The 280,986-nt window shown below is 42.2% G+C and overlaps 1 protein-coding gene and 1 long non-coding RNA gene across 12 annotated transcripts; one reads left to right on the forward strand and one right to left on the reverse strand.

The window, feature by feature from the left end:
• The first annotated feature begins 16,214 nt into the window (after positions 1-16,214).
• Positions 16,215-178,343, forward strand: ADRA1A (adrenoceptor alpha 1A). Of its 11 annotated transcripts, XR_006707037.1 has the most exons (5): positions 66,950-67,297; positions 68,524-70,078; positions 171,333-171,718; positions 176,457-176,566; positions 176,675-178,343. XR_006707037.1 is itself a non-coding variant. In XM_045456605.1 (4 exons), exons 3-4 carry the CDS (start codon positions 69,196-69,198, stop codon positions 171,848-171,850), a joined length of 1,401 nt encoding a protein of 466 aa, XP_045312561.1. In that variant the 5' UTR covers positions 16,215-16,329; positions 67,128-67,297; positions 68,524-69,195; the 3' UTR covers positions 171,851-172,235. The 11 variants fall into 11 exon arrangements, 10 of the variants coding, with proteins under 10 accessions (XP_045312561.1, XP_045312611.1, XP_045312621.1 ...); XM_045456605.1 differs by lacking the exons at positions 176,457-176,566; positions 176,675-178,343 and adding an exon at positions 16,215-16,329 and having other exon boundaries at positions 67,128-67,297; positions 171,333-172,235; XM_045456595.1 differs by lacking the exon at positions 176,457-176,566 and having other exon boundaries at positions 171,333-171,862.
• Positions 178,344-184,530: 6,187 nt separating this feature from the next.
• Positions 184,531-186,864, reverse strand: LOC123586980. The gene is made up of 4 exons (XR_006707049.1): positions 186,704-186,864; positions 185,725-185,873; positions 185,506-185,608; positions 184,531-184,881 (listed from the first exon to the last, which is right to left on the reverse strand). It is a non-coding gene; the product is annotated as an uncharacterized LOC123586980 (long non-coding RNA).
• Positions 186,865-280,986: the final 94,122 nt, after the last annotated feature.

The following is a 280,986-nucleotide window of genomic DNA, read 5'->3' on the forward strand; positions in this document are numbered from 1 at the left end:
TAATTAACATCATAAAAACATAAAAAGGCAATGCAAATCTCACTTGTAATGGTAAACACATAGTCACAGTTAGATTCTGCAATATGGTATTAGTGGTGCATCATTCACTTACAGCTCTATTTTTAAAGTTAAAAAAAAGAACATAGCAAAAACAACCATAACTATAATAATCTGTTATTAGTTACACAATTAAAAAAAACATGTAAATTGTAACAGCAATAACCTAAAACATGAGGGGGAGGAGGAGGAAAAGTGTGAAGTTGATAAATTCTACTGAAGTTAAGCTGTTATCAGTTTCAAATAGGGTGTTATAAGGGCACCTGGGTGGTTCAGTTTGTTGAGCGTCCGACTTCGGCTCAGGTCATGATCTTGCGGTCTGTGAGTTCGAGCCTCGCGTCGGCTCTGTGCTGATAGCTCAGAGCCTGAAGCCTGCTTTGGATTCTGTGTCTCCCTCTCTCTGCCCTTACCTTGCTCGCTCTGTCTGTCTCTCTCTCAAAATTAAATGAACATTAAAAAATTATTTTAATAAAAATAAAATGGAGTGTTATAAATGTAAGATATTTTATGTAAGTCTCATGGTAACCACAAGGGAAAATTCTATGTAATTACACAAAAGAACACAATAAGGAAGTCAAAGCATTTGATATCAAATGCCATGCAAACACAAAAACAAAGACAGCAAAGGAGCAACAGATCTACCAAACAACCAAAAAACAATCAACAAAATGGTAATAGTAAGTTCTTACCTACCAATAACTCCTTTAAACAGAAAAGAAATAAATTCTCCAATAAAAGATATTAAATGGCTGAAACGGATAAAATAAAAAGAGCCAACAATATCCTGCCTGCAAGAGACTAACTTTAGCCTTAAAGACACACATAGACTGAGAGTGAAGGGATGGAAAAAGATTGCAAGTGAATGATAACCCAAAAAAGCAGGGGTAGCAATACGTATATCAGACAAAATAGACTTTAAACAAAAATGGTAAAAATAGACAAAGAAGGTCATTATATAACGATAAAGGGGTCAGTACATCAAAAAGATACAGCAGTTTAAAATATTTACGTGGCCAACCTGGAAGCATCTGAATATGTAAAGCATAAGTTAACGAACCTAAAAGAAGAAATCAACAGTAATACAATGATAGTTGGAAACTTCAGTGCCTCACTATCAGCAATGGATAGATCATCCAGAAGGAGAATCAGTAAGGAAGTAATGGCTGTGAATAATGGACCTAACGGACATATACAGAACATTCTATCCAACAATAGCAGAATACACACCCTTCTCAAGCATACATGGAACAGTTTCAACCTTCCATGCCTGGAGTAGAGTCTCTACCCTAGGAGTGGAGGCTGGGTGAAGGAAGGCAGCCTCCAGCTTCTCGGCTTCACGCATCTGGAATCTTGCCTCTGTAACATGGAATGGGAGGGATGAGAAAGGTTGGCAAACTGCTTCTTCCAGGGAGATACCATAGCCCTTGATCTTTGGGAAAGGAGTTCTATCATATTGACCACAACTGCATAGAGTGAAACTTTATCAAACTGAGGTACAGTGGACAAGAGGAAGGAGCCAGTCATGTCTCAAGCACCACAGACTCCTGCTATTCTTAGCAAGAGTCAGTAGATTTTCTTGAGTACATCTTTCTTCACTTGCTATATTCCCTTAGGACAATTTCCAGGGGCTTAAAGTGGTTGGATGTCTTTTATAATTTTCCCCACTTATGCTTGGTTTTGCTGGTGAGCGGGTCCATGATGGTCCTCAGGACACAATTCCAAAAGTTCTCTTCTATCTGTCTCTTTTTAAATGAGCTTTTGTGGTTGTGTCTTTCAAGGAAACATCCAATTGATACAAATTGATCAAGTATTGGCATATTGGCATAAGATCATTCATAATACTATTATGATCCTTGAATATCTGTGGATTTTGTAGTGATATTACCTTATTTGTAATATTGGTAATTTTCACGTTCTTCTTTTCTAGTCTAGGGTAAACTAATTTTATTACTTTTTTTTTTAACGACCCAGGTTTTGGTTTTAGTGATTTTATATAATGTTTATCTGTACTCTAAAGTATTGATTTTTGCTCTGATCTTTATTACTACCTTTTCTTTTCACTTTGGGTTTTATTTGTTCTCATTTTTTTAGTTTCTTGAGTTTGGAACAGAGATCACTGACATGACAGCTTTGCTTTTCCATAATATAGTTTGTTTATACGACAAATTCTACCCTAAACACTACTTCAGTGACATTCTACATATTTCAACATGCTGTGTTTTCATTTCTTCAGTTAAAAATATATTTTTTTCTTTTAATTTTCCACCAATTGCTGAGTTATTTAGAAGTGTTATTTATGTTCCAAAGAATTCAAAATTGTTAAAAATATCTTTCTATTATAGGGGCGCCTGGGTGGCTCAGTCAGTTGAGCCTCTGACTCTTGATTTGGCTCAGGTCACGATCCCAGGGTTGTGGGCTCAAGCCTCACATGGTATGCACTGAGTGTGGAGCCTCTCCCCCTTCCCACCGCTTGCACATGCTTTAAATAAATAAATAAATAAATACATAAATAAATAAATAAACAAATAAATTTATTTCCGGGCTTTAAGCCCTGCTGATTGCAAGAACCACTTTATTCAGCCCTTCTCATTTTCCAAGCCAATGGCTTTAGGGAAATGTTCTCCTTGTGTATTCTCCTCTGTGTTCCTCTCTCTCTCTCTCTCTCTCTCTTGCCCTTCTCCATGACCATGGCTCCCTCTCCTCCGGAGCACCTGCAATCTGTTTCTTCCTAAACCATGTCTCCACACTTCCTACCTTCTTCAGTGTGGCCTCTTCTCTCCCTTTAGCAGTGGAATTTGTTCTGTCAGTCTTCAGGACCATTTCTGAGGTATTTAGGGTGGTCTGATGGTTATGTCGTGGTGTTTGTGGGACAAAACAAGCCTAGGGTCCTCCTACTCCACCCTATCTTTGATGCCTCTACCTCTTTAATGCTTTTAAATGTATTGAGTCTTGTTGTGTGGCCGTGAATATATTCTATCTTGATAAAGGACCTACATGCGCTTGAAGCTAATGTGTTTTCTGTTGCTGTGTGGTGTATCCTGTAAATGTCAATTAGGTTAAGTTGGTTGAGAGTCTTCTATATCCTTACCGATTTTCTATATACTTGTTCCCTACATTATTGAGCAAAAGGTATAGAAATCTCCAGCTCTAATTGTGAATTTGTCTATTGTTCCTTGCACTTCTATCAAATTTTGCTTCCTATATTTTGAAGCTTTATTATTATTAGGTGCACAAATGTTTAGGATTATTATATCTTCTTCATAAAATAAATTGAACCCTTTATCGATATGAAATGATCTTTTTTATAGTTGATAAAGTTTTCCTTGAAATCTGCTTCATGTGATTCTACCCAAGCCACTTCAACTTTTTTCTTCTTATTATTACCATGGTATATCTTTTCCATCTGTTCATTTTCAACCTCTTTGGGTTTTTATATTCAATGTTTGCTTCTTATTAGCAGTATATTTTAATCCAACCTGAGAGTGTCCTTTAATTGGAGTGTTGGGACCATTTACACTTAACCCTTGGTTAGGCTACATTTAAGTCTGTTTTCTTCCCATTTGTTCTTTGTTCCTTTTTCTGTCTTTGTTTTTTGCCTTCTTTTGGATTAACTGACTACTTTTAGGATTCCATTTCAACTCCTTTATTGGTTTATAAGCTGTATTTGTTTATTTTGTTATTTTAGGGTTTACTTCAGGCTTTATACTATACATTTTCAACTTATTATAGGCTACTTTCATGCAGTTTTGTTCCATTTCACATAGAGTAAAATAACTTTGCAATAGTATACTTCCATTTCCTCCCTCCTGGCCTTTGCACTATTTTTGTAATATATTTTATCAAGACGTACCTTGTTTACCGCAGAATACAACATTATAGTTTTGCTTAAACAGTTTAAAAAATAATATATAATCACCTGCGTGGTTAGGACGTGTATCCCCGCTTTCCAAAAGTTTGCGTTCTACCTCTTTGCTTTTAGGAAAGGCCTACTGTTTTGGCTAACTACATTAAACCCAAAAAGGGTTTCCACTTTGACGAAAACAGAAACAAAAACAAAAACAAACATCACTGGACTCAGGAAGGGAGTTCCTAAAAGTGAAGTGGCACAATGTGAATTTTTGGAAAGCCAGGAGATACTTCATGCCATTTTCACTTGCAGAGGTTTTATTAACACTCTACTTTTGTATAATAGGGAAAACCTTATTTCCATTCCTCTTCATTCCTTTGCATAGACGTAGGTTTTTATCTGGTATAATTTTTTTTTCCACCTGATGGAATTCCTTTATCATTTCTTGTAGTGTGGGTCTGCTGATGGTAAGTTCTTTCCTCACTCTTGTATGTGAAAAATCTTTATTTTTCCTTCATTTTTTAAAGATGGTTTTTTTCTGGGTAGAGAATTCTAGATTGACAGGCTTCTCTTTCACTATTTTCAAGATGCTGCTTCAGTGTCTTGCTTAAACTGTTTTTAAGAAAGCATCCATCATCTTTGTTCCTCTGTACATCACATATGGTTTTCTCTGCCTGCTTTTAAGTACTCTCTATCATTGGTATTGAGCAATTAATTATGACAGGCTTTGACATAGTTTTTCTTTGTGGATTTTTTCATATTCTTGAAGCTAAGAACTTGTCATTTTCATCACATTTGGAAAACATTCAGCCCCAATTTATTTCACTTTTTCTGTTCCCCGTCTCTCTTTGCCTTCAGAGGCTTAATTACATCTACCAGCTATTTAATGATACCTCACGCATTTAAGTTTTCTTTGTGTATTTAATAGTAAGAGTTTCTATTGCTTGTCTTCAAATTCGATCATCTTTTCTTCTGCAGTGTCTAGTCTTCCATTAATCACATCCATGTGCTTAACATCCTACATAGTTTAGTTTTCATCTTTAGAGGTTCTCTTTCAATTTAAAAAAATCATGTCCATGTCTCTGTTTCATATGTTGAACATATAGAATTCAATTATTGCCATTTCTGTGTCTTTTTTGGCTACTTCTATGCAACTGGTTTCAATTGACTATTTTTCTTTTCACCATGGGTCATATTTCCTTGCCTTTTTGTATATCTGGCAACCTTTGTTTGAATGCCAGATATTGTGAATTTTGCCTTATTGAACACTGGATATTTTTGTATTCCTATGAAGATTCTTGAGCTTTGCTCTAGGATGCAATTAAATAATTCAGAAATAATTTGATCCTTTTGATTTTGCTAATATGATTGTCTAGGCAGGACCAGAGCAGAATCTCATCTAGTTATAATTATTTCCTACTACTAGTCAAGAACCTTCTTAGCACTCTATCCAATTCTCCATTAATCATAAAGTTTTCTAGTCTGGACATTGGAAACAGGCACTTCTTCCAGCCCATTATGAGTAGCAGGTAATGTTTCCTTTCATTCTTTTGAATTTTCTTTCCCCAAGGTCAAATATTTTCTTTTTCACATGGTGCTGTATGTTCTGCTGACCATTCAAGGGACCTGTAGAGATCTCCAATGTTCTCTGTCAGTGCAGTTTTCTCTTCTCCAGTACTCAGTCCTACAAACTCTCGTTGTCTTACTGTTTTGTTTTTAAGTTTATTGATTTATTTTGAAAGAGAGAGATAGAGGGGGGAGGGGCAGAGAGAGGAAGAGAGAGAGAATCCCAAGCAGGCTCCACACTCTCAGCATGGATCCCCATGCAGGACTTGATTCCAAACGGCAAGATCATGACCTGAGCCTGAATCAACAGCTGCACACTTAACCAACTGAGCCACCCGGGCACCCCTCTAACTGTCTTATTCTATCTGGACTTTCAGCTCTGTGCCCTCAATTCAAGGAGCCGACCATGCTTCACCTGGCTTCATTTTCTTGTTCTGATAGTTAAATGCTCTCTCAAGGCAGTAAGCTTGGACAATTATAGTGCTCATTTGATTTGTTTTCCATCTCTTAGGGATCCTTGTTCCTCACTGTTGATGTCTAGTGTCTTAAATATTGTCTTGTGTAAAGTCTGTTTTTGCCTTTTGTTTGTTTCAAGTTGGAGAATAAATCTAGTCCCTATTATTTCATTTTGGTTAGAAATGGAAGTTTTAAAACTTACAGGAAATGGGTTGAAATTTTAAATATCATTTGGTATCTTTCACAAGGAAATCAAATAAAACAAAACTGTATGTAAAAATAGAGAAAGATGCAGCTGAGATGATAAGAAAACTGACAACGTTTTAAAAAATGCAGAGAAAAAATGCCATGGTAACTTTATAAAAATAAACATTGTTTTTAAAAACAATATTGAGTTACAGAAAAATTGCAAAGATAGTACAAGGAATTCCCATACACCCCACACTGAGTTTTTCCTATTATTAACACTTAGCATTATATGGTGCATTTGTCATAATTGATGTAACAGTACTGATATAACATTTTTAACTCACATCCATAATTTATTTGAATTTCCTTAGGTTTACCAATTCCTTGGACCAATTTATGTTCTAGGATCCCACTCAGGATACTATAATAATTTTAGTTCATGTGTCCTTGGACTCCTTTTGCCTATGACAGCTTCTAAGTCTTTCTTCTTTTTGATGACTTTGACAGTTTTGAGAGCTACTGGTCAGGCATTTTATAGAATGTACCTCAATTGGAATTTAGCTGATTTTTTCCCCTACTGGTTAGACTAGGGTTATTTGTTTCGGAGAGGAAGATCACAGAGATAAAGTGCCACTTTCAAACTATCACATCATGAAAACAAACTAACATGATTTATGACTGGTGATAATGACTTTGTCCACCTGGCTGAAGTTGTCCGTACAGACTTTTCCACTGGGAAGTTCTTTTTTCCCCCATCCATACTATACTCTTTGGAAGGAAGTCACAACGTGCAGTCCACACTCAAGAAATGGGGATTTCTGTTCCATCTCCTTGAAGGCAGAGTTTCTACGTAAATTATTTGGAATTTTTCTGCATGAGTAATTTGTTTGGTCTTCCATATTTATTTATTTATTTATTTATTCAATCATCTATTTAAATCATTGTGGTGTCATAGATAGTTCCTTTATACTTGGGTTATAATCCAATACTACTTTACTTATTTTCTATTTTGTTGCTCAAATATTCTGGCTTTGGCCATCGGAACCTCTTTAAGTTGACTCCTGTGTCCCTTTTGCATACTTCCATCATTGCAGCCTCTATCATTTCCTTACTTTCTGACACTACAAGTTGTTCCAGAGTCATCTCATATGTTTCCTTCTCCAGTCCAAGAGCTAAGTATTTCTTCTGGAAGCCCTGGTTTCTTTTATGAGAAATGTATTAGAAACCAAGATCTGGGGCCTAGGAATGTTTATTGCCATTGGGGCGTCATTTCTTCTAGGCCTTCTTAGCTGACAGAGCAATAATATACACGTGTATAGTGATCCAAATATATACACATATCTATAAATATTTCCACATGTAGCTTTATGTGTCTGTTTTAAGCCAAACATGAGTTTATATTGATGCCCCTAATCTAGTCCATTACCACACAGATCATTCTAGCATCCTTTTTCTGTGTATCTATAATATCCATCAGGGCAAATTTGGCATCCACCATATGCCATCCATTAACATAATTGTTCGATACCAGTATACACGTATAGTGGTATTAGAAGTGTTAACCCATACCCAAAGGGGAACAAGTATATCGGTTAGAATACGGTACTTATGTACAGTTCCTTTTAGTCTTATAGACTTTGATTATTTCCACAGGAACATAGGAGGTACTTAGTTTAGTGACTTTGCTCCCACCTGCACTGAGGTTATTTTACGTATTTATGGTACAATCTGTGTGTGTGTATATGTGTGTATGTATGTATGTATGTATATTACAATTTGATTTAGTGACATTCTTCATTCCATCTTGGATCTCCTGATTTATGACTTTTAAAACGACTTTAGGTAGAGAGAATAACAGAATCAACATTGCATCAGATCGAATACATGATAAAAGTTTGAGAAATTTTCTTAGTATTCAGAAGAAAATGCCAAAATACGAAAATGACCAAAAAAGGAAAGCATGTTCCAAAATAATTAAGCTCAAGTAAATCAACATAACCAAAAAGTTTTTGGCATAAAGTAATAGTAGAAAGGTTTTCTGCAATACACTAAAACATGTTTTTAAGATTGTAATAATTATAATAGCATGGTAAAGATACACCAATAGACTAAAAACCCAAGAGAATAAAAAACAGAGCTCAGAAGCCAACCTAAAAATATATTAAAATTTAACATAGCTATGAAGGGAGCATTCAAAATAAGCTTCATCTGGTATTCTTTTGGAGTCTAATGTCCATGCTAATCTTTCATCACACAATTGTACTGTTCAAATGCAACCATTCTATAATGAGCATTGTTCTTCAAGGTCACGGGGTATGACCAGGATATGCTGGCCTTGGCCACAAAGACAGGTTTGGCTGATGTTAGAAAGTCTAACTCCTCTGTGAAATTGGTCCCGAAAGGGCATGACCAACCATCCAAAGAGGCTCAGCAGACCTGTTTCCGATTCGAGCAACAGTAATAGGGAAGAAAACGTGGTCCAAGTGACAGTTCAGACAATAGAAATTCACAAGCCTCCAGTGAGAGGAAGTATTAGGGTAAACTTCAGCCAGAAAGCCTGGTGTGGGGTAAGGATGTGATAGTCCCTGGTGAAAGACATCTAGTCTTGGTCAGCAGTGACAAGGCTCTAGTACAACTTGCTGAAGTTTAATTCACTGAACTTACTAAAGACTTAAGAGGAGCTGGACTGCCAATCAGGCAGGCACCCAAGCACGTAAGTAAATCAACCCAGGCATCGAATAGTAGGAACAAGGAGGCAAAACCACTTCGGGTCTCTCAGACTGGTGCAGACCCTGGGGCCAGCTGAGCTTTTCAGGGGATTAAATGCTCATAGTCAGCAAAGCTGGAGATGGAGATTGCAGGTGTTATGCAGACAGGACTTATGAAATGGGTTGAAAATAGGTCGGTAAGTGAAGGAAGGGGATGCATGAAGAGAGATAAAAAATAAAAAGCTGCTGCAGAAAGTATATGTTGTGATTCTCTCAACAGATGTGTTCATAACAAAAGTTTATTATTTTTACAGGAGTAGTCATAGATCTCCCTCTACGCTGGGTCTGGAGGAGGTATTTTGATCAGCTATCATCTCATGAGGAAAGTGAACATGTTTAGAAGCTTTCTCTTAAGGCAGTGCTCCTCAAACTAGGAACTCTGTATCCCAGGTTGATGTGTTCAGAAGCCTCCCCTCATATCCTTGAAGCTGGTAGTGATGTCCAAGGGCAGGCTTTTCTATTTTTTTGGTCAATACCTCCTCATCCTTTCCCCCCACCCCATTCTGGCAGTCAGGAAGGTGCTGAAAGGAAGGTGCTTGCCAAAGTCAGACTTGAAGATTCATAATTTAGCCTTTGGCCGGGACGGCTGTGTTCATGAAAGAGCCAAGGATAAACCTAGATCAGACAAATGCCACTTTTTGAAGCCAAGAAATGTTACAACCATGACCAGGGTATTATTCTAGAAAATATAGATTCTCTTCTTCTGTCACGTGTCTGTGATGCTTCATGTTTCATATTTACTTAGTATGTGTGCGTGTGCGTGCACAAGACTAGTGCTATATGTGAGAGTGAAACTAAATATGCGAACCTGTGTCCTACAGTGGTTGCCTCCTTGATTCCTTGATGTGAATTCCCAGACCAAGCCATCTCAATAGTTCTGATTTCTTCTACACACCCATCCAGCCCTGGTTCTTCACATCCAAAAAAGGAGCCTAAGTCTTACTTAGTCATGTAAGTAACTTTTACTCTCTAAAAGGAAACTAACATTTATAAAGCACCAAGAATGCATTATTTCATTTAACTCTAAAAATCAACAAGATAGGTATTATTGTTAATTTTATCAACGAAGAAACCTTAAGGATAATTCATTTGTTTATGATCTTACAATTATTAAGTGGCAGAAACAATATTGGCGTATAAGGGAGTGTGTTGTCAATACTCATGTGCTTCCTATACCTTCGTATGTTAGTGATCAGAATTTACTAATTCTGATTCAGAATCAAAATTCTTTTGGAGCTATAGGGGGAACAAAATGTACCTTACAAATAATCCAGAAAACACAGGATTCGATCAAATGCAACCTAGCTAATTTCAGGGCAAATAACTCTTTCTCCAGCCACTCCAGCCACTCCAGCCACTCCAGCCACTCTCTCCACCAATTTGTTTACACATGCTAAGAGGAAACAGAAAAGAAAGAAAGAAAGAAAGAAAGAAAGAAAGAAAGAAAGAGATTTCTTCAACAGTGTATTGGGGCAAAATCCAATTCATCTTTATCCATTTTCAGAACTTGGTAGAGACTAGAGGGAAAGAGGAGCTAATGTTTCATGAATATGGAATGCTCAGCTAGAGGAAAATTAATTCAAAATTTGATCCTTTACACTTATATTTGGCAACCACAATTTTCGAAAGCACATCAATAGAGAAATGTGATCCTTTAGACATCAGCTATCTTAGAAATAAACAAAATTAAAGAATCGGAATTTTAAAATTTGCATGTACCTTAGAAATGATCTTAGCTAATAATTTTCAAACCTATGGAATCCTCAGGATTCTATGGAAATCCAAAACCATGGGAGGGGTGAGGGGTGGGAAAGGAGTGTCAGAGGAAATCAATGAAAATGAGTGAACTCCCAAACAAGAGTTAAAAAACAATTGTTTAACTTATAAAAGCCTTTTCTCATTAGTAACAGAGTTCTAATCTTATTTGTGATGGTTGAGTACCCAGCTCAAAAGACTACATTTCCCAATCTCCCTCATAGAGAAGAAACTCTGGCCAATGAGATGACAAAAGAGGTATTACATGAGATTTCTGGGAAGACTTCTTGAAAGGTAAGGTTACCCTTTTGTCCGCCCTTCTCAGCAGTGGCCTGGAATGTGCAGGTGATGGTTCGGATTCCAGCCCTCAACTTGAACTCTGGGAGACATTGAGGATAGAAGCCATGCTTTGAGGATAAAGGAACTCAGAATGAGGAGCTTCAGTCGGAGATGACAGTATGGAGCCAACCATACTGTATCAGTCCCAGACTGCCTGTCTCCAGACCTATTTTAAGAGTGAAAAAATAAAATTCTGTCCTGTTCAAGCCAGTATTCATTCCTGTCAGTTACAACCAAATGCAATTCCTAGTGATAAGCCACATTTAGCATATAAAAGATCAGATGTCCTAAAAATTGCCTTTGAGGTATCAGTTCTAAAGAAGTTAAACATTTATTCACTGTTCTTTTTGAAATCCCAATTTGAGTAACTTCCTAGCCATCTGGGTGCTCTTAATGGAGACGTTGTGACTGTGTATAAAGCACGGACGTGCTCATGTTTCAAAGTGAACTTTACAAAAGAACAGGAAATTTTTATAAGCATTTTTGTGAAATGAAGTCAAGCAATATAAACTTATTCTCAGAAACAAGTAAAATCAGTCCACTATGAAAATTAAAAGTGCACACATTGCATAATTTAGAGATGATAGTAAAAAACACTCTTACATTAAATCAATATATTTTTATTTTTGGACAAAGCTTCACAAAAGCTTTAGAAGAAGAAACAGGTTGGGGCACCTGGATGGTTCAGTGGGTTGAGCGTCCGTCTTCGGCTCAGGTCATGATCTCGCAGTTTGTGAGTTTGAGCCCCGCTTCCGGCACTGTGCTGACAGCTCGGAGCCTGGAGCCTGCTTCGGATTCTGTGTCTCCTTCTCTCTCTGCCCCTCCTCCACTTGTGCTCTGTCTATCTCTATCAAAAATAAATTTTTAAAAATTTTAAAAAATAAAGAAAGAACAGGTATAAGCCGCCCATGAAAATCAGCTATAAAGTCAAAAAGTGGTAGGAAAATATTTAAGGTTGTAAGGTTAAAAAAAGGAAGTACCCAAACAATACATTCCTGTGGATATGTCTTTTCACCAAGGATGTTCAAGGAAGGTTTGAATTTGGTTTTGAAGCGGAGATTATGGAAAAGAGAGTCTGACCACATGTCATGGTGAAAGCTGGACTCCACACCCCATGGCTATAAATCCCCCCTTCATTTGTGAAATATATGAGAATTGTGAATTGTATGTAAAATAGATGAAAAATAAGATCGCAGCTCTCCTTCTCTATATTGCCCAGAAAAAAAAAACCCAAAAGCCAACTCAACACCATGCCTTTCTGATTTGTTTTGGTTTTGCACTGAGAGATTGTTTGAAGGAATACTTACATCGACATCCAGATTTCTCAACCTCAGCGCTGTTGACATTTGGACCGATAATTTCTTGTGGGATGCTGTCCTGTGATTTGTAGGATGTTTAGCAGCATCCTTGGCCTCTGTCCACCGATGCCAGGAGCAACATTCCCCCACAGTCATGATAATCAAAAATGTCTCCAGACATTGCCAGTGTCTCCTGGGGGCACGGTGTCGGGGAGCCGCCCTCCTGAGGACCACTGTTTCGGCTGTGTTTTACTTCCATAAAAGGTTAGAGAGAGTGCCTGATGTTAAGCGAGATTGAAGCAGGAAAAGAATGAGAAAAGATTCCAAGCACTCCTCCACCCAATTCTGTAAAACCTTTTTCTCTTAGAGGAGTGGGACAGCGACAGCAGCGATGACCTAGAGAGGCCCCCCAGCCACACGTCCTTCACGTGCAAGAACACGTTTCTCTGCTCAGGCACTCCTGATGGCCAAGTTGTCCTGGGCATGGTTAGAGCAAGGGAAACCCTCTCCCTGCTGACAAGTGGTCTCTTTTTCCCTTCCCTTTGGCCTCAGGGCACTTTCTGGCAGAGAAGGAAAAAAGGCCTAGACATCCATGAGTGGAAACACTGCAGTCTTTTCTCTTGGCCAAGTTGGCTCTGGCTCTAATGAAATTACTTGCAGTTACAGCAAAAGGACCCCAACCTTCTCAAAGAGTCCACTGACTATACTGGACAGTCAGTAGCTTCTCTTTCCAGGGCTGCTGCCGAATGAATGTTTGCTAAAACATACACGGGCTCTGATTCAAGATGAAAATTACGTATTTACTTACTCCTTCCTCTAGATTCCCGACGGGGATGACCTAAGAATGCAGCACAGGTAAAAATTTACATTGCCATTAGAAACTACAGAAGTGTCGCATTCAAGTGAAGCACCAGAACTATTAACAGAATTCTGCAAGAAATAAGAAGCTGGATTGAAAGCAGGGCCAATTCATGTGAGGGTCACCATGTGAAGAGGGAAAAGCCCAGCCAGAGACTATATGGAAAGGATCTTCTGGGTCTCCTGGGGCAGTAGGTGGGGAAAATGTAAAGCTTACGTCTCTAGGTAATGCATCCGTCAATCAAGGATCACAGAGTGGAGATTCTAGTAAGAGGCTAGCTCCCAGCTTACATTTGACAGTGAGGAATGCGAAGTGAAGTATACACTGTTGTTACCCATCAACCCATTCTGTCTCTTTCCCTCCCCCCCATCTTTGTCTTCATTTTTTCCTTCCTTCCTCATATATTTTCATCTTTCCTTCCCTCCTTCCACCCTTCTTCTCCTTCCTCTCCTCTTGCCCTCCTCTTCCCCTCCCCCCTCCTCCTCCTTTTTCTTCTTCCTCTTCTTCATCTCCTCTTCCTTCTTTCTTCTTCTTCTTCTTCTTCTTCTTCTTCTTTTCTTCTTCTTCTTCTTCTTCTTCTTCTTCTTCTTCTTTTCTTCTTCTTCTTCTTCTTCTTCTTTTCTTCTTCTTCTTCTTCTTCTTCTTCTTCTTCTCTTCTTCTTCTTCTCCTTCTTCTCCTCCTTCTCCTCCTCCTTCTTCTTCTTCTTCTCTTCTTCTTCTTCTTCTTCTTCTTCTTCTTCTTCTTCTTTTTGTGTATCAGCAGACAGTCATTGAAAGCTTATTGTTGCCAGACACTATTATAAGCATTGGAGATATAACTATATACAAGATAGCATACATTATACTATTTGTTCTCTATTTGGTAAGGTTAGTTGGAAGGCAGAGAACAAAACTACCACCTGGATAAATTTTAGTTGCAGTGAAGGCATAAGCAGGATAGAAAACAGAATGCCACTAAGTCTTCTTCATTTGGGTCCCACCAGATCACAGTGGAACCAAAAGGAGTATTAGAGAACCAGGGGAGGGAGTAAGGTTTCTGCTCCTGCCCCCACCACTCAGACTAGGAAAAAGATGCTTCTACATAAGGGAAGACAGTGAAGGGAGAGCATAAGAGGGAGAGTTCCTTGGGTTCCAGAGCAAGGAGTCCTGTGCTCTTGGGAGATCTCAGGAAACAGCCAGATCCAGAGGAGTAGAGTCTGTGGAGTGTGTCACAGGCAGATGGGGCATTCCTGGTGAATGATCATGGGAGCACAGCTGACACCTGGGTGGACTTACCCTGAACTTAGATACTATACTGAGGAAAGAATAACGTTATGAATTAATGGAGTTTAAATTTCTACCAATCTGGTGACATAAGACGTTATATCTTATGTCCAGTTTTAGAAAAATTCAGTAAAGTTGTCCATGCTGCACACACTAAATTTGTAAACTCAGATTCATACAGCTATATTCATAAGTCTCTCTTATCTAAAGTAAATTAATAAATCACAAAAAAATCCTTTCCTAAATCCCACATCTCTCTCTGCTATCACTCATTCACTTCTGTTCACAAATTTGTTAAACATATTCTTTATTAGCTACTGCAATTTCCTCCCTCCCTACACACTCACCCTTCAACCAACTCCAGTATGGTTTCTGTTCCTGTTATCTACCAGGAAAATATTTATTAAAGTTCTTGGTGACTTGTAGGCTCCTAAATGCAGTGGGTACTTTCCAGCTTATTTCATTTCATTGTATTTGATCTTTAAATAGCATTTGGCACTGTTTCTGGCTCTCCTTTTTGAAACTCTGGCTTTCCTTGCTTTCATGACATCACACTCTCCTGGGCTTTCCTACTGGCTCAATCTTCTCAGTTACATTTGTAGGCTCATCCCCTCCTTGATCATCAAATATTGGTATTCCTCAAGATTCAGCCCTAGCACCCTTCTCTTTTTACTCTGTCCTCCCTCCCTGCATGTTTGCATTCGTGACCATGGCTTAATGAAGCCATTGTTATATATCTATATCTATATCTATATCTATATCTATATCTATATCTATATCATCTATCTATCTATCATCTATTAAATGACTTTCAATTTATATCTTTTGATCAGTCCTATCCTCCATACATTGGATCCTTATATCCAACCACTTATTTGGACCATTCTAGAATATCTCAAACATGTCCAAATTTGACTTTTTGGTCTTCCATCCTGTGTAAACCTGCTCATCTTCTCTAGTCCTTTTATTGGTGATTGGCATCTATCTCTCCACTTCCTCCCATATGCATTCTTACTCTCTGGCTTTGGGTCATACTGGCCTTCTCTTTGTCTTCAAATGGGCCATGCTCTCTTCCCCATAAGGGTATGTTATTCTATCTGGAACGTTCCCCCTTGCTGCCTTCCCTTCGATGTAGACTCCTCTTCTGATCTCCACTCAAACATTCCTCTGCAGGAAGTCTTTCCTGTCATCGTGCGGACATCATTTCATTAGGCTCATCTGCTACCTGCCATCATAGCACCATGTTCCTTTTGTTTCATGTGACTGCACATTCATCAATCAGTATCTGACCCCTTCTCTCAATTATAAACTTCCTGAAGGCAGGGGCATTATCTGTTGCTAATCTCCATTTGACCCCAGTGTCAATATGCTTGGAATGAATAAAATAATTATCAGTAAAAGAGAGAACTGCTTTCCCCAAACTGAGCTGTTTGCCTTTTCTTTTTGATTTGTAGTGTTTTCACATGCGGACTTTTTTTTTTTTTTTTTTTTTTTTTTTTTTTTGTGAAATCTACTGTATCCATCTTTCCTCCTTTAAGGCCATTTTTAGAATGGCCTTTGCCACCCCAAGATTACATAAATATTCACCAAAATTTTCTTCCAGGACTTTTATGGTTTCATTTGCAAGATTTAATTCTTGAATCCATCTGGAATTTATTTCTGAAAGAAGCGAAATAGTGCCAGCTATTTTGTTTCAGAGCCAGTTCTTCCCAAATTGAAAACTTCAGCTATATCCAGTAGTGTGATGTCATTAGAGATAATAGGATTTAGAATCAGAAGGCCTGGATTTAAGTTCAGTTCCACCACTTGCTCACTGTACACATTTTAGCAAGTCATTTACTCTCTTTGCGAATTATCAGAAACCTTTATAGGAGGAAGACTCAGGGAAGACACCGTTCAGGAATCCTCATGAACAAAATGGCCATTGAAAAGGTAAGAGAGAGTGGAACAGTGGCATATCGATTAAGGGTGATGAGCAGTGGGTGTTGTATGGCTGCGATGAATCACCGAATTCTACTCCTAAAACCAGTACTGCACTGTATGTTAAACTACCTAAAATTTAAATTTAAAAAAAAGAAAGAAAGAAAGAAAGAAAAGAGTGTGGGTTGAGTCAGACTATCTGAGTGGCAACCATTTTATCATCCACAAGATGACATAAAAACTGTAACTATCTTTATGGTTTATGGTGGGGCTTAAATACATTAGTGAATGTCAGGCACTTAAGGCTGGTGTCCATAAGCAGTAAGCGATGGCCCTCATAGCAAGGGACGTCACCTTTTTAGTGAGGGTAGTGGAGAACAGGTCCGTCTGTGCTCTCTTGAAGGAACTAGGAAAGTGTAAAGTGTGCTACCTAAGGGCTAATAGGAATCTAAAGAACACGACGTAGAGCCGTCAGTTTCTTGGCAACACGACCAAAGCGATTCCCTCCCACCTCTGATTTCCGTTTGTTGTTGCAGATCTGCTGTGTGGTCTCGTCTTAACGTGCACAGAGGTTTAATGTTTTCAAGTGTCAAGGGTGTGAGCTTATGAAATTCAGTACATTACTACCTCAAAGTTTATAGAAACCTGGTTCTTTGATATCGACACGTCTTAATAATATATCTAGACATGAATACCTCTCAAAAGGAAGTAATAAATGCCAGGGAAGTCTCCTACCCCAGCAAGTGAGCTGGCGAAGAGTTACCTCATATGCCCACTGATAATGAACCTCTTCATCACCGTTTCGATCCCCTAAAGTGCAGAAGGAACAGGGGAGGTGGCATACAGGAACTACCTAGTATCACGGAATAATAAACACTGAGTCGCCGTTGTCACTTACCTTTTCCAGTCTATTTCCTTGGGTTGCAGACCCTGACGTGGCCCAGACTCACATGACAACAGGCAGGGCCAGGCCAGGAGCTGCAGTGTCCACACTGATTGAAATGATTAATGGAAGTGTATGTGTGTTTCACTGAGTTCCAACTAAGGGATTTATGACTGGCACTGGATTTAACGCTGCAACTTATTTGAAATTGCTTATCATTTTACAGTGTGTCACATAACTAGATAGCATCAGTCACTCAACTGAGGATATAATAAATCCATTTTATTGGTTTTGCTTGAGGTTTTTGTTTTGTTCGTTTTGTTTTCCCTTTCGTGCTGGGAAGAAAAATGTTTTCTTTCGTTTTGTTTTGGTTTGTTTTTCTGACATGGTTCACTTTTATAGCAGAAAACATCCAACAAATTCCCACAGAGAATTCAGGTGCTTATTTGACATTGATGATTGTAAGTGCAGTTGAGTAATTTTAACTTTATTAACTACAAGATAAATTTATAAACAGAATTCCCACTAGCAATTCCTATAATGTATCAATTCAGGGAAGCAGCCATTACTGGAAACTTGAAAATAACATGACTTTTCCCCCCACCTTTACCTCCCCCATCACCAGTTCAATGAGCGGGATTGTAGGTGGGGTGGGGGCAGGCATGAGTCTCGGGAGCATTCTCTGCTACCCTGTTGAGAAAAACAATGCAAGCTCCCTTTCTCTGGTTCTCTCATGTTCGGTGATTAGTTCTCCATACCCATAGACCTCCTGGGGTGTGCAGGTGTGGTTTTCACTATAAAGACTGTTCCAGCCAGATCTGTGATTCTTCTGTGCCAGCCTCTGGGCAGATAATTCAACTCAGCCCTCTGTTCTGCAGTGGGGACCAATTACATCAAATTCAGAGGCAGGAGTAAAATGCCCCATTTTCTCTCAGGTTCAAGCCATATCTTTCAGTCAAGGATTGGCAACAGCAAAACCGATATTTTGATACCCGTCCCCCACAAGCACCCAACCATTTGCTGGGTCGTGTTTCTTCTCTACCTATTACCAGCCACAGAAAGAAAGTCATCATTTACTGGGACTCATGCTCTCATGACACGATATGATCAGTTTGCTCAATCCCAGGCACCAAGCAGAATCCTTGCCATTAAGGTCAGCAGCAGAGAAATGCCAGTTGACCACATGACCTGCCATTTAAGTAGAAACAACAACAACAACAACAACAACAACAACACTACTCTAATGCAATCAATTTCAGTTATTGTGTCTTGATGTTAATTATCTGAAACAGCAGAAAATCAAATGTTATCCTAATTTCTACTCAGAACTGAGACAGGAATCAGATCCCATACAAGGAACATTGACCCAAAGCAGGAGAAACAGGCACAAAATCACTAATTGACCTCCACTGAGGGGGGAAAAAGAACAACAAAACTTTCTTTTCTCTTTTGTAATTTTTCTCTCTTGAGTTTTCTTTCTCGGTTTTTGGAAAAAGAGTCTTCAGATGGGATATTAGTGCTTTTTAATTTTAGATGAGAATGAGTCACTTCTTTTTGGAAAACGGCTCCAGGCCATGGACGATTCCATTTCAGGATTTTGGATGGCTCTGTTGAGGTCTTCAGGCAACTGGCAACCCACTGGTCAAGGATTAGTGTCTGGCCCAATGTCACGCCCTCTAAGTTGCCACAGGCGTGTCACAAATATACTCAATAGACCTAGGTCAGCACTGGCAAGATTTATTATTTTGATTATTTGTACTATTTACTTGAAGGCACTGTTTATTTTACTGGGAACAGGAACTATTTACATTTCGCCAGTTCTATTAGTTTCTTGGGCTGCCATAACAAACTACCACAAACTCGGTGGCTTAAAACAACCAACATTTATTCTCTCACAGTTCTTGAGGCCAGAAGTCCAAAAATCAACGTGCCCGCGGGGGCGTGCTCCCTCTGAAGGCTCTGGGGAAGAATCCTTCCTCGCTCCTTTCAGTTCCAGTGGCTCCAGGCATTGTTTGGCTTATGGTCCCAACCCTCCAATCTCTGCTCTGTCTTCACATGGCCTTCTCCTCCGTGCGTTCTTCCTTCCATACTCTTGTTTTATAAAGGCACCTGTCAGTGAATTTATGGTCCACTTTTAGCCGTGTTGTCGTCGTCAAGAGATCCTTAATTACATCTGTAAATATCCTTTTTCCAAACAAGATCACATTGACAAGTTCCCAACGGACATGTCTCGGTGGGTCCCATTCAACACACCATGCCAGCCGTGTAAGGAGAAGATGTGGAAAAGTGAGTTAGCTGGCCCTGTATTTCTGATGTATTTCAATGATTTTGAGCCCCACAGAGAGCGCGCTGCCTTTCTGAATCTTCCCAGTTGGCCCCATCCCAAATCTGCCTCTTGGCTAGACAACTCTTGCACTGATTTAAGAAAGAGACACTTGAGGAGGAGATCCTACCATGGCATTCTGTGCATCCTGCCTTTCCCACAACTCCCTGGTGAGTGTTCATTAAATGTCTCATGAAACTAAACTAATATGACAACCTCGTCCATTGTCCTCCCCAGGTAAAACCACCATGCTGTTTAACCTCAACACTCACCTTCCCACACCTATTCCCAAGTGTAGACCAAAGTACCGACTGACCTCATACGGAATTCACGACTGCCAACAACAAACGGACATGGAACACAGATCAGCAATCCTACCTTGTCTTCTAAGTATGCTTTCCAGGACAATATTATATACCTTCACTGTCCACAAGAATCCCTCCCCCAACACTCCTAGTTGTCGATCTTACTTCTCACTGTATTGATAATATTGAAACAGTCTTTCCATTCTGAAACGTACCACCTCTTTTCTTTCCCGGACACTACTCCTTTCAGCTAGCTTCTCATAACCCCTTCCGAAGGACCTCACTGCTGCAATTAGCCCTTCTTTTAATCAGCTCTCTCCTCGGAGCATTCCTACCTCCAGGAATCAATCCTACTAGTATTCAAGTATATTCTCGTAGCTCCAGTACCTATGAATAAACTCTCTCTTGGCCCCAAAGTTCCCTTCTATTTTGTGTCCTTTTCTCCACTCCCCTTTTCAGAAATTCTTGTTTTGTTTTTAACTCATTTTCCTCAAATTTCATTTCCCATTACTCTATGGGCATTATCCACATAAGAATCTCAATTCCCCTTTATGCCATCAATTTCACTGACCATCTCTGTATCCTTAGTTTCCTTAACTTTTATTTGAGCAATTTCCCTGTATTTTGCAGGTTTCTGCACATTCTTTATAGGTTTCATCTTCTTCATTGTACCAGTAACTTCCTTTTTTTTTTTGTTACATCTAATTTATGCAGAGATAAAATCCTACGGCCAATATACCTACCTCAGTTTTCCATTTGGGGGACTTGGTTTTAAAAAAAAACAACAAAACTTGGTGGACTGCTAAATTATGCACGAATCCATTTTGGCAACAGCATTGAAATATTCCTCTGTCGTATAAAATCTACATATCATACAGAATGGTCACTGGGTTTTAGAATCTATCAGAGTGGTGAAAATGATCTTAAAAATTGGCAGGACATTTGTTTCCTGTAGAAGTGATTGGAGCATGACCTTTTGTACAAATCATATCGTTAAATTATTTCCTTGGAGCAAGAGGGTCTAAATATATCTCTAATGGTGCACATTTGTATGGCCCTTTATAGTTTTCAAGGAAATTTCATATCCATTATTTTATTTGATCCTTACAATAGCCCTGTAAGATACTGGTATTTATCTAATTTTCACAGACAGGAAGAATGAGGCTTCTAGAGTCTGTATGACTCACCCAACACCCTCCACCTAGTACTCAACTTAAACCCATGGCCATTACCCCAGTGGCTCAACCTTGAGTGCACAATAGAATCACCAGGGAGCTTTCAGAAATCTCAACACCCAGGCTGCACTCAACACTAATCAAATCAGAATCTCTGGGGTGAGATCAAGGCACTATTATCTTTGAAAAGTCTCCAGGTAATTTTAGCATGCAACTAAGTTTGAGAAGCGGTACTTCAGCCCCTCGTTTCTGTAGCACTACCCTCACTCCAGTTCAACTCCTGCTTGCTGTCATCTTGAAGACAGATCTTTTACTGCCGTTTAAAGGGGAAGATGACTTTCTTGGGATCGAGTTTCTCGCAACGCAGATATCAGCCTTTTATAAGGGGGAAAAAAGAAGGAACCATGTCAGTCACTTTAGATATGTAATTTTCTCCCAAGTCTCTGACGGATGTGTCTACATCTGCACTGATCGGAAGATAAACAATGCCAGAAAGGGGTGTAGTGTGATTTGTGGGAAGTATCAAAACATTTGAACCTGCCTCGTAGGTTTGTGCACATCGTATGGATATTCATGCTCAAATTTACATTCAAACGTCTTAGGGATGCCATCAGCTTCTTACTCTTTCTAAAGGAATTGTAAAGTTGGCTCTGATATTGTGGCTCGTTTGTTTCTTTTTAATAGCTGGGGATAACCTTAGAATGGCTTGGGAATGAGCTTAAGTATCTTAACACTTGTCCTAGGAATGTACCCTACATACGTAAGGTCTGACAACTATTGATTGTAAAATTATTTTTACACCTCTCCCCTCTGAGGCTGCATTGGAAAAGGGCAATTGTTCTGCTGTGACAATGAAATGGCTCTGTTCCTAAGCATGCACTGGGGAGACGCAATGTTGGTAAAATGTTAACTGGCAGCATACTGAAGTTTTTCAATTATTAAGAGAGCATTTTCCTTGCAAAGTTAGGCCATGAATAAAAGGTAAGTAAAAGAGAAGTATCTCCAGAGCCCAAGTACATTTCAAGGCTCATCGCAATACGATTGAAAGAAGATAGAAACTGAATTAAAAATGATGATCCTTACATCAGTTCTTAAGAATACCAGGTTACATTGTTGCATTACATTCTGAAACCATTGCCTCAGTTTGCCATATGTAAAAATGGGGATCCACTTCTGAAACTTTATATAAAGTCTGGAGATTTTGTTTCTTCAGCACATGAGGAGCAGAATGAAATCAATTTTTTTGTATACGGTTTAAGTGAAATACATTCAATTACGATCATTTTGGTGACTGATTATAAGGCAGCTGTTGGAGACTAAGGCTCCGACCAGTTGTTTGTCTCTAAGAATTACACTAACCAAACAGACAACTTCTTCAGGAATGCTGTTTCCACCAGATGAACGCCCAGCTCAAGAACATGATCTCCTGTTGCATCGCATGAAGTCAAAATTCTTCACTCTAGTTTCTGAGGCACCATATCCCTGCAGCTGTTTCTTCCTGTTTCCCAGCAGGCACTCTGTTCCGGTCAGGCTACTTTCTCTGTGTCACCCCACCCACTTCCCTGCTGATCCCAGATCTGTGTCTTTGTGCATGCTGCCTTCTCCACTACAGTACCTTCTCTCTCCTCTCCACCTGAGGAAAGCAGTCTTTCTTCAAGGCACAGTTCAGTTCACGTCACTTCTGTGACACCTCTTCCAGCTGCTCTGGACCTCGCCAATTCCCTCAACCTTCATTATCTATGCAAAGTACAACCATGACCGCATATTCTCCTGGTCCTTGCATTAAGAATTTTCTAGTTACGTGCAGGACCCTTGCTCTGAGGTACCAAGAAGAATGCATACAGGTGCCCCATGTTGAGAAGTCAAAGCCCATAGTGCATACGACAGACACTATGTTTCCTATATAAGGGCAGGGACAATAGGGCTTGTGTCCAGGTAATGTTTCCGTTACCACTTCAAAGTGGAAGGAGTCCCTGAAGTAGATTTTTAAATGTTGGTGTGGTCGGCTGACCTTTTGTTGTCCAGAAAATATGTTGGATTCAACCTTCCTCAAAGAATAATCCATCTTTAAAATTCTGTGACTGGTTATCTTTTTACTGAACAGATGGACTTGTCCATTGATTTAGCACCATGTTGACATTATTAAAGTCAATTAAACAAACAAGTTGGTCCATGGTGTCCTTTTCTTCTCCCTGTGCACTTCTCTGAGTGACATTGTCCACACGTAGAAATGGCATGCCACGATCTCAATTGACATGTGAATTATGGCCTATCGTGGATTATTAGCAAATAGTCCAGGCTGTTCCTATCTCAATCCATCCTCCTTTTGTGATTCAGTATAGTCACCAGGGTGTGAGGAACAAATACTGCTTGGCTCTGTTTTCTCCCCAAATCTGAGGTGACACTTCTTCTCTTGCTCCAACAACCTTTCAAAGCTACCATGTTTCTGCAAGGCAGGGGGGACCGTAGCTTCTATCACCACTATGAAATTCAATCAAGGGTAATCCATGCCCAAATGGACCTGGTTTCTCAAGGGTGTAGCTCAGAGATGCTTATGAAGTAAGTTTGTCCCTGCCTCTAGCCCACTCTGCCCTACACTCTGTCCTCCAAGAGTAGGTTACAATTGATAGGTTAGAGGTTCTGAATCACTTCGGGAGATTTTGTTTGTTTCGTAGCAGCTTTATTAACATATAATTTGTATAGTATGTAATTCATTTATTTAAAGATTAGAATTAAGTGGCCTTTAGTCTTTTCACAGAGCTAGGTACCCATCACCATGATCAATTTTAGAACATTTTCACCATTTAGCTATTACCATTCCAATCCCACCCTAAGCCCCAATCCTTCTCAGCCCTAAGCAACCACTAATCCACTTTCTGTCTCTATAGATTTGCTTATTCTGGATATTTTATATAAATAGGATCACATAGCATGTGGTCTTTTGTGACGGACTTCTTTCCGTCAGCATAATGTTTTCAAGTTTCATCCACACTGAAGCATGTATTGTACTTCATTCCTTTTCATAACCAAATAATATCCTATTATATGGATATGCCACATTATATCTACCCATCCATCAACTGATGGGCATTTGGTTTGTTTCCACCTTTTAGATATTGCAGGTCACGTTGCCATGAACATCTGTGTATTAGCTTTTATGTGAACCTAAGTTTTTAATTCTCTTGCCTATATATCTAAGAGTAGAATTACTGAGTCAAATCATAACTCTATGTTTCACTTTTTGAGGAATTCCCAGACTGTCTTCCAAAGTAACTCCACAATTTTACATCTCTACCAGCAATAAACAAGAGCTCTGATTTCCCCATATCTTCACCAACATTTATTGTGATCTGACTTTTTGATTCTAGGTGCCCTACTGGGGTGAACTTTCCTATTTTGATTTTGATTTGCTACTTGAGGGCTGATGACGGTGAGCCTCTTTTCATGTGCTTGTTGATTGTTTGCTTATCTTCTTTGAAGACGTGCCTATTCAGGTCCTTTGCCCCATTTCAATTGTGTTATTTGTATTTTTATTATAGATATGATTTTTAAGTATTTTCTCCCATTCTATGGGAAATAGTCAGTTCCTCATCTTTTGGTTTATAGAATAGTCCAGCAAACTTCTTTCCCTACCCTTGATTTTAAATGCCGGTAGCAATCTTTCTAGTCATTTTGATAACCCAAAATACTCCCATGTAGTTCCAAGTCATGTTTTTAAGACGGTATGATTCCCAAATCCCCAAATATTATGTTTTCACCAAGGATGACTGTATCCCCTAAAGTCCTCACTTAAATTTCTAACTGCCTATGCCATTGAACCAGTCCACGTATAAATCCCACAGGCACTTAGACACTCAACACGTCCCCTTCTCCTCTCTGGTTTCCTTACCAAGACACCGTCCACTGTGCATTCTACCATCCACCACCGTTCTCCATCTCTCTTCCTGCTCTCCTCCAACTCAATCGCCATGTTCTGTTGACTCCACCTCCTAAAAATCTCTTCACTTCATTCTTTCAAAGCCGTGGTCACTAACCTTTACCTGGGGGGGCTGTTGCAATAGCTTCCAATTGTTTTCCCACTTCGGTGGCTTCATTGTCCAATCCAGAGTGACTTTTCTAAAAAGAAAACCTGATTAAGTGTATTTCCTGCTGAAATCTCTTCACTGGCTTTTTATCATTCTAGTGGCTCTGCCCAGCTGGTGGTTTGAGAACACTTAGGGATTTGATGGAAGGGTTCTAGAAAGGTCATGTCATTCACAACAATGCCACCTGTTCCTTTCCAGTTTTATCAGTCAGTTAATAGAGTAGGAAAATTTCTCAAAACTAAGCAAAAAATAAATCCATGATTTTAAATATTTTTCCCCTTTAAAGGGAACACTTTGCTAACTTCTCATTTCATATCAAGGGAACAGGTGTGCTGTGGCCAGTGAATTTCAAAGTGAACAAACTCATATCTCACCCATATTATCACTCAACTGAATCTTACTAGCCAAGATGGTTTGAATTACTTTTTTTTTTAACATTTTATTTTATTTTTGAGAAAGAGACAGAGTGTGAGTTGGGGAGGGGCAGAGAGAGAGGGAGACACAGGATCCAAAGCACAAAGCCAGGTGCGGGGCTCGAATTTAGGAACTGTGAGAGCATGACCTGAGCCGAAGTCAGATGCTTAACTGACTGAGCCACCCAGGCCCCTGTTTGAATTACTTTAAATTGTAGTCTTAGAGTTTTTGTATACATAATGGACCACTTATTAAAGAAAGTAAAAAAAAAAAATACAATGTCAAAATTCAAGTTATGAGAAGAATAAAAATGATAACGATTCTGCAATCTAATCTCAAATTGATCCTCACCAGATCTGTGGCTTGTTTAAATGACAATTTGCAGCAGATTGAAATTTTTTTTTCAAAAAAAAAGTGAAAAGAAGAAATATAGTAATGAGTATATTTAAATTGACCATTTATTGGATAAGAATAACACACAATGTTATCTAAGACCGTAAGTGAGACACAACAACCTAACATCTCCTGTCTCATCATGTAGAAACAAAAAATAAAACAGTTGTCTTTTTAACCCTTGGTCAAGAAGACAGGTTTTGTCAATTTTTAAAGCATCAGTAAGTAATTACATTTTAGTATACATGTTAGTACACATTCCGTTCCCAAACCAAAACAACTTTGCCATTTCTGATTTATTTGTCAACAAATTATGCTTTTCTTACACAATTAATACAAAGTATATGAAATCATACAAACCATTGTTAACGGGAAAAAGACAGATTTTGTCTTCGATAGAACTATTGTTAAAATTATATTTTAGGAGAGCTTTACAAATCTAGAAGAGGCAACAGTGAACTAGATTGCATGTCTCTCTGGTAGGCAAAAAAGAAAAAAAGATGAGGGGTGAGAACCCACCCAAGCCTCCTCTTTTCCCCAAAACTCACAGAAAATTCCAGTTTCCTTTACACCATGCTATCAAAGGCTGACCTCATACGGAAAAGTGGTTTAGACATTAGTTGCCTCATTCAATTTACACTTAAAGGATATAAATGCAGAAGGTTCTGCATTCAGTGTAGGAGAGTGAACTCCTAACAAAATCGGTCTCCTACAAATAGTAGCATAAACTCCGGTCAGAGAGACAATACAATCACTTGAGGTTTGGGAAAACTTCACAAAGTCAGGTAGACTCAGGGCCCCACATGAGCTAGTCCGCCCCACCTTGCCCATCTGATTTCTTTTCACTCTCCCTCTGTGCTCGTTCTTCTCCAGGCATTACCGCCGTGCCCACCCGGAACCCTCTCCCCCATATGTGCTTGCCTCGCTCACATTCTCGGCATCATCTCACGAGCCCTTTCCTCACCATTTGGTAACAAATAACAACCCTCCAACCCTCTGCCTGGCCAGAACATCCTGCCACCTTACCCTGCTTTATCCTTCTCCATAACACCTGCGACCATCTGACATACCGCATATATTTGTTTATTGTCCCTTTTATCCGTGCATGCTTACTAGGATGCAGGGTTCATCCGAGCACCATGCTGGGTCATCCCCAGCACCTAGAACGGCACCTGGAACAAAGCAGCTAAAAAAAAGTGTACACTATTTGACTAAAAGGATGAATATGAGGTATTCTGGAGAACTGCGGGTGGGGGAGGGATCTCATTTGATAGTCTGGTAGCAGAAAGTCTTTCCGGACACAATGATGTCCATGGACAAAGGAATAATGGCTGTCAAGGTAGGAAGCATATGTGATGACAAGCCAGTGACACTACTAGACAGACTGGAATGTGTCTGATGTTAGTATAAACTATAAAACCCTGGAGGGTCAAACTTATACGTTTCTCACGCAAGTCCCTCAGATGAGATCCTTAAGATTCAAAATGTTAAATGACTTGCCGAATTCACATAGCAACCACAGGAAACAAGGACTTTCTGATTGCTGGTCCAAATCTCTCCACATACACCCATACCCCCCAGCCTACCCTGCTGTGAACTGAATTGTGCCCCCCAAAATGCATGTGTTGACCCCCACTGTGACTGTATCTAGAGAGAGGGCCTATCAGGAGGTAGTTAAGGTTAGACTAGGTCATAAAGATGGTCTCTTTATAAGAAGAGACACCAGAGAGCTTGCGGTCTTGCTGTCCCCCCACCCGCAAACACACGGGAGAGGCCATGTGAGGACTGACAAGGCAAGGTCATAAGCCCGGAAGAGTACTTTCACCAAGAACTGAACTCTGTTACTACCTTGATCTTGAACTTCCCAGCATCCAGAATGGAAAAAAAATACACTTTTGTTCTTTAAGAAGATCCAGTCTGTAATACTTCGTTATGGCAGCCGAGCTGCCTAAGCCATGGCCTTCCCTCCTCTGTCACTGCCTCTCCACAAAGCGGGTGTCAAGCCACTAATCTATACGACCACATGGCTGTCAATCATGAGGAGGGGGTAGGGAATAGAGCTGAGAAGTGGGTTACAAATGATGTCTTTCCCACACCTTGCCATCTTTAGTCAGCTCACACTCTCAGAGCCTTCACAGGTGACTCACTCGACTAATTCAGCGGCTTAGTTTTGACGTTCACAACAGCTAGCGGAACTATATCTACTTGAACACTTCAGGAGAGATTTAAACAGTGTTTTCCTATTGTCTCAGTCTTTGGGTACAAGCTGAATATTCAGACGGAGGCAGGAGCCGTCAGAAAAAAAAAAAAGCTATCGTTTTCATTTTCGGTCTATCAGCACCCCCAAGTAATTCACCCAGTTCGAAAGCAATGAAGCATGGAGTTCACTTGCAATGACACAGATCCAGGCATATTAGTGCAATTATCTTATTAAATACTTTAGAGGACATTTCTTTTGTCTGGTGCTGTAATATCACCTTTTTAATTCGTGAAACTGAAAAAGAAAACTAGAGGCTCCATTCTTATTTTAGAAGAGTCCCTGCCAGCAAAAATATTGGTATTTAAAGCCTGGGTTTGGAAGTAGGAAAGTGGAGGAGATTGCATTAGAATTCAATCCAATTCATCCAAAGTTTATAAAATATAAATGATATGCAAAGCAGCGGTTTCTCTGTGGGAAATGTAAGAAAACCTAAGGCGGGAGCTCTGCCCTCGAGTTAAAGGTATGTATAGGTATGTATGAGCCACGATGTTGGGTACAAACATCAAATTGTTCCTTCTCCATTCTTACTGAAGCGATTATAAAGATTATGAGCAGATATCAGTGCCGCAGTTCAAGAAAACATTATATATATGCCAGGAGCATTGAAGAAATCATTTAGATACAGCAAGATGGGACTGGATGAAAAGAAAGAACCATCTAGTATTCTGTTGCATGTCTAGAAAATAAGAGGGAGAGGGGCGCCTGGGTGGCTCAGTCGGTGAAGCTTCCAACTTCGGCCCAGGGCATGATCTCATGGTTCGTGAGTTCAGGCCCCGCATCAGGCTCTGGCTGACAGCTTGGAGCCTGAAGCCTGCTTCCGATTCTGTGTGTCCCTCTCTCTCTGCCCCTAACCCACTAGCATTCTGTCTGTGTCTCTCTCAAAAATAAACAAACATTAAAATAAATAAACTTAATAAAAAAAATTTTAAAAAAAGAAAATAAGAGGGAGAGAGGAGCAAGACTGTATTAAAATCCTAGGAAGTGAAGAAACGAAGACGGGTACTGATGCGCTGTGAAGGGAGATGGAGGCATATTACCTTCAACGTGCGACATGAAGTGTAGTATTGAATAGCTGAGTGAAATACTTCCACTCTACCAGCCAGCACCTGTGGGACTTCCTCCAGAGCTGGAGCCACAGAGAAGGCACACAAGAGGGACACACACCAGAGGCACCGCTCCACTGGGGATTCAGCATGGAAAGCCTCCATGCTAAGATGCCTCCCACCCAGCCCTGGCTCAGGCTCCTAGCCACTGTGCGATGACTGACATTGAGCAGGGTTGATGGCGTGGCAACAAGAAATCGCAGTGAAAAAAAAAAGAAGCAACAACAATACAGAGGGAAGCTCGGCTGTCTTGTCTGCTTTCCACTAAAACTGAAGGATTGAGAAAGAAATTGAATTCTTCATTCTTACATAAAGCCATGAAATCCTAACTCTTGAAGCCAGTCTTGGGCAAACCTCGACCTCCCTCCTGAAGGGAGAATAAACAGAAGCCATTGAAACCTTCGTATTTTATAACAAGAGGAACTAACGTCACCTTCTGAAACTCACGGTTATTATTAGAAACAGATATTTTAAAGAAATTGTGTCATCTTCATTCTCCATTTCAAAAGGGCACTGTAAGTATGAGATTAAAGTGGGCGTTCGTCGGAAGGAAATTATTTGAGATCAGGAAAGAGAAAGGTGATGGGAATTACAATTTCAGAATTCAGAGATTCAGTGTAATATTGAGTAGCTGTAGAGGCTACAGAAGTCCTAAAAAAGTTTTTTTAATGTTTATATTTATTTTTGAGACAGAGAGAGACAGAGCATAAGTGAGGGAGGGGCAGAGAGGGAGACACAGAATCCGAAGCAAGTTCCAGGCTCTGAGCTGTCAGCACAGAGCCCAATGCGGGGCTGGAACTCACAAACTGCAAGATCATGACCTGAGCCAAAGTTGAATACTCAACTGACTGAGCCACCCAGGCGCCCCAAGACTGTAGAAGTTGTAACTGGTGAAGTAGAAGACGAGCTTGAGAAATTCCTTAACAACACAGAAGAAATGAGAAATAATGAATAGGATACAAAGTATGAGACCTGAAAAACAAGGTTTTACAAGATACAAAAGAACAGAATAGAACAATAATAATTTAAAACAAAACAAAACAACTACAGAAAAAAAATTGACCTAAACTGAAGTAAACCTGTGTCTGTGGGTAAAAAGAGCTCATGTCTACAAGGTCAAGATCAAAGAGATTCTAACAATTTAAAAAAAAAAAAAAAACGCTTTAAGGTCAAATACAATCTCCAAATGGCATCCAGATGAAAAAAAAATCACATTCAAAGGAATGAAAATCAAGATGATCTCTTTGCAACACTAGACACTTGTAAGACAGTGAAGCAACATCTATGGAATTTTCAGGTAAAATATTGTGATTCCAGAATTCTGCACTATATTTAAGCAGGTACACTGGTAAGAACAACAGAAAGACATTTTCACATCTACAAGGGATCAAAAAGTATACCATCCATATATTGGCAGAGAATTTACTCAGAAGGACATAGCAACAACTCGCCTATATTAACTCATAAAAGGAAATAAAGTAGCATAAAAAAGGCCACTAAGGCCTGAAACCAAGTCATACACACGTGAATTAAATTATAATAATTAATACAAGTGTAAAAATTTTTTAAAGAGATGATTCATAATATAATATAACCACTTGGGTCTAAAAACTCCACAATATATAAATAAAATTTGAGAGGTAGAATGAAGAAGAGTAGAGGTACTGATGATAAAAATATAATACGAAAATTCCTCATCTCGTATGTGTCTGGAAATCAACTCTTCCAAGTTTTCTTTGATTTTAGGAAAAGTAGTTTTAAATATGATTATTTTTAAAAACTTAAAGGCAACCAATAATAGAATAAAATATTTTAAGCATATAACTTCCTTGTCATTATAGAACAAATAAAAGGCAAAAATAACTCCTGTAAATAAACATGGTATGAAAAATAAGTAAAAAAACAAAAATAATGTATATAAAACGTCAAAAAGAATGAAAAACACTCAAAACCATTAATATAGAGTGTAAACCAAGATGGCAATCGTAAGCCCACACATATGAGAAATGACAACAAATGTAAATAGGTACACTTTTCTACTAAATGACAAAAAATATAAAACTAGGTCGCAAAATAAAGGCCAATTATATGCTGCTTATAAGAGACAAATACAAAAGAGATACAAAAAGTCAAAAAAATTTAAAATGACAAAGACATATCGAGCAAATACAAACCACAGAAATTTTAATATAAAATGGAAAGAAACCCAAATCGGAAGAGTACATAGGAAAAAGTCATTTTACATTGGCAAAATATATAATCCATAATTTAAATATAACTATCACAAACTTATTCTCTGCCTCATAATATTGTGCCCAAACATATAAAGCATAAACTGCTACAAATACAAATAGAACTAACAGAAATGAAGGGGGGGGGGGGTAACTTCAGACCTAAATCCTCTATGATGGATCAGTATACAAAATATAGGGGATTTGAATAATATCCCTACTAAGACAGATTAAATAGATATGGTAGCAATACTACTTAAACATAAAAATACCTTCTTTTTCAAGCATGCACAAAAAGTCTTGTATCGAGTTAGAACAAAAACCAAAATAAAAAGAGACGAACAGGAATTGTACAGACTCTAATCTGTGACAACAACACAGTAAAATTATCTTTAGCAACAACAACAAAATCACACAAACCAAAAGTATTCTCAAACTCCTGGACATCAAAATGCGGTGTTCTAAATAATTCGGAAGTTGGTCAGAGATGAATACCACCATTCCAGACTATTTAGATTACAATGATAATGAAAACACTATACATGTCAACATTTATGACATGTTGCTTATACTCAAATGTGTTCTTCCAAAATTTTGAAGAACAAATGATTTCCCCGTGGTATAACCTGTTCCAGAACATGGCAAAAAGATGGAAAGCTTCCCGATTTGTTATATGCAGCTAAGGTGCTCTGATTTCCAATTCTGAACATGACAGCACTCGAAAGAAAACTCTTGTGAAGATAAGCAAATAAAATTTAGCAATTATTCAAAAGAATGATTGGCCATAGTCAAGGAAGGCTTAACTAAAGAAAGCAAGGCTAACTTAATGTTAGGCAATCTGTTGACATAAATCATATCAATAAAGCAAAAAGAGACAATCCATACAGGGGTCTCCTTAGGATGAGGGGACAAGGCTGAGGACAAAGTACAAGGTAGGACACCCTCCCCCCTCTGCCCCAGGTGGGATATGTGATATTCCTCAGGCACTCCAGACTGCCCAGGAACAAAGGAGAGGGGAAAACAAATATTTAACTGATAGAGATACAGTCTCCATCAGCTTACAAATATCAGTAAATTACAAGAAAAAGGCAACATTATCAATAGCCTAATCTCCAGAAACCCATAGACTCCGTTTCCTGGAGCCCCAACATCCCCCCTCCATAGTGATGCGGGGAACAAAGGCAAAAAGGAACCGGCAGGTAAAATTAAATTTCCTTATAACCTGCAGCCCATTGACAAATACTTGAGGCAAATGCAGAGTGTAACATGTCTCCAGGAACCCCCTACTGTCCTAGGGTTAATGCCTCACAGGGTGGAAAACAACCTTAGCTTGACAAGGTATCTTAGGAGTCCTCTTTAGCATATCAAAGTCCTTCTGGAGGCCTCTGATTTGCCTTTGCTTCCCCAACTCCACACTATATAACCAGTCATTCTTCACAGCCCCAGTGCAGCTCTTTCTGTTCATGGGTTCTGTCTCCCTGCTTTATAATAAAATCACCTTTTTGCACCAAAGACGTCTTTCAAGAATTCTTTCTTGGCCATGAGCTCCAAACCCCCACCACCCCAAGACGTCATCAGTTAGAGGCAAAAAAATAAAAAGAAAAAAAGAAGAAGATAATATTCAACATCTATCCCTAATACAAACTTTAAATAAAGAAGCAGAGAAATATTTCTTCATTAACATAATAAAAACATTTAACTCAAGCTAACAACCAATATCATACTTCTATAAATTTATTGAGCATTGTTTGGCATTTTTTTTAAAAGAAAGAAAATAACAGTTTAGATAATGCAATTTATAGTATCGTAAAGTTACATTTTATGTGTTTTTAAACACTAGTAATACATACACTGTGTTACTGCATTACTGTATGGGTTTATTTTATTTTATTTTTTTAATGTTTATTTATTTTTGAGAGAGGGAGACAGAATATGAGTGGGGGAGGGACAGAGAGAGAGGGAGACACAGAATCGGAAGCAGGCTCCAGGCTCCGAGCTCTCAGCACAGAGCCCGAAGCGGGGCTCGAACTCACGAACCATGAGATCATGACATGAGCTGAAGTCGAACGCTCAACCGACCGAGCCACCCAGACGCCCCAAGTACTGGTTTAAAAGCCACATACGATGCAAACATTTTATGGGCACTTCAAGAAATTCTGAAGGATTAATTTTGCATATATTTCATTTGTGTCCTTTTTGTCCAACTTGAGCACTTCATGCCCCTTACCCTCATCATAGCTGATTCCTCTTGAATGTTTGCTTCCTGTCAGTAATCTACGTGTTCATCTTTCACTGATTTTCCCAGGAATCTTTCCACATTGGCTCAGCTCATAGTAGTAATAGTAACTCTTTGTATTTACATCAAAACAATAAGAACCTTCAACCAAAGTATTTCATCAAAGTAGAGCATTACAAACACGGGCTTCCTGGTGTTCTCTTACTCTATTTCAAAGACGTGGATGCCAGAGGACTCCCTTTCCACGATGATTAAGAACAGAATCAGAATCGATTCCCTCTTTAACAGCTTATTGTTCGCATTAGGAAAAGCAGTTGAGTATCCTTGTTAGAGTTGAGCCATGGGACCCCCTTCAAAACCATTTTTAAGAAAGTCAATACTCCTTAGTCTGCAAGTGAGGACTGATAAATATTACTAATTGTACATCCATTCTCTGTGCAGAGCCGGGGTTGTGCCAGGCGGCCCACACTTCTGCTGGGCACACAATGCTTCGGCAGCACATAAAAGACCGGAAGTGGTCAGGAGCTACCGCAGTAAGAAAAGAGAATTTGGTGGAGTGAGTTGGGGGTGAGTAGGTAATGATGAAATTTGAAGTCGGGTTCGCGAGCAAATGGCTAAGAAAGAATTCTCGAGATATCTTTGGTATAAAAAGGTGATTTTATTAAAGCACGGGGACAGGACCCGTGGGCAGAAAGTGCTGCTCGGGGTTTATGAGGAGCACTTGACTATATACTTTCAAGTTTGTGGAGGAACGCGAGGTATAGATAACATAGGTCTCCAAAGAATTTCTGGATGCTGAAAGCAGGGTCTCACAGGACCCTGCAGATTTAGCTGTTGTCAAGATAAAGTTGCTTTTCGTTTTTAAGGAAGTGTAAACATTAAGGCATTAAGGCAGCTATAAACGTCTCCTGGGGAGTGTTAGACACTGCAGGCCTGTGACATCTGTCAATGAGCGGCAGGCTGTAAGGGAATTTAATTTAAACTACATTTTTCTTGCCTTTGTTTCCCTCATCAGGTAATAAGGGTGTGACTAGTAATACACGAGGGGCGTGTAAGGCTATCCACTGTATGATTCCAACGATATGGCATTTTGGAAAGGGCAAGACTACGGACAGAAGAAAAAGTTTAGTGGTTGTCAGGGGTCACGGCGGAGGGAGGGAGGAATCGATGGAGTACAGGAGATTCTTAAAGCACCGAAACTATTATGAATTACACTGTCATTATACTGTAACGATGGACACATGTCGTTATACATTTGCCAAAACCCATAGAATGTACAGCAGCAAGAGTAGACGCTAATGTGCACTATGGACTTCAGTTAATAATAACGCGTCCATGTTGGTTCATCAGTTGTATTAATCAGATACACTAATGCAAGATGTTAATGATAGAGGGAATGGGGAGTGGGTACTGAGCGGGGGTACTGTGGGTACTAGGGATACTGTGGGAACTCACTGCTCCATTCTTCTGTACACCTAAAACTGCTCTAAAAAGTAAAATCTATCTTCTCCTCCTCCTCCTCCTCCTCCTCCTCCCCTTCTTCTTCTTTTTCTTCTTCTTCTTCTTCTTCTTCTTCTTCTTCTTCTTCCTCTTCCTCTTCTCCTCCTCCTCCTCCTCCCCTTCTTCTTCTTCTTCTTCTTCTTCTTCTTCTTCTTCTTCTTCTCCTTCTTCTTCTTCCTCTCCTTCTCCTCCTCCTTCTCCCCCTCCCCTTCTTCTTCTTCTTCTTCTTCTTCTTCTTCTTTTTCTTCTTCCTCTTCCTCTCCTCCTCCTCCTCCTTCTTTTTTAATGGATGAGTAAAAGGAAGATCCCACAGGGATAATGGGAGAAACCGAAATAAGAGTGGAAGAGGTTTAGAGGTCAAGGGGAGCTCAGACCCAGGTGACAGGTTTCAGGAATGTTGAGAAGTGAATCAAGAATGATAGGGGTGGGAAGTGAAGAGGCTGATCTTCACAGAGAGGCAGAGAGAGGCTCCCAGAGCACAGAGCGGCTCCTCTTGAAAGCAGCACGCTTCTACTTAAGCTTCCTCATTGTACAGAAGCTGAAATCATCAACCAGCCGTGAAATCGGTTGAGATGCTTGTATAATTCACTTAAATGTATTTGACAAGGTAGCATTAGTTGTAGTATGACTGTAAAACGTGTGTCAGCCTAGTTTCTTTAAAAACGCAGATTATTGCTCGTTGGTAGAGCTGCATACGGATCCTCACTGACCAGTAGTGACCCAGGTGTTTGTTTCACTAGTCAAAGTGCTAATGACAAAGAGACAGGTGTAGTTTTTAAAGTTCTAAAATCTTAGAATTTGGAAAAAAAAAAAGTGGGGGGAAGGGATTCTACTCAAACCTGGAAAAAACTAGAATTCAATGAAATACATTGGAAATGGTAACAATTGGCAAAATAGTTTCTGTTTCTATGCGTCTGTGTTGTTTAACTTGTGCTGTCTTGTTTGCATTACATTTTTTTTTAGTTTTTTTTCAACGTTTTTTTATTTATTTTTGGGACAGAGAGAGAGAGACAGAGCATGAATGGGGGAGGGGCAGAGAGAGAGGGAGACACAGAATCCGAAACAGGCTCCAGGCTCTGAGCCATCAGCCCAGAGCCTGACGCGGGGCTCGAACTCACGGACCGCGAGATCGTGACCTGGCTGAAGTCGGACGCCTAACCGACTGCGCCACCCAGGGGCCCCTGCATTACATTTTAAAATAGTTTTTATTAGCCCGTTGCTCCATCTCAAGGACTCTTACTCTACCTTTGCGAAACTATGTGAAAAGTCATCTAAGAGTTTACAATGGGCTCTGTGCCCTTCACAGCCTTCTCCCCACCCATGGGTGAAGCCCTGAGCAGGATGGCGTGGAGTTTTGGCACATACGTTTTGGAATTGGCAAGCCGGGGATTCAAATCCCGGATTCTTTTGTTTATTATGTGACTTTGAGCGGAGTCTCTCAACTGTTTTTGAGCCTCAGTCCTTGTGTTAATCAGAGTTCCCCAGATAAACAAAACCATTCATATATGAAATGAAGAATTGGCTGACATAACTGTGGAAGCTGAGAAGTCCCGTGATCTGCTGTCTGCTGGCTGAAGACCAAGGAAAGCCAGTGGTGTCATTCTAGTCTGAGTCTGAAGACCTGAGAGCCACATGGTGTAAATCCTAGTCCCGTGGCAAGAGAAAAACCAGTGTCCAGCTCAATAGGGAGGCAAGAAATGGACCAATCCTCCCTTTCGCTTTTTGTTCTATTCAGGCCCTCGATGGATTGGATGATGCCCACCGACGTTGAAGAGGGCAATCTACTTTACTCAGTCTACTGATTCAAATGCTAATCTTATTCAGAAATACCCTGACAGACACACATAGAAATAGTATTTAAGGGGCGCCTGGGTGGCTCAGTCGGTTGAGCGTCTGACGTCGGCTCAGGTCACGATCTCGCGGTCCGTGAGTTCGAACCCTGCGTCAGGCTCTGTGCTGACAGCTCAGAGCCTGGAGCCTGTTTCAGATTCTGTGTCTCCCTCTCTCTCTGCCCCTCCCCTGTTCACACAAGCTCTCTCACTCTCTCTCAAAAATAAGTAAAAATTAAAATAATTTTTTTTTTAAATTAACCATCACGTTTCCTTATCTACAGAAAGTACTCTGTAGTGTAGGGATAAATGAGTAATTCATGCATGGTTCCTGGCACAACGTCTGCTTGTGTCCCCCCTAATATCCACATCTTCAAGCCTTAATCTCCGATGTGATGGTATTTGGAGGTGAGGCCTTTGGGACACAATTAGGGTCAGATTAGGTCATGAGGGTGGAGGCATTATGCTGGGATTAATGCTCTTATAACAGAGACACAAGACCTCTCTCTCCACCATGTGGGGACACAACAAGAAGACAGCCATCTGCAAATCAGGAAGAGGACCTCATCGGACACCAGATCTGCCAGCACCTCAATCTTGGGCTTCTAGCCTGCAGAACTGTGAGAAATAAATGCCTGTTCTTGAAGCCATCCAGTGTGTGGGGTTGATTATCGCAGCCGGAACTGGCTAAAACAACAGTGGACACACAGAAAGTGCTAAAGAAGCACTGACAGCTACTCTATGCCATCCCCTGCCTCTATTTTCCAGCACCTTTCCAGAGAATGTCTCCAGAATGCCCTGATTATGTCTCTTCCTGTCCCTGCTTGGTTTGTCTCACCATCTCCGTCGGAGCTCCATCGCTGTGGGTCTAGATTGAGCACTTCGCAATCTTTTTTTGGAATGATGCTTGATTTGGCAGCCTGCTTAGTTCTTTTTTTTTTTTTTAAGTTTTTTTTTTTTCAGTTTATTCACTTATTTTGAGAGAAAGAGTGCACACAAAGGGGAGGGGCAGAGAGGGAATCCCAAGCTGACTGTGCAGAGTCCTACGGGGGGCTTGATCCCACAAACTGTGAGATCATGATGTGAGCCGCAATCAAGAATCGACTGATCCACCCAGGCGCCCCAGCTCCTTTAGCCCTTGATTCTTATTTGCCTCTGGCAGCAATGTCTTCACTTCATGGCCAGTGGCTGCAAGACTAGCCCTATACTTTCCCACCTTCATCCCCTGGCTCCTGAAACCTGAGTGTGAGTCATATCCTACCTCCCAGGAAGCAGTTCAGGCACAACATTTCGTACAAACCTTCTGTTACAACATTCACCTAATAACGAGACTTCAGAGAAATATAAATATCCAACAACTTGGGGAATGCTTAAACAGATCACGGGGCATGAGTATGGTCAAATACTATGCAGCCTATACAAACATGTTTGAAGAGTTTCAAACAAAATGAAAACAGTGTTTTGCTACAGTCAGATGCGGGGGTGGGGAGGAGTTTTACAAAGACCTGTGTGTGGTTCTGGCTCCTCCATTCATTCCCTGTGTGACATATGGCAGGTTGCCTAAACGCTTTGAGCCTCAGTTTCCTCATCTGTTGAATGGGGATGGTGACAGCTACCTCTTAGGATCACTCTGATAGTTCAATTAGATAACATATGTAAAAACTTTAGCAGTAAACTATGCTAGTAAGAAACACCCCCAAATTCCCATGGGCTTAAAAAGACAAAAGTCTATTTCTTGCTCACATCTCGAGTCCAGCAAGGGTTGCGTGGGGTCTGTGCTCCAGACCATCCTTGACTGGGCAGGCGGGCTGACAAAGTCTCTGTGGTCTGTAACATCACCTGCCACCATGGCAGAGGGTAGGAAATGAGCAAATCATGAATCTGATTGTAAGTTTCTGTCTGCAATGCCTCATGCCTATGCCCAACTTCAGGGGACAGAGAATTGCAGTTCTACCACATATGTGAAAGAAAGAAACCCAGAAATGCAGGTAAATGATGCAAAGGTAGGTCAATATCACAAGTACCTATTACAGTGCCCACGCCTAGAGGTTTTCTATAATAATTATATGTATGTAACGCTCTACACTTTTGCATGTAAACGTTTGAAATGCTTAAACGTGAGAACAAGATGTTACCATATTAGCAGCGATGACTTCAGATAATCAGATTACTGATGGTCCTTTTCTGCTTCTATATTTACGCCATAAGAATTAATTTTCTATCATGTGTTTATATTACTTTTTAAATGAAGATAGATGAACAAGACTAATCTGTATTGCTGTGTATGCTTAGCTGTTTTCATCAAGTTTTTAAAAGCATAATCGAATTTAAAAATCATTAATCATAAAAAAAAATCATTAATCATGAGTCTGGGAGATCAGCTGTTTGAAGGACAAAGTCATAGCCAGGACACTACTAGTGGGAAAAAAAAGATATACAAATTATGGGTAGAAAGGCAGAAGAAAAAGAAGAATGTAAACAGACTGTATATATAGCTAGCATTAAAGATTCAAATGTTCAATTGATGGCTAATGCTAAATATGGGACTTATAAAGTGTTCAAGTAAATACCACTAATGCAATTCTTGTATAATGAGCTACCTCGTTCCAAATTTTTTGATCAAAACGTAGAGTTCCCCCAAAATCTCATCTTCCTTGTGTTCAATAAAAATAAAAGCATTATAGCTTCTGGTTAAAATATTCTTAAGAAGCATAGTAAAAATTATAGCTTCTGTAATGGAAAAAGGTAGCTGAATGTTTTTAGGAATTCCCCTAGGACTGAAGAAACTCTAAGCTTGTATCTAATAAAATAGAAATGCTCATATATATTGCAGATTTAATGTCCTCCATTAAATTTCTCTCCATTCCGCGAGGAAAACATTTTTTTTTTCTGTCTCCTTTTGCAGTGATCAGCCACTGACTGACCTTGCACCTCAGTCTGACTCCCTGAAGAATTGTGACCCCAGAGTCTGGGGACAGGAGCTGGTTGATTTGAGTCACAGCTGTCTGAGCCAAAGATGTCAGTTTTGTTCTGTTTTGTTTCTTACTGAGAGCAGGCTTACTGGAGAGGGGACTTAGAGTTAAATGGTGCTTATAAACCAACCCAAGGCAGCACAACATGTATCACTATTAACAAAGAGGTTGCCAGCTAATAGCTTACTGTCATCAAAATTTTTATTTTCTTCAACGAGTTAATGTCATGAAGAAAGGTGGAGACTACTTTGTATTAAAAGAGAATTTTAAAGCATAACCATCCAACGAAATGTTCAAGTAAACCAAAGGTAAATACTATCTTGGGAACAACTGGGGAAATTTGACCGCAGACTGGGTATTAGGCAATGTCAAAGAACTGTTATTAATTTTATTAGTTGTGATGATAGTACTGTGGTTATATCAGCAAAAGTCTGTATTATTTAGAGGTGAATATCAAGACGTCCATAATTTTATTTTATTTATTTCTTTTAATGTTTATTTTGTTTTTGAGAGAGAGAGCATGAGCGGTGGAGGGTAGAGAGAAAGAGGGAGACACAAAATCCGAAGCAGGCTCCAGGCTCTGAGCTGTCAGCACAGAGCCCGACACGAAGCTTGAACTCATGAACTGTGAGATCATGACCTGAGCCGAAGTTGGAGGCTTAACTGACTCAGCCTCCCAGATGCCCAAGACATCCATAATTTTTAAAAATTAAGCACAAATAAATAAAACAAATGTAGCAAAATGTTAATAGCTATTGAATGCAGGTGAGGAATATTTAGGGAATTATTATAAATTTTTTTTCTACTTTTCACTATGCTTAAAATACCTTGCACTATAAAAATTTTAAATTTCCCAGAGGAAGGAACCATATTAGGCATGAGAACACATCGATCATATCAGAGAACTATAGACCTGGGAAAAAAAATATTAGAAAACATTTATTCCAACACGTTCACTTCAGAGATGTGGATATTGGTGCCTTGAGTGATTGACAAGTTATCCAAGGCTCCATAACTGGTTGGTGACAGAACCCAAAGAAGAAACCAGGTCTCTTCACTCCCAAGTATCATTCTGATTGCTGGAATCCGTCCTGCCCACACAGGACTTGTAACTAAGCTAAACATGGCTGCCACTCCAGAGCCACCGACTATCTTTTAGGCCATCTGCTGTGGTGGCCTCGGGCCCGATCATTACAGCTGTCCCTGTTGCTGCTATAGAATTACAGAAGCTTCGGTAACACCGTCCCATTGCCCAACCCCACCTCAGATGCTGCCCCCACCAGCAGTTCAGCAATGAGAAATTCTTCTGACCCTCAGAGTTCTGCCACTGCTAACTTCTTAGGTTCTATCAGAGTAGAGAGAAGGTTCGTTGTCATTTTTAGCAAAGTAGATTTTCTCCAAAAATGGAGATACAGTAATTGAACTATATTTTCATTTCTATAATATAATGACTCTGGGTTTTTTTTATATTAATCTTTGAAACGTGTTAGCAATGAATAGAAGAAATAACATGAATTAAATATGTTGTTTTCTTAGTAGGAAAGCCCTGAAAGCATTTGGGCCAGTTAGAAAATTACAAAATGCCCCAAATTCTAACAAAAAAAAAAATTGATTACAAGCTTCACATCAATAAGGAGAGTTTAAAATTATAAATTTAATTCTAATTTCTCATTCTAGATTTACAATATTTTCTGCCTTCCTTCCTTTCTTAATGCATTTGTGTTTATCGTGAGAGTTACTAAAGGCAAAATAATTGAAAATGTATGCAAAATACTGCACTTAGAAAGAATACTACTAAAACATTACTTCTGTGATGACTTTTCTATACAAAACTTTCATCAGCCTATGTCATTGTTTAGCAAGGAGTTTTAGCTTTCTTGTCTCAATTAAGGATTATTTTCAGCTGTGGGATTTTTTTCCTATTTTCTAGTTACATTTAGTTCCAATCCCCAGACCTATGACCCTCAACAGGCAGCCTATAATACAGTGAAGAGTAGATCACCCTTGGGTTCAGAGTTCATCAATAATGCTTAGGAGTCCTGCTCGGGATGGCTCTCTGAGATGATGGATTTGAGCCCCGTTTTCCTGTTCTTTCCTCCTTTCACTGGCCTCTTGGGACTTCCTTTCCCAGCTGTCAGAACTTGCACTGGCTCCCAAATTCCCTCCCATCTTCTGAAATTTTTCTGGACCTAAACCCTCCTGAACAACTCTATTCCAATGCTCCTTAAATTCAAACACAACAAGAACACTTCATGGTTGAAAACAAATCCCTCCAAATTCTACAACTGAAAAACATAATCAAACTTAAGAATTTAATTAGTTTGATGTTTATACACTGTCTTACTATTTTAATGGTTACCTTAGAAATTCACCAATTTAAATAAATATGTTTAACAAAAGATTATACACAATTGAAGAGAGAGAGAGAGAATTAGTAAACTGCACACAGGCCAGAAAATTCTGTCAAGAGAAAGGGACGGAGTGACAGAAGGGATGAAATTCAAGAAGAGTGGATAAGACATGTGGGAAATTCAGTAACAAGTTCTAACATAGAGTTGATTGAAATCCCAGAAGGAGAGAAAGACAACAACGTAGGCACAGTAGAAAAGATAATGATGGAATTTTTCAAAACCAATGAAACAAATCAATCTACGGATTTAAGAAGCCCAGAAGCCCCAGGTGGAATACATAAAAAAGAAACCCAAACAGAGATGTATTATAGGAAAATTGCAGAAAACTAAAGGAGAAAATCTTAGAAGCAGTCAGAGATAAAAGATACACCATCTTCAAAGGAACGATGGACTATATAGCCCACCTCTCTAGCAATGTCAGAAATCAGAACACCTTAAAAATACCAAACGGAAAGAACTGGCACCCTAGAATTCTATGTTGACTGGAAATTCCTTCAAGGTCGAAGTTGTACTACGGACATTTTCAGACATGCAAAAATGAGAGCATCTGCCCCCTGGAGATCATACTAAAAAAAAATCCCGAAGGATATTCTCTGGGCAAAGAGAAAGCAGAAGTTTGGAGATGCAGAAAGAAAAAAAGAACAACAAAAACAATAAACATAAAAATAAGCCTAAATGAGCATTGATGGTACAAAACAATAATAAAGTCTTGTTTGGATATATGTATATATGTATATATATATATATATATATATATATATATATATACACACACACATGTATATATATGAACAATAACATATATATTGTTTATATATATATATATATATATATATATATATATATATATAAACAATGACATAAAACTCAAGAGAGGATTAAAAGAAAGCAAAGTGTTCTAAGTTCCTTTTATATATACAGAGGTGGGTAAAATGATTAATTAATATTAGACTTTGATAGGTCAAGTATATATGCTAAATTTCTAGGGTAACCACTAGTAATTCGAAAGTAACCAACAGTAAAATAGTGTATAAATTTCAAACTAACAGAATAAATAAAAGGAATAATAAAATAAGTCCAAAAGAAGGCAAAAATCAAAAGAAACGAAAAGAAACCATGTAAGCGGTAAGGCAAACAAAAGCATGCCCTAAGATCTTTGGAAGGATTACCAACCCAAGTCACTCTTCTAAGCTCTGGAATTTCAGTGTAAGAAAACTTGTGCCTGATTTGGGGTTGGCATTCCTTGGAATTACAGTGTAAGAAAACTTGTTGAGACTGATTTGGGGTTGTCCTCCTTGTGGGAAGAATAGAATCCAAATCACCCACACTTCTCAAGATTTGAACTGAGGGAGTCCTGTGTGTTAGACCAAGGTGGCCTCAACCGGGTCCCAGAGACAGGGCAGGACAGTGAAGTCCCGAAAATACAATTTGCCTGAGAAAAGTGGGAGTCCAAGCTGAAGAAAAGGATTCAAGATAAGGACCTACGTTGCCATATAAGAGTGTTGATTTCTTCAGTGACGCTGATGTAGGGAGCACCTCTGAACCAAACCCCTTGTTCCAGTGCCTGGAACCTGGGGAAAGAGTCAAGCACGAGAACTCACCAGAAGCCCAAGCAGGAGCAACCTGAGAGGATGCGTCTGGCACTTATCTGCCCTCAGAAGACTGACAGTCTACTTATTGGTTACCTATTTCTGCTTAACAAATTAACCCCCAAATTAATGGCTGAAGACAAAATTAATGGCTGAAAACAGCAAACACTTACCGTCACTTGGTGTTTGTGGGTCACGAATCTGCGTGTAGCTCAGCTGGGTACCTCCAGCGCATGGTCTCTCATAAGGTCATAGTCAAGATGGCAGCTTGGCTGTGGCCTCGTGTGAAGGCTCCACTGGAGGGTCAAGAGGGCTGCTTCCAAGCTCATTCACATTGGTCATAGTAGACCTCAGTTCCTTGCTTTAGGGACCTCTCCACAATGTGGCACCAGAGTCATTTTGTAATTTAACTTTCTCAGAAGTGCCATGCTCTCACTTCTCATATTTGTATCATTAAAAGTGAGTCACTGGGTCCATCCCACACTCAAGGGTAGGGGACTACACAAGGGGATGAATGCCAGAAGGCAGGAGTCAGTGTGGGTCTTCTTGGAGGCTTCCCACCGCAGAGCTATACCAACAAGACCTCACTGCAGAGAGGACAGCAGCCTCTGACTGCCAAAAACACGACTCTCAATGGTGATACTGTGACACTATGGGATGCTATGACGCTTTGTGGCAGGGAGAAGCAAAGAAGATGGTAATAAGAAGAAACACTCTTCATGGAATGTCTAGTCTATGCAAACACTAATCTAAACAATTTATGGCTTGTTATGGGCTGAATGTTGTGTGTGCTCCCCAAATTCCTATGTTGAAGTCTTAATCTCCAATGAGATGGTATTAGGGAGTAGGATTTGGGGGGAGTAATTAGATTTAGATGAGTCATGAAGGTGGAGTCCCAATGATGGGACTAATGTCCTTTTAAAAAGAGAGTGACCAGCTCTTGCTCTCTCTCTCTCTCTCTTTCTCTATCCCGTATGAGGACACAGCAAGTATGAGACTGTCTACAAAACCAAGAAGAGGGTTCTTACCAGACACCAGAACTCCCAGCACCTTGATCTTGGACTTCTCAGCCTCCAGACCTGTGAGAAAGAAATGTCTCTTGGTTAAGCCACCCAGTCTATGGTACTTCGTTATAACAGCCTAGGAAGATTAACTTATTTAAGCCTCACGATGACCCAATAAAAATGCATTATTTTTATCTGTATGTCACCATTGAGGACAACCGGGCACAGAAGAGTTAAATAACGTGTCCAAGGCCATATAGCTAGTGAATGGTGAAGTTGGCTCTAAACCCAGCAAGTCAGGCCATAGACACCATTCTTTCATCCATTACATGCCACTGAGTGGACATCAGCGTGAATTCACCCAATGGATGCCAATGTCCTTCCTTGTGACTATATAATGCCTCATGGTGTTGAAAATTTTGGACTGGGGAAAGAAGGTAAAATTATCTGCTTTCCTTCTAATATGGCAGGAGGGGCTTAAGCAAGTGTTAATCCAAAAAATAGATACAACTACATCTGTGCCTGTAAAGCCAAAGAACTTTGAAGTTATTTGCTCAAGTTCACAGGCTGACTTTAGGGATGTCTATGTTTTTTGGACTGACTGTCAGATCCCTCTGCTGTTGTGTAACTGTGGTTACACAGAGTGACATCTCGGGTATGTCTCAGCAAAGAGGTTGAACATCCCAGGAAAGGCATCTATGGTTCTGACCAGACTCCACGAAGATTAGCCTGAAGGAAGTCCTCCAAAGACAGACCACTTTCCTCAATGGCTTTGGTGGCCAGTTCTTCTCTTTCCCATACTCTTCCTGAAAGAATGCAATAGACAAGCCTTGCCTAAATTAACAACCTGCTGTAAAAATGAGTTGGGACAAACGGAATTGAGTCAGATATAATCCGAGAGCGAAGGAACTTTTTCACTTAGCACCTCTGAATTTCTCCCTCTTCAAAGAACTTTCTCTTCCAGATGCCCCACACCTGAAGTCATGGTTCATCTGCGGGTGGCCATCACTGTATCTACCCACAGTACAAACCATTTTCAGTACAGCATGGGATGGATAAATTTTCTTACAAACGGGGACTAGAACCCATTTGCATTTCTTCCTACGAATACCAGAATTCTAAAATGTCTTAAATTAGTTTTGCTTTTGCCTTTGAAATAGATCCACTTACTTTTCCAACTTACTTAGTTCCATGTTTCTTGCAGAGGAGGAGACTCTCAGTGCATGCTGCACCCAGGATAACGCACCCAGTAAATACGTGTCGGGTGATAACAGTGAAGGAAGTCTTCCTCTGAATGCTTTGCGCAAACTTGTTTTCATTGACCCAAAAGGAGAATGACTATTTCCATTTGAACTTGGCCTGGCACCAACCCTTTTTGCTCCTCTGGTTTCGATACCACTGGTCCCTCTGCCAATTTCTCGCAATTCATCTGGAAGCCTGGGACAACTCGAAATGCCCTGATAGCCAGAGGAACTTCATAGTGTGAGAAAGTGATTCTGTGAGCACCAGCTGGCAATATCCAGGGACTCGAGGCTAGTTTAGATGGAAGCAAATGCTGCTTTTGGCACCTCTGAGTATAGAGGGAAACAAATTGGAATGAGTAGATCTGGTTTTGGTGTCGATGACTGTTTTCCTCCGTTAGAAAATAGAAGCAGGGACATCTGAAAGTGAGGAGGCAAAACTGGCAAGTGAAAAAGCAGAGCCGGTCTGTGATGGCAGCAGATAAAGGTTACATTTGCATGTGATTCAAAACACTAAGGACCGAGCCACCCCAAGTAGCTGTCATGTAACAAACATATGAGGATGCCAGGGCCCCAACGACTTCCCTCTGCCAAACCCTCCCATTTCTCAAACTCACTTTGGTTGCTAGATGTGGATTATCACTTGGCTTCTTATCACTTTCTCAGGCTGATGCAGCAAACAAATTTGACTGCCGCCAGTGCCTGTCTGAGTTGTCCTTAAGCAGTGGTGGGATTCCTGGCTCAACACTTAATTGGAGGCTTAAGTGGCTTTCGGTATTGGTGCTACTTGCCCATCTTATCTAGAATTTTTTCAGATGGGAGTGAAAAGGCCTGTCTGATATATACAGTGTTCCTAGTGAATATTTGTAGATTTTTCTGGACCTGCACTGACCAGTCATTGAGAAAAGGCTTATTATTTTTTAAATTTTTTAATGTTTGCTTATGTTTGAGAGAGAGAGAAAGACAGAGCGTGGTGAGGGAGGGGCAGAGACAGAGGGAGACACAGAATCCGAAGCTGTCAGCCCAGAGCCCAAAGAGGGGCTTGAACTCACGAACCAAGAGATCATGACCTGAGCCGAAGTCGCACGCTTAACCAACGGAACCACCCAGGTGCCCCAAGAAAGGGCTATCTTAAAATTAATTTTAGCTGTAAAAGTCTATAGGCATTGTCAAGAACCAGGCGTACTCAATGCCAAAAATGCATTTACATATTTGCATTAAATTTCTAATACCTATTACAATGTGTTAACGTAATTATTTACATGACTACCTCCTTCAACAAACCGTGAATTCATAAGGGTGAATACACTGTGTTTTTGATCTCTGCATTGCTAGCTTTTGATACAATGTCGTTCACATAGTAAGTATTCAATAGAAGTATATGATGGAAAAGTCAGCTTTAGCAACTATACCTTTTTTTTTTTTCTTCTCAAATTTTTATTTAAAGTCTGGTCAGTTAATATACAATGCACTATTGGTTTCAGGAGTAGAATTCAGTGATTCATCAATTACATACAACACCTAGTTCTCGTAGTAACAAGTATCCTCCTAAAACCTATTAACTCATCTAGCCCATTCCCCACACACATCCCTCTATCAATCTTCAGTTTGTTCCCTGTCTTTAAGAGTTGCTTATGGTTTGTTTCCCTCTCTCTTTTTTCTTTTATCCTCCTCCCATACGTTCATCTATTTCCACATATAAGTGAAATCATATAGTGTTTGTCTTTCTCTGACCGACTTATTTTGCTTAGCATAATACACTCTAGCCCCATCCAGGTCATTGCAAATGGCAAGATTTCATTCTTTTGATGGCTGAGTAATATTCCATTGTGTATATATACCACATCTTCTTTGTCCATTCATCAGCCAATGGACATTTCGGCTCTTTCAATAGTTTGGCTATTGTTGGTACCACTACCGTAAACATTGGAGTGCGTGTACCCCTTCAAATCTGTATTTTTGTATCCTTTGGGCAAATCCCTAGTAGTAAGATTGCTGGCTCATAGGGTAGCTCTATCTTTAACTTTTTGAGGAGCCTCCATATTGTTCTCCAGAGTGGCTACACCTGTTTACATTCCCACCAACAGTGCAAGAGAGTTCCCTTTTTTCCACATCCTCTCCAGAACCTGTTGTTTTTTGTGTTATTAATTTCATCTATTCTGACAGGTATGAGGTGGTATCTCATGGTGGTTTTGATTTTTATTTCCCTGGTGATGAGTGATCTTTTCAGATGCTGTTGAGCATCTTTTCATGTGTCTGGTAGCTATCTGGATGTCTTCTTTGGAAAAATGTCTATTCATGCCTTCTGCCCATTTCTTTCCTGGATTATTTGGTTTTTGGGTGTTGAGTTTGATAAGTTCTTTATAGATTTTGGAGACTAACCCTTTATCTGATACATCATTTGCAAATAGCTTCTCCCATTCTATGTAAGTTACCTTTTAGTTTTGTTGATTGTGTCCTTCACTGTGCAGAAGCTTTTTATCTTGATGAAGTCTCAATAGTTGATATTTGCTTTTGTTCTTGCCTCCAGGAATATGTCTAGTAAGCAGAGAAACTATATCTTTCAATTACGAGTCCCATATAAATCTTTTAAATGATAGATAAGTAAATATTTCAAATAGAAGGGACCCTACTCAAGTCTGCGATCACCTATGCATTCCCTCACACAATTGCTATGAAGAACAATATGAGAATGCGAAAGCCTGAGTTTTTGTGCTGAGTATTGAAAAATACTCTCTAGGCGACCACATTGATGTAGTTTCTAAACCTGACATTCCAGAACATTACTGGGGAAATTCGAAGTGTAGAATGATTCCAAAATTGCTCCCATTTGCACAGTACCAAGGGCACATAGCCAGCCTGGCCCTGGAGACAGAAGCCTGGTGGATGCCAGGCCTGAATGAATTACGCTTTTCCACTTGGGTTCAGTTAACTAACTTCAGAAACTACGTGGGTTGGTTCCTAGAGACTTCCTGGGAGGTACGGGCCAGAGGTACCTGAAAATAGCTAAGATGACCCACCTGCCAAACTCATCAGCCTGTGGGAGCATTTTACCAGGAAGACAGGTGCTCTGGGTGTGCAACCATGCCATAAACAGAGATCAGCAAAATCTGTCTCTACAGGACCAAATTATAAGTATTTTAGGCTTTGTGGATCACATACATATTGGTTTCATACTCTTCTTCGCGTATTTGCTTGTTTTTTGTTTGTTTTGATAAACTGTAAGGATATAAGCAATATTCTTAGCTGGAGGACATGTACAAAAAAATAGACAAGGGTGATAGATCTGACCCATGGAGTGTAGTTTGCCAACCCCTGTAAAAGGTCAAATTGATATGGAGATATGAGCACTATATTTTTGCTTTGTGCGACCTCCAACCCAACAGTAAGTTCATTGCATTTTGGACCTATTATTATTGACAAGAGTGAAGGATTTAGGTTTGGAAAATATAGGTTCTTACCTTTAAGTCACTGTGTGATTTGAGTCAGCTGATTTCACTTCTCTAAGCTCTGGTTGCCTCATCTTAAAAATGTGAGCAATAAATGAGGACTGTTCATAGGACTGTTTATAGGACTATTCAAGGACTTCAGTGAGATCTGGGTGCCTGGGTAGCTCAGTCAGTTAACCCAACCCTTGATCTCAGCTTAGGTCTTGATCTCAGAGTTATGAGCTCAAGCCCCACGTTGAGGTCTGCACTGGGAATGAACCCTACCTAAAAAAAAAAAAAAGTTCCAGTGAGATAATGCATGTGAAAGTCCTGTGTAAACTAAACTCTTTTTTTGTTTTATTTTTAACGTTTATTCATTTTTGAGAGACAGAGACAGAGCATGAGCAGGGAGGGGCAGAGAGAGAGGAGACAGAATCTGAAGCACGCTCCAGCCTCTGAGCTGTCAGCACAGAGCCCGACATGAGACTCGAACTCACAAACTGTGAGATCATGACCTGAGTTGAAGTTGGACGCTTAGGCAACTGAGCCACCCAGGCGCCCCAACTATAAACTCCTTTTAAGTGTTAGCTGTTATTACTCTTAATGTTATTGAATTCATAGGAAATAGAATTACTCTGATGATATGATGTTTTAGTTTGTATACATACAGTTGTCACGACTGAATGTGGGAAAATCCCAAAGAAATATTTGGCTCAAATCATGAATTATTCTAAAGCTTTGAACTTTTCTTAGAAGCTATTATTTTGCTAATGTAGGAAATTACTTATGTGGAAAAACCTTGTGGTTTCTTAACCCTCCACATTTGAAAAAAGAAAACCACACAAGAAAAAAATTATTTTTGTAAAAAATATTTGTAGAGATCTATTTTCAAATGCCAAAGTTTCTGTCCTCCTGAAATTAAAATGAGTGAGACTCACTTCTCTAGAAAGACAGAAATTGAGGTTTTGCTAAAAGTCAATGTAATATACTTTGGTAAGAAGTATATTACATTCAGTTAAAAGCTGTTGGCTGGTTATAAGGACCATGTTACCTTGTCTAATGCATTTAGGAACCAAACACCAAAACTTTGGCAACAAACAAGACAAAAAGCAAATTCATACTCTTTTTATGAGCCTTTTAAGGTGTTTCTCCTCCCCCAAGTTATGTAAGGACATCAACAAATTGAGGTAAATGGCAATAAGAAGTATTGTGTGTTTTTACAAAATGTGTACAACAAATTAATTCTAAATCCTTCCTCTTTTCTTTTTAAGTCTTTGCATTAGACATCAGACCACACTCTTTTTTTTTTTTTATAGCCTTGAATGTTTGACATTTTATTATCCCAGTTCATTATTCTCTGGATCCCCTGAACAAAGACTTCACAAAAAGGAGAGTCAAACGACCAATAAGCATATAAAAACTTGCTCAACTTCATTAGTGATCAGAAAATGTGAACTAGAGCCACAGTAAGCTATTTCTACACACACACCAAAATAGCTAAAATTAAGAAGACTGACAATGGAGGGGTGCCTAGGTGACTCAGTCGGTTAAGCGTCTGTCTTTGGCTCAGGTCATGATCTCATGGTTTGTGAGTCTGAGCCCCACGTTGGGCTCGGTGTTGACAGCTCAGAGCCTGGAGCCTGCTTCAGGTTCAGTGTTTCCCTCTCTCTGCCCCTACCCCATTCACACTCTGTCTCTCAAAAAAAAAAAAAAAAAAAGTAACATTGAAACAATTTTTTAATATATATATATATGTATATATATATATATATATATATATACATATATATATATATAAAGAAAACTTGACATGGAGAATCTTGCACTTCTGACGGAGTGTAATTGGTACCGCTACTTTGGAAAAGTATGTGTCGATATTTACTAAAGTAGAGCATTTAGGGTTTACAATTCGCCTTATGATCCAAGAATTTTATTCCTGGGAAATATACCCTGTGGCAATTCTGCACATGTACACCCGGAGTCTTCTACACACTGTTCATAGCAACATTATCTATAATAGCTAAACACTGGACAAAGAAAGGATAAATAAGTATTGGCTTATTCATACCCTGAAATACCATAAAGCGATGCCAATAAACGATCTACATAATTTACATGGAACAACAAATGTAATCGTGAACTCAAGACGCCAGATATGATTGAATATGTAAGACACGACTGAAGTAAAGTTTAAAAATTACCCTAAGTAAAAAATTACACATCAATTAGGTAATCTGGCAGTTGTGATAATCCATCAAACTGTACGTTTGAAATTGGTACACATTCCTGCATATGTGCTTTATTTGCATTTTAAGCGTTTAAACAAAGAATGATAGATAAGAATTGTTAATGAAAATTACATGACTCTTCACGTTGAAAGGACGCAATAGCACCCAATAGAACATCAACAAATTCACATTTTAGGAAACTACAAAACATAAAAGGTAAAAATAAAAGCTACTGAAGAGATAACAGATTACTTACAAATTGATAGCAAAATTATCAGCAGCAAAAACAAATAACAGTAGGCAAAAGATTAATCTTCTAAATAAGAAAAAAAGTAAACATTAAATTTTTTTAATATAAATTTTTTTATTAAGAAGGAATATGCATAATAGAACAAAGATCATGTCAAGTTTCAGCATGAAATGTCTTTATTATCTGGGAAAGGGACCCCCTTTAAGACTCAAGCATGAGCAACCATAAAGGAAATAAATGGTAAATTTATAATTTTATCATCAACAGAATAGCTGTTCACGAGTAAGTCAGAAATAAAGATGTTTGCAGATGCACACAGGTCAAGAACGTTTTATATCACATACAAAGCTTGTGTAAAAGAACAGTTAAAAATTATATTTTCACAAGAATGTAAAAATTCATAAAAGATCTTTGTCTCCTTTGCTCACCAGTGTGTTTTTTCACTTGTTTTTCAATGACGTTTATTTTTATTTATTTATTTTTTATTATATGAAATTTATTGTCAAATTAGTTTCCTCATCAATGTGTTCCAACTGCCTAAAACAGCACCCAGTGTCAGGGGAAATTCTCAGTAAGTATTTACTGACTGAAGAAGAAAAGTGAGACACAACCAAGGTGAGGAAAAATTAGAAAATACTCCAGCAAGTTTCATTATAATGATTCATTGTTAATTTTTTTGTTTTTGAAAGATGGAACTACAATATAATTAGCAATAAAGAGAAAATTGGAAGTGTGGTTCAATGGGTAATTAGAGTTTGTGAAAATGATTACTTTTAGAAGAGGAAAGAGAAACAGAAGGTAATTTTAAGTTTTTGCTTGAAAAATATATATTTAAGTACAAATAGTAAAAATGTAAGTACAAATAACAAAAATTCGATAGTAACTACTAACAGAATAGGGAATAATTAAATAATCTTCAAACAAAAGTTAGATGAATACAAAATAACTTTATCAGTACAATAGAAAGGAGAGAAACAAGAGGAAAAGCAGAGAAAATGATCGTAATCAGAAAGCAAAATATGATTGAAATAAATCCAATTTCAAAAACAAACAAATAAATACAATCTATAATCATAATGTATGTGAACAGATATAACTTACCTATTAAAATACAGAAGTGTTAGATTCTACTTAGAAAAAAACAAAAACCTCCAAGCTTTATAGTACCTATACAGAACAGTCCTATAACAAAATGACCCATCAAAGTTGAAAATAAAGATCTAGACATTAATCAAAGAAATATGCTGCCTAAAACAAAGCTAGTGTTGCAATGTTGACATCAGAACAAATGCAATTTCAGGTAAAGATCCTTAATAGAAAAAATGGAGGGACATTACGTTACGACGTGGCAGGGACTTTTTCTTGGTCTACCCTCAACACTGTGAGAATTATATGACAAATAATCATAAATTGGGATGAGCCCAGCTATAATACCAACAGATAGAATACAGTAACTGTCAAAATTATAAAGAGAAAATGTTGTAACCATAATGGTGGTATAAAACATTAAGTCACTTATATCAGAAATGAGTAAATCAAACATCAGACCTAAGATTAGTAAGGGTACGTAAAATTTTCATAACAAAATTGTGTTTGATGTAATAGGCATATAGGGATCCCATACATAAAGAAAGAAAGAAAGAATATGCATATTTTTCAAGCACATATGAAACGTTTCAAAACTGACCATACGCTACATCACAAAGCCTGAAGAATTCCCAAGAGTCAGTATTGTACAGATGGTTTTCCTAGACTTCCACGTGATCAAATTACGAATCAACATTAAAACAACAGCTTAAAATTTTGATACTAAAAAGATCACACTCTTAATTAATTCACGAATAAGGAAGAAAAACACGTTGGAATGTGGGAAATGTTTGGAATTGCGTGACTATGAAAGCACTACATAACAAATCAAAACTTGTGGCTGTGTTAAGGGGAATTTAGAGGTAAATTATCACTGCAATTACATTTGTTTTGAGAATAAGTGAGAAATGTTCAATTTGTGTGTATCTAACATGCCAGAATAATAACATCACGGTAAAACTAAATAAAGTTAAAAAAAAAAAAAGGGGGAGAGTAAAGGAGAGGTCAAAAAACAATGGAAGAAAAAGCAGAGGAGCATGTGTCATGATCCCAAAACAATTAAATTCGAAATCAACAATACAAGGATGGTTTCTTTAAAATACAAAACCATGGGGCGCCTGGGTGGCGCAGTCGGTTAAGCGTCCGACTTCAGCCAGGTCACGATCTCGCGGTCCGTGAGTTCGAGCCCCGCGTCGGGCTCTGGGCTGATGGCTCAGAGCCTGGAGCCTGTTTCCGATTCTGTGTCTCCCTCTCTCTCTGCCCCTCCCCCGTTCATGCTCTGTCTCTCTCTGTCCCAAAAATAAATAAACGTTGAAAAAAAAAATTATAAAATACAAAACCATTACTAATGGAAACTAAAAAGCACAATGTTGAAAAACTAGCGAGCTAAAACTATAAAACTTAGGGAAAAACTCATAGGAAAATATCTCTGGGATAAGCAGAATTCTTAGACTTGATGCCAAAAGCATAATCCATTATAGGAAATATTGATAAATTGGATCACATCAATGAGAAGAATGTTTTCTCTAAGTAAATGCACGAAAAGAAAAGCTAAAAACTGGGAGAAATTGAAAATGGATCAAAGACTTAACCATAAGACCTAAAACCATAAAACTCCTAGAAGAAAACCTAGGGAAGAAGCTCCCTGAAATTGGCCTTGGCAATGAGTTTTGGGGTATGACACCAAAAGCAGAAACAACAACAACAACAAAATCAACAAATAGGATTACACCAAACTTAAAAGCTTTTGCACTGCAAAGGAAGTAATAAAATTAAATGTCATCTGTGGAATAGGAGAAAATATTTGCAAACCATGTACTGGATTTGCAAACCATGTAATTTATGAAGAACTCATACAACTCAATAATAAGAAAACCAAGCAATCTGATTAAAAAATGGGCAGAGGAACTAAATAGACATTTTTCCAAAGAATACATCTAAATGGTCAACAGGTACATTAAAAGGTGCTCGACGTCACTCATCATCAGGGAAATGTAAATTAAAACCATAGTGAGGTATCACCCCACACCTATTAGAATGGTTAATGTCAACAAGACAAGTGATAACAAGTGTGGGTGAGGATGTGAAGAAAAGAGAACAACCCTTGTGCAATGTTCATGGGATTGTAAAGTGGTTTAGTTGCTGAGAAGAACAGTATGGACGCTCCTCAAAAAATTACAAATAGGAACATCTACCTGGCTCAGTTGGTAGAACATGCTACTCTTGATCTCAGGGTCATTAATTTAAGCTCCCTGTTGGGCCTGGAACCTGCTTTAGCTATTGTTTTTTTTTTTTTTTTTTTTTTTTGAACGTTTATTTATTATTGAGAGACAGAGAGACACAGACCATGAGCAGGGGAGGGGCAGAGAGAGAAGGAGACACAGAATCTGATGCAGGCTCCGGGTTCTGAACTGACAGCACAGAGCCCGACACGGGGCTCAAACTCACGGACCATGAGATCTTGACCTGAGCGGAAGTTGGATACTTAACTGACTGAGCCGCCCAGGCGCCCCTGCCTGGAACCTACTTAAAAAAAAAAATTAAAAATAGAACTACCACACAATCTAGCACTCTCACTTCTGGGTATATATCCAACAGAAATAAAAATAGGTGATCAAAGAGATATCTGCATCCCCGTGTTTATTATTATGCAGCATTATTCACAATAGCCGAGATATAAAAACAGCCTAAGTGTCTGTCAATGGACTAGGGGAAAAAGAAAATGTGGTGTATATATGAAATACTATTCAGCTATGAGAAAGAAGGAAATCCTGCCATTTGCAACAACGTGGATAGAACTTGAGGACATTCTGGTAAGTGAAAGAAGTCAGACAGAGAAAGACAAGTACTGTATGATATCTCCTTTATGTGGAATCTAAAAAGAAATGAACTCAAAATATAGAGAGTGGAGTGGGTGGGGGATGGGGGAATGGGGGAAATATTATTCAAGGTTACATAGTTTAAACTAGTAGATAAATAATTCCTGGGGATCTAATACACAGTACAGTGACTATAGACAATAAAACTATGTTATAAACATTAAACTTACTAAGAGGCTAGATCTTAATTGTTCCCACCACTAGAAGAAATGATAATTATGTGAGGTGACAGAGATATTAGCTAATGCTACGATGCAATCATATTGCAATATATATGTGCCAAATTAAAAAAACTGGGCGAAATCATTTGCAAATCACACATCCAACAAAGAAATAGTATCTAGAACATATATACTCCAGATATATATGTATATATGTCAAAACTGAATAGAAAAAAAAAAACCCAAAGAAGCCAATCCAAATAGAAAATGGGCAAAAGGCACGAAGAAACGTTCAGTGAGATCATTGAAGAAGATACGCAGGCGGCACATAGAAAGATGTTTCACATCGCCAACGATTAAGGAAATGCAAATGAAAACACACTACACACCTACCAGGGTGTCTGAAATAAAAAAGGGAATGAGAGTACCAAATGCTGACAGAGGTATAGAGAACCTGGACCACTTATGCATGAACTGATGGTAATGTAAAATGGTTCTGCCACTCTGGAAAATAGTTTGACATTTTTTTTATAAAATGCAACGTGTACTTACCATGCAACCCAGCAATTGCTTTCTTCTGTATTTATGTCAGAAATGTGAAAACTGACATTCACATAAAAACCTATATACAAATGGTTATAGCACCTTTATTTGTAATGGCCCCAAACTAAAAACAACCCATATGTCTTTTAAAAGGTGAAGGGTTAAACTAATTGTAGTACATCATGGAATACTGTCCAGCAATAAAGAGGAATGAATTATTCTTACATGCAATCGCTTCAATAAATATCTAAGGTATCAGGCTGAGTCATTAAAGTCCACCCTAGAAAGGTCACATACTATGTCAATCTTTTTACAATACGTTGAAATAACAAATTTTTAGAAATGGAAAAGAGTGAGTTATCAAGAGGATGGGGCAGGTGGCCCAGGAAAAAGGATGTGAGTGGCTATAAAACAAAGTCATGCAACATGAGATAGCCTTGTGGGGATGGAACGATTCTGTACCTTGGCTCTATATCAATGTCCTGGTTGTAACGTTGTATCATGGTTTTGCAAGATGTTATCAATGTGGAAACTGGGTAAAGGGTACATGGCATCTCTCCATATTATTTCTTACAACTGCATATGATCTACAACTATTTAAAAGCAAAAAGTTGGGTGGCTCAGTCAGTTAAGCGTCCGACTCCTGATTTTGGTTCAGGTCATGATCTCATGGTCTGTGGGATCAAGCCCTGCATTGAGCTGCTTGCACGTGCACATTCTCTCTCTTTCTCTCAAATATGAATAAATAAACATTAAAAAAATACAAAGTTTAGTTAGAAAAACTGATTAAAGAGGGGCGCCTGGGTGGCACAGTCGGTTAAGCGTCCGACTTCAGCCAGGTCATAATCTCGCGGTCTGTGAGTTCGAGCCCCGCGTCAGGCTCTGGGCTGATGGCTCAGAGCCTGGAGCCTGTTTCCGATTCTGTGTCTCCCTCTCTCTCTGCCCCTCCCCCGTTCATGCTCTGTCTCTCTCTGTCCCAAAAATAAATAAACGTTGAAAAAAAAATTAAAAAAAAAAAAAAGAAAAACTGATTAAAGAAAAATCCTGATGAAATTAAGTGTTATCTCAACTGAATAGAGGACAGGTCTCAAACTTCCAGAATATACCCAAAGTGACACTTAGAAATGAATATAAATATAATATAGATTCATTTTAAAATATAAAGACTGAAATTAGTTGCTCAATGATAAAAAAAACTAAGGTACTAATGGCAGGGTAAACCCAGAGGTAGAAGAAGGAAGAAGGAAGGAAAGAGTAAAGATAACGACAGAGATTAATATAATAGATACGAATAAGCAAAATAAATGAATAAATAAAAAGGTAACCAATAAAATCCCAACTAGCGTTTTGGGGGGAAAAAAGCTGCCCTCTTAAAGGACTAATTAAGAAATAGGAGAGAAAGGACATTTAAACAATATTAAGAATTTTTAAAAAAGACATGGAAATAGAGTAAATATCTTAAAATTTGTAAGACAGTATCATGAAAATGTACATGCCAATAACCATAAAAAGTTAGATTAAAATATAATAAAAATTAAAACCAGAGTAAAATAAAAACTATTAAAGAAACAGAACTGATAGACAAAACTGTTCCCTCTAAAGCTGTTTTTATTTATTTTTTAAAGCTCTTTTTATTTTTAAGTTCAAATTTATTTAAACTGTTCTAGAGAACAGAAAAAATAGGGAGAAGTAGATACTATTTTTTTCAGCAAGTACAATTATAATTTCAAAGCAGAACAAAAACAATATAAGGAAACCACAGTCCAATATTACTAATGAGTAGCACTAGAAAAAATTCTAAAGAAATTACAAAAAATGAAATGAAAAGTATGTAAAAAAATACTATATTGGCTAAGTGGTATTTATGTCAAGAGTGGAAAGAATATTTAGTATAAGAAAATGAATCCATGTAATTCACCATATTAATAAAATAAAAAGAGAAACCATATGATTATCTTAAAAGCACAAAAATAAAGAAGACTGTTAGCAAAGTAGAAATAGATGGGAACCCATTTAACTGATAAGATTATTACTAAAAGACACACAAACATCATGCCAAATATTAGAAGTCTGGAAGAATTCCCTATGAAGTAAGGATTAAGACAAGAATGCCTAGAGTTATCCTTAAAATTCAACATTATACTGGGGCCAATAAAATACAAAAAAGAAAAAAGAAAAAACAGATGAATAAGAAATAAAAGGTATAACATTTGAAAGAAAGACATAAAATTGTCCTTAAATATAGATAATTGTCTTTGTAGGAAATCCAAGATAATTCAAAATTTAAAAATCAGTATCAATTTTTTAAAGAGAAAAAAATAAAAGAGATTCAGCAAAGAAGATCACTATACAAAATTAATACCATTCTTGTATGTCAACAAAAGAATTTTTTTTAATTTAATAGAGAAAATACACCATTTATGTCAAGAAAAAGAACTGTAAGTTATCTAAAACAATGAAACAAAGTCATGCAAGATGCTTATGAAAAATGTTTAGGTATTATTGAAGAATATATTATAAGTAAAAGGAGAAATATATCATTGTAGATGATGTGACTATCATAAAGATGTCAATTCTCCACAGATTAATTCTTGTTCCAATTAACCATCTAATAAGATTTTTGTTGGAAACCAACAAAGTCATTAAAATTTGAATGACATTTCTAGCTTCTGGAAATGGTGGAGTATTTTTGTCATAGTAATCTTTCTGCACATAACAATTATAAATCCTAGATTACATCTGTGTGTGTGTGTGTCCACATGTATATATGTGTGATACAGACTCACACAGTTTATTCCATTTGTGGTAGTTATATTCTATAAAGTCACCACAAACACTGAATTATTGAGTACTAAACCATTGTTCCTATGGGAAACATAGGGTTAGGTTCCTACAAGCCTCTGGTCACAATATTTTCATCAACTGATCAATACACAACTTTGTTATATGTGTATTTCTGTTTAGAGACAGCTTATTTAATATGTATTGTTGATTCGTTATTAAACTCAAGGCCATCAGTAATCGTGCTTGAGCAAAGCTAATCTAACACATGCATTTTGTGATTATAAGATACATCACAAACTAAGTGTAAAAGCACTTAGGAATCTTTGACACTATGCTTGGGAGTCTGGCCGATACAGAAAGTAACAAACTGAGTATTTCACCAATAAATTTAAACAAGATCAAGAATCATTTTGAACATTTTAGTTTCCCTAATGTTCCCATTATAATCATGGCTTTGATTATCCATTTTACTTTTTCTGACATAGACCATTGGTCATTACATGATTTCTATATATGGGAACTGAGAAGTGCAAATCTGGTTGGAGAGAAGCCTAAGGTTTTTGCCTTGAAGTTGAGTTTACATAGCAAGTGCATTTTAAATTTAGATTTCATGTCTTTAGGGGAGCCACGGAGAGAAGGCTAATGGGAAACCACACTCTCTACACTATTCTAAATTGGTATTTACTTTGCTTCATTAAAAATGTATTTTCTTAGGGCACCTGGGTGGCTTAGTCGGTTAAGCATCTGACTTTGGCTCAGGTCATGATCTCGCGGTTTGTGAGTTTGAGCCCCGCATCAGGCTGTCTGTTGTCAGCACACAGCCCACTTCAGATCCTCTGTCTCCCTCTCTCTCTGCCCCTCCTCTGCTTGTTCTCTAAATAAATAAATAAATAAATAAATAAATAAATAAATAAATGATAATTTAACTCTTTGTTCCAAGAACTTCCCAATTACAATGGATGTTTCTGATAAAATCAGACTGGTTGGATTCCTGATTTTTTTTCTTATGTATGGCTTTTTTTTTTAACTTTATTAACTGGAATCATTTGATTATTATAAGACAGTAAACAAAAATGATGATGACAGATTCAGAAAGTGAAGGAAAGAATAGTAAGTGTTGTTTTGTTTTGCTTTTTTCTGATGTTGGACAGAGGAACGTGACCATTTTGTCAATTTATGTGCCATCACTTACAAAAGGCAAAGAAACTACATTAACAGCAGTTAAATTAACAAGACTGGATAAAAACCATTGAATACTTATCCAGAACTTAAGCTTATCCTTCAGTAAAAGAGAAGAGACACTGTCCTTTTTCAGACTTGAGGATTATCATCTATTTTCTGCTGAACTTTAGCCAGAGGAAATTAAAGGACTTCTCCTTAATGCTTACTGTCTAAGATTTTCATGTTGGAATAACCTTAAAACGAGTGCAGACTCACATCTACTTCTTATGGGTTAAATTCAGTCTTGTCACCCATCCTAGGGGTGGAAGAAAAATTCCTTGAGTCGAGAGGAATAAGGAAGCTTCTTCAGGCTCTTTCGTGAGGTCAGCCACTCTGACCATGAAGAAAAAAGTCACTGACCAGTAAACTCCTATAAAATATGCACAAAATGTGGGGCAGATTACATTCATAGGTTGCCAAGGTATAAATATGTCACTTTCTATTAATTATGAGAGAATTCATGTGGACAGCTTCCCTCTTTATAGAAATTCATTAAGTATTTTACCCTTAAATATCTGTGACAGGAAGAAATGACAACAAATATCCAAAAGGACTGAAATCCTTAATGTATAATTTTGGTCCTTCAAGAAGCGGACACCAAGACGTGATTAATCATATAAAAGATTTATTGGAGGAAATTCCTGTGAAGGAAAGGAGAGTCAAAGAAGGAGAGCCTTCGGACTATAATCCAAGCCAGAGGGGAGGAGAGGAGGATTAGGAAAGAAAAGTGTCAGATTGTTGCATAGTTATAAGAAAGTTTTGGCTGACTGATGGGAAGTCCTCAAGACAAAGTCTCCCCTTCGATAAATCCTGTGTCTAATAATAAGGGGCCTGCCTGCATCAGAACCTCTGCCATGCTTAGCTGTTGCCTATAGGAAGTGTAGCATGAGCACAGGGATGGATCCAGAAGGACAAAATCTGAGACTGTCCTTCAGTTATGCCCAATTATGCAGCAGGAGATCTGAGGGGTATATTTTTTATGGCTGCCATGACATATAAAGAGTTTTCACAAACATATAGGATAAAAGAGGAAACCACCCATACAAAAATAGGCGGTGGATATTATACTAAGATGCCTACTCAGAACCATCTCTCCCCTTCTATGCGCTTCTTGAATTGCAATGGCTGGAAGAATCTCTGTCATCATTGTTCTGGTGACATCCACCAAAGAAAGGAGCTTCTATGAGATTCTGAAAGTAAAGGAGAAGCAGATACTCTGTTTGTCCCGTAACAGTGCTGTGCAGGAACAAAGGCGTCAGCCGACAGCCCAGGTGAGGCTTTGTCAGGAGCTTCTGGGTGTCCTGTACTTTATTGATGCTTCAGGCAGCTGAGCTCATTTTGTGATTTCCTAATCTTCCTATACTTCCAGATTTCTTGAAAGCAAATAGCGGTTTTCCCTGACCTGTTTCCCAAGCTTTTCTATTTGTCTTACAAGCCTCTGATTCCATGTGTTAAGTCACTTCCCGCTTGAAATATCTACAGCAGTTTCCGACTAAATCCTGACCGATAGAAGCCAAGCAAATCACAACATAGTAAATGCACGTGTCAAGTAAGTGTATGAAAATATGCTCATAATTAAAAAGTATTTTTTTTAAGATTTTATTTTTAAGCAATCTCTGTACCCAGCGTGGGGCTCAAACTCACAACCCTGAGATCAAGAGTTGCATGCTCTACCAAATGAGCCAGCCAGGCGTCCCAAGAATAAAAATGTTTAATGAGAGATTTCTTACTTATCACACTAGCTAAAGTTTGTTTAATTTACAGATATTTATGTACTTGTGTATTTTATTATGAAACACTCAAGATTGGCAAGAAGCAAAAATCAACTACCGCCACCACAAAGAAAGTTTCTATCATACCCCACTCTTATGAGTTTACATTTTGTATGTACATTTGTAAAACCTTTCTAGAGGGCAAAGTATAATTTCTCAAATTTTCTTAATTTTTGATCCTCTAATTTCAGGTATAGAAGTTAATCTAAAGAAAAATTAGAGTACAGAGCGTCTGGGTGGCTGACTTCGGCTCAGGTCATGACCTCGCGGTTGGTGGGTTCGAGCCCTGCATTGGGCTCTGTGCTGATGGCTCAGAGCCCGGAGCCTGCTTCGGATTCTGTGTCTCCCTCTCTCTCTGCATCTTCCTGGCTCACACTCTGTCTCTTTCTCAAAAATAAACATTAAAAAAAATTTAAAACAAAACACAAAAAAAACATTATACCTGAGCATTTATCACAGTACAAGCTATAAAGAGGACATTTTTTGGAAAACCTAAATATCCAAATAGGCAAATTTATCATGACATATATATGTGATGGAATTTCTATGCAGCTGTTACAAATCATATTTTTGTAAAAATTCATTAATATGAATAAGTGTTCAGAAATAACATTAAATGAAAAAGCAGGATATATAACTAGAGACACAATATGATCACAGTATTATACATAATACATATATGTACACACATATCATAAATACATGTATATAATATATTTCAGATGTGTATATATATCATTTGCACACATGAGAAAAATGTATCAAATATTGCACAGTGGTTATGTCTGCAATGGCAGAATTATAGATTATGTCTTATTTTTATTTCCAACTTTTCAAAATATGCTGTTAAAATCATATATTTTATAATGAAATACAGGCCAATAAGCATTTTAATGTCCCCATAGACATCATCAGCAGGTGGAGAAATGACATAAAGCATTTCTACATTTGGTACAGGTATTGATTTTTGGTGTTTCCCTTCCCTTTTAGATATTGACAAATTTGATCGATATGACTCAACTCACATTTGCTATACAAGAGCAAAGATTCATTGCTTTACAGAAATAATTTACCTGATTTAGCTATAGGCTGACTTGACCCCATATTCCCACCATAATCTACAATGTAGGGATGGGCTCCATGACTCATAAGAGGCTTGGAACACGTTGTTTTCTCAAGGGCAACGAGAATAAGCAGGACAAATGATGACAAGGGCAGAATTATTATCCCTTCTGAGGCTTCCTTCAGTAGTGTCTGTGCACTGGGTGGTTTTCTCAGTTCGATAAAGGATTAGAACACAAGGCCTGTTTAGAGAAGTGTGACTTGATACCTGCATCAATATCATTCTGAGCAATGTTTTTCATTTTCCTTCCACTTTAGCTTTTTAAGCCTTACGCGAATTAGTTGAAAAGCCAGGTCTTTTAGGTAGATATTAACATTAAGCCCTCTACTCTGTCACTTGGAATCATAAGCCTGGGAAAACAGCTCCTAATTCCATTGTGTATTGTCTTCTAAGATAATGACTGACAGATTTTTTTTTTTTTTCTTGAAGCTTCCTATATTTGCTGACTGTCTCACTAGTCACTAACAGAATCCTGCCAATCGAAGTCATTGGGTGTACGGTGATTGCAAGATCTTCTCCAATTAGACCCCAGTGTCCCTGAACACACACACACACACACACACACACACACACACACACACGCATGCACACACATGCATGCACACATGTATAGACACACATCTCCCCTCTGTTTTACACCTGTTGTTGATCTGCCTTTCTCACTTTTGCCTACCAATCTAAATTCTGCTTATTCTGCAAGCGCTAAATCAAGCAATATCCTCCCAAGAGGCTTCCTGGAACCTCTCCTGCAATGAATTTCTCAGCTTCCATCACACCCAAAGTCTACAGAGTAGCATCCTTAGGTCTAGGCAAGAGGATTCCTAACTTGGGTTTTGGGCTTTAGAGATCCCAGAATCTATAAGACTACAGGATTGAGGTAATATCCCTGCGTAGAGCCTCCACCCTTCTTTCTAGGTCATGCTCTGGGACCCAGAATCCTCTGCTCCAAATGGCTACACAACCACTTTTAGGGCCTTAGGCCTTTTTCCTGGGCCCATCTTCTCAAGGGCAGACCACACTATAGGCCACTGCCAAAGGCCAAGGTAGAGCTGTCTGGATGTATGGATGGAAGTGTTCGCACATATTTTCATGGTCCTTCAAGATGTGGGACAAGGGAAAGTGAGAAGAAAGGAGGAGCAGCCAGTGAACGGGGCCATTCTTTTGCTTTGCCATGTTGGGTCACTCCGCTTACAGCAGTGGGCTTGGGCGTAATTTTCAGGTCATTTCACAGATTTCTCCAGCTGAATACATAGTACTCTTGTTAAATGTGGGACTGGGACCACTCTGGGTTAGAAGTGTGTTTCACTTTAACGTAGGGCACAAAATGAGCAGAGTTTTTAGTTAATAAGATTAATAACAGGAGGATGGATAAGCTTCATGAGATATAATTTCACTCTGTCCTAATAACAGTCTTGGGGTTTTTGTGTGTGTGGTGTGTGTGTGTCCCTTTAAAAATTAGGAAGCCGAGGCTCAGAAAAGCTGGGTTTTGCCCCTGGTCTTACAGGAATGCAGGGACAGCATCTTTAGGACTCTACAGCCTACTCTTTCTTCACCCCACCTCCCCATGGGTCTAACCGAACACCTTCCGGGACATCCACCTCAACCATTTTTAAAAGCGTAACCCACCAATAGATAGTTTCCTGCTTGTGGGTCTAGGGTTAGTGAGGAAATAATTGGTTCTGAGAGTCAGTGTCTCAAAAACTGATGTTCACTGGCCGAGAAGGAGATTTGAAAGATCCACCTGGGGCTAAGCTAGAAATAAAGAGCAGCTCTTCTCAGCCTTGGCTCCAGCTAGTTAGCTGGTGGGGGAAAGGAGGGGTGCTCTGCTTATTTGTTGGGGGTGGAGGACTGGGAGTTCCAAAGACCTTTGTACATTCTAACCTTGCAGAGCTGAGCAATTTTTGGTTGCTTTTCTTGCTGATAACACTACTTCCCTTATCTACCACAGAACAGATCTTAATAGAGAACTCGCCTTTATGGTATAAGGTTAATGAATATGAAACTCAACAATAAAATATCTCTCTGGTGGGTGGCATTGCTAAAGAACATACATGATAGACATATCTGAGGATGAGATAATACTTCCTAATGAAGTAGTGCTTCTTGATCGTTCCATGGACATTCCTCCAAGGCATTAGAGGTATATAACTATAAAAGAGCCTCCCAAACATCTCCTTTCGAAAAAGAAACAATATTAACAGACTTCTGTTCAGGGAAGAGAGTTCTAATGCCTACCCCTGGTCAAAGTTATCTCTTTGTTACTAGGTTCAAGGGTACCTGGCAAATACATTAAGAACAGCATATGTTTTCTAAATCAATAAAGACGAAGGAGGATGATGTAGGAGGTGGGAATCAAAGTGGAGAAAATTCGAGTGTTTTCCCAATATCCCAAAACACATACGGGTTTATTCAATTGTCAGGTAAACAGAATGTGGAATTTACCAGAAGAAAAAAATCAATAAAACTGGTGATGTCAGCTTTTCATACACCAACTATTAATGAATCAAAGAGAATTAGACAGAAGTAACAGAAGTAACTTTCCTTTAAAAAATACATTTTCTTACAAAAGCAGGGAAAGAATTTGTGGAACTTTACCAACACTAAACTGTGTAAGAAACTACAGCGGGACTATAATGTTTTTAAAATCCATCTGAGATGGATGAGAGACGGATGAGAGAAAGATCCGAGAAATGAGAAATGGATCATATTTCATAAAGTTTAAATATGCTCCCTTTACATCTTCCAGGAATCATAATTTTATTACAATCAGATTCATTAAATGTTATCTGATTGTACTCTCATCTTGAAACACCTTCAAATGATATAATTTACCCGTGTATTTGGCATAACAACATATGCTCTTCTTGATTTTAACAGAACCGAGTCCAAGTGTTAATTGAATAAAGCTGTTCAAAAGTAACTTTGGGGGCATTTCTGTGAACACACCACATCCGCAGTAATATCTACCAGGCAGGTGTCAATTTTTCTTTAGTTTTAAAATCGTATCATTTAAAGAAGTTATTTCCTATAAATAAAATTCACACGCACGCGCGCGCACGCACGCACACACACACACACATCACGCACACACAAACATCTTTTTAAAGAAAAGCGAGAACGCAATCCACTCAAGACAAGCAGGAGGGGGGAAAATACGGTTGTGCGCATTCTGCCTGTTGCCGCAGAGTAATACGGTAAACAGCCGATCACCGTACTCGCTGGGGCTACTGCCTGTGTGACGTCAGCGAGAGCTAGCTGCAAAGTTCCTTGCCGTTCTTTGCTGATGTCGGGGAGCTGAAAATTAAAAGGGTGAACGTGGAGTTATGGGTTGGCCGGGTTTTTTTCTTTTCCTATTTTCACTCTTTATTGTAAATTCTGCAGGTAAAGCGATAGTGAGCCGGGAGCTTAAAGACATCTGTAGAGGAGGGGTGAGTCAGCGGGTGCAGAAGGACTAAGAATTGGTTCCTTTGGAGAGACGGTCGCCTCTTTCCCCAGAGAGGAGGCGGCGGGGCTGCTCCTGGGACCGAACCCCCGTCCCCTCCCCGCTCCAGGTGAGTCCGCTGCGGCATGGGGCGCGGGCGTCCAGAGGGGCCGGGATGAGGGCAAATCGCCCTCGCTTCCCGCTGAGACGGAACCCGCACTTTGCCCGTGCGCCCCCCGCTTCTTTCACCCGCTCTGACACCTGCATCCCCACCCCACCCCGTTTCCCTTGTATATTCTGGAAAGTTACCTCCTAGTTAACAAGTGTGTCTTTTGGTCCGTATTTGTCGCCCCGAGGTAGAGGAAAGAGGCTTTCTGCAGTCGCTGGCTTTTAGGACCACCTGTGAGCTCTTGAACTTGTGATTTTCACCATAGCCTTTGCCTGGGAGTCCGGCCTCAGGGCCCGACCCCAGAATCGTCAGAAGGCAAGATGGGTCCCCACTCCTCGTACTCCTGCCTCAGTCCCCGTGGAAACCTAAGTATGTCACAAATACCGTGGCCCCAGCCCCGCAAAGCGAAGCGTTCCGCATCCTCCTGATTTTTAAGCCTACCACATCCGCAGTGGCCGCCACTTGCAAAGCCCCTTCTGCAGAGTGGCGCTCGCCCTCTCCACCACTTCTCCCCCGGCACCCCCGCAGCCCGTCCGGGTGTGGCCGGAGGCTCAAGTCCTCCGGCACCGCTGCTCCTCGGCTGGAAAAGGGCTCCTGGACCGACCTCGGTCGCGTTCAGCCCTCGGGCCCCGCCAGCTTTTTCTCGGGACCTGGCCCTCGGGCCGGCTTCGCGGGTCGACAGACCCGCGCGCACCGCACACCCAAGTGTGAATTCCACCGGCGTGAGCGTGCGCGTGGCACTGGCTGGCCGCGGTCCCCGGGTCGCAGCGGTTCCCTCTCCCAGGCCGCCCCCTCCAGGTGACTGAGAAGCAACCTGTTTAAATGGCACCCGGGTGGATCCTCCAGTTTCCACCGGCCAGGCTCGGCGCGACACACGTACGCACCAGCCGCAGTCCCGCCTAAGCGAGCTTCGCGGGGTTTAATCTCGCTGTGCGGCCGCGCGTAATTGGCCGCCGCGGCTCGGGGTTTGTTTGCTTCGGCTCCAGGAGCCGGCCAGAGGCCGCGGGGCCGCGCGCCAAGGCAGGTTCCCAGCGGCTCGCGGTCCCCTTCCGCGCCGCCCGTGCTGCAGCAGGGCACGCCGCTCCGGGACCGCAGAGTCGCCGGGGCTCCCAGCCGCCGGGCCCGGTACGGCCTCGCTCCCCAGGGCGCCCGGTATACACCCCGTCTTTCTCTTTGCGCTCTTTCAGGGGAACGCGGGGCCGACGACGCCCCGCAGCCGCCTCGGTCTTGGCCAGCGTTCCGCGTCCACTTCCCCCGGCCTGCGCGCGCAGAAGCTGGATCTAGCACGAGTCCACCGCGCGCCGGTCACACCGTGGGTAACTGCGGGCCGGGAGAAGCGCCCAGATGCCGGCGGTCCCCGCCTTTGAGAGTCGACGGCACACCGGTACTTGATTGTGGGCAGCGGGGAGGCTGGCGCTAGATTGTTGAATTCCCAGTTACGCGCAGAATGCCCAATCTTCTAAGCAGGACGGATCGGACAGTACGGAGAAGCGGGCTCCTGTAGTTCTGGGATTGCATTTTGCAACGTGTCTCCTCGAGCTTCGCGCCAAGCCTGGGGGAGGGAGGGAGTTGGGGCCGGAAGGCCAGCGCCGCGGGTGGATAGGGTCCGCGGGTAGCCCCGCGTGTGCGTCCCTGGCCATGTCGCCTTTAATGCCCTGCCCTTTTGCGTGGCCTTCTGAGGGTTTCCAGGGCAGGCCGGGGTTGCTTCCCACCCACACGCCCTCTCTCACCCCCAGCTAACCCCAGCGGGCAAGGCTCCCCAGAGCCGAGACCTTTTGACTCTGCTCCCTCGCTCCCGCCTCCGCCCTCGTCCGGGGGTGGCTCCCGAGAGCCGGACCTCGCCGGCCCCGGCTGGGACCATGGTGTTTCTCTCTGGGAATGCCTCCGACAGTTCCAACTGCACCCATCCGCAGGCGCCAGTGAACATATCCAAGGCCATTCTGCTCGGGGTGATCTTGGGGGGCCTCATCATTTTTGGTGTGCTGGGCAATATCCTAGTGATCCTCTCCGTGGCCTGCCACCGGCATCTGCACTCGGTCACTCACTACTACATCGTCAACCTGGCGGTGGCCGACCTCCTCCTCACCTCCACGGTGCTGCCCTTCTCTGCCATCTTTGAGATCCTGGGCTACTGGGCCTTTGGCAGGGTTTTCTGCAATATCTGGGCGGCGGTGGACGTCCTGTGCTGCACCGCGTCCATCATGGGACTCTGCATCATCTCCATCGACCGCTACATCGGTGTGAGCTACCCGCTGCGCTACCCCACCATCGTCACCCAGAAGAGGGGTCTCATGGCCCTGCTCTGTGTCTGGGCGCTCTCCCTCGTCATCTCCATCGGGCCTCTGTTTGGCTGGAGGCAGCCGGCCCCTGAAGACGAGACCATCTGCCAGATCACCGAGGAGCCGGGCTACGTGCTCTTCTCGGCCCTGGGCTCCTTCTACGTGCCACTGACCATCATCCTGGTCATGTACTGCCGGGTCTACGTGGTGGCCAAGAGGGAAAGCCGGGGCCTCAAGTCCGGCCTCAAGACTGACAAGTCGGACTCGGAGCAGGTGACGCTCCGCATCCATCGGAAAAATGCCCCGGTAGGAGGCAGCGGGGTGTCCAGCGCCAAGAACAAGACGCACTTCTCCGTGAGGCTCCTCAAATTTTCCCGGGAGAAGAAAGCGGCCAAAACACTGGGCATCGTGGTCGGCTGCTTCGTCCTCTGCTGGCTGCCTTTTTTCTTAGTGATGCCCATTGGTAAGTCTTCAAACGCCCCATCTTTGTATTTAGGGTTCCTCATCCCCTTCCCCTTCTGCTAGACTCAAGGTCAGGGGTGGCAGAAAAAGGATCTGCATTTCAAACAGCAAAGCCAGCGGTGGGGGTGGGGAGGGGAGCAGGTAGGAAATGCTCCCCGGTAGAAAAGTAAATTTCAGTTTCCTTTCTTCTCCAGTCTCATTTACAGTATGTCCTTAGGCACCTTTTCAACTCCTGTAAAGCTGCTTCCAACAGATGCAGATTAATTGGTCTCCTTCATAAGAACGTCAGCTTTTCTTAATGCCTGTAAGCATGTGTTTAATTTAAACAGATCCTCTCTTCTTTGGAGTCTCAGAGTCTCCACCACACTCTTAGGCAGGGCTGTGGGATTCCACTTTCACCTCTGCCGCTCTGAACTGCAAATTCTCTTGGCCTAAAAATAAGCACTGTACTTATTCTGAACAAATGTGTAATTTTATTATTAGATTAGATTATTCCTAAGGGTTAGTCATAATGGTCTGCTTAGTTCTATATCTGTGTTAATTTTATTTTCTGGATTCGGTATGGAAGAAAGTGTGGTGAGCCCCTGACAAGGAAAAAAAGATGATTTTATGTCCAGAAGAATTTAAGCTTTAAAGAATTCCACATCATGTTTCTTATAAGTAAATACTTTCCCCTGTATTTTAATAGTAAGTAGCAAAACAAACAGTCCTCTTATCCAAGAGCGTTCTGGAAGCTGCAGATGACACTGTTTGAAAATAACGCAGTACTGTTACAAATCCAATTTTTGCAAATGCTAAATTAGCTGTTGTCAAAACTAATTAGCTCATCGTAAGTATCAGCAAGCTGATCCACTTGGAATAGTCATCTATCCCCGAAAGGCCTTCCTGAGATCCCAAAATGGTTGTTGGCTATTTTTAGTTTGGGAGCTCAAGTATAGACCCACACATTGGTTATCCACTAACTGTAACAAACAAAAAAAAAATATGGTAAAAGTTAATAAAAGTTTGTTTCTGGCACCTTGGAGCCAAATTTAAGTAGCATGTATTTAAAGTACTTTAATTGGCAACTCCGTGTAATAATAGCTATTAGCTTTGGGGGCCAACTTGGTTTCATTTGTCCAGGCTTTTTATTTCATGCATCCCCTCAACGACTCAGTGAGGTTTGCATTATTATTCTGAAATCACAAGTGTGGGGAAGGCTCTCTAGTACCATAGCCACCGGTCACATGTGGCTATTTAATGCAAGTTAAAGAAAATTAATATTCAGTTCCTGAATCTCACTAGCCAAAGTTCAAGCGCTCAGTAGCCACATCTGGCCAGTGGCTACTGTTTGGGAACCGCAAAGATATAGAACATTTTCATCGCTGCAGAAATTTCTATCCGACAGGGCTGCTTGAGAGGCCCTTGTGAGTTCACTAGCTGACTTTCCATTGTGCCTACCCATCATGTTGCTGACTCTGCTCCTAGAAGTACATCACAGCTTTGAATTTATTTCAATAGCACTCTACCTGAGCCCCTGCTTCCCTATCTTTCTGCATCCCATCTCTTACTTCCTTCTGAAGTCTGCGTATTTTTTCATGCATCCATGTACTTATCAAGTGTATACCGACCACTTGTTCTAGACATAGTTTGAGCAAGGCAGCAGACTCCTTGCCAGTAAAATGTTTGCATTCTTCTGGGGGAGATGGACAAATAAATATGTATTAAGAAGTCACGGGTTGCTAAACACTATAAAAAACTAAGCAGGATCAGAGGATAGAGATTTGTAGGACAACGGGGTGGGTGGTCAGACGAGTCCTCTCTGAAGAGGTGATATTTAAGCAGAGACCTAACTGAAGTGAGGAGCAAACTTTACAAAGTCTGGAAGGACCTTTTGGGCAGAGGAACGGCGAGTACGGAGATGGGAAAGAGCCTGACCTGTTCAAGGCAAAGCAAAGACCACCGCCTGGCTGAACTACAGAGAATGAGTGGGCAGACAAGTCCAGAAACAGGTTGTGGAAATAGACAAGGTCATGTGGGTCTTTTAGGCCCAAGTAGAATTTGCATATTATTCTAATTGTGATGGGAAGCCATCCGATTGGACAGGTGTTAGCAGGGATGTGGCTGGTTTTATATTTTTAAAGGATCACTTGGGTTTCTGGTTGGAGAGTGGGCTGTTTGGGGGGACAACTGTGGAAGCAGGGACCCCGGTTGGGAGGCCGTTAGAGAAGCCAAGGGTGGAAAGACCGAGATGTCTTGCACTTGGGTGAAACAGGTGGAGGAGGTGGGAAGTGATCACATCCGGTACTTATTCCAAATGTGGAGCTGACAAGGTTGGACATAGGGTATGAGAAAAAAGAGAGGAATTAAAGGTAACTTCCGGGTCTGGGGCCTAAGCACCAGGGTAAACAGCGCATTTTACTCTAGGAAAACCGGAGAATGACTGGATTATAAGGGGCTGGCAGGGGCGTGAAGTATAAGTGTTTATTTTGTGTAGCCATGTAGCCATGCCATATAGTCACATATCTATTTGACATCTAAGTAGAAATGCCAAGTGGCAGTTAGATACATGAATTTGGAGCTGGGCTACCATATACACTGGGAACACATCCATATATTTAAAGCCATGGAAGTGAAAGGGTCTACAAAGGAGAACATAATACAGAGAAAAGAGAGGTAAGGACTGAGTCTTGGGGCATTCCTGTACTTGAGGGCCAGAGAGAGGAGAACCAATTAGCAGAAGAAGTTGGAAGAGAGTGGCAGGGAAGAGGGAGGAAAACCAAGAGACCGTGTTGATCCCAAAGCCAAATGGAAATGTTTCAGGAAGGCAAGAGTATTCATAATCTATTTACTCTCTTGCCTCACAAGAATATTCAGCTGTGTCACGGGTGACTGCTCGGCCAAGGCAGAGGAGGGCTGGGACTCCACATTGGACTTGGCCATGTGGAGGTCCTTGGTGATATGATGAGGTCCTCTGAGAATAATAGTCTCAGTGGAGTGATGGAGAGAAAAGCCTGCCTGTGTGCTTTCTAGAGAGAATGAGAGATGGAGAAGTGGGAGCAGTGAAAAGACACAACTCCTGGGAAAGGTTTTCCTAGACAGTGGGGCAGAGAAATAGAGTATAGCTGGAAGGATCTAGAGAGAATTTCCAAAGGTGGGAGATAGGATACCATTCTGATGGAATTATGGTATAGGCAAGGGAGGAGGTGGGGTTCAGTGCCCAAGTGAGGGTCGGGAAGTGAGGGTGAAGCCGGGGTCTATAAGCACAGAGGCAAGCACATACGGAGGGGGAAAGTAATCCCCTATTTGGTGTATGTTTATGCCCTCGACAAAATAAGAAGCAAGGTCATCAGCTACGAGGGAGAAAGGAATAAGAAATGATTGTTGGTTTGAGGAGCAAAAGAAGATGTGCAATATTCACCTGTGAGGCAAGAGAGTAAATAGATTATGGAAATTTAGTAGAGTCACCAGGAAGTCCTGAGGACATATTTGAGATTTATAGCCAGTCACAAGTTGAAAGTAAGACCAGTCGAGAAGGTTGCGCGTTACTCTCCAACAGCTAAGAGGCTGAGGGTTATGGGTAATGTTGCCGATGACTGTACGTAGGAACCACAGTAAAGACGTGTGTTTGTGCAGGGACATGAACTGGAACAGATTAGGAGTCCTATAGAGTCAGATGTTGGACTAAGCTCAGGTGATGATGGGGGACTGGGGGGTTGGGATTTCTGGTGGTGGCTGAGCTGTCCAGGGAGGTGGGCTGGTTCCTAAGCTCACTCAGGGGAAGGGGGGCTCTGGTCTAACCATGGCCTTCCTCTTGGATCCGCTCTCCTGGGGAGTTAGTAAACATTGAGCTGAAGTATTACAGTGGAGGGGAGTGATGGCAAGACCAGAGCACCCAGAATCACTGGGCTTCCTTTAAATCCTGATAATGGGGTGCCGCGGGAGGGAAATTGAAAACTCCTCTTTGGCAGTCTGACCTGCTGCCCCGTACGGCAGAAGATCCCTAAACCTACCAGATCTGTGGTCCACAGCTTCTTCATGGCACCAAACAAGCAAGAGACTATTTCTTCCAGGTTTATTGACTGTATAATAAGTGCCAGGCACTGAGTTAGAAAAAGATGCATAAAGCACATTCCCTGCCTTCAGGGGCATCACAATCTAGTTAAGAAAACAAATTAGGAACAATTATCACAAGCGTAGGAGGCGGTATTGGAAGTGCTAAGGGAACACCTGGGTGACTCAGTTGATTCAGCGTCTGACTCTGGGGATAAGGGGCAATATTTACTGACTACATAATTGTGTGTCTGAACCTTGGACAGGTTATCTGATTGAAATGCAAAACAGGCATTATTATTATTGACATAGGCATTGCTGTTATCTCTGAGCCAAAGGAGGCAGTGTGGGGCTGAGCTGTGGCTCATGTAGACATAGAATATTTGATAATTAATGTTAAAATTAAAAAGAGAGCAGGGCACGCGGTAGTGAGGAGGGAGAATGTGGTTTCTTTTTTTGTTTTGTTTTTTTCAGTTCATTTATTTATTTTGAGAGGAACAGAGACAGTGGGAGTAGGGGAGGGACAGAGAGAGAGGGAGAGAGAGAGAGAGAGAGAGAGAGAGAGAGAGAGAGAATCCCAAGCAGGCTCCAAGCTGCCAGCACAGAGCCCGACCCGGGGCTCGAACTCACGAAACCATGAGATCATGACCTGACCTGAAACCAAGAGTCGGATGCTTAACCGACTGAGCCACCTAGGCGCCCCAGCATGTGTTTTAAGATGGGATGTTGGAGGGAAGGCAAAGCTGGCAAGGGGCGAATCATCGGGAAGCAGTGAGGCAAAGAAGGATTCATTCGTTCAGCAAATTTCATTGAGCATCTCCTATGTCCCAGGCAGCTAGAGAATCACTGGAGCTAAAGACAAGAAAAAAAAAATCCTCCCCTAATGGAGCCGAAAATCTGTGCAATTAAATACATAGCAGACTTTCAGCTGGTGATATGTGACACACAGCAGGGAAAAAGGACAAGTGCGTGTAATGTATAAATGACATACAGTGGCTCTGACTCTTGTGGATGCCCAAGATGACCAGACCCTGTGTGGCTCGGCTGCAGGCACAGAGGGATCAGGCCCCTGACTCTTACGGAGAAGGTTGACCTCTTAGAGATGTGATGTGAAGACGATCTCAGAACCGTTACGATTTTAAGACGCGAGGCCAGTTTCTGTTACTGCTGCTGTACCACGCGCCATCCCGAAGCGTCGTGGCCTAAGGCAGCAACTCTTTTACGGTTCGTGGATTCTGTGGGTCAGGGATGAGTCAAGGCCAGTACGTGTGACTGTTGGGGCTGGCTCTCAGAATTGGCAGCCTCTCTTCCTCCAGGGGTATAGACCAGCTTTCTTACAACGTGGCCGTTGTCTGCAAGCGGGCCGGGGCAGACGCGGCCAGGCCTTTTTGAAGAGCTAGGCCCAGACTTGGCCCGTGTCACTGCTGTCTCATTCTGCAGTGAAAGCAAGGCACAAGGCCAGCATGGGTGCAAGGGACAAGGACACGGATTTCTGTCCTGATGGGCAAGTGGCAGACGCCCGGAGGACGGGAGGGTGATTCTGACCACCTTGTGGCTTGTCTGCCACACAAGCATATCAAATTGCATTTCTCTTTCACCTGGTAGTGATTTATGGAGAGCTTCCTACACGCTGGCCTTTAGGTAATGCACCAGGTAAAACCAGTCTGGGTCCTTGCCTTCCTGCAGGCTTCTAATCTCTTTGGAGAGTTAGATATTAATCAGATAATATCTGATTAAAAAATCCAGACTACGTACAATGAAGAGGGTGTGGGTGGTGCCTTGAGAACATGGACTGTGGAGGTGAGTGACCCGGGGCAGGGAGTGCAGAAAAGTCTTGCTGCAAAGGAGGGCTTGACCTTTGAGCCAGGATGTGCAGAATGGGGAGATGTTCAGTGGCCAAAAGGGTGAGGGGGGCAACAGAATGGGCAAGGACTCTGACAAGGTTGGCCTGATGTCCATGAGGATTTTCCAGATGGCTAGTGTAGCCAGAACTGAGAGGCTGTGAGATAACTGGTAACAAATGAAACTGGAGAAAGAGGGCCAGACTTAGTAGGCTTTTAGAGCTATTTTATGAGTGGTTGAGCAGGAACAAGCCTGTATTTCAAACTATCAAAGGCTTAGTGGAAGGAAGACTGTGGACAGACCAGTGGGAGACCTTTACACAGGACAGGCGAAAGATGCACCATTCTTCTCACGGTTGCAAATACTTCCATGAGCTGCTGCGTAGTTCTGGAATGCCTCTTTGTCATTGCCTCCAGGGCAGATTTATGAGAAAACCTTTCTCTGATCACAAATAGTCTAACCAGACTTGGCTTTAAATTAATTCTGGCTCTTTCCACAAGACGAAACTGTCAATGAAGATTTACCGTCATATTCAAAAGAATGTGCTGCAGGCTCAGAAAACATCTAAAATGAGTTCCAACAATGCTTCGAACGATAACCGACTCTTTCCAACCGGGCTACAGACAGGCAAGTCATTACTTTGAAGCAGGCAACACTTAGGGACTAAGGCATTGCTGTGTTTTGTGGCCTCATGGTTTCAGGTTCGGATGTGAGGACCTGTTTCTAAGGCATTTTCCTTGTCTAGCAGGTTCACTGTATTTTAACACTGCCAGTTGGTTTGCCAGCTGGACGTTTTTAGAGCGGCTTCTCATTTTTAAACCAAGTATTTCTTTACTACTTGAAAAAGTCCCCCCTGTTTTATTAGTTATTTGTATTTCGACTCTTGTAATGTGAAATTGCTTGTCTGTGCTTTTGGGCCACTTTTTATAATTCCATTTCTTTTTATTTCTTTTCTATTTGTAAGCTCTTTTTATACATTGAGGACATTAATCACTTATCTGTAGTATATACCCGGTTGCCAGTTTTTTTCTCATGCCATGATCAGATAGTGCTGAGAAAATGTAGCTTCTTTATCTTCCAAAAACTGATGCGATCTTTTTCATGAACTTCCTCAGAAACACACACACACACACACACACACACACACACACACACACAATTTTAGTCAAATCCGATAAGCTCAGCCTGATCCGATCGTTTAAGCAATGTCTTTATATATTCAGTTTCTGTTGAATAACACAAGCCTTTCAGATTTGCCTTCAACTTGATCAGGTCCAGGGGCTCACACGATTTCGTGGGTATGTAGATAGGAAATTAGGGTGCTTGGCTGACCCTTAAGTGTGATTTTTAGTATCCTGCACTGGGGAGGTTGGTGTAGTCTAGGGACTTAACACTAGCCCCAGCCCATGCTCTTGTGCCCTGATGAACCTGAGGCTGGTTGTGGTGGCCCATTACTCCACCTGATGACCCAGCCCCACGGAGTCCTCCCTGGGACCTCAGACTCTCAAGGTTTGGCCTGTGACTCCATTCATTCCTGGCTGGGGAGATATCTGCTCTGTTGCCATTGGCCAGAGAGTCACTTTGTCCCGACTGCCCCCCCTTGATCACCTCTTTCTCCTAAAATCCTCAACACTGTTTCACCCCTGTCTCAAGGCATGGAGAGTCACGTGGGTGCCTTCCGTACCACGCCACAGGCACGTTGACTGGGCTTGCTCTCTGCTCAAACATGCTGGCTGTGACTTTCATAGGTACGGCCTGTCACGTGCCATCTCCCAGATGCCCAGAATGGACAGTGGGAAAAACCACCTTCACTCCCACCTTTTTCTTAAATGCCCCAAGGTCCTTGTTGAGAGGGGAGCTCAGAGCAGACATCCAGCTGCCTCTTCCCACTACTTCCTTCCCCGTTTCCCCACACAGTCCACCCATAGAGGGCAGATGGGGAAGACCTTCCCTTTCTTTTTCTGGCTAAATGGGACGCTCCTCTGAATCATGTCCTCCTTTCCTGGGTGGCGTCCACCATCTGTGGAATAGCAGTGGCAAATGGATTGCAGACAGAAAGACAGGGAGGTTTACTAAAATGAGAATAAAGATGAGGAGTATTTAATGATATTATAATTCTTGTACATACATTAGCAACTATGTTGCCCATTGGGTTTTTCACATTTTATGGTTTTTGTGGGTTTTGCAAATATATGGACGTTTAAAATTTTTATGTAGTCACCTATTTTAATCTGTTCCTTCGTGAATTGTGCCTTCTCGGGGATGCTTGGAGAGATGCTTCCCCGATGCCAGTCAGATAACCTCTATTTTCTCCTAGTTCTTTTAGGGCATCATCTGTAACCCATCTGAAATTTATTTTTGCACTTTGGTAGGTGATGTCTAACTGTATCGATTTCGAAATGGTTAGCCAGGTATTCTGGAGAGATTTAGTGAATAATCTACCCTTTCCTGTCTTATTTGGAAAGCCACCTTTGTGATATTAGAAAGAATCTTGGGACTCCTTCTGTTCCATTTACCTGTCTCTCCGCTCTAGCATTGGTGCCCCATGATTTTTTTTTTTTTCATTTAAAATCGTTTATTCCCTTTTCATTGTAGTATTATAGTTGACATACACCATTATGTGAGCTTCGGGTATACATCACAGTGATTGGAAAGTTCTATACATTATTTTAACTCTTGTGGTTTCATAATACATTTTAATAGCTTTTGGTTTAAGGCCCCTGGAAGAATATTCTTTTTCAAAACTATCTCGTCCATCCTTGCACGTTTATTCTTCCAGAAGAACCCTGGACTCATTTTGCCAAGTGACACCCTGTCGCTCACTGGCCCCCACCACACACGAATCCTGTCACGGGTCGATCATGATTGATTAGGATGTATAGATTAGTTTGAAAAGTGACATCTTTATCATGCCAAGACCTCCTGTTGAGAAATATGACATGTCACTCGATTTATTTCCCCAATGACTTTTGAACGATTGTTTACATTGTACTTTTCATCGCACTTGCTAACATGTCCTGGAAAAGTGATTATTGTAGGGGATTTGGGAAATGCTGCTTCAGTGTTTCGACGCTAGATATGGCACTCATTGTTGGTTTTAGATCAGCGTATTTCCTCATACCAAGGCAGTACCTTTCTGTAGTTTATAGAAAAATCTTACCAAAACTGAATTTTTAATTTTATCAAATGCTCCTTTTTTGATACGCATCAGTATCAGCTTTTATCACTGACACCGATCTGATAAATTTTATTTCACAGTATTAACCTATCCATGTATTCTTGGATTAAATTCTATCTGATCAGTGGCATTATTCTTTTTGATGCTACTGAAATATACTAAATATTTTGTTTCTGGATTGCATCTATATTTCTATGTGAAGTGACTGTATTGTTTTATTTTAGTATGCTGTTTTGGTCACATTTTGGTATCAAGTTTATGTTAACATCATAAAGCCAACTGTGACACTTTTCTTTTTTTTTCTACCGTCCATAACAGTTTAAATAGCATAAGAATTATGTGTTCTTTCAAGGTTTGAAAGAACTTGCCCATAAAACATTTGGGCACAGCTCCTTTTATGGATGCAATTCTTGGAGACTGGTTTCTATTTCTTCCATGGATAGTGGTCTATTTTGATTGTCAGATTTGATAATCTTTGTTTTCTTATTTTCCATTTTCCTTCTCATTGAGGCTTAACATTTTTACAATAGAATTCTCCAGGAAATTCTTTAATTTTTCACTTATTTTTCCCATTTCCTAATCCTGTGGTTATGTTTTCTCTCTCTCTCTCTCTCTCTCTCTCTGTCTCTCTCTCTCTCTCTCTGTCTTCACCAAGATAGCCCTGGAAGATTGTCTATTTTACTAGATTTTTCTAGGAACCCATGACCTGGATTTATTAATCATTTTAATCTGTTTTCTGGTGCAATAATTTAATCTGTAGAAATTTCTTTCTTATACTTTTTCTCGTTATATTTTGCCCTTTTGTATAACTTTGTGCAGAATGTTTGCTTCATGTACTTTAATTCTTTCTTGCCTAAGATTCAGACAAGCTGTACCTTTTCCTTTAAGCAAACTTCAGCTCCTTGCCCTATGTTTTGCTAGGCCGGGCTCTCATTGGGTTGTTCCGTCTTTCCACTGTCAATGTCTCCTTTGTCCTGTGTAGAAAAAAGAGGATTCGTCGTGGTGTTCTTGTTGTTTGTTAATTTACAAATAACTGGTGTTTCGAATCCTCCACTTTTGAAAATCAGTTTCAGATTTACTGCGTTGTGGTCAGAAAATGTGAACTAAATAATTTCGAGCTTGTGGAACTTATGGAGGTTTTCTTTATGACTTAATATATGATCAATAATTAGCAGAGTTAATAGATTTCGTATTTAATAGGCATGTGTTAACTAAACTTTAATAGTGGTGTTTTTAAGACCTTCTATTCTCTATCTTTACTCATCATCTACTTCATTTGTCAAATATTGAGGGCGGTATGGTTAAATTCTCACTGCTACTGGGAAGAAGTCTTCCAATTATTCTATTTTTAACAGGTTTGCTTTATGTATGTTGATGTAGTTGCTTGATACCTAAAAGACTGAGTCAATAATATCTCCATTAAATATAGACTTTTTGTCCTATTTATTTTTCCTTGATATGTACATATAAAAAATTAATACTGTAATCTTTAATATGTTTCTGTTTGCATTTGCCAACATACCTTTGCGTGCCTTTTTATGTATCAGGTTGCGTATCTTGCATCACATAAATTTTTTATGGTCTATGTGTCTGTCTAGTCTGTGTATTTGTCTCCTGGTAAGGATTTAACTAATTTCCAGCGATTGTAACAGACACGTTTGCTTTGATGTTTGTCCTCTTGCTTTATACTTTCTTCCTTTTTTTTGTTTTCTGTCTCTTGCAAATTGAACCATTTTTTTCCCCTTTGCCTTTTAATTCTGCAATGTTTTGGAAATGTTTTGTCTCCTATTTTTAGTTCTATGAGAAGTTATCTTAGAGCTTTTCAGAAGCATTTTTTTTTTAAACCTTCAGTTGTGTCTTACCACAACTTCTGTCAGTCACCTTTGCCCACATAAGGAAAGAAGTTTAGCACACTTTGATTTTCCTTTCTTCCTGAAATTCACATCTTTGGGTTAATATTTGCACTTTAGATTTAGAGTATTGCCATTAAATGATTGTATTACCTACGTTGCTTTTTGTTTCTTTCTATAATTTAGTTTAGTAATACTAATCGCCCTTTTATACTGTGATTTACTCACTCATGGGCTCTGGATTTTGCTTTCTCTATCATGTAGAACAGAGACCAGCCAACTATGGCCTGTTTTTGTAAATAAAGTTTTATGGGAACACGTCCATGCCCACTGGCTTCCACACCATCCATGTCTGCTTCCATACTACAGCGGCGGACTTGAGTTGCTTCAGAGGCTGCATGGCTCACAAGGTTTAAAGTATTTACTTTGCTACTATAGCAGAGTATAAGACCGAATAAAATTTTATCAGTGAAAACATAGGCAAAACATATTTTCTAAGTTCTTACGTGCCTGAACCTAAACACATGCACGGCAACTGTTTGGAGCATAGAACTTGAGTTATATATATTTTTTTCTTTTTTTTTAAAGTATTTGTTTATTTTGAGAGAGAGACAGAACACACAAGTGGCGGGGAGGGGTGGAGGGACAGAGAGAATCCCAAGCAGGCTCTGCACCATCAGTGCAGGGCCTGACTTGGGGCTCAAACCCACAAACCGTGAGATCATGACCTGAACTGAAATCAAGAGTTGGCTGCTTAACCAACTGAGCCACCCAGCTGTCCGTATATATATTTTTTAATCTGAAAATACTGTTGTTACTCCTTTGTCTCTTGGTATTTTGTGCTTTATAAACAACTTAACGTCAACCTATTGGTTTTTTTTTTTTTTTTTTTTTTTTTGGCAAGTATTCTCTTTGGATATGTATATATTTTCTAGCTTTCCATTTTACTGGCACACTGTTCTCTTGTCACTCTTAACTACACTCACTCTACAAACGCCTTACGTCCCCTTTCAATGCAGCTTAGAGATTTTCTTCCGTATTACCGTCGTTAAGGTGGACCGTCCCTCTGACTTCTCAGACCCATCTCATCTACGGAACAGCTGAAGCCTTTCACGTGAGCAGTAATCCTTCTCTTTTTGTGCAAGCTTCATTAAGGATGAACTGGTCATGAAACAGGAAATGGGCTCTAGTTGGACCTGGGTGGGTCCCTGGGCAAATCTTTCAGACCCAGATCAAGGGGAGAAGGAAACGAATGATCTTTGCGGTGGTTTAGGTTGGCTAAGGTACAGACCTGTGTATCCATAGGGAGTAGAGAAGGAGATAGAAGGAAAAGGTTTCAGTTTTACGGAGCAGGGTTTCTTTGTCTTGTTTGCTTGGCACAGGGGGTGTGGTGGCCTGTCCTCCGGGTGGCATGACTGGCCCCTTGGGATCCCCATCCAGGAGAGCCTCCCCTTACGTGTCTGCTGACCTTGCCTGGGAAAAGTGAGGGGCCTCCCGCCCCCTGTGAACCTCAGCATTCATACTCTTCTCAGACACTTGAGTACAATTGAGATTTGTCTTTGAACAGCCCCCCCCGCCCCCGGTCTACCTGTGTCTCCAGCATCCGTTATTCAAAGCCCTTGGGGGTATCACTGAGCAGCCACTGGGAAACCTCTTACCTTTACCTTCTTTTCTGGAGATTAACTGAGGACTTATCTGTCCTTCATTGAAGTTACTCATGACCAACCAACCTGTAATTGCCAGAAATTTCTCAGAGGTTCTGGCTCATGGATATTGCCCTTCCTTAGTGTCTTTCGGCGGTGATAAATCACCGTAAAATATCAACTGTGTGCATTCTTTTAGATTTACTAAGAACTTAGAAAGGGGATGAGGAAGTTCAGCTTAACCTTGACGTCACCACCTAGGCTCAGGTACCTCTTCCATTGATATCAGCGTGTGAAGCAGAAATTAGACCGACCCCGTGTGTGACCATTTCCTTTGGCACCATGGAAGCTTGTGGTTCCAGACGGGGCAGTTAGAGGAAGATACCCATGGGATCAGACAGTGGCAGAGTCCTTGGATAGTCCAGAAGGCCAAGCCTTCTCTCGTGACCCTGACCCATATGAGGTTTAAAAAGAATCATGTGAAGAGTTAACACGTCTCTTCCTGGGGAAAAAGAAATAAAGTAGTTCACATATCTGATGGGATAGATAGTTCTCTTAGTCACTTCTGGCTGCTGTAACAGACTGGGTGTCTTGAACAACAGACATTTATTTCTTACAATTTTAGAAGCTGGGAAGTTCAAGATCAGGGTGCAGCACAGTCAGGGGCTTGGTTCTCCTCCTGGTTCACAGACAGCTGGTGTCTTGGGGTGTCCTCATGTGGCAGAGAAAAGACGAGCTTTGTCTCCTCACAAGGGCACTAATCCCATCATGGGGTCCCCACCCTCATGGCCTCATCTAACTCGAATCACCTCCCAAAGGCCCCACCTCCAAATACTGTCCCGTTGGGGTGAGGGCTTCCACATGTGAATTTGGAGGGGGACGCAAATATTCAGTCCATAGCAATGGTGCTCCTGTGCCACTTTACTGCCTCAATTTTAATTCCCAGAACAAGCCTGTAAGAAGTTGGGTGCTCATGCAGAGAAGCAGAAACAGAGGCACAACAGAGGTGAAGTGACATCTTGCTGGAGCTGCTTGGCCAGCTTCCCTGGAAGAGAGGAGAGTGGTCCAGCCAGGAGCCTGGGTTTTGTTTCCTCATCTGTAGTAAAATGGGCTTGTGCGGGGCCAGTGGCTTTCAAACTTGTCAGCTTCAGAATTCCTTGTTCGCGTGAATTCCAATGAAACTCCAGCTTCAAATGGAATACTCAGAAGTCCAAGATATGAAACAGATCGGGGACTGGCGTCCTGGACCCGTAGCCTCGCCTCCCCGGCAATGGCCGCTAAGGGGGGCCTGGGGCACAGGTTGCTGTCTGTGCCAAGGGTATCGGATTCCAGATTCAGTAAAGGGTATCAGAAGAGGTTCTGGAAGGAGTTAGGTTTGCATTTTCAAAAGGGAAGGAGGGATAGTTGACAAAAGGCACATCAGCTGTCATTATTCTGGAATGCTGGCAGAGCCGTAGCCTTTGCCCAAAAAGGGTTTGAAAAGGGAATGTTGAACACTAACTTTTTCTTTCTTCTGTGTGTGTGCGTGTGTGTGTGTGTGTGTGCGCGCGCGCGTGTGCTATCCACATTTAGCTTATTGCCAGGGCGTGTGGTTGCCCGCGAGAAACCTGCTGCTTGTGAGGTGATCACGTAGTTGATCCCTTATAATGAGAAATGGTTTTTTTTTTTTTTTTGAAACTTACTTGCAGTCAACAACTGTGTTGTTTTTCAACGTGATTTCACTGTCCTTAGGAAATAACTAAAGGACAGTCGCAGAAGCGGATTCTTTCAGAGGAGACTCTGGGAGAGGGTGAAATCCCAGAAAAAGAAACTGTCCTGCGGAAGTCATGACTGGTAGTTCTCAACAAGGGGTAATTTTGCTCCCCGGGGACATCTGGCCACATGTGAAGGCATTTTTGGTTGTCACAGTGTCCCAGTTGGGGTGGGAGGTGCTATTGGCATCTAGTGGGTAGAGGCCAGGCATACTGCTAAACCCGCCACAGTGCCCAGTTCAGCCCCACCACAAAGCGGTGAGCAGCCCCGTATGACGATAGTGCCAGGACCGATAAACCCTGGTTTATAGGACAGGAATTCCTAAGATCTATCAAAATCCTTAGAAACACGTTTAATTATAGTCAACAATTTTGATTCTTTTTACTGTGTTCCAACATCTTGGCCAGTCATTCCAAAAAAACTAAGGTTTCCAGATGCCTTAGGGTCCCTAAAAAACTAATAGTTGTCTACCCACTGTTGTGTTTTGGTAAAATTTACATAACATAAAACTCATCGTGTTAATCATTTTAAAGGGTATAACCCAGTAACATTCAGTACAATGACAATGATCTGCAGCTGTCACCACTATCTAACTTCTAAAACATGTCCACCCCCAAATGAAATCCTGTACCTGTTAGCAGTCACTCCTCATTTCCCCTCTCCCAAGCCTCTGACAACCGTCAATCTGATTTCCTCTGTCTGGGTTTGCCTAATCTCAAAAGTGCAAATAATTCTAGAAACATATAACATGTTACCTTTTTGTCTGACTTCTTTCACCGAGTGTAATAGTTTCAAGCTTCACCCGTATTGTGACACATATCAGTCCTTCATTCCTTTGCATGATTGGATAATATTTCATTGTTTGGATACCATATTTTATTCATCGTTTCATCAGCTGATAGACATATGAGTTGTATCTACCTTTTGGCTCTGGTGAATAGTGCTGCCATGAATATTCATGCAAGAGTTTTTGCTCGAATACCTGTTTTCAATTCGTTTCGGTCCATACCTAAGAGTGGAATTGCTGGGTCATATGGTACTTCTATGTTTAACTTATCGGAGAACCAAAAAGCTGTTTTCCCCAGTGTCTGCCCCATTTTATATACCTCCCCGCACTGTTTGAGGGTTCCAGTTTCCTCACATCCTCACCAGCACTTATTTTCCTTTCCTTCCTTTCAATTACAGCCACCCCAGTGGATGTCAAGTAGTATCTCCTTGTGGTCTTACTTTGCATTTGCCTCGTGACTAATGATGATGTTGAACATCTTGTCAGGTACCTGATGGCCATTTGCATATATTCTTTGGAGCAATTTCTGTTCAAGTCCTTTGTCCATTTCTAAGTTAAGTTTTTTGTCTTTTTGTTGTTGAATTGTAGGTGTTCTTTATATATTTGTGATACTAGACCCTTATCAGATATAGGATGTGCAGACATTTTCTCACATTCTGTCTATGGATTGTCCTTAACTCTTTTGAGAGTGTCCTTTAATGGACACATGTCTTCATTTTTATGGAGTCCAATCTTTCTACTTTTTCTTTTTTGTTGCTTATGTTTTTGGTGTCATTTCTAAGAAAACATTGCCTAATCCAAGGTCACAGACTTATCACTCTGCTTTCTTTTTTTTTTTTAATTTTTTTTAATGTTTATTTATTTTTGAGACAGAGAGAGACAGAGCATGAATGGGGGAGGGTCAGGGAGAGAGGGAGACACAGAATCTGAAGCAGGCTCCAGGCTCTGAGCTGTCAGCACAGAGCCCGACGCGGGGCTCGAACTCACGGACCATGAGATCATGACCTGAGCCGAAGTCAGACGCTTAACCGACTGAGCCACCCAGGCGCCCCTCACTCTGCTTTCTTCTAAGAGCTTTATCATTTTAGCTCTTACAGTTAGGCCTTGGATCCATTTTGAGTTAATTTTTATATTTTGTGTGAGGTAAGGTTCCCAGTTCATTCTTGTGCATGTGGAAATGTAGCTGCCCAGGCACCACTTATTGAAGAAACTATTCTTTCCCTCACACCCTTGCCAAAATTCAGTTAACGATTGATCACTTGATTCCTTTCTGGATTCTCAATTCTCTTCCATATTCCAGATATCTATTATTCTCATGCCAGCACCAGGCTGTTTTGCTTACTGTAGCTTCGTAGTAAGTTTGGAAATTGCTACTTGCTAGTTTTTACATTTCGTAAAGCTTAACGGAATCTTTCAAAAAGACTACCTCTTTTTTAGAAAACTACATAGAGTAGTATAAACACAATTCTTTTGGAATTCCTAAGTCCAAAAACTCTGAAGATAAAGAGTTCGACGTTACTAATTTAGGGCCAAAAACCTAGCCTGATCAGAACTCATTTGGCAGAGAGCCCAATCTGGACTCACATGGTTCTACAGAATTTATGAGATCTGTGAAAATCTAGATTTCAGAGTACGGAATAGGTTTTATAGATTTTACATTCATGCATTAGGCTGCTACCCCATTGTGCACGTACAGTGTATAGAAAAATATGAGAAACAAATAGTCATGTGTTTCATGTAACTAACATCTACAGCACAGTTGATCTGTGTTGGTCAATACGTAGGCCCTTCGTCTACTGTATATCATTTAAAATCTTTCAGAGCATAGGTTCTGTGGGAAAACATAGCAAAGTGACCTTCGGCAGTAAAAAGTTGGGAGGGATTTTCCTGAGCCCCTTTTTATTATCAGGAGAAATTGGAAGGGGAATCGCTACCCCGAATTCAAGGTCCTGCTTAGCTTCTGTGGCTGATAAGCCAAAGAGTGTTTTTCCTCCTGCTGTTGGGTAGCCACTGTCCTTTCTGGCCTCTGTATGAGGACTGCTTTTTTTCCCTTCACAGTTCCGTTCCGCCTCGTCACTCCCGAGAGGAAGCAGACCTGCTCAGATTCCTCTCACCTCCGTGTGGCCCTGTGCCGCCGTCGTGGGCTGTATGTGATTTCCAGATGCTCCTTCTCCTTCAGATTAGTTGACACAGATTAACTCCACTTTGAAGAGTTCTTTTGGTTTAAACATGGCTTTTCTAGATCATTCTTTAAAATGAAAACGCCTCGGTCATCCATGTGGTTCTGTGTCCGGCATATCCAATCCTCTATCTTTAGCCCATTATTCAAGTGTGATTTTATTTAACTTGTGGTTTCCCTGTAAATGTACAATGAAGTATTTTTATCCTTGTTTTACCTGCCCAAGAAGTGAGACTCATCAGGGTTGAACAGTTCATCCAGTGACACGAAACCAGTAGGAAGCAGAGATCTGTCATGATTTTACCGCTATACTCTATAGCGTGACTTCCTCAACAGACACACGTTGATTATGTGGCATAAGCAGCATCAGCCGTGCCCACCCCCCCCCCCCCAGGAGACGATGGAAAACTCTTACACTCTGTACCCTGACCTGTCATGATTAGCTCATGTGATTTCCTGGAAGAGGTAGACACAAAAGGGAATAGAAGCTGGAAAAGGCGAGGACAAGTAGAGGGAGCTGCCAAGAAGGAGGGGGAGCAGAGAGTCGATTATGAACGGTGTGAGTTTAATGTTCATTGAGTTCTCAGACGTTTTCATGTCCAGCTCTTATCCTGAACGTACCGATTAGTTGAGAAGTGTTCACGAAGCACTAAACATCTACCTCACGCTCCGTTCTGAGCTACGTCTTACAGGGGTTACTGAAGAAAACGACTCACTGCCTTGAAGTCTAATTGGGAAGGAAAGGATAGTTCCCATGAAACAGTAATTATCAGGACAAGATGGCATTCCCTATAAATGTTCCAGGAATTCAGAGGCGAGGTGTGTCAGGCAGGGCTTGGAAATGTCTGTGGAGGGAGGGAGTCTTCAACTGGATCTTGAAAGGTAGGATTTGCAAAGCCACGCCCCAAGGTAGGAGTGAGTGTGGTATGTCCATGGGCTAGTGAGATGATCCGCTTGGAAAGGGTAGTTGTGCGTGCGTGCGTGTGTGTTTGTGTGTGCGTGCAAGGAGAACCGTGGAAGGCAGCATGACCACGCTTCATGGCACCACGTTCTCTTGGTGTTTTGTTGAAAAGCAGACAAGGATTTTGGCCTTGAAGTAAGGGAATGTGGGGAACCACACTGCAGGTTTGAGGCAGGTAAGTGACACGGTGGAGCAGTGTTGGAGAGACGTTAGATCAGCAGCAACGGCAGGGGCGTGTTGAAGTGAGAGAGCCAGCTGACCGTGTAGGTCTGAACGAGGACCTGGACAGGGTGTGGCCGTGGGACAGAGGGGCAATGCCTAGAGCGGGGATGCCTGCAGGGGGAATCAGTGGGAATCAGAGCCTGCTTATGAGGAATCGGAGTGGGATAAACAAAAGGTAGCATTTGAGCCTAGAGTGCAGACAGAGATGCCAGGGGGAGGAACACGTTCTGGAAAGCCTTTAGCTGTGACCAGATCACACCTGAAATCACAGAGCTTTAGTGAAACTATGTAGAACTGTGCTGTTTAACGTGGTAGCCACGAGCCACACGTGGTGAATTAAGTTTGAGTTAAATTCATGGAAATAAGAGAGAATTATAAATTCAGTTCCTCATCCAGGCTAACCACGTTTCAAATGCTCATTCGTATACGATGAATGGCTACCCTACTGGACAGTGTAGGCATCGAACTGTTGTTTTTTTTTTTCCATTTTTTTTTTTAACATTTATTCATTTTTGAGAGTGAGAGAGGCAGAGCGCAAATGGGGGACGGGCAGAGAGAGAGGGAGACACAGAATCCGAAGCAGGATCAGGCTCTAAGCTGTCAGCGCAGAGCCCGACACGGGGCTTGAACCCACGAACTGTGAGATCGCGACCTGAGCTGGAGTCGGGCGCTTAACCGACCGAGCCACCCAGGTGCCCCGGCATCAAACTATTTCCATCATCTCAGAGTGTTCAGTTGGACACGACTGATCCAGAGATCAGTGGTGAATATCTGCGTCTTGGTGAGGGGCCAGCCCTCGTGATGGGATTGGGGAACCGGTGCTGCTAAGTCAGTGGGCCCTCCGACAAGGGGACGGGCCCAGGGCTGAACTTAGGGGTGGGTATGAAGTGGGGAGAGAGAAACAGAAGAGGAACAAGCAACACTCGCCTGAGGTTTGGAAACGTGGAAGGCTCAGTGTGGCAGAAAATCCTGGCAACAAGAACTGTCACTGCCGAGGGCTTCATAGTCAATCGTTGCTTTTTTTTTTCTCCAAGAAAGGGAAGATGAGTACAAAAGAAGAGGGAATCATCGGGGGCCGGGTAAGAGGCTACCCGTGACAACCAGATGCCCTTGAGATGGAATGAGAAAGGGAACACGAGGAGACGGGCTGGATTTTGAGGGGCTCGGAGACGGGCATCGGGGGAGCTGGGCCAGGCTTGTGGCCATTGCGCTCTGAGATGGACCAGTTGCTTCAAGCCAGAGAATGTGTCAGTTTGGTCTGCTTGCTTCTGCTCTCCTGTCTTCCCTACCTCCCTTCCACCTGATTCTTCCTTTTAATTGATTGAATTTTAATTGTTTTTTTTTTCCTCATGCGTTAGACCTTTGCGTTTATGCATAGTGTCTCTACCTGGCTTTCTAGATTTCTCTAAGACTGTTGGCAGCTATACCCATCCACCTGTTTTTTTGTCCATGTCCGCGTCATCGGTTTAGGATTGTTAAGAACAAGGACAGCCTCCGTTTTTGTTTTCGCTGTTTAAATGTTTATTTATTTTGAGAGAGAGAGAGAGAGAAAGCGAGCAGGCGAGGGGCAGAGAGAGAATCCTAAGCAGGCTCCGCGCTGCGCGTGCAGAGCCCGTGCAGCGCTGGGCTTGAACTCACGAACTGTGAGATCGTGACCTGAGCCGAGATCAAGAGTCAGATGCTTAACCGACTGAGCCACCCAGGCACCCCTGGGCAGGCTTTGTTTTACTTGTGCTGCACAGGGCTCATCATACTACTGTGAACATATGGGCAATTAATTCAGTACTGTTTAGTTATAAAGATTGGTAATTACGCTTGTATTTGAAGAGCTGCTTTTAAAAATCGACCTATACAGTTGAATGTGTGTACGTGCGTGCATGTATCCACGAGTGTTATGTAGGTATTGGCAACTCCACTGACCCAAGATCATCCACCCTTCTTGCCATTAGAGGGTAAACAGTGGTTCCAGCTTGGTTTCATTTTGCATTATAGTTTATAACGTGCTGATACGAAATGCTTTGTGTGCATTATTTTATTTAATCCTTGCAAACTGGAGCGGTAGGTTTTCTGATTCTCATTTCAGAGACGAGGAAATTGTGGCAGAGGCTGGTTAAGAAACTTGCCCAAGGTCATGCAGCAAGGACTAGCGGCAGAGTAGGAATTGCATCCTGGCTCTCTCTGGCGCCCCAGCCCATGCCCTTAATGTTTTCTGTATCTCAGGCCAGTGCTCTAAGGCGACCGGTCTGTTCCTGCTGCCATGACCGGCTTGACCACAATTGCGATCATGCCCACAAAAGGATGTGTTTGCTCTCTGCGGCCATAATTCTCCTCTCATTCCTGAGAGGTGGAAAATGGTTGTGAGGAAGTAACAAGTAACACCTCCTGGTGTCAGCGCAGCCTTCCTGGGGGACAAAATGCTTAGCAACTCTTTCAAAGTATCCAAGACAAAACTTGACCTTTAAGCAGTTTCCCCATTTAGAGTTAAATCTGTCTTCAACAAATATGGTTTGAATAAATCAAGGTCTCCTGTTTTAGCTATTTAACTGGGAAGGTAATATTTCCAATCTGATTTAAAATTTTTCTTTTGCCAAATTCCACAGGCGGGAAAGAAAGGAATACTAAAGTTCAGGATAAAAAGAGACTTCCCGGGAAGCGCATCGGTACAAACCATAGCTGCGGTCATCACAAATATCACTTTTACTTTCCAAACTAAAGCCTGGGGTTTCCATGGTAACTGCTTTTACCCCAGCTGCTTTGCATCATGTTTTTTTGTGTAGAAGCCAGTGGAGCAGGACCCGGCTATGTTACAAAGTTCAGGTGTCAATATCAAATGGATCTCCTGGGACAAAAACCAGAAAGAAAAAAATTGCGTGCAACACACTCTCCCACCCAACCACTACCTTCCCAAACCCTTGCACTTTGCTACTGTCCTGACCAAGTGCCCAGAGCTTTCCAGAGCCTGCCATTTTCTCAGAGTCCAACTGCAGCCTGTAAGCAACTGTGACTTCTGTGTCTAACCATGCGCATTGGAAGGGAATTGGAGCCGCAAGGCTTTTGATTTACAATGTTGCAGCCATCCGTATGTTCTTGGGTAATAGCGTTTCATAAGGGTCAAAATGCAGATGTGACAGTCCGGGCCAAATGCAAACTGGAGAAATTTCATCTTGCCTTCCTGTGACTCACCCAGGCTTCCAGATGGAAGTGATTTCCCAAGGTCACTGCAAAGTTTGGTACAATGGCGTCTCGTACAGAGAACATATGGTAGGAGGGTGCAGGTGAAGCGGGGTCGAGGGTCAGGACTTCGTTTCCTGTTCTCACCCTTGACTCTGGCGGAGCGAGCCCGCCCCTGAGGACTTCTTTCCAGTCATGGAAGAAGCACAGGCACAGTCTGCCTCACCTCTCCCCCAAGCCCTTCTGACTACGCCCACCCCAAGCCCTGCTCCCATGTTCTAGGCATAGTGAAGGGAACTAAGGAAGAAATGTGCCTCCTTCCACCAAATCATTTCCATGTCTTAAAATAAATCCCAGCTTTCCTCTTCTGGGAAGCTACCCCAGAGTGGACTAGGATCTCAAAATATCTTTTATTTACTTTATGCAAGAAACATACTGAGAGCCTACTGGGTGGCAGATACAAGCGGACCCTGACTTCAACGTGGAGACCGACACATAACTGAGCCCCACGTAGGGTCATGATAAGCACAAAGGCACAGTTGGAAGAGGTTGGTTTTCCAATTTGGGGGGCAGGGTGTCCAAAAGGCTTCCTAAAAGACACAACTTGACTAGCACGAGCCATAGCCTGCTAACATGATTAATGTGCACATTCCATAATTAAACACGGGCTTTATTAACACACATTTGCATGCAAGTCTGGCTTGGTGTCTCCCTAGATTATAAAAATCTTGAGTGTGAAAACCCGGTCTCTGCTATTCAGGGCTCCATATCTGACTCACCTAGAATAAAGCTGAGAACACAGTGAGGGTCATCGTGGCCTTGACTCTGCCTTCAGAAACAAAGGATAAGTTGGAAGATCCACGGGCAGTTTGAGCGAGTAGACGTGTAGACGCGTGTAGACGTGTAGACGAGTAGACGTGTGCAGACAGCGTGTAGACTGCTGCTATGCTGTATCCAGATGGAGAAATGAATTGACAGCTATGTCCAGAAGCTACATGATAGGGGACTGGCACGTCGTCCTTTTATTTTCAGCCATTTGTTTTACTTTCTACCATTTCTTTGATAGTAATGGCACCGACATTGTAACTGTGATTTTAAACCCTTGAGTTGCCCTGGCGTAGAAGCGTGACTTTGAACGGTTCACACTCGCCTACGGTGTGACTCTGGGAAGGTTTCTTCTTTCCAGGCCTCTCGTCTTCATCAGCAGAACGACAGGATCCGCTTGGATGATTGTCTCGTAAGCTCTGAATTGTATGCTACAGGCCTGACCTGAGTCAGTCGTGATCTGCTCGGAAGCCTCTGGGCCTAAGCGCAGTAGTAAGTGCTGAGTAAACATCTGTGGAAGTAAATGAAAGAGACCCGAAATCTGGTTCGACATGTGAGGTGATAAAACTGTTTTCAACGTAGAGCGCAGAGAACCCGACCAGCTGCACCACGTTTTGTACGAATAGCAGAGCCGAGGGCTTGGGGTCTCCCCCTGCCACAGACACTTGGAAGGAAGGTGGCATCAGTGACTTTCAGCTGGGCGCAGTCTGCTTCTTCAGATGTACATGCAGGCAAAGACAGGCCTGGGCCTCCTGTCGTAAAACATTTAAACATAAAAGGAGAAAATTCAGGGGTGCCTGGGTGGCTCAGTCGGTTGAGCGGCCAGCTGTTTGATTTCGGCTCAGATCGCAATCTCACGGTTGCGAGATCGAGGCCCCGCGTGGGGATCCCTGCTGAGCCTGGAACCTGCTTAGGATTCTCTCTCTTCCTCTCTCTCTCTGCCCCTCCCCCACTCTCTCCCTCTCTCACAATAAATAAACATTAAAAAAAAAAAGAAAAAGAAAAACTTCAGGTATCCGAAGTTCTCAAACATGGTCTTGCAAACTTAAGTCTTCGTGTGTCTTTTGGTTCCAGAAAACAAAACATGGTGTGAAACATCTGTATGATGGAATGCCTGTCCTGGTTTGTACTCAGTTTCTTGGCTTCACTCTCCACAGTCCTGAGAAACAGGAGTCTTGTGATCAGTGTAGACAGCCAACTGGGACAACTCAAGCCAAAAGAAAAAAAAAAAAAGAAAATCGAAACGTCCTTATTGTATGTTGTAGTGCTTCCAGTAACTTAAAGATGATTTTATTTCCCCTGTCCTCTGAGTTGCCCTGACAGAGACCAAGGTATTGTGTTAGAATAGGGATCAAAGCCAGCAAAGGTGGGAGCACTCTGAGCCAGAAATACATCTTCTTCAGACACGTAAGCTTTTTTTTGTTTTTAATTTTTTTAATGTTTCTTTATTTTTGAGAGAGAGAGAGAGATAGGCGTGAGTGGTGGAGGGGCAGAGAGGTGGAGACACAGAATCCGAAGCAAGCTCCAGGCTCTGAGCCGTCAGCACAGAGCCCCATGCCGGGCTCGAACTCGCAAGCCGTGAGATCATGACCTGAGCAAAGTCAGATGCTCAACCTACTGAGCCCCCGCACAAGTTACCTTCTTGAAGTGGGCGTCAGAACAGCCAATGCAAAATTGTTTCATAAAGCAAACCTTTTTTTATCCCGTCCTACCAAACATCCTCACTGTGGATATCAGTCAGCCCTCAGGCTGTCTAGTTGAGTGCCCAATGGCTATTGTAGACTTTAATGTGACTCTCACTGCTCTTTTTAACTGTGTTTTTTTTTTTCATGTAGCTTCTGCACCTCACCTGAAGCTATTTTAATATGATAGAGTCAGTATGGAGGAAAAATAAATCAAAAATCTTTTCCGAGGGGCTTTTTGAAAAGATGCAGGCGGACGCCTGGTAGTGGAAGGTGAACTCTGTGTGCTTTTTCTCTATTTACAAAGACAAGTAATTTCCAGTATGTTATGTGCTAAGCCATTTTACACATATACCTTTGTTCCATAATCACAGTTCTGTTAGCATCCCAAAGTCAAGGCCCGTTACCCATTTGGGGAGTGGCAGGGCTGGCTTGGAAGCTAGGACCCTGTGATTCTGGAACCCAGGCCTTTCCCCTGCCCCACGCTGCCTTCCTGAACTGGAGCATTGCACCCCTGAAGCTCTCTAGAACTCCATTTAACTGCATGAACCCCGTGGTGACGTGAGCACTTAGATTTGCTGTCACTCACCCCAAGCACACCGCTGACCCCTCCTGCAGAAGACAGAGAAAAACATCCCCTTCTGAATAACAAGCAGAGATTTGGTTCAAAATTTCCTGAAGTCTTCGTAGCTTAACTTACAAACTTGGCAAGCCAGAGGCTGCTTATTTGCTCTTACAATAACGTACCGCACCTGCAGTTTGGAAACGCAGCTAGGAGGTGAGTAAGGCCACCTTGGTTGTGGCCATGGAGCCTAACTGATTTGCTACACTTCTCGAAGAGTTTAATGAGAGTTTTTAGTGACATTGCTGTGGTTTGAGATTTGCTATTGTTTTTGAAAATTATGGATCATTTGAAATTTTTCTCTCAACACAGTGAGGCAGCGTAGGAACAATACCATTAGCCCAAGGGCGCTGGACAATTTGGAGTGGGGAGCTTTCTTCAAGAATATATAGGGTAAAGAAAGGCAAAAAGGGACTTTGGCAGTATTCGCGCATAAAGCGTTTTTGGCCGGCCAGGGCCACGGGATAAACTCATCAAATGGATCAGCTTGTCGTTTATCACCACGTACATGGCTCCCCTGGGGGATGGAAAGAACCCGCGATCAGGAATCAGGACACTTTAGGTGAGTTCCAGCTGCATCACTGACCACGGTGGGCACATCGCTGAAAGTGTCTACGAGGAATTGCATCACTCGCCTGACAGATGGGGTTTGTGTAAAAGTTGCCCCAATTAGGCACCCGGGTGGCTCAGTTAGTTAAGCATCCAACTTCGGCTCAGGTCATGATCTCACGGTTTGCGAGTTCAAGCCCCGCGTCAGGCTCTGTCCTGACGGCTCGGAGCCTGGAGCCTGCTGCGGATTCTGTGTCTCCTTCTATCTGCCCCTCCCCCACTTGTGCTCTGTCTCTCTCTCTGTGTCTCTCAAAAATAAATAAATGTAAAAAAAAAACCCAAAACTTAAGAACTTGCCCCAGTTATTCCTTAGAATGATGCTGGAGAGTCCTATGAGGGAGAGGATTTGAGTGCTATCGAAAGTAAAGGGTTATAAAAGTAGAAGATGGTCTTGTGGCACGGGCCACAGGGTGTGAAAAATCCTTAGCTACAGTGGCAGCCAGTTTGTTGATGACGAGGTTAGGACAGTACAGTCAGTGGCAGGTGGCCTGGTACTGATGGTTTGTCACTGGCCTGTGAAAAGAGTGTTTAGAGGCATTTGGAGCCATAGAACAGAGGAATTTTATGTCGGTTGAATATAATAAAAATTTGGGCTTGTATTTGCTTGGCATTTTCTCTTTTCTTTTTTTTTTTTTTTTTTTTTTTGGTTATTCCTCTTGCATTTAAAAAAAGTGCTACTAAACGATGCATTTGGAAAAAAAACTAGCCCTTCACACAAATGACTTGAGAAGCTCTGGTATGCGAGGCATCGAAAGTCCAGGAGACAAGTGAAAAATTAAAGTAAGAGTCTGCATATTTTATTCATCCAGTGAAAGGCCAACAGGAAGCTGGAAAACGGAACGGCTGGTTCCAAGTGGATGGGTCACTTCTCTCCCAGATGTTTGGTGTCCTGGAGGGACAACCAGAGGACCTGTTCTGACCTTGGAGACTGACTCAGCATCAGCAAAAGGAACAAAGGTCCAAAGCTTAGGGCTACAACTGCTTTTCCTAAGATGGTGTTGAGGACCAGGGGGGCTGAAGGCTCCTTTCCTGGGCTGGGAGGACCTGGGAGAAGATGGCCACGATGCGAAATACCATCCACAAGAGTCCATGGTCAACTGAGAAAAGACAGGATGCTAATTTCCGTGCCCGGAGGGATCGGAAGTAGCTGAATGATCAATCAGCAGGCAGCCTTTCCATTTTGGTATCAATATTTTATAAATTACTGTCATTTTAAGAGTATCTTAAAATCTAATAGGACAGCCCCCATTTCGTTTAGGATTTTCATCCATATTTATTCCTCTAGATGAAATTTAGAATTGTCTAGTGCCAAATAAACTGTTAGTTGGAATTCTGTTAACTTACATATTCAAATGAATGGAATTGCTATCTTTGCAACATGAAAACTTTCCAACCCGCTTCATTGAAGGCAGTTAGTTTTCTGTTAGCTTTCTCTTTGTTTATTCTATCCATTTCCAGTTAAATGTAAACCTAAGTGTTTTATATTTTTATTGTTCCTGTGATGGAATCTTGTCCCCCATCACATTCCAATAGTTTTAATTATCGCTAGTATAAAAGAAAGCTATAGATTTCTAATATAAAGTTCAACCAGCTTCTTCCTTGCTTTCCTATTATAGTACTAGGAGGTCTTTTTCCAGCTAATTCTTTTGGGATATCCAGATATACAAAAATCATCTACATTTACTAACTCTCCTCCTCCTTTCCAATATGTGTAACTTACCTTTTTCTTGGCTAATTACATTATTCTTTCCAGAACAATGTTAATTAAATGAGGATATCCTGTTGCAAGAGGACGGGCTGCTGGATCTTTCTTTCCGTATCAGTAGAAACACAGAACTTTGAAGCTTTGCTTCAGCCTCATTTTCCTCTCTGTTGTTCTCCTAACACTTTGCAGATGATTGCAGAAGGTAATCTTGGGAGAAATATGCACACAGAATGCGTTGTCTCCACTTTGCCTTAGTAATATGGTGCAAGAAGGAGAAGATGATATTGAAGGACACATTACGTGTCCAATTTTGAAGTTCCTGCATTTTTTATAGCATCTTAATTGGCCTCAAGGGGTGCCTGAGTCACCACTGGGCTTCCTAGTTAGGGCTGGGTTGGAACAATTGCTTCAAGTTTACAGCCCCCTATGTAGCTCTGCCCTCCTGTCCTTCTGAGGGCTTTCCTTTGTGTTGTATGCTTGATTTCAAGGTACCCAACCCTGACAAGCAAAAGGGAGACAAAATTTATCCCTTGGTTCTATTTCCAACCCATTCAAAAATAGAAGGCAGTCAGAGTTCTCAGGAGCGGACATTAGTTCAGCCGGGAGCTTGGCGCCTGGTTTCCATTGTAACGACGTCAGGGGAAATCATCAGGCAGTATTACCACCAGAATTGCCCAGGCTGGGAGTCTACTCCACAGCCCCTTGGTATGGAGGCTGGCTTGGCTTCAGAACTGTCCGTGTGAGGAATAAATTTAAAATTTGAGAATCGAAGAGGCCTCTCTTCTCTTTACTCTTTTTCTTTGTGCATCTGCGCGCACGGTATCCATAATTTCACAGACTCAGACATGTGATGATGCCCCCTGCAGGGGCTGCTGTGCCTGGCCGTCGGGCCCCTCCCCTCCAGGACTGAAGCGCCATCCCTGTGCTGGATGGTTGACTCGGGCTCCCCGTCCGGGTGCTCTCCCTCTTCTGATGGGAGCCGCCTCCTTCCCGGGAGCAGCCTGAGTCCCATGCCTGGTCTTTATCCTAATTCGGGATAACTGTCCAGAGCACTACCAGCTCCACGGGGATTGGCAGAGATCCAGCTTACGTCTCTCCCCAACAGGTATGATCTTGACGGCACGTCCCCAAAAGTCAATCTGCTTCTCTGACTTAACACCACATGCTTGAATGGTTAGTGCCAGCCAGCCTTTCCTTTTATTCCTTTTTGGAGGGGCCGGAGGGAGACATAGTTCCTTCCCATCTCTTGTCCTGTACACTAACGTCAGCCTCACCGACTTCTTCTAAGAAACCACGTGCTCACAACGTGTTTTGTGTCTGTGCTTTTCCTCTGCTCATTTAGTTCTGTATGGAAGCCATCTGGGGTCTATCACGTTCGTTGGCTCCTCTGTCAACAGGTGCTCCCCTGGTTTCCAGACTTTTGCCTCCCAACAGTGCGCGTGGCTTACAGAGGTGCTTCTGTATGTGAGTGCTGCTGCTTCCGTGAGATGGGTTCCTGAGAGGAGGTCTGCTCGTGGAAAGGGTATGCTTGCGTTCGATTTTAAATCATGTTGCAGACAATCTTCTTAAGACTCTCTTCCACCAGGGGCGCCTGGGTGGCGCAGTCGGTTAAGCGTCCGACTTCAGCCAGGTCACGATCTCGCGGTCCGTGAGTTCGAGCCCCGCGTCGGGCTCTGGGCTGATGGCTCGGAGCCTGGAGCCTGTTTCCGATTCTGTGTCTCCCTCTCTCTCCGCCCCTCCCCCGTTCATGCTCTGTCTCTCTCTGTCCCAAAAATAAATAAACGTTGAAAAAAAAAAGACTCTCTTCCACCATTTCACCAGCAATGTAGGAGAGTCACCCACTGCTTGTCTTCTCACCTTGAGCATCCCATTGGAGGATCAAAAGCCTCACCTTTGTTCAGGTCTTTGTCATTTCTCGCTGCAGACGGAAGCTTGCTTCCATCCCTTTTGAAAGGAAAGAGAGTTTGGTGAGGGAAAGACAAGGCCAATGGGCTTGAGAAAGTCCCTGGGCTTCCAGCTGGCTGTTTCCTCTAAATGGATGAGAAATACGGAGTGGAGACCAGGAGGACCTCCCCTCATGCTCCAGCCTGCCTGCCCGGAGTCCGGTCTGCACCGGGCACAGGGGTCCCGACGCAGGGGCTCCTCCCTGGAGAGGCAGGGATGGGCATGGGAAGGAGCTGCATTCAGTGTGTTCCTCACCCTTCTGGGCCCGAAGGGGTCCTCAGCCACTTCCCTTTGAGTGGAATTACGTGCTTCTTGTCCCTAAAAAATGAACAGGGAGGGAACTGGCCTGTTGATGATGTGCCCAGGCTACAAAGGGGGAAGGTCGATGTGACTACTCTGAAATTAAGGGAAATCTGTTTAAGTTGTTTGGACACACAGATACACCTCCTCCAGTGGCCAACACAGCGGATGTGAACGGACAGCTCTGTGACCTGCACACCCTTCCCAACCTGGCCATGATCGGTGATGAGGGTGTTTTGGGGGGGAGCGGCACCCGTTCCCAGGCGAGTGTGTCTCTGCCTGCCACGTCGGGCACTGGGCACAGAACATTGCAGATTCTGTCTCTTTCTGCCCCCATATCATCTACATCTCTCTTCTGGGTGTGTGAAATTAAGCCGACCCTATGTTGCCGTTATTGTGACACGGAATCATTATCCCTTAATAAGCGTTTCATAACTCCATCTATTTTTGCCAATTGTTTCAAATCTTTCTTATTAGCTATGTTAGGCATGCTATTATCTTAATCTTCTTAACGTCCATGTGAGAGTTTGACAAGTCAGCAGGGGTTCTTGCTGTAGCTGCCAAGGATACATGATTAGGTACCCACGCTCCAGAGCCCCACGGTCTCCCCGCCCAACCGACCCTTCTCCTGAGCACGTTTCTTTTTAAAAGACTTCAGTTCCCTGAAGTCCAGAAAGTAACATGCATCAGTGAGTCTCATATGAAGACCAATATCTTGGGCTTTCGTCAAATTCTTTAGCATTGTGAACATAAGTAAGAAGAGAGAGAAAAAAAAATGTGTGTGCGTGTACGTGAGAAAAAGAGAAAAGAGAGAAAGAGGCAGAGAGATGGAGAGAGAGAGACCCCAGTTGACCCCATCTGGGAAGACACTGTAATAGCCCGGGTCAGCTCGAGAGGCTAAAGAATCATTTTAATATTCCGAAGGAGTTACCACAAGGTCAAGAGGGAGTAGTTGACGCTGGGGCAGAAGTTGGACTGTTCTTTTCCTAGGATCATTTCAGGGTAAGAAATAATTGGGGTTTTGGCAGCTGAGATGATTGTGGGCAGAACAGCTTATTTTTCTGTTAATTCCTTAAGTAAACCATCATCTCTACAAGCTCTTGCCATAGCCACACTCATAGGATTTGACTGCGCTGTCCCCTCCCCACCCCCCAGGCAAACCATCTCTGGTTTTACCTTTGGTCAACTCTTCCCCTCTTTGCATTAAAAGAATATTGTCTGGATGTACAACCTCAGCCTCTCATGGCCATTTCCCTGTGGTTCCAGATGTGTGTCATCCTCACACTCAAGAACAGGGAGTGCCTGATGATTAAGTTTGGGGTTCTGGAGACAGCAGAAGAAAGCCAGGCTCAGAACCAGATTGACAAGAATGAGATCACAGCATCATAATTTCACAGCCAAGTTCCTCCACGTCCTCCCCTTTCTTTGAAAGAAAAGGATGCACGACTGCTTCCAAGGTTCGAGGGTGGGTGCAGACAGAATAGGTCACGAAGCTTCTTTTTGGTAAGAGCGGTCTTGGGTGTCAACCTAGTCTTCCGCCTCCCCACAAGGAACCAGTGGATCCAAGAGCAGCCTGTTGCCGTCTGGCAGGGACACTCTGGGTGGGAGGTGCTAAAATGGTGGTTTCTCAGGGCACCTGGGTGGCTCGGTCGGTTAAGTGTCCGACTTCGACTCCAGTCATGATCTCGCCAACCATGGGTTCAAGCCCCGCATCGGGCTCTGTGCTGACGGCCCAGAGCCTGGACCCTGCTTCGGATTCTGTGTCTCCCTCTCTCTCTGCCCCTCCCCTACTAGCGCTCTGTCCTCTCTCTCTCTCTGTCTCAAAAATAAATAAACGTTACAAAAATAAAAAGATAAATAAAGTGGTGCTTCTCAAACTTTGGTGAGCATGAGGAAGACCCAGGAAGCTTATTAATCTTATAGCTCCGTAGGCAAACCCCGGAAACGCTGCCTCATGTATGCTGTAGTGGGTCCTTGTATCTCTGATGCAGGTTGTTGAATGGAGTCTAGCAGAGGCACGTTCTCACACACACCTGCTGCTGTCTTCGGGTTTGCAATACCCCCATCTCCCCTCGGTAGTTAGGGATGCAGAGGCACTACGTCCCTAATGAATCTGCCTGCACTCAGCTTGCCTGCTCCTTGGATAATTTTTTCAGATCTGTAGAAACTTACCAGGTGCGCACAGAGCTGTCTCTAAGGCGGATGGTGGGGTATGGAATTACTGATCTTTTTCTAGGTTTTCACTTTTCATTGGGCTGTTCCTCTGACTCTCATTGCTGCCTCTTTGCCCGTGTTCATAATAAACTCCAAATGCAAGCTGCACGTGTTCAGAAGTGGCGTCAAAGGTCATTGTGACTTGTAGCTGCATTCCTTTGACGTGTGATTAAGCATCTTATCGTATTGCCTATTGTTCGCTGCTTCTCATTGTTTTCTCCCTCCATTTATTGAACCACCCATCTTTCCCTTGCCATTTTTTCTTAACCGGTGAAATTTATAACACAATTGTAAGTACCAAGGAAAATTCCATTCGAATTATTTTAGATTCATTAAAAATACAGGATGAATTGAAATCTTCGCGGTAGTGGTTGCATGCTTTAAGGAGCCTGCATATATTTTCATTTTCTCATTTTTTCCAATGCTCTTTGGGACCCGTCTTATCTTCCTGTTATTCCGTTTCCAGGCGGCTCTGCATTATGGATACTACTAGAAGCCATTTGCATTTGCCTTGTTTTGTGGTCATTTTTTGCTGGCCCTCTATTTCTCCCTCTTTTCATATGGTCTTGAATCCAGCAGGGTTTATCCAGACTCCGGCTTTGCCAGCAAATAAGACAGACATGCTATGCTGCAGGTTGCTCTGTGGCTCTGTGTGAGTGATGGTGCAGTCCCTGGCTCAGGTGACAGCTAGAAGGCTCCTAAATTGTGTTTCCCAGCTTCCAGCAGTCGCTTAGGTAGTGTCCCTCTGCTGTGCTGGGATGTGATGCTTTTGCAAAATTGCGCACCAGACGCCCTGAACTTGACATGTGCTACCTCATGCATACAACCCTACAAGGTAGCTACTGTGTTATTATGCAGATTATAAGGGAAGAAAAAAAGGAATCCCAGGACCAAGTGATGTAACTCATGAAGCTGTACGTGGCAAAGACAGGACTGGAATCAGGTCCTGGATTCTCACCCAGATCGTCCTGCATGTGGTTGTGACACGTCCCTAGCAGATGGCTCGCTAGGCGATAGGCCTGATTGCTGTTTTCAGGGTTTAGGTCAGGTGAATATTAGGCCACTAACCACCGAGACTTGAAAGAATTGGAATTCACACCCTATGACTTCATTTAGTAGAGAGCTCTATGGGGAGTGTAGTTACTCTAAAACCAAGAGGATTTCATCAAATTGTGGCAATGCCGGTATCACAGAAAAAAAAATATATGTATATAATATTTATATATTATAAAATATAAATAACACAGCCCTCGGCATCTCAGACCTTTTGCCCCCAGCCTTGGGTTCTTAAATCCTCCCTCCTTTCTTCAGCCAATGGAACCTGCTTTTTGGAGACTAGAAGCACATTTTAGGTAAAGGTGCTAATGACTGATGAGGACTTTCCTGTTGTCATTCTAACAGGGCTAGGGACAGAGAAGAGAGCTAGCACTCTGGATCTCCACACCAAATTTCCGGGCCTCCTGTAAGAACTTTGAGGCTTTCATAACCACAACAGGAGATATTTAGACACTAATCGTCTTCCTCAACAGAAAATGAAGGCGGCCCGGTGACGCGGAGACCAAGGACAATGTTTTAGTACTTGTAAAGGAAGTCATTTGACTTCACAGATGAGAAAGCAGAATGTCGGAGAGATTAAGTATGTGTGATATGCCACCCAGCTGGTGAGGTGGAGTGGGATTTAAATCCACGTCGGTCTCACTCCAGAACCTTTCTGTTAAACCTCAGCGTTTCCCATAAACAAGCTTGAGACAGAAAACCACAGCCGTGTTATCATCCCGTGGCAGTTCTTTGAGAACCCAAGCTTCTATAAATATGAGTTCTTGTCACATTAAGTCATAATGATAAAAACGTTGCTTCCCCAAATTTAGTACTTACCAAGGGCCAGATGCTGCGCTGAGCATGAATCATCTCATTTCGTCCACACGGAAGTACCATGAGGGGGATTCAGGTCTAGCACTCCATTTTACAGATGAGGAAACAGGTTTGGTGAGTGAAGGAAATTGCCCAATCCACGACAGCTGCGTCATCCATACGACTAGAGCCCTCGCTCTCGGCAAAGCACTGGGCAACATGCAAGCAAAAGGCCCATCGTCCTGCTGTCCTGCTGTCCTGCCGTCTGTCTGGTGAGACTGACGTGTATGTATCAAGGGGGCAGACCAGGGCAGCATGAACTGGGTCCCAAGAACACGGGGCAGCCGGCGCCATGGAGATTTGGATCAGGAGGAAATAAGCACAGACTAGCTGAGCACAGCCCTTAGGGACCATGAGACTTGTAAGGGCTCATGGAAATGTATTGATTTTTTCAGAAAGCCAAATGCAAAAATTAATTTTCAGTTCCACAAAAGCATATTAACACACGATATATTCATCTTTATACTGAGTCCTACAATACGATTTGTAATATTCTGTGTGAAAGATGGAGTCCATGTAGGCAGAGGTGGCTAGAACCATGGAAGTCATATTGTGGTCCTGCCATTGCTCCTGGATCCAGGTCGCCCCAGGGTCTTAGGACATTGCAGAGCCACATGTGGAAGGAGCCTGGGTCTCTGAATATGGCACGCAGAACTGCCTCCCAGTCAGAAACACTCAACCACCAACTGGAAATAGATTCAAAGGATCATCCCATGAGAATATCATCTTAGTCATTCTGGCATTCCTCATTTCATTTTTTTAGGAAACACAGCCTTATGGCTGCATGGTCTGAGGAAGGTCATGGAAGGAAATTGAACTTGAGCGGAGCTTGACAGACATGAAGTACTAACTCAGCTAGAATGCACCCTGTTTTCATTATCTCCGTGATGGGAATGAGGCCAGCTTATAGGTGGGTTGGTTATCTCTTTATAAAGAAGAGGTAGACTGCTCTGGACAGAACGTGTTTCTGACAAGGCCAGTGGCCAACTTAGTCCCTAGAAAACTAGAGGCATTTGAGAAATGTGTTCTGTGCCAGATTGAACCATTACACATTTCCATGAACAACCATGGAAAGTTGTCGCTGTGGCTTACCAAGCCCCTGCCCTCATGCAAACACCAGTGCACAGAACTTGGAAGCGAGTTTTCTGTTTTAAGTGGATATCAAATAGGCGATGAACTCTGCATAGCCTTGAACCAAGACATGTATGGACAATACAAGAGAGATGGGAGATTTGGTCCCCTCCCTTAGGGATAATTAAATCAGAATGAGGAGTCTTAAGTACATGCACAATAGAACTGGTGTGTAAGGCGGATACGATAACTAAACTTTGTTGTTGTTTTTTTAAGAAGTGACAGGAGTTTTGTAAGGGCTGAAGTAGTTAAGGAAGACTTTTTAAGGAGGTGGCACTTGGAATTTAGGAAATAAGTAGAATTTAAGTAGGCGGGATTAGGAAAATTTGACAGGAATGGCCAACGGCTTGCAGGTGGGGTAAACTTGGCCTTTGGGTGATGAGGGACCTAGGATAATCAGTGCAAAGTACTCATGGTCACTTTGTAGGTCAGGAAGTAGGACAGCATTAGGAAATGAAGGACATCTGTCTTCCTTCCTACTTGCCTTCCACCTCTTGTGATACAAGAAAACTGACTTTGGTGGTAGAAGGAAGGATGGCTAGAGGTAGGAAGGAGAAGAGAAAAGGAAGGAAAAGAAGCAACAGGTGGAAAACAGAAAACAAGCTGGAGGGTGGGCAGCGAGGATTCACAGTAACCCTCAGTGAAGAGGTCCCATGACACCTTCTCAAAGTGGGGGCTCTCTCCTCCCTCTCTCTCAACACAGCATGGGGACCGAACTCTAGAAAGTTCAAGGTGAGATGTGTGGGGGTCAGTGGTTTCTCTGTAGCATGCAGGCATCACTGTTTGACGCAGTGCTTGATTTTGGAGAAATCAGATGCCGCCACAATGGAGTTGGCACATTGTTATGCTGGTAATTCAGTTGCAATGCTGTAAATCTGCCCGCTGGCTTGAGAACAGCTACTGATGCAGTCGAAATCCAGTGTTCAATTGGAAATGGAAGCTATTCTCTCTTTCTGTGGAAGATTAAGAAGCAAGCGTACTCATGGATCACAGAGCCTGGCTGTCTTTTTCCTCAGAAATAAAGATGGGCTCATTTAACGTGATTTCTACCTGTTCTTCTGCAATTAGTGTTTAAGTGACTATCTCTGGGTATTAGTCACTCCGAGGAAATGAAATGATGCTATGGTAATTGGCCATGTGGGCTTCTTCCCTTCCCTGGGGATGTCACTTGGCTCAGAGAACATTTTTTTTTTCACCTAGGCCCTGTCTGTACTCTTTATTTAGCTAATTAGAGGGCTTAAGAGAATGAGCTGGCATTGGGTAGGAGGGAGGGAAGAGGAGGGGAGGCATATTATAACGGGAAGATCACTTGATTGAAACAGAATATCTGGTTCTAGTCCAAACTAATAAATTTTCTCTTCTGTTGTGTTCTTTATCTCGGACAGCCCTGTTATATACATTTTCTCGCTTCATCCTCACGATAATCCTTTGGTATTGGTGTCACAACCCCCTTTACAGTGATGAGAAAAATAAAGTTCAAGAGGTTGCTCTGACTGAGGCTCCCCGGAGAGATTGGAACTCCAATGGGCCTTAATTCACAAGCTCTGCTGTCCCTGTGTCTACTTACTAAATAGACCTCTCTTAAAGGGAACAAAGCCACCTCACTTCTCCGTCTTTACTTTCCTTAATTCTTCTGACTCCGAGAAGGTGCTAGCTCTTCTGGAAACTCTAAGTGCCTTTCTTTATGGACAGGTGGAAACTATTAAGCATCCCTTCTACTGTTCTCTTGCCTTTTTTTTTTTTTTTCTCTTTTTTTGCTCCGTATCTCTTTTGTTCTGCTTTTCTTGTCCTTTCTATATATCCAAACCAGGGCTTGTGTTAACAAGTGTGAGGGTTGAGCAAGGGAGGGAAGCAGATCTACTCATTAGACACTTCGTTTTCCAGCCCTGAGCAACACTTCCTTCTAAATGACATCACGGCACCACAGTACAAGGCAAAGACCCGAGGGCTTAGAGTCTTGAGGATTTCACTTCCTGTTCTGGTACCATCTCATTGTGACACTTTGACCAAACTCTGACCTTATGGCACCTCCAGTTACTCATCTCTACACCTGTAATACACATCAGGAAGTGGCTGTTTCCTTGAAGTCACAAAAACGTACAAGTGTCAGGTATAAAACAGGGGATTATGATCCCGGTGGAGGTCTGAGTCTCCATTTCACACAGGACGACAGGGAGCTGAGTTTTCTGGTACCACCTAGATATTTGCTGGCACAGAGAAGTAAAGAAGCCAGGCCACCTAGTACCCATCCTGGTGCCCTTGGAGCAGTCCACTTGTCCTCATTTGCAGAATGGAATTCACAGCCCTAAGGGGGAAATCGTCTGTCAAAGAACCTCATCTAGTTCCCTTGGATGACTTTTCATCAGAGTATGGCAGGGGGGGTAGTGGGATCTTTTTGAGGTAGGGATCACCAGGGACCAATTTCTCATAGCAGACCACATTCTTGTTGCCAACTGAGCTCCATGTGAGGCATTGCTCTATGAGGAAGCAGATCGAAATTGCTGCCCCTGCCCCTCTCCCGGCACAGAGCCATCCTGTAGGATGGGGCTCAGCAGGTGACAGTGTGGAAGGCAGACGCTGTAGTGTGTGGGTGAATGAGCATGTCATGGAGAGGAGCGCACGTCGGAGGAAGGCTAATCACACATTTTGCGTCCTGTTGCTGTCCTCCTCCATTTCATTCATTTCTTGATGGTGTTTATTCTCCTATTTAGGTCTAGGACCAAAAATTGACAGCTCTCGGTTAGAAGGGGAAAAATAACTTTGTTGGCCTCTACCCAAAACATACTTGAGTTATTGTATCGACTACAAATATCACCTCCGGTTGTGTATCACAGGGTCTTCAAAGCAGTTTTCCATATTTTTATTTACTCTGCATGAATACCGGGAGTATTAGTTATCCCCATCTATAACAGTGTCGCTCTGAACTAATAGAGTAGCCACTAGCCCCATGTCGCTATTTAAATTTAAATGACTTAGAATTGAGTAAACTAAAAGCTTAACCTCCTCAATCATACTAGCTGTGTTTCAAGTTCCCGACAGTCATATGCTAAGCACTTGCACATATCATCTTTTTCGGCTGTCGAAGCAAGTTACGAGGTAAGTACAGCTTTACAGGTGGAGAATGTAGGTCTCGGACATATTTGTTCCCTTGTGAAGATCATATGTGGCAGGAGAGTGGTGGATATTGACCGGTCTGACTCCCAAACGTCCCCTGTAAACCACCACACCGGACTGTACTCCTGATGGAGAAACGGCCACAAGAACAACAGCAAAGGCTTACAAAATGTGACTAGTGACTTCTACTTCCAGAGAGATAGAGTGGACACACTTTCACCTATTCCTCCCACTTAATTACAACTAAAAATCCTTGACACTGTGTATAAAACATACGAAGACTTTGAAAAATAGAAGGAAGACCAACCAGAGATCTTCAGACCCAAGGAACACCACAATGATACATTTCTTGGGCTTTCTCTTTTGCCTCCTAGATCACAGACTTAGCAGAGTGAATTAGATAAAAAAAACATGACTCACCTATATGCTGTCTACAAGAGACTTACTTCAAATATAGTGATGTATGAGAGTTGAAAGTAAAAAAAAGATCATGCAAACAGTAGTCAAAAGAAAGCAAGAATGGCTATTTGAGCACCAAAGTAGTCTTCAGAGCATGTATTACTCTGACTGAAAGGTCAATCCACCAAGAAGGCCTAGCAGTCTAAATGTATAAGCACCAAACAACATAGCTGCAAAATATGTGAAGTAAAAACTGATAGAACTGACATGAGAAATAGAGAAATTCACAGTTGTACTTGAAGATATCAACACCCCTCTCTTGACAGTTGACAGAACAACCAGACTGAAAATAAACAAGCATGTAGAACTCAACACACTATCAATAAGAGGGTCTAATTGACATAGAACATGCCAATCCAACAACAGCAGAATTACACTCTTTTCAAGCACTCACAGAACACATATCCTGATAGACCATATTCTGGACCATACGACACACTTTAACAAACATAAAATTAAAATCGCGCATGTGGGGCACCTGGGTGGCCCAAGCATCTGACTTCAGCTCAGGTTATGATTTCCCAGTTCATGAGTTCGAGCCCTGTGTTGGGTTCTATGCTGACAGCTCAGATTCTGGAGCCTGCTTTGGATTCTGTGTCTCCCTCTCTCTCTGCCCCTCCCCTGGTCGCACTCTGTCTCTCTCTCTCTCTCTCTCTCAAAAGTGAATGAACATTAAAATAAATAAATAAATAAATAAAGTAAAATCATGCATGTGTGTGTGATCACTGATCACAATGGAATCAAACAAGAAATCAGTAACAGAAAAATATCAGGGAAAATTCCAGATGTTTAGAAGCTAAACAACACACTTCCAGATAATCATGGACCAAAGAGAAAGTCTCAATAGAACTTTAAAAAATACATTTAGATGAGTGAAAATGTAAATAAAATATCAAAATGTGTGGGGCACAGCTAAGGGCATGCTGAGATGCACATACTTGCATGATAAAAATGTTATAAAAAAAGGAAAAGTCAAATAAATAATCTAGACTCTTACTTCAAGAAACGAGAATGAGAGAAAACAAAATAAATCCAAAGTAAGAAGGAAGGAAAGAAAGAAATAAGAACAGAAATCAGTGAAATTGAAAACAGAAAAACAATAGAGAAAATAACACAAAGAGCTGGTTCTTTGTAAAGATTAATAAAATTGACAAGCATTTAGCAAAACTGGCCAAGAGAAAAAGAAAAAAGACATAAGTTACCAATATCAGGAGTGAAGCTGAATGTCACTACAGATCCTGCAAATGTCAAAAGGATGACAGAATACTATGAACAGCTCTACACACAACAATTTGACAATTTAGATGAAAGGGGCTACTTTCATGAAAAGTGCACATTACTACAGCTCACTCAATATAAAATAAATCAGTTAAATAGCCCTATAACTATTAAGGGAATTGAATCCGTAACTTCAAAACTTCCAGAAAAGAAATCTCCAGGCCTAGATGGTTCCAGTGAAGAATTCTACCAGAAGAAAAATTGGCATCAATCCTACACATCTTTTCTAGAAAACAGAAGAGAATGAAACGTTTCCTAACTAATTTTGGAGCTAGTATCAAAACCAAAGACAGTGAATGAAATGAAGAAAGGAAGACGGGTAGGTAGGAAAGGAGGGAGGGAGGAGAGAAAGGACTACAGTCTAATATCCTTTATCCTTCCAAAATTTAAGAAAAGAATAGCAAATAGAATTCAGCAGTATAGAAAAAATTCTAGATCATTATGAAGTGAGATTTATTCCAAGGATGCAAGGCTAGTTTAGTATTTGGAAATCAATGTAATTCAACATATCAACACACCAAAGGAGTAAAAGCACATGATTATATCCACTGAGGCAGAAGAAACATTCGACAAAAGCCACCGGTGCAGTTATGATTTAAAAAAAAAAAAATGCTATGAACAGATGGGGAAGCTTCCTCAATTTGATTCCATTTATCTGTAATAGACCTACAGGTAACATTAAACATAATGGTGAAAGCATAAATGCTTTCCCTCTACAATCAGGAATAAAGCATGTATGCCCCCCTCACTATTCTTTTTTTTTTTTTAATTTTTTTCTATATATGAAATTTATTGTCAAATTGGTTTCCATACAACACCCAGTGCTCATCCCAAAAGGTGCCATCACCCACCCTCAATTCCCATCACCCACCCTCCCCTCCCTCCCACCCCCCGTCAACCCTCAGTTTGTTCTCCGTTTTTAAGAGTCTCTTATGCTTTGGCTCTCTCCCACGCTGACCTCTTTTTTTTTTTTTTTCTTCCCCTCCCCCATGGGTTTCTGTTAAGTTTCTCAGGATCCACATAAGAGTGAAAACATATGGTATCTTTCTCTGTATGGCTTATTTCACTTAGCATCACACTCTCCAGCTCCATCCACGTTGCTACAAAGGGCCATATTTCATTCTTTCTCATTGCCACGTAGTATTCCATTGTGTATATAAACCACAATTTCTTTATCCATTCATCAGTTGATGGACATTTAGGCTGTTTCCATAATTTGGCTATTGTCGAGAGTGCTGCTATAAACATTGGGGTACAAGTGCCCCTATGCATCAGTACTCCTGTATCCTCTGGGTAAATTCCTAGCAGTGCTATTGCTGGGTCATAGGGTAGGTCTATTTTTAATTTTCTGAGGAACCTCCACACTGTTTTCCAGAGTGGCTGCACCAATTTGCATTCCCACCAACAGTGCAAGAGGGTTCCTGTTTCTCCACATCCTCTCCAGCATCTATAGTCTCCTGATTTGCTCATTTTGGCCACTCTGACTGGCGCCCCCTCACTATTATTATTCAGCACATTGCTGGAGATACTAATCCATGCATTAAGGGGAGAAAAGACATACAGATTAGACAGGAAGAAATAAAATTCTCATTATTTACAGATGATACAATATCATATTTGTAGATATATGTATTTATTTGTAGATATGGTATCTCTGTTGACAATTCCAAGGAATCTTAAAAAAAAAAAACAAACCCAAATTCTAGAACTAAAAAGTGAGTTCAGCAAAGTCTCAAGACACAAGATAAACAAACAAACAAAAAAAACGGGGTGCCTGGGTGGCTCAGTCGGTTAAGCATCCAACTTCAGCTCCGATCGTGATCTCACAGTTCGTGGATTCCAGTCCTGCATCAGGTTCTGCACTGACAGCTCAGAGCCTGGAGCCTGGTTCGGATTCTGTGTCTCCCTCTGTCTCTCTGTCCCTCCCTCACTGGTGCTCTGTCTCTGTCTCTTGAAAATAAATGTTAAAAAAAATTTTTTAAACAAGATAAACAAAAAATAATTCTTTATATGCTAGTAATGAGCACATGGACACCAAAATTTAAAATATAATGCCATAGGGGCGCCTGGGTGGCGCAGTCGGTTAAGCGTCCGACTTCAGCCAGGTCACGATCTCGCGGTCCGTGAGTTCGAGCCCCGCATCGGGCTCTGGGCTGATGGCTCAGAGCCTGGAGCCTGTTTCCGATTCTGTGTCTCCCTCTCTCTCTGCCCCTCCCCCGTTCATGCTCTGTCTCTCTCTGTCCCAAAAATAAATAAACGTTGAAAAAAAAAATTTAAAAAAAAAATAAAAAAAATAATAAAAATAAAATTAAAATATAATACCATTTATAATTGCTCATAAAAATGAAATATTTAGGGGCGCCTGGGTGGCTCAGTCGGCTAAGCGTCCGACTTCGGCTCAGGTCATGATCTCGCGGTCCGTGAGTTCAAGCCCCGCGTCAGGCTCTGTGCTGACAGCTCAGAGCCTGGAGCCTGTTTCAGATTCTGTGTCTCCCTCTCTCTCTGACCCTCCCCCATTCATGCTCTGTCTCTCTCTGTCTCAAAAGTAAATAAACGTTAAAAAAATTGAAAAAAAAAGAAAACATCTTTCAAAAAAAAAAAAAAAAGAAATATTTACATTTAAATCCAGCAATGTACAGTATTCATATGCTAAGAACAACAAAATGCTGATGAATGAAATCAAAGATCCGAAAAAAATGGAAAGAAATATTGTGTCCATGGACTCACTTATTAAAATGATCAATTCTCCCCAGATTCATACCCACTTACTACACAATTGCTCCCAAAACCCTAGCAAGATCTTTTTGTAGTTATATACAACACAAGACTCTTCTAAAATTTATATGGAAGGTCAAAGAACTAGAATAGCCAAAACCATTTGAAAGAAGTATACTCTCAAAACTTACTATATAGCAAGACTAATCAAGACGGCATAGATTGGCAGAGGAGCGGACATACAAAGTGGAGACCCCAAAAATAGACCCACACAAATATATCCAGCTGGTTTTTGACCAAGATGAAAAAGCAGTACAGCAGAGGAAAACAGCCTGCCTCTCACATGATGCAAGAGAAGTTAGATATCCATGGGTAAAAATTAAGCCTTGACCTAAATCTGACACCTTATAGAAAAATTAACTCAGAATGGATCATGGACCGAAATATAAAACATAAAACTATAAAAGTTTTAGAAAAAAAAAAAAAAGGAAAAAAATCTAACATCTAGGTCTAGACAAGACATGATACCAAAAGCACTCTTCACCAAAGGAAAAATGAACAGATTGGATTTTATAAAAATTAAAAAAAAAAAAAAAAAAAAAAACAACCTTTCACTCTACAAACAACCTCGTTCAGAGAAGGAAAAGCTAACTTACAGACTGACGGAAATTATTTGCAACCCGTATACTCAATAAAAGGCTGGTGTCTAGAATATATAAGGAGTTCATTAAAAAATACCCAAGCAATCTAGGTAGAACATGGGCAAAAAACATGCACAGATATTTCTGTAGCAAATGGCAAGTAAATACATGAAAGGATGTTCAGCATCACTATCCCTTAGGGAATGCAAATTAAAATCACCATTAGGTATTATTACACAACCATCAGGATGGCTAAAATACAAAATAGTGACAATAACAGATGCTGGCCATGATGCAGAGAAACCAGATCACTCATAAATTTTTGGTGGCAATTATAAAATGATACACTTTGAGAAAGTTTGACAATTTCTTAAGAATCTAAACATGCAACTACCATACAACCCAGTAATTGCATTCCTGGGCATTTATCCCAGAGGAGTGATATTTATGCTCACACAAAAAGCTGACAGGAATATTTATAGCAGCTTTATTTGTAATAGCCCCAAATCAGAAACAGCCCAGATGTTCTTCAGCAAGGGAATGGTTAAACAGATTGATAACATTCCTATTCAGTAATAAAAGGAAGGAGCTGGGGACACCTGGGTGGCTCAGTCGGTTGAGGGTCCGACTCTTGATTTCGGCTCAGGTCATGTTCCCAGAGTCATGGGATCAAGCCGTGTGTTGGGCTCTGCACTGGGCATAGAGCCTGCTTGGGATTCTCTCTCTCTCTCTCTCTCTCTCTCTCTCTCTCTCCCTCTCCTTCAGACCCTCTCCCCAACTCGTGCTCTCTCTCTCTCTCCTTCTGACCCTTCCCCAACTTGTGCTCTCTCTCTCTCTCTCCTTCTGACCCTTTCCCCAACTTGTGCTCTCTCTCTCTCGAAAACAAACAGACAAGCAAGGAACTATTGATACATGTGAATGAATTTCCAGAGATTTATGCTGAGTGGAAAACAAAACAAAACAAAATCCCCTAACAATTACACACTGTATCACTTCATTTATATAATATCCTTATACAAAGTTATAGAAGTGACAAAATTATAGAAATGGAGAGCAGAGCAGATTAGTGGTAGCCAGAGATTAAGGAGGGGTTGCAGTTGGGAGCGAGGTAGGGGTGCTACCTCTGCCAGTGATGGAGAAGTGCTGTAATCTTGACTGTATCAACGTCAATATCCTGGTTGTAATATTGTTACTGTGTTTGCAAGACGACACCATTGGAGGAAACCAAGTAATAAGAGATCTCTCTATATTATTTCTTGCAACCGTATGTGAATCTGCAATGATCTCCAAGTAAATTATAAGTTTTAAAGAATGTGACTATTTGTATACACCCATTATGTACAGAAGCTGCATCCTTTTAGAATCTCAGTGTCATGAAACACATTCTCTTTTGTGACAGGCTTGTGTGCAGGGGTGTGCATATTCCCACAAAGGCATGGCTTGTAGCAGAGATGGATAGAATGCTTGATATATGCCTTAGGAAAGATAGTAAAAAGTCTAACAGCAAAATGAATGTTTACGCTGCCCAACTGAGTGGCAATGAAGTTATAGGTCAAAGGCGATCAAGGATGTTTAACCAAGAAATTACTCCTAGAGAGGAGATTTAAAGAATTTTTTTAGAAGAACTTAAACAAGGGCGCCTGGGAGGCTCAGTCGGTTAAGCGTCCGACTTCGGCTCAGGACCTGATCCTGCAGTTCACGAGTTCGAGCCCCGTGTCGGGCTCCGTGCAGACAGTTCAGAGCCTGGAGCCTGCTTCAGATTCTGCGTCTCCCTCTCTCTCTCTCTCTCTCTCTCTGCCTCTCCCCTGCTCACGCTCTGTCTCTCAAAAATAAATGAAAACATTTTTAAAAGTTTAAAAAAATAAGAAGAAAAGAATTTCAGCAAGGCGCCTGGGTGACTCAGTCAGTTAAGCATCTGACTCTGGATTTTGGCTCAGGTAATGATCCCATGGTTTAAGGTGGAGCCCCCTCCTGGGCTCAGCCCTGGGTACAGAGCCTGCTGAAGACTCTCCCTCTACTTCTGCCCCTCCCCTGCTCTAGCATGCACTCGTGCATGCACACACACACACTCTCTCTCTCTCTCTCAAAATAAATACGAAAATAAAGTAAAATAAAAAAGAATGTAAGCAACTTTACAGAAGAAACGAAACAAGAATGATTCTGTCACTTTAAATTTTTTCACTTAAATAATTACATTATCTATTTCATAAGGTGATTGTGAAAAATTAAAGGAAAGAATGCATGTAGAAACACTAACCACAGTGCCTGGCAGGTACTAAGAGATTCATAATGGCTAGTTATTTTGTTCTTAATGGAATTTTTCCTACGAGGTGTAATTTATATGCAGTAAATTTGCTGCATAGTTACGTGAATTTCTTTAAGTTTATTTGTGTATTTTGAGAGAGAGAGAGAGAGAGAGAGCACAAGTAGGGGAGAGGCAGAGAGAGTGGCAGAGAGAGAGAATCCCAAGCAGGGTCAGCACTGGGAGCCTGGTGCAGGGCTCAAATTCATGAACCATGAGTTCGTGACCTGAGCTGAAATCAGGAGTCATCGCTTAGCCCACGGAGCCACCCAGGCACCCCATTGTTATGCGAATTTTAATAAACACATACAAGTGGGTCACCACCAGCACAGTCAAGGTATTAAAAAGTTCCATCATCGGGGCGCCTGGGTGGCGCAGTTGGTTAAGCTTCCGACTTCAGCCAGGTCACGATCTCGCGGTCCGTGAGTTCGAGCCCCGCGTCAGGCTCTGGGCTGATGGCTCAGAGCCTGGAGCCTGTTTCCAATTCTGTCTCCCTCTCTCTCTGCCCCTCCCCCGTTCATGTTCTGTCTCTCTCTGTCCCAAAAATAAATAATAAAAACGTTGAAAAAAAAATTTAAAAAAATAAATAAATAAATAAAAAGTTCCATCATCACAAAAACTTTCTTCTTGCTGTTTGTAGTTAACCTCTCTCCCCGCCCTCAGCCTCCAGCAACCACTGATCTACTTTCTGTCTCTATAGTTTTGCTGCTTAAAGAATGTCATATAAATGGAATTATGCAGCATGTAGCCTTTTGAATCTGGCTTCTTTCACTTAGCATAGTACATTTGGGAGGCACTCATTTTATTGCCTAAAGTGCTAGTGGATGAATATAAAATCAGAGCTTTGATCGACCTGGAATTGATTTTTATGTATGAGATTGGAATTCACTTTGACTTTTGTTCCCTATTTGGGTAACCAGGTTTACCAGGGTTGTTTATTGAACCATCTGTCTTTTCCTCACTGATCTGCAATATAACCTTTGTCATATATTAAGATTCCATTCATATACATACATACATACATACATATATATACACACACACACACACATATATATATATATATACACACATACATACGTGTGTGTGTGTGTGTGTGTGTGTGTGTGTGTGTGTATGATCACTGGGCTCTCCATTCTTTTCCTTGGTCTCTTCAGACCTAAACAGATTCTTAAACCGATGTAACTTATTTTACAAAAGCTTTCAAATATCTTGATATTTAGGAACCGGAGTTCTTCCACGTTCTTCTGTTGATTTTCCTTCTAAGTTAATTTGGAGAAAGTTGGTATCTTTACAATAATGAGTCTTTCCATGTAAAAACACGAGATCTCAGTGACGGTAAATTGTATGTAACAACTGGACTAAGCTAAGGGATGCCTGGATAGCTGAGGAAACAGTATTTCTGGCTGTGTCTATGTGTCTCTGGAAGAGATTAGCATTTGAATCCAGAAACTGAGTGCAGAATACTGATCTCACCACTGAAGATGGGCATTATTCAAGCCACCGATAGCCCAAATAGGACAAAATGGCAGAGGAATGGTGAATTCACTCCCTCCTTGTGAGCTGCTTGTATCATCTCCTGCTTTTGAACCTCCGTGCCTCCTGGTTCTCAAGCCTTAGGACTCAGACTGGGGCTTACACCATTGGCTTTCTGGTCCTAATGTTTGAACTGGAACTATACCACCTGCTTTCCTGGGCCTCCAGCTTACAGATGGCAGGTCAAGGAACTTCCCAGCTTCCATAATCATGTGATCCAGTCCCTTATAATAAACCTTCTCCTATATCTCTCTATGCATCCTGTTGCTTCTGTTTCTCTGGCAAGCCCTACCTCTCAATTTTTTTAAGTTTATCAGTGTCTTTCAAAGTTGTATCCTTTTCTCCATAAAGATTTAGTTAATCTTTCATTGGTTGTCTTGTCTTAGATACCTTGCACCTGTGTTGCTATTGTGACATGTATTTATTTAAATACATGCTTTAACAGTGCCTTGCTGAGTACTGGAATACAATTTCTTTTTGTGTACTGACCTGCTATCCAGAAAAACTGTTGAGTTTTTATTAATTCTGATGCGTTCTCTAGTGGGTTCTCTAGGAGTTTCTGCATGGCATGCATACATCTGTGCATTTGAGTGACTCGTTTCTTCCTACCCAGTCGTTACTTTCTCTTCTCCTCCCGCATTGGCCAGGACCGCCTGTACAATGCTGAAAAACAGTGTTCCAGCAGCCATTATTTTTGTACCTATGACTTTACTTGCTTCTTTTAAGTTTATTTATTTTGAGGCAGGGAGAGAGAGCGAGAGAGAGAACGTGAGCAGGGGAGGGGCAGAGATAGAAGGAGAGAAAGAATCCCAAGCTGGCCCCGTGCTGCCAGTGCAGAGCCTGATGTGGGGCTTGAACTCTCAAAGCGTGAGATCATGACCTGAGCCAAAATCAAGAATCAGATGCTTAACAAACTGTTAAGCCCCATTACTTGTGACTTAAAAGAGGATGCTTCTGATATTTCACCACTGAGTCTAGTGTGGCTGTTAAGCCACACTAAAAAGTAAGAATGTATCTTTCCTCGTGTGCTAAAAGGTTTTGTTCTTTATGGATGTTCAATTTCATTAGTGCTTTTCCTGAATCTTTAGAGATAGGCATGTGTTGTTTTTTCCTTTAATATGCTAATGTGGTAAATCACATTAATAGATTGTTCTAATATTTCCTAATAGACAAAACAATCCTCTAATATTAAACCAACTTGGCTATGGATTTTTCTTTGTTGTAAGGTTTTCAGCCACAAATTAAATTTCTTTCTCAGATATAAGAGTAATTAGGCTATTTGCTTCTTCTTGAATAAGTTTAGCAGTTGTGCCTTTCAAGGAATTTGTCAGTGTCATCTCAGTTGTAGAATTTATGATCATAGAATTATTTGTACAAATGTTTCACTATTAATTTAATGCCTGTAGGGTCTGTAGTTCTTTCTGAGTACTGCGTTAGCTTCAAACCATGTTTTTTGATGTTATGTTTTCATTTTCATTCAGGTAAGAGCTTCTGTATTCTCTACAATTTCCTCTTTGATTCATGAGGTGCTTTTTCTACAAGTGAGCTGTTTACTTCCTAGTATTTGCAGATTTTTAAGTTATTTTTTCTGTAATTGATGTTTATTTTAATCCTATTATTGTCTGAAAATATATGTGGAAGAATTTCAATTTTTCCAAAATTGTTAAGGTTTATTTAATGGCCAGAATATAGTCTATCTTTGGGAATATTTCATGTTCGCTTTAAAGAGTGTGTATTTTGCTCCTGTTGAGTGGAAAGTTCTGTAAATTAAGTCAAGTTGTTTGAAGTATTGTCCAGACCTTTTGTATCCCACCTTTTTCTCTTTACTTAAGAGTAAGTGTTTAGGTCTCCAACTGTAATTATGGATTTGTTTAATTCTCAGTTTTTTCTTACATATTTTGAAGCTCTGTGATTAAGTACATACACCTTAGGATTGTTACAGCTTCCTCGGAAAGCGACTATGTAGTATCCCACTTTATCCCTGGTTGATAGCTACTTTTTCTGACATAGATATAACTCCTCTAGCATTGTTTTGATTAGTATTTTCCTAGTATATCTTTTTACATCCTTTTTCTTTTAACATATCTATGTCTTTATACTTAAAACCGGTTTCTTATAAACATATGGCATATGCATGCGTGTGTGTGTGTGTGTGTGTGTGTGTGTGTGTATGCATATAGCTAGGTCTTGCTTTTTAACCAATTTGATAATCTATGTCTTTTAATTTGTTTGTTTAGTCTTTATATTTTATGTACTAATTTCAGTTAAAATCTACTACCTTGCTAGTTGTTTTCTACTTGTTCCATCTTTGGGCTTTTTTTTTTTCCTTCTAGTTTTGTGCCTTCTTTTAGATTATTTCACTTTATCTCTACTATTGACTTATTGTTGGTGCTTTTTTTTTTATGACTTTAGTGAATACTCTAGTATTTACAGTATAATCTTTAACTAATTGTATTCTGCCCTCAAATCATATCATATCGGTTACCTATAATGTTAAGGACCTTCCAATAGTGTACTCCCAATTCCTTCCTCCCAGTCTTTTTTTTTTTTTTTTTTTCAACGTTTATTTATTTTTGGGACAGAGAGAGACAGAGCATGAACGGGGGAGGGGCAGAGAGAGAGAGAGGGAGACACAGAATCAGAAACAGGCTCCAGGCTCTGAGCCATCAGCCCAGAGCCTGACGCGGGGCTCGAACTCACGGACCGCGAGATCGTGACCTGACTGAAGTCGGACGCTTAACCGACTGCGCCACCCAGGCGCCCCTCTTCCTCCCAGTCTTTATGCTAATGTTGTCGTATATTTTACTTTTGCAAACGTTATAAACACACAATACGTTGCTACTGTATTTGCTTTAGTCAGTTAACTTTAGAACAATTAAAATAAGGAGAAATGAGTTTATATTTACTTTCAGCTATTCTGTTTGCAATGTTCTTCATTCGTGTGTGTGTGTGTGTGTGTGTGTGTAGATTCAGATTTCTACCAGAATAATTTCCTTTCACGTGTCTTATAGTACAGGACTGTTGGCAATAAAGTCTCTTCGTTTTCATTCGTCTGCGAAAGTCTTCATTTCTCCTTCATTTTTGAAAGATATTTTCTGTGGGTGTCAAATTCGGAGTGATGTTTTTATTGTCAACACTTTAGAGATGGCACATCTTTGTTCTTTGGTTTGCACTGTTTCTCATAAGAACCCTGCCATAATTTTTATTTTTGTTCCTCTGTCGGTAATGTGTAATTTTTTCCCCCTCTGGCTGTGTTCAAAATTTTCTGTCCTTGGTTCTGAGCAGTTTTTGTTGTGTTTTATTGTGTTTATCTTGCTTGGTTTTCTCCAGTGCTTTAAAGTAAACAGTTTGTTGCCCTTCCCGTATCAGCTAAGGTTTTTGATCCACTGGGGATATACAGGAAAAAGATCCAGCTAGGATTTTATGCCTTTCTTGCAAGGGCTGTTATTAGCCTACCCTAGGCCCACACAAAAAGGAATACTTTCTTAAGACTCTGTTTTGAGGCTCTCTTTTGTTGAATAGCCTGTCTGGAGATTTTAAAAAGGTGGCAAATTGATACACCTGTCAAGCAATCAGTTCAGTCTTATCATAGCTTGTAATAAATCAATGACCAGTGTTCATCATCTTTCATTTTGTTTCTGCCTTTCCTTCCTCACTTCCCTTTTTCTCATTCTTTCTGCCCTGGGAGTAGATCTTCCAAATAAAGCATTATTATTTAATCCTTGCATCAGTCACTATTTTGTAGGTAACAGATATAGATACCTTACTGATTAGTTTTCAGATTTCTTCTTTTCCAATAGAAGTATTTATGGTTGTAAATTTCCCTCTAAGTACTGCTTTGGCTGCATCCTACAAGTTTGGATATATTTAATTTTTGCTATGTTTCAGTTCTCAGAAGAAACTTTTCTCTTCCGCAATCAGGATCCAGGCTGAGACTGATAAGGTTCCTACTCATCTACCTTTTCACTGGAGGCCTGGCCCTTGGAAAGTTCCATGTTTCATGCAAGGATCTCAGTGTATATTGCACCCAATCTTATACAGGCCCAAGACCACATCTTCTGCCCCTGTGTGGTTCATAAAAGTCACATCTCTTGATCATCAATAACAATAGATGTCCATAAGGCAGCCTTAGATCAGTGTTATGTCAATACCATGTTTTCAAGTACTCTTTGTTGTTGGACCCTGGAGACTCTTTTTTTTTTTTTTTTTTTTTTTGCCATCTTGCCACTTAGCTATGTACTTAAATGGGGGCTTATTAAAATTACCTATTATGTCTAGGTATTCTGGCTACAGGAGGTTTTCCAATATATTTTGCTTCTATTATTTCCAGAAATAGAAGTCTACATGTGATCTTTAAGTCATTTTAAAAGTATTATTTTACTATTTGGTACCACAGAATTTAATCTGATATGTCTCGATGAGATAGATATTGGTAGTGAAAATTTTGGACATTTCGGCCTATACGTCTAGATGTTTTTGACCAACAAAAAGAATAAAACATCTGTTTTTCTAAATTATTAAATGAGTTAAATAGTTAGATTGGTATTAGAGGAGGAAGTGATCTAATAGAGAAACTTTGGTTTTAAATATTTTTTTATAATCTGAAAAAATGACATTCTTTACTAATTTAGATTTTCTGAATCACATTAATTAAAAGTTCAGTTCAAGAGATAAAAGAAAAAATGTATTTGAATTTTAAGGGAGTCTTTTAAGTGACAAGGATTATTGTTATATAAAACTGGTATGTGTTGAATACTGAAAATGAGAGCAATTCAGAAAAATATACTTTAAAAAAGAAAGTTAAAATTCCATTATCTATAAATAACCATAATTATCATTTGGACATAACAGTCTAGATATCCCTCCAGATGGGAAAATGGATGGATGAGTGGATTGATAGGTGGGTACTTAGAAAGAAAATTATAAAATAGTGTCGTATTTTTTTTATTTTAAAATATTAAACTTAAGGTATTTAGCAGAAATAAAAAATATACCAAAGCTAAGTTGAAGGAATTGTTTAATTTCAGAAAGTGTTTCTTCACCACATCAGATAGTAATTACTAAAGATATTCTTTTAATAAGAAAAAAATCATGAAAATCATTAAGCACCCTCTTTTTGTCAGGATAAGCCAGACTCAGGGTTTATGTGAAATAGTCTAATGTTAAAACTTAGCAACTGATTCATTATTTTGGAAATATGGTGCTGGCCAAATAAAACACATCTGGGGTCCCCAAGCTGCAAAATTTCACCAAATAGGAATCAGGACTTTATTACTTGTAGAGAAATTATTCTCCTGCTTCAAATCTTACAGAAAACTTTCAGCTTTCAGAATTGCCCTTCCTTTTGTCTAGATTTTAGCGTCCAGTCTTAAAAGACTTTTTTGTGTGAACTTGTTTTTTATTTTTGTTTCGTTTTGTTTTCTATGTTTTTAAAAAATTTTTTTAAATGTTTATGTTTTTGAGAGAGAGAGAGAGCATGAGCCGGAGAGGGGCAGAGAGAGAGAGAGAGAGAGAGAGAGAGAGAGAATCTGAAGCAGGCTCCAGGCTCTGAGCTGTTAACACAGAGCCCAACACGGGGCTCGAACTCGCAAACCGTGAGATCATGACCTGAGCCAAAGTCGGACACTTAACCGACTGAGCCACCCAGGCTCCCCTGGGTTTTGTTTTTATGCCCTATTGTCCAGTGGTTGAAACAACTGTTATAGCAGTGGAGAATAAAATAATGAGAAGAATAAAATAATGCTAACTCGTGAAAGCTATTTGTTGACCGTGTTTCTTTGTCAGAATGAGGTGGCTGCTTGGCTTATATGAGTCTCATACCACTGGAAAGAGTTAAGCATAGCCTGAATGTCCACAGTGTGGAATACCAGTCTGAGATCTAGGCGTTGGATGGATGGATGATGGATGGATGGATGGATGGATGGGTGGATGGATGGATTGGATGGGTGGATGGGTGGATGGATGAGTGGGGCGAGTGCACGGATGGGTGGATGCATGGACAAGTGGATACATGGGAGGGTAGCTGAATGGATGGATTTATGAATGGTGGATGAGGGTGAATGAATGTGTGGATGGCTGGTTGGGTGAGGGTGAGTGGATGGATGGACGGATGGATAGACAAATGGATGGGCGAATGAATAGATAGATGCAAGGGAAGTTAATATTTCTTTTAGCCATAGGTTTCCTTCTAGGAAGAGTCTTTATTAATTCACTTCTTTGTAAGGAATGGGATCAGTGAGGCAGAAAGTTTGTGGGGGTATGGTTGAAAAAGGAAAGACAATGGGGCGCCTGGGTGGCGCAGTCGGTTAAGCGTCCGACTTCAGCTCAGGTCACGATCTCGCAGTCCGTGAGTTCGAGCCCCGCGTCGGGCTCTGGGCTGATGGCTCAGAGCCTGGAGCCTGTTTCCGATTCTGTGTCTCCCTCTCTCTCTGCCCCTCCCCCGTTCATGCTCTGTCTCTCTCTGTCCCAAAAATAAATAAATGTTGAAAAAAAAATTAAAAAAAAAAAAAAAGAAAAAGGAAAGACAAAAGGATGCCAAATATTTGTTTTGCCTTCTTTCTAATCTTTCCTTAAAAAGCCTCATCCCAGTCTTGTCACTGAGAATCATTTTGCCTGTTCCTTTGGTGGCTTAGAATAGGTCTCCTCCCCTCAATATAATGAGAAGAAACAAATATTTACCAGCTTTTGTTCTTTCAGAGCAACTAGACAGCTTTCACTACTCTGAAACTCTAACTGAAAAACTTGTCCTCTAGCACGTTTTACTATTTAAGAAGTATAATCTTTCATAACCTATTCCTTGGCTGGCAATTTATAAGAATATGGTTGTACTTAATGCTTAGAAATTGTGATTAGACTATGTTTCCTATTACTATGCATACATCATCAGAAAAAGTGATGTCATTATTATTTAAATCTAAGTATTAGTTCATTGATTATATATTTTTTTTCTGAGTAGATATAAGTTGAAGGAATATGGAGAAAGCCCCAGAACAAAAATGGGTGAGTAAGAGTTGCCATTGCTAGGAGCAGAGGCAGAAGGGGAGGAAGAGTCAGGAGTTGGGAGCATCAGAGACAAAAAATACACAATTTTGCAGAGGATTCATCTCTGGATTTATCTGGTCGGAGTCCAGTTTTCTTAGCTTCCCATTTGAATAGACCATGTTGTCTTCTTCCAAAAAGAAAATTATAAAATAATTCTAATTTATCAAATCAGACTCTTTTTTAAAAGGCTCATGTCTGCCAAAATATATTTATAAGAGCGTTCATTAAAAAAAAATTTACAGGGGCACCTGGGTGGCTCGCTCGGTTAAGCCTCTGACTTTAGCTCAGGTCATGATCTCAACGGTTTGCGAGTTTGAGCCCCGCATCAGGCTCTGTGTTGATAGCTCAGAGCCTGGAGCCTGCTTCGGATTCTGTGTCTCCTTCTCTCTGCCCCTCCCCAATTTGTGCTTGCTCTCTGTCTCTCTCTATGTCTCTCAAAAAATAAATAAATGTAAAAAAAAATTAAAAAAAAAAACATTTACAAAGAAGCGCCTGGGTGGCTCAGTTGGTTAAGCAGCCTACTTTGGCTCAGGTCATGATCTCACGGTTTGTGACTTCGAGCCCCACGTCGGGCTCAGGAGACTGCTTCAAATTCTGTGTCTCCCTCTCTCTGTCGTTCCCCCACTCGCGTTCTCTCTCTCTCTCTCTCTCTCTCTCTCTCTCAAAAAATGAGTCAATGTTAAAAAAAAAAAAAAAAAAAGAATGTCATTTGTATAGCCCAGCAAGAAACAACCCACATGCCCATCATTTGTTAAATAGGGTAATACATTGTGTTATATCTCTACTGTGGGATTCTATATAGGAATAAAAAAAATGAACTACTGATACCTATGACAATATGAATGAATGATGTTGAATGAACAAAGTCAGACACAAAATCGTACATACTGCATGACGCCATTTATATGAAGTTCAAAAGCAGGTGAAACTAAGCTATAGTGTTCGAGGTTAATATTAGTCCTTACCTTTGTGAGGAGCGTTGACTGGAAGCGGGCATGAGGAAGCCTTATGAGGTGCTGGAAATGTTCTGGGTCTGGATCTGGGAAACAGTTTCCTGCATGAGAACATCCGTGTAAAACCATTGAGCTGGACATTAAAGATTTGGAAACTTTACAAATCTTAAGTTGTACCTCATTGTTTTTAAATGCAAGGAATTTGAGAGTTGATCCCCACTTATGTGCTGCCATGGGTTGATGAAGAGTTTCACAAGTGGCCTCTGAGTGAACTGGAGTTTAGCAGCAACGTGTGAAGAGAGGTTGGGGTAAGGGTGAACTTGTTTTTGGACAGCTCAGTGGGGAGCCTTCTACCTTCGTTTCTCCCTCAAGGACCTCACACAAAATAATGATGAACAAGTGAATGCACCCAGAGTGAGTCCATGTTTGTTAGTGGACTTAGTGTGTGATATCAAATGTCCTGCATGAATTCCAATCACTTCCTTTAAATCCATGATTTTGTATTAGTTAACTCCGAAAAGTGGTTGAGTATAGAAGCACATTTGGAAGAAATGATGAAAGAATAAAATTTCACGCCAGGTGACTCTTGATTTTTTTTCAGACACTTTTCCAAATAACTTACTAATCATATTTTTAATTAAAGCAACTTTATTTTTTATTTCGCTTTCACATTGTCTGAGGATAAGTCAAGTAGGAAGCATACTAATTAAAATTATTGCAAAATCTGCTGTCCAAGGAAGAAAGATGTGTTAGCCATACGTGATTCTATGGAAGTGGTATGTGGGGTTTGGGGCATGGACCTAAAATATTGGTTCTGGTTTCCACCAAAGACTGTGCCAACTCTCTAATAAACTAGTTTATTTTCTGCAAGAAACATCACTGGACATATTTTAGGCTGGAACATTCCAGGGCTACATTGCCAGTGTGACATAGGAGGAGGATGCTTATAAGGGCTTGTCTTCTTATTTGAGATGTTTTATATCATTCCATAACTATTCAGTTGCCTTTAACTGAGTTTTTTGAAAGATTCCCCACCATTTCCTTCCTGAGCTGGAAGATTCTAACAGATGGTTTCATTTAGAGTACACATGTAGCTTGTCTCCCTAGTGAACGAGAGTGGCTGTTTTAAGCTTGCTGCCTGTCACCAACCCTTACGATGAAGAGAGGAAAAAATTCACAATTATGACTACATTTGTTAGGAATTGCAGTGGGAATTCAGAAATGCATCGTGAAATTAACCCAAAGTGGAATTCGCCTGAACTACTAGAACTTGGATGAGTACTCTTTGGTAAAAATGGCTTTGGTACTTGAGATGACCACAAGTTGGTCAAGATCTTGGCTTTATTGATTTGACCTCTGAGTTGAAAGCATTAATGGTTAACAAAAAAGATGTGTGCAAGCCACTGGGGTTTAGTTAAGGGGAGGGCAGCCAGTTTTCAAAATAGGAACTCTTAGAACCAGAGTCCCGCTGCTGTCATGAAAGTTGCAAGCAGAGACACAGGATAGAGTGTAACCATCTAAGAAAGAAGTTCCGTTAACTGTGTAGGAAATCTGAGAATCAAATTGCTCGAGAGACTTTGCCAAAATTATATGACAAGCCATGGCCTTTACAGAGGTAACCCGTGTCCAGGATTATCACGCTTTTGTCTTTGTTTGCGTAGGTGATATCATTTTGCGTTTTATGAGGCTAATTCAGTGGCCATGACTGTCTCTCAGCCCCTTGAGGGAAAAGATCATCCCTGCATTCCATGTCTAGCACACTGCCTCATGTACAATAGAGGTACAAGCTTAATGCTTGTTTGAGTTTAAGTGTGTCATATATATCACTGAGGCAGAGAAGATTTTGTGCTTACAAATGGTTACTATCTATTATTCCATGGGATCATCCCCATTCCTTAATAAAAGTTGCAAGGCAAGGGTCAGTTTGGCCTTCTAGCACAGGTTGACATCGTTTCCTGGGACATAGAAATGAGTGGTTCCTGATCTTAAGAGTTTCTAGTGTTTCTTGGCTCATGGAAAGTGAGACACCAGGATTCTGGTTCAATTTCCTCTACTGAATAATGCGATTCCTTTGGGGACTCCATATAACACTTGTCAGAGATGCTGGGTTTTGGAGACGAATGGGTTTTCAGTATGTGGCCAGAGTAGCAGGCACATAAAGGGAGAAGAATATTCCAGGCAGAGAGAATGGCATAATCCAAGTCATGAAAGCCAAAAAGGCAGATATCAATGGTAGTTCAAGTGGCTTTGGTATAAAGTTCATTCGAGGGATTAGTGGGAGATAAGATTGGAACCGTCCATTGAAATTATATTGTAGAAACAGAATCAACAGTTATTTGCTTAGCACGCGGCATATGCCTGCCCTCAATAGAGATGCTAGGGATAAGATGTATACAGGCAGGCAGGTCCCTACTCTTAAGAGAGCTCACTGATAAATAGACATCTAGGTCTCCGATTATAAGCAGTGATGTAAACTTTCTTCACTAAGCAATGAGACAGCCTGATGGCAGGAAATCATCCCATCCAAATTGTGGGGATTTCCCTCCCAAAGCTTTCCAGATGGTTGTAGTGGAAAAAATAATTCTATATTATTGTTTTAAATGTCCCAGGATGAGTTAACTTTCTAACGGACTAGAAAGTAACAATCAGAACAAAAAGGAAGGATGTATGCCCCAAATGTTGTACAAGAAAAAAAATTGAGGTTGCTGCTCCACTGCATGTCAAGGTCAAGTAAGGGAAGTCACTACAGGCAACAGAAGCTTCACATCTTAATGAGTAAGAGAGTGAGCGTGACATCTTGGTGTATACATTTTTATTAGGAAAACCTGGAAGCAGAGGAGGTTCAGAAGAAGAAAATGAGGTCAGTTTTAGAGTTGCAGTTGAGTTGTTTCTGAGATGGCATTTAGTACGACACAGACAGTTGGACAGGGAGATGATATGCGCTGGCAGGAAGCCTTTGTTATCAGTGTGGAAGTCATCTCTGGAGTCCTAAGGATGGCTGAGATCACCAAGGGACAAAAGGCAACAGCAAGTAAAAAAACCAAATTGAAAAACTCTTCAAAATTACTAGGCTATCCATTTCCACCATGTATATAGTAGGAAAAATAAGGACCAAGCCAAGTATCAGCAATAGGGGACTCGTTTCCTAAACTGCTAACCACACACAGGGGAATATAACCCAGCTATTGAAAGGAGTGAAAATGTCTGTACACGTTGACAGGGAACTGAATACCAAGATGTATTAAGTGGAAAAAAGCCAAGTGTAGAAGTATATAATAGTATGCTACCTTTTGTGTATGAAATACAAGAAAATAGGATTGTATTGGGGCGCCTGGGTGGCTCAGTCGGTTGAGCAACCAACTTCGGCTCAGGTCATGATCTCACGGTTTGTGAGTTCGAGCCCCGCGTTGAGCTCTGTGCTGACAGCTCAGAGCCTGGAGCCTGCTTCGGAATCTGTGTCTCCCTCTCTCTCTCTCTGCCCCTCCCCCACTCATGCTCTGTCTCTCTCAGAAATAAACATTAAAAAAAAAGAATATAGGACTGTATAGAAAAACTTCCTTATATTTGTATAAAATAAAACATTAGAAGAATAAATAAGAGGCTAATAAAAATGGTTACCTAATAAAAATGGTAAGGATTGAGGGGAAATAGTATAGAGTCTAAGGCTATGATATCTCAGTGCATACCTTGTTATATTGTTCTAATGTTTCAACCAAGTAAATGTATTAGTTATCCAAAGTATGAACTTAAAAAAGTAAGAAAGTGTAGAGTGCATGGCCGTATGTCTAGCATAAAAGACTCAGGAACTGGTTCTGTTTCCAGACAGGAGCAAGAGGTGATAATGGAGAGAATTAGCCACTTCGTGAGTCCTTGAAAAGGAAGGAGGAAACAGAATTTACAGGTCAGGAGCTAAAGTACGTGGTCCTGGCCCCTCTGGTGGATTTCTTTCTCAGTATCGCCCCAACCCTTGTTCTCTAGCCAAGCCACCCCTCCCTGTCTTCTCTTGACTATTCTAAGTGTGTTCTCACTTTTGTTCATGCCACATTCCCACCAATGAGAATACTCGTCCCAGTGTTTCTCACCAACAAAAATCTTCATTCCTTTATCTAATAAATGGCCTGGCATCTCCATTCCCTACATACAGTGGCAGACCCCAGACCCAAATGAAGGATGGCTGTTCTCTCAAAGGTGTTCACTGTTAAGAGGGCCAGACATTGAGATGAACAAAGCAGCGTGGCATCCAGGAACAGCTCTTCACAGAGGGTGGTGCTGGTGCTGACTCTAAATTGTAAAAACCAGTAAGAACTGACCAGGGGAGAGGTTTTATGAGGGCCAATCAGACGGAATCAGAGTAACACCGCTCTTCTTTCTAACTTAACTGTGCAAATCGTTTGTATTACTTTTATTTCTTGCATTCATAGTTTAGCTCCCTATGTGGTTAGTCATCCTCCTTGACTCATGCACATAGACTTGTTATTTAGTTGCTAGAAGAAGCCCCAGGAGAATAGCTGTGATCACCCCATTGTATCGATAAAGAAGGGAGACCTGGAGAGGTAAGTGGCTTCCCCCAAGGCCAAAAGCAAATTCCTCTTAGAAGGCGATGCTTAATGGGAAGGAGTTAAGTTGTGATCTTTATGAAGGAAAATAATTATTACTGTGAAAACTGTTACAAGGCTCTCTCGTCTTATATTTATTCCACCTTCATGAGCCAAGGGTGTCTGGAATTTTTCACTCATTCATTGAACACATTTGTTTTTGTAGCATTCTTGCCTCTGAAAGTTTTATGCTATGAGCAAAGCCAAAGTCAAGCTCTGTGGGCCCTCAGTAAAGAAGCAGATCATCCAATAGCAGGTAGCCAGACATGTGAGCCTGGCCTTCCTCCTGCCCCTCATTCGTCTTCTCTTGGTGGCCACAGATGTCACCTTTTCTCTGGTGACTTGAGGTGATGGGCTGCCCTGTTTCTGCATTTACTTCTTAAATGGAGTCTAGAACGTCATTTATCCTTTATGTGAACACATGATCAGTTCTTTCTTCTTTTCCAGAACTTCCCTGGGGCCATTTCTAACTAGGGCCAACTGTGTTTGCTCTATTTCATCCTGTTATTTGAAATGTTATTTGTTATTTGTAATGACCGAACATGTTATTGGTAATGACTGAACTCTCAATTAATCCGGAGCAGAGAGACTTAAGGAGCAGCCCAGATTCTCTGGCAATATCAGCCTTTCCACTCTAAACCCTGAGCCATTTTCATTTACTGCCCCATGTGAGGCATGACATCTTCCCACTAATTAATAGCGACCCTTCTCAGTGATGAGTTACTATCTGGATTCCCATGCGCCATCTGGAGAAGAGCCTGGACACCGGAGAGTTTCTATTTTTATCAGGCTCTGGCATTGTACTTACATTCCATTAAAACTGAGCCAGAAGTCACAGAAAACTTAAATTGTGCTCTTTTTCCACCTAGGGCCACTATATCAACTTGATAAAGAGCTTTTCGCACCCTCTTATCTATTGTACTACAAGGGAGGAGCAAAACAGCAGTCTATTTTCAAAGTCAACTTTTTGGCGTAAACATTCAGCTTCTGAGACCAGTTTCACTGCATCTTGAAGGAAGACTGTGGGGACATTATTTTGATACAAACACGGGAGGCTGAATGAACTACAACCCAGTTAAAAATAGGACAGCCATAATTCCCCACAGTGGGTCATGCTTGGGGTAGGGGAGAGAGCAGAGGTGGAGCGGAAGTGGGGGCATGATCTACATGTTCTTTCTTCCTTCAGAGGAAGAATGCAGCTCATTCTTCAAACAAAAAGGATGTGGCCACCTGTTGTAAGGCCAAGGGTGTAGGGACTAAGAGCATGGGCTCCAGAGCTGGGTTGCAGCTTCTTCCATTCTTCTTCCATTTCCTTCTTCCATGGTATCAGGCAAGTTATTTAGCCTCTCATGCCTACTTTCTCATCTGTATGAGTACCTTACCTCGTAAGATTTCTGGAAAATTAAATAACACACGGAAATCATTTAGAAAGTTCCAGGCACCTGGTGAACCAGCAGCAGGTATAGGTCTTGGTTGTTCTTCATTTTAGCAAGCACTTTGCCTCATTTTTAGAATGGAAATGATGCCTGCCTTGGAGGTCCTAATCAGTAAATATGAACTCAGTGTTAATTTGGTGTCAAGCCTTGACACTTGAAAGAACAAAAGAAAATACTATGAATAATTATGCTAAGACAACAGGCAGGAACTGAGACTGCCCTGGGCAAACTAGGAAGGTAACATAAAGTAAGGAGGTAGGTAGGCATATGTAACGCCATTTTCAGTGGTCACAAGGAGGTTCTATCTAACTGATCATATAGCATTTAATTTTTGACCAATAATGAACCTCTGAATCACCAGTGGCATTAGAAAAGAATTTTAAGTTATGCCCCGGATATCTGTGGAACCCGTGTGTGTGTGTGTGCACGTGTGTGTGTGTGTGTGTGTGTGTGTGTGTCTCCAGACCTGATTCCAAATGGGCACCATTGATGCTCACTGATAATGAGCTGTGAAATCCTAATTTCATGCTTCTCCTTAGCTGCTAATAATAAACAATAAGAATAAATTAAATTTCCGTCAGACCTTACAATTGCTATTGTTTTTCATACATGTTATCTCGTTTGATCTCCTATACAACCAACCACCAAGACATCAGCTGTTTTTCTGAGGGGACAGCTTTTTCCAGAGGTTACCTGACTTCTGGGATTAGCCATTCTGGAATTAGACCCCAAACTTTTAGTTTAGAGACTTTTCAGTCTGTATCATCATTTGTTTGTTAAACAAACAGTGATAAATGTTAGAGTAGTTCAGAGCACAACTCTGGCCCTTATGAAGTCGTGGACGTCTGCCCCCAGGCAAACACTAACCCATTTTCTGTCACTATATATTAGCTTGGAACTTCTAGAATCTTGCATGAATGGAATCACAGTATGTACACTTTTCCCTCTTTCCTTTCATTCACCATGATTTAGTAGTGTGTCTGTTTTGTGTATCAATAGTTCCTTTTTATTGCTGAGTAATATATATATTATTTTTCGGCTATGTTTCGGCTATAAACATTTCTTTAAATGTTTATTTTTTATTATTTATTTTTGAGCGAAAGACCACATAGGAACAGGGTAGGGGCAGAGAGAGAGGGAGAGAGAGAATCCCAAGCAGGCTCTGCCTTGTCAGTGCAGAGCTCGAGGTAGGGCTGGATCTCACAAACCGTGAGATCATGACCCAAGGCGAAATCAAGAGTCAGATGCTTAACCAACTAAGCCATACAGGCGCCCCTGTTGATGAACATTTGGACTATCCAGTTTGGAGCTATTATAAATAAACTTGTATATAAGCCTTTGTGTAGACATATGTTTTTATTTCACCCAGGACATATCTATGAGAGAAATGACTGAGACATAGCATAGATGTGTGTTTTAACTTTTTAACTCCCCAAATGTTATTTTGCAAAGTGATTGGATCATTTTACATTCCCACCAACAGTGTATGAGATTTCCAGTTTCCTTTGCCAACCCATGCTATTTTCAGTTGTTTTTTTTTGTTTTTTGTTTTTAGGTCTATCCATTGTAATGGATACGCAATGGTATCTCATGATGATTTTACTTTGCATTTTCTTAATGACTAACAATGTGTATTATGTTTTCAGGTACTTATCGGCCGTTTGCTCCTATTTTAGTAAATTGTGTCTTCAGATCATTTGCATATTTTTTTGTTTTGAATATATTGTCTTATTGAGTTGTAGGAGTTCTTATATATTCTGGGCACATATATTCAGAATATATTCAGACACATATCCTTTGACATATATGTTCCAAATATTTTCAGTCTGTGCTCTGACTGAAGACTGAAGACTTTAAGAAAGTTTGATATTAATGCTTCTTTAAATGCTTAGTAGAATTCACCAGTGAAGCCATCAGGTCAAAAGGTTTTATACTGGGCAGGAGTTTTGATTATTGATGAAATCTCCTTCCTCATTTCTGGTTTGTTTAGATGACCTATTATTTCATGATTTGGTCTGTGTAGGTTGTAATTTTCTAGGAACTTATCAGTTTTTTTTTTTAAATTTTTCTCATGTTTCTTTGTTTTTAAGAGCAAGAGAGGCAGAGCATGAGCAGGGGAGGGGCAGAGAGAGAGGGAGACACAGAATCCAAAGCAGACTCCAGGCTCTGAGCCATCAGCACTGAGCCTGATGTGGGGCTTGAACTCATGAACTATGAGATCATGGCCTGAGCTGAAGTTGGACGCTTAACTGACTGAGCCACCCAGGCACCCCGGAATTTACCAGTTTCTTCTCAAGGCCAGCAAGATCCTCAGACCAAAACCAGACAAGGGTACTACAAGAAAAGAAACTTAGAGGTCAATATCCCTGGTAACATAGATGCAGACATCCCCATCAAAAGACTAAAAAACTGAATTCGACAGCAAATTAAAAGCATCATACACCATGATTGAGTGTGATTTATCTCTGGGATAGTAAGATATTTCAGCCTATACAAATCAATAAATGTGACGCACCACATTAACAGAATAAAGGACAAAAATCGTATGATACCCTCAAGAGATGTAGAAAAGCATTTGACAAAATTCAGCACTCTTTCATGATAAAACCACTCACCTAATTAGTTGCAGAAAGAATGTACTTTAACCTGATAAAGTTATATATGACAAGCTCAGAGCTAATATCATACTCAACAATGGAAAACTGAAAGCTTCCCCTCTAAAATCAGGATCAAGACAAGGATGCCCACTCTTATCATTTCTATTCTTTATAGTAATAGAAGGTCTAATCAGAACAATTAGGCAAGAAAAATAAATAAAGGGTATCTAAATCAGAAAGGAAGAAGCAAAATTTTCTGTTTGCAGATGACATGATCTTATATAGAGAAAACCCTAAAGACTGCACCAAAAAGCTGTTAGAACTAGTAAATGAACTCACTAGAGTTGCAGGATACAAAATGAACATACAAAAATCAATTGCATTTTTATGCACTAACAGTGAATTAGACAAAAAAGAAATTAAGAAAATAATCCCATCTACAATGGCATCAAGGCCAGTAGAATACTGAGGAATAAAATTTAACCAAGAAGATGAAAAATCTGTACACTGAGAACCATAAAACATTGATGAAAAAAATTACAATGTCATTTTTCACAGAAATAGAAAAAAACTCTAAAATTTGTATAGAACCACAAAAGACTGTGATAAGCCAAAGCAGTCTTAAGCAAAAAGAACAAAGTTAGAGGCATCACACTACGTGATTTCAAAATATACCACAAAACTATAGTAATCAAAACGGCTTGATATTGCATAAAAACATACATATGGAACTAATAGAATAGAGAGCCCAGACTTAAATCCATGTATTTATGGTCAATTGGTCTTTCAGAAAGGTGCCAGGAACACATAATGGGGAAAGGATAGTCTCTTCAATAAATGGTGTTAGTAAAACTATTTTTCCACATGCAGAAGAATAAAATTGGACCTTTATCTCATTCCATATACAAAAATCAACCCCAAAGGGCTTAAAGACCAGGTAACAGCTGATATTAAAAAACATAGGGGAAAGCATCTTGACATTGGTTCGGGCAATGATTTTTTTTGGATATGTCTCCAAAAGCACAGGCAACAAAATTAAAAATAGAAATGGGATCGTATCAAACTAAAAACCTTCTGCACAGCAATGGAAACAACCAACAGAGTGAAGAGACAATCTACGGAATGGGAGAAAATATTTGCAACCATCCACTAATACGGGGTTAATATCCAAACTGTATAAGGAACTCAGCTCAATAGCAAGAAAATACATAAGCTGATTAAAAAATGGACGAAGGACCTGAATAGTCATTTCTCAAAAGAAGACATCCAAATGGCCAAAGATAGATGAAAAGCTGCTCAACATCACTAATCATGAGGGAAATGCTAATTCAAACCACATTGAGATATCACCCCATACCTGTTTGAATAGCTGTTATCAAAGAGAAAAAAGGTAACACGTGTTGTCAAAGATGTGGAGAGAAGGAGAAAAGGGAACCTTTGGACAGTGTTCATGAGATGGAAGTTCTTCCAAATAGAACTACCATATGATCTAGTAATCTCACTTGTGGGTATTTACACAAAGGAAATGAAATCAAGATCACGAAGGTAACTGCACTCTGAGTTCATAGCAACATTAATGACCGTAGCCAAGATATGGAAATAACACAAGTCCATCAATAGAATACATAAAGAAGGTGTGGTGTATACATATGTACAATATGTTATCTCATATAATATATAGAATATGTATAGAATATTATTTAGCCATGAGAAAGAAAGAAATCCTGCCCTTTTTTGACTACGTGGATGATCCTACCTGGAGGACATCCTGCTAAGTGAAACAAGCCTGATAAGAAAAGACAAATACAGTATGATCTCACTTATATGTGTAATCTGCAAAAAAAGCAAGTCTCCAACTCCTAGAAGCAGAGGGTGAAACAGTGGTCATCAGAGGCTGTGAGGGTGGGGATGGGGGAGATGTTGGTCAAAGAGCATAAAATTGTAATTACATAGGATGAGTAAGTCTAGAGAACCAATATATAGACATGATTGTTATACTTAGCAATACCGTATTAAACACTGGAGATATGCCTAGAGTTATTTCAGTTGCAGTCATCACACACAAAAATGCATAGAAGTCCCTGAGAATTTTTAAAATGTATTCCTGGATATTTTAGGGTTTTAACTGCTACTATAAATGGTTTCCTTAACTTTGTATGTTACAAGTATTTCCTGCTAACATATAAAAATACAATTGATTTTTATATATTAATCTTGTCTCCTGTGACTTCGCTAAATGCATTTATTAGTTCTGGTAGTTGTTTCAATAGAGTCCCTGGGATTTTCTATGTACACAATTATATCATCTGCAGACAAAGATGGCTTTCCTTTGTCTTTTCCACTTTTGTGCCTTTTCTTTTCTTTTCTTTTATTTATCTCAGCTGATATCAGGGGAAAACAATTCAATATTTCACCATTAGCTATAAGCTTTTCGTAGATGCCATGTCTCAATTTACCGTTCCCAACTCACTGACAGTTTTTATCATGACTTTTTAGTTTTGTCAAATAATTTTTCTCTATGTGTTGAAATGATTATATGTTTTTTATTCTATTAGTATGGTGAATTTTATCATCTGATTTTTTAAAAGATTGAAACAATAATCCTGTATTATGGGAACAAACTCTAATTGGTCATAATGTATTATCCTTTCCATATATTGTTGGTAACTTGTCCAATTCATCAAAGTTGTCAAATCTGTTGACATGGGGCGCCTGGGTGGCTCAGTCGGTTAAGCGGCTGACTTCCGCTCAGGTCATGATCTCGCGGTCCGTGAGTTCAAGTCCCGCGTCGGGCTCTGTGCTGACAGCTCAGAGCCTGGAGCCTGTTTCAGATTCTGTGTCTCCCTCTCTCTGACCCTCCCCTGTTCATGCTCTGTCTCTCCCTCTCTCAAAAATAAATAAAAGGTTAAAAAAAATCTGTTGACAGAGTTATTCATAATATTCTCTTACTATCCATTTGATGTCTATATAATATGTGATGGTAACACCATTCTCATTCATGATATATGATATTGCCGATTCCTTTCCTCACTCTCTTGCCTTCCCTCCCCCACCCCCTCCCCTTCTACCCCTTCTTATCTCCCTCTCTTCTCCTTCCCTCCCTCCCTCTGCTGGATCAGTCTAGCTAGAGATTTGACAATTCTATAGATCTTTTCAAAGAGCCAGCTTTTGACTCTCTTAATTTTCTCTATCATACGCCAGTTTTCTAGTCCATTGATTTCTTTTTTTATTATTTTCTTCCTTCTATTTATTTTGAATTTACTATTCTCTTTTTTTCCTAGCTTCTCAAGTTGCAAACTGAGGTCACCAATTTTAGGCCTTTCTTCTTTTCTAATGTAATCATTTAAAACGCTTAAGTTTCCCTCTAAGCTTTAGCTACATCTTTGGATGCTTTAGCTGCATCCATTAATTTTGGTATGCCTTATTTTCATTATCCGTTAGTTCAAAATATTTTCTAATATCTCTCCCAATTTCATTTTTAAGGCCATGAGTTATTTAGAAACGTGTTGGGTAATTGTAAGATAGTGTGGGTTTTCTTACATTTCTTATTGTTCTGATTTCTTACATGATCAGATTTTGTACGATTTCAATCCCGTTAAGTGAACTGACTTTTTGAATGAAGCAGTTTATGGACTGTCTTAATGAATGCACCATGTGCATTGAAAAAGAATACGTACTCTGCATCCTCAGGTGTAATGTTCTGTGTAAATGACGATAGATCAAGGCAGTTGATAACATTCAGAGTGTAGGTGACTTGCTGAGTTTTGTCTACTCGTTCTTTGCTGAGAGGGGACTATTACAATCTGCTTTCGTTGTAAAATTATATCCCTCTTCCATTAAGCTTGTCAGTTTTGGATTCATGGATGTCGAGGGTCTGTCCATTGGCAGGCACACGTCTATAATTTGTATCTCTTTCTGGTGATTTTTTTTCTTTTATGATTATAAAATGCCCTCTTTCTCTCTTGTATTTTTGCCTTGGAATCTACTTGTTCTGCGATTAACATAGCCACTCCAGCCCTCTTATGCTTGCTGATTGCATGGTACCTTTGTTCATCTATTCACTTTAAAATTTTCTGCGTGCATTTTTTTAACGTTTATTTATTTTTGAGACAGAGAGAGACAGAGCATGAACGGGGGAGGAACAGAGAGAGAGGGAGAGGGAGACACAGAATCAGAAGCAGGCTCCAGGCTCTGAGCCGTCAGCCCAGAGCCCGACGCGGAGCTCGAACCCACGGACCGTGAGATCCTGACCTGAGCTGAAGTCGGACGCTTAACCGACTGAGCCACCCAGGCGCCCCTCTGTGTGCATTTTAAAAATACATCTGTGTATATTTAAAGTGCCTGTGTGTGTGTATAAAGTCTCCATGTGTTTGTTTTAAGTGTGTCTCTTATAGGCAGCATATAGTAGGAACTAGCTTTTTTTTATCTATTTTGTCAGTCTCTGCCTTGTTAACTTAGACTAGTTAAAATCTAATGTGACTATTTATGTAGCTGGATTTACATCTATCATTTTATCATTTGTTTTTGTTTGTGCCTTGCACTTTTTGTTTCACTCTCTTCCCTTCGCTGCTTTCTGTTGGATTATTTGAATATTTATTGGTATTCTTTTCAATGTACCCATTGTATTTTTTCCATATATCTTTGTATTATTTTTAAGTGGTTGCTCTAGAGTTTACAATATACATATCTATATACTTACACACATGCATACATGCATAGTCTACTTAGTTTCTATTTATACATAAATATAAATATATTATTAGAGTAGTTTATTATTCTATTATATAATAGTTTAGTTTATATTATACATAAAATGTAGAAACCTTGCAACCAGATAGGAGTCTTTAAGCCCCCACCACTGACCTTTTGCTGTAATTGTGAGATGTATTATATCTTTATAAAATTCCATGAGATGTTATCATTTTTGTCTTCAACTGTAGTAAGTATTGGCTTAAAGAACTTTAGAGTGAAAAAAATTGTCATTTATAGTTAGCATTTCTGTTGTTCCCAGTTTATTTCTGAAGGTTCACATTTCCCTCTGGTATCAATTTCCTTCATCCTAAGGAACTTCCTTTAGCAATTCTTACAGAGTAGGCCCATGGTGACAAATTGTCTCACGTCTTCCTTCATCTGAAAATGCCTTCTTTTTGCCTTCGCTTTGCTGCCCCTAAAACTCTGGGTTGCCATTCCTTTTCTTCCAGAATTTTAAAGATGTTATTTCACTGTCTTCTGATCCATGGTTTTTGATAAGAAACTTGCAAGAATTTGAATCATTGTTCCCCTGTATGTAATCTGTCTTTTTTTCTTTAGCTCTTTTAAGATTTTTGTCTTTATCTTTGGTTCTCAACAGTTTGATTACGAGATATTTGGCATGATTTTCTTCAAGTTTATTCTGTTTGAGGTCCACTGAGCTTCTTAGATTTGTAAATGTATGGCTTTTGCCAAATTTGGGATATTTTTTGACCTTTATTTCTTCAAATATTCTTTTCTGCCCCCAAAGTCTTTCTCCTCACTTTGGGGACACCCAATGGCACGTGTGTTAGATTCTTTGATACTGGTCCACAGGCCCCTAAGTCTCCATTTACTTTTTTCATTATTTTTTTTTTCTTTCTGTTGTTCAGATTGGATCATTTCTATTGGTTTATCTTTAAGTTCGTGATCTCTATTCTGCTACTGATCTCATCCAGTGATTTTTAAATTTTAGATACTATATTTTTCAATTCTAAATTGTCCATTTGATTTTTCTTTATGCTTTCTATTTCTCTGCTTGGAATTCATTTTTTTTCATTCATTTCAAATGTTTTCCTTTATCTTACAGAGAATAGTTTAAATAAAAACTTTAAAACTGTTCTTAAAACTCAAACATGTTGGTCATCTCAAGGCTGACCTCTTTTGATTGACTTTTCCTTTGCCCATCTTATTCTTTGTATTTTGAGTAATTTTAGATTGTATCCTGGACATTGTGAATGTTATATTGTGTAGGTTTTGGGTCCTGTTGTAATCCTCTGGAAACTGCTGGTGTTTTTAATTTTTAAATATTTTTAAACTGTTGGTTTTTTGAGACTGCAAATTGTGTCTTGTTTTTTTTTTTTGTGGGAAGTGATTCAGTTCAGTTCTCTAAGACCTTGCTATATTTGTTTGGGCCTGTCCCATACGTGCGTGGTGCATAGTGGCTCAGATAAGATCCTGAGGTTTCTCTAGCTTCATACGCATAATTAGGCAATATACTTCTCCAGTCATGTCTTTTTTGGGATTTCCTCCATTCTTTCCACAAGAACTCCTTTTAATGGTACCGCTGGCCAGAAAGAGGAAGTTTTTTAAGGGACGTTTAGCCACCCATGCAAGTGCCCCCATTTAGCTCTTCAGCGGGGGCCCACCCTCAAGGCAAAACAATGAGGAAGAAGGAAACAAAACAAATCAGAAACTTTTCCCACCCCATCCTGCCTTCAAAAGTTGCTTCTCTAACAATCTAGCATCTTTTACTTTTACATTTTACTTACTTTTCTGAGTCTTCAGTTATTTATTTATTTAATTTTATTTTATTATTATTATTATTATTTTTGCAAAAGAGAGAGCACGAGTGGGGGAGAAGGGCAAAGGGAGAGAGAGAGAGAGAATCATGACCTGTGCCAAAATCAAGGGTCGGACACTCAACCAACTGAGCCACCTAGACACCCCAAGTTTTTATTTATTTATTTATTATTTTTTTTTTAAATTTTTTTTAACGTTTATTTATTTTTGAGACAGAGAGAGACAGAGCATGAACGGGGGAGGGTCAGAGAGAGGGAGACACAGAATCCGAAACAGGCTCCAGGCTCCGAGCTGTCAGCACAGAGCCCGACGCGGGGCTCGAACTCACGGACCGCGAGATCATGACCTGAGCCGAAGTCGGCCGCTTAACCGACTGAGCCACGCAGGCGCCCCGACACCCCAAGTTTTTAAATATTTATCCATAAATTTTAGTTTTAATCACAAGAAGAATGGGGCATAAGGAGCTTCTGCTGCCATGCCGGGACAGAAATTCTCTGTTGTTTGTTTTTTTTTTTCCCCAGCGTTTTATGGTGAAAATTTTTAAACATAGGGAAAAGTTGAAAGAATTACAGTGATTGTCTATATGCCCACTCTTATCCCATATCTATCCATGCTTCTGTGTAGCCATTAATCCACCTTATTTTCCAATATATTTTATTTTTGTATTGTTTCTCACACTGTTTTGTTTTTTTTTTTTTTTAATTTTAGAGAGAGAGTGTGCAAGCAGGGGAAAGAGGCAGAGGGAGAGAGAAAGAATCTTAAGCAGGCTCCTGGCTCAGCATGGAGCCCGACAGGGGACTTGATCCCATGACCCTGGGATCATGACCTGAGCTGAAATCAAGTCGAATGCTCGACTGAATGAGCTACACAAGTGCCCCTCACGTACCCGTTTTCATGTACAATTTAGTGGCATGAATTACATTCATGATGTTGTGTAACCATCACAACCATCTATTTCCAAAAGCTTTCATTACTCCAAACAAAAGCTGTATAACCATTAAGAAATAGCTCTCTATCCACTATTCCCCCAGCCCCCTGGTATCCTCTAATCTACTTTCTGTCTCTATGAATTTACTTATTCTAGATATTTCATAAAAATGGACACACACAATATCTAACCTGTGTCTGACTTCTTTCAAAGTTTATCCATGTTATAACATATATCAGCACTTCATTCCTGGCTATGGCTAAATAATATTCCATTGTATGGATATACCACATTTTGTTTATCCATTCATCAATTGTTTATACTTTCTGGCTATCATGAATAACAGTGGTCTGAGCATTCGCATACAAGTCTTTGTATGGCCATGTTTCCAGTTATCTTGATTGAGTATATATCTACCTAGGAGTGAAATTGCAGAGTCATATGGTAACTCTGTTTAAATTTTTGAGGAACTACCGGACTGTTTTCCACAATGACTATACCATTTTGCAACCCCACCAAGCAATGTATGAAGCTTCCGGTTTCTCCACATCCTCACCGACACTTCCTATTGTCCATCTTTTCCATTAAAACAATCCTAGTGGGTGTGAAATAGTAGCTCATAGTTTGGGTTTGCATTCCCTTAATGACTAATCATGCTGAACATCTTTTGATGTGCTTACTGGTCCTTTGTTTCTTATTTGGAGAATCCTTTGCCCATTTTTAAATTCGGTTATTTATCCTTTCATTATTGAGTAACTGTGCTTTTGAAGTATAAGTTACATATAGTAAAATACATCTTACGTCTACATTTTTGACGAGTTTTGACATATGCATATACCTATGTAAACTCTACCCTACTGAAGTAAAAACTGTTTCATCATCCTGCCCCTTCTTAATGAACCCATGCTCTTCTCAAACTACAGTATTTATTGACTTTCATCTGTAGAGATTAGTTTTGCCCATTTTCAAAATTAATGTAAGTACAACCATACATGTACTATTTTGTGGTTGGCTTATTTCACTCAGCATGTTTTTTGAGATCTGTTCTTTCGTTGCAAGTATCAATAGCTGCTCCTTTTTCCATTCTGAGTAGTTTCCATTGAAAGAATAGATCATAATTCATTCATCCACTTTCCTGTTGATGGACATTTGCATTGTTTCCAGTTTGGGATCTGTTAGGAATAAAACTGCTTTTAACATTCACGTACTAACTTTTTGTGTGTGGATATAGATTTTCATTTCTCTTAGGAAATACCCAGGAGTAGAATTGCTAAATCATGGGATAGATACAGATTTAACATCGTAAGAAACTGGCAAATGGTTTTCCTGAGTGTTTTTATATTTTCACCAGCAATGCGTGGAGAATTCTGCTGGCTCCCCCACAATGGTAGTATTGTCAGTCTTCTTTATTATAGTCATCATAGTGAGCTTGTAGTAGTATCTCACTGTGCTTTTATTTTTTTTTAATATTTATTTATGTTTGAGAGAGAGAGAACATAAGTGGGAGAGGAGCAGAGAGCAAGGAAAACACAGAATCCGAAGCAGGCTCCAGGCTCTAAGCTGTCAGCACAGAGCCTGACGCGGGGCTCGAACTCATGAACCATGAGATCATAACCTGAGCTGAGGCTGGACGTTCAACCGACTGAGCCACCCAGGTGCCCCTGTCTATTCATCTCTACTGTTATCTTTTGATGAACAGGAGTTTTCATTTGGGTGAAGCTTATTTAACCACTTATGGTTATTGCTTTCTAAGCCTTGTCTGTGAAAGGTCTCCCTGCTCTAAGATCACAAAGGTATTTTGGTACGTTTTCCTTTCAGAACTTCATAGGTGTAGCTTTATGTTTAGGTTCATACACCTTATCATATTATTTTTTTTTGTGTAGTATGTAAGGTCATAGTTCATCTTTTTTTCTCTACAGATATCCAATTATTCCTGCACCATTTGTTGAAAAGACTTTCCTTTCCTTCATTGAATTCTTTTAAACCTTTGTGGAAACTCAGTTGACTGTGGGTCTATTTCTGGAGTCTCTGTTCCCTTCAGTTAATCTGTATTCTTACATTCATACAATACTATAAGTCACAAACTTAGGTATCATAACTCTTCCCACTTTGTTCTTTTCCAAATTGAATTGGAAATTTTAGATCATTAATGTTTCTACATAAATTGATGTATCGAGATGTTCTGTTTCTTTGCATATCAGGTTTGAAAAATTGTGTATCAAGGAATTTATCTATTTCATCTAGGTTGTGGAATTTATTGGCATGAAGTCCAAAATATTCGCTTATTATCCTTAGGGGTTGTGAGCTCAACAGAACACATTGAAGATGAAACCAGCTATAGTAGAGACCTTGTTCCATATCCTGGGCTCAGCTGACACCCCAGAAAAGTATGCCTCAGGAGCAGGACTACTCTAGCCCTAGAAGTAATAATAAAACCTAAAGCCACGTCTCATCAGAATCAAACTGATCTGCCTCTCAGGTCTTCTAGGGGCCCCATCCTATGCTTACATGGTGAAGTATTTGAGGATCCCTTCCAGGGGACCCATCCGCAGACTGTTGGGACTTGCTTGCACCACTTTCTCCTCTCTGGGCCCCTGCCTTTCAGCTTCCACCCATCTCCGCATCCCTGAGCCACAACCTCTGTTTCCCTCTATCCAGAGAGATGCTCTCCGTCTGAGCTTCGTGAACTTCCCTGTGCTTTGGATTAGAAAATGCCCCTAGGGTTCAAGCCAGGGTGACTGTGGAGCACCTCTCCTGCATTCCCTTCTCTCAAGGATCAAACCCCTAAATGCCTCAAAACAGGTGCTTCATATATTGTGTCCAATTCTATTATTTTTATGGCATTAAATAAATAAATGCAATGTTGATAACTCTCAGGATTTTTTAGCTAATTAAATTCAACATTTATGGTTGAAAGTTGACACCATGTAAGGCATTGTTGAGAATCAGTAAAGTAAAACACTTGCTCTGAAGGATATGCCTGGGTAGAGAGAGCAGAAAAAAGCATAACAAAGTGTCATATACAAGAAGTTAATAAGACATAAGATGAAAAAGTGCTAAGGGGAGTACAATAAGAGTGTTTAATTTTGACATGGGGTTGGTGGCGGGTGAGTGGTGTTTGGGATAAGTTTCTTAAAGAAGTAACTTTTCACATGGCTTTTGAAGAATGGTAATCTACATAACCCCCCAGATTACCTCCTTTTGTAAACTTTAGGATATTTTAGAAGCTTTGTTGTCTTTTCTGTAAGCAGATGCCATCCGAGTGCTACTTTTCATTAGACTCCAGTTAGTTAAATGAGTTGGCTTTCTCTACACACACATTAAATGACATGTCAAGACAACTGAATTATTATCTCTGTCTGGGGAAATAATCTGGGAATTAAAAATGTCTTTGGGGGGCGCCTGGGTGGCGCAGTTGGTTAAGCGTCCGACTTCAGCCAGGTCACGATCTCGCGGTCCGTGAGTTCGAGCCCCGCGTCAGGCTCTGGGCTGATGGCTCAGAGCCTGGAGACTGTTTCCGATTCTGTGTCTCCCTCTCTCTCTGCCCCTCCCCCGTTCATGCTCTGTCTCTCTCTGTCCCAAAAATAAACGTTGAAAAAAAAAAAAATTTAAAAATGTCTTTGGAACACAAGTAAATGAGAACAAGCAGGAGGTAGGTGAGAGGTGACAGTGTTTATGGCAGTGTAAGCAGAGGGAAAAGTATATTTGGATCTGCTTAACATATTAGGACTCCTTTTTAGAATGTGTTGCTTCTGCGTGGGTTAATATCCTGTCCTTTCCTGAGTGAGAGAGACCCGAAACGTTGCCCAAACACTCAGCTAAAAGAGCAGATAATTTGGAGCATCACTAGAAGTTATCCAAAGCTAACCTATTTGTCAATGCAGATAAACAGTTTGCGTCTGACTTTGAATCACGCAAATAACCAGCTCGACAGCCTGAAGACACCGTTTAGTCCCCCTGCTTCGTTTTCAGCACCTTGGGCATAGTGAGTGCTTAATGATCATTTATGGAAGCAATCACCATGTCTTGACCACTTTGCCCTTGAAAGCCCCCTCAAATCCCTTCTTTTCTCCATATCCTTAAAACACTTAAATACAGCAGAGCTCAGACTTTTTGGTCTCAGGCCTCCTTTACATTCTTCAAAATTATTGAAACCCTCAAAGAGCTTTTGTTTATATCTATATCTGTTGATGTCTAATTAGAAATTAGAACTAAGAAATCTTTTAAATTTTTATTCTTTCAAAATAACAATAAGAAACCCGTGAATGTTAACGTAACTAGCATTTTTGTGCAAAGGAACTATATTGTCCGAATTTTTAAAAAAATAATGGAAAAAAGTAATATTGTTCCATATTTTTGCAAATCCCTTTATTATTTGGCTAATATGTGGACATCTGGGTCCTCATCCCCACTTTTGCATTCAGTCCGTCACAATAATACACGTCATGTCCTTTCTGGAACATTCCACTGTACTCTTGTGGCAGGATGAGCATGAAAAGGCAAATAATGTCTTAGTATTATAATAAATCTATTACCCACTTTGCAGCCCCATTGGAAGAGGGCTTTGAGGACTGATCCTTGAATATGACTCTCTTCATTTCATACCTGATTCAAGTCCCATCTCTATAAATATTTGCTCAGTGAGTAAATAAACCTCTCCAACAGATACTGAACATATCTACCGTAGAAGCAAGGCTGTGTGTTTGCAAGAGTTCTCTGTGATCACATACTGCAGAGGCTGCTGGGTTATCGCGGTATCAGTCTCCATGCCTTTGCCTGATTTCGGAGGCTTCCTTTCATCTCCGCCCACCGTCTTTAATTTGATTATATCTCCGCCCAGATCCATTGTGACCCTCCTTCTGCAAGGTTCCCTTCCCATCCCTCATCTCATAGGTGCACCTGTTTGTTATCCATTCCCGAGGCCCAGTGTAGGGACCATTTGTCACAGTCGTTCCTCCATGAATGCTTCCCTGCCTCACTGACCATCTCTGACACTTTTTATGACATTCTGTACTGTGAATTACTAGTGGATCTCTACAAGTCTTGGTTCAAAATGGATCCAGGAGGTGAGGAAAAAGGTCTCACCTCTTTTGTTGCTCACAGTCCCAAATATATTTGACTTTTAAGCAAAACGAGCCAAAGAGCAAACTCACCTAAGAGAGTTGGTTAAGTGTCTGACTCTTCATTTCAGCTCAGGTCATGATCTCACAGTTCGTGTGATGGAGCCCCATGTCATCAGGCTCTGCACTAACAGCATGGAGCCTGCTTGGGATTCTCTCTCTCTCTCCCTCTCTCTCTGTCTGCCTCTCCCCTGTTCATGTGCGGGTACGTGTGTGCGTGCGCTCTCTCTCAAAATAAATGAACTTAAAAAAAAGAGTTTTAAGACACTTAGACATACAGACAAAAGCACCAAAAATTCAGATAAAAAGTGAACTGTCTTCATAATTAAATGCTTCTACTCTTTTTTAATTTAAAAAACTTTATAATGGAAATTCTCGAATATATACAAAGAGAAAAGAGAGGAATGAAGCTGGTATACCTATCGCCCAATTTTAACAACTTTAAATAGATATGTAAGCAGTTTTATCTTATTCATATTCCCCACTTGATACAGATTCTTCTGAAGCAAATTCTAGACAGCATATCATTTCACCTGTAACTGTTTCACTATGTACCCATAATATAATTATAGACAAAAGCCAACAATAATTTCTTATTATCAATATATTGAATTAGTGTTCACATTTCTCCAATTTTCTTATAATACTTTTAGAATCTTTTTGCTTAAATTGATATCTTCATAAGGTCTATATATTGTGAGATGCCTTTATGTTTCTTAAGTCTTTTTTATTCTACAAGTTTCCCCTTGATCTCATTTTTTTTCCTTTCCTTGAAATTGTTACTTTATTCTATTTGAACAAATAGTTTTCCTTAGTCTAGATTTTCCTGACTTCATCCCTGTGGTGCCATTTAATGTGCTCCTTTCCCCCTACAGTTCATGGAAATTGGTCAGGCTTTAGATCCCAGAAGGTTTTCTCAGATGTTGATTTGTTGTAAAAATTAACTCCTGTGGCGCCTGGGTGGCTCAGTCGGTTAAGCGTCCGATTTTGGCTCAGGTCATGATCTTGTGGTTCATGAGTTTGAGCCCCGCGTCAGGCTCTGTGCTGACAGCTCGGAGACTGGAGCCTGCTTCAGATTCTGTGTCTCCTTCTCTCTCTCTGCCTGTCTCCCACTCATGATCTGTCTCACTCTGTCTCAAAAATAAATGCTAAAAAACAAAAAATTTAAAAATTAAAAAAATTAACTCTTAAGTGGTATATCGTTCCATCAGGAGGCACATAATGTTTTATTGACTCTCTTAAGGTATCAATAAGGAAGACCATAGCCTAGATCCATCAATTCAGTTTATTTATTTAGATTGCAAAATGGCAACAGCCTAACTCTATCATTCTATCTTCATTTTTTATAGCTTGAAAACACCTATAAGGAGCAACTTTCACTCATCAACTATTGGATTCACTGCGATGTAGATTTTACCAGAAAACCAGGATAAATCCTGGCTTCCTTACCTATTTCCCAATTTTAAAAAGAATAAAGTGGGTATTTAGCATCCCACAAAGGTAATCAGTGAGGATCCCCGTGCCCAGCATCATTAAAACTTCTGGCTTGAAGCACATTATTAATCTTTATTGGGATGATTAATGCGTTTTAAGTCTTTATTGAGTCTCAAATTATGGCAACTTTGGCTAGTGGTAACTTTTTGAGGCTAGTTCCTGAGTACTTATGACATGATCCAGTAGTCTCTCATGACTACCCCACGTGTGCTTTGTGTTTCCTGACCAGACCTGGAATCAGCCGTCTCTCTAAGAATCCTTCGTTCTTTGTAGTGGAAAACAGTATTTAGGTGACACTATCTAGTGGGGTGGTTATTAAAACTTGCATCGATCATTTTCTCTAGGTTTTTTTAGTAGTCAAAACTAGGAAATATGATTTTTTTATTTTTTTAATGTTTATTTATTTTTGAGAGAGAGAGAGAGACCGAGCACGAGCAGGGGAGGGGCAGAAAGACAGGGAGACACAGAATCCGAAGCAGGCTCCAGGCTCTGAGCTGTCAGCACAGAGCCCAACACGAGGCTCGAACTCACGGAGTGTGAGATCATGACCTGAGCTGAAGTCGGCCGCTCAACCGACTGAGCCACCCAGGCGCTCCTCTCTCCTATTATTTATAGCTCCTGTTTCTTTTCTTCTTTCAAGGCATTGATGTAATCTTCTAGAACATCACTCATTAATTATAATTTTAGACATCTTTGTCTTGTTCATAATAAACATTTTTAATAATCAAGGGACAGAAAGAAACCCTTCGTCTGCTTTCACACAAATTCCTCTTAAAGTGAGAGATAATTTTTGCTTTAGTTGTTAGCAAACTATTGCTCCCACGGGCCAAATCCAACCTGCCTCTTTTTTCCATAAGCTTGTGAACTAAGAATGATTTTTGTACATTTGTAAATGTTTGAAAAAAAAATCAAAAGAAGAGTGTATTTTGTGACACATAAAAGTGCATGAAATTCACCTTTTAAAAGTATTTTCTCGGTTGCCTGTCATTGTAGTTTTGATTTCTACTCAAAAATTACCAGTAGATACTTTGCTGTGTCTATATTTCAGTCATTCTACTCTGAGTATAGTTTTATTGGTTTTGTCTAAGAGCTTTTTTAGAGAGGGAGAGAGGAAGAGAGAGCATGCACATGTATGAGCTGGGGAGGGGCAGAGGGAGAGAGAAAATCTTAAGCAGCCTCCATAGCCAGTGCAGAGCCCCATGTGGGGCTCGATCTCATGACCCTGGGATCATGACCTGAGCCGAAATCAAGAGTCAGATGCTTAGCCAACTGAGCCACCCAGGCACCCCTAAGAGCTTTTTAAATCTATATACATATCCAATGATACATATTCGATGTATTCAATACATATTCAATGATATGTATCCAGTATCATTTCATACATAAAAGCTAACAAATACAGCTTTATTGGGAAGTATTCCTTTTATCAACATAAAAGAAACCTACTTATCCCATGAAATTCCTTATGGCTTGAATTCATTGTTTGATACGAATATTGCTGCCCCAGGTTATTTTTGCCGGCTTAGTATATAGTTCCAAAGCATATCGTTCTTTTAACCACACAATGGTATTTTGTTTTTTATTTCATTTGTATTTGGGTTCTTTCATGAACCATATATATTTCTAATTTTTTTTTTAATTTTTTTTTTCAACGTTTATTTATTTTTGGGACAGAGAGAGACAGAGCATGAATGGGGGAGGGGCAGAGAGAGAGGGAGACACAGAATCGGAAACAGGCTCCAGGCTCTGAGCCATCAGCCCAGAGCCTGACGCGGGGCTCGAACTCACGGGCCGCAAGATCGTGACCTGGCTGAAGTCGGACGCTTAACCGACTGCGCCACCCAGGCGCCCCTATATTTCTATTTTTAACTCTGAGAGTCTTTGCTTTCTTTAATAAAAAGGTTATTTTTTAAAGTAATTTCTGGTTCACAGCAAAATTGGGAAGAAACTACAGAGATTTCCCCTATACACCCTCCCTTCACACATGCATAGCCCTCCGCCATTAACAACCCCACCCGTGGTACATCTGTTGTGATTAATAAATGTACATTGACCCATCATAATCACCCAAAGTCCATAGTCAACATCAGGGTTCACTCTTGGTATTTACATTCTATAGGGTTTGGACAAATTTGTAATGACACGTATCCACCATGACAATGTCATACAGAATAGTTTCACTGCCCTCAAATCCTCTGTGTTCCACCTATTTATCCTACCCTTGCCTCTAACTCATGGCGACTGCTGATCTTTTTACTGTCTCCATAGTTTTGCCTTTCCCAGAATATCATGTATTTGGAATCATACAGCATGCAACCTTTTCAGATTGGCTTCTTTCACTTAGCCATATGCATTTAAGATTCCTCCATGATTTATCATGGCTTGATCGCTCATTTCTTTTTGGCACTGAATACTGTTCTGTGCAGGATGCACAATCTATCCATTTACCTACTGAAGGACATCTTAGTTGCATCTATATTTGGACAATTACGAATAAATCTTCTGTAAACACTCATGTGCATGTGTTTGTGTGGACATAAGTTTTAAGTTTCTTCAGGTAAATATCAAGGAGCACAGGGTGCCTGGGTGGCTCAGTCAGTTAAGTGTCCAGCTTCAACTCAGGTCATGATCTCCCAGTTGACAAGTTCGAGCCCTGTGTCAGGCTCTGTGCTGACAGCTCAGAGCCTGGAACCTGCTTCAGATTCTGTGTCCCCCTCTCTCTCTCTGCCTCTCCCCCACTCACGTTCTGTCTCTCTCTGTCTCGAAAATAAACATTAATTTTTTTTTTTTTTTAACTATCAAAGAACAGAGGTCCTGGATCGTATAGTAAGAGTGTGGTTAGTTCTATAAGACACAGCCAAACTGTCTTTCAAAGGGCTGTATCATTTTGCATTCCCACCAGCAATGAATGAGAATTCCTGTGGCTCCACATCCTTGCCAGCATTTGGCATGATGATGTTTCAGATTTTGGCCAGTCTAGTACGTCTGTAGGGGTATCGCTGTTGTTTTAATTTGGATTTTTTTAATGACATATGGTGCAGAGCATCTTTTCATATGCCTGTTGGCCATCTGTGTATCTTCCCTGGTGAGATGTGTGTTAAGGTCGTTAGCCCATTTTTTTTTTTTTTTTTTTACTTAGATTGTTTTTCTTCTTGCTGAGTTTTAAGAGTTCTTTGTATATTTTGGATAACAGTTTTTTATCAGGTGTGTCTTTTGCAAATATTTCTCCAGTCTGTTTTCTTGTCACCACATTGTCTTGTCATCGACTTTGGCAGGGCAGACATTTCTAATTTTAATGGAACCCCGCCTGACAATCATTACTTTCATGTGCCTTTCGTGTCATAACGAAGAAGTCATCACATACCCAGTCATCTAGATTTTCTCCTATGTGGTTTTCTAGGAGTTTTATAGTTTTGTGCTTTACATTGAAGCCTGTGATGGATTTTGAACTAAACTTTGTACAGAGTGTAAGGTCTATGTCTTGATTCACCTTTTGTGTGTAGATGTTCAATTTTTCCAGCACCGTAGGCTGAAAAGACGATGAGATTTTGTCTTTTTCTGCAGGACTTTATGTCATTTGCGTTTGTCTTTTCAATTGATATATTTGAGCATCTTTGTAATAATTCATTTTACTCCTCAAAGGGTGAGCATGGGTATACTAAAAATACAAACTTTACTTAACAAATAGTTATAAATTTATTATTTTATTTTTGTATGTTTCATAGGATTAAGTAATAGTAAATCAATGTGTCTGAACTTTCTATGTGCCAGGCACTAATCCAATATTAGCTCATTTGATTATCACAACATGAGGTAAGCATTAATGTAAAAGGAAGCCGAGGCAAAGAGAGTTACTGAGAAAGCAGTGACTTTAGTATATCTCACATTTAACTATTATCATAGAACTTGATATGTTTTTGTGCTGCTCGGAGGTCATCCTTCCAGTGATGGAGCATTAAGAGAATTTTATCAGGGATTGGTGATAAATTTCATTAAATGACTTTTATCCCTGTCGCGCTAATCGTATGTTCTTTTCTGATCTATTATTCTTACCTCCCAAAGAAATATTTAACATTCCATCTTACAAATGATGAGAAAAGATGACCACCCAATGGGGAAATGGGCAGAACTAATTAACAGGCAATTTGCAAAGTACAAGAAATACAAGTGACGAATAAAATGCAAAAAGATCATATTTTACCTGTCATATTGGCCAAGAGAAAATGAGTACTTCCTGCTGCTGAAGGGGGTGGGGTAGGCATTCTCTGTGCGCTGCAGTGCTAAAAGCAAGCATTTTTTTTTTTAATTTTTTTTTCAACGTTTATTTATTTTTGGGACAGAGAGAGACAGAGCATGAACGGGGGAGGGGCAGAGAGAGAGGGAGACACAGAATCGGAAGCAGGCTCCAGGCTCCGAGCCATCAGCCCAGAGCCCGACGCGGGGCTCGAACTCCCGGACCGCGAGATCGTGACCTGGCTGAAGTCGGACGCTTAACCGACTGCGCCACCCAGGCGCCCCGAAAAGCAAGCATTTTTGAAGCAGATCTGGGTTCCAATATTGATGGCTCTTTCTAGCTGTTCTTTCACACAGAATTTATGTATTCGTACAGCCAGCAAGCATGTATTGAGTTCTTTTTGTTTACCAGGACTTTTTCTTGTGCTTCTTGCATTTAGGGTGATTACGTTTCATTGGCGGAACAGACAATTTAAAAATATTTCATGATATTGGGGCGTCTGGCTGGCTCAGTCAGTTAAGCGTCCCAACTCTTGATGTTGGCCCAGGTCATGATCTCACAGTTCCTGAGTTTGAGCCCCGAGTCAGGCTCTGCTGTCACCACAGAGTCTGCTTGGGTTTCTCTCTCTCTCCCTCTATCTCTGCCCCTCCCCACTCGCTCGCTTTTTCTCTCTCAAAATGAATAGATAAAAAAATAAAATATTTCATAACATTACACTGTATGTTAACTAATTGGAATTTAAATAAAAAGTTGGAGAAAAGGGGGAAAAAAGAAAAATGTTTCAGAAAGTGACAAGAGTTGATAAGGAATAAAAAGGAATAACATGAGCTCATGTGACAGGGATGCTGACGTGGGGGGTAGGGGGGAGTCAGCGGAAGAGGTATTCCTTAGATAATATGCTCAGGTAAAGCATCTCAGAGGAGGGATATAAAAGAGAAAGATCTAGACAGGCAATCCCAAGGGAAGAGCATCCCCAGGAGGGAAAATCAAGCATCGAGACTTTGAGTTTGGGAAATCTTGGCAGTTTGAGAAATAACAAAGAGGTTCAGCATGGCTATGAGATACTTTATTGCCAAAAGGCAGAGGCCAGCTCCTTGTAGTCCTTGGCGGGGATTTAATTCTTTACTCCGATGAGGAAAAGCGGTATTTTCTGTACAATGGGCTTCTTGGCACCCAATCTCATGGAGCACCTGTACATGAAAAACTAGCACAATGTTTTAGCACATAGTAGACACTCATTATAGTTCATTGTCATTGTCATCCCTATATTGCCATTATTTAAAAAAAATTTTTTTAATGTTTTTTATTTATTCTTGAGAGAGACAGAGCATGAGTGAGGGAGGGGCAGAGTGAGAGAGGGACACAGAATCCGAAGCAGGCTCCAGGCTCTGAGCTGTCAGCACAGAGCCTGACACGGGATTCGAACTCACAAGCTGTGAGATCACGACCTGAGCCAAAGTCGGATTCTCAACCGACTGAGCCACCCAGGCGCCCCGCCATTATTTTTTTTATTAGGGGTACAAGAGCAAAAAGACATCTCTTCCCCAGAGAGAACTAAGTCTGTATGTATCAAAAAAACATACAAAAATCTCTTATCATATGACCCAGATTTCTTTTTCTAGAAATTTGTCTTGAGAAAATCCTCGGTTATGTGCCTTCCAAACCTACCCACGCATTTGTTTTATAGTTATTTATATAGAGAAAACTTGGAAAGACCAAAACTTCAAATTAGGAAGGGTAGACAAATAAGTTTTATTATATTTACATGATGAGATACTTTACGATGTCGTGAAAAATAGTGTTCTGGGGTAAAAATAAAGTAGAAAAATGTTCATGATACAGTAAGTGGAAAAAGTATGGTCACAAAAGCGTGTGCTATAAATACAGTCCCGGTTGTTTAAAGTGTGTTCTTATTTCTAGATCATAGCATAACAGTTTGACTTTTGTTTCGCGTGTGTGCACGTTCACACGCGTGTACATGGGTGCCGTGATTACAGATGGTACAGAGTGTGCACAATGAGCGTGTTAGTTGTAGCATTGTTGAAATTTTTTTTAAGTTTATTTATTTATTTTGAAGAAGAGCCAGCGTGGGGGTGGAGGGGCAGCAGGGGACGGAGAGAGAATCCCGAACAGGCACTGCATTGCCAGCACAGAGCCTGATGCGGGACCGAACACACGAAGCTGTGAGATCACGACCTGAGCCAAAACCAAGAGTCGGACGCTTACCCGACTGAGCCACCCAGGCACCCCAGTTTCACAATTTTTTTACACAATATTTTTTAACATACTTGCTATGATGTTTCTTTTTTTTTCTTTTTTATTATTAAAAAAATACTTTTAAGGTTTATTTTGAGAGAGAGAGAGAGAAAAGCATGAGCGGGGGAGGGGCAGAGAGCGAGGGAGACACAGAATCCCAAGCAGGCTCCAGGCTCTGAGCTGTCGGCAGAGTCCGACGTGGGGCTCGAACTCATGAACTGTGAGCACATGACCTGAGCTGATGTCAGACGCTTAACTGACTGAGCCACCCCGGTGCCCCGCTATGATCTTTCTCAAACTATTTTAGTGTCTAAACACAGATAAACTAATTCAAAAAAGAAAGTGAATATAAATGTTTATGTTAAGTTTCTAGAAATTTCTTAATAATGGATTCAATACTGCTTCATTTTTGGTGCCTAAACCAGGATCTCATTTTGCCTGTGGGAATTCAGTGGTAAACACTGAGTACCGCTTAGCCGCAGAGAAGCCAGACAGCGGGCAGTGCAGATTTACAGCAAGTTCGGTATTGGGGAGTGCCGTGCAGGATCCGGAGCCCCGCAGAGTTGGGTTAGAACTCAGCTTCACTGGCTGATGGTTCTTTGGCAATTCATTAAACTCCCTAAGTTCCAGTTTCCTCATCTGTACACTGGGGAGAAACAGTATACACCTCACAGGGTGTGATAAGGCAAAGCACGAGGTCATGCACCTAATATGAAGCCAGAAACTCGAACGTGCTCAGTAAATTTCATCTGCTATTCTAGTCATTACTCCTAGAATCACCACCATCCCCTTCATGGTGTTCTGAAGAACTCTGGTAGGTATTATGAGCTTGGGAAACTTTAAAAGCCTTAAAACCTTAAAAACAAAATCAAACCATATCTAACTCCTAAGAGCCTTTTCATCTACAACAGACAAAAGCAGGAAACAGAAGGGCCTGGTGTGGTAGAAAGGCCAGATGTCCCTTCACAGGGGAAGAGTGCCAGAGAGAAATGTGGTGTAATTAATATGTGGCCCTAGCTCCGGTCTGGACACAGCATACCTTGGACAGGCACCTATCGTTTGCCTAATAGGACTCAAGCTGGTCCAAGAAAACCTCCGGGTGAACAAAATTACCTTTCTTTTTTGTAACCAAAATTAAGTATTATCGGACAACAGGCTATCCAAGAAATGTGAACATATGTCAATGGGAATGTACCTTTTCCCCAGTACACTGAATAAGGTACTCGAAGTACTTAGGGATCTCAGAGCAGCCTGGCTGGTCATGGTTTAAGAAGATAATGGAGTCCACAGGCTATCAAGGAGGGCTCACAGGTGGCCCGAGTCTTAGAGCCAGAACAGGAAGTCCAGGCACATCTCACTACGAAGATAGACCCATCACAGATACTCAGAACAGCTGGTTTCTGACCTTGAGAAGTCTCCCTGCAGGTTAAAAATAGACTAGGTGAAGACACAATGAATAACCAGGATACTCTGAAAGATGCAGAGTTGGTACAATGGAAGAAGATAGAGCTCAGATGTAATGAATGCTTACAACCCAACACCATGCCCACAAGTATGTGGGAACTGAGGCACAGGCAAGGGAAGAAACTTGCTCTCAGCAGTGGACTTGTAAGTGAACTGCCAGGATTTCTTTCCCAGGGAACACAAAGTGGCAAAAGCCTGTGGCAGGAATCAGTAATTTTATGCAGCAAGATAGATGGTGACTATTTCCATCTCCTGTCCTTCGCTTTCCCTTTACGCTCTGTGTTGAAGGATTATGGATCTCAGTTCTCCTTGTAGGCTGGACTTTGCCTGGTGTTTCTTTACAAGTGGTCAGGCCCACCTTCTGACCTAATCTTACCTGATTGTTTTTAAGCTAACTTTATTAATAGAGTTTTATCAAAAGGTTCTTTGACAGAATATAGTGTTCGTGGTTTTTCACATGGCCAACCATGTCTATCCTGAACAAACAAAATTATTAACACTCAAGAATGGATTTCTATTTTAATCACTTGAGTTCTACATGTCTCTGCTTTCTGAAAAATAGTACATGAAATGTGTGATTAATTTTCTTTGCCACTCAGATGATTGTTTTTGTACTGAACTTTGAGTACCGTAACACTGTGCACTAATTTCGCTATAAAGCCAGTAAAACACAGACTGACTCTTTTTTTTTTTTATAAATTTTTTTTTAATGTTTATTTATTTTTGAGACAGAGAGAGACAGAGCATGAATGGGGGAGGGGCAGAGAGAGAGGGAGACACAGAATTGGAAGCAGGCTCCAGGCTCTGAGCCATCAGCCCAGAGCCTGACGTGGGGCTCGAACTCACGAACCGTGAGATCGTGACCTGAGCTGAAGTCGGACGCTCAACCGACTGAGCCACCCAGGAGCCCCACAGACTGACTCTTAAGGCAGCATAATCTGAGGGTTAAAAGCATGAGCTCTGGCATCAGACAAGCCTGGATTTGAATCTGAGCCCAGACATTTCCTTTAGTTGTCAGTTAAACTCCTTGAGCCTCAGTTTCTTCATCTGTAAAATGAGGTTGATAATGTATTCACATAAGGCTGTACAGGGGAATTAAATGGGATAATGTTTGGGAAATAACTTGCATGATGTCTGGCATATAATAAGTGTTCAATGAATGTCAATTTTATTCATGAACAGATATTGACTAAGCACCTACAATGCACCAAGTACAATTCCTATCTTGATGAAAGTTGTATGTATAAGGAAATACATTAAGCAAATCAATACACATGTAATCTTACAAAAATAAGTGTGACAGGTACAATGAATGAAAAGCATAGGATGCTTTGGTAGCATTTAACAAGAGAACTTCTCTTAGCCTGTAATCTGGGGTATGCGAATGTACAGAAGGAGATCACAGATAGTTTTCCTGAAGAACTGGAATTTAGGCAAAGACCTAAAGGATGAAGAGGAATTAGCACTGCAAAGGGGATAGAAATGGAGATAATATTCCATGCAAAGAGAACAGGAAGTGCAAAGGTCCCGGGGCAGAGAAGCATTCCATGAATCCAGAGATCAGAGTGATCAGAGGAGGAGTCAAGGAAGGTATGCAAGACAGGACAGAAGAGGGAAGGAAGACCAGAACATTTGACTTGATGAACCATGTTAGTGCTTTTGGATTTTATCTAAGAGCCCTGGGAAGTAGTTGAGACATATAAGCAGAGATGTCACCGAATTGGAGTTGCATTTCATAAAGATCATCCTAAAGAAAAGAGAGGATTATGCATGCATGCAGGAGACCAATGACAGGGATCCTACCGGTGACAGATTAGGCCATGACAGTGGATATAGAGAGATGTGGAAAGGCTTGGATGACATTAGGTGGTATAATCTACTGGAGATATCAAGAACAAGGTACTGGGACCAAGTTTTTGTCACAAACAAGTGAGTGAATGTTAATAATCATTTTTAGAGATAGGGAATGCTAGAAGACAAGCAGATTAGAGAGTGTCATTGTACATACATTAATATCAAAGCTCCTGTAGATATCTAAGTAGAAATGCATATGTGGGTCATGAGCTCAAAAAGCGAACAAAGACCTCAAAGTATACACTTGATATCCAAATGCTAGCTACCGAGATATTAATTTTGAAAGTGTCCATATTTTTGGAGGGCCTGGGTGGCTCTGCTGGTTAAGCATCCAGCTTCGACTCAGGTCATGATCTCACGGTTCATGGGTTCGAGCCCCGTGTTGGGCTCTGTGCTGGCAGCTCAGAGCCTGGAGCCTGCTTCGGATTCTGTGTCCGCCTCTCTCTCTGCCCCTCCCCTGCTCATACTCTGTCTCTCTCTGTCTCAAAAGTAAATAAAACATTTTAAAAATTAAAAAAAAAAAGAAAGTGTCCATATTTTTTAGAGGCAGTTCTCGGAGAGCTCCCAAGTAATTGGACATATGTCTACTCTTGCAATGAAAAATTTTAATGGATTAATAATGGAAAGATTCTGAAGTGAAGACCAGCGTTATTAGTCTAGTCCTCCCACTCACCAGTTCTGCAACCCTGAGGAAGTGTCTTACCCTTTCTGCATCCTTATCCATTTGTCGCCCAGATGTCAGGTTGGCTTTTGGTGCCTCGAGAGTTTACAGGAGGTGGCTACAAATGACTTCAACAACAATTTAGATCAAAATGTGTATATTGGATCCCAAGTAGCTAGTGAATAAAATTTAGGAATTCTTGAAACGTAGGTAGATTAGTCCCACTCGCAGAAAAATGTACGTCATGCTAAGCAAATCATTTGTCAGATCCAGTGACACGTCCATAACCTTATATGTGTGTACCTCTTCAAATGCTTCTGGTGCACAATGTCTTTACTGCCACATTGGAAAGGAAGCAAGACGTTCAGAACAACCAACTTTCCTTCCCCAGTGGTGTTGGCTTTCTTCGGAAGTTTTAAAACTTCAGGGTTAGAATGTACCTTAAGGAATATCTTCATAGGATGTTTTATGATGCTTGAATCCCCGGTATGACACCTCAGGGATGGGTATTCCAGGATGCTTCCACTGATGGGAAGAACAACTTCCAGGAAAGCCCGAATCTGCCTTCCTCCAGTTTCTAGCCATTGGTCAGAAGTCAAAGCCAGACCAATGTCCTGGTCTCCTAGTTGGCCTCCCTGCCCCTAGCGGCCGCCCTCTTTAGAAATTCCTAGATAATGTGAGTCTTATGGGGGAAAAAAAAAACACTAGGAAAATGGAAGCCTGCCGGAGCCTCCAGGTTCAAACACGTTTCTGTGCCATCCACTCGCTAACACTGATACCTGTCTTGAGGCCCATTGTGGAGCTAACCTCTGCCTCACCAGAATCAAATTGGAATATGCAAAAACAGTGAGGGTCATTATTTTCTCTTTTTTACAGTTTATTTATTTTTTGAGAGAGAGCGACAGCGCGTGCAGGGGAGGGGCAGAGAGAGGAGGAGAGAGAATCCCAAGCTGGCTCCGCGCTGTCAGCGCAGAGCCCAACACGGGGCTCGAACTCACGAACTGTGAGATCACGACCGGAGCCGAAACCAAGAGTCAGATGCTTCACCCACTTAGCCACCCAGGCGCCCCCCAAGTATCTATCATTAGTTTCATTTTGACAAACTACGGGAGCTTTCTTCTCTTCCCGTGAAAATTTGTCTACGGATGAAAGACAAATTGACAACTAACGCTTGCCCAGGGAATGAGCCCGGCTGTGCTGGAGGTACTCAGGAAGGCTCTGGGCCCAAGCAGCACATCCAGAAATTATTGTTTGTACTTATCAGATGTGTTCTGAATTAATCACCTAGTCTGAGCAAATACAGCGTGGGCATTTCAGAGGGGAATCACGACCGCTGGGAGCAGCCTTTCCCTAGAAATGGCACTGTTTTTGGTAACGGAACATCACAACACACAGCAAGGATTGGTTCTTTTCGGGCTGCCCCAAATACACTTGCCCCTGTCTTTGGCTCTTCTTCACCGTTTTCCTTGTTTATTTTTCAAGCATCTTTATTCCTGACTCTGGAATTTTGCAGAACTTTCTGAACCACTGTCATCATGACCACTGGGACAGTTAGAAATTCATGAGTGGAAGACTTTTTAGTGGACATGGTTTCTTCTGGTTGCCACATATTTATTTCTTAGGATTAAACTATGATACGTCAACCACTGTGACCCCAAACCACATCCTAGTGAACTAAAGATACCGTATCAGTCGGTTAACAGTTATGCAGACGTTCAACTCCTGTTGGTTATAATTTTCTACTTCTCTGTAATACTAACTAGAGTCTTTGGGCACTTGGATGGATCACCATCTCTACTAACTAGTTATCTAGCAAAGTCTCCCAAACCTGTGGACTTCATAAGTGCTAGTACAGAATTTGAACTTGATCTTGAATTCAGTGGAGAGTCATTGAAATGATTTGATCAAGGAAGAGGTGATCAAGTTTGCTTTCCTAGAATCTCTCCGACTACAGTGTAGACAGTAGGTTGGAAGGAGGTAAGGCTGGAAATTAGTGAGCTGAACAGATGGTCCTAGCTGGAGATGATGGTGGCCTGGACTAGGATGGATGGCGACAAGGGGAAAGAAGTTTCAGCAGTCTGGACTGGGAGATTGAGGGATGTCACAGAGGAGTGGGAGACTGAAAGGTTGAGGGTGATAGTGGGTTTCCAGCTGGGACAGCTTAGGGGAAAGGGTGCCATCTACTGAGGATGGATGGAGGAGAGAAGAAACAGCAGGTTTTGTGAGAGACAGTGAGTTCTGTTTGGTTATGTTAAGGATGAAATTGTTTGGAAACATCAGGAAAGATGTCCAGTAATAGTTGTATATGCAGAACTGGAGCTCAGGAGCCAGATATGCCCTAGGATAGAGGTTTGACAGTCGTCTAGGCAAAGAAGGAAATCGAAACCATGGAAATGGACGAGCTTCCCCGATGGCTTTCTCCCCTGTTTGAATATCAGACAGTTCTCAGTTGCGACTACAGAAGGTTTGCCTAAGTTTGAAAAGAGTGAGGTTGTCCACTGCCAGTAAAACTGAGATTTCTCAATATTGCATCTATTATGAAAGACAGAAGCATGGTCAGTTCTTTGTTTCAAAGATGTCTGTAATTGAAACAGTGCCGTACTCTATTGCCTTTTTCTTTTTTATTTTTTTAAGCTTATTTATTTATTTTGAGAGATAGCAGGCAGGGAAGGGGCAGAGAGATGGTGGGGACAGACAATCGCAAGCAGGCCCCGTGCTGTCAGCATGGAGCCCCATGCGGGGCTCGAACTCATGACCCAAGATCATGACCTGAGCCAAAACCGAGAGTCAGACACTTAACCGACTGGGCCACCCAGGCGCCCCCTATTGCCTTTTCAAATTAAAGAGAAAAAGTTCCCAGTCCCTTTTGCATTTTAAAATTGGTTTGCCCAGCTGTATTTAGAAGCCATATTATAGCTTCCCAAGAGACACTGTATATTTTGAAAACAAGCTATTAAAATGCCTATGCATGTATGTTATGTCAGTTCGAATACCCCCTGTTTTTGGTGGAAGTGAGGCACTCAGCTGGTCTGGTCCAGCTTGAGCCTAGGACTGGGGAGAGGTGGCAGGGGTCCACAGCCCCCCCCCCCAACCCTGCTCCTTGGCTTACCTTGGGCAGGGGCGGGGGGGGGGGGATGCCAGAGCTGGGAATAGAGATCAAAGTATTCTTCAGATTCTGCCTTAGACAGAGCTAGATGATATTCCTGGAGGATGGCCATAGTATCAGGGCACATACCTCTGGGTGACCCGGTGAGAGGACCTAGTGTGTCATTTCCAAGTAGGGAATTATCCGGAGAACTCGGATTTGGCCTCTTTACAGGCAGTCCAGAACCCAAAGTCCATCTGCCTGCTCGCCTGTTTACCTCTTACTACAAAAGCACCAGCCAACTCACCCGTGTCCTTTCTGGCAAGACTCTGGAATGAAACCTGCCTGAGCCTTTAAGCTGAATGTGAAGGGACATCGTGCTGAGAAATTCCCATGCTTCCTCCCTTGGTGACCGATTTGGGTCGTTCATGTCACCACGTCGGATTTGTGGTGTTTGGCCTTGGATTTGCATCCTACGAATATGAGAGGCTGCTGTCGTAATTATAGGCTCCGACGCTGCCTACAAGACCCCATAAAATATCTTTATAAGTACTGGAAGTAATAATTTCATGAAGTGCCTGCGACTTAGCTGTACAAAATTATTTGTAGAATGGTTTTGTTTTTATGTAAATATGAGCGCCTCACAGATGGGGAAGATAAAGTGTTGGAATGCGAGTTAAGACGGCCCGCTTTCTCCACATAAGCATATGTTTCCAGCTGTGAGCAATTGAAGCCGGAGTTTGATTCAAAATGCCATTTTCTCCCATCAACAAGTGTCAGCCCCTAATGCAGCAAAGATTTACTGAGAACTGTGTTCATCACTGAGGGAGATGTAAGGGACAAGAAGCGGTGTGTGTCTTTAGAGAGACTAGAACCGTAAGCATTGAACATGTCACTCGTTCACTGGTGTTTATCATGGCTTACCGTATGCCATAAACTGTCAGAGGTGGTGAGGAAACAGCAACGAAATGGAAAGACAGGAACTTCTGCCCCTCAGGGAGTTTGTATTCAAGAAAAGCTGGGGGGAAAGAAATAAGTATAGAAAGGAGGTAGCGGTCAGAGTGGCTAAAATGAACAAATCAGGAGACTATAGAGGCTGGCGAGGATGTGGAGAACCGGGAACCCTCTCGCACGGTTGGTGGGAATGCAAACTGGTGCAGCCGCTCTGGAAAACAGTGTGGAGGTTCCTCAAAAAACTAAAAATAGATCTACCCTATGACCCAGCAAAGCACTGCTAGGAATTTACCCAAGGGATCCAGGAGTGCTGATGCATAGGGGGACATGCACCCCAATGTTTATAGCAGCACTCTCAACAATAGCCAAATTATGGAAAGAGCCTAAATGTCCATCAACTGACAAATGGATAAAGATGTGGTTTACATATACAATGGAATACTACTTGGCAATGAGAAAGAATGAAATCTGGCCATTTGCAGCAACATGGATGGAACTGGAGGGTATTATGCTAAATGAAATAAGTTAGGCAGAGAAAGACAGATACCATATGTTTTCATTCACCTGTGGATCTTGAGAAACTTAACAGAAGACCAGGGGAGAGGGGAAGGGGAGAAAAAAGTCACAGAGAGGGAGGGAGGCAAACCATAAGAGGCTCTTAAGGACTGAGAACAAACTGAGGGTTGATGGGGGTAGGGGAGAGGGGAAAGTGGGTGATGGGCACAGAGGAGGGCACCTGTTGGGATGAGACCTGGGTGTTGTATGGAAATCAATTTGACAATAAATTTTATTTTAAAAAAGAAGGTGGTAATGAGTGCTCTAGAGAAAAGCACTGAGGTCCAACGATTAGGGGGAATGGGGGAAAAGACAAGATAGACTGCCATGCGGAAGGGTTCATGAATGAGCTGGAGTTTGAACACAGCTTTGAAGTGAGACCATCTGAATGGATTCCAGATGGATGGAGGTAGGGGAGAGGGACAGTCCTGAGAGAGAAGCAGGAGAGTGAAGGGCAGAGCCATCATCACGTGGATAGATTAACCAAATTACGGTGAACAGTCTGCCATGGCCAATAGAAAGCCTTGGTGTTGGAAATTCGGAATTCAATTTCACGAGCATTTATTGGAAGTACTCACAGGATGTAACCTCCAAGAACAGGAACCATATGCATTTTCCTGACCATTCTAGCTCCAGTCTCTACAAAAGGCTGTCTGATTGAGGGTGCTAAGTGCATCATTTGTTACATGAATGAATAATGGGTGAGGAGGTTGTGCAAGGCTGGTGAAAACCAAATGATGAAGGGCCTTGAGTGACAGGTGATGAGCTTGTATTTGATCTTGTGATCAGCCCAAAGATAATTTACAACACGCATCCTGACAGATCTCACCATTATGAGGTTCCCTTAACTGTATTGCTGAGCCTTTTGGAACTCCTCCCTTCCTTTTTGTTATTTGTGAAAATTTTTCCTCGTGGCTTCCAGCCATTGCTTCTCTTTCTGTCCCATCCCCTTGGAGACGACCAGCATCATAGCCACTCAGCAGCCCCCATATTACCGAGGGGCATGGGGGCCCTGGAGCTGCCAGCAGGCTGACCATGCTGTGCTCCGTGCCAAAAAGCAAATGCCATTCTTGCTCCGTGTGACTCACTGTCAGTGGGGCTCCGTGTTGCATGTGTCCCTCACGGGTGTATCTCATGACCACAGCCCTTGGATGTCTCCTCTCAGCCCTTCTTCCCCTCCAGCTTAGACACAAATCTCCAGGAAGGACATTAGGATGTCCTCCGCAAAACCCAGCCCCAAACCTTGGGTTCCCTCCCTTCCGGTCTGCTGTCTTCCCTTCCAGCGATCCCTCACAGGGTTCCTTAATCATCTCGCTTGGCCAAGTGACTGGCCATTTGCAGCAACATGGATGGAACTGGAGGGTATTGTGCTAAATGAAATAAGTCAGGCAGAGAAAGACAGATACCGTCTCACTTTTGACCACTTCAGTTTTCCTCGACGTTGAATGCTTTTATAGGGGGCAAGGGGTGGCAACGATGGCTTGGTGCAAACCTTTCATTTTACAGACGTGGAAACTGAGGCTCGGGAAGGGAGAGTGACTCACCCAGCTTTAAACAACGATCCGCGCCTTCTTGGTCCCTGGTCCCAACGAGGCTGCAGGGTGATGACCAGGCACTGTTGGCCTAACAGTGATCAAGGCTGGAAGTGAAGAGACGCTCCATGCTCTGCCTCCATAATGCAGGGGTGCTGGGACGGGTGTGGAGGGAAAAGGCAAGTCTTAAAGGTGTTTCAAAGGCAAATGTCAGTGAGGCTTGGGGACCGGTTGCAATGTAAGAGGCAGAGAGGAGGAGGAGGAGGAGTCAAGTACGCATCCTCCTTTCGGACACCGAGCCAGACCCTGGAGTGGCACTCCAGTAAGCACAACAGCCTGGGCCTCTTGCACGCTCCGGAGGGTAAGACGATCAAAGAAAACTTACGTGGGACGGGGTCAAAACGTCCACGCTTCCAGTTGTGCTTGTACTTGTACTTGTAGATAGGTAAGTCAGAGGCTGTGATGTATGGCATGTGACCACAGTTCATAACACTGTATTGCAGACTTGAAAGGTGCTAAGAGTAAATCTGAAGAGTCCTCATCACGAGGAAAAAAGAAAAAAAGTTTGAGAACGTAACCACGACACGCGCCACGGAAGAAAGCAACCACGCCAGGCTGAGGACTACTCTTCTTCAGACCGGGTGGTTGGAGGAAGCTTGTGTGGAGAGATGACGTTTCAGACGGGAGACCCGAAACAAGGGTGACCCTAACGAACGTGGTAACGTTTGGGAAATAAACTGGTTCGTGAAAGGAGAGCACTTGTAAGGAAAGCACCGGTAAAAGAACAAGACGACGTAGTTGCTAGCATTTTCCCAAGTCGAGTTGTGCTTTGTGAAGTAAAGGAGGAAAACATCTTGCTGGCTTTTGGAAGCGTTTGAATTATGGATTCATTTCAAAAGGAAACACACCACACGAGGTGCTCTTTAGGGTCTGACACAGCTGGACACGAGTTCTTCTCCCCCGAGTTATCGCGGGGGTTGGGGCCAAACACGGGTGATCTAGAAGACCCGGTCCCCTTTTCTGAAAAGAGAAATGCTGGTTGGGGCTTTGACAACTGGTGAGAGAAGCCTTTTGTAGAGCTTTGACTTGAGCAGCCTGGACTCCTCCTGAGTAAAATCCCTAATTCTGCAGAGCCACGCTTGGCCAGCCAGAAGGGTCTCATAAAGAGTGTCTCCCGATTGGGGTGCCTGGGTGGCTCAGTTGGTTAAGCGTCCGACTCTCATTTTTGGCTCAGGTCATGATCTCGCAGTTCATGGAATCGAGCCCCGCATCGGGCTCTGTGCTGACCTTGTGGAGCCTGTTTGGGATTCCCTCTCCTTGGGATTCACTGACCTTCTCCCCATGCTTGAAACATGCGGGGTGCTTTTCTGCCTCAGGGCCTTTGCATCAACTCTTCCCTCTGCCTAGAACACTCAGCTGTTTCTCATCCTTTAGAACAAAACTTAAATCTCACCTCCATCAGGCCTACCCTGAGCATCAGATCTAAAGAATCCCTCTCTCTCTGCCCCTCCCCCGTCATGCTCTCTCTCAAAATAAATAAATTAACTTTTTAAAAAACGTGTCTCCCACTTGCAGAACTGTGAGGTATGAGAGAATGCCTCCCCAGGTGACCTCTTTTCTCGCCTGGGCTGGAAGAAACAGTGGTTCTTGACAACAGAAACCGGAGACTAATGTACCCCAGTCCCTGGGGAAAGGGAAAAGGGCCAGCACTGCCCTCCGCACTGGGCAGTCCCCGTAGCGCCCCAGGTTTCTTCTGTTCCGTGCCGTGTGCATCTTTCCCCTACTCACTGCACCCTGCCACACTTCCAGCCTTCCTCTGCTTGACTGCTATCCCAGCTTCCTGCCAGAAAGTTCAGAAAAGACTCAACATATTAACTCTCTGAGAGGAGCAACCATATCATTTCCCTAACACCCAGAGCTCAGTTAAATAGAAAAGAGCAGGTCCTTCTAAAGAGGTGTTGAACTAACATCGTCTTGCCCCATTTGTAAGCTTAATGCTGTCATCAGGATGAACGGGCTCAGTGAGGTACACCGGCCAGTGGTACGGCTGGTTCTCAGTAGCTGGGAGCCAGGCTTAGCCAACTTTTGTGTCCCCGAGACCACAATGAGAAACCAATGGAAGCTGAATCCTGTTTTCTCAGGAAAATGAGTCTCCGTACATACACAGACTTGTATTTCACTTCATGGGAGTCCTATCCATGAATCTTAAGTTGAGAGCCTGGGTTCCAGCTCATGGTTCATCTGGCCAGCATTGTTAGATATTCTGACCATCATTCTAGGTGGATAACCTAAAGACGCCTGTCTGGCTGAGGACTGCTCAAAGGTGGTCCCTGGATGAACCTCAGGAAGGCTCAGGCATGTCACTGTGACAGCCAAGCTGGGAGCCCAACCCAGAGACATCTGGTAGATTCTGGGATGATAAGAAACTTGGGCCTGTGCTTACCCTGTGATTCCTATAGCTTTTGGCTAGGATTTTGTTCAACGGGGCAGAGTTTGCTTCTTGGTAAGAAGATGCCAACTGACCTGGCCTGCATGTTGCTTGGACCGGGACTTCCTGGTCTGGGGAACTGGCCGCCTCTTTGTAAGACAGCTCGGATCTCTCCTCTGTTCATTGGATGCATACCAGTCACATTAGACTGGTACCACACTCACAGAGAGACCACTGGTTGGATGGGGAGAAACAATGAGGGTCATTTTCTCCCATGGTCACATAACATTAGCTGCTTCTTTTGGAGTCCACAGTTTTTTTAATTGGAGTCATCTAAACCCCAAGTTTCAGAATGTGATACCCTGCAGATGGGCTGTTCCAAGATCATCGCCCACTGTGCTTTTTTCCAGTGTCTGAATAGTACTTTACGGGTTTTTAAATGCTGTCGTTATTGATGGTGCTGTTCTCCTCCCCTTTGCGTCTCATTATCTCTGAAAGACCTGTCGTCATCCTATGACAACAGCTGGACCTAATTGCCATTACACGTCCATGCCATGGTGGGGTTGCTAAATGGCACACAACACCAGGAGCAGAAATGGGTGAAGCAGAGCAGAACCTGGGTCTGGGCCTGGCGGGACCACAAATGAGCCCGGTGATTTTGTGGGAACCATTCCTCTCCTCGGCCTTACCGTCTTCATCTGTTAAGGAAGGAAGGCAGTGGTGGCTAGGCTCTACGTTTCTGCCAGTCTCTGCATTCTGGCATTCCGTGACTCCAGCTAATTAGGGCTTATCATAACCCAGAGTCTCTCAAAGTTGTCATTAAGGTAAATGTCAAGTTTTCAGGTGGGTGAAATGAAGCATGGAAGCTGGGAGGTAAGAACTGAGAAGAATGACTCATAGCTTTCTGCTTCCATACCAAGTCACCCTGATTCTGAGAGAGTTGAACTGCAGAGGAAGCTTCTAATTACCAGTGCTGGGTTGGAATTTGAGAACTCCATTTGTATCCTCACCGCCTTTTAGAGTGAGCTGCGCTGGCAGAAAACTCATTAAGGAGATCAACACTGGCAGAAAAATTGGTTTTCTCTTGTGTTGGGGGCATTGAGAGAAAACACCTAAAATGTGACTAGAAGTGGCCAAGACTTAATGTCCATGGCTCCCAGTGTCCCCTATCATAAGCCTACAGATGAAGCCTGGATCAGAAATGAAAGGTCACGTGTTCCCAATGGAGAGGACACTGAGTGACGAGTCATAAATGGTGTCATTTGAAATCATCGGCTTCAATTTCCCCTTGAAATCCAGAGGCCTTGACAGTGGAGGTGAGGATTCTGAACATTCACTTCAAGGGTGCAGATGTTAATGGTGCTTGGGGATGAACTCATCTGATCAAGTTTCGGTTGACCAAGATGTTTGGCGCGTCCCCAAAAGAAAAGAGTCAGAAATTCTGTAGCAGGACCAAACGGTGGAAGGGAACTCAGTGGAATGTTCCAAAGCTCGAGACTTTACGCAGGTGCACAAGCAAGGGATGACCTGACCTGAAGGGGGAGGGGTTCAGAGAAGTAAGCTGGGATCAGTTTCCTCCCTTCAAAGCAGAGTCTGAACAGGGAGTGCTGAGGAACAGAAGAAACCAATGGAGACAAGAGACATAGAAGCCCCTATGCTCACGTGGGTAACTCAAAACTCTGGCTCTTCCTAGGAAGCCCGATGAGAAAAACTACAGTGTTAGATACCAGACGATGCAGCAAGGAGAAAACGATAGTGAAACCCTATTACAGAGAAAACCAGAGGGTTGAACAGAAGCTGGGCAGAAAAAGGGAAAGAAAAAAAGAGCAACAGAAGAAGGAAAGCACCAGCAAGAAGAGAAATACAGGGCTACAGCTGTCAAGCAGAGAAGAAAGCCAGGCCACGTCCAGGAAGCAGAATCATGGAGAGGACAGGGGTCGGCCATTCAATCAATAGTAACTGGGAGGAGGCCTTCGAGATGCAAGCACTGTGCTGGGTTCTAGAGCTCCCCGAGCGAGCAACCCTGATACAGCACAGGTTCAGATGGGGCTTATGGTCTAGTCAGAGGTACCCAGGTCAGAGGCACCCAGATCAGAGATGTCGGTCCCCCAACTGGTGGGTTCGACCCTGGTGCCCCACGCCATGGTGGGTGGAAAGCAGGGAGTAGCACGATCCAGAAGCCTTCCCATCCTAAAAAGCATCATCGTCATCAAGAAGAAAGGGATCTGAGAAGAAATGGAATCTGGGGATAGAAATAGTGGGGATTGCCAAGAAGACAGTGCCTGAGTGGGAAGGTTTGGACAGAGAAGGATGGCTGGATGAAGGGACCCCACTCGGGACCAGGCAGCAGCAGCTGTTTTCCAAGCCGGATCCCAGCACAATCTGCCCTTCCTAGGGGAGGAAAAATGAACGGCAAAAAGAGATTGAAGGATGTGAATAAGGAGGGAAACACCCCATGCTGGCTTTTCTCACCTTGTTGGAAAGTTCCTGAAGGAAGTGCAGTTGTGAGTACCTCTCCTAATTTCCGCCAGCAGCTGCTGAAAGAGAATCACCCCCAAGGGAGGATGAACATCGCCAGCAGGAGAAGTGGATCCCACGACCTGCTCCTGTGGGATTGTCAGATTGGGAATGGGCAGATAGACTAGGTTTAGATACATTCAGGTGCTGTCACACACTTAATGGAATAAATTAAAAGGGGTCATTTATGGAAAGGCCTCTTGTCCAGAAAAATCTTCCAATCAGTCTGAAAAGCCAACGTCTAGAGACTTACTTAAATTACCCAAGACAATATGTCCAGAACATTAAAGCTGGAGACCATCTGACATTCCAATCTTGGTGTAAATGCATTTTAACCACCTCCCTGTCTCACCCTATACCCTAGCTGCAGGGAGGAGATGGTGTTTTGAACACATAAAAGGGGAGACCAGTATTTACCTCTTAAATTGTGGACACAGCAGGAAGGCCAGTATAGAGAAAGCCCAAGCGCTCAGCTCTGGGTCCACCAGGCCTGGAGTTCAAGGAGGTTCAAGGGACGGAAGAGATTTATTGAGATTTATGAATGCAAAACTGGGCTCTGTGAGCGTAGTGACCTCGAAGGGATTGTGGGAAATTCCAGGGTTCCCAAATCCCTTTATTAGCATTCACATTCACAATTCATATATTTTTTTTCTTTGTTATTGACATTTTTCAAATAAGAGAAATACACTCCCCTGTCTACCTGATTTACAGAATGGTGAGATCCCCAGACAAGGTGTGCCCTGTTCGTACATCCTCATTAAGCCCAGGCCAAGACATGTCTTTGTGAAGAGTGTTCACTTAATCATGTCACTGGCACTGTTAGAAAGAAATAGTGGACAATCTATAGGCATCATAATATTAAGATGTTTTTTTTTTTCTAGAACTGACCGTATTCACACAAAACCACCAGTCATGTTGGCAATGGCCACTTTCTCCACCCCTCAAATGAAGCTTGAAAACACATCTCTCCAATTTCGTTTCCCCCAACTGTACACTTCACTCCCCATACACCATCTTCTTTCCCAAGAGACGTGTTTTTCCAGTATAGTTTGAGATCCCATAAGGGAACATAGGTCCTAAAGTTTTAGAGGTAATAAATGCTCCCATAACCACCGTCCCATTTTGTCTTCTTCGGTTCTGCAATATTTAAGTTCACTTTTTGCTTGTAGTTGTGAGATCCGCTGCTAAATTTCAAGACAACGTTTGCCAGAGTGGATTTTCAGTGCATCCAGTAGTCTGTCATGACTCTGATGGGAGAGAAGCAGAGAGAAAAAGAGAGACAGGAAATCAAGATCTTAGGCTGAAGCAAAAGGAAAAAAAGGTTGTGCAGAGAATAAAGAACACCGTGAGTCCTTTACCCATCCCTACGTTAGTGATTATCCATGAAGCTTGCGACAACCTCTTCGATCATTATTTTTTAAATTTGAAAATTGACAAATCAAACAAGATAACCCCTAAGACTGTTCATGCGTTAAGTCTCCATGGCTTTGTCACTGTGCTACCAAGAACTACGTGACCGTTACTGTATAAGATGTAAAGAGGTCTGCAACTTGGTTCCTCCCGTGTAAATTAATGGATAAGACTTGAACAGGTAAAGAGGATGGGAAGGAGCATTTGAGACATCGGGTCCCAACTTAAGAGGACAAAAAATGGGCAACAGTTGCAGGAAAGCAGTGCGTGCGGTTAGAGTAAATATATTAATGGCAGAAAGCTAGCTTACGTGGAGTACTTTGGAAGACCCTGAAGGTCAAGTGACTGACAAGCATTTGGCAGCCATTACAGCATGTCGAGCAGGGAGGCCTCAAAAGGCAGCATCAAAACTAATCGGCATAATTTCAGCGTGGTAGAAAACCACTGGCCAAAAGTTGGCAAAGCCAGTATTTTGTGCATGCTGGATTCTCATTAAAACATACAACTCCCCTGCTCAGGAGAGAAGAGATTCGCAATTATTTAGGCTGTGTCTATATAACACCCCATCGAGGAACAAAGGGCATATTTAGGTATCCCCATTTCGATATGGATTATTTTAATGGATTCCAACTTGTTTTTAAATTCAGTCAAAACAACTTGCGTGTGCCGACTCAGCCTAAATTTCATCGTCTTATTATTTAAAGTTGCGTCGCCGCCATCACGTGGTGTTTCATCATGGAGAACTGGTGCATACCCACCCGATGGGTCGGTTCCCTTAATACGTATTGCACACGTGAACCAGGTGAGAAGGGTCTCCGAGGATACTACGAAAGGGCTACGTTCAGAGGGGCTAGCCAGTCAAATGAGAAACCCAAGCGCATTTGGAATCATTTGAAACATTTTAGAGATACGAAAGTATGTGTGTGCTTTTATTTGCTTGTTTCCCTAGCCAGTTGGCCTGTTGGCTTGCAAATAATGTGTATGAATCTGTGTGTTTTCTTCTAGGGTCTTTCTTCCCTGATTTCAAGCCCTCAGAAACAGTTTTTAAGATAGCGTTTTGGCTCGGATACCTAAACAGCTGCATCAACCCTATTATATACCCATGCTCCAGTCAAGAGTTTAAAAAGGCCTTTCAGAATGTCTTGAGAATCCAGTGTCTCCGCAGAAAGCAATCTTCCAAACACGCCCTGAGCTATACCCTGCACCCACCCAGCCATGCCCTGGAGGGCCAACACAAGGACCTGGTGCGCATTCCAGTGGGATCGGGAGAGACCTTCTATAAGATCTCCAAGACGGATGGGGTCTGTGAGTGGAAATTTTTCTCTTCGATGCCCCGTGAATCTGCCAGGATTACAGTGTCCAAAGACCAATCAGCCTGCACCACAGCCCGGGTGAGAAGTAAAAGCTTTTTGCAGGTGTGCTGCTGTATGGGGCCCTCGACCCCCAGCCATGGAGAGAACCACCAAGTTCCAACCATTAAGATCCACACCATCTCCCTCAGTGAAAATGGGGAGGAAGTCTAGAGGACAGGAAAGGTCAGAAGGAAGGCAGGGGGCGGGGGATGATCTTAGGCACCCACCCCACTTCCTACTCGGAAGGCCAGTTCACTCTTCCTGGATGACAAGACGGGACCATCAGACCAGGGACCATGTGGGAACGGGGTGGGGGAGGAGACCTTGGGCAGTGGGTAAGGCTCAGGGAAGAAGGGGGATGTCACACGACCATCCAGCTCTAAATGACGATAAACAGCATTTCCTTGAGGCTAATGCTCTCGCGGTCATCCTCTGAGGCCGCTTTCCACGTCTGGCCCTTGCAACGAAAACCACCATGGGAAACAGAATGTCATACACAATCCAAAAGACTATAAATATAAGGTTATGATTTCATCACGAATATTTTGAGCACACACTCTAAGTTTGGAGCTATTTCTTGATGGAGTGAGGGGGATTTTATTCTCAGGCTAAACTTCCTGACAGCCACGTTGGATATTTACAAGGAGAGGGCCTGGAGAGGAAGAGCCTTAAGACGGAGGCCAACATCCAGGCACATTCTTTCGAGAGCGCATTTTAAACTCCACCATTTCTGATCCATCCAGTTGCTTAACTTGGGTGAAACGTGGCAGTGAGGTTTACCTTTTGCAGCAGTTTGACTGGATGCTGCCCCTGATTCCCTAAAGATGAGGGGGAGGGGGCACTCATTTTGCCTCGGAATTAATGGAGGCACATCCTCAATGCTCGGGTCTAGATAGTTGGGGAAAAGATGGCTTTTCCTGATAGGAGACAGTAGAGGTGAGGGCCCGTTTTTTCAACTTACTGCTACAGAAAAAATTCCAGTAGCCAATGCCAAGATCAAATCGAGGAAGGCTTCTTGTGAAACCTACTTAAAGATCAAGAGGTTGGGGTGGAGTGGGTACTGATTTCATGCTAAGAGGCTGCACACTTACTGCACAGCCTTTTTGATGTGGCTTAGAAAGGCTTTTCTTGGCAAATGGCTTACTTTTTCCAGAACTCCATTATGAAAATTCAGAGCTTGCAGTACTTTGAAAGGCACATCCTGACTTCCGTTTTTTTCTCCGCCGCTTCGCTACCGCATAATGAATGAGGTTCAAGGTCCTGAATGCACATGCAGCCTGGTGGAATGAGCCTTATGATCCAGGGATACCCTTCCCGAACTTTGAAAGATACACACGCTTAGCTTGAGAGGAGACTGACTGGTCACCAGAAAATCAGCTAAAGGAGGAATTTGCAAATAGTTTTTGACAGAGGCCCATTGCTTCTGGTAAAAGATCCAGGAACCTGTTCACTTCATCTATCCCCACTTTCTACAGGGGTGTGGGGAACTTGCTTTATGTGTTCCAAATTTTGGTAAACCTTCATAACTCTGAATATTACTAAAGATGAAGATGATTATGATATGCAAAAATTAAAATATTTTTCACGTGCCACAGTAAGAATTTAAAATAAGACTTACGTTTTTAGAATAATTCTGGACTAGAATCACTGGTCTAAAAACTACTGGTCGACCATTTCTGTGGCCTCTTCCCCCCATTTGAGTAATTTCCTCTTAAGAATTCCCAAGCAGATTGCAGCCCTTGTTTAACTTTCACAGCAAAGGTAGGAGCTTGTGATCTTTTCTTCTTCCCTTGCAGCACAATGATAATTTCTTCAAGTGAGCCTTGAAGGCTAATACCTTTGCACACTGCCAAGGTGGGGGGGGGGGGGGGCGGGATGTTTGCATGGGGATTTGAGTTTGTGGCTGGTTGTGCCGGGACATAAAATAATTTGCCTTTTCAACCCTTTCTGGAGAATGTCCTCTTGCTGACCAGACACACACACTATGTATGCCTTGTGCTTATAACTTTGATTCTGGCATTAGATATTGGCTGGATTTTTAGACTCTGGGCTTGTCTGCATGTCCCATAACAGCTCTACCAGATGTGGGTGTCCTATTATGGATGTAAGCATCAAGAAAGGACTTGAACATACAAAACTTCTCTTCTGCCTTGATAGGAAAGAGAAGTTTCATTGTTGACAAGAGTTTCGTCCAGGATCTGAATTTTAAAAACCACTTTTCCCAGGCTCCCTTTTACAGGAACAGCATCCCCGGGAAAAGAATGGTAAATGTTTTGTTTCCGTAAAATATGGCTCTCTTAAACACATTTCCAGACAAATTTAAATTTTAGATTTTATTTGGGGAGGGAGGGGAAGGGGAAGAGCAGAGAGACAGGAGAGAGAGAATCCCAAGCAGGCTCTGCACAGCCCCCACAGGGTTCGATCTCATGACCGTGAGATCGTGACCTGAGCCCACATCAAGAGTTGAATGCTTAACTGACTGAGTCACCCAGGTGCCCCTAAATGTTGGATTTTAGAAAGCTAAGAATCACCAGAAAGCCAGCATTAATGCGATTTCTAATCAAAACAAGCAGCTAGAAAATCTTTCGGTCATCAGATAAAAGCCATGACAATTGTATTCATGTGAAACTATCCATAAATAAATTATCTGCTACACTCTTCACCAACCACACTCCCTCCAGGGAGGCAAACTTTAACATTTATTTCCTTTCCCATAACATGATATTAAGTATAAACATGCCAATTTTACAAGAAATCGATAATGTCACCCAAGACTTAGTCAAAGGGATAAACAATACTTGAGTTATTTTTTACTCATCCACAAAAATCTCTGTACCTTTGAGCATGCCAAAAACTCTCCAAAATTGTCACAGTTAAACAAATGATTGTCATATTTATACTCACATGTTTACTGCTTCTATTTGTAGTTTGAAGACTTTACCCAGAGTAACAGTGGTCAAAATGTTTTCTCAAATGTGTTATAAAAAGCAGTTGCTTTGAGACTCTCTGAACATCACAAAGAATCAACTTGACATAATGGGATGGGCAAAATTTGAGTTGCTTCTGCAGTTCAAATTGCATGCCTTAAGAAAGACCTTGGATGTCTGTCCTCAGACATTTCCCCAAGTTACTGCAAGGATTTCAGGAGAGCACTTTGCTTGTCACAGTTTTCTTCCTCTTGCCTCACTTGTGTCTCATCCAAGACCACTCTGCTGTCATCATTTTGTGTATGCTAACGCTCCCCAAAATATTAAGGCTTTGAACTCTCACTGCCTACCTGGGATCATCCATCCATGGTGGACAGCGATGTTTGGGTAAATAAATATATTCTTAAGGCTTTTTTGTTAGGTTCTTTGGTGCGCCGGGCATTGGCAGGGCGTCTTGTACCCCATTAATCTCTAAACCGCATACCAATTTCACGTTTCTGTTTTAGAGATAAAAATCTGAGCGTTATGGGGCGCCTGGGTGGCGCAGTCGGTTAAGCGTCCGACTTCAGCCAGGTCCCGATCTCGCGGTCCGTGAGTTTGAGCCCCGCGTCGGGCTCTGGGCTGATGGCTCAGAGCCTGGAGCCTGTTTCCGATTCTGTGTCTCCCTCTCTCTCTGCCCCTCCCCCGTTCATGCTCTGTCTCTCTCTGTCCCAAAAATAAATAAACGTTGAAAAAAAAAAATTAAAAAAAAAAAATCTGAGCGTTAAGAGTGATTAAAGATTTGCTGTAGGCCAGCGAGGAACCATGATTCAGTCCTGGAGCTGCCTATAACGCTAAAGTCTTACCTGTTTCTCCCAGTGCCTCTGCCCCCTAGTTAGTAGGGGTGAATGCTCCCCAGTTTAGATTGGATATGCTGAGGATACGAAACTATACCCAAATGTTTTAATGTCTTGTCTCTTTGGGATTTACCTTCCATTTAACCTCAGTAAATGTGTTGCCCAACTCCATCCCAGCCAAATCCCCCAAACAGATCATAATTAGAGGATCTCATGTGTACAATTCTACCTTTCAGACTGCAACAATTTTTAGGGGATAATGACACGGTAAGTTATTCAGGCCTGGCAAGAAAGACAAATTATATCAAACTGGGAGAAGATGAGCATATAAGAGAATGCAGAAGAGGCTTCATTGGCCCAGAATGGCAAAACACGGTTGTGGGTATGAAACACATTGTGTAGTACGTTGATGTTCTTGACTACCAGCCACAGTTAATTGGCACACCTTCAGGAAGTAGATCTCTTTTCAAAACAGACCAAAAACAGATACAACATTTCTCTCACCTGTATTCCAACATTTTGGGTTGTGTTTTTTGTTTTTTGTTTTTTGTTTTTTTTTTTTTTTGAGTCGAAGAGAGAGAAGAGAAGGAATTATAGCTATATCTCCAGGAATTACACGGAGCCCAGAGAGCATATCAAACGTGGATTTCATATCGGTCCCTATAGGGAAATGGCTCAGAATGCTGATCCCCAGGCAGCCAGACACATGGGCAACCCTTGAAAATGAAGAATCAGGTGACATCCGTGGCTATGGATTAGCTGGCATTCACCTGTTCTTGGATTTCCTTTTGCAAATGAAAGCTTTATGCCCTGAGTATCTCGGATTGCCTCACCCCCTCAAAGTGAACTGTCACACAGACCTTCTGACCCAGTAGGTCTCGTGGTCCCGGCCTGGGAACGAGAACATTTTCGGAACTATCTGCCGGGGCAGGTAATCATTCGCTCATTAATCGCAGCTACTTGATCACGGCTTGACAAACATTCTCATTTGCTTCTGGGGTTGGTTCTGCACAGGTCCCCTTGCCAAAAGAGATGCTGCCTCTGCGTATGAGTCCTTGTTGACTTAATTAAGGAAAGAGCTCTGCTCGTCAGCAAAGGGAGAAGGGAGCCCAAGGACATGGAAGGTAACTCTGCCAGCAAAACTAGGGTGACCCAAAAGAAGGCAGTGGTGGCCAGTAGGAAGGCATCAGAGGTGTGCTCACCGTTGATCTGATTTCTTTTTATACTACTAGGACTTTTAACCATGAAACTGCCTGCACACAGCTCCGGTCCAGCCCGATTGGAACACACTGTTGGCACCTGCTCCTCGTCTACGTGCTGTGCTGGGGAGCAGGGCTGAGCCCAGGCTGCTGTGGGGTCCACCGTCTTCAAAAGGCAATGACAACAGTGGCCTCCTGGCCCTCCAAAGTCCCCGCAAGATGAATGAGTGGAGATGACTTTGGGGGCTGGGCTGGCAAAAAGCAAATTAGGATTTCGGCAGAGGACACCCAGCCCCTTGCCGTTGCCCCCATCTGCCTTGCTTCCTTCATGCCTCCCAAGACCCAGATGTCATGGGGGCTGAGGGTGGAACCCATCTGCCCTGTGCAGGAAAATGTCATTTCTTCTTTGCTGCTGCAATATGGATTCCGGAGTCCTCCGCCTAAAAGGAAAGCTATGGCGGTGGGCAGGGGGCAGTGTTGAGAAGGAAGGGAAGACCTACCCCGGGGCATCGCTCAAAGCGGGATGTATGGTTTAGTAATATTTGTTACAACTGATAAGCAAGGAACTGCCCTGAAGCTGGTTGCTTCTCTGTTTCCCAAAACAAAATGATTATCTTTCCTTTCCGTGTCGCTCAGTCATTAATTACATCACTGTCCCTTGATATCATAGTCAACGTAGCCACCTCATAAGCTGGAAATGCTTAGTGTTAAACTATGAGAAGTAGAGACTTGATCAGGTAAGAAGAAATCTAAGAGCAAATCCATACTGTGTTTGTAGGAAGAAAATAATGAAGGCACCGACCTGTTAAAAAGTCCAGGTACAGTAGGTGCATTCGGATGCAACAGAAAAGAAGCTAAAACAGAAAGTCCCAGTGTGAGCTTAGTATTTCCTTCCGTTTATGTAACGCTTTGTACTTGTCCAGGTAATTTCGCCTATCTCGGGTCATTCCCGTGAAGGACAGAGAGAAGGAAGGGTGTATTATCTCTACTGACCACATGGAGAAACAAGGGGGCATAGAGATTTAAGGATGCTTTGAATAGCCCCATATCCAACCTCTGACTCCTCTTTTCGTGATGCCCTCAGTATCCACAAGGTCCACTGTGTTTCTTGGGACCGTGAATTTCATGTCACTCATTTGTCTCTGATCCACATTTTCAGTTCCATTGTCACCTTCTCTGCTATTACATCCTTGCCAGCGGCTGGCCAGTGCAAGATTGTCCTCGGGTTCAGTGCACATTTGTCTCTGCTTCCCTTATTGGCTAAAGGACAAGCAAATGTGATTCTGTTCTGTCTCCCTAGATAGGCAGGATCAGAGCCAAGGAAGGAAGCAGAGCAGGGGGCTCTTGGCTTCCTCAATAGGGTGACACTGTAAGGCAAAGCCAGCAGTGATTAACAACCTAAGGACCTCAGGAATGCAAAGATGGAAAAGGGAGTTTCTGGAAGGCTCAGGTGAGCCTGAGGGTGGTTGTGACAGTACCGTTTTGTCATTGTCGGCAAACTGCCCTCTTCCTCCCCTGCACCGGGCACTGCATTTGGTACAAAAAAATACTTAGGAGGCACAGGCAGTCCCCAGCTGGGTGTGTTCCAAGTTCATTTGTTGCAAAGTCAAGAATGCGTGTTGCCAAGAAGCATTGTTATAGATGGGGGAGGGGAGGGGTGTTCCCAAACCAACTAAAAAATAAAAAATCTATTTAATGTATACATGGGGCTGGCAAACTTTTCCTGTAAATGGCTAGATAGTAAATATTGGAGGCATTGTGGGCCATATGGTCTCTGTCACAAGTCTTTTTTTTTTTTTTTTTTTTTTTTGGTTTTTGCTTTTTTTTTTTGGACGATCCTCTAAGAACATAGAATCCATCCTTAGTTCATAGGTCATTGCATTAAAAACAGGCCGTGGGCCAGATACAGCCCATGGGCTCTACTTTGCCGTCCTTGATCTATGCCATCTCTAGCTTATGGTATAGGAATACTAATAATAATGTCAAGCAGTGGATTTTAGTGTCTAGCTTACAAGCATCTTTTTAAAAAAATATGCCATTGATACATCTCCGATTGACTACATTAATATTTCCAACCTTCATGATTTGTTGGAGAGTGCCAAGTTCATACGTGGCGGGGGGTTGGGGGGAGGGGCGGCTTGCTCCATGTAACCCACTCACCCAAAAGACATATTTTAGTTCATCACTGCAATTTTTGCTATCCGGGCACGAGGACAAGAGGGAGGCACCAACCACCCCTTCCCACTTTCGGGTTCTGTAGAACAAGCAGGCTGCAGAAGCTCCGGGAGTCTACAGGGAGGTCGGGGCAGGGGCGGGGGTCTTTCGGCTTCTCACACCACTGGCAAAATCTCCCAGCACAATCCATCTGACTCCGCAACAATCAGTGAGTGCCATTTGACCGTGACCAGTGTGAAATCCCTCCAAGAGCACTGGAGCCTGCTGAAGTGGGGGTCCCTAGAGGCTTTGGGGGCCTCACTTGGCTCTTGGGAAGGCCTTCAGATCATAGCACCCTGCACCAGAAAATTCGAGGGTCCACCCTGGGGATCCCCAAGAAGGAGGGTACAGAAAGAGGTGCAGGAGGGAAAGGATAACTTCCAAAGACAAATACTAGCTTCTAGCAGGACTTCTCCCTCTCTTCCTCATCCTTTTCCTTCTTCTTTCCCTGTTTTTCATTTCTGGTTACGTCTGACATGACCTAACTAAACTCAAAATGGCATTGCTGTGGGGAAATACTTAACCCTCCCCTGTGATGACAAAGCCATGTTTCTCGAAGTTAGCATGCTATCGGAGGGACTTCCTTCCCCGTCCCCTCTCTGGTCCTGCTGGGCAGTGAAGGGGAAGAATATGTTGTCAGTTGGACACAAGGTGTGCAATTCTGGTGGCCTAGGATAACGTCCACAGTGTTGAGAGATGAAACTCTGCAGCAGGGCCAGGGGGTAAGGCATGGAATGGGAGTGGGTGCAGAACTGGTAAGGAAGGACCTGGAGATATCAATAATTATATCAGTAATATATATAATAATGTAGCAATACCAAAAATATCAGTGCTAACACCAGTGCCTACGTTGGGCACAGCAAGGAAGGCTTGGGCACACACTACGTGGCCACTTCCCTTCCCTCTCCGTCCCCTTCCATCTTGGTCCTTTCCCTCTCTCCTTTCCAGTCTCCCTTCTATATCCCTGCCTCTCTCTCTACATCATTCCACCCTCTACTTTTTTTTTAAACTTATGAGTGATGAATGCTGGGGTAGGCACCCTTGTCCCAGAAGGTGCCTGTTCCCCTGGGATACAGTGCTCTGTGCAGAGTTCTGGGTGACAAGGGGGGGTTTCCCTCACTTCTCCCGTCCCCTCCCCTAGTCAAGCCTGACACTGCAAGCTCGGATCCCCAGAGCCTCCAGGGAGCCCCAGGCAGGAGATGGGTCCACAGAGCGAGGTACACTTCAGGCCCCTCCCCCAGGACTTGAACATGTGCCCCCATTGCGGTCTTTCTGTTCTTGTACTATTAGTTCCAAATGAAGGGTGCAAACACAAAGTGCTGGTACTCAGGAGTGGTTTCTGGGTTATTTCTCTCCCTATCCACAGCTAAGCCTCTCTTTTATCAGTGCCACCTCTCACTCTGACATTTCAAAAGTCTTTACCGAGCCCTACAATGTCACCTTCTCTTTCTCTTCTGAATTGTTTGTCTCTTGCCTCTGTGTGCCTTTACTTTTCACTTCTCTTAGCCCTTAGGGCCTTCGAGACCATAATTAATCCCAAAGTAAACTTGGTTTCATGTCAGCATTAAGCAATGATTGTTCCCTCAGAAGGTACACCCTAGGCAAAACTCAACAAAACTCAACTGGGGGAAAGGTGCTCCTTCTCATGTGGTGCTCCCACCCCTGACCCGGTCCCCACCAGCCCCTCTGCTCCTAGAACTTACCCATGGATTCCTTCTATTCTTTCATCACAACTTTGGGCCAGGAAACATTCTTCTTTACGCAGAGGGTGCTCTCCTACCCAGTGTGCTCCTGCTTCTGCTGACGCGGCTCCGTGCATTTGTAATCCCCCTGTAGTAGTCTGCTGGGGCTGTCATAGCAAAGTACCAGTGACAGAGGGGCTTCAACACCAGACATTTATGCTCTCGCAGTTCTGGCGGCTGGATGTCTGAGGTCAAGGTTCTGCAGGCTTCTTTCTTCTGTAGCCTCCTTCCTTGGCTTGCAGATGGCCGCCTTCCCCCAGCATCTACACATCACCTTCCCTCTGTGTGTCTGTGTCCTAATCTCCCCTTTTTCTCAGGACACAGTCATATTGGATCAGGGCCCACCCCAATGACCTCATTTAACCTAAACTGCCTCTTTAAAGATCCTTTGTCCAAACACAGCTATATTCTGAAGTCTTGGGGATTAGGGCTTCAACAGATGAAATGGGGGGGGGGGGGGAGTAGGGGAATTTAGCTCCTAACATTTTCCTCCCCACTCTGTCCTTTCTGCCCATGAAAACTTATCCAGAAGTTTTTCTTCAAATCAAAAGTTCAAACTCAGCCCTTCCTGACCATCCTCTCCAAATTCTCTCTAGATTGTGCCTGACAACCAATTGTGCACTTTATTTTTTCATCCTTCTGTTGCTTTTTAAAAAATCTATCTATATATTTTTTTTCACTTTAAAATGTACTTTACACTGTGCCTCTTCAGGTTCTGTCTTTAGATGAAACCTCCTGGAGAGCAGGAGCTGTCGTGTGTCTTTGGATGCCCAGAGCAGTGCACAGCCCCTAGGGGATCCTATCTAAGGAGCAGGGCCCCTCCTGAGCAAGCAAGCAGACAGGGGATGAAGAGGGACATAGGACCAGAGCCAAGCACTAGTTACAGGAAGGGGCTGGAAGATCAAGTCCAGGGCCTTGGAAATGCCAGATGATGCACCAGGACAGCTCAGGTAATAGTTACTGGGCTTCTGAAAAGTTACAGTGAGATTCTAATCAGGGGTGCGAGCACAGCAGTGAGGAAGTCCAGGTTAGCTGCTATCTTGAGTCGGGCAGGCATAGGATCCTCTGGGAGGCATCTGCGTGCAGGAAAGCAGACCACCACCAAGGAAGGGGACAGAACCTAGACTCTGAGAGCAAAGTGAGACAGAGATAAATGGGGTGAACAACCAACAGCTGAACCCAATCCCAGGAAATGGGTCACTGAGGAGCAGACTGAGGGAAAGATCACCACGGGATCCCAATCCCAGCGATGGGTGAGTTCATGCTATGTTTCAACGTCTGCTCTGCACCAGGAGCCGCTTGAAAAATGAACGCCAATGAGCCTTTGGGTAGCTTTTCCTCCACTGTCTCCCAGCCTAGAAAGAGTGGAGGAAAGGAAGCTACACTGACTTGGCTGGATGTGTGGATGTAGATAGTCATTCCCTGCTAAAAGACATCTTAATTCTGACCTTCTGAAGACCACCTCCCACTATTCCTGTCCCCGGCCCTCAGGGACTACAGTATACAGTCATTGCTTCTCCTGCCTCTCGGGGAATGCTGCCCACCCTGTGTGGTTTCAGACTATCTCAGCCTGGTCACCTTGCTTCTGTTGCGAAATTCAGTCCCATTTCTGCTTTATCCACCCACCTAAGCCTTTTATTGTAGACGAATTGTTCACCCGCTGATGTCTTCTCTTCCGCCTGGTTCCTGCTGGGAAGCCAAGAGCATTTATCCTCACTTGGAAGGACTGGGACTGCTCTAACTGCATAGCATCTACTGTTGTGCTTTCTGGGCAAGGAACTTGGGTTTCCCATCCCCCTGCCCCCTCCCTGGGGCACATCTCTTACTGGAAGGGTTTCTGGCCCCACAGTATCTATCACAATGGAGCAGCCTTGTTGGCTAAGAGTTTGTGCTTCAAAACAACTTCAATCCAATCTAGAAATTACAGGAGGAAAAAAAATCACATGAAAAGCCAGGGCCTACCAAAGTATTAAGTGTGTTTAAGGCCAAACCATCCCAAAACATTGGGATATATTGATTGAGTGTAGCAATGGCTTATTGATTTTTCTACTAAAACACAACCACAACAGAAAAGACGACAACAAGAAACTTGTCTTTCTTCCCCAGTCTGGTCCTCATTCCTTTTGCTAAACTCAGCCTTATCTTCATAATGAAAAGGTTTCAGCTTTGCAGCTTGGCTAATTGAAGTCTCACTGGTTGGGAGGCCCTTGGCTCATTAATCAAAAGCTGAGCACGAATGCTTTGCAGTCCACAGCACCTCCCCCACCCAGCCCCTGTGCCCTAGCAGAGGTAACAGTCCTTGCAAAGAGCAGAGAAACAGGGAGCATCGACGAATAGGTAGCTTTAATCGAAAATAAGGCTGCCCAAATGCCACCTGACGAGAAGGCTACTCAAGTAAGATGATGAAATATTTGTAAGAACAAAACAAGCAAGTATTCCAAATGTTCGAATAACTGCTCATTGTTAGTTGTCTCCGTACTTTCTTAAGAGAGGCAAACGTTGGCTAGAGACTAACTGGATTAAAAAGGGGGGGTCCCACGCTTGCTTTTGTCCCCACCTCCAGCAGCTCCCCCGACCCTCAGCCTTCACTATTGTGAACATCGTGTCCGATGCCGATACCGCAACTGCAACCCACGGTCACTGACATTCTGCAACAGCAATTCTTGCCTCGGCTATTACAGCCTGAATCACAACACATGCTTTCTTCATCAGATGTGGAGGGAAGAAAATAGCTCCTTTTGTCTCTGGGGTATAACAAGTCCCAGGCAGCCCACTTTCCGGTAATACCACACCTACTTAACCCAATATTGCAGACAACGAAATGAGCGTGCTCCATACGGGGCACTGTGACAAAGTATGCGGAGAGTAAGTAGGAGAAATTACACTCAGAGCATCTACTCTGTGCCAAGTCCACCGCGCATTCAGATATGGTGAAATGTAAGATTTTTCAGTCACTTGACAAAAGAAATGTTTTCACAAGAGAACCGAGAAGAGCCGTGGCCTGGGAGCCACAAGGCCTGGGCTTAATTTCAGGCCCCCATCTCTGTACCCACCTAAGTGATCCCGGACAAGTCATTTGACCTCCCTTGACTGCGTTTTCTCACCTGGGACATGGGGCAGGCAAACGAACTAGCACACGTGAAAATGTCTCATGGGCTGATAAACCGTATGAAATCATCGCGGGCACCCAACAAACGCTGGCACCCTTTCCCTGTCTTCATTTCCCCTCCCAAACACTATATAAATAGAACATTATTATAAGTTACATCACCTTTAAGGTGTCTTAAAGCACTGAGAGCTCCCCGTGCAAGAAACAATGGGGTAAATCTCTCACTTTCCTTTGCTTTCTACCTCGGTTCAGACTGATCTGTGTCCAGACGTGGGTCTTCACTAGTTCAGGGCACTAATTGCACTTTCATTCGAAAGTCGCAAGAGGTGTTGTACCATTGCCTGGGTGCTATCATTCCTAAATTTAGAATGCAGGCACCAAATCCCAAGTTTCAGTTATGTACACCCCGCCTCCCCCCCCCCCACCCGCCACCATCTACCACAACTATGCTATTTTCTTGGGGTTGGAAATTTCCCTACCAGAGCATTTTGTTTTAATTTTTTAAAAATCAGACCCACTGTACTAGTTTACAGCTTTTCACCAAGTTCTCAGATTATAGACAGCCTAGAACAAGACTCCCCAGTGATGGTGATTTCAATCTTTCTCAAATTAACTACCTACTTGGCAATAGGAGGCATTGTGTTACCGTGGTCTGAAAGACACTACATAGCATGCAGTCCTTATATAAAAGGTGTGTGTGTGTAATTACATAAACGATGTTATAAGAAAGAGAAGTAATGTTGACGCCTGGAAAACAGTAGAACATTTGAAGCACAGTTTGGGATTAAAACCATCTAAAGAAATAGGGCACCAGCAGGCCTGGGTGACTATCAGAAGTTTATGCAAGACAAAATAGCAAATTCCCAGGCATGCCCCCCAAGGCAGTTTTGATTTCAGCCAGACTTGAAACCCACATCACGGGAACACCAAGTCAATCTCAGCTCTAATTTCAAGTTGCCAGTGAGCGCCTTGGCACTTCTGTGGACCCCCTTAAATGATCTCTGGGACCCTTCCGGGCAGGTGGCTCCACAGGAAAATCCATACCGCAAGCTCAGCCCATCATGGCTCAGTCTGTGTCGGGCAGGCAGCCATCTTGAGAAGCTAGCTGTGTTTGACAGGGACCTGCTGCCATCTCCGGGCCAAATGGTCTCTTGTGACTCGGAATCTCAAACTTGCTTTAAACGGAGGGGGAAAAGTCACTTTCGGGGATGAAGTTCTTGGCACACTCTGTTTTGTGTAAACACAGTCTATGGCTATTTCGGTCTTCTGGGTTTTGAGAAGCCAGGCTATGGCAAGGGTGAACGGGTTGGTGCTGGCCTAAATTACAAAGAAGAGTTTTTTCATTCTTTCAGTGCTAGGGGAAGGAAAACTGAGATCATCTCATAGGGAGCAGAATGGGACTGGGTTGGCCAACAGGGAAATAAATGTGGGCCTCAGTTTATAAAGAACCAGCTCTACCAAAGTTTGAACTTGTGAAAATGGATACATTGGGTTTGTAGTAAGAATTCTTACTCTACAGAATTTTGGTCGTGTTGACTTTCGAAAATGGATACATTGGGTTCGTAGTAAGAATTCTTACCCTCTACAGTTTTGGTCAGGTTTGCGCATGATGCTTAGTATATTGAAAGTATTAATGTAAGTCATTAAAGGTCAATGTGCCTTTTTTTTTTGAGGAGGCATACATCCATTCATGGCCGTGAGTGCTGTCCTCATGGTCAAATGAAGGGGGTGCCAGCCCACCCCCCGCTTCCTGCTACCCACTGTCTTTCGAATCCACCTCAGAAATCTGTAAGTCTTACCTGCCACATGGATTTACTTCTTTGTTGAACATTCACCTGACTAAGACAAAAGTCTAACATATTACTCTTGTCATTACTGGGACAATAGTGACTGAAAGAGAGGCTGTGAGAGTCAGCATAGTACGACTTCCTCTGTTGCATTCTTAAGCTCCCTTTGCGTCCCTCGAATTCTAGCATGTCTATAAAAGTACAGGAGGCCATGCTGCAAAACTAGATCACCTTTTTCCAAGGGAAGCTGTCATTGCATACAGCAGTTCTTTCACTCCCATGTCCATTCTGTAATATTCCACGAGGGCTCCAGGCTCAGCTCCAGACAGTGGAGGAAACAAGGGTGGACACATGATCCTCCCTCTCAGGGTGCCTGTGGTCTACGGAGAGGACAGGAGAGTCAACAATTGTAGTAGAACGTGGTAAGCTCCGTGACACAAGAACTCACGCAAGGCCAGGAGAGTTTAGTGTAAGGCACTAAAGCCACCCTCGGAGTCAGGCTTTTCAAAAAGGGTGGACCTCTCATTTGGATCTTGGAGGACAAAATGGAGTGGGAAACAGAGGGAGTCGTTCCTAGCAAGTAAGGAATGAACCCGTGCAAAGGCCCAGGGGCTGGTGAACCTCAGGCATGTGCTGGGGTTGCCTCCCCCTCCAGTCTGTTGGGGCACATGGAAATCAGCCTCACATTTCATGGTGGCCAGTTGGCTCTGCAAACCCCATTCCCCAGGTTCCGTGCAGGAAAACCATGCCTGGTTTTCTTCTTACTCTGTTTAAACCAAGGATGAACCAAGGAAGAGCCAGTAAATAATGAACCAGCGGCTTTCCTGTTAGAGCTCCTATGTTTGGCCTGGCTGCATATCGAAAAGCCTTGGTTTCTCAATTGTCTGATTCTCTTTGTTTTCAAGACTTAACACAGCATTACAGTGGGATGGCTAAACAGAAAAAAAAAAAGTCTGTTTCTTTCTCATTGTGCAAATAAACATTTGTTGAACCTGAAATGGTTAATCATTAAGAATAACCAAATGCTTCAGAAGTCTTTGCAAACAAGTCTTATATGATGCAATTCAGTGTTTTTTTTTTTAATTGAAGAATTGTTTTTAACAAGGAAATGTTGTACAATATTAAAATAAAGAGTTTTCCCTACCACCACCACCACCACCACCCCCACACACACACACACAATGCAGAAAATAAATGGATCACTACAGACCCACGAGGCTGGCTTTCACAACATCCATCATTGAAGGGTCGGTATCTTATGCTGTATCAGGACGCTGCCATAGTAGCTAAGGGTACCTGGGAGATTTTGCAAATCAAATGCAGCAGAGGTGGTGGGAGAAACTGAAACAAAAATGAAGACCTTGGAACTGCATTTTTTTTTTTTAATTTTTTTTTCAACGTTTATTTATTTTTGGGACAGAGAGAGACAGAGCATGAACGGGGGAGGGGCAGAGAGAGGGGGAGACACAGAATCAGAAACAGGCTCCAGGCTCTGAGCCATCAGCCCAGAGCCCGACGCGGGGCTCGAACTCACGGACCGCGAGATCGTGACCTGGCTGAAGTCGGACGCTTAACCGACTGCGCCACCCAGGCGCCCCGGAACTGCATTTTTACAATCAATTAACGACTGGGAAGGACTTGACTTGCTGGGGCTAAAGAAAATCATTCTGGAAGTTCATTTTGTCTGTGAATTCAAAACTGTATTTTAGTAAATAAAGCTGATGCCGTTCAAACATGAACCCCGTGACATTTCCTGGCTTACGGCTGCTTTTCTGCTTGTCTACTCATTAGATGTGTTAAAAATACAAACATGGCATTTCCACTTTGCCAGAGAAGCAAATGTGAGCTGATGGCTGATTTTCGCTGCTACGCTTTTCCTGTAACCCTTACAATTGTTGCGGTGAATAAGGCCCCTGTAGGGATATTTGCCAACTATGCGGTGTTCGTGGACCATGCCACCTTCTCCAGGTTTCAGTACTTGGTTGATTGAGTTGATATCACCACCTTTCCCTCCATGTAACAAAATTCATCTGAACCTCGCTGAGAGTTTGATAGTGTTCTTTGCTCTAAAAGAGAGAATTCTCTCCTAAGTCAGATAAATATGTTCATGCGTGTGAATTGTTATACTTGAACTTGCTGCTGCATTCCGTACTAATGCATATATATGACACCCAAGCTGACTGTGATTGCTTCTGAAGCATCTAATTCCTTTTAAATGGATTCAGTATCTTTGGAATGTGCTGTTTAGGTGTTTCTGAATTTTCTACATGCCATTTTTACAGGTTCATTTGTTTTATGGTACGATGTGGTGAACAATCACATTGGTTCTTTTTTTTTTTTTTTTGAAGAAAACAAATGTACATATGACTAGGCAGATGAATAAATTATTGAAAAAATATACTTTATGAATCATACAGCCCACTGTGTAAAAGGAATTTATTTCATTTGTTTAATAAAGTGACTGTTCAAGTTATAAGCATTTATATTGCCCTTCTAAATATGGATGCCATAATATTTAAGTGTTGTTGAATATTGATGTATGTTCCCTAATAAAATATCTTAAACCTCTGTCTTTAGATGCACAATGCCTTAGTTCTTCGATCGTAATGTGTTGTTAACATGTTGGCTGAAAAGTAGAGTGGATACCTCAGAGAAGGAGAGTCAGGTTTTGACCAGCTCAAGAGTGTAGGTAGTCCATAAAATACACTGGTTGGCGGCATTCACGGCACAGGTAAGAGCCAAAATAGAACCACATCATCTGGTGTAGAGGCAGGGGAAGGTAGTAGTGAAAATGAGACCCAGAAGAATATTGAATCGACGTCTGTAAGGCTGGGCATATTAAGTGACCCAAAGCCAGCGCAATAGGTTACGGGGAACTAGTCGTCAGAGAAGGTCATGGGCAAGAATGGCTCAAGGGGAGTTTTTCAGTGGAAATTCTTGCCTGCCCATGCTCTCACAGCCTGGCAGCCCCAGGGCTACGCTTTTAGCCCCATTCCCTCAAGGTAGCATGCTGGCATCACTGGGGACAAGAAGGCTGGGGTCAAACTGTCACAGGCTCCAGATTCCTTTAGCCACTTGCCAAGGCTGTTATTCAATATGTCTGAATCTTTGTTTCCTCTTCTCAAAAATGGGGACAATTACTGTACATCACTCAGATTATTGCTAGCATAATAAAATGCTTCCTGTGAAATGTTTGGAAGAATGTCTGACATCCGGTGAGCACCCAGCAATTTTCATTGTGACCGCTCAGGAGTATGACCGTGGCCTTCCTGGTGATGAGGGAGGGCTCGTTATTTTTTTGCCCAAAGCCCTTGGCATCTAAGTCAAATGATAGTGCCGCATCTCCTATACCGATCTGGGTTTTTGCCAAATGGTGTCCTAGCCTGCAGATGCGCTGCTGGTCACATTCCAGGCCCCCGTCGTCGTCATGGTGGTGGCTCTACTCCCTGGACCCCCACAGAGGGTAGGCAGGGGAGGGCAGACACAGGACGGGGGAGGGGGAGCATCGTAAAGTAAATGAAAGTTTGTCATTGCTCAGGCTTTCTTTTCACAGAGCTTGGAAGTGACATGACAGGATCACCAGGTTATTCTGATGACTTCTCTTCTTAACTAATTTAGGTTTTGCCCCAGGGTATAGATTATGGAAGAGAGAGAAAATGGAGACATGGCCAGTTTTGCCACTGATTGCTTTCTATGAAGGTGAGGGAACAATGTGAAATAAAGGGGCCATGATGACACGAGGGCTTTGTCTCTGTTTGCATTGTTCCATGGCTAACATTTACTATGGAAAGCCCTATTCTAACTGGTTCCAGTACATCATCTCATCTAATCCTCATAACAATCCTGTAAGGAAGTGCTGGGAATCGATTAGGGTGCATTTGGCTGGAACAGAATACCCGGAGAAAAGTAGCTGACGCAGTAAGAAAATGTATACTATCGTCAATAATTTGGCATGAAAACATTCATCTTTGCAAAACGCTCTGGAATCAAACTGCCTGGGTTTGAATAGTAGCCAGGGGGATATGTCAGTAAATGTTTAGCAACCACATCTCCGGGAAAAAAAATTAAAACGAAAAAACACCATGTGCAGTATTTGCCAGTTTCTGTGATGTAAATTCTCCCACGCGGACAGATATCAAGCCGCCAAAATGACATCATGGAATATAGTTTTGGGAACAGACGGACGCGGTTGTCCCTTTGGAGCCTGTACAAGCCACACCACGGATCCCACCTCTGCCCTTAGTAGTGTGTAGCCTAAGCCTCTCTCTGTGTTCGTTTCCTCATCTGTAAAATGGGATAATGAGAGCACTTTCCTCATTGGATTGATACGCATAAAAAAATTCTGTGCTTAGCATACAGTAGTGCTTAGTGCACAGAGCAGAGACCGTCTCCAAAGAGCAAAAGTGTTCATCCTTACTCAGTTCCTAGTGCAGCAACTCCTCTGAAGTGTGTGTGGCAGTACTGTGATCCTTTTTCAGACATTATATTGCATTGACTCTGCCCCCTGCGATCCCCCATTGAATTCGCTCGTCTCGGTTTCCGACTGCAAAGTCTCTCACCGCAACTCTGCCCTTTTGCATTTTTACTTCAACCATTTAATGATCCCATGAACCAGTTTTCTCAAAGAGCTTCTTCATGCCATACCGTTCTGCCAGCCAATTATTAGTATCTCTCCTGTTTATAAATGCAAATTGCCTCCAACAGAGTTTATGAAAAATAATTATTCTGTTGTAGGTGGACAGAAAAACCACTCTCCGTGCCCACTCTCCACACTGTTATTATGTTCTCATCCATATTCTCTTTCAAAAATAATATATGTACATGAAAAACTGAATACACAAAAGCACTACAGAATCAGGGGATTGGGATGAGTTTGGGGCTCCTGAAAACTACCACAGGCCACTCTGTAGTTCTTTTCTGAGGGAACAAAGCCCAGAAAAACAAGAACCAAATGGGAAACAAAGTATAACTTATTAATCCCAAAGTTTTCTTACACTACCTTGCTTGCATCTAAAATGTCCAGATTTGGGGCATCTGGGTGGCTCAGTCTATTAAGCACCTGACTCTTGATTTCAGTTCAGGTCATGATCTCACAGTTTGCAAGTTCAGGCCCCACATCGGGCTCTGTACCTAGCACGAACACTGCTTTGGATTCTCTCTCTTTCTCTCTCTCTCTCTCTCAAAAATAAATACACTTCAAGAAATAAATAAATAAAATGTCCAGATTTGAAGAACAAACTCCAATGTCTACTTCCATCCAGTCCCATGAGCAAGGAAGGCACTGGTAGGAAACCTGAAATTGAAAGTATAATTATGGCCACACCTACTTCTCCAAGTGAGGCCAGGATCACAAGGCAATGGGGATGGAAACCGGAAGAGGAAGGGCCAAATCCTGCTCCCTAAGAACGCAAGGTCCCAGAGTATACATTTCTCCTCAGCGTGGTAGAGGTGGCGGTCATAAGGGCAATGGACAACAGTGAAAAGGAAAGCTGAAGTCTCTTCCTTTCTATGAGTAAAGCTAAAAATGCAAGAAGAGGGGCGCCTGGGTGGCGCAGTCGGTTAAGCGTCCGACTTCAGCCAGGTCACAATCTCACGGTCTGTGAGTTCAAGCCCCGAGTCGGGCTCTGGGCTGATGGCTCAGAGCCTGGAGCCTGTTTCCGATTCTGTGTCTCCCTCTCTCTCTGCCCCTCCCCCGTTCATGCTCTGTCTCTCTCTGTCCCAAAAATAAATAAACGTTGAAAAAAAAAATTAAAAAAAAAAATGCAAGAAGAGAAGCACTATCCTCCTCATAGGTATACCATAGCTGGGTATAAATTGAAAAGCAATATTTTCGCCTCCTTTCCTACTCCCCCAAGCTAACCACCACTACCATTTTCTTGTGAATCCATTCATTCAACATGTATCTATTGAATATGTGTCATATGCCAGGCATCATCCCAGGGATACATTAATAAAACAAAGCAGGGGAAAAAGGCTTGCCTCATGAAACTCCCATTCTAGAGCATCTTCCAGAAATGTTCTATGTACAAGCAAACATCTGGATCTTTTAAATATGTTTATAAAAGCAGAATAAGCTACAAAGTCTGATCTGTTACAGTAGATGCATTTTTAATAGTTTGGTGATTTAGCAGTTGGTTGATGCCTGATTATCTTAGATCTCTGAGCTTTTGCCTTAGCAAACAACTCACAAAGTTAATTAAGCAAAATCCCGTCTCTTGCCCTTTGGAAAGTTACAGTGTGATATCATGTGTCCTAAAAGATTTTGAGAGCTTATTTTAGAGCTTCTAGCATATTTAGGGGCCCATAAACTTATTTCAACAGTGTTGTCACTGCTTAAAATATTTTTGGAACTCTTCAGAGATTGCCTTTGGGATCAATTTATGTACGGTTCCTCCCCTAAAAAATCCTGTGTATTACCACAAATAGTACTAGACTGGACCATGAAAGGTCTTTCTCCAACACGGAAGGTGAGCCTTTCAGCTGGGAGACAACTTCAGAGGTCGGCACTGTTTGACTCTGTGTGTGACTGGTGCCAACGCCTTGGCCAGACTCCTCTGTCATCCTGTTGGCCCAACCCGAGCTGGGAGAGTCAAACCACTATAAAAAGCCATTCTGCATAAATTCGGTGGAAAAAATTAGGTCAATGGTTTTCAAACTGGAAAAAAACAAAACAAAACAGTGCAATCCTTTCTTTGGATGGAATCTTACACAGAAGCCCAATATGCAGGACAAAGAAAAGCAGAACAGTCTGGAACGATGGCGGGGTAGGGTAAAACCCCAACCACACACAGCCCCCAACACACACACAAGCCCTCCCCCTGATGACCCCTGAGGGGTCCCTGCAACACTCTTAGGACCCCCTGGAATAAGACGTAAGCACCACTGAACTGCATATTCTCCTGGGGCAATGGGTATCTTATCTTCCCATAACCATGGCACATAGCACTCAGCACATAGCTATTCCCAAGAGGGAATATAAAAGGGTTTAGGGGGCCTGGTGTCTCCTTAAAGAGCTCAGTTTTTAATTTTTTTTTTTCAACGTTTATTTATTTTTGGGACAGAGAGAGACAGAGCATGAACGGGGGAGGGGCAGAGAGAGAGGGAGACACAGAATCGGAAACAGGCTCCAGGCCCTGAGCCATCAGCCCAGAGCCCGACGCGGGGCTCGAACTCACGGACCGCGAGATCGTGACCTGGCTGAAGTCGGACGCCCAACCGACTGCGCCACCCAGGCGCCCCAAGAGCTCAGTTTTTAAGAAGCCTGCTAAAGATTAGTAGAGGGCGAAAAACCAAAGATAACTACCAAACAGAGGCTCATATCTCCAAGAATGATTTCCTGAAGGTTGAAATGCAGAAAGTATAGAATTTAACGAAGACACCCAAAGAAACAGAGGCATGCTAACTCTTTGAGTTAATAACGTGATGTGGGAGGGATAGGCCCACAGTCAGGGTGAATGGTATAATGACAGCTAATGACAGAGGGCAAGGCTAATACTCAATTTCCATTTTGTTCCCTTCTTCTTCAGCAGAGAGGATAATCTAGTTACAAAGGAGAAAAGTAATGGATATGCATTTGAGCAGAAATCCGTGGGAATCATGACCAAGGCAGGTGGGGAGGTCAGGAGAGGGCCTGGCTCAGGAGCAGTGGCAGCGTGGTCGGGACCCATGGAGGGGGAGGAACTGGATCTCTGAGGGTCCCAGTGTCCACCAGCCACCTTCCCTCAGCAAGTTCTGAATCAGTTGAGGAAAATATTGACCAGGGAGTGGCTTTTTTACTACTTACCAGGGGACAGGTATTGTTCTGAGTGTTTTGTATATACTAACTCATCAAATGCTCCCAACTAACCTATGAAGTAGATTCTATTATTTTCCCCCTCTTTTAGAAGAGACACTCAGGCCCAGCAGGGCCTAGAAGTTTGCAAAATGTACACATCAATTGATGGCAAAGATAGAATTTGAACCCAGTTTCTCGGATGACAGAGACCAGTCTCTTAACCAATATGCCATGAGGGCTTTGGAAATTGGACCATAGGGGCAGTTGTTAGTGAAACTCCAAGTTGGAGGTTAGAGGTTACATCCGTAGGCAGATGAGCTTTGTGAGGGGCTGCCTGCAGGCAATGGGGGCCTCGGGGCACATGGCGTGGGGATGCCACCCAGGAATGGCACAGCCTGGAAGGACAGAAGGACACCGCTGCTCCCAGAGAGCAGCTCACCAGATTAAAGGATTAAAAAAGTCTGAGCTGGGCCTATGCAGTTTGTTTCTTCCAACTTCTTCAATCAGATGAAGTTGCTCCATGGGATGATGGAAGGGAAGACAAGAAAGAGGGAAAAGCCCCTCCCTCTAACCCTGAGCACATAGGAAGCTTGGGAAAGTCAGGGAAGCATTGGGCCCCGCACGTCCAGGAAGAAGCAAAAATTCAGGGCAGTGCGAGGACCGAGTGATAAAGCAAAGTGGGCAGGCTCACTCCCTGCAAATAGTCTAAAACCAGGAGACATCCCGGGATTCAAGAGGCTGCCAAAAATGAAAGTGAGGGCTGGTCAAAGAGTCAGCACCTATGTCATTCATGACATGACTTCGAACACCGTTATGTGACAGGCACTTTACGCACGCGGCCCAACCTGCCCTTTACAGCCAGCTTTTAACACACACAGTCTGCTCCTTTCACAGATGAGGAAACCGAGGCATGGAGGGATTTAAGCACTCGTTCAGCTTCCCAGCTGTTGAATGCCAAAGCCACGTTTCCTCCTGGCTTATAGTAAACCTCACTTTCCGACAAAGAAGGAAGAGAAACTCGCTGCAAGGCAACAATATGCAAATGCTACTCTGAATTACAACATTGCTTCTAAAATTCTCCGTTTCATAAAATAAAGCTTTTAACACAATGCTTAATGTGGCTTCTCTGCAAACGCGTATTTGATGCCTACAGTTGACAATATTCCCTCTTCCCAAAATTAGGACATGCGGGTTTGGAGACAAAGTAGGGTCTCTAGCTGTGGGGCATCCCTGGACACAAAGTTGTTCAAGGACACTCGTCCCCAGTTCACAAAGCAAAGGTCACCAGCTTAATTAACACTGTCCTATGCTCAGCTATAGTAAGGAGCCCCCAAACTAATTTCATAATCCCATGAGTGAACTGGTACAACTTCTTTCCTGACTTTCTAGGAGGAAACCATATGAGGGACCCAGTACCAATAAAATGTGAACACCAGCATCAGGGCGCTGAAAATTATTATTCCTTTTGTAGCCACTTCCAACCTTGCAGCTGGGAGCCTCCTGTAGAACTCAGATCTGGAAACCCTCCAGATATTGCTTCCAGAAAAAGTTCCTCCCAGAATTCATCCCAGGAATGCTCTTTTTAATTACTTGCAAAATGGTGCCCGAGTTAATACCCTTGCTCCCCCCCTCCCCCACCGCTAGCTGGTAATTGCGGAGTTGCTGATGTAATCACTGCTTGCCGCCCACATAAAGGACAAGAGGGGTCCAAAGGACAAGAGGGGTCCGGTCACATTAGGATGAATAGTAAGGGGAAAAAAGAGACCCTCCTCTCCAAGCTTATTACCCTGCAACCACTCAGGAATACTGCGGTATGAGAAGAGTTCACAGCCACATTTGGAAGAGATAACTTCAAGTTGTGGCAGCAGCTGTAAACCCAGAGGAGAAAATGCAGGAACAGAGCAGAAAGGGTAAGACTCTTGTGCGCCGGGCACAAGGTCCCTGCACACTGCTTTGGACTAGTCACCTGAGAAGCAATCAAGAGAAATGAAAAATTACCCTGACTGGCAAGCAATGGTTTCCCACGGGCTCGGGGTTAACAGCTGTCTTGGCAGGCAGTTATAACCCTCAGCCTTGACCTTCAGAGGCCTCACTTTGGATATGGCGAGAAATCCATGAAGCCAGGGTGATGCCCTCAACCTTCTAGACCACAGTCCAGTACCCTAGGCCCAACATGCCCTGCCCAGGTGGCCCAGAGATTGCTTCTGAAGCCTGCCCTGCCCTCTCCCTGCATCTGCCCACTTCAGCCCAGGGAGCGGCCAAGGGGGTGGTTTACAGGGCTGTGTGCAGAGCCCGGACCTGTGGCCTCCAGAGTTCAGACACAGGCACACAATGGAATTGGGGAGTGAAAAGGGAGAAGTGAGTCACAGCAAGAAGCCAGCTCTCCAGCATAGGTGTGGCCATTTGAACCTGCCTTCCAGGTCATTCTGAAAGTATATTTGCCCTAGTAGGAGGAAGAACATACAGTCAAGTCTCTAATTCACAGTGGTTATGTTCTATAAAGTCTCCACAAACACCGAATGAGAGACTACTGAACCATTGCTCCTAGGGGAGATACAGGGTTATATTGCCGTGAGCCTCTGGATACTTCTTGTCAACCGATCAATACATGACCTTGTTGATGTGTGTTTCTGTTTGAAGACACCTTATTTAATATATATTGTTGACTCATCAGCATTGGACTCATGGCCAACGGTATTAAAACTCATGCCTGAAGGAAGCTTCTCCAACACAGACATTTTCTCTTTAAGCCACATAGCAGTCTTCTTCCACTTAGGAACACCGGACAGCACTTCAGCCCTACTGTTGGGCATCGTTTTAAACAGCAAAATCACCAACAAAAGCACAAAAATGAAAAAAAAAAATGACACTAACTAAGCTGTAGAAAGGACATTTGTTTAGTACGAGAGCTGAAATGGAAAGGCAATGTTGCTTTTTTCTACCTCAGCTGGGAACGTACCAATGGTCGTAAAGATGGCACAAGTATTGATCCGGGGCTTATAAATACATTCTAGCAAGTAGACAGGTTTGCAAATATGGAATCTGGGAATAGTGAGGATGACTATGTTTGATTTAAGATGCTAGCATTTGTCCCCCATTGACACTCTTGCCTTGGTCAGAAATGCCAAGGGTGGGCCTGTCGACAAGAAACAGATTCTTGAATCAATCCACTCCGGCAACTTTAAAATGGTGCGTCTGCAAAGAAAAACGACATGACAGATGGCTTGAGTCTCAGGCTTTCATCAATGAAAGGGCAGAAGGAGACCAGAGCAGAGCTATTGACCAGTGAACAGCAGCCAATACGTGGACAAGCCTGATCTTGACTTCGGGGAATCGGAGGCCACATGCATGACTACTAGTGTGCTTGGAAATATCAAGAGAATCATCCCCATCTTTCCTGATGGCCTCATGTTCTCAGTCTCCCATTGCGCTCCTCACCGTGTCTGGAGCCCAGGACTTCAGAGCCCTCGGTCCCCTGGCTCAGTCATCCTTGCCCTGCAGAGCCCAGCGAAACTAACTGGGTGCTTCAAAACCAATCATTGCTACTGCTTATGACATTCTATCCATGTGCCAGGCAATACGCTAAAAGCTTTACACGCACTAGCATTTATCATTCACAGCAATATTATAGATGGTAATTACTAATCCATATTTTACACATCAGAGAACAGAGGCTTCAAGGGGTTAAAGAACTTGCCCAGGGTGAAGCCGCTAGAGAATCGGCACTGTAGAGCAATGTATATTGATCGATGAGTTCCAATTTGATTTAAGCCCTCAACACACTTGTCCTGGAGCAGGGCCACTTTCCTCCGCTGCTGTTCCAAACCTTGGACGTTCTTTGGGTCCCAAACCAAAGTTTCCCACACAGAAGTCCTCACTCCCTATTTCAACAGCAGAGAGAAGAGGGCGGGCACTGCTTTTATTGTACCTCCAACCCTGCAAATTTCACCGAAGCTACACCAGGAATAAAATAGTACCAACTGCCATGTAGCGATTCCCAGGAACTTTACAAGTTATGTTTTATTGTCTTGACAAAAGACCCTGCTGGGGAATTCATAGTATGTTTTATGATTTGCTAGTACAAGTTCCCCCCATCATTTTTTTTTTTCCTTTTTCAAAAGCTTTCAACTAGGCTTAACCATTTCATCTACCAGGGAATTTCAGTACCATAGAATTCGTTTGGTATGTCCCAAGGAGAAAAGTCACGGAGATTTTTATTCCAATGGCGTTAAATTCATAAATTAACTTAGGGGAACTCTTTTTTTTTTTTAATGTTTATTTATTCTGAGAGAGAGAGAGGGAGAAAGAGAGAGAGAGAGGACATGAGCGAGTGGGGGAGGGGTAGAGAGAGAGGGAGAGAGAGAATCCCAAGCAGGCTCCGTGCTATCAGCACAGAGCCTGACACGGGGCTCAATTCCACGAACCGTGAGATCGTGACCTGAGCCGAAATAAAGAGTGAGATGCTTAACCGACTGAGCCACCCAGGTGCCCCAACTTAGGGGAATTCTTATCTTTATTATGGGCCTTTCCTCCTGGGCAGGGACACCCCTAAGCCCAGCTCAGGCTGAGGGTGGAAGTCAGGGTAAGAGTATATACATTTCTTTCAGTGGGGACATGTACGGGGAACATTGCTCCAAAAGCTCAACAGGGGAACCAGCCCCACAGAGGGAGAAAGGAGCCACTGAGCCCGGGGTCCATGGACAGGGGAGGCCTCAGGCCTGCTCAACTCTATTTAGTTCTTTCACAGCTAGAATTCTCTGTTATGCATTCACAGCATGAGTCCCTTGATCAAAGTCCATTGTTGGACATTGAGGTGATTTCTGATTTTTGTCTCTTATACAACACTTCCATAAACAGCCTCATGGCTAAATCTTTGCACATACCCACTATTAGTTCCTGGAGATAATAAATAGAAGTACAGCTTCTGTTTGAAAGCACATGTCTATTTTTAAGTCTTTGATACAGATGGCCAGGTTGCCGTCTGGAAGGTGTCAATTTACCTTTCTGCCAGCAGTGTTCCCAAGCACAGATGTCCCCATGCCCTTACACCACTCATTCCACCGCTATCCTTTTATCCATTTTATTCTTTTTCAAGGTGTGAGATCCCAATGGCCTCCCGCTATGTAAGTGTATCTGATTCTCGGGAAGCTGACACATTGCTTCATAAATGTATGGACAACCCGTATAGCTTCACTTCTTTGTACCTCCTGTGTCTCTTTTCCACTATCGTGTTGGCCTTTTCTTATGTAACTGAAAGGACTCCACACACCAAGAAATTCAACTCTTTGTGACATGCGTGGCAAACGCTTTTAAGTGTTTTGCTTGTCTTAAATTTTGCTTATGTTCTGTTTTTATGTAGTGGGCTTGTATTTTGCTTCACTTTTTTTTCATTTTATTTATTTTTTTATTTTTTATTTTTTTAATACGAAATTTATTGTCAAATTGGTTTCTTTTTTTTTTTTTTTTACTGTTTTAGCTTAATTTTTTTTAATATGAAATTTATTGTCAAACTGGTTTCCATACAACAGCCAGTGCTCATCCCAATAGGTGCCCTCCCCTGTGCCCATTACCCACTTTCCCCTCCCTCCCACCCCCCATCAACCCTCGGTTCGTTCTCAGTTTTTAAGAGTCTCTTCCAGTTTGCCTCCCTCCCTCTCTAACTTTTTTTTTCCCCTTCCCCTCCCCCATGGTCTTCTGTTAAGTTTCTCAGGATCCACATAAGAGTGAAAACATATGGTATCTGTCTTTCTCTGTATGACTTATTTCACTGAGCATAACACTCTCCAGTTCCATCCACGTTGCTACAAAAGGCCAGATTTCATTCTTTCTCATTGCCAAGTAGTATTCCACTGTGTATATAAACCACAATTTCTTTATCCATTCATCAGTTGATGGACATTTAGGCTCTTTCCATAATTTGGCTACTGTTGAAAGTGCTGCTATAAACATTGGGGTACAAGTACCCCTATGCATCAGCACTCCTGCCTGTATCCCTTGGGTAAATTCCTAGCAGTGCTACTGCTGGGTCATAGGGTAGATCTGTTTTTAATTTTTTGAAGAACCTCCACACTGTTTTCCAGAGTGGCTGCACCAATTTGCATTCCCACCAACAGTGCAAGAGGGTTCCCGTTTCTCCACATCCTCTCCAGCATCTATAGTCTCCAGATTTGTTCATTTTGGCCACTCTGACTGGCGTGAGGTGGTATCTGAGTGTGGTTTTGGCTTCACTTTTTAAAAAAATTTTAGGCAGTCAAATCTGTTCATATTTTCTTACGATTTCTGACTTTGGTTATGTTTAGAGAGACTTTTGCCACTACGTGCTTTTCAACTGCATTTTCTTCCCATTCTTTAAGTATTTTATAAGCTACACTTAAGTCTTTTTTCACTTTGGAATTTATTTTGGTTTACAATATAAGGTCAGGCTCTAAATTTATTGTTTTGTAGATAGTTATCTAATGATTCCAACAAATTCCAGTGGCTTGACTTCCAGTTCTCGTCACTGCTTCTATAAACCCACCAGGAATAAAGGGGGGAGGCATTTAGTCCCTCAGAACTTTGGTGGATGTATCTTTCCTCTTATGCCCAGAAATCTTTGAATTTAACTCATTCAGGTATCACAATAAACACTGAATCAAGAAGCCATGTCATTTGTTTTCCATTTCCAATTATATGCAGTCATTTCATCCACCCAAACTCAACAGATAGGCCAATTCAATGTGCCCCGGAGATTTAAAATATCTCATCAATTTCAATACCATATTAAAGTTTTACATCTTAAATTTACTTTTCTATCAATTCAATGCCCTACGCCCATAGAGAAACCATGGCCCTACCCAATGAATCTTCCTATATGCCTCTAATGCAAGTTATAAAATGATTTGGAGCAACCCTCAATGTCATCTTCTGTCTTGGCCTCAACAGCGTGTGTCATCAGGTGCCTGGGTATTGAGTCTGCTCCTCGTCAGCCAGAGTCAGGTCATCATGCCTGTCAGCACCCCCAAAACTGGAGCAGACCAATCCTAGACAACGGTCAGTCGCACCTTTCCAAACCTCTGTATTTCCCCCCAGTGTCAGATTTGGAAAACAGGCAGAACCAGATACGTCTCCTTGCAGCAGCTTCCAAAACAAGCACACATTCCTTTATTTAGTTGGATATCCCACACGTTAGTGGGGTTCAAGACGGGCCATGAAGCATAGGTGGCACTTAACATTTCTCAAAGGAGTAAGTAGACAGAAATGGAGATAAGGAAGAAGAAAATAATTCATAGCTTCTCTTTTTCCAGGCTAGCAGCTAGTCTAAAAGAGTATTTCTGTCAGCTAAAATTCATTTGGGAGATTTTGCCCAATAAAGTGTTAATTTGTACAGTTTTCTGGGGGGGGGGGCGGTTGGGGAAGGCATCCATCAGCCAGAGAAACTAACTTCTCTCTTATAAAGTAGTATATGAAATAGCTGTGAATACCTGGTATTTTTAGTTATGTGAATTGTGACCCTTCTGGTGCCCAAGTAATTTCTGAGACCCCCTTCTTCCTTTCAGGGTCTCTTCCAATTAAATTCCATTTTCAAGATGTCAGAGATTCTCTTTATCTTCTTCTTGATCCATGGGTCCCTGGTACCTCGAAGCCAAATTCAGTGTAATGTCTGTCCAATGACACAGTCTCCACTCTGGCTTATAAACAGGGTGCTATGATCTGAATGTTTGTGTTCCTCCCAAATTCATACGTTGAGAACCTAACGCCCAAGGTGATGGTATCAGTGGGTGGGGCCCTTGGGAGACCTTACATCATGTGGATGGAGCCCTCATAAAAGACATCAGTGACCTTATAAAAGAGACCCCAGAGGGATCCCTTCCCTCTCCCACCATGTGAGGACACATTGAGAAGTCAGCATCTTCTAGAAGGTGGCCCTCCTCAGAACCCAACCATGTTGGCACCCTGAACTTGGACTTCTAGCCTCCTCGACTATGAGAAATAAATTTCTGCTGTTTATAAGCCATCTAGTCTGCAGTATTTTGTTACAGCTCGCTGGACAGACTAAGACATAAGGCATTTGCCATTTATAAGAACCTGTCTACAAATGGATAGCCAGAAGCCTAGTCAGTCTCCTGTTCTTCGTTCCAGAGAGGCATATAGTAGGGTGCTTGACCTCATGGCTTTTAGTACCAGGCTGCCTAGATTCTAATCCTAGCTCTGCCTTTTACTAGCCGTGAAGAATCTCCTCTGTGCCTTTGTTTCCTCATTTGTAAAATGAGGGTGATAATAATAGCATCCACTTAGCAGGGTTATTGCAGGGGTTACGTGATTGGACACACGTTTACAGCTTAGACACATAGGTAGACTGACGTAACAAGCACTATGCGAGTGTTCGCTCTCATTCCAGTTATGTCTGTAAGTAGTCAACAAATCCCAAGGCTGTCGAAGCCACATGCTGCTTCTGTCCAAAGTGGCTGTGCCTGAGGATCTGTCACCTATACCATGCCTCTCTAGGAATTCATGCCACTCTCTTGAGTTTGAGTCCTAGGGTAGACATTGCTAGCACGTCAGAAAATATAAGCCTTTATTTTTTTTTTAATTTGTTAATGTTTATTTATTTTTGACAGAGAGAGAGAGAAGAGACAGAGCATGAGCAGTGGAGGGGCAGAAAGAGAGGGAGACACAGAATCCGAAGCAGTCTCCAGGCTCCGAGCTGTCAGCACAGAGCCTGACGAGGGGCTCAAACTCACAGACCGAGAGATCATGACCTGAGCGGAAATCGGACGCTCAACCGACTGAGCCACCCAGGCTCCCCTAAGCCTCTGTTTTTTAACATTTGTGTACTACGGTAGTACCCACCTAAATCTTTCTTTTTGGAGTGCCAGGTTAAGGAACTGTCAGCTAGGTTAAGAGGCAGGATAAAAAGGAACAAAGACACCAGGGTGATAAATGCCAAGCCATCTCCAGCCTTAAAAGCCTACACCCTATAACAGCCTACACCTGTTATTCCAGGTATGTGTGTGAGGGTGTTTCTGGACGAGGTTATCATTTACATGGTAGACTGAGTAAAGCAGACCGCCCTCCCTAATGTGGGTGAGCCTCATCCAATCTGATGAGGGTCTGAATGGAACAAGTGAGGGAGGGAGAATTTGCTCTGTGGGTCTCACTGTCTTCAAGCTGGGACATTGATCTCCCGTCTTTGGACTTGGGGTCTTACTGAAACTTACATTTTCACTCTCCTGGGTCTCCAGCTTGCTGACTATAATTCTTGAACTTGGTAGCCTCCATAATTGTGTGAGCCATAATTCCTTTCAATAAATCTCTTTATCTATCTAAATGTCTATCATCTATCTACCATCTATCTCTGTCTCCTATTAATTCTGTTTCTCTAGAGAACCCTGAAAATACATGCATATGGCCTTTTCAGACTCACTTCTTTCACTTATGCTTTTAAGATTCCTCTATGTCTTTTTGTAGCTTCATAGCTTCTTTTTATCATTGAACAGTATTCCGATATCTGGATTTACTACTGTTGTACCATTCACCTCCTGAAGGACAACTTAGTTGTTCTTGAGGTTTGACATAATTATGAATAAATTTGTTATAGATTAAAAAAAAAAAAAAAGCCTGCACCCTGGAGGTCTGTGTGAGTTGAGTGTACTGTGGTCTTTGAATTGAATCTCTGTTTTTTGTGGGCCCCAAGCTCACCTGCTGCAGTGTAGAAATGGCCTGCAGGAGGTGACTGGCCAAGCTGACTCCACTCTGCCTCTAGAATTGATTGCTCATCACCACTTCTTCCTTTGAGAACTTCCCCCACCACAAGTGCCTGCTCTCTTCCAATGGGAATTCAACACAGACAAGATCATCTGGCCCCACACTGGCAGGATCTGGAAGAACAACGCAAGGCCCGAGGCAGATGCCCTGGCCACCCAGCAGTGGAAGGCTATGATCCTGAGGAATGGAGTCAGGATCCAGAAACCTGGCATCATCCTATTTTTATCCACAGTTATTCCTGTTGGCAAGGCCAGACAAGTGACACCTGATCATTAATAACGAGGATTTGGCCCAAATCCCTCTCTGGCCTCCTGCCAAATCAATCATGTCACTCCCTGCTTGAAAACCTCCAATGACTTCTCATGGCTCTCAGGATAAAATCCAGAATCATTAACAAGTCCCTGGCTGAACAGGCTTCTCTTTCACTTCCTCTCTGCACTTACCTGTTCCCCCAGCCTTGGTCTGGAAAGTTCCTCCCTCTCCATTCAGCCTCTTTCTTCTCATCCTTTGGATCTCAGCTTAAACACCACTATATCCAAGACTAAGTCAGATCCTCTTAAAAAAGAGAGAGAGAGAGAGAGAAGAGAAAGAGAGACAGAGAGAGAGAGATCCTCTTTGTATAGTCTTATAGCACAACATACTTCTTGGTAGCTTTTGTTAAATTGTAGTTACATAACTAATGTACCACTATTTGGTCAATATCTGTCTCCTTGGCTAGACTGTGAGCTCCACATGGGTGGGGACCTTGTCTGTCAGAACCCCTGTGGCATCTGTGTATCTAGTCCAGTGGCTGGCACACAGCAATAACTCAAAAATACCTGTTGACCAAGTAAATAAACCAAGTAGGGGTCCAGTTTTAATACTAATCAAACAATTTCTAATATATTATGCATTCTGGCTGTAAATCTTTCTATCCTTCTTGCAAATGACAATCTCTGTTCCTCTAAATGACATTGTCCTAAGCCCTCCCTAACCAAGATCACATAAACAAGCCCTAAAATACAGGCAGTCAATCCACGTTATTTTTTTCCTCTTTGTCATTCCTAAACCACGTTTTCCACTCCAATCCCTATAAATCAATCTGTCTTGCTCTTCCCACAAGGCATTAGCCTTGACCTTTGCATTACTGCTTTTTTTCCTAGAAAGCTCTTTGCTCTTAAAAGAAAACCAAATGGCGTCAAATCCTCTCCATGCCATACCATCTTGGCCTTTGCACAACTAAAGTACTACAGAACATGTCTTTATTGGTAAGCCCTGATCCTCGTCTCGGATCACACAAAACCACACTCTAAGGCCTTGGTATGTAAGCAAACCTCACCCCTAAATTAGATGATCTCTAACAGTGTTCCAGCATTAATTCTCTGCAATTCCATGATTATATGATTACTCATAAGGGGATTGGCTAAGAGTTAAATAAGCCTTTAGAGCTGGACAAACTTACATCCTTGTTCTGGCAGTCATTTACCAGATGTGTGACGTTGGCCAGTTCCTTAATCTCTCAGAGTCTGGGTGCCTTTTTATGTGACAGGAGGGAAGTCACTGGGGGAATGAAACGAAATGATGCTGATGAATGTTTAGAACATTTCCTAATCCTCAAAACCATAGTTGTTGTGGGTGTCATCAATATCATCATTTTACTGAGTCATCTGCATTTATAGAATTAAATCCCTTCATCCCAGCCCACGGAGGCCCCAGCCTAACCCATCCTAATTCAGCAGATGCCTCCAGAATGGCCATGGGGATGGGCTGTACTAAAAAGGAGGAAGGAGACAAATAGGTCAATTGGTAAGAGCGTATACTTAAGGATTCATCCATTTACAGAAATTGTCTCACTAAATTTAGTTAAACACAACTGTATTAGTCATTGTTCCCAGAGACACAGGCCAATAGGACCTAAATACATAAAGATTTATTATAAAGAGATTTATTATAAGGTATTGACTCACACAGTTATGGAGTCTAAGAAGCCCCACAATCTCCCTGCCAAGACTCAGGAAGGTTGGAGGTGTCATACAAAGGCCTATGAACTAGATTGCCAAGGTTGTGTATTCCAGCCTGGATCTGAAGGCCTGAGAACCAGGGGAGAGAAGAGACAGAAGATCAATGTCCCAGCCCAAGAAATCAGGCAGAGAGTGAATTCAACCCCCCTCTACCTTTTTGTCCTCTTCAGACCCTCAACAGGTTGGGTGATGCCCACCTGCATTGGTAAGGACCATCTGCTTTACTCAACTCATCAAATGCTAATCTCTTCCAGAAGCACCCTCACAGACATGCCCTGACATAATATTTAACCAGCTATCTGGGCAACCCATACATGGGGACACATAAAATTAACCATAGCCACAGTGATTACAAACATCCGGTTATGTTTTTAAATTTCTTGTTGGGATTTGGATTGTATGATACCTAAAATTTGGACTAATTTTTTTCTAACCTGTTAGTGTTCATGTCATGTAGACAGTTCATGCGACCTCAGTACAGAATACTATGTTGATTCAGTAGAGCTCATAGAAATAACTTGTGTTGTGAAAATATACTACCACTGGCAATCTATTCCATCTCTAGGCTCATTGCCCTTTATAATCTCCCTACACATCCTCATTGCATTAGTGTGCTAGGGCTGCGGTAACAAGTTATCACAAACTTGGAGACTTCGAATTTATTCTGTCACAGCTCTGGAGGTCAGGAGTCCAAAATTAAGGTGTGGGCAATGTTGGTTCCTTCTGGAGGCTCTGGGGGAGAATCTGTTTCATGCCTCTTTACTAGATTCTAGTGGTTGCTGGAAATTCTTGGTATTCTTTGGCTTATAACTGCATTATTCCAATCTCTTCCTCAATCTTCACATGGCCTTCCCCTCTGTATCTCTGTGTGTCTCCTTTCCTGGATTTTATAAGGTTTCTTGTCATTGGATTTAGGTTTCAAACTAATCCAGGATGATCTCACCTCAAAGTCTTTAACATAATAACATCTACAAAGTCCTTTATTCCAAATAAGATGGTCACACTGTGAAGTTGTGGATGGACTTATCCTTTGAGGGCTTACCCTTCAACCTACTATACCCACCAGACTAGTTTTTCTCAAGTATCATTTGGCAAATATTAATTAGCAATATATAGCCTATAAAATTAATTGTAGACTCTTTAGCCTGGTTTTCAGTGCCTTCCACAATCTTACCTTAGCCTGCATTTCAGTCTTATATTTCTTTTTTTTCCTACATTAAGGCGACATTTCTACCAGAATTTTCTATTCAGTAACAAGCTACAATTTTCTCTCCCGCGTCCACTCTTAGAAAGCCTTCTCTTGTTTTTCTCATCCTTTGTGACAAGTCTCCAACCCCGTCAGCTTCTCTGATGATATCTGCCTGAAGGATAGGTATTTATTGTTTGTATCTTCCATCTGAGGGACTCTTGCACTGCATTTTGACATCTTTTATGCTAGTATTTCAGCAATTACTCGAACTATATAATTTTTTTAAAATTTTTTAAACATTTTATTTAATTTTGAGACAGAGACAGAGCGTGAGTGGGGGTGCGGGCAGAGAGAGAGAGAGAGAGAGAGAGAGACACACACACACAGAATCTGAAGCAGGCTCCAGGCTCCTAAGTGTCAGCACAGAGCCCGACATGGGGCTCGAACTCGTGAACTACGAGATCATGACCTAAGCTGGAGCTGAACGCCCAACTGACTGAGCTACCCAGGCACCCGTGAATTATATTATTTTTTAACTTTATACATTTCTTCTATGTCTCCCATATTTTAAGTTCTTTGAGGTAAAACAACTTTTTCTTAAATTCCTTACATCCCTCCCCCACAAGAATCTTTGTCACTTTGATTTAGAGAATGTGTTAGTCAGAGTTCTCCAAAGACACAGAACCAATTGAATGTATGTGTGTGTGTATACAGAGAGAGAGAGAGAATTTACTGGTGCAGAGAAGTCATGAGATCTACAACAGGCAAAATGGAGACCCAGGAGAGATGACATTTCAGTCTGAGTCTAAAGACTGGAAAAGGCCAAAAAGCCAGCTCAAGCACTGGGCAGAAGTTCCCTCCTATTCTGCCATTTTGTTCTGTTCAGGTCTTCAACTGATTGCATAAGGCCCACCCACACTGGGGAGGGCAGTCTGCTTTACTGAGTCTATCAATTCAAATGTTAATCTCATCCAAAAACACCCTCACAGACACACCCAGAATAATGTTCGACCAAATATCTGGGCACCCCATGGCTCAGTCAAGTTGTCAGATAAAATTGACCATCATGGAGAGATACACAGGGGTAGAAATTAGCCCCAACTCTGCTACTGAGCAATGCACCACTGATCCCCCAAATCAGAGTCTCAGCAACTTGGAACCACTAACTCTCACAGCAGGTTTTCTCCAGCTAGAGTTTGAATGAGCCGTTTTTCCAGACTCTTCTCTTTGTAATGGGAAGCAACGCTCTTCCTCTCGTGGCTCCTGACACAGGAGCAATGAAATAAAGAAATATTTATTAGTAAGCCAAATAACAATGTAAATACCAGCTCGCCTCTTATCTTCCTATCCCATATGCCACGTGGAATCGGTTTTGACAATTTATGCTTGAGAGGAACTGAAAAATCAAGCTCATAGTTTCCAAAAGGCATGTTTTAAGATTCCCTTGAGAATCATTACATTTATACTGACACACTATATCTGAAAGGTCACTTCACTCCAGCAATACATGCCTAAAACCCTGTACTCTGCACGTAGCATGTAATAAATATTGTTGAATCAATGACTGCAGAATATCCAATTTCACTTTTATGCTCACACTGCTAAAATACTTTTCTCCTATGAATGTGATATTGTATTTCACTTCATCACTTGGGGAGGTTTATAAAAGAGAATGATGCTGTGATTAATACTATGAATAAAAGTGCACTAAAAATAAAATAAACTCAGTCCAATAATCTATTTTCCACTGCCTGCACTTCTAAGCTATGCATAATGTCTTATCGAACACCACCATTTTTTACACCTGGCTTGCAAAGCTTTTCCTGTGACATTCCCTAGTGCCTTTGATTCCCATTTATTTTAGGATACTATTATCCTGTATCTGTACCTATGAATCTCCAGCAATAATCTAATTCATTTTCAGTGTTAGCATTTCTGATTCATCCATGGCATGCTGAGCACTGGGCTACACTCACAGGCTTCTTAAGTAAGAATATGCCAGCTGTAGCTGTATCTGTTGTCAATGTCCGGCCAGGAAAACAGGCATCCCTCTAAACACCCCAAAGATAAATATCATGCAGGGAATTCGTTTTAAACGTATTGTAGTGGCAGGCAGGGCAAAAGAAATAAGGGCATAGGGAAAGGCTGCAAGAACAAAAGAAAAAAAAGAGAATTATTACCTAAATATCAGAGAGTTGGCCCAGAAACCTCATGCCCACGCTTGGTGCTCAGCTACTTGAGACATGGCCACAGCTGCCAGAGGAAGCACGCTGCTGGCTCAGGTCACCGGGACCCCACCCCCGCCCCCAACACTACTGGAGAGCGCCTCTGCTGCCGAGCCCACAGGTGCCTGCAGAGCCTCCGCCACCTGCCAATACAGCTGCCACTGTCCCCATGGGCCTCTCGTGTTCCGCGCACCCTGTTGGCTATGCCGCGGGTGCAGAGCTTTGACCGCCACGAAACGCAAACGTGCTGCTGCCGGGTGCTGTGCTTGGACTTGCCGGACTTCGCAAATAACAGCGCAGGATGCCATTGACGTTTGAATTTCAGGTGAACGACAAGCAATCTTTCAGTATCAGTATGTGTCGGGAGTCATAAAACCCTTTACCTCTCACTCGGGAGACTTGATTCTTCCGCCAGATTCCGTAAGACAGTTAGTACCAGGCTAACTTCTCAGCTTCAAAGGAGGGTAAAAGTCAAATCCCAGACCCAACCTTGAGGCGCGCTCAGCTCTAGGACCCTCCAGATCTCCAAATCCGATCTCCGTAGTCAAGCATGAAATATAAATGTTTGAAGCTGTTTTTTTAATGTTTTGTTTATTTTTGAGAGAAAGAGAGAGACAGAGCGTGAGCGGGGGAGGGGCAGAGAGAGAGGGAGACACAGAATCCAAAGCAGGCTCGAACTCATAAACCGCAAGATCACGACATGAGCCAAAGCCAGATGCGTAACTGACTGAGCCACCCAGGTGCCCCTAAATTTCTGAGGCTAAATTATCAGCATCCTCCCACCTCTAGCTACCCAAATGTCTTGCAGGGGGGGATCTGGTACAAAGGCTCATACACACAGCCTATGTTAACACATATCCCAGCATGCCATCAACTCTAGAAAAAATCTACTTCAAATAAATTGAAAACTTGAATGAATTAATTGGTTGAGTCACTTTTCAAATGACTATGATTCCATGGCTCAAACATTCTTACTTTGCAGGCTCTTTTTTTTTTTTTTTAATGTTTATTTATTTTTGAGAGACAGAGTGTGAGTGGGAGGGGCAGAGAGAGAGGGGGACACAGAATCCCAAGCAGGCTCCAGGCTCTGAGCTGAGGGCACAGAGCCCGACACGGGGCTTGGCCTCACAAACCATGTGACCATGACCTGAGCCGAAGTCAGATGCTCAACCAACTGGGCCACCCAGGCGACCTTGTTTGCAGGTTCTTTAGCCGAGTTTTCAGTGACCTCCTCCATTTGACTTCAAGTTTCCGACAGAGGGCTAGATCATCTGACTCAGACCCAAGTACAGTCAGTACATCTTAACCGATTTCAGCGTGTGCCAGAAAATATTAAATGTAACAGAATTCTTGACTGCAAGCAACAGAAATCAACTCTCCCAAACTTGAGATCTATTGAGAGACTATCAGCAGGCTCAGAGGATTGACCTCCAAGATGATCTTTTGGGAGTCCAGTAGGTATCACCTCTGTTTACGATGTGGATTTTGAGATTGGGACTCCAAAGTCTGGAGTCTCGTCATAGTTCAACTACGTACGGCTGTGCGGTCTTCATTTAACTTCTCTGAGACTCAAGTTGTTCATCTTTAAAATGTGACTGACTCCTGGTCTCCTGATCTCTCAGGATTGTGAGGGGGGTCTCCGGCAGAAGGAGATAGTTTACATCCCTCAGTGCCTGAGTCTCCCTCCTCCAAGGGGGCCAAAGATCTGGTCAACACAGGGTCCCTACAATGGCAACTCTGAATGATCAAAGCCCCAAAGCTGGCATTTGCAATGTTGCCAGTCGTTTTTGCATTTTGTGGTGAAAAATAACATTGTCTTGAAAACAGAGCTTCTCTTTGTTCTGGAAGAGACCACTTTGTGAGAGCTGTGTAGTTATGCAGATGTGTCTGTCTATAGATGCGAGAAATCACTCACGTGGAGGTGATCCAGGCTCCGTGGGTTAAGTGTTCTATTCAGTAAGTTCACCTGGGTTCTTTTTTTATGTTTTTATTTATTTATTTTGAGAGAGAGAGAACGCACGCACATACGGACGGGGGAGGGGCAGAGAGAGAATCCCAAGCAGGTTCCACGCTGTCAGCACAGAGCCCGACCAGTGCTCAACCTTACAGCTGAGATCACCACCTGAGCCAAAACCAAGAGTCGGACGCTAAGCGACTGCGCCACCCAGGAGCCCCTCACTTGGGTTCTTTGGGCGCATAACCATGCTTACATCTGTTACATATAAAAAGAGTTTCCTTAAATGTTTATTTTGACTCTCTAATCCTTACAAAAAAATTATTCTTTGCTCTTGAGGGAATGTGGGTGTTATTTTTCTTCCAGGCATTTGCTTACCAACAATGAGGCCCTGTGCCCGGAATGCAAAATATAAACTCGGTCTCCTCGGGAGGAAAGATTGGGCCTGCATGGAAACTGGGTGCCAGGCGCCCTGAAGCACGCTGTTGGTTTTACACGCAAGTAATTGTTTAGAAGAAAGTAATCCACGCTTCGAGAAATCTTTGCTGTGGTTGCCTTACCTGGGCCATGGGAGTGGGATGAGGGTCAAGGTGTTCCCTGAGGGACTATGTCTCCAGTAGTCCGTAGACCTGCAGAGCAGTTAGCCTGGGGGAGTTAGGGAGGCCCTGGGCCTGAACTCTGAGCTGCAGAGACACTGCAGATGTGGGCCCCCTACAGCCAGGCCTGCCAAGGAGCAGGTTCTTGTCAGCACTTTCACTGGCCCTGACCCCTCCGTCAAGTGGTGCATGAAGGCACAGCTTGGGCGCAGTTGTGCTGGGGGGAAACAGGGAGAGCATCCCTCCTTCCAGAGGCCAGAGCGTGGGTGTCCATGGTGGTCCCAGAGACAGGGTTTCCCTGTGAAAGAAGTGAGGCAGCAGCGAGGAGGCCCCATGAGGAGCCGGGGCAACGAGACACTGATTTTAGACACTTGCCGTCAGCGCCCTGGGAAACCCTCGGACATAGTCAGGGAGGCGGGGATCCACATTTTCAGAGGATAACGTTTCCAGAAAGTACGTCAGTGTGTGAAAAGTTTATATAACCCCATTTGATAGACTCAGGATGATGAGACTACAAAGGTGTGAACGCGAGGGCTGGCACTGAGCATTTAATAGTCTTCCTCACATTTGAGTCTTACACGACCCTATGACATAGTACTGCTAGTCTCATTTCACAGCTGAAGAAACTGAAACTTGATGATGTGAAATTACTTGCACACGGTCACATGCCTGCTAAAGGGAACAGCTGGGACTCGAACTTGGACACGTTTAGCACCGAAGTCTGCGCCCCTAACCACTGTGCTCAACTGCATGCTGGAGTGAGCCCCTCTTCGAAGGCTCCCGGGATACCACAGAGACTTGGCCAAAGACTGGTCAAGTAAGTCAAAGAGGGAAATTGTGACAGCCTGTCACAACTGAAGGGGAAATCCTCGGGCACTGAGATCCATGGAGTCGGGGCTCAGAGAGCTGGGGGTTGAACACACTGCAGGAGACACGAGCAAACAGGGTGTTGTTCTGGGAAATTACCTAGACCAGCCATTGTCCTGAGCCATTCTATGTGGGGCCCTCTTCCTGTCGGGATGGGACGGAGACTTTCCTGGCTTGGCAAGGATAGCCCTTGTGATGATTCATTGTATGTGTCAGTTTGACTGAACTAGAGGGCGTTCAGATATTTGGCTAAACGTTATTCTGAGTTATGTCTATGAGGGGGTCTCCAGAAAAGAAACTGGTTAGAGAAGATTGCCCTCCCCAGCGTGGATAGGATTCATCCAATCCATCGAGGGCCCAAATAGAACAAAAAAGCAGAGGAAGGGAGAATTTACTCCCTCTGTCTGACTGCATGAGCTGGACATTGATCTCCTCTTACGCTCTGACTGGGACTTTCACCAATGGCTTCCCTGGTTCTCAGAGTCAGACGCAAATATACCACCGGCTTTCCTGGGTCCAAGGTTTGAAGACAGCAGAGCATGGGACTTCTCGGTCTCTACAATCACATGAGCCGATTCTTCATAAAAAATCTCTTTCTTTCTCTCTCTCTCACTGTGTGTGTGTGTGTGTGTGTGTGTGTGTGTGTGGTGTGTATGTGTGTGTGCCTGTGTGTATCTTCATCCTCTTGGTTCTGTATTTTCGGAGAACCCAAATACAGGCCTACAGGTAATTTGGGTCATTCTTGAATGTGGATGTAGGCTTCCATGGGCCTTGATCTTGAAGCTGGGCAGGTATCCTATTGACTGAATGGACCTGGCTATAACAGAACTTGACCCTGTTCACGCTTCTATTTCTTTTTTTTTTTTTAATGTTTTTATTTATTTTTGAGACAGAGAGAGATGGAGCATGAATGGGGGAGGGTCAGAGAGAGAGGGAGACACAGAATCTGAAGCAGGCTCCAGGCTCTGAGCTGTCGGCACAGAGCCCAATGCGGGGCTCGAACTCACGGACCATGAGATCATGACCTGAGCCAAAGTCGGAAGCTTAACCGACTGAGCCACCCAGGCGCCCCATCACGCTTCTATTTCTAAACAGATTTTGCTACTTCTGTAGACAAACAAGCCTTTATCCTTTTAAAATTCATATGTAAGTATGGGCAAATAGACCTGGGAGTGTCAATTCATACACGCTAAAGAATGATTTGGCAAATCTATATGAAAATTGAAAACATGATTGCTTGAGACCAAACAATTCCACTTCTACACATTTATTCTACAAAATCATACTAGTGAACAAAGCTGTACTTACAGAGACGCTTCGGCAGCACATTTTTATTTAACCGCTTACTGTTAAAATGTGCATTACTATTTGCAATAAGGAAGGACCTTCTAATCATTAATAAGAGACTAGTTAAGAGGCGCCTGGGTGGCCCAGTCGGTTAGGCGCCTGACTTCAGCTCAGGTCATGATCTCACGGTTCGTGGGTTCCAGCCCCACATCTGGCTCTGTGCTGACAGCTCAGAGCCTGGAGCCTGCTTCCGATTCTGTGTGTCCCTCTCTCTCTGCCCCTCCCCCACTCATGCTCTGTCTTTCTGTATCTCAAAAATAAATAAACATTAAAAATTTTTTTAAAAAATAAGAGACTAGTTAAATAATTCTGCTACATCTATCCTGTACATGATATGTAACTATTTTAGCCCGGGGACACCTGGGTGGCTCAGTTAAGCGTCTGACTGTCTGACTTCGGCTCAGTTCATGATCCCGCAGTTCACGGGTTCAAGCCCCGTGTCGGGCTCTGTGCCAACAGCTCGGAGCCTGGAGCCTGCGTCAGATTCTGTGTCTCCCACTCTCTCTGCCCCTCCCCCTCTCACACTCTGTCTCTCTCAAAAATAAACATTAAAAACAATTTTATTTAAAAAGCGAGATGACCCTATATCATGAAAAGATAAGCAATGCATATTAAGTGGAAAATTTTTCAAAAGAGTCTACATAAAATGATCCCTTTTATGTAAAAAAAGGATGTATTCTGATGTTATGTTTTAAAAATACTTACAAACAGTTCCACTACCACCAGAATCCTTCATTTTGTCCTTTTGTACCCATACCCATATGTCTTGCTCATTACCCACCCACCCCTAACCTCTGACAACCAGTAATCCGTTCTCTATGTCTGTAATTTTCTCGCTTCAAGAACGTTATATGGATGGAACCGTACAATGTGTAACATTTGGGGATTAGCTTTTATTCGCTCCACACAATTCCCTTGAGGTCCTTCCAAGATGGTGTGTGTGTCAATAGTTTATTCCTTTTCATTGCTGAGTGGTATGGATGGATGTCCCACAGTTTGCTCAGCCATCTGGAAGGATGTCTGGATTCCTTCCAGTTGGGCACTATTATGAATAAAGCTGCTATGAACATTCATGGAGCTATTAAAGGGCAACAAAGGATCTTCGTGGTGATGAATTCCTCAGTATCTTGACTGGCAGTCATTGATACAGGAACCTCCACATGTGATGCAAATGCATAGTATGAAATGCATTACACACAGGAATGAGTAGAAGTAAAACTGTGAAAAATCTGAGTAAGATTCGTGTGTTTTATCAATGTCAATATTCTCCTTATGACGTTGTACTGTAAGTTTTGCATAACGTTACCACGGGGGAAACCGAGTAAAAGGATAGATGGGATGGTTTCTACATGTGAATCTGCAATTATCCCAAAATTAAAATGTTAAAAAATTTTTAAGTTACCCTCTTCAAGAATTCCAGGAGTTTCTTTTGATTTCCGTTGTTTCCAATTTACTTTACCAAATGTCACTGATTGTCTACTATGTGTTAAATACATTCAACTTTATAACAGACTGACCTTCCTGTACTATTACATAATTTTATTTATATTTTTAATGTTTATTTATTCTTAAATTTTTTTTTTTAACGTTTATTTATTTTTGAGACAGAGAGAGACAGAGCATGAACGGGGGAGGGGCAGAGAGAGAGGGAGACACAGAATCGGAAACAGGCTCCAGGCTCTGAGCCATCAGCCCAGAGCCCGACGCGGGGCTCGAACTCACGGACCGCGAGATCGTGACCTGGCTGAAGTCGGACGCTTAACCGACTGCGCCACCCAGGCGCCCCTAATGTTTATTTATTCTTGAGACAGAGACAGAGCGTGAACAGGGGAGGGGCAGAGAGAGAGGGAGACACAGAATCCGAAACAGGCTCCAGGCTCTGAGCTGTCAGCACAGAGCCCGACGCGGGGCTCGAACCCACAAACTGTGAGATCATGACCTGGGCCGAAGTCGATGCCCAACCAACTGAGCCACCCAGGTGCCCCACTATTACATAATTTTAAAGGACCAAATTAATTTAACAAAAAATTAATATCACTAAAACATTTTTAATCATAAAAAATTTTTAATCGGCAATAAAATTTTTAAAATTACGTCAAGGCAGGGGGAGCCTGGGTGGCTCAGTTGTGTGTACAACTCTTGACTTTGGCTCAGGTCATAATCCCAGGGTCATGGGATCAAGCCCCGCATCAGGCTCCACACTCAGTGTGGAGCCTGCTTGGGATTCTCTCTCTCTCACTCTCCCCCTGTTCTTCTTCCCCACTCGCACTCTCAACTCTCAATCTAAAATTAAATAAATAAATAGGTAAGTAAATAAATAAATAAATAAATAAAATTAAGCCAAGGCAGAAAATCATCTTTCCCCCTCAAGTTCCCTCCTCCCATCTAGTCCCATCCCCAAAGAACTTCCATTTACTACATCTCTTTCCTGGCTCCAAAGCATATATAGATACACACACACACACACACACACACACACACACATCCATTTCCACACATATTTTTTTTAAATGAAAAAGGAATCCTGCTATCCAAAATTATCTACATCCTGCTTTCTCAATTAATAATATATTTGGAATGAATAACGTACCTGGGATGAATCAGTACAGCTAGATCTATTTTGGCCATTTTTAATGGTATACACCATAACTTACTCAACAACTCCACTATAAATGAACATCTATGTTGTTCCCACTGTTTTGCTATTATGAGTAAATCTGCCACAAACATTCTTATACATGGTTATATTATTTCTAAAGAATAGATTCCTTGAAATGATATTGCTGAGTCCAAATGTAGACATGTCTTTAACTGTTTACTATTAAAAATGTGTTGGGGCGTCTGGGTGGCTCGCTAGGTTGAGCGCCCGACTTCAGCTCAGGTCATGATCTCCCAGTCTGTGAGTTTGAGCCCCGCATCGGGCTCTGTGATGACAGCTCAGAGCCTGGAGCCTGCTTCTGATTCTGTGTCTCCCTCTCTCTCTGCCCCTCCCCCACTCATGCTCTGTCTCTCTCTGTCTCAGAAATAAATAAACATTAAAAAAATTTTTTTAAATATGTTATCAGGGGTGTTATGGATATTTTTATTTATGCACTCCTATATTGCTTAAATTTTTGAAATGAGCACATAACTTTTATAATAAATTAAAATATTTAACCTCTTTAAAAGAAAAAACAAAACGAAACAAAGACTTTGATCACTTTAGGTCATTCCCTACAGTCTTCTTCGCCAGAAATTCTGTCTACTATTCAGTACTCCCCACTTGAGGCATTTCGGAAATGTAAGGTTGATTGGTTGGTCGGTTGGTTGGTTGAATAATTGATCTGTTAGGCTTGAGCTCTCACGATCACTAGGAGTGGCATTTCCTGGGTAGGAGCCAAGGATTGCCAATATCTTGCAATCCATGAGAGATTTCTGCACCAAACGCCAAAAGTGCCTGTGCTGACAAACTCCAAATCCTGCTTTAGAACATCAGACCCATTTCTTCCTACTCTGGCCTTTGGTCTGAGTCCTTTACCACTATCAGTCATGGACACGCAGGGCTGCTTCTTGATGTACAGGAGCACAGATCTCGGAGAGGAGGAAAAACACTAAAGACCCCAGCTGCTGAACTGAACCTGTATCTGCCCAGACCTACCAGTGTCAGTGGGGCAGTGGCTAAGCTGCCCAGCAGATCCCTGGCATCCCTACAGCACGTGATCGGCTCTCACTAAAGCAATCCAGATGATGGCAACCATTTCGATTGTTCCATCACCCAGCACTTGCCCATTATGATGACTGAGAAGTAAATGTATTAAAAATCACCTGGGTGGCTCAGTTGGTTAAACAACTGACTCTTGATATCAGCTCAGGTCGTGATCTCGAGGTCTTGAGATGAAGCCCCGCGTTGGGCCCCACACTAAGCATGGCGCCTGCTAGGGATTCTTACTCTGTCCCTCCCCCACCTCTCAAGAAAATGTATTTTTTAATGGACCAGCAATAATACACTAAGAGCCCTTTGACCTCAAATATAGAATCTCAGGACAGGAAATCAGGACTTTTAAGCCAATCAGCTCCCAGCCCTCATAACCTCTTGTTGAAAACCACAATTTGTTTTCAAGAAAACAGTGCCCATAACATAGTCTGTTATCAATCGACTAGTATCCCCGTTGCCAAAAAGATCCCTTCTGCAGTCTCAGGTCTGCAGTCTGGCTATTTTTAGGTGAACCCAACACCGTAACATCACTGTCTCCCTTGATGCATTTCACACAACCAAAAGAGGCAGTCACATTAAATTACAAAGCTTAATTTTCTCATTCCTGGCCTCCTGGCATTACCCAGAGACGCTTCTACTTCCATTAGGGAATACTCAATTATAAATTCGACTCCAAAATACATTTGCATATGGCGTGGTGGACGCTGATGAGCTCCAGGGGCTTCCTCAAAATGACCCGCCCCTCGGGTCTGAATGTCAACGCTCTCCCAGGTGCTGCCCGAGGACAGGGTTAGATAGCAACAGGGGACCGTACACTGAAGAGACAGAACAGGGGGGACATGGCCCAAAGGAGGCAGGCAATCCTTCCTTCACAACTAGCTCCTAAAGGAGGGAGGTGGAGGCTATCACTCCTCCAGGGGACCTCTTTCCTGAACCCCTGACACAGAAGAATGCAGTAAAACACCCCTTAAGCTTTATCCCCAAAGCTGTCTGAGATTATCGCCCCCACGCCCCGCGGCGAAGTGGCACACAATGCCTTAATGAGAGCCTCGCTGTTGCAATAGTCCTAGTTCAGTGACAATCTCACAAAGAAGTGCCACCAAAACAACGACGCAGGCTTCATCGTTGGCTGGAAAGTCTGTTTTTGCCTAGGGACAGCTGGCGGCAATCGTAATTTACTCATTTGGACCGAATGAATGGTGTCTTATTTCCTCCCCTCTGTGCAAACCCTCAAGTATGGACATTAGAGGAGGCAGAGTTCTTGAATGTCATCCGATGCTGCTCTTTGCCAAGAAAGTCTTGCTCCCTATTTTTAAGCTCCTAGAACAATCCCATTTTAGGGCATTTTTTTTAAATCTGGATGAGGTTTGGGATAATTTGCATCACCTGTTTTCCTTTAAAAATGATTTCTTGGGGCGCCTGGGTTGGCTCAGTCGGTTGAGCCTCCGACTTTGGCTCAGGTCATGATGGCGCGGTTTGTGAGTTCAAGCCCCGTGTCGGGCTCTGTGCTGACAGCTCGGAGCCTGGAGCCTGCTTCAGATTCTGTGTCTCCTTCTCACTGACCCTCCCCCGTTCATGCTCTGTCTCTCTCTGTCTCAAAAATAAATAAACATTAAAAAAAATTTTTTTAATAAAATAAAAAACAAACATGATTTCTCGTTTTTCCACACTGGGAGGCCCTTCTGGATTCCATGTTGGAATATTCTTGAGTCTCTATGCGATGTCTCTGCTCATTCAGTTAAAAAGGAAGCAGGTTTCATGCTTATTGAAGGAACCAGCTACAGAGACTTCGTCAGTGATTTCAACCTTGGCAGTACATTAGAATCACATGGAAAGCTTTTTAAAACCCCAGTGCTCCAAAAATGACATACATTTGATTCCATTTACATGATGTTCTTGAAGAGAGGTGCGTGGGAGGGGCTTTAGGGACAAAGAACAGATCTATGGTTGCCAGGGTCTGAGCCTGGGGGGAGAGGAGGGGGGTCTGGCCTCAAAGTATGTACAAGGACAATTTGGGAGGTGTTAGAATTAGTCTGTACCCTGATTGTGATGGGTGTTACGCGACTCTATTTTACATGTGTTAAACTCGTAGACATGTACATCAGAAAAAGAAAAAAGTGAATACTACTATATATATTTTTTATTTTAGATCTCAATGTCCAGGCCATATCCAGGCTAATTAAATCTGAACTTCTGGGTGGGATCCAAGCATCCATATTTTTTAAAGCTCCCAGGGGTTTCCAGTGTGCAGTCAAGGTTAAGAAACACTGGTCTATGGGAGTAATGTGTCTTTGACAGGGAAAGCTGCTGTTTTGCTAGCAGCAAATTCCCCACCTCCCAGGGGAATTCTGTCACTTGGGACCCACTTGCCACACTCTGGGGTGTAAAGTAGGTTTTTGCACTTCAGTTCTCACAGAGACACTTTTCCTTATGATTAGCGTGGATTTCTGTCTCTAGGACTCCTGCTCACTGCCCCCAAATAGTCCCACTAGACATAGGAGACACTGAGATGTTGTGTTTGAGGGCTATTTCACCATCACTCTGGTCCCCTCTCCTCCCCCAGACACAGAAGGTAAAATATATTAAAAATTGGCACATGAGGGGCGCCTGGGTGGCTCAGTCGGTTGAGCGTCCGACTTCAGCCAGGTCACGATCTCGCGGTCCGTGAGTTCGAGCCCCGCGTCGGGCTCTGGGCTGATGGCTCAGAGCCTGGAGCCTGCTTCCCATTCTGTGTCTCCCTCTCTCTCTGCCCCTCCCCCATTCATGCTCTGTCTCTCTCTGTCTCAAGAATAAATAAACGTTAAAAAAAAATAAAAAAAAAAATTGGCACATGTGATCACAGACAGGCAAGAGTTTTATGACGGTTAATTTTATACAACAACTTGACTGGACCATGGGCTGCCCAAACATTATTCTAGGTGTTTCTATGAAGGGGGTTTTGGATGAGATTAACATTTAAATCAGTAGACTGTGTAAAGCTGATTGTTTCTGTGATGTGGATGGGCCTCATCCAATCACTTGAAGGCTTGAATCCAATGGAACACAAAGGCCAACTCTTTCATGAGTAAGAAAGAATTCTTCCCGCCAGCCTGTCTTCAAACTGGGACAATGGCTGTTTCCTGCCCTCAGGCTGGAACTCAACTATCAGCTTGTCAGTCTGTTGACCTGTTGAACTAGAACTACACCCTCAGCTAGCTCCCTTGGTTCTCAGGTCTTCAGACTTGGTCTAGAATTACACATCTGCTCTCCTGTGTCTCCATCCTGCTGACTCACTCTGCAGATGCTGGGACGTGTCAGCCTCTGGAATTGTGGGAGCCAATTCCTTATAATTAAATAAATAAATATATAGAGAAATAAATGTATATTAATATGTGTATACGTACATGTGTGTACGTACATATGTATATGTATGTGTATACATATACACATACACATACACATACATATACATATACATATACATATACATATACGCATTCTATTCTATTGGTTCCACTTCTCTGGAGAACTCGGATTTCTTAAAATTCATAACCACTGGCCAAGTAAGCCCAGGCTACTCCAGTTTAAAGGTAACATAAAGTAGGGGCACCTGGGTAACTCAGTCAGTTAAGCGGACTCTTGATTTCAGCTCAGGTCATGATCTCACGGTTCATGACATCGAGTCCTACATTGGGCTCTGCGCTGAAGGTGTGCAGACTGCTTGGGATGCTCTCTCTCTCTCAAAATAAATAAATAAAAACTTTTTAAAAAAATACAATAAATAAAATAAGAAATAAAGGTACCAAGAAGCCACTGACATGACCGTTCTAGAAATACCATAGAACATTTACATGCCCTATCCATCATGCACTTCCATTCCAAGGAATGTTCAGGTGCTCGGAACGTGACCTCACTTCCTGCCACTGCCTCACCGATCACCACTCCAAAATGAAGAGCAGCAAGGAAAGGAAGGAAGAGCTTTCATTGCCTTTTCCTAGAATAGGTGAAAATGTCCTCCTTGGAACAAACTCAGAAAGGTTGGTTCAAGCAGATCTTTGCTTATTGCTTCCATTCCAGTTGTTTCGTTTCCTCCTTGGGAATACCTGAAATTCTGAGGTTGGCTGTCTTTGCTATCTTCAGTAGCTATTATCCAGCCCACATCATCTTGGTTAAAAGTCCTTGTACTTTTCCTCTGCATTCTTAGAGGTGATTATAATATTTGCGCTCTACCTCGGTGGGCCCATCACTTTCTGCCCACCCTTCAGTTTACTGCCATCAGTGGGGATAGCCACTCGGCTGTTGCATTTTTAATTGCTTTGCAATGGTTCCTTAATTTACTCCACTCCCTCCTTGTCTCATTCTGCTATATATTCACAGAGATAGTTTCTCCTGTTGCAAAGTCCTAACCCTTCATTATTTACGCCGGGTCTTCCTGCATCCTGTTATGCCAATGTTCCCTGGAATGTTCTCGTCCTTCTGCAGTAAGTTGTTTCAGACTTTACTCTTCATCTGAATATTCAGAAAGAGGTTCCCTCTCCTTTCTTTTGCAGGAGATTTCATAAGCCCTGTGATGAAATGTTTTCCGTTGGCTTATTCAATAAAGAGAAGATATCCATCTGGATTCAATGTTTACTGAAATTCAAGGTGTGTGGACTGTCCTTGGCCCTGAACCCTCTCCACGAGGGTGCTGACTGAATTTTATTCTTTTTTTTTTTTAATTTTTTTTTTTTCAACGTTTTATTTATTTTTGGGACAGAGAGAGAGACAGAGCATGAACGGGGGAGGGGCAGAGAGAGAGGGAGACACAGAATCGGAAACAGGCTCCAGGCTCTGAGCCATCAGCCCAGAGCCCGACGCGGGGCTCGAACTCACGGACCGCGAGATCGGGACCTGGCTGAAGTCGGACGCTTAACCGACTGCGCCACCCAGGCGCCCCTGAATTTTATTCTTTTTATATGCAGCTGGAGAGGAGTGGATATTTCAGCTCCTGGATCAATGTTCATGTCTAGGAAGATTTTACCTGATGTGATTCCGTTAAGCTAAAATGAAATCAAATTTTTCAGGTATTTCCAGTACCTGACTCTGATGCCGTGAAGGGACAAAGCACATACAAAACCGTAATTCCCTAAAAGTACCACTATTGAGTTCTTTTAGTCTCTGACTCCCACATAGAATGCTTAATTGTGGGATGCGGGGGGTGGGGGTAAGGAGGGAGGCGTTAAACTTCTCATGATGTAATGCACCCTTGCTATCTTCTTCTTCTTTATGCAATCTGTGTGGGGAGGTACAGCAACAGGTAAAGAAGGAACGAGGGTGCCTCTCAAAGCAGCGGCCACTCGGTGTAACATTTTTCATTCTTCTTTTATTGAAGAGTGATTGAACATCTACTCTGTGTTCGGCACTCTCGTATGATGAGGGCACATAGCAAAACAAAGCCCCCGCCTTGTGGAGGTTATGTTCTGGTGGGTACAAAACCAATGACTGGCCAAATTGATCAGGTGGGGAAGGGTCATGAAGAACATTGGGGGGTGGGATGTAATGGAGGGGCTTAAGGATTTAGGAAAGGCATCTCATAAATTGATTTCTACCAGCTTCTTTCCTCCAAATAAATACTATATCGAAGTCTAATATAGAAAACACAAAATCCTTCAGTTACGATGGGCACTCCGCTTCCTTCAATTCCCCTCAGAGGTCCTTGGGTCTGTCCACAGGGCTTCAAAAGACGCAACCAGAAAGCCACTGAAATGAGCCCCTGAAACACATTTTCAAACATTTTAATGGTAGTTTGGTTTTTGAAACAACTGATACTTATGCAGAATGAACCTAGTCCCTAAAGTGAATGAAAATTCTGGAGGATATCATTCAGATTCCAAATAAGCCAAGAAAATTTAATATAACAAAAAGACTGTTTTTCTTACAAATGCCTATAAACTGACAGTTTGAACTGGTGGCCGTTGTGAAAAGAAATCTACAAATTGTTCCAACAGTGGCCTCATTGTCGGACTAAAGGGACAGACTTCTAAAATGAGTCCTTTAAAAGAAAGCAGTTACTCAAGTGAATGATTTCTGATAACTTTATTAAAAACCAGTCCCACTGCTTAAGGAACCTGTGTCAAGTGGTGGAGAAAACAAATGTTTTGTGTTCAGAAGAACCTGATTTTGAAGTCCAGATCTGCCCCATGATACGTAAGGCGAGATACTTAACCTCTTTGAGCTGAAGTTTTCTCATCTGTAAAATGCGAGTATGGAGACATTTCACTACAGGAACCACACACAGCCAATAACCATCTGGACATGTTCCACATGGTTTTATTCAGAGAAACATAAATCAAGGTCACAATGAGATGTCAATTTACACTGATTTGGTGAGAAAAAATGTAAAACTCTGGCAAAACCTAGTGTCGGAGAGCATGTGGAACCATTGAATGTCTTACAGATTACTCACAGATATAAAACCTGGTGCAACCATGCTGAAAAACAATTTGGCACGATCTTCTAGAGTTGAATATTTATAGATGCTGTGCCTCAGCAATTCCACTGTTAGAAATACACACGGGAGAGATTGACCCACATACAGCAAAAACACATGAGACTGTTCTCCATATTTAAGAGTCTGGTTTTTCATCTCTTTTTTCTTTATTTGTTTTGTTTCTTGACTTCCACATGTGAGTACAATCATATGGTATTTGTCTTTCTCTGATGGATTTATTTCACTTAGCATAATACCTTCTGCATCCATCCATGTGGTTGCAAATGGCAAGATTTCATTCTTTTTATGGCTGAGTAATATTCCATTGTGTGTATACACCACATCTTCTTTATCCATTCCTATATCAATATACACTTGGGTTGACTCTTAAATACAGAGAAAAAACTGATGGTTACCAGAGGAGAGGTTGGTGGGAGGATGGGGGAAATAGGTAAAGGGGATTAAGAGGACACTTGTCGTGATGAGCACTGAGTAATGTATAGAATTGCTGAATCACAGTATCATACACCTGAAACAAATATTACACTGTATGTTAATTACACTGGAACTAAATAATAATAGTAAATAAATAAAGACACCCACAAGAATGTTCACAGCAATAGCATCCACAAAAGAAAAATCCTGGAGACAACCCTGGTGCCTAGCAACTGGAGAGTGGACAAACTGATGTGCGGCCACACAATCGGACAGAATACATCAGGTAAAATGAATGAAATACAAGCATCCGTACAATATGGATAAATCTCAGCAAAACAATATTGGATATAAAGGGTAGGTTTTGAAAAATGCAACTACGCTGTGAACTTTTATAAAGTTAAAATGAGTATAAGAATACGTATAGATGTAATAAAATGATATAGAGATGAGCACAAGGTAACAGGATCTAGGATGATGGTTACCTTAGTTGGGAGGAATCAGTGAAATGGAAGTAGATGTAGTTATTGTCAAGATCCCGTGGGGCACCTAGGTGGCTCAGTCAGTTAAGCATCTGCCTATTAATTTCAGCTCAGGTCATGATCGCACAGTTCGTGGAATCGGGCCCCTCGTCGGGTTCTTTGCTGACAGCACGGAACCTGCTTGGGATTCTCTCTCTCCCTCTCTCTCTCTGCCCCTCCCCTGCTTGCGCTCTGTCTCAAAATAAATAAGTAAACGTAAAAGAAAAGAAATATATATCCCAGCTTTTGTTTGGGTAGAAGATCTGGAGTGTTTATTACATTAATACAAAATATCCAACTATATAAATAAAAGTAGACCATGCATGGTACAATAACAAGAATGTGTCATAAACCTAAGATTATGATTAACCCAATTCTCTAACGCTGGGATCCAATAAAAAATAATAACAAAATAAAATAGAATGGGGCTGAACAAGACTTACCTAGCATTCATCTATATATATCTTGCTAGAAATTTCCTTAAAATGCAGTGTACTGTCGTTTATCATTACATTTGCTTAGGAGGCCAAAAAAAGGAAGAAGAAAAGAAGAAAATAGAATGGGGCCAACAACACTTACCTCACGAAAATTTGCATGAGTTAATGAAAAAAATATATGTAAAACAGCTGACACTTAGAAATAGATCTTAAATATTAACTCCCTTAATACGTATTCTTTACTTAACAGTCACAAAAATATAGTGCTATTTCTTCACATTTCCTTGCTAAGATATGGAGTAGTAAAAAGAAGGGAGAGTACACTTAGAAGACTAGTTCTCCCAGCTGCTAGCTGGTGACTTAAGACAAGCCATTTGAACTCCATGAACATAGTTTACTCGCTTGAAAACAAAAACAAAAACAAAAACAAAAACAGTGAATTAAGACTCTTCGGACCCCTGAATGTGGTACTCATGTCACATGTGTGACTCATGTCACAGGAAAATCATGTCCTGTGATTTTCGCATTTCATGAAACATCATGTTTATTTACATATTTTCCTCTATCATTCCCAAGAATACCCAACATACAGAATGGGATTATTAGCCAGTCTTCTTTCTAGCATTCACTCTACAAAAGTTAGAATGAATTAATCAATAGCAAATAATGTATAAATGGTAAAGAAATAAGAAACTGAAAATCCTTGTTACACAGAAATTCTTATCTGTGACCACCTTTCATTTAAGTCACTGTAGCTGAAGAGTTTTAAAGAGTTTTAAGCCTTAAACGAAGTATATTAAACTACTGGAACCCAAATGGTTTCTCAGATTTTAGTGCAGGTCAAGGCCCAGAAAGAATAAGATACAAGATGAACTATAAGAGGAGTAAGTGGATAAAGGCAGAACCAAAGGAGATGGAGAAAATGGAAAATTGGCAGCATTTTCTGGGGAGAGTGAGAGGCCTGGTTTCCTTGCAAATGAGGCTGTGAAATAAGGAAGGAAGGAGCACAGGGAAGGACGTGAATCAAAGGGCACTGCAGGGGGACCTGGCTGGCTCAGTCAGAGGAGCATGTGACTCTTGATCTCAGGGTCATGGGTTTGAGCCCCACATTGGGTTGTAGAGATTACTTAAGTAAATAAACCTTTTTTTTTAAGGGGGCACTGCAGACCAAAGATGCTCAGTTATCATTCCATCAGCTGGGGATACGGGTGGCCTGTGTACAGCATGGGAACCCCTGCCACTCTCTCTCTCTCCCACACACACACACACACACACACACAGTCTCACACATATACAACTCTACTAAATAAAACTCAAGCAGAATAAAATCTGAAGTTCATGTTCCCCCCACTCCAAATGGCTAAATGCATGATGATATTTTATTTCTTCAAGATAGCACCCTAGTGAATATGAGAAATATTGCAGTCACTAATCCAGTCTCTTAATCAGTTCCGGGACATATTTACTGGATATCGACTATAAAAATATAGCTAGTCAACTAGATGAAGTAAGGCATATAAGGAAGGAAATTCAGAGTCTGACTCAAGGTAGATGTGACCGCGAAAAGAAAGAAGGGAGGAGGAAGACGAGGAAAGGAGAGAGAAGGGGAGGGGAAGAATTTCCCTCATACTGCTGCTGCTGAGGCAGGAAATTGATTTAATCCTTTCAGAAAATAGCTTGTCATGATCTGATAACATTTAAGATGTACACACCCTCCAACCCCCAAATCCCACTCCTAAGGAAATACTGTACAAATATGCTTATGTGCTCCTGAAATGTGGTCATAGTAGCATGAGAGTTGGTAATTCCCCAAACTGGAAACAAAATGCCCACAAAAGAAGCATAGTTCAATTGTCGTCTGTTCGTCCAATGGAATACTATACAGCAATGAAAATTTTTTTAACTATAGCTACATGCAGCAATGAATAGCTACACGCAGATGAATCTTAAAAATGTAATGCTGAACAAAACAAGCCAGGTGCAAAAAATACCCATTTGGCACAATCCCACTTATAAAGTTCAAAATCTGGAAAAAATAATTTTAGGACTGCATACATAGGTGGTAAATCATAAAGTAAAACAAATAATGGACATTGTGATCTATGCGATGGTTAATCTTACATGTCAACCTGATTAGGCCAGGGGACCCAGATACTCAGTAAAACACCAGTCTAGATGCGGCCGTAAAGGCATGCCTGAGGTGAGATTAACATTGAAATCCGTAGACTTTGAGAACTGGAGATTGCCTTCGTAACTTGGGCGGGCCTCACCCAGTCAAAGTCCTTAAGGAAAAAAGGATGAGGTCCCCAGGAGAAGGGATTCTGCTTCCTGATTGCCTTCAGACCCTTCCAAGCGATGTCAACTCTTCCCAAGGTCCCCAGCCACAGGCCTGCCCTGTCAAGTTTCAGATTTGCCAGTCTTCACAGTTGCATGAGCAAATTCCTTAAATATATATATATATATATATTTATATATATATATATATATATATATATATATATATATATATATCCCTCCTTGCCTCTCTCCCTGTCTCACTCTCTCATTCTCCATATATGCATGTACATGTGTCCTATTGATTTTGTTTCCCTAGAGAACTCTAATACAATCATCTAGAATGGGCCTCCGGGTTGCTAGGAATATTCTATTTCTTATCCTAGGTGGTAGTTACAGAGATGTTCATTCCTCAATAATAAACTGAGCTGTGTATTTCTGTTTGAGGTACTCTTCCATAGATGCTTACATTTTACGATGAAAAAGGATTTATAAAAGTATTACTTTCCAGCTAGCATTGAGAAGTTCACCAGATAGTGTATGTAGCATCACATGGACAGCTGGGGAGTCATGATAAAATATCCAAACATCATTATATCATATTCTCTGGCAGTGCCCCATCTTCGCCTCCCCCATTCTCTAACAACTTGAGTCTCTTTCTTATGAAGTCCGCATGGTATTTTATACCTCTTTCTACCTTTTCGTATCTCCTCAATTAGACAGAAAGCTCTTTAAGAGAAAGATTCCTATCTCTCGTTTCTGCATCCGCTTTCGAGCACGGCGTACCTGCAGGACAGTGGGGGTGTCGGCAGGGCTGGGGCAGAACATATGATCTGAGCAGTGGAACAAAGCTGATTGAAGAAATAAAACCAGGCAGGGAGGATAAAGGAGGGAATTCAGTGTCTGATGCAAGAAAACAGGAGCCATTATTATTTTCTTATCCTTTTTACTTTACATAAAGACCTCACTTTCAGGAAGAAGAACCTCGACGCTCCAGTTCTCCATGTGGCAGGGCTCTTCATTACGAAAAGATCTAAATTCTATGCTATTGTAGTTCCAATGCTACTGAAACACTTAGATTTCCTCTTTTCCTTTGGCTTTCAGATAGGGAGAGATACAGCTGTTCTAAGGCATGAACCGCGTACTTTAAAACATAGCAATGATCATCTTAGAATAATGGCCTTTGGTTTCCCTCATGTAAACACAGGATCCAACTTCTTACACTGAATTATTGGACCCAAGATACAAAAGGTTAAAACCTAACAACTGGTTAGATTGAATTTTGCCCACAGAGCCGAGTAATATTTTTCAATTACTTATATGGTTATTTCGACATCAAGGAGACTTCACCACCACCAAGTTAGACTTTCACTTTTTGCGCTCTTGAGTTCATGCATTTAGCACCCAGAAAAAATGGTAACTTTTATGAACATGACAATAGCACCACAGAGGGTTGTCAGCATTTGGGGACTATGTTGGTCCCTAGTTCCAGTCAGCTCTATACCATTGTTCTCCCTGAAAACTTCTTCACTGCTTTGCTTTGTCCTTAGATACACATAGACTCTTAATGCAGCTTTCTTACCTCTATAGCATTTTTCTTTTCTTTTAAGGTATTACATTCATAACAGAGAGATAAAGCAGCCCTCCATAATTGAATCCTATGTGAACAACAACAACAAAAAAATGAAATTAAGGAAAAGCAGAGAAAATAGGAGATGGGGAAAGTGTCTGAACAAATGGCTGAAATTGTGGGCAACTTTCCAGCTTGATTTATGCTGCTCTTAATTGCCAAGTCCCAGGAGCCTCTTCTGCTTGTTCTTTAATAGGAGAGGGAATGATCTATGCTTCGACCCGGGGTGAACCTGAAATGATGGATGGCATGTGCATTCAACAATTATACTCTTCTCGTGTGTAGAAGACTCCCCCTGCCTGAGATGAAAGCTTAGTTCACTTGGTTTGTAGTTCCCATAAAGGCCAGAGCCCACACCGTGTGCACAGAATGCCGCCGTGTCGTTTCACCTATTTTAAAGGGTGGTGTTTGTTGCAAATTCTTTGTCCTGGAATTCAGGCAGAATGTTTCACACCTCAATGCAAAACTTAAGGAGAAGCACATTTGGAGGTCATTATTCAATTGTAAGGTATTATAATAGCATGTGTTCCCTTACATAAAAGTAAAATTTCTTTTGAAAGAAAACGACAGGCAAAAATTCATCACCTCGTGTCCTGCTAGGCAGAGGTAACCACTATTAACTTGTCCATGTGTATTATAGGGGTGAGTGTCGTTATGGACTGAACGTGCATCCCTAGAATTCATCCACTGAAGCCCTAATTGCCAGCCCTAAATGCCAGGGGTGGCATCTTGGAAGGTAATGAAAGTTAGATGAGGTCTCGAGGGTGGAGCCTTCATCATGGGATTAGTGTCCTTATGCGAAGAGGAAGACACTGGAGCTCTCTTTTTTCTCTACGCACACAAAGAAGAGGCCATGTGAGAACACAGCAAGAAGGCGGCTGTCCAAAGGCCAGGAAGCAGTTCTCACCAGGAACCAAATCGGCGAGCACCTTGATCTTAGACTTCCAACGTCCAGAACCGTGAGAAATAAATTCACCTTATTTAAGCCACCCAGTCTGCGGTATTTTCTCATAGTAGCCAGAGCTGACTAGTACAGGTGTTTGTTTGTTTGTTCATTTGTTTAAAGTGAACCAATGGTTTTCCATCCCTCTCACTCCCAGTTTCCTTTTTTACTTGGCACAGGTGAGTTGTGCTCTATAAAGAGAGAAGGGTTTGTCTGGTCGATGTTCCTCCCTGCAGCAGATTGGCTGAAAGCAGGGGCTCCAGTCCGTTTGTTCAAATCTATAATACACAGTTAATAGCTGTGTGACCCTGGGCAAGCTATTTAATCGCTCTGTGCCTCAGTTTGCTTACCTAACATAGGATATGTACAGTACCACTTTCAAAGGGCTCTTGGGGGGATTAAATTAGTAAATATATTTATACTATCTAGGACTGCATCTGTTATGCGGTAATCGCTCTACAAGAATTCACTACTACCGTGTCTGTTACTACTGTGGACTTCTCGGGTGGACTACCACAAGCACAGAGCTGAAACTTGAAGAATAGGTCAGAGAGACAGAGGCAACATGGGAGGAAGAGAGAAGAGGAAGACAAGCCGGAGGGAAGAAGGTATTCCAACTCACCCAACTCCACAAGGACCGAAAGCAATGTAAAAGAAAAATTGTCCTAAGCCCAGCCTGTGACAGAATCTTTGTGTATGATGAAATTCAAAACTCATGCTGAAATGAAATTAGTATTTCTGATCAAATGCTTGAGCAATTTTCTGATAAACTTTAATGGGATTAAGACTTGTTCTTGGAAAAAAAAAAAAAAAAAAGACTTGTTCTTGGAAACCATGCTCTGTGCCGTCAGTCAAGACCCTAACAGTCACACATCTCTGGGTACAGGGTAAAGTCCCAGGTTCATCTCAGTATAATCATTAATAGAGTGCCCTTGTGCTCTCAAAGTTGTGCCAGTTGGGACAATTAATTCTTTGGACAAGTACTCTTTTTTTTATTTATATAGTTCAACTTTTTATATATAGTTTAACAATGATTAATCATTCTATTTGCCTTTAAATGTGTCTTCCAAAAGTGACTCTCTAGAATATATTAAAGTCTTTTCCTATGTAGCAAGACTAAAATAAAACTTTGGCACATGTTTTTAACTTACCTGCCAGGAAATACTTCTACTTGGTCACAACTCAATAGATAAGAGAAAAGGTGCCCTGTACCATCCTCCTGTATGGTTGTGATGTTAGAAATAATTCGTGACCAGCAACAAATAATTGGAATTTAAAAATAAAAACACAACAGCATTTTCACTAGCACTGAAAAAGTGAAATACTAAATATAAATCGAAAAAAAAAGTATAAGATCTATATGAAGAAACTACAAAACTCTGATGAAAGAAATCACAGAAGAACTAAAGAAAAAGTAAATAAACGAAGGAATATCCTATGTTCATGGATAGGAAGACTCAAGATGGTCAAGAGGTCAGTTCTTCCCAGCTTGATCTATATATTCAATGCAGTCTCAATCAAAATTCAGCAAGTTATTTTGTGAATATTGATGAGCTAATTCTTTAAGTTTATAGGAAAAGGAGAAAGACACAAAACAATCAACACAATATTGAAGAAGAACAAAGTCATAGGACTAACGCTACCCAATTTCAAGATTTACTAAAAAGCTACAGTAACCGAGACTATGTAGTATTGGTGAAGGAATAGACAAATTGATCAGTGGAACAGAATAGAGAGCCCAGAAATAGTTCCACACAAATTATAGTCAACTGATCTTCGACGAAAGAGTAAAAGTAATTCAGTGGGAAGTAAAATAGCCTTTTCAATAAATGGTGCTGAAACAACTATACATCCACATGCAAAACAAAAAATCTCAACAGTCCTTAAACTTTTCACAAAATTAATTCAAAATGAACTATAGAAGTAAACGTAAAATTGAAAACTATCAAACTCCTAGATGATAACACAGAAATCCTAAGTGACCTTGAATTGGCAATGACTGATTTTATTTATTTATTTATTTATTTATTTATTTATGTCATTCATTTTTTTAATTAAAGTAACAATTAACATGCAGTGTTATATTAGTTTCAGGTGTACAATATACAGTGATTCAACAATTCTATACATTACTCAATGCTCATCATGTTAAGTGTACCCTTAATTCCCTTCACCTGTTTCACCCATTCCCCCCTCCATCTCCCATTTGGCAACCATCATTTTGTCCTCTGTAGGTAAGAGTCTATTTCTCGGTTTGTCTCTTTTTGTTGTTGTTGTTCATTTGTTTTGTTTTTTAAATTCCACATATGAGTGATATCATATGATATTTGTCTTTCTCTGACTGACTGATTTCACTTAGCATTATATCCTCTACGTCCATCCATCCTGCTACATCCATAGCAAGATTTCATTGTTTTTTATGGCTAAATAATATGCCATCATATATAATGGTGATGACTTTTTAAGTATATCAAGAGCACAACTCATGAAAGAAAAATAAATTGGACTTCATTACAATTTAAAACTTTTACTTTGCAAAAGACATTGTTCAGAGGATGAAATGACAAGCCACTGACTGGGAGAAAATGTCTGTAAAACACATATCTGATAAACATGTTGTATCCAAAATATACAAAGAAATCTTAAAACTCTATGATGAGGGGCACCTAGGTAGCTCAGTTAGTTGAGCATCCACCTGTTGATTTTGGCTCAGCTCATGATCCCAGGTTGAACCCCACATTGGGCTCTGTGCTGAGTGTGGAGCCTACTTAAAATTCTCTCTCTCTTCCTCTGCCCCTCTCCCCTGCTTATTCTCTCTCTCATTCTCTCTAAAAATTTTTAAAAATTAAATAAAAGACTTCATGATAAGAAAACAGGCATCTGATTAAGAAATGGGCAATAGATCGGAACAGACATCTCACCAAAGAAAATATGTAGATGGCAAGTAAGCATATGAAGAGGTGTTTGCTCCACATCATAAGTCATTAGGGAATTGCAAATTAAAACAATGAGGTACCACCAGCACTGTTAGAATAGCCAAAATCCCAAATACTAAAACACCACAGGTGGCAAAGATGTAAAGCACCAGGAACTTTTACTCATTGCTGGTGGGAATCAAAATAGTACAGCCACTTTGGAAAATAGTGGCAACTGCAATTTCTTAAAAAACTAAACTCTTGGGGCGCCTGGGTGGCGCAGTCGGTTAAGCGTCCGACTTCAGCCAGGTCACGATCTCGCGGTCCGTGAGTTTGAGCCCCGCGTCAGGCTCTCGGCTGATGGCTCAGAGCCTGGAGCCTGTTTCCGATTCTGTGTCTCCCTCTCTCTCTGCCCCTCCCCCGTTCATGCTCTGTCTCTCTCTGTCCCAAAAATAAATAAACGTTGAAAAAAAAATTAAAAAAAAAACAACAAAAAAACTAAACTCTTATAAAACTTAAACTCTTACCATACAATTCAGTAAACATACTCCTTAGTATTTACCCAAATGAGCTGAAAACATGTCCACACAACAACCTGCACATGGCTGTTTATGGTAGCTTTATTCACAATTGACAAAACTTGGAATCAACCAAGATGTACTTCAGCCTTCAGTAGATAAATGGATACATTCATGTGCGATACATCCAGACAATGGAACATTATTCAGCACTAAAGAGAAAGGATTAATCAAGCCATGAAAAAACATGTTAAAATATGTTAAATTTGTATTACTAGGTGAAAGAAGCGAATTTTAAAAGACACACTGTATGATCCCAACTATATGACATTCTAGAAAAGGCAAATCTATGGAGATGGTAAAGAGATCAGTGATTGCCAGGAGCTTGGAGAGAGGGAAGGAGGGAGGGAGGGGTGGAGCACAGAGCATTTAGGGGGCAGTAAAACTGTTCTGTATGATACTGTAATAGTGGATACATGTCATTATACGTTTATCCAAACTCACAGAATGTAAATGCAAAGAGTGAACCCTGATATCACTGAAGGACTTAGTTAATGATAATGTGTCAAAATTGGCTCATTAATTGCATCAAATATACCACACTAATGCAAAATGTTAATAATAAAGGAAACTGGGGAATGGGCTGAATGGGCAAATAAGAACTCTCTGTGTTTTCTGCTCATTTTCTATAAACTAAAACTACCCAGGGGTGCCTGGGTGGCTCAGTCAGCTAAGCGTCCGACTTCAGCTCAGGTCATGATCTCATGGTACGTGAGTTCAAGTCCTGCATCGGGCTCTGTGCTGACAGCTTTGAGCATGGAGCCTGCTTCAGATTCTGTGTCTCCCCGTCTCTCTGCTCCACCCCGGCTCGCACTTGGCACTTCTCTGTCTCTCAAAAATAAATAAACGTTAAAAATAAATAAAAATAAATAATAAACTAAACTACTCTAAAAAATGAAGTCTATTAATAATTTTTAGAAAAAAAACTTTGTTTTCTCTTTGACAATGGACTGTGCCTGCCTTGCACACCCTTTCAGATTTTTTTTTGCATACATAACTGAAAAATTAAATGAACAACAATAGGATCATAGTTATCAATATTCTTTCGTGGAATTTATCTTTTCTTCTAACTGTATATTCTGAGGATTCTTCTAAAGAACTAAATGAACTAAATCTAAAACATGATTTTGCCTATATTGATTTTCATTTATGTAATACGATAAGTGATTATACCAATTTCCTATTTTAGGTATTTAGATTAGTCCCAGCAGCCGGTAAGTAAATAGCATGGTAAATAGATAAGTAGGTAAATAAATAGAATGGTAACATTCTTTCAATTATATCTTTCAAATGTAAGTTATTCTTTGATTTGGATAAGCTCCTAAACTCAAAGTTGTTTAAGTCACATGCATAGTTAAGACTTTTCATATTTATTGCAAAATTTCTCTCCAAAACATCCTAGTTTTTACTCCAAGCAGTCTGTTCCCTTGCCAACATTAAATATTACCATTACATAAAATCTCTACTAATTCATTATTATTAGTGTTAATTTGCATCTTACAATGAGTGAGCTTAGATATTTCTTAACATGTTTTTGGCCATCTAGAATTCCTTATGATTTGACTGAAAAGTATTTTTATTTACATATCAACATGGACCAACACATATTTAATTAACATATTCAAAGGAATCCTAGACAGAGACCCAGTTTTATTTTCAAAAAAGAAAAAGAAAACACTAAATCTCTAAATCTATAGGCCCAAATGCTTAATAATGGCAATTAATTCAAAGAATGCCTTTAAGTGTAAGAAACAGATGACAGTGATTAATTTTCTTCGAAGAACTTCAGATTTAGAATTTGCAATTCTGTTAGTGACTGCCTACTGGTAAAGAAGTTAATCGTCTATTAAGCATCTCAGTACTAGTTGGAAATTGTTTTAATAAAATTTTGTGATACAGCACGTCTAGGAGAAAAGAATCAATCTACAAGAAAACAATAGACACAAAGCAAATGCCTGAAAATAGGAAGGCGGCCTCTACCCACCAACCTTTTCATTCACCTGTAAGATGCTGAGCGGTGCTAATTGATTTGAAAGAACTAGGTTTGCTGTGAAGACCTGGCCTGGATTCCTTGAAGTCTTAGATCGATTACTCGGAGGCAGTAGAATGATAAACTTCCATTTCCCTGACTTTTGAAACGCAACATCCATCTCCTCATAAGCTTTCAGCCAAACCCTTAAAGTTGTATGAAGAGAATTTTAGGAAGTTGAGCCACACATAGGAGATCTCAATACATCTCTGAAATATGGCAAGTAAAAGGAAGTAGCCAGTAAAGCAGAGTTGAGTGTCCACCGTTTGAACTCCGCTATGGAAGGCCTCGGGCCTGCCTTGAAGACAGGGCTGGAAGGTCTTAATGGAAGGTCTAGGTGTGTCGAAGTTCACCATCCACCCAACTCTATAGCCATCACCAAACAAGCAGAAAAAGTAGATACTCCTCCCCAACACAGTACCAGCAAAGACCAAAGGAAAAGTAAGACATAAGCTAGGGGATGAAGGAAAGAGAGAGAGAGAGAGAAAGAAGAAAGGAAAGAGAAAGAAAGAAGAGAGGGAGGGAGGAAGGGAGGAAGGGAGGAAGGGAAGACAGAAGAAAGAAGAAAGAAAGAAAGAAAGAAAGAAAGAAAGAAAGAAAGAAGTGAAATGTGGGAATGCAAATTGGTGCAGCCCTTCTGGATAACAGTATCTCTGGAGGTTCCTCAAAAAATTAAAAACGGAGCTTCCCTACAACCCAACAATTGCACTACTAGGATAAGCATGCAAAGGATACAAAATGCTGATTCAAAGGGGCACATGCACCCCAATGTTTATAGCAGCGCTATCAGCAATAGCCAAATTATGGAAGGAGCCTAAATCTCCATCTTCTGACAAATGAGTAAAGAAGATGTAGTATGTGTGTGTGTGTGTGTGTGTGTGTGTGTGTGTGTGTGTATACACACACATACACACACACACACACACACACACACACAGGAATATTACTCAGCTGTCACAAAGAATGAAATCTTGCCATTTGCAACAATGTGGATGGAACTAGAATGTATTATGCTAAGCGAAACAAGTCAGAGAAAGATAAGCATCATGATTTCACTCATATATGGAATTTAAGAAATAAAACAGATGAATGTGGGGAAAGGGAAGGAAAAGTAAGATAAAAAGGTGAAAAGAAAGAGGGAGGCAAACCCTAAGAGACTCTTACCTACAGAGAACAAACTGAGGGTTGCTGGAGGGGAGTTGGGTGGGGGGATGGGCTAAATGGGTGAGGGGTACTAAGGAGGCCACTTGCTGGGATGAGCAGTGGGGGTTATATGAAAGTGATGAATCACTAGATTCTACTCCGGAAGCCATTGTTACACTGTATGTTAACTAGCTTGGATTTAAATTAAAAAGAAAAGAGAAGAAAGAAGAAATGAATGAGCTGCCCTGTTATCAGCCAAGTAAGAACAAAGACACAATGTGAAAGGCACTTACATAATGACACGCTCTGCCCTCTTACCTAGTTAGCATGTCACCTGCAAATCAGCCTTTTTATTGCCTCCTACTTAGATATGAACAAGCAAAGTTTACCAGACCTTCCTCAAATGAGGAAAACCCACAACAGGAAAAAGAGAGACAGACGAAGGTAAACGTGTTGGTGACGATTTCATGCGGCCGGATTCCTCTTTTTTATTTCATCTGATATGACCTATGAGCACAACCGCAAACTTGTTTGCAAATTCCCAACGGGCAGCTGCTGTTGCTTCCCTGAGAATATGCAGAGACCCAAGATGTCAGTTCACCATGTGGCGGGGCCTGATCATAAGCAGTCGGCCAATTAGAGGATTCTACTCATCGTGACGGCGACAGTGGAGGGCGGTGTACTTTCCGGCACGCGTCAGTGCATTCCCTTCGTGCACGATAGAGTCAGGGTAGCGCTCGCAAAATGTTTGCAAGAACTGGACTCACACTGAGTTGCTGCTGTTCACGCTTTGAAGTTTGGGGGAAAACTAAATTCAGAAGTCGGTAGAAAACAAGAGCGGTTTGACTGCACCCGTATTGATGGCTTGCTCTCACTTGGGAGCTGGTGTCTGGACAACCTTCATTTCCCTTGCCTGGAGGCTCATGTGCCGCCACCATTTTAATCATGAGAGGGGCGCCTGGGTGGCTAAGTCGGTTGAGCGTCCGACTTCGGCTCAGGTCATGATCTCGCAGCTCGTTGAGTTCGAGCCCCGCGTCGGCCTCGGTGCTGACAGCTCGGAGCCTGAAGCCTGCTTCGGATACGGTGTCTCCCTCTCTCTGCCCCCAGCCCACTCGCATTCTGTCCCTGTCTGTCTCAAAAATAAATAAACATTAATCATGAGAAATTGACATGGAGGGAGACACTGGGAAGGATACCTTCAAGCTTCCAGGACCACTATGCCACCACATTCCTGTGATTAAATGTCTTGTCCTAGTCATGGAAAATGATGGTTGGACATGTCTATCAAAGTCCATTATTTTTTATCAAAGCCAGGAATGTCTTTCTATTGACTCTTTCAATTTCTTTTTCCTTCTTTAGTTCAGGGATTTCTGGTACTGCTCTATTTTGCTTTCAAATCTAGAACTTGAAGCAAGTAGCTGGTGTGCTTCCTTGACATTTCTAGAGAACTGTCGCAAACTCTCGTATTTGTAGTTGAGTACTGGACATTTTGGAGGTTTCTGTCAGTGCTCAGTATAAGCTGTTGTTAAATTGCTTTCAATGAAATGATGAGTGCTTCATTAAAGTTGGTGTCGACCTCACAATCAGAATACTAATTTGTTTACAGGAAGAGAACTTATAGCAATTAGATTGAGTTCTCAGAAATAAGCCTGAGAGACACTCTCTGGTGTCTCAATTCTGATCTTAGAAAGGGAAAAGCAGCGTTTGGATGTTTTGTGCATGCTACCCAAGGCCAGAAAAACACAATTCATGGATAAGTCCTTCCTTGCATCTGCTAGGAAGAATATAGTGGTATTGTCCTATTTTTAGGAAATGAAAATGCAGCGAGTAGTGAGAGACACGAACAGGCGAGCATAAAACTTGGCTGTATGTCCACCCTGGCCATATAGCATTGGCACAGGACATTGCTGATACTGCTACCAATGTCTCGAACCAGAATCTCTTTAGCCAGTTCTCATGGAAAAGTGATGAGATTCACACCAGACACTCTTTCAATACCCAGGGAATTTCTCTAGGAGCAAATGTGTCCCAGTCTATGCTCCCGATTCTGATCAAGCCTTATCAAGTTGGAGAGGGCACAAAGACAAACCTTTCCTTCCCCAACAGTTACCACTTATAAATGACCCGCCCAGGTCCACTTCTCACAAAATATTAATTTCTCAGATCTTCCCTCAGTTGTAAGGAATCATTCCAGGTATCCCGTGTGAACATACTTCCTAAAAGCAACGCAAAGGCTCATGGCGGATGAAAGGAAGTTCATTCACACACTGGAACTTGAACTTGAATTCGAACTCACTCCTATCTTGTGTAAGCATTCACCGAAGTTCCCTAACATTGGTCTACGTTGCTAGAACTGAAATTTAAATTCTACTTGTAAGTTCTAAGTATGTCCGGGAACAACCAACACAGTATTAAGTATTTGACCTTTTTAATACCAAAACAATAGTAGTTAGCAAACTAATTCATCTCACCTAAAAGTGAGCATTCAAAGAAGCTTCTAAACAATATCTCATTGTTATTGAGGACTAGAACCAAAGTTCTGAACCTTAGTCCTCCCTGAAATGTCAAGGAATCCACACCAATAATTTCTTGCATTTTTATATTTTGCCAAAAATAAGCCACAAGACTGTGTGAATTTTCTGGAGAGAAAATTAAAAATAATCTTACTGCAGTATTGAAAATGTCTCTTGAAACTGCCTTAAATCCAGACTAACACTGCCCAAGTTTCTAGTAGATGCACCTGTACTAATAATATGACTTATTGGCTGAGATGGAGTTAGCTAAATTTTCCTAACTGTATCACTTTCCAACAGATGCTTAGAATCTTTGTTTTCATTGTCCAGGATGTAAATTAAGCTCTTGAGCTTGTATGACTTGGTTCTCCCTGAATCTCCAAGGAATGGAGATGAGATTCTCACCAAGTTCTGATTCTTATAAACAAAGCAGGGTTTGCAATAGGAGCTCTAAGATTTCTAAAATACAAGCATTAATGTAAGAGCACAGTGCCTTACAGTGAAGGAAACAACCAGCAAGACTAAAAGGCAACCAAAAGAATGGGAGAAGATACTTGCAAATGACATATCAGATAAGGGGTTAGTTTCCAAAATCTATAGAGAACTTATCAAACTCAACACCCAAAAAACAAATAATCCAGTGAAGAAATGGGCAAAAGACATGAATAGATACTTCTCCAAAGAAGACATCCAGATGGCAAACAGACACACGAAAAAATGCTCAACATCACTCATCATCAGGGAAATACAAATCAAAACCATAATGAGATACCACCTCACACCTGTCAGAATGGCTAAAATTAACAACTCAGGCAAGGACAGATGTTGGCGAGGATGCAGAGAAAGAGGGTATCTTTTCACCGCTGGTGGGAATGCAAACTGGTGCAATCACTCTGGAAAACAGTATGGAGGTTCCTCAAACAATTAAAAATAGAACTACCCTACGACCCAGCAATTGCACTACTAGGTATTTATCCACGGGATACAGGTGCACTGTTTCGAAGGGGCACGTGCACCCGCATGTTTATAGCAGCACTATCAACAATAGCCAAAGTATGGAAAGAGCCCAAATGTCCATCGATGGATGAATGGATAAAGAAGATGTGGTATATATATATATATATATATATATACACACACACACACACACACACACACACACAATGGAGTATTACTTGGCAATCAAAAAGAATGAAATCTTGCCATTTGCAACTACGTGGAGAGAACTAGAAGATATTATGCTAAGTGAAATTAGTCAGAGGAAGACAAATATCGTATGACTTCCTCATATGAGGACTTTAAGAGACAAAACAGATGAACATAAGGGAAGGGAAACAAAAAGAATATAAAAACAGGGAGGGGGCAAAACAGAAGAGACTCTTAAGTATGGAGAACAAACAGAGGGTTACTGGAGGGGTTGGGGAGGGGGCTAAATGAGTAAGGGGCATTAAGGAATCGACTCCTGAAATCATGGCTGCACTCTATGCTAACTTGGATATAAGTTAAAAAATAAATTAAATAAAAAATTTTTTAAAAAAGAGCACCGTGCCTTAGTTCTCTTTGACATTGCAAAGAATTCTTGCCTTTACCCACAGAGAATCCATTGCTAGTAACAAACTGGTGCTGTGAGCTTTCAGCAGGAAAAAAGAACTTCATTAGAGCAGTAACAAATCTGGACAGAAATATTACTGCAAATATTACTGTCATTGTCTAAGAACTGAAGTCAAAGCGTTGGCACTTGTGACCTTCTATTTCCTCTTAAACTTCAAGGGATCTACTCCAGTTGAACTGTGCCATTTTGCTTCCCATGAGCAAAAGGGTATTTTTTGTTTTGGTTTTTAGCCTCACAGCAGGTGCAAGGAAGACATTAACAGCCCTGGATGGCCAGCATTCCAAACACCTTCCACGTGTGGGCCTGTAATATTTGGACCTAGCTTCAAAGCTCTGCAGTTTCTTCCAAGTTTTAGAAAGTCATACCAGCTGTTTCATTCACGTCTCCTTCAAAAAAAAATTTTGTTTTTAAAGTTTTATTGCTTCTCAAGTGAACATTGGCATATTTTCTTTGTGCAACAGTCTTAAATATGGTGACCCTTCGAAGAAGCCTCCAGACCTTGCTGTCGCTCTCCAGGTAGGGCACACAGGAGCGAGAGGTTTTTCACTCAGTTCTCAGGGCAACACCAGGGAATTAATTCTAGTTGATTCCTGGAAGACTACTTCTGGAAATTGAATTAGTAAAGGCAAACATGTTTGGGGCAATAAAATGAAAGTACTGTAAAGCTACCTGATTAGTCATCAGCCTAACAAACATCAACTAAGATACCCCAGATTGTCACCTCAGCCAAGGAATAGATTTAAGCTCAGATATTTCTCTTAACCAGTAGCCTCAAAATTTCCATGAGTCCCTACTAGGTCCCGCCGTGGATAAACAGGATTACTGGTATTCAGAACAAATGTATTTTTATAAATTGTGATATGTTCCATAAAGGGAATGGACAGGATGGTGTGAGAAAGAAACACTATGGGGAACAGTGAGCGGTTGGGGAAAGACAATGCAAAAACTGGAAATGTATGTCCTTCTATCAACTACAAAGGCATCACTTGCTCCTTCCAAGTCCATTTCCAGGGAGCATGTGAGGGCAAGCTAAGGTGAGCTTCCCAATGGCAGAAGTGAAGGTATTCTCCACTGGGATATTGAACAGCACGTCTGCCTTGGCAAGAAGGGATATTGGTAGAGTTTCTGAACCTCTGTCATTGCCTAAGATTGGACTCAAGGGCTAGAGCTTGGGTCACTCCCTTCTTGCAATTTCAAGGGTTCAAGTCAAGGTGTTCTGCTTCCTGGATTATTTCCCAAGGACTAACTTTGTAGACAGTGAACACGAGGCTATAATAGACTCTTAGCCTTGGTTCTGGCCCCCTGTGGTTCAGATAGAAGCTTCCACATGTTTTGGATGCCTAGGATTTGACTGTATGCTAGATCTGCACCCCCCCCCCCAGGAATCCACTCACACAAAGCATTTGGAATTAATATGAACTTTACTAAAGATCTCACAAAGGAGACAATAGAGAGACGTGTTATGTCAAATGGCCCATAGCACCCCCTTTAAAATCTTCATTAAAAACTGTTGGAGCCCCAACCTCTGCACCCAGTATGCACTCCCAAAACCATCACTGGGGTCCTTTAGTTTATTGGATCTACCCTCCTGCAGAGGTAGCTAAACACCGTCTTTTATTTTGTCACATAATCTAGGGGATCCCATTTAAAATCCTCACCTCTGGTAGTTTATTTTTCTAAACAGATTAAGTACTCCGACAAACAGGGATCATGGTGAATGAAACTGTCGAATTACACTAATAAAGGCAACCAAGTAATAATCAAAAGTAGAGGGAAATTAGGCATGGTTGTACAAGCGCCAACAAGAGATAATCCAATTTGAAGAGTCAGAATAGTGATTACAGTCAGCTGCAACACATTGATTCCATGAACAATAAAGCCCCAGTGAGCAATTGTGGGCACCCGAGGAGCTGGACCAAGGGCCTGAGGAAAGGAGCTCCTAGATATCAGCAGGGAGTCAAGGACTAAGCTGAAAGGAATTTGGAGCAAATCTCCAGTTTCAGAAGGGAAATAAAGGCAGAAGTCCAATCATAAAGCCCAGTCCAACCTGGGCTGCTCAGTTGGTTAAGCATCCATCTTCAGCTCAGGTCAGGATCTCGTGGTTCGTGGGTTCAAGCCCCACATGGGGCTCTGTGCTGACAGCTCAGAGCCTGGAGCCTGCTTCGGATTCTGTGTCTCCCTCTCTCTCTGCGCCTGCCCCCACTTGCGCGCGCACTCTCTCTTAAAAATAAACATTAAGGAGAGCCTGGGTGGCTCAGTCGGTTAAGCGTCTGACTTCAGCTCAGGTCATGATCTCACGATTCGTGAGTTCGAGCCCCACGTTGGGCTCTGTGCTGACAGCTCGGAGCCTGGAGCCTGCTTCGGATTCTGTGTCTCCCTCTCTCTCTGCCCCTCCCCTGCTCGCATTCTACCTCTCTCAAAAATAAATAAACATTTTAAAAATAAATAATAAATAAATGAATAAATAAATAAACATTAATTTTTTTTTTTTAAGGATTGGAGAAATAGGAAATGGTGTGACTGAAAGGTAATATAGATACCCAGGAGTCAAACTCTCATTTCTGAGAGGCTTCCGGCTTCTACTCAAAAGTGGGCAGTTCTAAATCAAGTTGGAAAACATCAATATAACTCTACCTGGGAAGACCTGGCCATTAAGAAGGACAAAGGATGGGGACCGCTGAGCTGGATGGCCTAGGGCCAGGCACTGCAGTTTGAGGTCGACCCTCAGTAACTCAGTATAAGCCATGAAGTTAAAAAGTTATCATTTACATTGTTCTGGAAAACAGACACTCCCCAAGCTTGTCATTCTGAGTGACTATTTCTGAGAATCACTTCAATCATGGATCCATGAATTATAAAAATAATACAAAATAATAAAACAATTTCTTAGATTTTTTTTTTCCTACCTCAACTTTCAATGTCTTTGGTCTACGATGTTCTATTATGTTCTGAATCGACCCATTTCTCCTGTCAGGCAGCTAAGCATGAACTAAAGTCTCCAGATGTTTGCTTAATTTTTTTAATAAAATATTTCTTCTTCATCATTTCCTCGTAATTTTATTGTTTCTTCGCAAAACAAGACTCAGGATATATAATGAAATAATTATATATTCAATTTCAGAATATTTTGAAAAGTAGTTTTTTGCAAACAACCTAAACTCTCAAAATTGGACGAATAGGTTGGAAGGGTATATTTCAATATAAAGGAATAGCACACAATCATTAAAAGCAATCATAAGCAGACACTCAAGGGGAAAGCTGATGACCAACTGTTAAGCAAAGAAAAGTAAAAATCTAAACTCTCCTCAGGACACTCCAGAGGACCAAACACAAAAGCTGACGTTGGAAGAAATAGCTTAGGCTCCAAACGAAGTTCAAGACTGTGCTCGTCAATTCCAGTAGGAAACTGGTAATTCATGCAGAAGCAGATTGTAATGATGCTAAACCAAGGGGACAGAGCATAGCATAGGACTGGGCCAACGGTATTGATATGGGCGAGACGACCCAAGATGCAGGGTTCCATGTGCCGGCTACTACTACTGGAAGTGGGTCTCACGGTCTGCTTGGCTGGGCAACTGAAGCTTGGACTCAGCAGTAGCCTACATGCGCTGCGGTTGGGATTCCAGAACTTTTCTGGCATAACATAGAGGAAGGAATCCAAGGGGTTATGGAGATAGGAACCTTCGAGTAGATTTGTCATACACAACCTGCACATCTATTCACACCCCTTCGATGTTCCCCACGAGGACTCAGGGAACACCTCCCCTCTAAGGTATCAAGAACCTCAGTGGTGAGCAAACCACCCATACCCTCGCAAACCTCAGTGGTAGCTGTCTCCTGGATGCCCAAGTGACATCTCCTGAGATGGGCTCTTTGGCTTCAGGGGAATGACGGGATCCCGGAGCAGCCGAGGTTGATGGCAGCACCTAGCTGTCAGAGACAAGGCGGCACAATTAGTGAGGACAGCAAGTCTGACATGGTAAATCAGAACTTTTGATCTGCATGGTCTCTGATCTAATGTGGCTCACTGATCACAGTATTTCTAGGAAGAGAATAGAACGAACAGCCTACTAACGTCCCTCTTGTTCTACATTAAAGGAAAACTCCACATTTGGTGGTCAGACATCTAACTGGAGTCACAACAATGGAAAAACTACTCCTACCCTCAGCCTAATTCACAGACCCTTGATTGAAAGAGGGACTGGGTCATCTTAAGGAAAGACCCTGCAACAAGGTCACAAGTACGTACTCCTCCAAGCTCTCTCCCAAAGGACGTGAGAGCCTAGTAAATGGTGAGTGTGCACTGTGGGGAAGGAGAATGTCCAGGCTTTGTCGGGATTAGAAGATGCTAGCTCAAGGGGCACCTGGGTGGCTCAGTCGGTTAAGCATCCAACTTCGGCTCAGGTCGTGATCTTGCGGTTTGTGAGTTCGAGCCCCGCGTCGGGCTCTGTGCTGACAGCTGGGAGCCTGGAGCCGGCTTCGGGTTCTGTGTCTCCTTCTCTCTCTGCCCCTCCCCCAATTGTGCTCTGTCTATCAAAAATAAAATGTAAAAAAAAAAAAAAAGATGCTAGCTCAGAGTGGACGCTTATCCTAAGAACCTAAAACATCTCTATGATCCACTAATCAAAGTGGGAGGTTATAATCATGAGCTGACAAGTGACCACGGTGGGCCCAGGAGGTCCAAGGATCATCCTTCTCATTACTTCTCCATTTCCTAATGCATAATTAAAACGGACACATTCAACAACTGGAAGAATCCCCACATTGGCTCTCGGAGTTCTCCAAACATCCCTTCTCTGCTAGGACAGTAAACCCAGAGCTATACAACATCCTGAGAAGAGTTTGCAGACATCGGGGCACCACTGAACTTGAAGGAAGGAGGGGTGAAACGTACCACTCCCCTCACTCTATAGATCTGTTTGGCCCTTTGGGAGGTGGATAGATCTCAGAGGGGTCAATTATTGTCAATGTAAACAGGTGCTGGCTTCTATTACAGCTGCGGCTCCCGATGTGAAAACCTTCCTAGAGCAAATTGGAACAACTCATTGCATCTTGCATGCAGTACTTGAGGTGGCAGGTTCTTGGTTGTCTCTACCTCGGCTTCCGAGGACCCCTAGAAACAATCTGCTTTCACTGGCAGAGCCAACAGTGCACCTTCAAATTTTACCGGAGGGTAGAAATATTAATGGCCTTGACATCCACAAATACCACACCAGTCTGCTATATCAATGACATCATGCATAATAGATGTGATGCCTAAGAAGTAACAGGTACCTTCGATGCCTTCGCAAGAAGATACGTGCAAGTTGGGTGTAGGGGTGGAAAGAGAGATGAGCTCTGTGGTAAGCGCAGCATGTTGGGATATCTTCTCCAAAGTGAAAACAGGTTGTGCCTTCCCCCTGTTGCCTCTGAAAAAGGCGTAATGCTTACCAGGTCCCTTTTTACTTTTATATTCTTTTTTAATATTTTTTAAGCTTATTTATTCTGAAAGAGACAAAGAGAGTTAGAGCTGGAAAGGGCAGAGAGAGAGAGAGAGAGAGAGAGAGAGAGAATCCCAAGCAGGCTCTGCAGAGTCAGTGACCTGAGCTGAAATCAAGAACCAGATTTCAGTTTAACTGTTTAACTGACTGAGCTGAACAGGTGTCCCTGTTTTTTACTTTTTTGAAGTAGGCTCCACGCCCAATGTGAGGCTCAAACTCACCGTCCTGGGATCGAAAGGTAGATGCTCTACCAACGGAGCCAAGCAGCTGCCCCATGTCCTTTCTTATTTTAAAGGGAACATGTCACATTGAATGTGCTATTCTGACCCATCACAGTTCCGGTTTTAAGTGGAGACCAGAGGCCAAGAGGGAGTCTGCAACAGGCCCAGACTCAGGACAGAGTGTTTGTCATTTGCGCCTTGTGACACGGCATATCCATGACGCATGAGGTTTCTGTGGAAACTAACAATGTGGTGTGAAGTTTCTGACAAGCTTCAGAAGTGCAGAACCTTAAGGTTTGGGAGCAAAGCCTTGTCCTGTTCCACCGATCATTATTTTCCTTTTGGGAAATGGCTCCTGGCTTTCTGTTGGACTTGATAGGGATTGAATACCTCACCATGGGATAGCACGTGGTGATGGGACCCGAGCGTCCCATCGTGAACCAGTATCATCTGATATGCTTAATCACAACATTGGGGATGCACAAGATCAGAGATGCACGTTTCCAAGCAGAAATGGTGCAATGCATGAGTACCTGGCATTGAACATCTGTCTCAGGCTTCCTGGACGTCTGCTCCTGTTCAGTCCCCTCGAACAAGCTCAGGAGGAGGAGTTGCTCAAGACTCACTGATGGAGGCGGGGGGGAAGGTTCTGCCCTTGTTTGGGATGGTTTTGCACAATACATGAAGTCGGAATGGACTGCTACCTGCTGCAACCCCACCAAGCGTGTCCCTGAAAGATGGTGGGAAGAACTCCAACGGGAACATTGGTTGTTCTCTTTGGAGAAGTAGCCAGAGCCACCATCTATACTGGCTCATGGGGAGTGGCTAATGGTTGGGCAGGTATCGAGGACTTGGAACAGGATTGGAAGATGGGTAACTAGGCTGTCTGGTGACAAAGAGGTAAGTGGGTGGATCTCTGGGAATAAGCATGGGATGTGACGACATAGGTGTCCCATGTCTAACTACAGGGCCTCACTACAGTGGAGGCTCTTCCTAATTAGGCAAGAGCGAGCCAGCCTGTTTCCCAGAAACCCAGTTCTTTCTCTCTCTGTGCGTGTGCAAGTCTCTGGCGTTGGGGAAGGGGCGGTCTTAGTCAGCTCCGGCTGCCATAACAAAATACCGTAGATTGAGTGACTTAAATAACAGACATTTCTTCCTCATGGTTCTGGAGGCTGGAAGTCCAAGACCAAAGCGCTGGCACAATTGACATGTGGTGACGGTCCTTTTCCAAGTTGCAGATGGTGACCTGCTTGCTGTAACCTCACAAGGTACAGAGAGAGATACCTCTCTGGCTTCTTTTTATAAGAGGACTTGTCCCACTGATAAGGGCTCCACCCTCATGATTTAATCATATTCTTCCAAAGGCCCGACTCCAAATGACATCGCATTGGGGATTAGATTTTAACATATGAATTGCAGGGGAAGAGGGAGACAAACATTTAGCCCATAACGGGGGCTTTGCATAAACCCACTAACTTGGGTCTCTCTCCACCAAGGCTAATCTAGCTACCGCCAGTGCCTAACCTGTCAGGCGTCCATTCCTGTGAGAAGCGCATCCACTGGGCACAGACACAGTGTTCCAAGATGACTGCCACCGGGCCATACTGGAGTCCTCATACCTTGGAACCAATGGCAAAAAAGGAGACTCCTGAAGTAGCTTGAGTGATTGGTGCTGATTCCAAGTGACTGGGCTTACTTCTATACACTGGAGGGAAGGGGATATTTCTGGGACCCAGTGGTTCCAGTGGATGCTCCAAAATTTCCTTAGTACTACCCTGCTCAGCAATGATAGCTAATGAAAAACTATGATGACTAAAAAAAGACAAGACCACCGAGGATTCAGACCCTTTAGGAATAAAGATTTGGGCCACCCTAACAGGTAAAGAACCCCAATCAGCTGAGGAAAAGGGGAACATGGAAGAGCCAATGAAAGCCCATGTATAAAAATCCATTTTTATATTAGAATATAAAAAAGATAGTGCAGAGAGTGCCTGAATATCTATGCTTTTCACCCAGTTCCTCCTGATGTCATCATCGTCCGTTACGGTGCTACATTTGCAAAACCAAGAAACCAACATTGGCACATTACGAGTCACTAAACCCAAATTTGGCTTTCCATCAATGTTTTTTTCTTCTATTCCAGGGTCCAGTCCATGATATGATTCCTAGATTCACTTGTTACATCTCCTTAGTGTCCTCTGGCCTGTGACAGCTTCTTAGCCCTTCCTTGTTTTCCATGGCCTCGACAATTTTGAGGAGTATGGATGGGTCAGGCATCTTGAAGAATGTCCCTCAAGTTAAGTTGGTCTGACATTTCTCTCATGATTAGAGGGGGGTTACAGGATTTGGGAAAAAATACCACGGAGATGAAGCACTCTTGTTGTCACATCGTATCAGGGGGTATATGACATTCACATGGCATCTGGGGTCTTTCAGCCCTCATCCCTTCATTAAGGTTGTGCTTGCCAGGTTCCGCACAGGTCGCCATTTACCCCTCTCCATACTGTATGTGTTAACAGTGAGTCACCAAGTCCAGTCCAACCTCAAGGAGCAGGGTGGGGCAGAATTGATCTTCCCCTCTTGGAAGGAGGACACCATCTACAGACGTTATATGGAACTCTTCTAGAAGGAACAGTTGTGTCTGTTTGCTTGCTCTCTTGTTTGTTTATTTGTTTGTTAATTAAATCATTTATTTATCATCGTATGGACTCATTTACACTTTGGGTTAGAATCTAATGCTACTTTATATTCTATAGCTCAGATTGGTCCATTGTAGCCATAGGAAAGCCACTCAAGTTGATGCCTATGTCCCTTTGACATACTCCCCATGTTTTTGGTTTTTTGAGCGTCTCCTTACTTTCTGGCACTACAGGATGCCCCAGGCTCATCTTGTGTTTTCCCTGCCCTACATAGAACTCTGATTCCTTTTTTTAGAGAATAGTATTTAGAAATCAAGATCTGGGCACTGGGTGCCCTCATTGCTACGGGGGTGTCATTGCTTCTAGGCCTTCTCATTGGACAAAGCTAGGTGATATGTACGTACATACTACCCCGCGTGTATAGACACATCTGGAATTGTTTCTGGATCCACCCACCTGTATACAGAAGTTAGGTGAACCTGAGTTCCTACTGATGTCTCCAACTCAAGCCCAGTACTACAAAGTTCATTCTAGCCTTTCCTGTAACTTTGAGAAAAGGAAGTCTTAAATATTAACTATAGCCTTATAAACAAATAAAAGAAAATAAGTACTCCAGTGGCTTATGCATATTTTCACTTTCTTGGGCCTTGTGTAGTGCATCTCGACTAGTATTTCCCTCTCTCTCACTTTCGTCTTTTTTATTTCATGTAAAACTTTATTGAGTTTACAGAATATTCCAGGGGAAGTCTAACTGGATTGGGGAGGTAATTATATCACACAGAGATCGATGCCATGACTGACTCCTCTTGACACTTCATGTCTCCAATTGGAGGCGGAGGGTGGGAGTCCTGGCATCTTTGCTTACCTGAAAGACGGCCCCAGGCCCACACAGACCCCCTCCAAGCTCCTGTTTGCTGATGACCTCACCCTCTTCCCTCCCTTGCTCCCGTCCTAGGTGTGGGAGATGCTACCTGCAACACCTTGTTTGTGTGTTACCTCAGTTTCCCCTGTGTGCTTAGTCAGTTCTCCAACTCCAGTGTAGCCAGTTCTCTATGTTAAATTTTCTCAGTTAAAACAGCCAGTTTAGTTTCTGTGTTCCCACCTGGATCCTTGCAGATAGTGACCAAGATATATGAGCATGCAACTAAGAAACCACAAGCAATAGGCAAGATGAAAATGGCTGTTCCGGTGTGGCGAGTCCATGGGTGCTTCTGTATCTTCCTCCAAATATTTCTAAAGTCCTGGTATAATTTGGTTTCGTAACTCTGTGCCCTTTCACACTTTCAGGGGACAGTGTGTACCCTGTGTACCAGGACAAGCTCCTCCTATGTGTAATGATAGGTAGGGAGACCAATTTATGTAACTCACTGGTAATTTCCAGATGGGAGGGGATAGAAACCAAGTGCTAGGAGAAAAAGCAAATAGAATACTCATAGAGATGCTATCTAATAGAGAAAAAAAAAAAAAAAGGTTTCCTGGTCACAGAAAACAATACCAGGGTCCAAAAAGAGCACCATATTTTATTACATTAAAAGTGCCACTCTCTTTTACTTGCCCTGACATTTGGAAATGGATGGGGTACACAGTAAACCGCGGTACACCCAGGAGGAACGAGCTGTGCTTCCGGAAGCATTCTGCAAGGGAGACTGATGTCCTGGCCTGAAGCATCCTGGAAGCGGCATTGCAGGCGTTAGCGCCCTCTGTTGGCCAGGACTCCGGGGACGAATGGACGGCACCCTGGGTGTTCTTGGCTGAATCGTGTCCCCTCCAAAACGCAACTGTTGAAACCCTAACCTCCAGCCCCTCAGGATGTGATCTACTTGTAGATCAGGTCTTTAAAGAGGTGATTAAGGGGCGCCTGGGTGGCGCAGTCGGTTAAGCGTCCGACTTCAGCCAGGTCACGATCTCGCAGTCCGTGAGTTCGAGCCCCGCGTCGGGCTCTGGGCTGATGGCTCAGAGCCTGGAGCCTGTTTCCGATTCTGTGTCTCCCCCTCTCTCTCTGCCCCTCCCCCGTTCATGCTCTGTCTCTCTCTGTCCCAAAAATAAATAAAAACGTTGAAAAAAAAAATTAAAAAAAAAAATAAAATAAAATAAAGAGGTGATTAAGGTTAAATGAAGACCGTGAGGGTGGGGGCCCTCACGAGGTGTGACTGGTGTCCTAATAAAAAGAATGCACACACAGGCGGAAGACCATGTGATGACATAGGGAGAACACAGCCATCTGTAAACCAAGGAGGGAAACCTCAGAAGAAACCTTGACCCTTCAGTATTGGCTATCTCTTCTCCAGAACTATGAGAAAATAAACGTCTTCCTTAAGCCACCCCATCTATCGCGTTCGTTAGGGCAGCCCTAGCAAACTCATACACTGAGTCTTCAATTACCAAGACCACGGCCCCTCCTCCCTTGACCTTACGCCAGAAAAATGCACATTTCGTTACTAGACAGGGCTGTTCCTCAGATACCCTTTCTCAGTGAAACGAGGATACCAATGTTTGCCCCATTGCTACAGACTCTACTGTTTTGGAATGTTTGTCCCACCACCCAAAGTTAGTAGTTGAAGCCACCACCTCCAAGATGGCGGTATTTAGAGATGGGGCCACTGAAAAAGGCATTAAAGTTAAATGAGGTCATAAAGGTGGGGTCCTGATCCCAGAGGATCAGTGTCCTTCCGAGAAGAGACGCCAGACAGCACTCTCCCCCCCACCCCTCCACCGGCACACACACTAAGGAAAGGCCGTGTGAGGACAAAGCAAGAGGGCAGCCATCTAAAATCTAAGAAGAGAACTGTCACCAGAAACCAAAACTGAACCAGCCAGGCGTTCATTTGGACTTCCAGCCTCCAGGACTGTGAGAAAATAAGTTTTTAAGCCACCCAGTCTGTGCTATTTTATTATGGCAGCCTTAGTAAACGGATACGCCCATAGAGATACATTAAGGGGGTAAACAAGAGGATAACCAGCTCCACATTCAATAAATACTAGCAGCAACTATTAAAAATCTGAGGTTAGTGAGTAGAGAGGAAAGGTGACTTTACTTTTTAATGGCCAGAGTTACCCAAAATGGAAGCGGATCCTTTCGTAGGTATGTCCACCACTATGACTTTCAAACATAAGCCAGAATACTCTTGGAGGCTGTTGCTGCAGAGAAGATTCAAGCATCAAAAAGAGGCGGTGAAGTGCCTGGGTGGCTCAGTCGGTCGAGCGTCCGACTTCGGCTCAGGTCATGAACTTGCAGTTTGTGAGTTTGAGTCCCACGTCGGGCTCTGTGCTGACATCTTAGAGCCTGGAGCCTGCTTCGGATTCTGTGTCTCCCTCTCTCTCTCTCTCTGTTCCTCCCCCCTTCGCACTCTGTCTCTCTCTCTCTCTCAAAAATAAATAAACATTAAAAAAATTATCTTTAAATGGTGGGAGAACATGTCTTTTCAGCTCCCTTGGAATCCCAAGAGTTTTTGAAAGTATGCACTGAGATTTTCAAGTTTTTCTTTTTTTTTTTTTTTTAATTAAAAAAAAATTTTTTTTACATTTATCCATTTTTGAGAGACAGAGAGAGACAGAGCACAAGTGGGGGAGGGGCAGAGAGCGAGGGAGACACAGAATCTGAAGCAGGCTCCAGGCTCCCAGGTATCAGCACAGAGCCCGATGCGGGGCTCGAACTCACAAACTGCAAGATCATGACCTGAGCCGAAGTCGGATGCACAACCAACCGAGCCACCCAGGCGCCCCTCAAGTTTTTCTAAGATGCCTTACTATCCATTTTCTCTGGTTAAAATACACTCAGTCCTATAAAGTGTTAGTCAATGCCATAAAAAATTATCAGAAAAGGTGTCCTTGGTGAGCTACCCTCTTGTGTGTGTGTGTGTGTGTGTGTGTGTGTGTGTGTGATGCTTATCGTATTGAAAATTCCCACTTTCCTGTTTCCCTAATATCAGCGTAGCACATTTCTCACAGACCACTTGCCCAGTGATGATAAAGTCACATACATGCGCATACATGAAGAAAAAGCCAACAGGGGCGCCTGGGTGGCTCAGTTGGCTAAGTGTCCGACTCTTGGTTTCCACTCAGGTCATGATCTCACAGTTCGTGAGTTCAAGCCCCACATCGGGCCCTGCGATGACAGTGCAGAGCCTGCTTGGGATTCTTTCTCTCCCTTTCTCTCTGCTCCTCCCCCGCTTGCTCTCTATCTCTCTAAATAAATACATAAATAAAAACCTTAAAAAAAGAAAAGAAAAGAAAACTCCAACAGAATAGTCCATCTGTGGCTTCCTCAACTATCTCCAACAGAACAGGGCAACCCTAACAGATCTCTCCCTTTTTGACCTATCACAGGAAACTTCTTCCTTACCCAAGACCCTGCATGGGCTTTAAGGGTTGATATTATTAATTAGCAACTGAGAGGTCTTGGTCAGTGTGCCCTTAGCCCCAAACATGTCCTGGCATTTTTCTCCTTCAGGGAAACCCCTGCCTGGCCTGCCCCGCGTGCTCCATCATCCTGGCCTGGTTTGTGCCTGCAGGACAGCTGACTTAGGCTATCATTTTGGAACCCACTCTCATAGGACACAAGAACCACCACCATGAGTTAGACTTACATGTCCTTCTCTGCCCAGTTTCCTCTCCTTGAGGAAAGCCACAAACGGAACTCCTTCGGTTTTAGTGCCCCTCGTATCTGCACACCATTTGGAAGTAACAATTCCTTTGTGTGTGCTTTGAACACCGTTGAATTTTGTCAAAGATGGACAGCGGTGTGAGGCTGGCCACTGACATCAGCAGATAATAGCTGGGACTCAATCTGTTGGAACCAGGAGCACGGAGATTATGCTGGACGCGCCCTCTCGTGGACAAAGACAATATTGCCTTGGTCTCTGGAAAACTGAAAAATTATATAAAACTCTACTAACTCTATTTGGTAGCTTTAATAAAGTCAAGCATATTATCTTGTCTTCCAAAACTGATTAGTAAGTTTAATTTTATTGAAGTAGCATAGTGGCTAGAAGCTTGGGATTTAAAGACAAGACAGCCTGGCTTTGACTCGCAGCAAAGCCACTGTCTAAACTTTGGTGAATTACTTTAGCTCTTTATGTTTCAGTTCCCTACTGTGTGAAATACCATCACGCCATCGTAACTTAATAGGTATATATATGCAAAGTGCTTAGAACAGGGCCAGCACTAAATAAATGCAACTTCTTAATCTTAAAAGATGCTGAGAAGTCAGGTGGCTGATTCAAAATTACCTTCTCCAGGAATCCTTTCTTATTAGCCCTACTTTGATCAGTCCCATAATGGCTAAGAGTCCTATCTCTGAAACTGACACAATCTTTGTGTCAACACTTCAGAGGGTATCTCCTGCCCCCCTCCCCCCACACTGTAAGCCAGCATGCCCCTGTATCAGAACTAGTCTGATCAGGCCACGCTACTATCCCATGATAGTGATGTGTGACTCCCCTGCTCCTTATAAACCAGGGCCTTACCCTGTGCCTTCTGGCCTGGTACCAGTCAGCGGATCCCTGTTGTGTCCCCCCACGCCTAACCTAACTTTTGTTTTCTGGGCAGCTCTGATCCAGGGCCCTCTTTGCTGATCCCATTCTTCAAAGATGCCTAAATCTTACGCCTGGACCACTATACCCAATATCTACTCCCTGATCTCAGGTCACAGGTGGAGTATCACAAAATGCTGGGGTGGAAGGCAACAGATTCCTTGGACATGGTAATGATAAGCAACTCCATGAAACGCCACAAAGTGCTCAGAGTTTGTTTTTATTCTATAACGGGGTGAGAAAAATGAGATTTGTCTCCACTGTGCCAGAATACACAGAAAATGTTTTTAGAGAAAAATAAAATGCTTAAATCCCCCCAAACCCAACCCCATCATTAAAATACAGATGAAGACCGTGAGATCCAGATAAGCCATGTCAGTTAACCAAAGACAGACGGCTAGTATTGAGAAAACTGGAATTGGAACCCAGAACTCCTGAGCACCGACCGTCCCGGAACCAGAAAGGCTTCTTCCTGGTGCCCCACACAACTTCCTACTGCTTCTAATAACTGCATGATATCACATTTTCAGTCTAAAATACCTGCGTGTCTCACAAATTGTGAGTATTCTTATGAAATAAGTGGCTCAAAGTTGAATTATGATGGAAAACGGTTCATCAACCCCTTCCAGACCTGATGGGAAATTTATAGCAGTGACAAGAATGAATTTGAAGGGAAGTCACACTGGTAATATACTTTAACCAAGGGACATGGAACTTGAAGAATTGCCCCACAGCTCACCGATGCTCTGTTTATTTGTTTTTAATATTTGAACGTTATATGTATATTTCATCTGTTTCTGATACACAGCAACAGATGGGATATGCGCACCGGTCCTGGGGGAAATGGCCGAAACAATGGGAGAGGTGACAAACGTTGAAAATTTTGGAATCAGGAAAGCAAATGGTCTGTCATACTGGCCTAAAGACATAAATGACGTAGTAAGCTCAAAAGGACTGAACCATCAAGAAGGCTGTTTAACATTAGCATCAACCTGTTTAACATTGCAGAGGGCCCCCCAAAAACTCAGGAATCGGCAGCACCCAGATACCCTCACATTTATCCCCATAGTTCCCGTTTCCTGTCTTCTTCATTCACTTTGTGTGATCAACACTTCCGTCTGGCATCATTTTCATTCTGCCTGAAAGATTTCCTTTAACATTTCTTGCAGTGTGTGTCTGCTGGTGATAAATTCTGAGAGCATTTTTTTTATAAATAAAAAGCTGTTATTTCATCTTCAGTTTTGAACAGTAATTGAGCTTGGTAAAGAATTCCAAGCTGATAGTTTTTTCTGGTGGTGCCTTCCTCCACTATCCCCTGGGTTGCATTGCTTCCTAGGAGAGGTCTGCTGTCCTTCTTAAATTGTTTCTTCGTATACGTTTCTTTCTCTGCCTGCTCATTGTTTATTTTTTATTTTTATGAGTAGACTTTACTTTTTACAACAGTTTAATTTAGATAAAAGTTGAGAGGAAAACATAGAGTGTTCCCATATACCTTCCCTCTTCCCATACAGTTTTCTCTATTTTTAACATCTTGCCTTAGTATGGTACATTTATTACCATTAATAAACCAATATTGACACATCATTAACTAAAGTCCTTAGTTTATATAAGGGTTTATTTTTTTTGCGTTGTATAGTTCTACGGGGTTTTCACAGATGCATAATATCCATTACCGTACCATAAAGAATGGTTTTACCACCCTAAAAATCTCCTGTAGTTCATCTACTCATTCCTCCCTCCCTGCCTGCCTCCAAGCCTCAGGCAATGACCGACCTTTTTAATGTTTCTACAGTTTTGCCTTCTCTGAGTGCTCTGTCTTTATTGTGATAAAATTTACAGAACATAAAATTTACCATTTTAACCATTTTTAAGTAAAAATTCAGTGGCATTAAATATATTCACGGTCTTGTGCAATCATCTCCACTATCCATGTCCCAGAACTTCTTCATCATTCCAAATAGAAACTCTGTACCCATTAAACAGTAACTCTTCATCCCCCCCGCCTTTCCCACACCTCCAATAACCTCTATTGTGCTTTCTGTCTCTGTGTATTTGCTTGTTCTCGATACTTCATGTAAGTGGAATCATATAATATTTGTGCTTTTGTGTCTGGTCGATTTCACTCATTGTTATTCACCAATGTCCTCAAAATTCACCCATGCTGGAGCATGTCTCAGAATTTCATTTCTTTTTATGATTGAATAACATTCCCCTGGATGCACATATCACATTTCTTATCCATTCATCTGTCAAACAACTAAGTTGTTCTCATCTGTTAGCTTTTGTGAATAACGCTGCTATAAACAAAGGTGTGTGAGTACTGTTTGAATTTCTACTTTGAGTCCTACGACTATAAGTGAAATTTCTCTGGTTGCTTTTAAGATTTTTCTCTTTATCCTTGGTTTTAAGCAATTTAATTATAATGTACCTTGATATCGGTTTTTTGTTGTGGTGATGGAGCAGCTGCTGCTTGGAATTTGTGAAGTTTCCTGGATCTGTGGAATTATCCTTTTCATCAAACTCGAAAACGTTTCAGCCATTATTTCTTTTTTCTGCCCCCTCTTCCCTTCTTCTTTGAAAACTTCGATTACATATATATTAGGCTGTTGGAAATTGCTTCACAGTTCATTGATGCTCTGTTTATTTTTAGCTTTCTTCTGCTTTGAGTTTCATTCTGGACAGTTTCTAAGGCTATGTCTTCAAGTTTACTAATGCTTTCTTCTGAAATGTCTAATCTTCTATTAATCCCATCCAGTATATTTCTCATCTGAAACTGTAACTTTCATCTCTAGATCCTTGATTTGAATTTTTATAATCTTCCACATGTCTGATTAACACAGTCCATCTTTCCTTTATCTCCTTGAACATATAGAAATTGGTTCTAATACTTGTTTTAATGCCTTTGTCTACTAATTCTATCATCTGTTTCATTTCTGTGTCTTTCTATTGACTGATTTTTCTCCTCATAATAGGTTCTATTTTCCTGCTTCTTTGCATGCCTGATCATTTTTTATTGGATGTCAGAGATTGTGAGTATTACTTTGTTTGGTACTAGACATTTTGTAATGTCTGAAAATATGCTTGAGCTTTGTTCTGGAATGCAGTTAAACTACTTGGGAATAGTTTCACCCTTTCATGTCTTAGATTTATGTTTGGTTAAGTAGGACCAGGCACTATTAGTTCGGGGCTGATTTTGCCCCAGTACTGAGGCAAAGCTAAACTTTTTTGGGTATTCTGTTGGATGCCCTGTGAATTATGAGGGTTTTTTTTTTTTTTTTTACTTTGTTTTGTGAGAATAGGAACCATTCCTGATCCTATGTGAGCTGAGTGATTGTTCCTTCTAATCCTTTTGGGTGGTTTTACTAGGCTTGGGTGATTTCCTCACATGCTTGCACTGATCAGTTTCCCACTGAAAAACTCAAGGCAGACCTTCTGCCGATCATCAGAGCACTTTCTATGCAGTTCTCTTCTGATTCTCTGCCCTCTGAGCTTCAAGAGTATTTGCTCATTGTACTCCCAGTTCCATATCTTCAACTCAACTTCTGCAGACATACCACAGGGTCAGAGGCAACAAGAACTGACATGGTCTCAGACCATCCTCTGGGGCTCCAGCCCCCGCTGTGGCTTCTACCCTGTCCTTGACATCCATCTTCTCTTCCTGATTCCCTGTCCTATGGACTTGAAGTTCCAGCATCAGACATGGAGACCACATACTCACAGAGACTACTTAACCAGCTCCCTCAATTGTGTGGGGCTCCTTCCTCTAACAATCCCTTGATCCCCTATTCTTCTGTGTATTTTTACCCTTTTTACTATGGGTTCTACTTCTCTGGTTGAACACAGGCTAACACTCTTGGAATTTTTAAACGAGCTTTGCCTGCTTCCTGGGATGGGAATAGGGCAGACTGTGTGCGGAGCCTGGCTTGGGGGAGTCAGAGCAGGAACGTCATATGCACAAGAAGCCTGCATCAAGGGGTAACCAAGGGCCACCACCAAAGAGGGGGCAGCCAAGCTTTCAAAGGGCAAAGAGTGGGGCTGAGGGGTGGAGCCAAGGGACAGTTACTAGGGGTCAAATTCAAAACACGAAGGGCCAACCTGATGTGGAGACTACTTAAAAATAAACTCTTAATAAAACAAAAAACCAGCTTGAGTGGCTGGTGGTGACAAGGGTCACACTTGTGCCATAAAAGTGGTCAAAGTGGTCAGGGTTGAGTAGAACAGAGATTAGCTTTAGAAGCCAGCGACCCCTCCTCACTACACCCCCCACCCCATGCACCCTGATCAGGGTCTGTTTGCATTGGACAATTTGCGTATTGTATCAGTCAATATCAAGACAGGAAAACAGAAGCCACTCTGGACAGAGTAAAACAGGATGCGATGCGGCGAATCAGTTACAAACGTGTTGGCCAAACTGGAGAAGGTAAAAATGGGATGAGGATGGGGATCGTCTAGAGATCAGGAATCTGCTACCTGGACTGGAGCTGCTGCTGTGGTTTCTGGAACTCTGTCGCTGCTTTGACCGCAGTGACGTTGTTGGAACCCGTTATCACCAGCCGCGGCTGCTGCTTCCAGCACCACATACAGGGAGAGGCTCCTCTTCTGGTTTCCCACTGGTGCCTCCTGCTGACAGGGCTTCCCCGGTAAACAGCTCGCAGGGGAGTCTGAGAAATGCAGTTGTTGGACTCCTGGCCCCCTGCAAAATAGAAAAGAATACAGAAGGGCAGCAATGGAGCCGAGTGACAGCAGCCAGCACCTGACACACACACACACACACACACACACACACACACACACACAGTGCTCTTGTTTTCCCAGACTGGCTAGAGGAAGAGGGAAGATGTCTTTGCGAGTGGGTCTATCCTGGGGAGAGACGTGGACGAAAGAGGAAGCAGCATTAAATCTGCTCCCGCCTGGTCCCACGGAACTGATTTGGATCCATCCCGGAGCAAAATCAGAAAAGCCAGCAGCTGTTTTCTTGAAAGTCTTTGTGAGCAGAGAGCAGTCGGGCCCAAGGCACAGACTGTCAGGGACCCGTAGGGATCAAGTGTGTTGGATGGCATGCAAGTGAGCTCTGCAGCCGGACGGAGTTTGTAAAGCCCTGAGGAGCCCTGTGTTACATTGCTCGGGCTGCCTTCACAAAGCACCACAGACGGTGTGGATTAAACAAGAGACATTTCTTTTCCCACAGCTCTGGAGACTGGACGTCCGAGATCAAGGTGCCGGCATGCCTGGCCTTCTGCCGAGGCGTCCCTCCTTGGCTTGTAGGTGGCCGCCTTCTGTGTCCTCACGGTTCCTCTGTGTGTGCATCCCTGTGTGTGTGTCTCTCTCTCATTTCACAAGGACACAAGGCATATTAGATTAATGACTAATGACCTCATCTTAACTTAATCACCTCTTTACAGACCCTAGCTCCCCAAACAGTCACATTCTGAGGCTCTGGGGGTTAGGACATCGATATATGAATGGGGGGTGGGGGCGGGGCGGGAAGGGGAAACATTCCAGACTGCAAGTCTGGAAGTTTGCAGAGTCAGGGGACCCAGAGATTCCTCAGGAATGCCACGCTTCCTGATGGGAGCAACCCAGGTGATGCCTTCAACTTAAGAAGCACATTAGGAGCACATTAAGCACATTAAGATTAAGAGAATGCACCAGCACTTGGGTGGCTCAGTGGGTTGAGCGTCTAACTCTTGACTTTGGCTCAGGTTATGATCCCAGGGTCGTGGGATTGAGCCGTGAGCTGGGCTCCATCCTGAGCATGGAGTCTGCTTGAGATTCTCTCTCTTTCTCTCCCTCTGCCCCTCCCCCACATGCACAAGCACTCTCTCTCTCTCTCTCTCAAATTAAAGAACATTAAGAGGACGCATATGCTACTTCAGCAGAACTCATCTGACCACTGTCAGCTAATTTATAATTTTGGAGGTAGCTGAGGCCAATGCTTCTCAAACAGTCTTGTGTGTACAAATCCTGGGAGCGTGGGAGCACACAGATTCTGATTCAGTGGGTCAGGGTGAGACTCGAGATTCTGCATTTCTACATACTCCTAGGGACCACCCGTGCTGCAGGTCTGCAAACCGTAACCGTGGTAGCAAGACAGTGGGTCTCAATCCTAACCATGTGAGAATCTGGGGCGTCCCTAAAACCCCCCAGATCTGGGCTATACCTTCCACCGATGCAATCAGAATGCTGATCTCGGGGCCCGGGCATCAGTGTTCGCAAAGCTTCCCAGACAATTTCAATGTGCAGCCGAGATGGCAGATATGTCTATTGATGAATTCCCACTACCCAAAGTGGGGAAAAAAGACAATTCCTCCAGCTGTATCTTCACCGTGCCCCCCTCCACCGGGCGGTTTTGACACCAGGTGGCATGCAGATGACAGCCAGTGACCCTGCATTGTTCTGGCAGTGCCAGAAACAGGGGCCAGTTTCAAGCGTGGCCCTGGGTCGCCACCAGAGACAGAGAAGCAGACCAGTTCTTAAGGACGTGGGGGAACGCTGGGGACTCCCGAAATAACTAGGGGAGAATCTGAGGAAGCTGAACTGTCGCGTCAGCATGTCAGAGACAAGGAGTTAGCGAGATCTGGGTGTCGGTTTCATTTTTATTATTTTTTTAACATTTTATTTATTATTGAGAGACAGAGCACGAGGAGGGGAAGGGCAGAGAGAGAGACAAGGAGACACAGAATCCAAAGCAGGCTTCAGTCTCTGAGCTGCCAGCCCAGAGCCTGACTTGGGGCTCAAACGCATGGACTGCAAGATCATGCCCTGAGCCAAAATCAGACACTTAACCAACTGAGTCGCCCAGGTGCCCCTGGGTGTCAGTTTTCAAGTGATTTCTTTCACATCTGCAGTCTGGTGAGATGCGGGGCATTCAGGTAACGCAGGTTCAAAGGCCAGGGCAGTAGGCAAGGCACAGGGAGATACGGTGGCAGGCAGAAAACCATATGTTGTCCGAGAAACTGTGTGGCATTTGGGAGATTGGGAAGGGGTCACCAGTCACAGGCCTGAGTGCTATTGTGCTAAGTGTTCTTGTGAGTAAAAGGTCCAAAGAAGGAGGGCCGGTCTGGACTCATGGGGACACTGGACTGAGGGTTGTATGTCTGGGAAAGCCTAATTCCATTAGCAGCTTTCTTTCTTAGTACATTTAGGCAAAGGTTATTGGACATCCTAACATGCCCCCTGTACATGAACCTTCAGAATAAAGAACGAGATTTAACTTATGGCAAATATAAAATCATATACCAGGGGCATCTGGGTGGCTCAGTCGGTTAAGCAACTGCCTCTTGATTTCGGCTCAGGTCATGATCTCACGGTCATGGAACCAAGCTCTGAGCTGAGCTCTGCATTGGGCTCCACCTTGGGCCCAGCGCTCTCTCTCCCTCTGCCCCTGCCCTGCTTTTTCGTTCACGCTTTCTCTCTCTAAAGAAAAAGAAAGATCAAATACGAAGTGTACAGACTTTAACAGGAAGCCGGGTTTCCTCCCCATCTCAGTCTCCTGCCTCAGCTCCCGGTCTCTGAAGAAGCCACACCTGAGCCCCCTGAGGAGCCAGAATTTGGACAAAGCCTGACACTGTTGTAAGCCAGGGTTAGCCAAGAGCAAGTTATAGCAATTAAATTTTAAAATACCTTTTGATCCTTTCCTCAAAACTTCCTGCCCCACCCCATTTTTACCCCTGTGATCCTAAAAACAAGAGGGACAAAAGGAAATGGGGGAAAGAAGAAAAAAATGACTATGCTCCTTTCATAGGTCCTGTTTGAGGTTTGTCCTGTTATGAATTGTGTCCCCCCCAAAACTCGTATGTTGAAGTTCAAGCCCCAGCATCCCAGAACGTGACTGTATTTGGAGATAGGGTCTTTAAAGGGCTCATTAAGTTAAAACATAAAATGATCAGTGGGCCGTAATCCAATGATTTGTGTCCTATGGAGATTAAGACAGACTCGTGCAGAGGACCATGCAAGGACCCAGGGAAAGGACGGCCGCTTGCAAGCCTAGGAGAGAGGGCTCAGAGGAAACTTGACATCTTGATCTCAAGCCTCTTAGCCTCCAGAATTTTGAGAAAACGAATTTCTGTTGTTGAAACCACCCAGCACGCAGCACTTTGCTACGGAAGCCCGAGCAAACTCACCTACTCCCCAACCACAGATCAGCCTGGGATTGGGACAAATGGTAAAACATGCAGGATGTGGAGTTTGGGGCTGGTCTTCTTCGTTGTGAAACTAGTTTGCAACTGTCAAATGAGACTTGTTTTTATTACTGAAAGCAATCTAAATGCTGCAGGCCCCGCAGGAGACACTGTCAAGGGAGAGCTGGTCTGATGGCAGTGCTGGAGGAGATACAAGTCGTTTCCCGTTTGGACCCCACAGAGTTCAGCCTGTTCAATAAACCCAATACACTCAGCATAGTTTCGTGTCCTCTGTTGGCCTCTCTTCTCTTCGGAGTATTTCTTCTCTAATGATATCTTTTTGAAATCCTTTTGCTCAATGTTTTTCAGATTCTCAGAATTCTTTTAAAGAGAAAGAATTCTTTCGAAGATCTTCAGTGTTAGGATCTGAGTGTTTTTATGCCACTTCTAAATGTTTAGTGTCCAGCCATCATAGGATGAATAGGACTTTGCATCTCAAGATATTTTTTCATGAGTAATGTCCTATGGCAGTGTGGCCTCTCAGGCCTATTTAAAGCCCTTGTGTATTGAACCATGAATTCAATTTACAGAGCCACTTCAGGTATGAATCATCTATATGAATCTGGCCACTCTCCGCCATGAAGAAACAATGGGACTAGCTCAACGATGATCACTCTATTTCCCGGATGAAACACATCCTGGGCCACAGCAGTTAAGACTCTTCCATTATGAACAACCGATTTGGGTTAGCTCCTTAAAGGGAGTGGGGAAGAATTGTACTGGGAAATACTGAATTCTTAATCATTTGTAAGAATTAAGGAGCCAAGCCTTAGGAGAGGTAAACTCCAGGAGCACAGGGAGCAGGAATGCACCGAACCTTTCCCTGTGGGTTACATTCTTGTGACTCAGCTCTACTGACTTTCAGACTCCGCTTCTTTGCTCAAATACACACAACGGACTATCACTACTGAACCATAAAAAAAAAAAAAAAAAAAAAAAAAAAGGTAATTGTGACACGTGCTAAACGATGTGGCTAAACCTTGAAGACATTATGCTCAGTGAAATCAGCCAGACACAATAGGACAAATACTCTAGGATTCCACTTATATGAGGTACCCCACAGTGGTAAGATTAGTAGAGACATAAAATAGAATGGGTCGGGGCGGGACGGGGAGGCGGGGGGGGGGGGTGGGCGGGGGGGAGAGTGAAGAGTTGTTGCATGGGTCCGGATGTTCAGTTTGGGAAGATGGGAGTTCTGGAGGCAGATCGGGGTGGTGGTTGTGCAAGAATGTGAATGTGCTTCATGTTGCTGGAGTGTACACTTACATATGGTAAATAATATTAAAAAAAGCAAAAAGAAAGGAAAAGAAGAAAGGAGAAAGAAAAAGAAAAGAAAGAGAAATGGTTACTAAGAGAACAAATCACAACTCTGATTCTGATGCCAGGAGCTAATCCCACTCCAGAGACTACAGGCTCGTGACTCCATTATCAAATAGACAGAGCAGACCCTAAGAAATAGGTAACAGGGGTTGATTCGCCCAGGAAGAGAATTGATGTTGGGTGATGACTGGATGCATAACCCGACATCGATAACTGGGTGCTCATCGTCAGGATTGGATAGTAAATTCTACCAAACATTTTAGAAAGAAATAATATCAATTCTACACAAGTTCTTTCAGAGACTGAGGAGAAAATACTTCAAAATGTATCAGATAAAACCAACGTCATGTGGCTATTAAACCAAAGACATTGCAAGTAAAGAAAAGTCAGGTCAGTATTTCTCATGAACACAGATATAAAAATTCTAAATAAAAGTTTGGCAAATTGAATCAAACAATGTAATGGAAGGATAGATAATACATTGGGGCAGTGTATCCCAGGAAGGCAAAGTTGGTTCAACATTTGAAAATCAATCTATGTAATCTATGTAATCCATCATATTAACAAATTTTCAACTAAAAAGCATAAAGTCATCTCAATAAAGATAAAACATTTGAAAGAAGATCCAATATATATTCCTGATTTTAAAAAAAACTCAGGAAACAAAGAATACAAAGGAATTTCCTTAACCTTATAAAGAATATTTATAAAAATCTTGCAGATGACATATGTAACAGTAAAAACTAAATGTCTTCCTCATAATATCAGGAACATGATAAAGATTTCTGTTCTCTCTGCTTCTATTCAACAGTGTACTACAGATTCCAGCCAATGTGATAAGGCATGAAAAAGAAATAAAGGCATGGAGGTTGAAAAGAAAGAAATTAAATTATTTTTATTTGCAGACAAACTAATTGTCTAGAAATAAAACTTAATGGGATCTGAGGTGCTTGGGTGTGTCTGTCGGTTAAGCATCTGACTCTTGATTTCTGCTCCGGTCATGATCTCATGGTTGTGAGATTGAGCCCCATCTCAGGTTCCACACTGAGTGTGGAGCCTGCTTGGGATTCTCTCTCTCGTTCTCTCCCTGCCACCCCTCTCTAAATAAATAAATATTCTTTTTTAAAAAATTCAGTGGGGGGGCGCCTGGGTGGCGCAGTCGGTTAAGCGTCCGACTTCAGCCAGGTCACGATCTCGCGGTCCGGGAGTTCGAGCCCCGCGTCGGGCTCTGGGCTGATGGCTCAGAGCCCGGAGCCTGTTTCCGATTCTGTGTCTCCCTCTCTCTCTGCCCCTCCCCCGTTCATGCTCTGTCTCTCTCTGTCCCAAAAATAAATAAACGTTGAAAAAAAAAAAAATTAAAAAAAAAAAATTCAGTGGGATCTACAAAAAGCTACTGAAACAAGCAAGATTAGCAACATTGCAAGATCCACGTGCAAAAATCAACTGTGTATCTAAACCCTAACAACAAAGTAAAACTTTTTAAACAATCTCACTTAAAACAGCATCAAAAATACAAAATAGAGGAAAATAGGACAAAAATGAAAGATCTGTACATTAAAAATCTACATGTTCTGCCCTCAAGTGGAATATAACTCTTCACTCCTTAAGGAGTATGAGACATGCGTGACGACTTTTTTACAAAGAGTACGTAAAGAAGGAAAAAATAACTTCACAGTAGAAAAACCTGAAAAACACAGCCTCAACCAGGTGATCGAAATTCACATCAACAGTGATAAGTCAGGCTGACAGAGTATACCCTTCATGTGATGTGATGAGATAAACGTGATGAAATGTGATGAAATGTGATAAATGTGATGAAAATGACACTTTACCTCTGTGGCCATCCTCCCAAAACCAGTAAGCCCAGTCTCATCACGAGAAAAGCATCAGACAAATCCCTCCTGAGGGACTTGCTTCAAAGTACCCGACCAGCACCCTTCAAAACTATCAAGATCATCAAAAACAAGGAAAGTCCGCGAAACTATCATGGCTAAGAGGTGCCTCAAGAGACAAGACAACTTGCCTCTCTAGAAGAGATCTCATATCATAAAAGGCACATCAGGTTAAAAACTAAGGAAAGATGAGTAAAATATTGGCTTTAGTTAATAATAATGTATCAATATTGGTTTATTAAGTGTGACAAAATGTTTCATATTTACTGAAGATATTAATGTTAGGAGAATCTGCCATGGGGCATGGCAAATCTCTGTACTGTCTTCACAATTTTTCTGTATCTCTGAAACTATTACAAAGGAAAAATAGATTTAAAATAAAAGCCCACATGCTGCAAGTAATTTTATAAAAGCCTTAAAAAATGGAGAGATATACCATTTTATGGATTGGTAAGCTCAAGGTTGTTAAAATGTCAATTCTCTCCCATATTGACCCACTACACAATCCTAATCAGGCTTTTTCTGTAAAAACTGGCAAACTCATTCTAAAGTTCCTATGAAAACACAACAAATTTGAGAAAGGAGAACAGATTCTGAGGACAAACACTGATTTTGAGACTTCTCAAGATGGTGAAATACTGGCATCAAGATACACAAATAAGACAATGCCACAGAGTATGAAGTCCAGAAACAGGTCCACGCGCATATGGACATCTGCTTTTTAATGGAAGTACAAAGGCATTTCCGTGGAGAATGGAAAGACAATCCCACAGTACAGGGAGAAAATCGTTGCAAGATACATTTTTGATAAAAACTTGAATGCAGAATAATTTTTCTTAATTTTATTTTATTTTTAAACTCTCAAAAATTGATACGATGAAGTGCCAAAGAAGGTATACAGACTGAAAACAAGCATATGGAAAGATGTTTTGACATTATGCATCACTGAGGAAATACAATTTAAATATTAAAAAGACTGAGCCTACCTCATGTTGGTTAGGGGAAGAAGCATGTAGAACTCTCATACACTACTGGTGGAAATTGCAGAATAGTTTTGCGATTTTTTTTTTAAGTGAAACATGCCAAGTGATCTAGCCATTCCATTCCTAGGTATTTACATACAGAAGCCTATGCCCCTACAAAGACTATACCTGGAAGGTCACAGCAGTTTTGTTTTGTTTTTTTTTTTTAATAAATTTTGATTTAACGTTTATTTATTTTTGAGAGAGACAGAGACAGAGTGCGAGCGGGGGAGGGGCAGAGAGTGAGGGAGACATAGAATCCGAAGCAGGCTCCAGGTTCTGAACTGTCAGCACAGGGCCCGATGCAGGGCCTCGAACCCACAAACCGCGAGATCATGACCTGAGCCGAAGCCGGACACTTAACCGACCGAGCCACCATGGCGTCCCGTCACCGCAGTTTTTATTGTAGTAACAAAAGAGAGGAAATAGTCCAAATGGTTGTCAACAAGTGAGGATAAACAACTTATCTATGCAAGATAACACCATCCAGCAATGAAAGGGAATGAACTATTGATATACACAACATAGATGAATATAAAAGTAACTATACTAAGAGAAAGAAGCCAGATGAGAAGAAAGAATCCAGGGAAAATGAATCATACATCCTATAGGATTCCGTTTGTATGACATTCTAGATCTTGCAAATTAGCTGCTGTCAACAGAAAGCAGATCAATGGTTGCCTGGGAATAGGGATTGAAGGCAGAGAGGGAAGGGGGAGAGGAATTACACAGGCACAATGAAACATGGGGGCATATGCTCCTTATCTTTATTATGGTGATGGTTTCATAAAAGCATACATGTGTTTAAACATCAAATTGGACACTATAAATACGTGTAACTTAGTATATGTCGATTATACCTCAATGAAGCTGTTCAAATACTAACAGAATTTTTAAATATTTTTTAAAGCAAATGATGATTTAGGGAAACATTTGCCAATACATTACAGAAAAGGGGTAATTATCTGCACAAAAAGACTTCATACAAATCAATGGGAAAAAATAAGCACTATAAATTTTAAATGGGCAAATGACATGAATATGCAATTCACAAAGGATAAGCACAAATGGTTAATAAAAATATAACAAACATTTACCAAAGAAATATAAATAGCACAAAAACAGAATTCTCTTGCCTACCGGACTGGCAAATACGATTTTTAAAGTTATTATATTCAGTGTTAATGAGGATGTGACGGCACTCAGATAAACACTCCCTGAAGGTTATTTGACAATGTATACCACCCCCAAATACATTACACTTTTTTAGAATGGAGTACTAACTGACCATTAAAAATGACATTACTGGGGCACCCTGGTGGCTCAGTCACTTAAGCATCCTACTTTGACTCAGGTCACGATCTCACAGTTCATGAATTCGAGCCCCTCATTGGGCTCTCTGATCTCAGCACAGAGTCCATTTCAGATCCTCTGTTCCCCGCCACCCCGCCTCTCCCCCACTCATGATCTCTCCCTTTCTCTCTCAAAAATAAAGAAACATTAAATAAATAATAAAATAAAAACGACATTACTAAAAAATATTTCTGTGCAATTTGAGGGAGGGGGAATATAAGAATATACATACCAAAATGTATTGCCTTCTTTGTGCTTTATGTTTTTTAGATATCTTTTTACATTTAACATGCATTACTATTGGTTTTAAATCCTCATTTTAAAATGCTGACTTGTTCATGTTCCATTGATTTAGAGAGTTAAGCCTTTGTATAAGCAGCTAATGTTATCATTATCTATCCCTATATATCCCATATATATATATATATATACACACACACACATATATATGTATCCCATATATATATATATGTATCCCATATATATATATGTATCCCATATATATGTATTCCATATATATATCCTATATATATATATGTATCCCATATATATATGTATCCCATATATATATATATGTATCCCATATATATTTATATGTATCCCATATATATATGTATCCCATATATATATATATGTATACCATATATATATGTATACCATATATATATGTATACATATATATATATACATATATATATGTATCCCATATATGTATATGTATCCCATATATATATATGTATTCCATATATATGTATGTATCCCATATATATGTATATATCCTATATATATATGTATCCCATATATATGTATGTATCCCATATATATATATATATGTATCCTATATATATATGTATCCATATATATATGTATCCCATATATATATGTATCCTATATGTATGTATCCCATATATATATATGAATCCCATATATATATATGTATCCCATATATATATATATATATATGTATCCCATATACATATATATATGTATCCTATATATATATGTATCCCATATATATGTATGTATCCCATATATATATATATATGTATCCTATATATATATTATCCCATATATATATATGTATCCCATATATATGTATCCTATATATATGTATCCCATATATATATATATGAATCCCATATATATATATGTATCCCATATATATATATGTATCCCATATATATATAGGTATGTATCCCATATATGTATATGTATCCCATATATATATATGTATCCCATATATATGTATGTATCCCATATATATGTATGTATCCTATATATATATATATCCTATATATATATGTATCCCATATATGTATCCCATATATATATGTATCTTATATATATGTATCCCATATATATATGAATCCCATATATATATATATATATATATATATCCCATATATATATGTATCTCATATATGTATATGTATCCCATATATATATATGTATGTATCCCATATATGTATATGTATCCCATATATATATATCCCATATATATATATATGTATCCCATATATATGTATGTATCCCATATATATGTATGTATCCTATATATATATATATATATATATATATGTATCCCATATATATATATGTATCCCATATATATGTATCCTATATATATGTATTCCATATATATATATATATGAATCCCATATATATATATGTATCCCATATATGTATATGTATCCCATATATATGTATCCCATATATATATATATGTATCCCATATATATGTATGTATCCCATATATATATATGTATCCTATATATATATGTATCCCATATATATGTATGTATCCCATATATATATATGTATCATATATATATGTATCCCATATATATATGTATCCTATATATGTATCCCATATATGTATCCCATATATATGTATCTTATATATATGTGTCCCATATATATATGAATCCCATATATATATATATGTATCCCATATATATATCTCATATATGTATATGTATCCCATATATATATGTATGTATCCCATATATGTATACGTATCCCATATAGATATATATCCCATATATATATATGTATCCCATATATATGTATGTATCCCATATATATGTATGTATCCCATATATATATGTATCCCATTTTTATATATATGTATTCCATATGAAATCATGTTATCATATAACAGCTATCCCTGTTATAACACCTTGAGTCACTTAAAATACAACTGTGAAGAGAACATTTCTCCAACACTTGGCTATAGAGTGGAAAGACCATGCTTTCTGGACTATCCTAAATAACAAGGTGTGGATCCATATCCCTGTATGTCAGGCATAAGAAGAAAGCCAAATCTGGGCATGGGACCAGGAACTTAGAACAGGAAGGAATAAAATGAAGTATGGTAACCACTTTGACCAGTCACTGGAACTTTACCTGTACTGATAGAAGAGAGAAAGAGAGAGAGAGAGAGAGAGAGAGAGAGACATCACAGGACATCAACATGAAACAATGAAAACAGGCTACAAAACGGGGCACCTGGGTGGCTCAGGCGGTTGAGCATCCAACAGGTCATGATCCCACGGTTGGTGGGTCCGAGCCCCACGTCGGGCTCTGTGCGGACGGCTGGGAGCCTGGAGCCTGCTTCGGATTCTGTGTCTCCCTCTCGCTCTCTGCCCCTCCCCCACTCACGTTCTGTCTCTCTCCCTCTCTCAGAAATAAATACACATTAAAAAATATTAAAAAAACAAAACAGGCTACAAGAGGAAATGAAGAGCCCAACTCCTGTTGCGTCTGGTTGTCTAGACAGCACTGCTAAAAACATGCCACCCCTAACAGAAAGCCCATCCTACTTAAAGGGGGGACTTGAGGCTTTGGTCCCTAGTAGTCAACTTTTTTAGCGGCTCTTGTTAATTCTCCACGTCACTTGGTATTAACACATAACGCTCCAAACTCTCGGAGTCATCCAGCGCTCTCCTCAGAGACCCAACACGCCTCCAGCTATCGTGGGCTGGCTGCCTGTTTAGGAATCGGTTGTGTCCTCACTTCCGGGTTGAGTTCTCGTCACTTTCCAGGCTCTGGTTTCCAGGGGTCAGAGGCTTGCCCTTGCACAGCTTGTGCGCTGCCGCCACCTAGGGGAGAAATTGTGCAATCGGCCAGAGCTGGGTTCTCACAGGCTTCGTTCGGAAGTCCTCAACAGATATTTTGTCAACTGAGGCCGTCATGTTTTAGGCCTGTCATCCAGGAGGAAAGGGTGTGGCAAGAGCAGACAGGACCCCATGTGAAAGTGGAATTAAGCAGTTTTTTAAGGAGGATTCACACCCAGCACAGAGCCCAACACGGGGCTTGAACTCACGACGCTGAGGTCAAGACCAGAGCTGAGATTAAGAGTCGGATGCTAAACCAGTAATCCACAAAGGATTACTCCACTGGAATTAAGCATTTAAAGGCAATCAGGGGAAGAAGCGTTCTTCTGAGTAAGGACTGGAAGGACAGGATGCTATTCTAGAATGAGTGGAAGGTGAGTGGCAGGGTGGGGTGTGGGAAAGATGGACAGGTGGCGGGGCGCCTGGGTGGCTCAGTCGGTTAAGCGGCCGACTTCAGCTCAGGTCATGATCTCACGGTCCGTGAGTTCGAGCCCCGAGTCGGGCTCTGTGCTGACAGCTCAGAGCCTGGAGCCTGTTTCAGATTCTGTGTCTCCCTCTCTCTGACCCTCCCCAGTTCATGCTCTGTCTCTCTCTGTCTCAAAAAAATAAATAAACGTTAAAAAAAGAAAAAAAGATGGACAGGTGGCAATGAGGAAGAGGAAGGGCAGTAATAATTCCAGTGGAGTAATCCTTTGTGGAAATTATAGCCTTTCAATAAGAGGCCCCATGTCAGGTTTTTAAATGAGTTACTAAGACCTGACAGAAACTTCTTGTAGAATAAACAGAAGGACCAGAGAAACAGGATATCTGGTCACCTTGGTCCTAAAACAGTTTACATAAGAAGCTCAAGTTCAGGGGCACCTGGGTGGCTCAGTCAGTTAAGTGTCCGACTCTTGGTTTCGGCTCAGGTCATGATCTGGAAGCTTGGTGAGTTTGCCCTTGTGAAGAAAGACACACAGGAGAGCCAATGTTTCTGACCAGGAACAGCCATGCTGGAATTTGCATACATTTGGATGAAAACGAACAGTGGCTGCGTTAGCCACTAAGATTTGAAGGTCGTTTGTTCCAAAAAGCCTACAATGTAGTTTGAGAGATAAGACCGGCACACAAGGAAAATGGCAGATATAGCCAGCACTTAAAAAATGCTTATGATGAGCCTTGGGTTGTCCTCAGCAGTTCACATATAATAACCTCTTCGATCCTCACTGTGAACGTCCATGGTGGGAAATACTGATTATCCTTAATCTTCGGTTGAGGCAGCTGGGGCACAGGGTGCTCAAGTCACTTGCTCAAGGGCACACAGCTCGTAAGCGGCGCATCTGGGATCTGAACCCGGATCAGCCAGGCCCCAGAGTCTACATTCTTGAATACTATGCTGTCTGCTTCGCAATACAATTCAAGTGACATTTAATCAGCATCTATTTGTGCAAGAAACCACGCTAAATGCCGCAGGGGTTGAATAAAACACGTCTCTCTCTCCTTCAGGGGCTGATAATTACACACAAGGGAAAATTGAGAAGGATCTACTAAGTAATACTGAGTATTGAGTACTGAGTACCGAGTACTGGTAACATAAGAGGCCAAAGAAGGGAGAGCTGACAGTGCGGTGAGGGTAGAAAGAACCAACACCTGTTGAGCACTCAGTGGGCACCAGTGAGTTTTCACAGGCACGAACACATTCACACCTTACCACAACCATAGGAAGTATGCACTGTTTTCATCCCCCCTCCCACAAAGCAGGAAACGGACACAGAATTTCAATGCCTTGCCCACTCACTCAGCTGGGAGATGGCTACGTTAGGATGTACCCCCACACAGCCCGGCGGCAGAGCCCACGTGTTCACCCATTAGTCTGTCACCTCTCATGACTCCGCACAAAGAGCCCAGGCTGAGGCTCCCCAGATTTCAGATTTTGCCGTTTCCGGAAATAGGAGGCTGGGCTCCTTTCCTACCCGCCCTTAGTATTGGTGTCCTCATCCGTAAAACGAAGCTAACGATTTCTCCTTTGCTCACCAAATTATACTTCCGATTAGTATGATGGATGTTATGATCATTACTAGTAGTGTCATTAGCTACTGAGGCAAACAAAAGAATAGAGAAGCACGAAATACGCAAGGGTGTGCAACCGTGCCACACAATGTCTTAGAGGGTCTGTCAGTTACAAGCAATAACTCGGTCTTAACTGAGTCAGCTAAAGGTGCATAAGCCCGGTGGCAATGTTTCTTTATTGTTTTGTCGGGAGGCTTTCCATCAGAGCCAGTTTTCCCGGCTTGCTCCCAGGAAACTCCCCCCACAGTTCTACTGTTGTAGAACCTTCTAACGTTGGGTCATTCGCTCCGTCCTGTTCTACCTCCTGTGTTTGCGCCAGCAAGGCTCACTGAACATTGTTTGCTGTATCATTTGCTCCGGATCTTTACATGCTTCGGAGAGGAGCGCCTATATAAGAACAAGGGGGAAAAGTCCTTGCTGTTCTTGCTGCCATGGACCATCTCCCACAAGCATCATTCCAAAGCATTATTTTGCAAAAGGTCCCGTTCACACCAGGCATGGGGGTGGGACGGGCCAAAGGAAGTGAAGGGGGCAGGCATGTCTGGGAAATCAGAAGGAGAGTAGTCTGGCTGACGCAGAGATTTCATTTAGGTAATGTGAAGAATTTAGTGAAAGAAAACCTAAGAAACACAAGGTTCAAACCGGCATAGACCTTGGAGGAGAAACTAGTTTTTGCAACCCAAGCAGCTCCTGTTAACGTCTACTCATGTGCCAGCCAGCCTCAGTACGGGGTCTGTACCTGATGGGATTTATTGTACAATTGATTGTACAGCTTCATCCCAACCTTTTCCCAGACATTCTGCTTTCCGCAGTGAGCCACTGCTCCTGGCTGGGGAAAACCAGTCAAAAACGTAATTGAAATCAGGGAAAAGGACTATGAGAAAAGACACTGAGGACATTGGGTAGACTCCCCTCAGCCTTCTTTCTCCTTTTCTCTTCTCCAGCAGCTAAGCCTGGGTCTTGCCAACTCCTTTAAAATGTAACCAAGGGAACATGTACATCTGGCCCTTGAATGAGATGGCAGCAGGCTCAGTTAAGTTCAGAGCGATTTTGATTACATTCATGAGACAGATGCTGTGATAAAATGAAGAATAGTAATATAAAGAAGACATAGTCCCAAGGAGCTTAATAAAAAATGGGTAAACGATGTGAACAGCCATTTTACACACACACACACACACACACACACACACACACACAGATATAACTACATGAATTTTAAAAAGATACAAATACAGGAATAACAAATACAAGAAAAAGTATTCAATATCACCTCTAGAATGGATAAATGTAAAAGTCTGATTTTTTCAAGTGTTGATGAGGATATAGAACCACTGGAATTCTCATAGAGAGCCAACAATATGAGTGTGATGGTACAACCACTCTGGAAAATAGTTGGGCAATTTCTTGGGAAATTAACCATGCACCTACATCATGACCCCAAACTCCACTCCTAGGTATCTCTACTAAACATATGAAAACATGTGTCCACAAAAGTCAGTGTGAAATGCACAGCGGCTTTATTCACTAGAGCCAGAAACCAGAAACGACTTGAACATCCACCCACTGGTTAATGGACACATTGTGATATTTCTATAGGATGGAATGCTTCTCGTATTGAGGGGGAAAAAAGCCGGACACAAAAGAGTACATACTTTATGATTTGATGTCTATGAAACTCTAGAACAGGCAAAACTAAACTACGGTGTTAGAAAGTAGGAGACTGGTTGCCCCAGGCTGGGGCTGGGGTATTGTGGCGGAGGCTAATTAGAAAAGCATTTAAGGAAACTTTCTGGGTGATGGAAATGTTCTTCAATGGAGCATTGGCTGCATGGGGGTATACATCTAGAAAAATCAAGGAATTGTACACCTAAAACCTGCACCATTTTTTGTCTCTATACCTCAGTCAAGAAAAGTTAAACACAAATGGATGCAATAGAACCACTTAAGAGATTCTTTAGCTCTCTAGAATAATAATGATAATGATGATGATGATGATAATAATAATAAATAATGGTGGTGGTTGAAAGTAAGGACAAAGTAGTTCTGCAGATTTGAGAGACACCAAAGAGGTAGAATTAACAGGCCTTGGAAATACTTTATGTAGGATGGGTGAAGGATAAGTAGGAATTGAAGATGGCCACTAGATTTTTGGTTTGCAACGTGTCTCTCAGTTTCATGAAACACGGAAGCTAAAGCAGATTCGCGAAGGAAAGAAGACGAAAAGGCCCATATTCTTTTACACGTGCTTGAGGTGACCACACACTACACAAAGAAGGTTTGAGTAATAGTTGGACCCATGGATTTGACTGGGAAGAGAAGTCGTTATCACACAACCTCTTGAGAGCCGCCATCGCATAGATGGAAAGTGAGCTGTTGAAGAAGAGATTGCCTAGGGAGAGAATGAGGAGCAAAGTGATGTAAAAGGACTTTCTGTGATGGAGCCCTGAGGGATTCCAAACGCTGAGTCAAGTGGTGAAGAAATGGCTGGCAGAGATAGAAAGAAAATAAGGCAAGTGACACCAGCATTAAAGAAAGAAAGGAGAAGTCAGTCGCACCCAGCTCTCCCAAGAGGTCAGGTTAAGATAAAGATGGAAAATCTCCCTTAAATTTAGTAACAGGGAGGTCATTTTGTGGTCCGTTCAGGATCTGAACAGGTTGAGCAGTAAATGGGAGGTGGAAAAGTGGATCCAGTGAATCTAGGTGCCACAGTCAAGACAATTGGCTCTGAAGAGGGGGGGGGGGGGGGAGGAAGAGGGTGATATCAGGAGGCAAATGTAGAGAGTTAGGGGAGGGCTTTACAAACAAAAGATATTTGAACATGTTTTGGTGTTGATAAAATTAGCCAGTAGAGAGAGAGAGAGAGATCAAAAATATATAGACACCGTTTTCTGAGAAGGTGGACGCGGCTGGCACACGTAGAGGGGCTTGACTTAGATAAAATGTGGGATTGGAGAGGAAGACGGGGTGAGCGGGTGTAGCTACAGAAAGTTTTAGTCATCTAGTAAAGAGATGTCAAAGATAAATAGACATTTTTTAAGGGGGACACCCAGGTGGCTCAGTCGGTTAAGCGTTTGGCTCTTCATTTCAGCTCTGGTCATGATCTCATGGTTTGTGGGTTCAAGCCCCGTGTCGGGCTCTGTGCTGACAGCTCAGGGCCTGCCGGGGATTCTCTCTCCCTCTCTCTCTGTCCCTCCCCCACTCACGCATGCTCTCTCTCTCTCAAAATAAGTAAATAAACATTACAAAAGAGAGAGAGGGGGGCGCCTGGGTAGCTCAGTTAAGCGTCCAACTTCAGCTTAGGTCCTGATCTCACAGCTTGTGAGTTCGAGCCCCCCCCCACACACACACCCACACACATATTCCTGGAAATTGTTCCCAGGTCAGTGTGCAGTTGGAGACAGTGACCAGGCTTTTCTCAGAAGAGCAATCTGCCTAGTTGTGCAATCTTCTCTAGCAGAATTCTGTGGTCCGTGCCCCAATTATAGAGAAGGATGGTTGGGTTCACCTAGGGTCGTGGTTTGACAAAGAGGACACCATGAAAGGAGAAAGGGTCAAGGAATTAAGATGTTGGCCAGGGAAGAATGAAATGATACACCATGGAACCTAAGTAGGATAGGGAAGGAAGACAGGAGGAAGCTGGTGGATGGAGAAGACAGATGCAGTGATGGACAGGGAGACTTAGTGCTGGCAAAGCACAGGAGCATTGGATCTATTTGAACAGCAAGCCAAAAGGGCCAGAGGATTTGTTGGAGAGGAAATGTCTACACTAGTGATTTCAGCAAATAGAGTGTTTGGGGAAACGAAAGGGCCCAGCAAATGGGAAGCTAAGGTAGAGAAGGGACCACACGACTGGAGGTCTACCATACTGGGCAGGCCATCTCCATGGATGTTGAAGTGACTCCTAGCGACAACAGGAGCTGTGCCGGAAGCAAAGCTGCACCGTGGTTGGACGCCCAAGTCTTCAATAAATCAGAAGTGTCTCTGAGTCAGCAGATTACAGGAGCAAAAGGGGTGTGAGAGCAGCAGAGCCGAACGGCAGAGGATGAAGTATAGAGGCTTGAGCCACACGTCAACCCCCTGCCGCGCTGGACGATGTGGGGAGTGAGATACAGGGAAACTTCCGCTTGAGAAGACGAAGGATGAAATTTCGTCCTTAGAAGAGGGAACCAGGTTTTCTTTTAAAGCAAACACGTAGGGGAGACTGTTAAGTGAAGATGGCTGTGTACGGAATTATACGAGTGAGTTTGTTGGTCAGGAAACACATAGGTAGAGTGGGAGTGGAGGTTTGGTCAAGGGGAAGAAACACAGAAGAAGGCAGATGCCCAGGACCGCTTTTGGGTGGCAACTGAGAAAACAATGGAAGACCGGATGGTCCCCTGTTGCGCACTGGTCCCTGGGCTTCCTAGAATCCAGCCACGGCCGGGAGTTGGGGGCCGGCAGCTGGGGGTGGGCCACGAATTCCCATTCCTCATGCTCTGGCGCGAGGCATGGACTCCTAGGAGCAACTGAACAGCATTCAGGAGATTCTTCACCTGGAGGCAGTTGTCCTTGTCCTTTGGAGCTGGGGCTCTGGATCAGGACAGAGTGGTGCAGGGGCTGCTGGCGGTCAGGGCTGCTATGGTTGGGAACCCAGAGCTGGGTTTGTTCCATAGGTACAATTTGAGGACACGGGTCCAAGGAAATTGAGGGAACTAATGAGAGAGTTCAGATGCCTGCCATGGGGTCCTGGTGGGTTGCTAGGGGGCAGGCTAATGGCCAGAGGACAACCAAGTCAGGAGGCTGAAGGTTTATGATGGCAAAACATGGGTGTAGTTGGGTAGGGACGCTGGTCAGAGAGTGGGAGATACAGCTGGACGCCTATCTGCCTATATCTAGGCAGGACACCCAGAGTCCATCCCAGCAGACAGCTAGCACTCCTCTTTGTTCCCTTGAGAAACAAGGCTGTCTTTGGCTGCCTTCTGTGCTTTCCACCTAATGCTGAAGTAGGTGAGAACGATCCAAGATGTTTGTCTCCAGCAGAGGGAGTGCAACACCACAGAGAAGCAGGCTTGTAATAGGCTTATTGTGTACTCAGAGGCCTTTTCAACTGCGGAGGGATAAAAATGGTGCCCGTTTGGAGTGATAGGAAAAATCAAGAATGGTCCATTCCGCCAGCAATGGAAAGCCTCAGTGTAAAGTCCACTGTTCCATCTAGCCTTCTCTAAAGAGGGGTTAACTTTTAAGAGCTGTGAACAGCGTGCAATACATTCTCCCCTCCTGCCTGCTTCTTCCCTGAGGCATCTACACTTGGGTCCCATGGAGAGTCCCTGGTGTCCCCACGGTTGTGAGATCAGGCTGAAAACTGCTGGTCCCCAGCAAGGTCATCGCTGGAAGTGTACAGGTCACATCTCTCTGACCTCCACCCCATGCCCATCCACACAGCAGGTTTCCGGATGGTTCTGTGTTGTGGGATGAAGTTTATCAGGATGAGGGCTGTGTAACTACGGCATAAAGCTTAGCTGCCAAAATTAATCATATAAATAATCTCGATGTAATACATTATTTGAACCATAAGGCTTTATGTGCTATGGCGTTTGGTCTTCTACCCTCCCGAAGTTCCTTCCATGAGCCCCTCACGTTATGTCCAGTCCTTCGAGGCCCCAAGCCCTGAGTGGAGGCCACACTCCTCACTGCCCCTGCCCACCCCCAGCCTCACTGTACCAGCCCTCTCCTGACATCACATCTTCACGTAACGACAATGCACTTATGCGTCTAGGTCCCTTTGCTCCTCAAGGTATTTTCAATAGGCATTATTTTTCCTTTCGAGATCCATATAAAAATTAATTATATAGATACATTTGTGTGTGTGCACGATTTGTAATTTTTCACCAAATCACTTCTGTATAAAACTCCGTGCAGCCAAATTATTATTGTTTTCCTTTACACTTGGTGCCCTTCCCTAAACCATTTTTCTCCTAGCTCTGTATAGGACCCGTATGTCTCCAAATCTGGGTTGGCTGCGTGAGATCATCGTGCTCTTTTTTTGCCAATCTCTCGCTTGTCCACGATTTCCCTCCGTGAGTCTGCCTAAGTGCCCGCAGTCTGATTCTCCGCGACCTTCCCCCTTCTCTTTTCCCCACGCGCTTCTACGCAGGAACTTTGTCAATGAAATAGCAAAATAATAGTGATGAAGAACACGGGCACTGGCCCCAGACCGAATGGGTCCAAAACCCAGCTCTGAGCAAGTTGTTTAGAACTCTCTCTGCTTCTGTCTCATCGTCTGTATGAGAGCAAAAACAATGGTGCCTTCTTCTGGGCTGCTGCAAAGGCTAACTGTGCTAACACGTGAAATGTCGTTAGAGCAGTGCCTGGCCCGTGATAGTCAATGTTAGCTTACTGTCAGTGTGACCTTAGCTAACAGATTGTTTTGTTTCACAATCGACACCATCTCTGATGTGTCCTAGATCTACGATCTCTGCACTCAACTGCAGACCTTTGTCGCCATTACTCTTCATCAGCTAATCTATTTCTATTTCAGGACAGACGCTTACGACACCGTTTCCAACAGCTTCCTATTGCTTCTTCGCAATCCTCTGCTCTGCACCATATCTGATTTATGGCTTGTCCTTTCTGAGTTGTTCCTAAGCCGGGAGTTACGTTGAGCAGATGACATCACCTCGGTCTTGAGGAAAGGGTAAGGCCCACAGAAGCTTTCCAGAAGATGCGCACCTCACCAGTAGCATCATCAAAACTTATCCCCGTCTCAGTTGAGGAGAAAGGAATAGATCTGCTTTTTCTTCCAGAATACGTGTGTGATAGAAACTTGCCAGAAAATAGAACTTTCACTTCATGGCAACACAGGACAGAAACACTTCCTGAAGGATATGCGTTCCACTTGCTTTTTCTAGATGCTTTAAAATCTGTCTCTGATGGGGCACCTGGGTGGCTCAGCCAGCTAAGCATCTGCTTCTTGGTTTCGGCTCAGGTCATGATCTCACGGTTTGTGGGTTTCGAGCCCCACGTCCGGCTCTGTGCCCCTGGGGCAGAGCCTGCTTGGGACTCTCTCTCTCTCTCTGCTACTCCCCTGCTCTGTCTCCCTCTCAAAATAAATAAACTTTGAAAAAATTTTAAAAATATTTTTATTTTTCCTTTCCTTTCCTGCTCTCCATAGAGCATCCGCTCTCCAGCCGTCCTGCAATTCCCTGCTCGTATGGATCCAAGCCTCCTCCCCGAACCTACTTGGGCCTCTCCAGCCAGTGTGGACAGCCTTAGGCTGGTTGTTTGCTAGGGGTTGGGAGGCACTGGGTGTCCACAGGAACCGGGGTGTCCACAGGCATGAGCATGGGCTATGGGCCTGGGATGTCTGTTCTTATCAAGAGTCCTATAAACACTTGGGTGAGCCTTCTCGTCCCCCCCATCCTGGGCAGACTCGATGCTCTGGCACTGCACACAGCGAACACACTAGAAGGGTCAACCCTGGACACGCGACACTGGGCAGAGGGGTCCCCGTGACTGCCAGCAGCGCGGAGGATGGGGAATCTCTGTTGTTCTTCTAAGGACTAAAGGATCTTCTGGCCATATTTCTCTTTTTTGCATTTTGTTGCCGGAACACTCAGAGCTCCCCCTTCCAAGGTGATGACCTCATGACAGGCGGGTGGTAGTAACCCCACTCAGGCCTTATCTGGTGTTTTCTTCCTCTTACTTTCCCTTCCTTCAAACACTCTGGCTAATCAAGCTTTGGTATAGTGCATATATTTTGGTGAACCGCCTCACATCCTCTTTGGACAGGGCTGGATAGAAAACAGAGAAAGGAAGAGACCTGTCCTCGCAGGATGGGCCT

This window comes from Leopardus geoffroyi, chromosome B1 (genome assembly GCF_018350155.1).
Source record: "Leopardus geoffroyi isolate Oge1 chromosome B1, O.geoffroyi_Oge1_pat1.0, whole genome shotgun sequence".
NCBI lineage: Eukaryota > Metazoa > Chordata > Mammalia > Carnivora > Felidae > Leopardus > Leopardus geoffroyi.

Coding starts and splice junctions, on each gene's coding strand:
- ADRA1A (XM_045456605.1), top strand. CDS start 69,196: ATGGTGTTTCTCTCTGGGAATGCCTCCGACAGTTCCAACTGCACCCAT. Junction 70,079..171,332: donor TTTCTTAGTGATGCCCATTG/GTAAGTCTTCAA, acceptor GTTTTCTTCTAG/GGTCTTTCTTCCCTGATTTC.